Source organism: Prinia subflava, chromosome 16, assembly GCF_021018805.1.
Source record: "Prinia subflava isolate CZ2003 ecotype Zambia chromosome 16, Cam_Psub_1.2, whole genome shotgun sequence".
Classification (NCBI taxonomy): domain Eukaryota; kingdom Metazoa; phylum Chordata; class Aves; order Passeriformes; family Cisticolidae; genus Prinia; species Prinia subflava.
Window position 1 is genome coordinate 16944991 of NC_086262.1, and position 278646 is coordinate 17223636.

At 48.7% G+C, this 278646-nt stretch overlaps 14 protein-coding genes and 1 long non-coding RNA gene across 24 annotated transcripts; 9 read left to right on the forward strand and 6 right to left on the reverse strand.

The window, feature by feature from the left end:
• Positions 1-310: 310 nt before the first annotated feature.
• On the reverse strand, positions 311-64105 carry LOC134558864 (uncharacterized). The gene is made up of 4 exons (XR_010082424.1): positions 64003-64105; positions 61798-61856; positions 19693-19756; positions 311-473 (listed from the first exon to the last, which is right to left on the reverse strand). It is a non-coding gene; the product is annotated as an uncharacterized LOC134558864 (long non-coding RNA).
• Positions 46309-59253, forward strand: ADRA1B (adrenoceptor alpha 1B). Its single transcript, XM_063413427.1, has 2 exons — positions 46309-47664; positions 58383-59253. Exons 1-2 carry the CDS (start codon positions 46692-46694, stop codon positions 58892-58894), a joined length of 1485 nt encoding a protein of 494 aa, XP_063269497.1. The 5' UTR covers positions 46309-46691; the 3' UTR covers positions 58895-59253.
• A 17-nt stretch (positions 64106-64122) lies between the features above and the next one.
• On the forward strand, positions 64123-84203 carry TTC1 (tetratricopeptide repeat domain 1). 2 transcript variants are annotated; one of them, XM_063413134.1, is made up of 8 exons: positions 64123-64149; positions 64914-65225; positions 73193-73253; positions 74358-74470; positions 74676-74712; positions 76481-76629; positions 78580-78634; positions 83686-84203. In XM_063413134.1, exons 2-8 carry the CDS (start codon positions 64923-64925, stop codon positions 83817-83819), a joined length of 852 nt encoding a protein of 283 aa, XP_063269204.1. In that variant the 5' UTR covers positions 64123-64149; positions 64914-64922; the 3' UTR covers positions 83820-84203. The 2 variants fall into 2 exon arrangements, with proteins under 2 accessions (XP_063269204.1, XP_063269205.1); XM_063413135.1 differs by having other exon boundaries at positions 64124-64149; positions 64917-65225.
• Positions 84204-84350: 147 nt separating this feature from the next.
• On the reverse strand, positions 84351-114710 carry PWWP2A (PWWP domain containing 2A). Of its 5 annotated transcripts, XM_063413128.1 has the most exons (4): positions 113941-114680; positions 102806-103773; positions 86154-86234; positions 84351-85522 (listed from the first exon to the last, which is right to left on the reverse strand). In XM_063413128.1, exons 1-3 carry the CDS (start codon positions 114597-114599, stop codon positions 86203-86205), a joined length of 1659 nt encoding a protein of 552 aa, XP_063269198.1. In that variant the 5' UTR covers positions 114600-114680; the 3' UTR covers positions 84351-85522; positions 86154-86202. The 5 variants fall into 5 exon arrangements, with proteins under 5 accessions (XP_063269198.1, XP_063269195.1, XP_063269199.1 ...); XM_063413125.1 differs by lacking the exons at positions 84351-85522; positions 86154-86234 and adding an exon at positions 90933-93516 and having other exon boundaries at positions 102070-103773; positions 113941-114710; XM_063413129.1 differs by lacking the exons at positions 84351-85522; positions 86154-86234 and adding an exon at positions 90933-93516 and having other exon boundaries at positions 113941-114679.
• A 5399-nt stretch (positions 114711-120109) lies between these two features.
• Positions 120110-131642, forward strand: FABP6 (fatty acid binding protein 6). Of its 3 annotated transcripts, none has more exons than XM_063413136.1 (4): positions 120110-120223; positions 129425-129508; positions 130333-130508; positions 130981-131642. In XM_063413136.1, exons 2-4 carry the CDS (start codon positions 129442-129444, stop codon positions 131146-131148), a joined length of 411 nt encoding a protein of 136 aa, XP_063269206.1. In that variant the 5' UTR covers positions 120110-120223; positions 129425-129441; the 3' UTR covers positions 131149-131642. The 3 variants fall into 3 exon arrangements, with proteins under 3 accessions (XP_063269206.1, XP_063269208.1, XP_063269207.1); XM_063413137.1 differs by lacking the exon at positions 120110-120223 and having other exon boundaries at positions 126799-129508; positions 130981-131070; positions 131250-131642; XM_063413138.1 differs by lacking the exon at positions 129425-129508 and having other exon boundaries at positions 120112-120223.
• A 143-nt stretch (positions 131643-131785) lies between these two features.
• C1QTNF2 (C1q and TNF related 2) lies at positions 131786-137126 on the reverse strand. The gene is made up of 3 exons (XM_063413133.1): positions 136870-137126; positions 133967-134215; positions 131786-132738 (listed from the first exon to the last, which is right to left on the reverse strand). The coding sequence occupies exons 2-3, from the start codon at positions 134205-134207 to the stop codon at positions 132125-132127; spliced, it is 855 nt and encodes a 284-aa protein (XP_063269203.1). The 5' UTR covers positions 134208-134215; positions 136870-137126; the 3' UTR covers positions 131786-132124.
• Positions 137127-141326: 4200 nt separating this feature from the next.
• On the forward strand, positions 141327-145582 carry GDF9 (growth differentiation factor 9). 2 transcript variants are annotated; one of them, XM_063413131.1, is made up of 2 exons: positions 141327-141835; positions 142869-145582. In XM_063413131.1, exons 1-2 carry the CDS (start codon positions 141406-141408, stop codon positions 143798-143800), a joined length of 1362 nt encoding a protein of 453 aa, XP_063269201.1. In that variant the 5' UTR covers positions 141327-141405; the 3' UTR covers positions 143801-145582. The 2 variants fall into 2 exon arrangements, with proteins under 2 accessions (XP_063269201.1, XP_063269200.1); XM_063413130.1 differs by having other exon boundaries at positions 141329-141835; positions 142866-145582.
• An 843-nt stretch (positions 145583-146425) lies between these two features.
• On the forward strand, positions 146426-147313 carry LOC134558863 (cytochrome b-c1 complex subunit 8). The gene is made up of 2 exons (XM_063413140.1): positions 146426-146644; positions 147098-147313. Exons 1-2 carry the CDS (start codon positions 146491-146493, stop codon positions 147190-147192), a joined length of 249 nt encoding a protein of 82 aa, XP_063269210.1. The 5' UTR covers positions 146426-146490; the 3' UTR covers positions 147193-147313.
• Positions 147314-149483: 2170 nt separating this feature from the next.
• Positions 149484-155112, forward strand: LEAP2 (liver enriched antimicrobial peptide 2). The gene is made up of 4 exons (XM_063413934.1): positions 149484-149924; positions 150108-152066; positions 152475-152614; positions 153405-155112. Exons 2-4 carry the CDS (start codon positions 152010-152012, stop codon positions 153439-153441), a joined length of 234 nt encoding a protein of 77 aa, XP_063270004.1. The 5' UTR covers positions 149484-149924; positions 150108-152009; the 3' UTR covers positions 153442-155112.
• Positions 155113-156379: 1267 nt separating this feature from the next.
• On the reverse strand, positions 156380-200572 carry AFF4 (ALF transcription elongation factor 4). The gene is made up of 22 exons (XM_063413932.1): positions 200240-200572; positions 183857-183983; positions 181728-182504; positions 180418-180462; positions 179497-179583; positions 174759-174795; positions 173275-173323; positions 172130-172150; positions 171537-171591; positions 170517-170554; positions 170000-170162; positions 168652-169566; positions 166526-166614; positions 164827-165064; positions 163736-163833; positions 163168-163231; positions 162896-163032; positions 162424-162495; positions 161724-161817; positions 160987-161030; positions 159966-160186; positions 156380-159448 (listed from the first exon to the last, which is right to left on the reverse strand). The coding sequence occupies exons 2-22, from the start codon at positions 183977-183979 to the stop codon at positions 159330-159332; spliced, it is 3486 nt and encodes a 1161-aa protein (XP_063270002.1). The 5' UTR covers positions 183980-183983; positions 200240-200572; the 3' UTR covers positions 156380-159329.
• Positions 200573-202038: 1466 nt separating this feature from the next.
• On the reverse strand, positions 202039-213637 carry ZCCHC10 (zinc finger CCHC-type containing 10). The gene is made up of 4 exons (XM_063413499.1): positions 213347-213637; positions 210702-210863; positions 207788-207829; positions 202039-204437 (listed from the first exon to the last, which is right to left on the reverse strand). Exons 1-4 carry the CDS (start codon positions 213385-213387, stop codon positions 204170-204172), a joined length of 513 nt encoding a protein of 170 aa, XP_063269569.1. The 5' UTR covers positions 213388-213637; the 3' UTR covers positions 202039-204169.
• Positions 213638-216122: 2485 nt separating this feature from the next.
• Positions 216123-232091, forward strand: HSPA4 (heat shock protein family A (Hsp70) member 4). The gene is made up of 19 exons (XM_063413743.1): positions 216123-216294; positions 220357-220414; positions 222001-222141; positions 222344-222466; positions 222887-222986; positions 223368-223501; positions 224837-225081; positions 225462-225538; positions 225796-225947; positions 226070-226176; positions 226524-226657; positions 227078-227259; positions 227600-227686; positions 228187-228339; positions 228807-228932; positions 229642-229749; positions 230051-230170; positions 230551-230712; positions 230917-232091. Exons 1-19 carry the CDS (start codon positions 216188-216190, stop codon positions 231109-231111), a joined length of 2511 nt encoding a protein of 836 aa, XP_063269813.1. The 5' UTR covers positions 216123-216187; the 3' UTR covers positions 231112-232091.
• A 1651-nt stretch (positions 232092-233742) lies between these two features.
• On the forward strand, positions 233743-239160 carry RNF14 (ring finger protein 14). Of its 2 annotated transcripts, XM_063413746.1 has the most exons (8): positions 233743-233896; positions 234380-234531; positions 234833-235360; positions 236037-236265; positions 236849-237021; positions 237522-237652; positions 238238-238320; positions 239015-239160. In XM_063413746.1, exons 1-7 carry the CDS (start codon positions 233743-233745, stop codon positions 238299-238301), a joined length of 1431 nt encoding a protein of 476 aa, XP_063269816.1. In that variant the 3' UTR covers positions 238302-238320; positions 239015-239160. The 2 variants fall into 2 exon arrangements, with proteins under 2 accessions (XP_063269816.1, XP_063269814.1); XM_063413744.1 differs by lacking the exon at positions 239015-239160 and having other exon boundaries at positions 238238-238523.
• An 847-nt stretch (positions 239161-240007) lies between these two features.
• On the reverse strand, positions 240008-244661 carry GNPDA1 (glucosamine-6-phosphate deaminase 1). Its single transcript, XM_063413747.1, has 6 exons — positions 244365-244661; positions 244198-244299; positions 242974-243156; positions 242214-242398; positions 241471-241645; positions 240008-241218 (listed from the first exon to the last, which is right to left on the reverse strand). Exons 1-6 carry the CDS (start codon positions 244486-244488, stop codon positions 241121-241123), a joined length of 867 nt encoding a protein of 288 aa, XP_063269817.1. The 5' UTR covers positions 244489-244661; the 3' UTR covers positions 240008-241120.
• Positions 244662-251425: 6764 nt separating this feature from the next.
• NDFIP1 (Nedd4 family interacting protein 1) lies at positions 251426-267005 on the forward strand. The gene is given in 9 exon segments (XM_063413426.1): positions 251426-251588; positions 251591-251694; positions 260503-260590; positions 261341-261471; positions 262293-262380; positions 262551-262675; positions 264310-264376; positions 264804-264909; positions 266845-267005. Coding segments are annotated over 8 exon segments (855 nt in total). The 5' UTR covers positions 251426-251440; the 3' UTR covers positions 264908-264909; positions 266845-267005.
• Positions 267006-278646: the final 11641 nt, after the last annotated feature.

A 278646-nucleotide genomic window follows, 5' to 3' on the forward strand; every position in this document is an offset into this window, starting at 1 on the left:
CCTCCTGTCCCTCTGTCCCTCCTGTCCCCAGGGCACACCTGAGTGCCTCAGTCCAGTCCTGCCACCAGCAGTGCCTTGCTGGGCACCCGATTAATCCCACAAAACTCCCCCGGGGCAGTGCTTGAGGCAGATCCTCCACCAGCACGGAATGCAATCAAGAAATTGAGGGTTGCACAAGGACCTCTGAGGGTTGCAGTGCAATGCATAAAGATTTGGTGTTCAGCAGACAAGAGCAGCTGGAGGGGTTTGCTTTGACAGCTTTATGGATGATCCCAGGGCTTCATTTCACACAAAATGCACTCACCCATGGCGGTCCCGTGGCCCAGGGGCCCTGCAGAGCCTCTCCAGGGGCTGAGTTCCACCCCAGTTCTCATCCCAGCCCCAGGAGGTTCCTGGGGGATCGCTGGTGGCTGCTCCTCCATCTGGTGCACTTCCACCAGTGACAGCATGGCCCGATGATTCATCAAGTCTGGCTGAGGAGATTGTGAAATTGGTGTTTTAAAAGCCACAGAAATGTTATTTTTACAGGAATTCTGGTTGTTACCTCCTGTATATAACACCTGCCATGGGGAGAACATTAAATATTCTCCCAGCTCCCTTTATGGACATCTGGTTTGGTGTGATTTGGATTCTGATCTGGATCAATCACAGGGGAATATCAGATTTATGCTGGTCCTGTAGCCCCTGAACGTCACCAGGCCAGGACCTTGCAGGTTGTTGTGTTTTCTGTTTTAAAGGTTTATTAGCCAATAGTCTACTGCCACACAGATTGTTTTTACTTTCACACCAGTAGCTAATTAAACTGTTTCACAGGTCCTGCTGCAATGAGGACTTTTTTATCCAATCATACAGTGACACACAAACTGCTACACTGTAAAACCTTTTACTATTTCTGTAACCACTTCTGTATCCAACCTTTAAAACCTTAAAACTCTCCACTACCTAGCTTTATGTGTTTCTATCTAACTACAAAACCCACAATTTCGCTTATGGTCTCTAAATCTGGAGCCTTTTCCAAGGTCTCAGGTGGAGCCCTGTATTCTCTGCTGGGTTTGGACCTGCATGCACAAGGTTTGAGAATTTTCTGTGCCTGGATTTCCACAGGGAGAGGTGAAGTTTTGCTGCCTGGTTTTGCCCATAAAGTCACATTTTCCTCAAACCAGGTCTCCTCCAGAGCTCCACCAGGCGTGTGTGGGGCCAGATAAGAGCTCATTTCCATATGTGTGCAATCCAGCCTCTCAGTGCTGTTGGAAGAAAATCCAGCTTAATAAACCTAAAAATATAATTTCTTTCCGCAAACAAGTTCAATTGGGAGATGAAATTGGGGCCTGGAACTGAGGGGTGTTTACTTTAAAAGGGCAGTTTGGAGCTTGTGGCATCTCCACAGCCCCCGGCCTCAAAGCTCTGCCAGGAGTGACACCCCAGAACTCCTGCCCCAGAGCCTCTGTGCCAGCACTGGGCTGGGAGCACTGTTTGATGTGGAATCCTAAAGCTAATTAGGAATTTCTGGACCTCTGGGATGAGCTTTGTTACAAGAATTAAAAATCTAAATCTGCAGCAGGAAATTGAAGCTCTGGGAAATGGTCAGTTGGTAAAAATGGCTCTGCTGGTAAAAAGGGAGCAGGGAATAAATCCTGAGCTCATTTCCCTGACTGAGGGCAGAAGAAAGGGAAAGATTTGGTGCCAAGCTCGAGGTCCTCCAAGGCCCTACCCAGCAGTTTCTCTCCCAGGGCTGGAGCTCCTCTCCTCTGAAGGAAACCTCTGATGTCCCAGCTCCACAAGAGCTGGGAAGGAAATCTCTCTTTGGTCAAACTGGGAGTGATCCAAGCCCGAGGAGAGCAGAACAAATTCGTGGTTTCCTCCTGCTCCCCAGAGAGCCTGGGAGTGCAGCAGCCTCTGCCAAAACGTCCCAGCCATCTGCTGTCTGTGTTTTCTGAGCTCCCAGGAGGAGGCTGGGGTGGGACCATGCGAGATGAACTCAGTGCTGCCCCTGGGGATGCTGAGGGATCCTCTGGTGCTGCACCTGCCTGAATTTCAGAGGGAATAAATACCCCATTCCCATGGATCCCACCAAAACCTCAGCCTTCATTCATGCAGAGCTGCTTCTCTCATTTAATGACAGTTCATGGCTTGGCATTGCCCCACCAAGTTTGTCTCATTTTCCTTTCAATTTCTCTCCAGAAAATTAGAAATAAAACATGGAAGTGTTTCCTGCTGCTCTGCTTCTCCCAAGAAAGAGATGGGAGCAAGGATGTTCCTTCCTGTGGCTCCCTGGGTAAGACCAAGAACACTGAAGCTGTTCTAGTGAGGAAAGAGCTGGCCAAGAACAGGTGGAACAGCCCAGGAGCTCCCTGGGGAGCAAAAACTCCACAGGGAAGCTTTTCTGGCATTGCTGTGATGAGCAGAAAGTTCTCTTGTGCTGGGGCATCCCCTGGGAGGAATTCCCACCAGCTCTGGTGTCTTACAGAGAGGGAATGAGAGTTCCAGAGTGTTTCCTCTCTAGATGGACACACGGAGCCAGGAAGATGAAGTGAAGGTGCTTTTTCTCCCTTGTTCTCAGTGCTCAGTGATGAATTCCTGTGTTTCCTCCCTTGCTCTGTGTCCAGTGATCAATTCCTGTGTGTTCTCCCTTGTTCCCTGTGTCCAGTGATGAATTCCCGTTTCCTCCCTTGCTCTGTGTCCAGTGATCAATTCCTGTGTTTCCTCCCTTGCTCTGTGTCCAGTGATCAATTCCTGTGTGTTCTCCCTTGCTCTGTGTCCAGTGATGAATTCCCGTTTCCTCCCTTGCTGTGTGTCCAGTGATGAATTCCCGTTTCCTCCCTTGCTGTGTCCAGTGATGAATTCCTGTTTCCTCCCTTGCTGTGTCCAGGGATGAATTCCTGTGTGTTCTCCCTTGTTCTGTGTCCAGTGATGAATTCCTGTTCTCTCCCTCGCTCAGACAGCAGCAGTGCCCTTTCCCTGGAAGCCCTGAATCCCTGGATACGCAGCTCCCACGGTCCCAGTTCTCTCCTCTCCTCTCTAAAGAGACCCAGCTCAGAGCCGGCGCTGCAGGAGGGGAGGGAGCTGCAGCAGGCAGGAATCGTTTGCTTGCCGTGACCTCCAGGACATTCCCAGAGGGATCAGTCACATCCAGCAGCTCCATCCCCACAGGGCAGAGCTGCTGAAATCTCTCTCCTGCTGGTCCCCTGCCAAACATCAAAAGCACTTTTCATGCAGAGCAGCTCAACAGAACTGACAGTGTGAAGTGAGGGGAGGCCAAAGATGAATGAGAATGGAGCAGGATCTAAAACCCACTTGCAGCTGTTGAATTCCCCCCAAGGAAGCAGGGGAAAGCTGCTTTTGAGTATTCTGCTTCATTTGGTTCTGTTCTTCAGCCTTTTCCCTCAAAAATCTGCATTTTCCTTTAAGGCAAAGCTGCAGAAATTGGAGGTGGTGATGAACAGTTCCTCTGCTCCCCTTCTCGGGCTCATTTCGTGTGTTTATTGTTGTCTCTTGGGCTGCTGTCAGCTCGAAGGGAGCAAAGGCATTGACAGGTTTTCATTTCCCCACACTGACACCCCTCTTACAAAATCACAATCAGCAGCTTGGATTTTAGGGACAGAAACGGCAGAAAGGAGCAGTCATTATGTTCTGCAACATTCTCCCTCATAATCCCCTCACTCCTCACCAGCCCCTGCAGACTATTTTTTCTCATGCCATTTGATTGGAAAAAAATCCCTAATCTGTTCCCAGTCACTTGAGAAAATATCTGTCTGTGTATTTTGGGCATTGATGTAAAAGTGATGTACATTTTCCATCTCTCCATTAACCCCCACTCTCATCCCACAGGGTTGCTGCCTCTGTCCTTTCTTCCTCTGCTCTTTAGGGTACAACATGAAATTTTCTCTTCTCTCAGGGCTGCTGGTACCACTTGGAAAGCTCAGTTAACACAGGATTTTTTTTCCCTGTGCCCAAGCAATTTTTTTCCCTTGGAATCTCCCTTCAAGCCCTTTTAGTCGTGGCTGAGTGAGGGCAGCCTCTGCACCCAGCAAGTTTTACACAGACAGAAGGGTCATGAAACTGAGACCTGCTGGGCTTCTGTGCCCAGGGGAGGAGCAGAGCACCAAGAAATGGCCCAGACAGAGGCTGGGGGTGATAACTCTTATCTGTCTTTGTGATTTTAACCCAGAAAAATTCCTTCCCTATTGGAGGGAGGGACATTTAAAAAGAACGAATGAAAAGCTGTGGGAAGTGCAAGAAGATCTTTGGAGTCAGGAGGAGATTCTGTTAGTAACAAACTTTGAATTTTTTGTTAGTACAGGATGAGGTACTGAGAAATCTGAGCACCTCAGTTTGAAAGGAACATGAGCAGTCTGCACTCCCCTGTCCCTTTAGACACTGCAGATCACACCCTGAACTTTGAGCAGGGAATTTGGAGGTGCTCAGAGGCTCCTCTTTCCCTCCCTGTCTGGATTTGCACTGCACTGACCCTGTTTGAAGGTCACCTCCCGCTCCCTGCTGGGATGGACCAACAGAGGAATTAACAATATGCCTGAAATATCATTTCCAAGCATCCTCCTCCCTCCTGCTGTTGCCTCCTGGAATAAAGCTGTAGTTAGTCAGTCCTTTCCTCCAGGGACAGAGGTGCCAAGGCAGGGAAGGTGATTTAGAGAAGACAGATGAGAAAGGTTGAATAAATGTCTCATTTAGGGCCTGGTTGTGCTATTGTTATTCATGAGGAGTCATTGCTTATTCCCACCAGGACCTACTCTTGGATTAACCTCGGCCTTAGCAGAAAAGGCCTTAAAAAGTCATTTTTGGCAGGAGAGCTGCCCAGCACCCCCCTGCAGTGCAGCGGGGCCAGGACCAGCCTGAGCTGCCACAATTCACTGAGAGCCCCTGCACGGGCTGGCACCTCCACAAGCAACAGAGCAGCTCCAGAATTCCAGAGGGAAATGAGAGGAGCTGATCAAGCTGAGAGTGCTCCTGAGTCATTGCTGCGGGTGCTGAGCCATGTCTGACTGCTCCAGTCAGACTATTGCTCCATCATCTCTCACCTGAAAATCCATCACTGCTGGGGATGGGTGCTGGGAACTCAGCTCCTCATTATCCTCAAATGTCTCTGCATTAAATCAAAAAGGAAACATTTCTTCTTTTTTTCTCTCTGAGCATGAAACTGGAGAAGTTTCTGAAGTACAAAGTTTGGAAGAGATTCCTGAGGACTTTACACCTCTTTTATAGAATTTGCTCAGCCCTGCGGGGTCTCCCTCTCCGGGGATATCCCAGAGCAGTCTGGGCACAATCCCTGAGCTCTGGGATGGCCCTGCTGGGACCTGCCCTGGTCCCTCCCAGCCTGAGCCATCCTGGGGTTCTGTGGGTGCAGAGAACCACACGGATCTCCAAAATATTTTGGATAATTCAGCAGGAAGGGCTTGAGAGAGACAGGGACCAAATTCCCAGTCAAGTGTCAAAAGGCTTTTCAATTTACCTCAGATTAAAAAAACCCAAACAAAACAACAAGGAAGTTTTACAGTGTGGTTTCTTTGTTTCCTCTGCTGCTGCTCTGCTGTGACTTAAGAAGTTTTTAATCTCATCTGCCCCGAGCTCTCAGAGCCACAGCTGCTGTGCCAAACCCAGGCCATTCCCATGGAAATTCTGCCTGGATGTGGAGCCTGTCCAAGCCTGGCAGGGGCAAGAAGGGCTCACACAGACCCCGAGAGAAATCCCAGGTTATTGGAGTTGCTAATTCATTGCACTTGCATTTGCTAATTAACAAGCTCGAGGGAACAAAGAAAAGCCACCACCAGTTAAGATTCTGACCCCTTGCTGCTCCAAGGGAAAAGATTCTTGTTTGCTGTTTATTTGACATATTCCCAATTACTCTGTGGTTGCTGAGCTGAATTCTGGAGTTGTGGGTCAAATTCTCTGAGCAGGCCCATTCTGAATTATCCATCCTGCAAAATCCTTCGTGCAGGGCTGCAAAGCTGTCACTAAAGGTGGAATAAACCCTTCCCTTCAGTCACACTGCACCAAGTACTGCACATTTCCCTGCCTTGAAGCAATTTCTGCTTTCCTGGGAGATGGGATGCCCAAGGAACCTCAGTGGAGGCCACAGAGCACCTGGAGCCTCCTGAGGGAGAACAAATTGAGATTTCTGAGCTGATTGGCAGCTCAGAAAGAGCACACAGGCCACAATTAAGAATCTTTGTGTATTAATGAGGGAATTTTTGTCCTGTTGGCATTCAGGGCTAACTGGCTCCAAGTGAATTTTGTTCCTTCCAAGCAGAGCCTTTGCTAAGCTGGATAAAACAGGAGGTGCTTTTTTTCCCTTTATTTCCCCTTTTTCCCTTCTTTTTCCACGATGGAAAACAGGATATTTCCCTCATTTTTCCCCCTGTCCCTTCCATTTCAAAATGTTCTTCAAATGTACTTGTTCCTTGAGTTCTAACTCTGTAAAAATGCCTCAACAGATGAAAATTAGACACAAGTTAAAGAGATGAGCCAGAGCCAAGGAATTCTAGAGACAATATAGACATGTCTGCTTATTCCAGCCCGGAGTCATTTTCTTCTTTCCTTTGATGGATTGAGGGTTTTTTCCCCTGATCACAATTGAGTACAGAATATGTTAGATTGAAATTAGAATATATTAGCTTACAGCACCCATCAGTTTATTGTCAGAATGAGATTGTTAAGCAGTGATTCAGATTGATGGGTTTGCAGCAGAACCTGCTGCAGAAAGGAGAGGCAGAGGGAAAATCAGAAACTGTTTTAAAGGGAAAGAATTTCTCCTCAGCAGCAGACAACAGAGAAATCATTTCAACTATTCCCTAACCTGGAATTTATATCCCCTCCTAGGGCTATTAAGAAAAAATGACAAGAAGGGCTAAATTGATTTTAATCCCTTAAGTTTCCCTTTAGGATGTGCCCTTCCCAAAGCACACACTCAGTATTCAGGCACTGCCCTGAGCCTCCTGTGACTGACAGTCCTGAGAGAAACACTTCTGAAAGTGGATTTAGCCAACTTTTCTTCCAGTGTCCCTCAGCTCTGTGAGTTTGTTTCTCCTTCCTGTGATTTTAACAATTTAAATGTTGCTCTTCCCATTGAAAATGCTGATTTATGCACTTTTAAAGCAAAACCTAAAAACTTTTGTAAAGTTAGGAAATCTATCCTCGCATGTCTCAGTGTGAGTTTAAAATCCCTTTTCAGATGGTGTTGGGTTTTAAAGCCAGTTTAAATCTGTTTCAATGAAAAGCAGACAGATCTTCTAGCACAGAACCAGCAGCTTTGCCTACAGGCAAACACCACATCAGAGGTTTGTCCATCCAGTTGTTCCCTCTCATTCCACCTCCCCAATCCCAGGAATTCACTCACTCCTTGTTAATGAACTGCAGGAAGAAGGAAAAATCAGCCTTAGCCAAATAATAAACATCTGGATTGCTCATGGCCTCAGCAATTCTCACTAGAACTGGCCACTAACAGTTCCCAGAAGAATAAGATTTACAATGTTTTTCTTCCTAATGGTTTTTTCTTTTCCATCTAAAACTTGTGTGAATGGATTAAAGCCTAATAAATAAATTCTCCTGGAGGCGATGATTAATCAGTTATGAGTTACTCAGACCTTTTGGCTGAGCAACTTCTGAGGAAGGGAAAGGTCCTCAGAATCCTGTGTTTGAGCTGGGCTCTGCTGCAGGACCTGGTAGCAGAGGCTGCTCTGGCAGAAGCCCTGTGCAGGTTCAAACTGCAGCTGCAGGAAAGCTGAAGAGCTCAGGGAACACAGAATCATGGAATTACCAGGCTGGAAAAGCCCTCCAGGATCACTGAGTCCCAGCTTGTCCCCAGCCCAGAGCACTGAGTGCCACCTCCAGGAATTCCTTGGGCTCTTCCAAGGATGGACACTCCAAACCTCCTGATCTGCTCTGCAAGATAAACTCTGAGATTTCAGCCCTGTTTTCCATTCAGGAGTCAGAGTAGTTCCATATTTTCTGCTTTGAGATGTTTTGCTGTTATGCAGCTAAATATATCTCCTGAACACAGGAATTACTTTGAACAACAGAAACTTTTAATCACTGAAGATGATAAAAATGCAGTTTTCTGTCACTCTCTTCATTGTACAGGAATTAGAGTTGGAAAGAACTTGAAAGCCGAGGAGTTTCTCTCCTTTGCAAATGAAGTCTCTTGGCCTTGCAAGACTTTTCCCCTGCATTATATTCACTGCTGCTTTATCCCAAAGGAGATAAAGGTGCCATAAATTACAGAGTCCCAGCACTCAGTCTGGAGGGTAATTGGTGAAGTCTCCTGTGTCAGGAAGATTTTCCCAGCCCTGTCACCCAACTGTCTGTGGGATTAGTCATCAATCATTAATCAGCACAGCAAGTACCAGAAATAGAAACACACCAAGCCTTGCTCCTTTTTCTACTCTTTCTGTTGATAAAATACTCAATTACTGCAAAGTAATTGGCATCAAACGATTTGACAGACACTGATTGTGCCTCGGGGTTGTTATGGATCCGTGTTCCCGGTCTTCCCAGTGTTCCCAGTGTTCCCAGATCCAAGGCAAATCCTGGCTCTCTCAGGAGAGGCTTCCAGATCCCCACCCCACTGTGTCTCAGGTTGCCAGAACCTTTGATGGTTTGTTCAATACCCTGGGACACCTTCCACTACCCCAGGTTGCTCCAAGCCCCATCCAGCCTGGCCTTGGACACTTCCAGGGGTGGGAAATGCTCTTATTTAAATAAATGCAAAGCAGTCCTCATTTAGCTTGCAAACCTCAGTCAGGAACCTGCACTCCCCACAGTTCCTCAATTTCCATGGATCTGACCTTGCACTCACCCATTCCACAGGAGCCCATCCATCTTTTCATGGCTCCCCTTGGGGAGATGGGTGGGGCTGTGCAGGAGCAATCTGTTACCAGGGATTCTCCAGGAGAAACCCTGCTCTGACTCAGCCCCTCAGTCTGGGGCCATTCCCAGCTCTGTCCCCAACACTCCCAGTGCTGCCAGTCTGTGCCCTGGGTTTTGGGAATGGGACAGTGTTTGGCTTTGCCTCTGAATTTTATACATAAATAAACATAATTTATACATAAATATTAAAAAACCCCTCCCTCCCACTGGGGGGCTGTGCTCTCCACCATCATCCCAGCAGTCACACCAGTGTCAGGTTTGTGCACTCCCAGGTCACAGCAGTGAAAGGGAGACACCAGAACTCCCAGTAGAAGGAGCTCCAGTAGAGGAGCCAGAGCTCCTGCACTGGCTAAGGCAGTCCACAAAAGCCCTGGGAAGTTCTGTGCAGTCTTTTAAGCACCGAATGGTCCAGGTGGGCTTTTTGGCACCTTTTTGGCCCAATGAAGTGGGCAGGTTTGGAGGTCCAGGTGTCCAACTGGTGCCTCTGCTTGGCACCTGGCCAATCACTGGGAAAAGAGGGTCGGAGTTTCTGGGTCCTTTACCTTATAGGAACAGCAGGGGTGAGTCTCAAACCTTTCCCTGTATGGAAACACTGCTGGGGTGTGGGGCATTCCCAGAGCTGTGCTCCCCAGTTTGGAGAGCACAGGTAACACCACAAAGAGCCGAGAGCCCCGGGGCTGGCTGAGCTCCCAGCAGTGACTCCCAATAAAACACCAGCAGAGCAGCTCACTCCAGGCTGGAACAGAAATCTAATGCAACCCGAGAAATCACCTCCTTTAAAGGTGCATATTCCCCTGTTAATTGAAGAGCAGGCACTGGAAATAAACAGGTAATTGGTTGTGGCTGTAAATGATTTATTGGGCGTTGTAATAAACAGCGCAGCTCGCTCTGCTCTCAGCCCACGGATTCCCTCAGCCAGCTGCTCCTGCCAGGATAATTGGCCCTGCTTGCAAATCTATTTGGATTGTACAAGATTATCTGCTAATGCTGGGAGATGAAATGTCATAAAACGAGAGGTGTTTTTCAGGAACACTTGGAAGTGCTGCAGAGGTGCAGCTGTAAACACGAGACGTCGCCTTGAAGGGAGGGTCTGGAAGGTTTTTATTGATGCTAAAAGCTTCCCTGTGGTTTCAAGTGAAGTGTTATGACTCAGCAAAGGGTTTCACCCCAAATCACTTCAGCACCTCCAGACTGTGGCAGAAAGTGCCCACGGGACCTGTGGGTACCTGGATGCAGGTGAGGCACAGAGCACACACAAACACCCTAAACAGGAATGCCCCCTCAGAACAGCTCCCATCTCTGAACTGCTGGGTTTCAGCTGTACTTTGTGCTCTCTTTGGAAATCAGACAGGAGACATGAAAATGTATCCTGGCTCCAGAGTGCTCTCAGGAATTGTCTTTGCAGCTGAGGAGCTGCAGCATTATCTGCTGCATTCAGGGGGCCCTTTCAAAGAGACACTCGACTTCAGCTCTGAGAAAGGCACTCTGATTTAGGAGAGAAAAGAAAGGGGGGAAATATGTTCAGTGGATTATCCAGAGCCTTGTTCACTCATCTTCCTGTGTGTTTTCATGAGATCCCAGTGAAGGACTGGGAACCAGGGCACAGGGTGACAGGAGGGGCCCACCCAGCCCAGAGGGAAACATCCAAGAGGAGACTGAGAGTCTGCACTGGCCAATATTCCATAAATACCCTCTGCCACAGAAATCCCAGTGCCCACCCCGACCTGAGGGGGTCAGAGGATGTCTGAACATGTTCTCCCACGTGCTGCCTGCCCACGACTCTCCAGAGCAGTTTTCCAGCTGTTCTGGCCCTTTCTTGTTGTGTAACTCCAGCTAAAAGATCGGGAATTATTGTCAGGAAAGAGCAGAAAGTCCCAGATGCTGTTTGGAATTGGGAATTCTGGGCAGAGCAGCCACAAGTCCCAACGCTTCTGGAGCATTCCTGGTTCTCAGCCCAATAAAGAATATTTTCAGCTGAGTTATTTCATGGGAAACATGAATACAAATGTGCCACCAGCCAGGAAAGCAGGTGGATTTGGTGACAGTCCTACAGCTGGAAAGGAGAGTCCTGTAACCCAACATTTCTGCAGTAGTTTCCAGTTATTTATTGGAAACTGCAGGTTTGCACCTGGAAAATCACCAAAGCTGAAACACGACTTTATCACCAATCTGCCTTTTTTCCCCCCTCTCATTTTTAGAATATATTTAAGGATTTGGATCAATCCCAGGAAACAAAACCCTTCTATGTCCCCCAAAAGATGGAGCAACACTTCTCAAGGCACATCTTCACCCCGAGGGAATTAAATGCTTTATTTATCCTGGGGGCTCGTGCCCATGGAGCTCCTTCCTGCCCTGCTGATATTCCCAAAAGAGACCCTAACTGTGGTTATTTTTCATGGGCTGAATCACACAACTCAAATCTCTTCTTTCTCTGCCAGCTTGAGAAAAAAACCCCAAGGCCATCTATCCCTAACCACAGTGATTATAATGCAGTTCCAAATTAGTGCATCAAAAGCCAATAAAAGGACATGAACAAGACAGAATGCCAGCCCAGCAAACCATAAATCCATGAAGAATAGCCCTGCTCAACAGCTGTCCAGGTTTAATTTTCAAATAAACAGGAGAACACGTCACCCCTTGTTCTGCTTAGCATTGATTTAATGCTTGAATATTCATTGAAATCATTTCATTCCCAGAACTTTTAGGTCCATCAGCTGCTGCCAGAGCTCAGGCAATCCTGGGGCTCAGCTCACCCAGGGATCAATCCTACAAAACAGATTAATTGAAGATGATTGATTGATTGATTGATTGATTGGGTCCTGCCTGCTGCACACACTAATTCTGGACCATTTAAAGCTCATAAGGCTTTCTGTTGAGATCATTGATTTCACAGGGTAATAAAATCACGCCTGGGTGTTCAGCCAAGAGCTGAACTGATGGATGGAAGGAAGAGAACTGGTGGAAGGGAGATTTGAATAATGTCAGAGTGGGCAGTGAGGAGTTGCAGTGCCCTGTTCCTGCTCAGATCGTCCCCAGCTGCCCCTTTCCTGCCAGTGGGGAAATGTGGGAATTGCCTTCATTTGTGGCTTGGCAGGATTTGCATCTTACAAATGACGTGAGACGTGAAATAACAACCACAAAACAACCACCAGGAAATAACAACCACGGAGCCACCACCGCTCAGTAACCACCACGCTCTGCTCAGCATCCCACAGGGCCTGACAGAGTCTGGATGCTTGGAGAACAAGCTCCATCCCAATTCACTTCCAAACAGGTGAATCTGGACCTGTGGACTTCAGAAAGCATCCAGCTCTCTCTCTGGTGGAACCTGTGGAATTGTTTTGTGTCAGGGACCCTGAGCCAGAGCCTCTCATCCTCAGTTTGGAGCATCAGGGTTGATTTCAGGGCTGAGCTCCTGCTCTGCTCCTCAGAGGCCTCCTCAGAAGGTGATTTCTCTCCACAACAGGCCCATGCAGCTCTCCACAACTTCCTGCCCCCATTCCAACTCCAAATTCCACTGAATCACTTTGACAGAGCTGATAAATGGCCAGGAAGAAAATCCTTTCTGCTCTGAGCTCCAGCCTGGGAACTCTTCTGCTTTCCCTGCCACGACTCTGATTTCCACCCCAGCACCAGCACCCAGCTCCTCATTTTCCTCTCCCATCAGAGTCAAACATTTCCCATTTGGAGACTGGGTCATGCTGAAAAGAGTCTCTTCCACAACTCTTCTGCTGCTAGGAGCTCATTGGAAATGGAGCTTATTACCTGGCACAGCCCTGCCTTCCCAATTAGACAGTCCCTGCAACTCCAATTAAACTGTTAATTAATGTCACTGCCCTCAAATTACCAGCTACAAATAAAAAGAGAAAATACAGGAGATTCAAAATTAATGAAAAATAGCAGTAGGTTTTCATTTCCAGCCTGGTGTTTGTATCCTTTCAGGACAACTTTACTACCCTGCCTGAGAGGCCCAAGAATAGGTGCCCTGATTTATTTTATTAATGATCCCATTGTCTTTGCATGCTCTGGAATTGGAATACTTCCTCAAGCAAAGGCTGAACAATCAAGTATTAACAGGACTCCTGAGTCTGCTTTGGATGCTGGAGCTGGAATTCCTTAAAGCCTGACAAAAAGGAATGTTCCTCAACCTCTTCCTCTATAAAAGCCGCTTTGAAGGAAAAAAAAATCTGTCACATGTCTTGTGCAAGTAAAATTAATTTTCTTTTCTAGTTTGTTCAGGTTTATTTTTGCCCATCCTGTTTCTCTGTGGCTGCATGGTCAGGAGTGGAGGGAAAACCACGAACAAGGTGGACAATGGATGATAAAGGAAGGTCCAAGATGGTGAACACCCCCTTAATTACACAGATGTGCTTTTAAATTAAATTTATAGAAAACATTGAAGCGAATTCAGCATGTGGACCTTAGCTGGGCCTCGGGGAGTGCAGGAAGGGCTCAGGACCCTGCTGGGAATCTGCCTGCAGGGACTGGAGCAGAGGCAGGGCTGTGGTTCCCAGCACAGGCTGGGGCAAAGCTCTGCTCTCCCACCCTGCTTTGGCCTCTCCAGTCCTGTGAGTGCAGCTCTCTCCCTTAAAAAGAGGATATTTAATTATAGCTGGGTATTTTAAGCTCAGGAGAAAAGAAGTAGGGGAGAAGCAAAGAGCTTTAAAGACAAAACAATGCCCTTTTGTTTATGTTTTTAATATGGGAATTCTCCTGCCTGGCTCAGAGTAACTCAGATTTAAAGGGACATGTGGATGTAAAACAAACAAGGACAAAGGATCTGTGAAGCAAACACTGGGGAAATGGAGGGGATGCTGACAATGAGAGCTTCTCAAAGGACTGCCACAGGCAGGGAGGTTTTCCCAATGGGACACACGGGAGCTGAGGTAGCCTTGCTGATTTATTTAGGGAATTATTTGGAGAGCATTGAAAAGCAGGGATAGAATAGAGCAGGTGCTGGGGGTGAGGTGCTGCTGATCACAGACAAGAGAGGGGTGGGCTGGGAAGGATAAAACAAAGGTTTTCCATGGGATTGTGCCTGCTCCAGGTGTTCCCTGCTCCACAACATCCACCCTGCTCACAGGGAGGGCACAAACCCTGCCCTGGGCTGGGATTCCTTTTGGAAGGGCCTGGAGCATTTTAACTTCAACATCTGTAAGTTGCTGTTAATGGAAATGATGGATCACAGTGTTAGAGGGGGGATTACACAAAGTTCATGCTGCCTTTCTCTTTTCTAATGAAATTACCGGGAGTAATTGGCTGTAGAAGACCTTTCTGCATCATCTCAGCCACCCCACAACAGAGGTTGCTCTGCTGGGATCCACAAAACTCTCCCTGCCTTTGGATCCTGCTTAATAAATTGCAGGAGCTGACAATAAATAAGTTTCAAAGTGGTAAAAATGGGCACAAACCTAGAGCTACAGGCTGGGAACACAACACAGACTATTTCACAATAGAGTTCCTGTTGCAGAATCATAAAATTATTATTAAATTTTATCTGGAAGGCTTTATTCTCCTTTCACCTCTGCTACAAAAGCATCAGAAGCGGATGCAATAAACAGGATGAATATTTATCCCCTCAGTTCCTTCATCAAAACCTGGACATCAGCCTTTTCTAATAAAATTACAACACAAATGTGATTAAGTCCCAAGATATGGAATGATGGAGACAGTGATTGCTGTGTGCACAATGCTGGGCCAGATAAGAACTTAAGGTCTCAGAACCTCAGAAGCCTGAATTTTCACCGGAGTTAATTTCCTTTAATCACATTCAATCACACTCTCAGCAACTCCAGTTGGGTTTCTCCATGCTTGGGAGGCTCTGATAATCAGTTTATAAATGTCTCTTGTACTGAAAGAGTGAGAATGGGCAGCTTCCCATCCCAACAACAGCACAGACCCAAAGCTGTCCATCGGGGTTTTATAACCAGGAGCTGATGAATTCCCAGAGCTCATTTCACAGATCCAGCTCCCACTCAGGTGGGTGTGCAGACACGGGGAGGAGAGCAAAGCTCAGCTCAGTGCAGCCCACACTTCCCTGGACTGGGCCATTCCCATCTGACATTCCACAAAATTTCCTCCATGGTCTGGGACCACAGTCCTTGTTTGAGCTGAAATAGTTCGGTGCAGGGAGCAGAGTCTGTGATCTGAGCAAATCCAGGCTTTGGCTGGGAGGCACCGGAGCCCTGGGTTGCTCATCCCTGCCCCTGGAATCTGCAGGTGTGTCTTGGGTTGCAATGTAAGATGTATTCTATTCCCTAAACCATCTAGGGAGGTGTTTTTCTTTATCTCAGAACTCTGGGTGGGTTCCTTCTGTTCATGGGCAGCTGTTAAATCCAGCTGGGGCAGTGTTCTTATCCCTTCCAGGACCCATCCTCCCTCCAGGGGATCTCTGCTGTCCATGGGCCATCGAGGCTCCCTGCAGGGCTGATCCAATTCCATCACCCATGGGAGATGCTGCACCCAGGGGAGGAACCCAGCATTCCCAGCTGGATAAACCCTGGGATTCAGAGCCCAGCACAGCCTGTGTGCTCTGCATTCCCACCTGGATAAACCCTGGCATTCAGAGCCCAGCACAGCCTGTGTGCTCTGCATTCCCACCTGGATAAACCCTGGCATTCAGAGCCCAGCACAGCCTGTGTGCTCTGCATTCCCACCTGGATAAACCCTGGCATTCAGAGCCCAGCACAGCCTGTGTGCACTGCATTCCCACCTGGATAAACCCTGGCATTCAGAGCCCAGCACAGCCTGTGTGCACTGCATTCCCACCTGGATAAACCCTGGCATTCAGAGCCCAGCACAGCCTGTGTGCACTGCATTCCCACCTGGATAAACCCTGGGATTTGTAACCCAGCACAGCCTGTGTGCACTGCATTCCCAGAGGAACACCAGACCCCTCTCAGCACCACTGGACCCTTCTACAGGATCATCTCTGCTCCAGCAGAACCACCTCTGTCACTGCAGGAGGATTTGATTTGACTGCTCCCAACCCCCTGACCATGTCAGGTCGTGTTCTGACTCTGGCAAGGTTTTCCTTTTTTGTTTGTTTGCTTTCTTTTTTTTTTGTACTTCTTAATTTCTAATTTTTAATTTTCCTAGTAAAGAACCATTATTGCTATTCCCATATCTTTGCCTGAGAGCCCCTTAATTTCAAAATTACAATAATTCAGAGAGAGGGGGTTTCCATTCTCCATTCCAAGGGAAGCTCTGGCTTCTCCCTGGCTGACACCTGTCTGCCCAAAGCCAGACAAGGTGTCCCTCAGGAGGGGATGAGAGCAATGCCCAGGACCTGCTGGTTTGGACAGAGCTCCCCAGGTTCAGCCTCCTGAGCTCGGCCTGGAGGAGGCGACAGCCAGGGAAGTGCAGCCTAAGCAGAGCAAAGTGTCCCTGGAAGAGCCTCCTGAGAAAGCTCCACCAGCTCCCTGCCCCAGCCCCACTCTGTGGGAAATCCAGGCACAGAAAATTCTCAAAACCTTGTGCATGCAAGCCCAGACACAGAAATGAATACAGGGTTCGACCTGAGACCTTGGAAAAGGCTTCCAAATTTAGAGCCCATAAGCAAGAACGTGGGTTTGTAGTTGAAGCAGAAACATGTCAAGCTGGGGAGTGGGAAATTTTGAAGCCTTAAAGTTTGGATGTAGAAGTAGTTACAGGAATAGTAAAAAGTTTTAAGGTGTAGCAAGTAGGCTTGTGTGTCATTATATGATTGGATGTGAGTCTGCATTGCAACAAGAGCTGTGAGACAATTTAATTAGGGATGGGTGAAAACAGAAACAATCTTTGTGGCTGCAGTTCATTGGTGAATAAACCTTTCAAAGACCTTATAACCAGCGATCCTGTGACTCCTCTGGACCTGTAACTTACGCTGTGAAGACGCTCTCACTCCTTCATGGGACTGTAGAAGATCAGAGCAATAAATCATGCTTAAAATGTCTCTCAGCAGTCCTCTCACACAATCCCCACACCACTCCTTATTATTCTATAGAATTTTGCTGCCAAAAATAACCGTAAAATGGTCAGAAGCCAAGCCAGGGCCCCTCTGAGCATGGCTCACTTGTTCACAAGGCTCTCACAAATGTGCACATCACCCACCAAGGCTCTGAATTCACCATATGGAAATGAAAATTCACTTTGTCTGACCTCAAAATAAACACGAGATGTTTTGCTGCTTAATTTAACTGCCTGCCTCTTCCCCTTTGCATCCTGTAAACACAGATTTAAATTTAGAACACGGGTGACAGATCAGGCTGGGGAAGAGGGAGGTTCCACATCTCATCCTCAACTTTGCCTCACATAGTTCTGGAATGAGCCAGCTGTTCCTGAGTGTAAATTTGGGATGCAGGGAGCACTAACCCAGAGTAAAGTGTCCCTGCAGACACGTGCTCCCCTCCCTGCACGGAGGAGAGGGATTGAACTGCTCCACAAAGTGCCCATGAAATCTTGGATTTCCCTGAGGAGAGCAGGGAAAGCTCAGCTCAGGTCCCAGGGGTGAGCGTGGCACAAGTCCCTCCGTCACAGCCTTTGTGTTTGCAACACCCTCCTGGCAAAAAACAATATAAGGAGGCACAGAAAATACTAAAATTGTGGATTTGGGAACAATCTGGATGGGAAAGGAGCCGTTTCTCAGGCTGTCTCTTCAGAAAGGTCATTTTCCACCTGCCCAGCGAGGTGGGCGCGATGCTCTCGGGTTTCCCTCCCAGCCTGGAGGTTTGTGTGACTGCAGCAAGAGCTGCACATCCCGGGCTGTCCTGCAGCCAAGGACGTGCTCTGGGCACGTTTTACTCCCTCTCACTGCTGGGAAGGGAAAGGAACTTTTCTGATAGGGAATCTCTGAGTGGTGACATTTGTTGCCTAATCAGGTCTGGAGCAGCACCACCAAAATGAAATTAAAGAATATCAAAGTTCTGAGATGTAGATTTGAGTTTGGGATTTTAGTCAGATTTGAACAGCATAAACAGAATGGAAAGAAGTTTTACTTTCTGAGACACTGCTTGTATTTATAACACTCATCCCATTGGGATGGGACATTGGCCAAAGCCTTTTGCTGTTGCCTCAGAGACAGAAGCAAAGAGTGAAGTTAAATCCCTGTAATATCCATAGAATTATTTTATTTCTTAGTCCCTTAAAACAATCTTGAACTACTTAACCCTGAAATGTCTCTGAAAATAGCTGGAAAATATGCTTCCATGCTTTGACAATGCAATTTGTTTCTATTTAAAAGATGTCATTAATAATGCTCCTAATTGTTAATATTAGGTCAAATGAAGGAACTAAATTATAGTTGAGTATTTCAGTTTTGACAACATCAATTAAGAAAAAATGCAGTATTTCTAAGAAGTAGTTCTAAAAATAATTTTGACAACAATTAATTAATTAGCACAGATTGCCTTCATCAAATTAATGCAGGGGTGGGTCTGTCCCAGTGGATTATTTTAAGTTAAATGCCCATCATGCACAAAATTCCAGCATAGAAGTTATTTCCAGCCTTTCCCAATATCCAGATTAATACAGAATTTTCCCAGAAATATTTAAAGCATGTAAAGAATAGCAGGACATACTTTGCCTTTATCCAAAATACTTTATAACTGTCGGTGCAAATACTCAAAGTCACTCTGAGAGTCCGAGGGGGGAATTCTCTCCCTGCTGTAACAGTTGGTGAAAAATTCTTGCTCCAGGGGCAAAGGAAATCATACCCAGATGAAGGAAGGCAGCTGAGATCAATGGAGGGGAGAGCAGGGGGATTTGGGGCTCAGCATTTCCTAGAAAACAGCATCCAGAAATGACTTTGGTGTGCCCAAAGCCACCAGTGGAGCTGGGAAAAGCAGGAGAACCCTGGGGGTTCACACACAGAGCTCAGCTGAGATTCTGCAAACACAACCTGATACATTAAGTTCTAACTTTATTATTTTCCAGATCCTGCTCTTTGTTTTTGGTACAAAACTCTGAACTTCACATCCAGTGTGAGCCAGTTCTCCCAGCTCAGTCACACCAAACAATCCTTCTGCAGCCCCAGGACCAAGGGCACCGCTGCAGCCTCAGACCCAAAAGTGCAAACAGCAGGAACTGAGGGGAGCAAACTGGGAGGAGGGGACTGCATCCCCTGAAGTGTAACTGGACAATGAACCCCAAAGTGTGGATGGACCAAAACTTAGAAAAGTGTGAAAACTCCTGACTCTGGGTCCATCTTGGGTGGAGCCCTGGCTGTGCTCTTGCACTGCCCAAGGTGAGTCCTTTGAAGGCCTTTTAATAAATTCCTGCTTTATTCCTTTAATTCTGTCTAGCCTCTGTTCCAGGCATCAAATCTCCCAAGGCATCAAATCAAGTGGGAATTTGGTGCCAGGGAAGTTTTCCTAAAATGTGGCACTGCTGGCAGTGAACTCAGGACCCTCAAAACCTTGAGGTTTATCAAAACCTTTTTGGTACAGGTCCTTTCTATCGACCACAAATCAGCTATTCCAGAGAGGTGAGACTGCCCAGGAGGAATCACACTGTTTAAAGCAGCAATTCAAGCCCCAGAAGTGCCATCCTGTGCCCAGACAAATCCAGAGGTGGGAGCCCAGCCCGTTTGGGGTTGGGAAGAGGCTCAGGCTGGCCCTGGCTCAGCACCAGCCTTGGATTCATGGTCAGAGCAGCTCCCAGGGCTGTGCCTGTTCCAGGGGGATTCTCCTTCCTCTCTGGGCAAACACTCCTGATTTCAAGGCCAGGTCTGTGAGGTTTTTCCTCCCAAACATGCCAGGAAAAGGGAAAGCAGAGTTCTGGAAGGGCAGGGCAGTGCCATGGCTGTGACCATGGGAGGCTGGAGCTGGGGCTTACCTGGCACAGAAGGCTCTGCTCCATCCACTCCCTGAATGCTCCAGATTTATCCATGTCAGGAGACCTGGAAAAACAGACATCCATCAGCTGAGCAGCACTTAATGAGTGGGCAGCACCTTTTAGTTAATGTAATATGAATTGTCTTAATAGTCTTTAATTAAAGTATTATTAATAGGAAAAACAGGCACCTGCTTTGCAGAAGGAAATCCAAATAAAGCCTAATGGGCTCGTGCATATGAATAATGTCATAGATTACAGCCCACCCAGTCCCTGAGGGCTGAAATTTAAAAAGGGGAGAGCTCTGTGCAGTATTCCCACACTGAGGGGCGATCCCAGCCCTGCCTGTAACAGACCCACTTTTATTTTATGCTCCTCCTGTGCTGAAAATCACCAGGCTAAGCCAAAGAACAAAGGCAAAGATTCATGAAGACAAGCAAACAAATAAATGTTTATCAGAAGAGCAGGTCAAGAAACAATTCCAATGAATGACAAGTTCATTTCAATCCCAGTTTTGGGGATTTTTTTCTTCATTTGACAATAGGGATGCAGAGTAAATGGTGTGTAAATTAAATACATTTATTTTAGAAAATTAATTACAAAAATCGCTTTCAAATGGGACTAGGGATAGGTGGAGGATCATCTGATGGAGACAGAGGAGACAAAAGCACAGGAATCATTAATGAATCCCCTTAGATTTAATTAAATTAAGACTGTGAACAAATATGTCAGGAAGAATGGAGAGATTTTGGCTTTTGTCCCAGGAATTTTCCTGGGGGCTTTTCTCTAAGGCCAGATTTGTGCCTCTCTTGTGGTGACTGAACATTTCAAAGTCAGGATTTCTGGTGACTTTAGACCCCAATACTTCCTATAAAACAAAGAAAAAGCTGATGGAATGATAAAGCCTTGGCATTTCTATTTGTGCCTGAACTCAACAGAAAACGCTGGAGACATCAATGGCAGGGTGAAGGAGGGGGAGATTTTTTCTGCTCCAGAGTGAAGCACAATTTATGGTGACTCCTTTTTCCAGGGCCAGATTCCCTTTATCCCACCCTTTACCTCTCCCAGTTGTGAAACAGCTCCAGTGGGGATTCTGTACAAACTCCTCTGGGTACAAATTCCCTCAGAAATGTTGGAAATATGGAATATTAATCAGACCAGACACTCCTGTTCCAGCCCAGAGCAGCTCATTGGATTTTATCCTGAGCAGAACTCCCCAGACTGGAGGGAATTCAAGGCTGCAAACACCAGCTCTAATTAATGGCCTTTGATGAAGAAGCACCAGATCCCCCAGAAGCTGTTTCAGGATCCCATAACTCTCCCTGATAACATTATTTGCATTTCTTCACTCCTTGATCCCGTATTTATTACACAATTGAGCAGGGGAAAAACAATATTTTATGTGAGCCAAAAGTCACACGAGTTGTCCTGGACTCCAGAGCCTGAGCTCAGATTTCTGCCACACTTGTGCAGAGTGAGTCAGCCCCAGTTGGATTTATTTCCCAGAGAACCCTTTCTGTCTGACAGAGCAACCCAGGGCTGGGGAGGGAGAATGCCTGGTTCTAAAAATAGGTTTTTAATGAGCCCTGAGCTGATAAAACTCTCTTGCTACAACAGAGGAAGGTGCAAAAAATCTTAATGTGAACACTTTTCTTCTTCCCAAGGTAATTTATACCATAAAGCACAAGGGTCAACTGCTTTTTCAAGCTTGTATCAATTTTTTTTAATCTGATGATATCATTCTTAATATCAGATATATTAACATAAATCAAATCTTTGGATGCTGTAGCTGAATGTGCTAAAATTGGGAGGCAGCTGTGGGGGCTGTGGGGAATAAAACAACCCATCCCATCCAACCCATTTCCATGAGATAACCAGAATAAAATGTGCACAATACTCTTCCTTTATCAAAACCAGCGACACCGGGAGCTTGTTTTTAATGCTGGGTTTAATTCTGAGCCAGATGTGAGCACAGAACCAAGCACAGGGTGGGAAACTCTTCACGTTCCCTTTGGTGAGCTCAGCTTTGTGCCTGAGTGATGCCATCCCATGGAGGCACCACATCCTCAGCCCTGCTGACATTCCCAGGGTGTTGCTTTGATCTTCTTTTTGCCAGGGTCGGGGTTAAATGCTCCAAATAGAGTTTCTTGTTCAGACTCAGATGTTTATTAATCCTTTTCTCTGTTACAGTCTCACAAACCATGAGTTCTACAGCACCTCTAGCTAACAAACTGAAAATGGAGCCCTATCTCTCTCTCTACAAGGCCTTTTGAGGATAAACTGTCCAATTATTAAATGACACCTAAATTATTTTTACTTTTAACCCAATAACCAACCATCCCTGGCCCACAATGTGGATTTTTCTACCCAATTACAAAACACCACCCAGACCTCTGGAGAAGAAGGTGAAAAAGCAGGACTGGCCTCTGCCCTGAAACCTCCACCTTGCTCTATATCCATTACTGTATTCTAAACCCTCAAACTCTGAGTTTTGCACCCTGTGCTATCACACACTTCTATCCAAACTCCACACCCACAATCCCGGAGATGTCTCTCAATTTTGGGAGCTTCTCCACGGCCCCAGGTCACTGCAGGGTTTGTCTGGGGGTCAGTGCAGGGTTTTTCTGGGGGTCAGTGCAGGGTTTGTCTGGGGTCAGTGCAGAGTTTGTCTGGGGTCAGTGCAGGGTTTGTCTGGGGGTCAGTGCAGGGTTTGTCTGGGGTCACTGCAGGGTTTGTTTGGGGTCAGTGCAGAGTTTGTCTGGGGGTCAGTGCAGGGTTTGTCTGGGGGTCAGTGCAGGGTTTGTCTGGGGTCAGTGCAGGGTTTTTCTGGGGTCAGTGCAGGGTTTGTTTGGGGTCAGTGCAGGGTTTGTCTGGGGTCAGTGCAGGGTTTGTTTGGGGTCAGTGCAGGGTTTGTCTGGGGGTCAGTGCAGGGTTTGTCTGGGGTCAGTGCAGGGTTTGTTTGGGGTCAGTGCAGGGTTTGTCTGGGGGTCAGTGCAGGGTTTGCCTGGGGGTCAGTGCAGGGTTTGTCTGGGGGTCAGTGCAGGGTTTGCCTGGGGGTCAGTGCAGGGTTTGTTTGGGGTCAGTGCAGGGTTTGTCTGGGGGTCAGTGCAGGGTTTGCCTGGGGGTCAGTGCAGGGTTTGTCTGGGGGTCAGTGCAGGGTTTGTCTGGGGGTCAGTGCAGGGTTTGCCTGGGGGTCAGTGCAGGGTTTGTCTGGGGGTCAGTGCAGGGTTTTTCTGGGGTCAGTGCAGGGTTTGTTTGGGGTCAGTGCAGGGTTTGTCTGGGGGTCAGTGCAGGGTTTGCCTGGGGGTCACTGCAGGGTTTGTTTGGGGGTCACTGCAGGGTTTGTTTGGGGTCAGTGCAGGGTTTGTCTGGGGGTCAGTGCAGGGTTTTTCTGGGGGTCAGTGCAGGGTTTGTTTGGGGGTCAGTGCAGGGTTTTTTGGGGTCAGTGCCTGTGAGCACAGAGAGCCTGGAACTCTCCGTGCCCGGGGCTCCAGCACCAGGGTGCAGATTTGGCTGCAGAGCAGCTGCTCCTGCTTTTCCTGCCTTGGAAACGCTGCAGAGCCTCCCCCAGGCTGCCCCAAACCTGGGGAGAGTCACTGGGGCTGAGCTGAAATCCAAGAAGCGTTGGCAGCTCCTGGGGTTCAGACTGAACCGGGAAATTTTTGAAGGAGCTGCAGCTTTGGATGTGCCAGAGAAGTGTTTGGGGTCTGGATCTTGTCTGACCTTCAGCAGTTACAGGTCCAGTCCTCCTCAGCAGCACCCAAAATCCCAACCCAGGGACCCCAAAAAGCTCCTCAGGCCTGAGGGAGGCAGAGGAGGAGGTGGAGCTTTGCTTTGATTTGTTTTTAAATTAGAAACAGCCATAATGAGGTGGCAGAGCCTTCCATGGCACCTCTTGGCACCACTCAGCATCTTTAAAAATCAATACAAACCACAATAAATATTTCAAAACTCTCAGTTTGCAGAGGCATTTCCATGGAAAGTGCTCATGTTTGGGATTCTTACCCTGCACTTCTGCAAACAGTTCAAGGTACAATCAGAGCAATCGATGGAATTTCTGCAGCTCACTTTGTGCTCACACAGCAGCTTTTTTTCACCTTCAAAAGGAGTGTTCTTTCCCTCTCATTGATTGTTTTGGGGCAGCAATCTGGAAAATCTGGAATATTCTCAGTCCTGCTTTGCCAAGAAGCACAACTAGAGTTGGTTTATTTTTCTGATCATTTTTCTGGGTTTGTTCTGTGCTCCTGACAGGAAAATTCCTGGTTTGGACCTGGTGCACAGGGGGACAGTGACCCCAGGCCAGGGCAGAGCCTTCCCACCCAGTAAATCTGGAAATTTCGAGGGCTTCTGGTCCATAACAGAGCACAGGGGTGCTTGGGAAAGGAAAGAAAATGGGAAGAATTCCACCAGAACTGATCAGTGCAACATCTCACATTTAAATGCAGAATTTTTCTATGATCAAATTTCTAAATCAGGCGGGGCTGGGGTTTGGAAAATGAGGTTGTGACATTGAAGCTGTTGGTGAATTAGACTGTAGCTTTATGGAAGAGTTAAAAAGTTGCAGCAATGTTTTAATCTCCAATAATTTTTCTTCCCAGCAGCTGCAGCTCAGGCTCAGTTGGCACCTGGGGGTGTTTACCTTGATGGAGTCATTACATTTGGATTGATTTTTTTTTCCTTGCAAATTTTCCACCAAAATTGATTTTTTAAAATCTTGTAGAGAACTGTGCATTTTTAAAAACTTGCATTTTCTGGTCAGCTACGTCATCGGAGCAGTTATTTCTCAACCAGGAAAATAAAATAAGAACAATTTAACTGACAATAACTTTATATCTAACACTGCTTAATATGCAATGTTAATTATATGTCTGTTTCCATACTTATAATCTGCTGGAAAATTGGCATTTTCGCAAATTTTGGGAGCGCTTTTTGTGAAAAGAAAAGTGAAAACCCAGAAAATCTTCTCCATTTTTGTATCTGTGTTCAGCCTCAAATTCCTGCATCATTAAGACTACAGGACTACAAGAATATTTTCTCCCTAATTTACTTCATATCCTGAGAAAAGCCAGGACCTCCAAAGCACAGACAGGAAGAGGTAGGAAGGGAATGGAAGAAATTAATCCACATTTTGCAATCAATTAATTTATCAGTAATTAACATAGCTATGCTGTCACTCACAAGCTTGAGGGATGGAAATGGAATTCCAGAGGGGTTTAATGGATCTGGATCCCTTTGGATCAGGGGATGTGTGACTGGGGGCACACAATGATTGCCAAACAGACACTCCCTCACCTGGCCAGGTACTCCAGGGATGATTTTCCATCATCTTTACATTCATATTCCTGCCCAGACACCTCCCAGCCCTCCTCCAAGAGGCTTAAAAGAAAATAAAACCAGAATTGGGCTCTGGGTGTTACTGACACAGCCAGTCCTGGGATTATTGGGGGATCACGGTATCACAATTAATGAGGGATCTCAGAATCATAATTAATGGAGATCACAGAACTGGGATTACTGAGGGATCACAGAATCAAATTAATGAGGGATCTCAGAACTGGGATTACTGAGGGATCACAGAATCATAATTAATGAGGGATCTCAGAATCATAATTAATAAGGGATCACAGGACTGGGATTACTGAGGGATCACAGGACTGGGGTTACTGAGGGATCACATAATCATAATTAATGAGGGATCACAGGACTGGGGTTACTGAGGGATCACAGAATCAAATTAATGAGGGATCTCAGAACTGGAGTTACTGAGGGATCACAGAATCATAATTACTGAGGGATCACAGGACTGGGGTTACTGAGGGATCACAGAATCATAATTACTGAGGGATCACAGAACTGGAGTTACTGAGGGATCACAGAATCATAATTACTGAGGGATCACAGGACTGGGGTTACTGAGGGCCACTCCTTGCCTGGGGACCCCATCCCCTCACTCCTCACGAGTTCAGAGTTCCTGGGGGTGCCCCTTGGCTGAGCCCACCACAAACCCAGCAGCAGTGGAAAGCAAAGTTCTGAGGCCACGTTTGTGCTGAAAGGTTTGAAAACACGAGGAGCCTTTCACCCTAAAGCTCAAACAAAGCTGAAGCAATAAAGATCCTCCATTGGGGTTTTTTGTTGGTTTCATGCCTTAAGTTCATTTTGTGAATTTTCTGGGTTCTGAACTCATTTTTTAGTGCATGGGTTTGGCATTGTTTGTGTAAATACTCAGTAATTAGCACAAAGTGTCCCTGGGTCTTGGGACCCAGTTAGTCCCAAGCTATGAGAAGCATTTACCCCTGTGAAAATCTTCTGTACTATCACTAAATGCTGCACCAGTAATCTGAAATAAGATCAATCTCACAAATTTCCAGTTCAAGGCATGATATTAAAATAATGAAATAAAGCCAGATAATGTTTGAAGATCCATCATGCCAAGATTTATTTCCAATCTTAGGAAGTGATGCATTGGCATTGTCCGTATTTTGTTGTTATATTGCATTAATAAGGAGAGAAATTGCAGTTCACGTTGCCACATAATTGTAATTCTGAGATAGGAACTGCTTTTCCTTGCAGACTGAGCTGAAATAATTGAGCTGATTCCACATAGGCTAGGCTTTTGCAAGCTGGAAATGGTGGTTTTTTACTTTATCTCCTCTGCCTGGTAGGGTGAAAACTGCTGCTCACTGATAGCAAACAAGAGAAGCCTTAGAGAGAAATCTCTCCATTTCTGCCCTCTATTATCTGCCATCAGCCAGCATTCTCCCTTCTGGATTTCATCTGGAAAATGCATAATAAATCAACATTTCCAAGCTGGCTTTTGGCACTGGATACATAATTCTGTGTGTTTGAGCAAAAGAAGTCAACCCTCTGTGCATCTCTGGGTCTGGAAGTTTCCATTGGGGGGCACTGGGAATGCAGCAGTTTCCCAATCTGGCTCAGTTTTCTTGAACTGGATCAGATCAGCTCCTGTGCAGCCACCATGCCTGGACAGGGAACCTGGGTGTGAGCTGGAGGTGACATCCCTGGAGCACTGCAGCACAGGGAGTCTCCCTGCCACCAACCACAGGTGAGATCCCTCTAAAGCAGCTGAGTTACATGAAAAATTCATGGCTTGACCTGCTGGAATTCCACATCTCTGCGAGCTGAGAGCACCAAGGGGGCTCAACACAGCTGGGTCACACCAGAGCAGCAGATGTGACACCCAGGGGAGCACGAGGCACTGGATAAATTCATTTGTCCCCACAATTCCCTTACAGCAGCCGGGACTAAAATCCCCCTGGCTAACCAGGAATGCCCAGATGTTCACTCCCCTCTAAATGCACAGAAACATCCTTGCTGTGCTCTGCTCCTCAAGGAAGCTGCTCCTCTGTGACCCTGGGCTGTGAGCAGCAGCCACCAGCCCCGGGGAATTCCAGGAGGTGTTTGGGGATGAAGAGCAGAGGCTCTCAGGGAAGGGGTTTTTTGCACAGTGTGAGGTAACAGCGCTTCCAAAGCAATTTGCATCACTTCAAAAACCGATTGATGTAAACAGAGCCTTGCCCTGCCTTGCAGGAGGTGCTTGGGACTCACGGGCTCACGCAGCTCCTCTCAAGCTGCTTCACTCAAAGCACATCTTGTCTCTGCTCTGTGCCAGTGACACCAAAATATTCCCTCCCTTCCTCCCTGTGTCCAGCTGTCACTCACTCCAAATGACACTGTTGTTATTCCACTTGTCAACGATTTACAAGGGCAACACCAAAAAAGGGATTTGGGGTTGGAAAAATATGTGTTCTTGGAACTGCATATAAGTGGTGACCTCATGGCTTTAAATACAAACTCTGAAAGTTCAGGATTTATCTGAAGAAATCGTGAGATTCCATACACTTTACACTTATGGTTCATCCTCCTCATTTTGAGGGACTTGAGCACATTGCTCAGTTTGTTCCTATTTTTTAGGGTTTGTTTGTCTGGAGGCAGCAGCCAAGGGGCAGAGTGGGGCTCCAGCCTCACCTCAGGACAGCTCTGCCAAGAGGAACCTGCAGCTCCTGATCCCAGCAAACCCTGCAGCTCCTGATCCCAACCCTCTGCAGCTCCTGATCCCAGCAAACCCTGCAGCTCCTGATCCCAGCAAAGCCTGCAGCTCCTGATCCCAACCCTCTGCAGCTCCTGATCCCAACCCTCTGCAGCTCCTGATCCCAACCCTCTGCAGCTCCTGATCCCAACCCTCTGCAGCTCCTGATCCCAGCAAACCCTGCAGCTCCTGATCCCAGCAAACCCTCTCCTTCTCCCCCTGCAGCTCCTGATCCCAACCCCCTGAAGCTCCTGATCCCAGCAAACCCTGCAGCTCCTGATCCCAGCAAACCCTGCAGCTCCTGATCCCAGCAAACCCTGCAGCTCCTGATCCCAACCCTCTGCAGCTCCTGATCCCAGCAAACACTGCAGCTCCTGATCCCAGCAAACCCTGCAGCTCCTGATCCCAGCAAACCCTGCAGCTCCTGATCCCAACTCCCTGAAGCTCCTGATCCCAGCAAACCCTGCAGCTCCTGATCCCAGCAAACCCTCTCCTTCTCCCCCTGAAGCTCCTGGTCCCAGCCCTCTCCCCCTGCCCTCCCCAGGCACTCACCGTGCCCTTGGGATGTGTCCACAGCCACAGAGCAGCCCTGGGGCAGGGGCACAGGGGACTTCTGCAGAGGCACATGTTTGGGAAAGGAATACCGGGAGCAGGACAGGCAGAGGAGGACCCTCCCCAATCCCAGGTGCACCACCAGCACATCTTTATCCCCTGCACAGCTCCACAGTTCCTTATTTCCACAAATTCTCAGTGCAAATAGGATGAAAAGCAAGCTGTGAGAGGGTAGCTTTTAATCACACCTATTAAAAAAAAATCCAAATAATCCCCTCAAACAACCAAAGAACCCCAAAGACTGGAAAAAAGGCTTGCAAGGTGTCACTGGAGAGAGCTGGGAGGGAGGGTGGGGATGGCACACGAGGAGAGCAGCAGGGACAGAGCCCCCTCGGCCCTGTGTGAACTGAGCTGGGGAGGTTTTTGTGTCTCACCAGCCCTGGCTGAAATGAATCCTGCAGTCCCTGCACCAGCAGCTCCCACCCCAAACACACCCCACACCAAAGGCTTTCTGCTCCTCCCGTGGCCACTGCGAGGCTTTACCTGTCAGTATTTAACAGTTCCCTGACTGCAATATTCTCTTTTTTCAGTTTGCATTGTTCAGTAAGTGTAAAATGCTCCTCTAAAAGCTCTGGCTGCTCCCAGACAATCTGCACACAGACAGCTTTTTTATAATTGCTTGGGCTCTTTGGTTCTTTTGGTCTCATTGGTTTTTTCTTTGTTTGAACTTATAATTTCATTTCCTGTTTCTTGTTGTTTAGTGCTCGGTCCCTGAATTGAGCTTTGCCTTTTGATGAACATTCCCTCTGGAAAAGCCAGTGGGACACCAGGCCAGGAGCCACTGTCCACTAATTCCAGACCAATTTCTGCAGTTGGAAGCGGAGCCACTCTTTGGCTGTAATTAACTTCTGTGGTTTAAAAGAATATGCCCCTCACTCATCCACAGTGTGCAGCTGGCGATTAAATTCCAAAAACTTCTTTTTACCAAGACATTTTGTTCTGTTTAGTTCTCCTGGGATGGTCATGTGGCCATTCAAAAATTGTTGCTTTGCACCATTCTGTCACTAAAAGGAGCTGAGAAAGCTCCTGGTACAGAGACCCAGAGTATTTCTTTTGAAGCAGACATTGTAAAAATAGCTGGGGAGAAAACAGAAGTGTCTTCCCAGCCAAAAGAGTCAGATAAACCTAACTGAGAAGCAAAAACAACACATGCCAAAAAAGAATTCAAGCAATCAAACAATCCAAAAAACCAATCAAAGAGTGGAAAAAAGAATTGCAAAGTGTCACTGGAGACAGTTGGGAGGATGGGGAAGGCAGAGGAGCACAACAACATGAACAGAACAGAGGAGTTTCAGTTCAGTGCAGCTCTTCCACTGCAAATCTTTGTTTTGTCTCTGTGCCTCTGAGATTGTCACTTCTTTAATAGAAAAAAAAAATCTCCCTGTGCTGAGGAACCCTCTCAGTCTCCATCCATGGGAGATTTGTGTGTGTACTGCAGACAGAGATTTACAGCACAGAGCTACTGAGTTATTATAAATCCCAATTCCAGCTCATGGTGCATTCCCTGTTTCATTTCATCATCAATTCATTATCTGGCTTACTGCAATTAAATCCCACACGATTTTGGAAGCCCTCACCTACAGCGAAAGGTGTGGAAAAGCTTTTTGGAATGTTTGCTTGGAAAGGGAAAAGAGCAAAGAAGACAACAGAAATATTCTACCCCTTGGTAAGAGGGAAAATAAAAGCCCTGGTTGCCTTAAAACAGGCAAATAAATTCTCTGCTACCCCAAACCCTGCCTAAACCTCAAAAAATGTTCATTTCATCCACGTCAAGAGGGTTATTTATGAAACTGTATCCTTGTCAGGACTGTAGGACATTCCATCCCTTTGCTCAAATACTGTAAATTCATGAATGATGAGAAGAATCTTAATTTGGCTGAAATATCTATATTTATCTGAAAAAGCAAATGATCAGCTTGCTTCAATGCTGAGATGGCCTTTCACTGACTGCAGTGTGCAATTCCAGCACTCCCCCCGTGCCAGGGCTCCAGTTTGGAGCACACTGTGAGTTCAGCACAGCATTTCAGTGTGGCTGGAGCAGATTCCTTCCTCAACAGCTTTGAATTTCCCTTCTGCTGTTCAATCTCCAGGTTTGTGCTGGTGCTTTCTGCTCCAGCTTGGGAAATGTTCACACCCCTCTGCAGGGAGAGCTGGTGTTAAACCCCTGCCACCCTGTGAGAGGAAGGGAATCTGCCCAGAGTGGTGGGTTTGCAGTGCACCAGGAGGGTTTGTGCCGAATTTCTGCCTCTCCGGGAGCCAGAGGGCAGATGGGAGGAGGCAGAAATGTGAACAGGCTCCATAAACCCTTCTCTCCAATAAACCCGCCCCACAGATGCTTTCACTAACCCAGAGCGTGCTCTGTTTCCTCCTCAGAGTTGTAAATCAAGGATTTTATTGTTCAGGGGATGAGCTGAAGCAGGAGGAGTTGCTCTGGCCAGTGCTGGGCTGAAGGTCGCATTCCACGATCCAGTTGTGCATCAGCCCAGGGGAGCTGCAAATCCCCGAGCATGAGATGTTTACAGAGAGAGGGAACAGCACCTCCCGAGGGGCAGCTCCTTCCCCGGGGCAGGACAGGACCCAGGGCAGGGCTGGGGCTGGGCCAGGGCAGGTTTAGGTTGGATTTTGGGAAAGGTTCTTCCCCCAGAGGTGCTGGCACTGCTCAGGCTCCCCAGGGAATGGGCACAGCCCCAGAGCTCCAGGAGAGCTCGGACAGCGCTGCCAGGGGTGCCCAGGGTGGGATTGTTGGGGGTCTGTGCTGATGCCTTAAGTTTTATTTTCATGTATTTCAGGCTCTGCGCTGCCCAGGGTGCAGCTCTGAGCTCACACTCAGGCTCACTCAGCTCTGCACACGGCAGGGACACAAAACAAATCCTTTTCTTGCTGGAGACCAAGAACAACTTTTGGCCCAAAAGCACAAACAGGGGTGGCTGGAGGGAGGAACAAGAAGGATGGGACCTCACAATCTGGAGCTGGAATTGGAAAATTAAACCCCAATATGCAAATGGACCAAAACTTATCAAAGTGTGAGACCTCATGACCAGCCAGTCATTTTGGGACCAGTCTAATCCACCTTTGGTGTAGCCCTGGCCAGGCTCTTGTTCTGCCCAAGGTGAACCCTCAAGGCCTTTCAATAAATCCCTACTTTATTCTCTGCCTCTGTTCCAGGTCAGCCTTCCCAAGGCAGCAGTGCAGGGCCAGGAGCTGGCCTGGATGATCCCGTGGGTCCCTCCCAGCTCAGGATATTCCAGATTTCTGTGGAACAGCCCCTGCCTGAGTGGCTGTGAGGGCTCTCCTCAGGTGTCTCTGCAGGGATCAGACAGAACAGGACCCCTTGGATGCTGCACCCCAAACCCTCCTGGGGCGGCAGAACCCAGAGCTGACCTCCCCTGAGGGAATCTCCCTCCATTTCAGGCACCAGAACTGGGCTCTCATTTCTCCATTTTTGCTTTAAACCAGAGCATGGGAACAGCATCTGCTGGAACTGCAGCGAGCTCCAGCATTTCACCCTGCAGGGCAGATCCTCCTGGCCAGAGCCATCCCAGCATGAGCTGGAGGCCCAACATTCCCTGTCCCAGAAAGAGGAACCCAAGCAGGAACGGGAGCTCCACCCTGAGAACTCTTGTGACCAAGCACTTGAGAATGGAATGGGAAAAGTTGCTATAATTGAGTTTCCATGAATGGAATGTTCTCCCCTCTGCTCATCAGGAAGAATGTGGATCATGGCTGTATAAATACATGTCTGTAATTATAATCAGCATGTTTTATAAGAAGGAACAACCATTCTGGCTGGAAATTGGCTGTAAATTTCCACATCAACCTGAAATCTATTTTAAGCGAAGTGCAGAATGTGACTCAACAAATGTTGAATCAATACTTGAGTGCAAGGAATCAGATATAAATTTGGGTATTGCTTTCAAGTAGTCATTTACTCGCAATTAATAAAATATTAAAAAAACTAAAGCAAAAAAAAGAGCTTTTCCTGGGACTGATCACAATTCCAGCTCATTAAATTCTACTATTTTTTTTAAATGCAATGTTTGTCCTCATTATTTATCTCCACTTCATAACAGAACACTTGTTCTCATGAAAACATAACCTTGTTCTCACACCCTTCCACTGTGCGTGCCAAACTTGGTTTCAGACATATTTTGTTGGTATTCCACTAAAACTTGGAAAAACTGGAGCCTGACTGACGAGGGAGCCGTAAACTGGAGCACAGGATGCCAACAAGTTCTCTGTGGGATCTGGTTCAGGGTCAGCTGAGCTCCTGAGTGACTGAGAAACAACTACGGGGGAAACTCCTCAGAGCCACACAGAGGATATTTACTGTTGTTAGAAAGTCTCTGCTGTTAGACAAGGAAATAAATTCAGATTTATAAATGTTTTCTTGCAGCACAGACCTTCTTTTTTTACAAAAGCAGGTTTAACTTAGGCCAGGTCTATTTGCATCAATCAGAGCAGCTCTTTGCTCATGGAACCACCATTAAATGCCAAAGTGCTTTGGGAGAGGGGGATCAAACCTCCCTCGTGATTTCCCAAAAGAAAACTGCAGCTCTGCTTATCCAGCCCTGCTCTGCAGGTCAGCACGAGGAGCCCCTTTTCATCATTCCCAAACAGAATCCTGGGGAGGAATCTCTGAGAACCTCACTTTTCACTGCCCTTCCCAGTGCTGTTCCTTCTTCCTTTTGCAGTTTGGCAAAATTTGCCTCTTTTTCCCAATTTCTGGCTTCACCCACCACGGTGCAACACCCAGGAGACAGAACTGAGCCTGGGGACTGAGATAAGCAAATCATTCGATAAAAACAAAACAAATAAAACTCACACACCCCAAAACAAACCCCAGCAACTTCCAGAGGCTGTCACACCTCACTTTGCCATTCCAGAGCTCTTTGTAAATATATTTTGAGGTCACTTCAAAGCACCAAGAGCAGAGCAGCAAAAGGTACCTCAAGAATTATCCTAAGTGGATTTATGTACCTGAAAGTACCCAAATCTTTGCTGTGCTGCCCAGATTTTGTAACAGGGATGTGGAGCAGTTGTGCAACTGGAGAAACATCAATTATTGCTTCTATTCACAAATAAACACCGGGGGTCTGGGCCAAGCTCCTCCTGCCAAGTGCTGCTCCACACTCAGACTCCAGCCCCTGCTCCCTCCCCCTCTTTATCTGAACCCAGAAGATGAATAGGAACTACTCGTTCCCTCCAATTTCATGTGTTTAAAATTCAAGGCTCATTCTTGTGTCTCAGCCCATTTCTAATTAATTTCTGGGTTACTGTTTTCATGTTTTCCATTTCACTGAGCAAAACAGGCTCCTGAGCTGTCCATCTCCTGCTGCAGCAGAGATGGAGCTGGAAAACAGCAGGAGCTTCTCGTTCCCTCAATCACCTGAAAAATGATGGCTCTGCAACCCAGCTTTAAACTATCACTGAATTTGACTCTGGAACATTTTAATAATAAGAGATATTGAGATTCTTATAACCAGTGAATATTCATTAATGCAAAATCACATAGCAATCCCTTATAATTATACAAAGTGTCCAAAGCATTGACCATTGCAGAAAATTATAATTAAAGTTATTGAAATTAATTAGAAAAGGAGATAGTAATTAAATTCCTGTTGCTGGGATGTAAAACTGCTCTGAAATTAAATACAATGGATGGCTCCTCCAGAAAGGGGCATGTTGGTGGCATTTCTTTCCTTCTGCTAGACAAAATTAAAGCTAATTTTTATGGTAAGATTTCTTTAATACAAATACTCAGATAAAATTCTTTACACAGTGAAGTTCTGCTGAGATGATTTTCCTGCTCAAATCAAATTTTTTCCTGCTCTAAAGGAATCAAGACTTCCCCTTCCCCTTGAGGGGGCTCATCCACCCTGCCCCAAATCCAGCCTGACCCCAGCCTCAGGTGCCAGACCCTCGCTCTGTCCTCGGGTATGAATTTGATGCAAATCTTTCCTAATCCACACCTGCCAGGCTGTGGGATGAGCCAGGAAGGTTTGTAGCCTTCCCAAGCTCTGCTTTTCACTTCCAGGGTTTGCCACCGCTTCCTCATTTCCCGTTTTCCTCGTGCTCTGTGTGCAGGCATTGCCTGAAATCCCCTCCACGCCGCTCTCCCAAGGTTTGGAGATGTGGAAGTGCCGGTGGGAGCGACAGCAGTGGCTGCTCTGAGCCCTCTCCTCGGGCTCTGGTTCCCTGGAGAGGAGAATCCCATTCCTTGCTGTCCCCTGGCCCCTTCTCTGTTTGCTCGGGACACAGGAGGTTCTCAGAGCCCAGAGCTTCACTCCACACCCTTTGACAGGGATGCTGTGAAAATCCTGGCATCCACTGAAGTGGGGTACAGAGAAATGTGGGGATTTTCATCACAGCTGCAAACAACTTTGTTGGGCTACAGATTTGTTCCCAGGGCTGGCTCCAAGTCCTAATTAGTGACCTGGTTTTCCTCAGTTTAACACAGAACACTTGGAAATTGCAGGAGATGAAGGTTTATGCTGAAGGAAGATGTGATTGCTGCCACATAATTATGACAGAGTGAGAACTCCCACTGTGACTGCTGGAACTGCAGATGAGACACAGATCCATCAAAAGGAAAACTCATCCCACCTCGCCCTCCTTGAGTCGTCCTTCCTTGGAACCCCTGCTTTTATCTGTGTTTATCACCCCGCCAATATTCTCCTGTTAATTTTAAGTGTCACTTTGAGGGGATTTGTGGGGTTTTACTGATAGTAACACAGCCTGAGAGGTGGAAAGGTGCGAGGGCTTTTCATCCTGCTCGTGTCAAACCTTGTGTGCAGACCAGGGAGATGTGAGAAAACCTTTTAAAAATACATCAATCTGCAAGGAAGCTTCTCTAATCCAGAATGGAGACACTTGGATGCCAAGCCCATGCTCAGGAAGAAAAACACCCCCTCTCCCCAAACTGCAGTCCCGCATCCCCAATAAACTGGGGTGTGGGGTTTTATTTGTGCAATTTTCTGAAAGTCTCAAAGCTTGGAAAATTTTCCACTTGTCTCAGACACTGTCTTGGCACCGGCACAAGATTTCATCGTGCTGAAATTTCACTGATCAACAGTAGAAACCAAATGTTTTTCCCCTCATGATGGTGCACTCATTCTCACTTGTGGAACAAGCATTTAGCAGCATATGTGTCCCTCTGGCCTTATGGTGCTGCTGAGAAAGAAGATCCTACTCTAGGAAATTTGCCATGAGCTTGAAGCTTTCCTGACCACAGATTTGTAGGCAGTTACTGCTCCACGCAGCCACAAAACACTAAGTTTATTTTAATAAAATATTCATTAAATTGCTATTAGATATAACCCAGAACATCCATCCCCCTGTCAAAATATGTGCTGTAAGTCTGCTGAGAGCTGCTCTCAGTAAAAACCCATCGTGCCCATTACTCAGTCCATAAACGTCAGAGTAACAAGCGAGGAGAGCAATGAATCAGAAGCTGAAATCTGCAGGAATAGCAGTGCTCAGGCTGAGACTGCAACCTCAGTCTGCTCATCAAACGTAAATCACAGCTGGGTTAGAGCAGCCAGGGCTGGGCTGAAGTCATAGGAGGAAATCAGGAGTCATTGGAGCCCAGAGTGGGTAAAACACCAATGAAACAATGTCTGGAGAGCTCCAGCCTAAGGGGGGTCAGAAACCCGGACTAACTTTGTGAAGCTGAGCTGGAAGCTTTGGGAAAGGAAGCAAGAGCCACTTGATCAGTGACAGGGACAGGGGTGGAGTGGCACTGGCAGGGGGTTCTGGCACCAGCCCTTCAATAAATCTCAGTTTGTGCTGACTTTCCCTGGCCCCACAGCTCCTCCCTCCAACTCCCGCTCCTGTCCAGGATGTGCTGAGCCCCTGATGATTTCAGCCCCAGTGCATCTGATTTTGTTGGCTGCCACAGCAGCAGTGAGCTCCAGACTCCCAGAGAGGCCCAGGGCTGGGATTTTCCCCTCGGGAGCCCTGGAGTTCACCCACGGCAGGGCATGGGAATGGGCACAGCTCAGAGGTGGCACTTCCAGAGGATCACATCCTGCCTGATCCAAAGTCTTCTCCATCCTGGTATTCTGTAGCAGAGCATCTCCCTCTCACAGCCTGTGAACCAGAAATCCAAAAGGCTTTTTGCAGGGATCTCTCCCAGCAGCACTGGCCCAGCTTGTGAAAACTCTTCTCCTTTTTGGCTGACCTTTCCCTGCAGCTCAGGGGTCACTCAGCTGCAGACCCAGCTTAGCAAAACCCTTGGCATGAGGGATGGCTCAGCCACCAAACCAGCCCAGAGCAGCCTGTGTTGTGTCCTCTGGGTGGACACCAAGGACAAGGAGCAGTTTGGAGATGTCCAGTTCATCATTTGTTTCTACCAAGTCAAGTGAGGTCAGTGCCATGGCCACAATATTGTTTAAACTCCATAAAACATTTTCTACAATTTCTTCAGTCTAAAAGAAAAAAAAAAAAGCCCTTATTTTCATGCCTATATGTTGAATTATCTCATATCAACTCGTGATTCCAGCATTTATCTGATCCTCCTGCTGGAGGGAGCACCTACAGCGGGAACCTGCCTGAAAGCATTCCCAGAACAGAGTGAGGAACAGGCAGGGAGAGGAGAGAACAGACAGATGAATCCCCTCAAAACCACGGGAAATGTGAAATGTGAGAGCCATTTGGGTGAGCAGCTGGGTGTTGAGACTGGGGGAGGAGGAATCCAGTGCTGATCCAGAATTCCAAGGAATGAATTTGTCATGGGCCTTTACCTCCCTGATTCTAATCACGACTTCCTTCCTGCCATGGAGCAGCAAGAGAAAGTTTGGCAAATTCTCCAGGTTCCAGTGGAAAGTGTGGATTACACAAAATTTTAAATGATTTGGAAATGCTTCAAAGAAGTCAATGAAAATCTGTTCTGCTGAAAAAATCTGATCATCACCTCTAAATTATTTGCTTGCCAGAGGAACAGTTTACATTTCAGGATCCGGAAATTTCTTAAAGTACAATCCAGACAGAAACAGTGATGAAAAGTCTCAGTTAGAGCCTCCTTGGGAGTTCCCTTCATTCCTGGAAGGAGCACTTTGCATTCCCCATGCAAGCCAGCCCTGCAGCTGGAGATGGGAACAATTGGGAACACTTTGTGTCCCTGAATATATTTCATATATGAATATATTTCATCTGTGGCAATACCACACTCTGAGGAGGCAGCACTGGGAACAGACAACAATGAGATGCAGGGCATGGTAATTATTCTGAATATTCTCCAGATCTGCAGTTGTTTCTATTCTAGACATCTACTAGAGGCAACCATGAAATGAAACCTTTACTCCAACGAGTATTGCAAAGAGTCTTTCAGGGCTCCACAGAGATAAAACCGTCTGAGCTCCTTTGCAGATTTACCACCACGATGTGCTCACTTCGTTTGTGATGGAAAGAGCCTGTTGGAGTTATCATTACTCACTGCTTCAGCTTCTCCCACACTTTCATTTGTCCTCCTGCAACTCTGTAGAGTTTGCTCAGGCTATAAATAAAGGTCTCAGGGGATGCTGGATATTGCACTCTGAACAAAAATTTCAGTGACTCATTCTCATACATATTTTCTGCCATTATCTTCATCACGGGCAAATGTTCCTGCTCATTCCAAAGGGTGGGAGGAACGGAGCTGGGGCTGGGTTTGGCAGATGTGGGTCAGGAAGTTCCTTCCTCAGATACCCTTAAAGGTGAGCTCTTTTTGCAGTTTCTGGTCACAGCCAGACATCCTGAAGGCCCAGAGCTGTTGGGTGGTTCCACCCAGAAAGGGCGAGTTCCCAACAGGAGATGGTGCCAGAGTGACTGACAGGTCCATGACTTCATCTGGCATCACTGACTGGAGCCTGCCCGGGCTGCTCTCCCGGCGGGAATGTGCTGCTGGAGCCACCAGTGTCACCCTTAATGACAACAAATGCCAACCTAACGGGCTTGGAATGGGCCAGGTCTGCCAGGCATTGCCTGCTGGGGACACAAATTACCCAAACAACCCCCCCGTCTCAGCTCACCCACAGGTTATTCCTGAAGGATACTCTCCTGATTGTTTGAAATTATGTCTTTTACATAATTAAATAAACAGGGAGCAGAAATCATTGGCAATGTCTAAAATCATGAGGGTGCTGCAGTCTCATCCTTCACAGGCTGCAGTGCACCCCATCCCTTGGTGCCTGCAGCTCTTCCAAAGGGCTCCCATGGATTGTCCCTCCGTGCAGGGATCCATGCACAGCTGCACTCACGGAGCTCTCGGGTGTTTCTCTGCCATTTCCCTGGATGCAGTTACTCATCATTTAGATCTTTGCACCCCAGATGAGGAAGATGATGGGATTTCATCCAGGATAGATGCCCTGGGCTGGGCACGGATCATGAACTGCCTGGTGCTGGTGGAGAACAGCTCCTGGAATGATCCTGCAAACACTCCCTGAGCAGGAAACAACTCCTGATGGATCAGAACTGCAGCCTTTAGCTCACTTTTATTTCTGACTCATGGTGACTTTTGACACTTTCAAGAATATCTCTTCCAGTGTAAAAAACCTAATGTAAATTTTATTTTATGCTACTCATTATCTCAGCCTGGCAAAGGCCTGGAGCAGCTGCAGCACCGTTGGGCTCTGTTCTTGGAAAACACTTCCAGCGTGGACACTGGGGAGGTTACAGGAAATCTTTTCAGGAGAAGGCCCTTCCGTGGAGTGCCTGGATCCCTGTGTGGGAAATGCCAAACCCGGGGCTGTGTTCCATGGGGGCAGCCCAGGAGCTGCTCACAGCCCCTGCAGCTCCTGAATTCCAGAATTCCAGCTCCAGAGCAGTCAGATCATCCCAGGCAGAGCTGCAGAGGTGCTCTGCATTTTCTCCCTCCTCTCCCTTGCCCTGTTCCCGTGTGTTCCTGTCCCAGCTGCTCCCACATGGAGCAGCAGCAGCCCATGGGGAAGCTCAGGAATAGGGGCAGCAGCAGGGAGCAGCTCAGTCCCACCCAATAAAGCTGTTCCCATTGTTCCCCTCCACTGCCCTCCACTATCACACAACGCACTTGGCTTTCCTACCTAATGCACATTTAATCAGAATTAAATAGAATTAGGTCTTTCCCAGTTGCTGAAATCGTTGATATAATTATTCCAAATCTTGACAGGAAAAAGAGAGAAACAGATGTTTTCTCTCACCTAATTTTTCTCTGGAGAAATAAAGACTGCTTATAGATTTTTATGGCTTCTCAAAAGAACAAAATATGGGGAAAATAACAGATTCATGAATATTTAACATTATTTCAAAGAAGAGTTCAGTATTCATTTAACAGAAAATACAAGCCAAACTCTAATTCTTTTCTTTGAAGTTCTCACAGTTCCACCTGTAGTTTGTGTCCTGGCTACTGAGAGTTCAACTGATGCCCTGGGTAACACTGAAAAATTCATTTAAATTTTGAATTTAAAAGGAAAAATTCCTTGATTTGTCTCTCACACTCATCTCTAAAAAGATGGAATAGCATCTGCTTCTTTAATTTGCTCTGAGGAGAGTGAAACCACAAGTGCATAATTTAAAGTGTGATGAGGTGTTTGTGCATTCCAACTCTGCTGTGAAGGAGAAGCAGCAGCACTTCAACCCCTGGCTCACAAGCTGAGTGTTAATAATGAGAAAAGGGAATATTTTGGTTCACTCCTTAACAGGAGGGTCCAGATTCCCTTAGAAGAAAAGATGCAAAAGAGATGTTTTCTCTCAGCAATTCCAGACTTTGGGATTGTGCAAAATTCCCTCTCCCACTTGGATTTGCAGCTTTAGGGACTGGCACATCTGAAGATCTGACAGAAGTCACTGTCCTGGTTCTTTTTGCTTTATTTTCCCCAAAGTTCTTCTTTTCATTCCCTTCCTGCAGAGCAAAGAGCTCCTCTTTGTCCTTTGCTTCCTTATTATCCTGATGTTTTCAGCCCTGCACCAAAAGCAGATTTCTGTCCATTTGCAATTCTTCTCCAAGGAATTCTGCCCTTTAGCATTATTATTTTTACTGCAATGAGTTCAGGAAAGGAATGACTGGGTAATTATTGAGCTAGGGAAGAGGAATACAAATTTCCAGCTTCTCTGGGAGCAGGGAAGCAGCGGGAAAGGGAGTTCAGTCTTCCTTCTCCTCAGAAACACTCATATTTTAACAAAACTAGACGTCAAAAATGCTTCAAGGTAAGAAAAACTGCTTAATTCCACTAAAGACACCCTGAAATACATCTAAATACAGATTTATTTAAAGGAACAGATAAATTAGGTGATAGATTGACATCGATCTCACTGAACGAAGATCTCAGCCCATATTTTAAGGCCAATATTATTGTAAATATAAAAGTCAGTCCCTGCCTCTCCCAGGCATTTTCATCAAGGCAAAACATCAGAATGGGGTTGTACATCACCCCTGGAAGATGAATTTCAGTGTTCAGCAGCAGTGAGGCCCAGCCACTCACTGGCAATGAGATATTTATGCTGCAATTGCAAGTTCTAAATGTCACAAAGCTGAAATTAAGTACTGTGCACATCATGATCAGAGCTTAGTGATGTGGAGAGAGGTGGAAAATAAGTTTATGTTGGGTTTCTTTAAAAAGGAAATATAGGCCTTTCACACAAATGTCCAACCTGGAAAATGAGAGCTGAAATTTAAAAGTCCCAGGTCTTTGAGCACCAAATTGCTGTGACCTCTTCCAGGCAGAATAAAGCATCTGGGTATTTAAAAACAAAGGGAGGGCTGTCATTGGTACAGAAATAATCCTGATGCACAATCAGGAGGAGTTTCCAGAAGTTTTTCAGGTCCTGTGGCACTTAAAGATGAAGGTGAAAACTCTCAAGACAGCAAAACTCCCACTCAGCCCAGATATCTTTGAAAAATCCCTTTCCCAGCCACATTTCTGCTGTGTTACAAATATTCCTCTGGGCTGGGTACCTCGTTCTTGGAGTGAAGAAATTACTGAGAAGGAGGCAGAAATGAGATTAATTACTTGTGACAGCATGAGGAACTTTATCCAGCCTGAATTTACCTCCAAGTTCATTTCCTGAGGTGTGGAGATTTGTGACACTGTGGTCACCTCAGCCAGTTTATCAGGGCTTGTTTCATGAGCCACAAAAACCTCAGAGCTGCTCCTAATCTTGCTCAGCCCTTAGCACAATTCCAGTGAGGAACAGCAGCCTTGTGCTGTGTTTAAAATGGTTTTCTTTTCCCAGCATTTAATTCTTGCCCTTTTAATCGCAGGTTAAATATTTGCAATGACGTTTAACTTGTTTAATGTCAGTGAATATAACCAGCCTTTTTTGAAACAGACTGGGCAATCTGTATTAATTTGAATTTCTCACATCTAGAACAGAGAGATTAAAGCCTCGAGTTTATTCCATTATAATTCTATCCCAAAAGAGGTAAGTTCTGAAATAGCTGAAATGGGAAGCAAAGGAAAGGGTCCTTCCAGGAGAGCCTGGTGTCCCCTCCTGCCTCTCCACCAGAATTCAATTGTTTGCCCTCTCCTGGTTCCCTTAAATTCCCTGAAATTTGGATTAAAATTCTGAAAGATTGCAGAGTCAGAGTTTGGATCATCTCCACGTGGGATCAGGCAGAAATCCTCTTTCCTCAGGGCAGCTTTAGGAGGCTCTGGGCAGAGCTTTAGGAGGGATTTGCACTTCCCTTGGCCCTTTGGGACAGCAGCACTTTCCAGGTGCAAAGGCCAGGCAGGACCTGCCCTGCTCCTGCTCTTCCCTCCCTCCTTAGAGCAGGGATTTGCTTTTTCCAAACACTGATTTTCCTACCCCACCTAAATGCAGAGTCTGGCATCACCCTCACAAAGTCTCTGAGATAAGGCCTCTATCAATAACTGGTAAATTACTGATAAATTTGGGGAATCTCCAGCACAGTTCTGACAGAAATGCACTGTGAGGAAAACGTGGTTTAGTGTGGGCAATGGGCCTGCAAAACCTGTCTGGGATTTAAGAGCCAGTGACAGCATGAAAATAATTGTATTTTAGTTAATTTTACCAGAAAATGCTCTTGAAATCCTATTTACATAAAAATGACAAGCACTGAATAATTACCAAAAAAAAAAGGTTATTCCAAATTGCAAGTGTGTGCAATCCTGTTTGGGCAAGTTCTAGCTAATAACCCTGGCTGTTAATACAAACCTAGGAGATATTTCCCTTACTCAGAAAATAAACCCACAAGGCTTTAAATATCACCACTGACAACTGCAAATTAGCATTTTAAATGTATTTTTTTTCTCTTCTTATCATGGAAGTTCCCTTTCCTGGGGTTCAGGGTTTGTGTGTTCCAATGAAATGTGCTCCTAGTTAATCACAAAATGCAAGGAAACCATAATCCAGTGTATTTCCAATGGCTGGGGGAAGTTTTTGTAATTCTGGCTGAGACAAAGAGGTTTCCATCAAGGACAAAGTCCTGCCCATCAGAGAGAATGGAAGTGAAAGAAATACATTTCATGGGGGAGATTGTCTGTGATTTTTAGTGATTTCCAGAAGAGACTTCAGGAAGGAGCCTTGTACCAACCTTGCAAAGGTACAGTACCAACACTTTCCACTGAAATTAATTAAATGAGCAATAATTAAGTGCAGCTCTGTAGCTAACACTGAAGTTTCTATCAAAAGCAGACAAATTTCATCTTTTTATCAACACAGTTTGAAGGACCTGCCTACAGAGAAGCTGTTTTGAACATAATCTAGAGCCAAACCCTCACATGTTCTCGGAGGTGCAGATAAAATTCTGCACCACAGGAATCTGAACACCCACCCACAACCACCCAAACCCTTCCCCAAGCCCAGATCCCCACTCCACTTCTTGGTAATGCTTCAATATCACAGCAAATAGCAGAGAAGTGAGATGGAAACGCTCCAGAGGGATTATATAAACTATGTGGAGATATTCCCATTTAAATCCTGGATCAGCTCATCCCCCCGTGCCCAGTTAGGAGCAGAGGTGCAGAAGTGCTCTGGGAGTGTCTCTGCTGTGTCTCAGAACCAGATCCAAATGCCAGCACACATTTTAACATCCCTTTGCAAATGAGGAAAAGGAGCAGCCCCTTACAAAGCTGAGCCGTGCTAAAGGGCTCCTCTTTCAATGAAGGAAAATAACTCTGCGAGCACTATTGAAGTATGATTGACTAGAATCTTTAGGCTATTAAATTCACTTTTTCATTAAAAACTGTGATTCATCCGAATGAAAGGAACTCTGCCATGAATCCTAGCTGCACATCTCTGAGCAGGTGTCTTGGACTGGCTCCAAGAGCCACCTCAAACCTGGCAGAAAAAGTTCCCTTTTCTCACAGTGCCTGTTCCGTCCCTCACCCCCGGGCAGGTGAGGAGTTAACGCTCCTCTCTGAGTTTCAATACATTTGGTTCTCTTACAGCACCTGCTGCTGAAGATCTCAGAGCAGTCTGTGAACATTCCTCAGCTCAGGCTCATGATCATCCAGGCAGTTTGTTTTTTGCACAGCCTGGTGAACTCCACTCCTCTAGGGGCTGTGGGAGATGAGCCACAGCTTTGTCTTCCTCTGACCCCTGGAACAGGATTTTTCTGCCTGTTCTTTCCTCCAGAGGGCACAGAAAGCAGGTCCAGGAAGGGCAGCAGACTGGTCCCAGTACTGAGCAAATGTTTCAGTCCAACCATGGCCAGTCAGAATCCACTCCCTTCCCTCTGCCCTTTCCTCTGCTCCGGGCACGGTGTCCTGGAACCAGCTGACTCCTGGAAGTGGCTGCTGAAGGGCTGATGAAAGATCTGGTTCCTTGGGACTACAAAGTCTGGTTGGAGTGTGCCCAAAGCCAGGCAGCAGCTTCAGGCCCCTCTGTCACCCTTGGCAGGCTGGCATGTCCCAGTGATGCCAGCTGAGAACCAGAGCGGAGCAGTTCACACCCTCACAGGGCTTCTCTTATCCAACACTCTGCAGTGATCAAATTTTCTTACGTGCCAAAGGCTGGAACAGGTTTATGTCTGGAGCTAATGATCTAATCAAACTATTTTTAATGGGTGTAGCTCAGCCCCCAGGAGGGGGAGGACGCAGTGAGTCCATTCCCTCTGTGCTACCACGACTGCACTGAGCAATGCCAGGTCAGAGCTGCGGCCCCAGGACAGAGCCTCCAGCCCGGGGAATTCACAGAGCAGGCAGAGAAACACCAGAAATCACAAACAAACCAAGAGTGGAGCCCAGCAGGAGCTGTAAGTGTGAAGGATGGATGCCCCAAGGCCCAGCTGCTGCCTGCCTTTAGCAGCACTGAAAACTCAGCCGTGGCCAGGGCAGGGCAGAAAAGCTGAGGTGAAGCTCATAAATCCAGTGTTTGTTCCTCTTCCCTTCAGTGACTCCTTGACATTATCCTGTCATTCTTGTGAGCGTTTCAAAGGGAAGTTTCTGAACAACAAAGCTTTGCCACAGCCCTGCTGCTGAGAAGGGCCACCCCAACACCTGCCATGCACTCCCTGACTAAAACTCCACTTTTGTTTGCACGGTTTGTCCTCAAAATCAGCAGTCAGCTGCAACTCTCAGCCATAGCTGCCTTATTAAATATGAAGGTTTTATTTTAAACACAGTACATTTTGTAACAGGAAAATCAATATAGAGTAACCCAGAGTACAGCAGACAACAGCTGGGGGACGTAATCTGATGACAGAAAGTTGAGAACAGGAATTTGGCAGTTTTATGTTCAGCAAATCTCTCACTTTTTGTTTTTCATGGCACTGAGCTCCAAAGATCTGAGATTTCTCCCCAAAGCTTCACAAGATGAAAAAACCAAGAAACCACTGCTTTCGACATTAAAGATTATTATCTAAAAAATAAATCTGTTGTTACTTATATTTTGCTTTATAGGCTACTGTAAGAGGATGACTCTTCCCAGAGCTGCGACGAGGTAACAACATCAGTGACCTCAGAGCCCTGAGCAAAGACTCGGGAAGATACTTCAGTATCAAGAAGTATTTCCTGAATAAAGGTAAAGTATTACCTAAAGTAAATCCTTGTCTCTGGCTTCCCCTGGGCTGTGGGTGGGAGTGCTCAGCTCTGCTCAGGGCTGGGGTTCACAATAAACTCTGCTTGGAAAAGTTACAGAGGTGGAAAAGAGGAGATGAAGCCACAGATGTGCCCGGTACAGGAGCACAGAACGGCAACAGGATTTTCCTGATCTGTTACAATTTTATTTTATTAGATTCTTAATTAGAATCAAACTTTATGCCATCATTGAATATTGAATAGTAATACTGACTCATGAATAGTACAAATAAATCAGGGGTTTTTGGAACCAATCTATTTGTCCTTAGGAGATGATTAGCTCTCTAAAATGATATGTGACTCACAAAATAAACTTCAATATATTTCCTTAACGGGCAAAAGGGTAACCGATCATTTTGTCCCAAAAGTGCTTTTTTCAGCACGTCCCACCAAGGATCTTTTTTCTCAGATAATGCCACTGGTTTTTTTCCAGGTTTGCACTGCAGGTTCCTGTGGCAGACTCAGAGTTAAGATCGCGATGTTCCCCCGGTGTCGCCCGGCCGACATTGCCCTCTAGTGCTGTCCCCCCGCTGCTGTCCCTCATTGCCGTCCCTACTGCTGTCCCCACCGCTGTCCCCTCACTGCTGTCCCCTCGCTGCTGTCCCCACTGCTGTCCCCACCGCTGTCCCCTCGCTGCTGTCCCCGCACCGCCACCGCAGGGTCGCGGCACTGACACGGCGCTGTCACAGACAGTCCCTGCACTGCCACCGCACAGTCACCAACAGCCACTGGCAGTCCCCGCGCTGTCCCCGCACTGTCACAGCACAGCCACTGGCAGTCCCCGCACAGCCACCGCAGGGTCACCGCACTGTCCCTGCACGGCGGAGCCGCCCACCGCCCCCGGCCTCGCAGGGACCTGGGGCCATCCCCCTGTCCCTGGGTCACTCCGTCCCTCTGTCCCTCTGTCCCTCTGTCCCTCTGCCCCTCCGTCCCTCTGTCCCCCTGTCCTTCCGTCCCTCTGTCCCCCTGTCCCCCTGTCCCCCTGTTCCTCTGTTCCTCTGTCCCTCTGTCCCTCTGTCCCCCTGTCCCTCGGTCCCCCCGCCTCCGGCGCGGCGGCTCCGGGGCCGTGGCTGAGCCCGCCCCGCTGTCAGGCACGGCAGCAGCGCAGCTCCCCCGCTCCGGGCAGGATCGGTGCCGCCGCCGCCGCCGCTCGCAGGGCTCCGCAGGGGAATGCGGGGGCGCGGAGCGTGTGGGTGACTCCGCTGCCCGCGCTCTCCCCGGGCCGGGGCTGCGGCTCTGCGGGCCGTGAATTCTCCTGCTCCCGCTGCCCGCGGCTCTGCGGCCGCTTCGCGCGTCCGGAGATGACTTTGAGCTGACTCGCCGAGGGACACAACCCCAGCTTGCTATGGAGGATGATTTTAAAGATGAATGCCTACTTTGGTGATAAATCCAATACATCGATACCGGGATATTTCAAAGGCTCTGCACTAAATGATGGCAATTTTTCTGCGAACAGCTCCAACGAGACAGGAAGCAGCCTGGATTCACCTGCCTTGGCCACCAGCAGGGCGATCGTTGTGGGGCTGATCCTCGGTGCCTTTATTCTCTTTGCTATCATAGGTAATATCCTGGTAATTCTCTCAGTGGCTTGCAACAGACATTTAAGAATCCCTACGAACTATTTCATCATCAACCTGGCCATAGCAGACCTGCTGCTGAGTTTCACTGTCCTGCCCTTCTCTGCCCTGCTGGAAGTGCTCGGTTACTGGGTTTTGGGGCGGATATTCTGTGACATCTGGGCGGCAGTGGATGTGCTGTGCTGCACAGCCTCCATCCTGAGCCTGTGTGCCATTTCCATCGACAGGTACATCGGGGTCCGCTACTCCCTGCAGTACCCCACGCTGGTCACCAGGAGAAGGGCCATTTTAGCCCTCCTGGGGGTCTGGGTCCTGTCCACCGTGATTTCCATCGGGCCCCTGCTGGGCTGGAAGGAGCCGGCCCCGCAGGATGACAGGGAGTGCCGGATCACCGAGGAGCCCTTCTATGCCCTCTTCTCCTCCCTGGGCTCCTTCTACATCCCTCTAATCGTCATCCTCGTGATGTACTGCCGGGTCTACATCGTGGCCAAAAGGACTACCAGGAACCTGGAAGCCGGGGTGATGAAGGAAATGTCCAACTCCAAGGAGCTGACCTTACGCATTCATTACAAGCACGTTCACGAGGACACCTTAACCAACACCAGATCCAAGGGTCACAACCCCAGGAACTCCTTAGCTTTCAAACTTTTAAAATTCTCCAGAGAGAAGAAGGCGGCCAAGACGTTGGGAATTGTGGTTGGCATGTTTATCCTGTGCTGGCTCCCCTTCTTCATTGTCCTGCCACTGGGTGAGTTGGGAACCAGGGCACTGCAAGGGCAGGGCTCGGGGTGGGTTTGTGGGATCCCACAGAAATGTCATGGGAAGGAGCCAGATGGATGAGAAGGAGATAAAGAGAAGATATAAGAGATACTGGTGGGAGGGCTGCAGGGAGCAGAAAGGAAGGGAGTGGAAGGAAGGGAACTCCTGATGTGCAAAGAGTCACACTGAACTTTGGGAAGTGTGCAGCTGCACGAAGCTGCTCACCAGGAGTCCTCAGGGCCCGTGTCACCCCAGGGGACAACATCTCCAGGGTTCACATCTGAAATCCCCCTTTGTGCTGCTCATTTGAACTGAATTAGGTGTCAGGAACACCACCAAAATGCTTCACACCAAAGCCTGGATAAGACCAGAGAGCTGCAGCACTGCAGTGTTGGGGGTTCAGGTCCCTGCCCCAGGTTTGGGATATAACACAGCAGGATTTTGGCATTTTAAGGTATCCTGATTGGAAATATCCTTAGTTAATTCCCCTGAGCTTTGGGAAGCGGAAAGGTTCCAGCTCTGAGTTCAAAGGTTACTGATCAAAACCCCAAACCAAAGGAGATCCCACAGATCCCCAAGGAAGGTGATCCTTGGTGGCAGTAGTTCTTTGTTCAGGCACTTTGGACACTGCCATGGGAGCTTTGGGAAGTGACTTTGTCCACTTTCAACTTTCAGATATTGTTCAAGCACTGAGAGAGCTTTAACACATCGCTCAGTGTCCCCAAAGCTGTGTGAAACATGCTTGTATTGTTTTTAATATTAGCACTACCTCTGAAGGGGAATATCTCGAGATATTCAATTACTGAGCTCTCAGAAATAACTGTCCAAAATTAATTTCTCTGAGACAATCTGGCAGACTAATTATGGAAAGAAGTGGATAAAGAAAAGGGAGGAAAAGCTTTTATTAATGTTCTGTATTTGTGTTTACTTAGTTACCCAACCAAAACATTTCTGATTGAGTGGTAAGAGAGTATTTTTAGAGATTGTTGTACAAAACTACACTGAGTTCAGCAGCCTGGTCCTGGTGAAGTGTTATAGAACTATCATTTCTGTGTAATATCGTTTAGAATCCTTACTGCTTCAGCTACTGCAGGGCAACTTTGTCATCTCTAGCTTATTATACTGAATTTGAAAATCTTTATGACTCAGGACTTGTGTAAAGGTCATGTTAAGGATGTGAAAAAGTCCAAACAGGAGGAAAACCATGAGTAAAGTTCTCTTTGGCTACTGAAGTTTAAGTCCTTGTGCTGGCTCTTAAAAGAAGTTTGTAACATAAAACAAGCAAAAATACCCAGCTGTGGATAGAAAGGTATTTCCACCCTATGTAGCAGGACTAGATTTGTAGCCAGTAGGTCGTGATCCCCTGATAAAGCAGATTCCCTCCTTCATTTTGAATTACTGAAGGGAAAAAAGCAGCTGTGAATACAGCAGCTCATGTGTGTGTGTGGCAGGAGCCAGGACCCCTCACCCAGCTCAGATGTGGAGCAGTGAAAACACAGACACAGGGCAGGAGCAAAGGGAGACACCAACCAGTTTCCATTAAAGTGTCAGTTTTCCCCTGGAGAAGTTATTTCAAATCCCCTGGGCTTTCTGGGAGGTTTGGTGAGCGGCTGTTAAACCACCTGAGGGAGGATTTATTGCTTGCCATGATATGATTTTATCTCCTGTATAAATTGCACCAAGGCAGCAGTGGGTGACAGGCTGGAGCCTTCAGCACAGCACCGGGGATGGCACAGGGGCTGGGGACAAAGCCAGAGCTGGGGACAAACCTAGAGCTGGGGACAAAGCCAGAGCTGGGAACAAACCTAGAGCTGGGGACAAACCTAGAGCTGGGGGACAAACCCAGAGCTGTGGGACAAACCCAGAGCTGGGATAAACCCAGAGCTGGGATAAACCCAGAGCTGGGGACAAACACAGAGCTGGGGACAAATCCAGAGCTGGGATAAACCCAGAGCTGGGATAAACCCAGAGCTGGGGACAAACACAGAGCTGGGGGACAAACCCAGAGCTGGGATAAACCCAGAGCTGGGGACAAACACAGAGCTGGGGACAAACCCAGAGCTGGGGACAAACCTAGAGCTGGGGACAAACCCCGAGCTGGGGACCCCAGCCCACCCCAGGCTGGTGCTGTGTCCCCAACACCCCCAGTGAGGGGACACTTTGCACTCCAGAGCCGAGGGCAGGAAGCGCTCAGGGCTGAGCTCTTGGCAGTGCCATGAAACTGCTGGAATCCCGTTGCTGTCAGAACCCCCTGGCTAGAAAAGGGGGACAGAAGGTATTTGCAGCATCCCATACAGGATCCAAATGCATTTCCATAGTGGGTATTTTCCCTTTGTTTTGCTGACTAGGAATAGGCTGGGTTTATTCCTTGTCCCTGACTTTTTCTTTTTAAATTTATGATCCAGCACTGTCCAACCCCTGTATTTTTATCTCTATGTATCAGAGCAGAGTCAATTGAGGATGTCAGGCATGACTCAAGCATTGCTCACAGGGACAGGTGAGAAAAGTCCTTTTCCTGACAATGCAGCTGCTCTCAACTGCAGCATAGGGGAAAGCAGTGAGGAAAGAATTCCTAAGGAGCTGTGAGCTGCCCTCTTCACAGCAGGAATCTTTTGCTTTGTGTCTTGAAGACACACAATTCAGTGAAATGCTGTTAAAAACCCTTTAAGGAGCACCCAGTGGCACAAAATCAATTCCTGGGATGGGCAAACAGCAGAGTCCAAAAGGTGCTGATGTTTTCCAAGCTCTCTGCTGGCTCCTGGGCTGTCCAGCTGAGACACCTCCCCTCCCTGCAAGGACAGGCTTCTCCTCAGCTTCTCCTTCTCACACCTTCTGCTTGCCCCAGTAACCCAAATCACACCCTCACATCTGCATCCTTGCTTTTTAGATTTCCATTTCTCTGCTCCCTGTTTCCCTCAGTAATTCCACAACTCTGCAGGAGGCTGTTGGCAAAGCAGCTCTGGATTTCTGTGGATCCAGCCACAAAACACTTGCCAAGCTGGTAAATGCTATTTCTGCAGCACTGCAGCCCCAGGTCTGAGCAAATCTACTCAGATGCAGCAGAGTTTCCTTGGTATTCTCAGCAGTTCCATGACTTTCCCAGGCAAAATTATTCTTCTTCCAGTCTGGCATTTCAATTTATTCCACAGCTCCCCATTTGATATTCCAGCCCAGAGTTATTCCATCAGGTGGCAGCTATGCCCTGGGAACAGCTGTGGTGCTGAAAGCAGGCAGATTGCTTGGAAAAATGAAAAGAAATTATAGCAATGCTTCTACAGCATTTTTCAAGCAAAAATCTGAAGGAAAGCTCTGTATCCTGTGCAGATTGGAATTCCAGCCTTGACACCACAGGCACTGAGCAGCATTAAACTCTCAGCACTGAATTACCCCCAGTCAGCTCTGGAGCACTGAGCTGAGCTGTCTTCAGCACTGGGGATGCAGAACTGGGATCAGAGAGAATCAAATTTGGGTTATTCCTGTATTGGATATTCTTTCCAGACAGCTACAGAACATCCTGGCTGCACATTTATAAAAGCTCCCTGCCTGGGCAAACAGTCACCCTGCCACCCAAAATTATTTGTGATTCAACATAAAAAATCAACTAAAGACATTCGTGTCTTTGAGACAACTTCTTGGGCCATAAATTCAGTGACTCAGCTTTGAGGAGTAAATATCTTGGATTTTTAAAGTAAATGTTTCTTTTCATCCCTTTCATACAAATTCTTCCTTAGGCAGCAGGACTACATTAAATATTCATTGCTGATAAATGATGAGTGAAAGAGATTCTTTTTATTTAAAGGCTAGAGCCCTGCAGAACTAAGGCAACACTCATTAAAACTCCCTCCTTTAAACAATGGAGTGTCCAATTTTATGACAATACCTTTGTTTAAAAAATGAATACAAAATGAAGGATCATGGGAGGAGAGGTTTAGTGTCACTCCTGAGAATTGAGATATCAGAGCAGACTTCCCAGCCTTCTCCCAGACATTCCCAGAGGGAAAACTCACCAGGCACTTCCCCAGCCTGCTGCATAATTCCAGTGGGGATCAGAGCAGGATCCACTGCCCACTACAGGGCATAAATCCCCTGCTCCCCCAAATTCTGGGGTACATCCTCTGAAAAAAAAATAAACTCTTGGAACCTGGAACAGCAGTGGGGAAAGGTCCCAAGAGCCCCAGGATGAAGACACACCTTGTGGGACTGTCACTATGAGTTAAGCTTTTGTAATCTCTCTGTAAGCAACAAAAAATAACATAAAATATTCTGCACCTTGTGAGTCAGTCAACATATAATTATTTTTAAAAGAAAACGTTCTATAAGTAGAGAATGTAGATTTATTACATCAGGGTAACCTCTCAGAATACCAACTTGGGCCCCTTGGTTTCCATGGGAAACCCTTCCAGGCTTTAGGTCTGGTGCTGTCGGTGCCCCTGGACTCTGCTCTCTGCAGGGCTTTAGGCCTGGCTTATCTTCACCTCATTTGCCCCCTCCTCCCCTCCCTGACCAGTCCAGTCTCTGGAACTGATGACCTCGAGTTAATAGTTACAGAATTCAGATAAATTAATGAGATGTGGCAATCGGGCAGGTCAATCCCTGTGCAAAGTTCAGTTGACAGGAGGCAGCAGGAACTGGCCAATTAAACATCCTGAGGGCATTCACTGACCAGCAGAGTGTTTTGGCATGTGAGGAGCAACAGATTATTTTGGGCTGATTAATTTTCCTACTCCCTTAAGCCCTGCTTTAAGCTTTGCTTTGCAAAGAGTGTCAATCTCAGTCACTTACAGACGTCTGGGGTTTAGGACAAAGTTGTTATCAAAGTAGGGGAAACTGCACAAATTCCTGGGTAATTCCTCTGCAGGCTTTGGATTTGTTTGTCAGAGGAACAAAGGGAAATCCTACAGTGCTCAGTGTCACAGAAACAAATACACAGAGCAATGCAGAAAAAAACACAGAGAAATCAGCCAGTGCTGACTCGTCAGCCCAGGGTGGCAGCAGCTCCTGTGCCTGGTGGTCAGGGAGATCCAAGGAAAAAACATCAGGACTGAGCCACTGGGCAGTGAAAGAAAATCCCACAACTCTTGAAATCAAAGGCAGAGGGAAGGGAGAATTCCAGAGGAAATGTTGCTTTTAGCAGGGCAGCTGCAGGTGAGGTCCTTACCCCAGAGGGGTTTGCAAACACGTGAGGAGCTGCTCGGGTTGGAGGGCACAGGAACAGCCCTGAGTGACCTGACACAAATCCAGCAGCTCCTAAAGCACCTGAGGCCAGAGCTCAGGGTCTCCGGTGCTTCAGGTGAAATCCTGCCTGGACCAAAGGGCCAGGAGGTTTTCCACATCTTCACTAAAACAACCCTGCATGACCCACTGCAGGGCTGGGAGCTGTTCTGATGGGCAATGAGCATCCATCTCTGAGGGACAGGAGAGAAAACCTGCACTGGGAATTCACCCAGCACCGCTGTAACTGTGCTCAGTTCCATGCTGGAGCTCTTTCCTACCAGCCAGGACAGATTGGCTCAGCTGTCAGGCAGAAGCAAGGAGGAGAAAGCAGCAGAGCATGTTCAGCAATTGCAGATATTGAAGTACAATAAATGAAATGTCAGCAGACTCAGATTAGCTTTTCTAGACTCCCTTAATCAGCTAATCCTTTGCAAAACAAGGATAATCTTGGCTCGTGTGCTGTCTAGTCAGGAGCTGCTGGAGTCTGCAACTTTTTTGGACTAAACAATAACAACAATAATGCCGTGTTTGTGTCCCTGTGCACTGTCAGCTTCAGAAACTGGACAAGATTCTGACCAAACCTGATCTTGGTTTTGTCATATTTATCTGAGGGTAGCACAGTTTAAGCACAGGTGAGTTCTCTCAGCAGTGGAAGTGACAAAGCTGGGCTGGGCTGGGCTGGGAGGTGGTGCCCAGGGCAGTAATTCTGTGTTAAAATACAAGACCCTGTCCCTTCAGAAATCAAATGTGGCTGCCGTGCTTTGCAGCTGCCTGCAATGCAAGGAGAGGTAGCAGCTCTGGGGCTTAGGAAAAGATCTCATGCCTATCTGCACTCCTTGAAGTCCTGGTTTTATTTTGGCCACTCCAGATAAGTTTCTATTTTCAGAGCCTTTCAAAAGCTCTCAAATTGGAGTCATTGTGAGTGAAGTTCATGCTGTTCTCATTGCAGTGACTTGTTCATCTGAAATATGAGGCATCTGCTACAAAGCTGTCAGTCCTAGGACATAAATGCCTCACAACCAGGACACTTTGGAGCTCTGAGCAGCCTGGGATGGTGGAAGGTGTCCCTGCCCATGGCAGGGAGTGGAACTGGATGAGCTTTAAGGTCCCTTTAAAAAAAACATCCCATGATCCCAGGATATTCACAATGCACCCATCACTGCACTGGAGAATGACAACTGCCAGGCTTGGAACCCCATCAGATTTGCATGCTACCCATTGTTAGTTATAATTTATCCTGTTTTCCTTTCATTTTCCTTATTGAATTTGATTCTGCTTATTTTGGATGCTCTCCCTGTTTCTCGAGATCATTTTTCACTGTTTTCCAGCTGTTTTCCCTGTTATCCTAACCCTCTTCTCCAGCAGCCTGCAGTGCCTCCCAGCTTGACCAACCCTCAGTTTTATAACCATCCTCTCCACTTCATCATCTACTGTTTGTAAATATCTACTGTTTGGGCTTTTTTTCCTATATTAAATAAGTCCAGGGGAATGTAAACAAACACTGGATGCTGGAAGGGAAGAAATCAGGAGCTTTAGAAATCCAATTAGCTCTAAAACCTTGGCACACTGGCTTGGCTGAGCCCGTGGTGAGAAGGGCTGCAGGAAGCTTAAACAAAAGGCGAGCACATCTTTCAGCACATTCTAAACTCACAGCAACTCTGCTCAGGGGCAGATTATTGCTCCTGCAGGGAGGATTTTAGTGGCTGTGCACACAGTGGATGTAACTCAGCCCTCAGCAGCTTCCAGGAGCTGTGGCTCCTGCAGGAATCACGGAGGAACACAGAGGTTCCCAGCCTGGAGAGTCCCGTGGGGGTCACAGCACAGAGCAGATCAATCCCTTCTCCCAGGGAAAGGTTCCCTCATAAAGCAGATTCAGGCTCATTTCTGCACAAGCTGGCTCCTGGGGGACAGATGGAGATGGGGGTTGATGGTGGGGAAGGCTCCTGTTTTCTGTCTCAGAACTCAGCTGTTACCATTCCGTGTTTTCCAACACTTTCCCTCACCAGAGCAATTTTCTAAACCTCGGAATTTTCTCTTGAAATGCTCAGGTTTAACTCCAGCCACAATGGCTCCAATCTGCACCAAAATGGAAACTCTGGAAGAAGTTTGGCCCTTGGATTTCCTTCCAAGGGTACCTTTACCTGACTCTAAACTGCCAATCACTAATTACTCCTCCCCAATTATTATCTAATCTAGGTAACAAATTCTGAGCAGAACTGATCATTCTATGAGTAATTTATTATACTTAATTGATATCAAACCCACAATGCATTAAAAATGAATGTTTAATTAAAACCTCCTTCAGTGAAGAGTTTTCCTTAATTAAGAGTACAATTAAGCCATTCCAGAAGATTTTCCTGTTGCCTATTTTGATATTTTAAGGACTTTTCCCAGGTCCACTAAAGTCCTTATGAGCCTTTTTAAAGGGTTTCAAGGACTTCCCTGACTCCAGTGGATTTGGAATTTTAATGTCTCAGTGATGCTCTGCCTCCATATTCTGCAGAATATGTGAGGAGAATTAATATGGCAAATTGTTTCCCACAGTGTTCCCTAATTTCATTGAGGAGACTTGACTGACTTTTTCTGTAATAAAGCATTCATTATAAAGAACCAGTCAAAACCTAAATGAAATTAGTTCTTCCTAAACAAAATACTTCTAATTTCCTTTTTATGATACTTGCTCACTGTATTTCCAAGCTCAACAGCTCCATCAGGCCTGGGGACTGTGGGCAAAAACCTGATCCCTCCAAACTGAATTTCTGAAATATTTCCTGTTCTCCATTTGCACAAAAAATCTCGTTGGTGTCAGTGGCGCAGTGAGAGGGAGATTGTGATTAATAAATCACAGGGTTAGTGCTGAGAAATAGAAGTGAGCAGAAAATACCCATCCCTTGGAGGGAGGCTGTAAAACCTGGGAGAGCAATCACTTGGAGCAGGGAAATCCCTCTGGCCACCCCACCAGCAATAAATCACTGAGGAGAGAACCACATGCAAATTTTCCAGGCATTTTAAAGAGCAATTGAAATCAGAACAGGGCAATATTTAATCTCTTTATCAGGCTGCAGTGGGGAAGTGATTGGAGATTAGAGCAGGAAGTATCAGCCTGGTGTTGGAGCGTGTTCAGCACGCTTTGCTGTAGAATTTCACCAAGGGATCAAAACTGCCCACACCTGTTTGCTCCTGACAGGTTAATGCAGCTAAATAAAAGGTATTGTAGTTAAAAAAAAATAAAATAAAGATCAGCATTTAGTTACAGTAATAGAAAGGGTTTAAAACTGAGAAATTCAGGAGTAAGGTCTTGTGTGATTTAGATTAAAGAAGCACAGCTTGTTTATCTGCACTGCTTCCCAGTTTTCATCTCTAGACTTTCACTCTTTTTATCTGGCCTGTAAAATTCCTTATCTACTTATTTAATTTATTTATAGTATTTTCTCTGTGCACATTTAACCTGCCTAAAAACATTTCAGTTTAGTAATGTCCTGTCGATTTTCGGCTGTTGCAGTATCAGTGAAAGGCCGACCTTTAAACCCACCACTGTGGATTCAAATCTACACCCAAGAAAAAATAGACACTCCTGAGCCACTTCATGAGGTTTGCTGGACTTTAAGAGCTAAAAATCATTTATATATTAAAGGAATTCCAGAAAACAATTTAAGAAATTTATCAGTATGAGCTCTAAAAAGTTCCTTGTACATTATGGTGCTTTGTAGTTGTTTTCTAAAGCCACAGAGCTTCTCTTTTCCCTAAACTGAAGGGAAATATTAACAATTATCACTTACAAAATAAACCCTGCAAAGATTTTGCAGCTGAGCATGGGGAAGATTTGGTAGCATCCTCCTCATCTTGGCTGCAGTTATAAACTTGGATCAGCTTTTCCTAAAGCTTTATAGGAATGCAATGGCTCATTCCAGGGAATGGCAGGAATTGTCACTGACTCTTTCACCCCAGACATTCAGGAGAGACCCTTTTGGGAGCTGCACTGATTTGGTGTATGCTGGAAATTTTTCAAATGAATTTCGAGGTTACTGTGATGTTCCTTGTGCTCTGTAATTCCTGCAGCATCCATCAGGACAGAGGCAGGACCTGCAGGACCTGCAGGATCTGCAGCAGCTGCACACAAAAGGCTCTGGCCAAACCCTACAGATCACTGCCAGCAGCACGGCCCTGAGGACAGGGGCTCACCTTGCAGGAGTCCTGTGAAACCCTGAAGTGCAGGAGTCGTGAGGAAATCCCTTTAAACTCTCCATTTCAGCCTGAATTCCTCAGCTCCAGGGCAGAGCCAGAGCTGGCACCATTCCCAAACTGTGCCAGGATAAAATCTGGGATCTGGCTGCACAGGACCCTTCATGCAGGGAGTGCAGCCCAGCCCTGGCCCCACACACGCTGTGCTGGCTGTGCTGGCTGTGCTGGCACCCCAGAGCTGTCACCAGGAGCAGAGGAAGTGCTCTTGCATAGTTTCGAGGCCCCAGGCATGACCTCTGCGTGTCTGTGAGATGGGAACGGTGCCCAGAATCACATCCCGCCCCTCCACGGCGTCCTGACAGCCACCACTGACTCAGCTGCTCCCACAGCAAACCCAAAACCTCTCCAGAGGAAAAGGTTCCTTCCCAGCCAGCCTGGGGGGTCACCCTCCATTGGAAACACTCTGCAAATCTAACTCCAGTCCTTGCCAGAGGAATTCTCTCCTGGATCCCCTCTCCTTGGTCACTTGAGGTGTTTTCCCAAATGGATAACAGATCCAGCTCTGTTTGCCATAAAAATCTCACACATTCTTTTCTCCAGCCCCACTTGCTAAATTTAGCTGATCAATTACCACTAAAAGCACAGGAAGTGGATTCCCCAGTGTGAACTTTTCATTTGGGTAGCCTCGTTAGGGAAATTGGTTGTGAAGGGAAGGGGAAGTATTCTCAGAATAACCTTTGGTTTGGGTTACACCATTTTTATGAATGCCTGAGATATGGGAAGTTCCCATAAGTTCGGGTTTCAGGAGGTTTGAACTCTCACAATAATCTGGATAAATGGAGGGCGTTCAGGAGCTGCCAGAGGATGTATTAGGAGTTCTAAGGTGTGTCTGGAGATGCTCTTTTTGAGGGGCCTGGGAACACTTTTCTTTTAAAATGACCTTTGAAAGCTCTTTGAAGAAGGCACAACCTTATTCCTTGTGTGCCTCATGCAACAGCCTGGACGAGGGAGGTTTGATCTGTCCCAGGGATCAGGAGATGTTCCTGCAGCAGGTAAGGACCTATAAACACACGGACTGCTTCTTATTTTTTAATCCTTCATCAATATGTGCTCCTTTAGCTTTCGGATGGGAAACGTTTCCTTATTAGCTTTCAAAATAACACTTTAGTACCAGAAGGCCAACCCTGAAAGCAACATGCATGAAAGAGTTTTAAAACACAGATTCTAACAGCAATCTGATGAACGTGTTCCCTTCCTACAGGCAGACAAACCCCTTATCTCAGATTTTCTCTGCTTGTTTCCCCTGGACAGGATCCCTGTTTTCAGCTCTGAAGCCCCCTGAAACGATCTTCAAGGTGATTTTTTGGCTTGGCTACTTCAACAGCTGCTTGAACCCCATCATCTACCCCTGCTCCAGCAAGGAGTTCAAGAGGGCTTTCATCCAGATCCTGAGGTGCCAGTGCCACCGGCGCAAGCAGCTGGGCTGGTGGCCCTACAGCTACAGAAACTGGAACCGCTGCTCCCTGGAGCACGCCAGGAGGGATTCCCTGGAAGACAGCGGGAGCTTCCTGAGCAGCAGCCAGAGGACTTTATCCTCGGCATCCCCCAGCCCCGGCTACGTGAGCAGGATCAGCCACCCGCAGCTGGAGCTGTGCACGCTGCAGGAGTGCAGGAACTGCAGCTCCGCGCTGGGCGCGGCCCGGGAGGGCAGCGGGCAGCAGGGGCACTGCCAGTTCTTCACCTTCCAGCTCCTGCCCGAGCGCAACGGGCACGGCCCGGCCGCGGGCCAGGGCTCTGCAGAGGAGCCCGCGGGCTCGCCCTGAGCGGCAGCGCTGCCTGCGGGGCCATCCCCGCTGCAACGGGCCATCCCCGCTGGAACGGGCCGTTCCGGGCCGTGCCGAGCCGTTCCGAGCCCGCCAGACGCCGCCCCGGGTCACGCCAGGCCGGGGAAGCGCTGCAGCCGTGCTGGGTTCCTCGGGAGAGCTCGGGAGGGGCGCAGGGAGGGACAGGGGGCTCCACGTCACAGCAGTGCCCAGGGCAGGGACTGCAATGATCCCAGAGAATTCCCGGAGAAACTACTGAGGAGTGAGCAGCGGGCAGGGCTGCACACGCCCAGGAGGGCACGGGGGATTCCTCAGGTGTGCTGGGAGAGATGAACAGCCACAAACACCCGCATGGAGAGAGGGGGGAACGGGAGGGCACCGGGGGGCAGCTGTGCCGGGGAGGGAGGGAGGGAGGGAGGGAGGGATGGATGGATGGATGGATGGATGGATGGATGGATGGATGATGGATGGATGGATGGATGATGGATGGATGGATGGATGGATGGATGGATGGATGGATGGATGGATGGATGGATGATGGATGGATGGATGGATGGATGGATGGATGGATGGATGGATGGATGGATGATGGATGGATGGATGGATGGATGGATGGATGATGGATGGATGGATGGATGGATGGATGGATGGATGGATGGAGGGATGGATGGATGGATGGATGGATAAATGGATGATGGATGGATAAATGGATGATGGATGGATGGATGGATGGATGGATGGATGGATGGATGGATGGAGGGATGGATGGAGGGATGGATGGAGGGATGGATGGAGGGATGGATGGAGGGATGGATGGATGGATGGATGGATGGATGGATGGATGGAGGGATGGATGGATGGATGGATGGATGGATGGATGGATGGATGGATGGATGGATGGATGGATGGATGGAGGGATGGATGGATGGAGGGATGGATGGATGGATGGATGGATGGATGGATGGAGGGAGGGATGGATGGATGGATGGATGGATGGAGGGAGGGATGGATGGATGGAAGGATGGATGGATGGATGGATGGATGATGGATGGATGGATGGGTGGATGGATGGATGATGGATGGATGGATGGGTGGATGGATGGGTGGATGGATGGATGGATGGGTGGATGGATGGGTGGATGGATGGATGGATGGATGGAGAGAGGAATGGATGGAGGGAGCAATGAAGGATGCACTGAGGTCATTCCTCCCCAGGTTGTCCCTGGCTCTGCCCATAATTCCCAATTGTTCCGTACATCGCTGTACACTTGCACTTTAGGGATGGAAAACAATGATTAAAGTCATTTCTCAACAACTGAAACACTTGCTCCTGTTACTGCAGGGCTGGATTCCAGCCAAGACCCCTCATCAGGATTCTCACTACAAAATAAAACACTTGTGGCCACTAAATTTGCCAGTGTGGCTCCTGGGGTGCAGTCCCTTCCCTCATCACCAACACACGTAACTCTTCCGTCAGGAATTAATTAAAGGAGTTCCTTCACAGGATCTCTTAGAAAGATTGAAAATTCCAGCAGAGGTGAGAGCTCAGAATCTCCATTTCAGCACTCCAGTAGTGCCCTGCAGACATCCGAGGATCAGAGGATCTGATTTCTAAAAGCAACACTTGCAAATCACCCCAAACACCTCCCAAAACAGGAGTGACCACTGGAGAGCCAAACCCCAGCCCTCAGCTCCTTGAGCACTCTTTGGAAACAGCTCTGCACATTTAGAGGCTTTTCCTTTTCCTCTTGAATAGGAAGAGTCAAACAACACCACCTTCACCTCCAGTCACAGCCTCAACACAGGTACAGGCACTAAAACACCTAAAAAAGGGGAAAACCTCCACATGGACCTGAAGGAGGGACTGCAGAGATTACAGAGGAGAAAGTCTGACACACCACCTTAAAATAGGAAACTTTTGCAAGTCCACCTGACTTGTGGACATCAGAATAGATGAGATCTGTTCTGAATATCTTCATTTTTCCCACTGGCATCTTTAACAATCTGTACCAGGCAAAGCCAGCCCAAACGAGGCTGTAGAAATCACCCCTTCCTTATGTTAGTCCTTCATTTGATGCAATGTTTTCCTTTAAAGGAAAAACTATTTGGGTCAGGGCACAATCATAAGGCCTTGTGGGACAAGTCCATTTTTTATTACAGCCAAAATGGATTTGCCAAGCAGAACATGCAGTGGCGGTGGCACATGGCGGGGTCTTTTCCATGTTCGTTCACATTTCTGATGAACCTGCTCTGTGGGCAAACAGGTTCACCTCTCAGAATGAATCGCTGCCATTTAGCACTGAAGGTGTTCATGAAACACTGAGTTCCCCCAGGTAAAGCTGCTGTGTGGAGCTTCATCCCTGAGGAGGGGCTGCTCCAGAGCCACTCAGTGCAGAGGCACAGCTGGAATGGCTCAGGGAGCTTTGTCACAGCCCAGCTGTACAGAAATTAAACCCATTAGGCTTCAGGGCACTCAGCTCTCACAAAAGTGCTGCTTATTTGTGAGAAGAGTCATGATAAAATCAATCCAGCTGAATGAGGCTGGAGCTGCAGAGCATCCTGCCTCCTTTGCTCTTTGGAAATGCAGCTTTTCATTATCTTTACAAATGTGATGGGGAGAGGAGAGGACATTGCTATTACAAACTACAGTTCCAGTCTGGGAAATGTCAAAAAAATGCATCTTTCTATTCAGCAGCTGAGCTCTGTGCTCTCAGTTTGTGTGCTTGACTTTCACCTCAGACAAATGAGCAGAAAATTGCCGGGCACAGGAGATAATCACAGCAGTTATGGGATGGATTATTGTGTGCTCACACACAGAATTCCTCATCCCACACACTAAAACCAGCCCATCCCCACGGGAATGCTCAGGGCTCTGCTTGATTCACCCCACAGGAGTTGCTCACCTTGTTCCCAGCTCCTCTCACACACTGCAGGACGTGGGGCACACAAACACCACCTGCACCTGGAAAGGAGAAAGGAACACCTCAGAACATGGACACACATCACATGGGCTCATGGCGGTGCCACCCAAAAACGTTCCCACCCACTGGGATTTTTGTGGACACTCAGAGGCTGCAATTCCATCACTGGATTTAAGGATCCCAGGACAACCTGCTTGTCTGCTTGGGTTGGGGTTAAGCTGAGGGGATAAGCCAAGTGGAGAAAAGTTTCTTCCTGTGGAGAAAAGCAGGGCTGTGATGTCAGTTTATGTCACTGTGACAGGGACGGGTCCCCCTGCACCCCTCTGTCCTCCTGCCTGGCTTAAAGCAGAAAATCACATTACATTTCTACTCAGTTGTAATCTGTGACCTGGCTTTTTCCCAGAATACCCAAAATTACACCTCCACATAAGTGGGAGGAAACAGGGAAAGGAAATCTGGGGAATTTCTTATGATAAAATACATTGGCTTGAGCTGTGATGAAGATGCGCCCTGTCTAGTAATTCTCATAATCTTTATAGAATTCCAGACAAGACACAGAGAAAAAGAGAATGGATATTCAAAATTAATAAGAATCCATCACTGTTCTCTAATAAACCAGCCTAAAAAGCGGATGTAGTAAAACTTTAATTTATAGCTGTGATTAAAAAGCCTTTAATTGCCTATTTCACAATTTCCTTTCAAAATGTTCTTTGGGAAGCACAATCATTTGATTCCACTGGGACTTGTGTGCAAATGTTTAATTCTGGTGAAGAACCTGAACTTTCTGTGACCTCCAGAAAACGGCAATTATTTTTCCTTTGCTTGATTTGTTGAGCTTTGGTTTCTGCACTGTGAGGATCAAAAAAGCTGTCCCGAGAAGTAAATTTAACACATGGCCCGGAGCCTGAGGTAGTTGTGCAACATTTGTCCCTCTCCTGGGCGGCTGAGAGCCCAACCCTGCCCTGCTGGGACGCGGGGGAGCTCCGCGCCTGATTTCGCCAAACTGGACCAGTTTCACCCCAAAGGAACGGGGACCCGGCTTGGGAAATCCAACATCGCCACCTATGGGATTGCTGTGCCGTGCCGGGGAGAGCCACAAACCCACTGAATCCCCGAGTTTTACACGGCACAAATCCAGCCTTTCACACAGCAGGACTTCCCCTTTGGGCAGCGGGAGGAGTTGGGTATGCTGCCTTCAATAATTATAATCAATAATGACAAGGTATTTTCCAGACTGCTGGGTTTTATCAGCCCAAGCTGTCACCTGGCTCACGGCGTCGTGTTGAATCTGCTGTAAGCAGCAGCGTTGGGAATTTCTGAAGAACAACCCAAGTGCAAAACCCTCCCAAGTCTCTGTTTGAATCCAGGGGTGTTGTTCCACGCCCTGGCACAATTCAAGCCTCCTTTTGGGCTCAGATTTGAAATACTTTAACACCTCTGATGAAACCAGAATGGGATGTGAGGCTGAACAAGAGGAGGATCATCCCGAAGTTCCAGGGGAAGCCCCACACATTCCTGAGCTGTATAAACATGAAATGTTCATCGGGGAGAAGCAGGTCCCGGGAATCTCCTGGGGTCTGGCACAGCCGGGAGCTGGAGCTGCCCCTGGGTCAGGGCAAACCCTGGGCTCAGTGCGGGCTGGGGATGCACAGTGGAGAGTGAGATGGAGGTGAGAGCTGGACAGGGAGAAATGAACCCCTGGGCTGATGCCCCAGTGAGGGCAGTGGGAAAGGGGTCGGGATTCTGCCCCTCAGGTGAGACCCCACCTGCAGAGCTGCCCCCCCTGGGCCTGGCACAGGCAGGGCCCGGAGCTGCTGGGGCCAGGCCAGGATGGCCGGAGGGATGGAGCAGCTGTGCTGGGAGGAACGCCTGGCAGAGCTGGGACTGTTTGCCTGCAGAGGAGAAGCTTTGGGGTTACCCCAGTGTGGCCTTGCGGGGCCTGAAGGAGCCACAGAAAACCGGGAGAGAGGATTTACACCAGAGCGGCCCTGGGGGGAAAGAGGCCAAGGGCAGGATGAGGCACCTGCCCTCACCTGGTCTCACCTGTTCTCAGCTGCCTTCCTCTGCCCTCCGCTGCCCTCATCTGCCCTCACCTGCCCTCACCTGGCCTCATCTGCCCTCACCTGGCCTCACCTTCCCTCACCTTCCCTCATCTGCCCTCACCTGCCCTCACCTGCCCGCCCTCACCTGTCCTGGCCGCCGCTCCCCCACATCCATACTGAACTACATTTCCCGGCACGCCCCGCGCGCGCCCCTCGCCCGTTGCCTGCCGGTGCCGGAAGCGGCCCGCTCGTGCCGGGGGCGTGGCGGAAGCCGGAAGTGCGGCTGGCGCAGGTGAGTGCGGGCCCGGGGCTCGGGGGGCCCGGGGGGACGCGGGGGGCGATGGCCCCGGTCCGGACCGTGCCCTCAGCTCCGGGCAGCGCGGGGCGAGCCCTGCCAGCCGGGAACGGCCCCCGGGGGTCGCGGAGGGGCCGCGGGGCTGTGCCGGGCCGGTCCCGGCGGTCTGAGCCCGGCGGTTCCCGTTCTCACGGGCGCAGTGGCCCGGACCGTGTCCCTCCATGGGATCGGGGGAGGCTGTCCCGCCCCGACAGAGCCGAGTTTCCCTTAGGGATGTCAAGAGCACTTGAAAGCTTTGAATATGTGGATAAAAGACATTAAACAATGAAGGACATTTAGATGTGTATGAATGGGCAAGGGGAGGGCGCAGAGCAGGCCCGGCTCTGCCCCCGGCCCAGCCTGGCACCGGCGGAACGGGCAGGGCCTGAGGGCAGGGACTGAGGGCAGGGGCTGCCCTGCGGGGAGGCGCAGCTCCTGCCCCGGGCAGAGCCAGCCCCGGGGCAGAGCCGGCCCCGGGCAGTGCCAGTGCCAGCCCCGGGCAGCTCCTGCCCCGGGCACAGCCCGGAGGGGCCGCACTCCCCTCCCGGGGGCGTTCAGAGCTGTGTGGACACAGCCCCGTGCCCTGTGCTCGGGAGGGCAGAGCTGGCACCACTGACCCGCTGTGGGCCCTCGCAGCCTCTGGGCGCTGGGATTTGTTTGCTGACAAAGCTTTGAAGTGGTGATTACTGAGTGTCACTCCGTTCTCATTTCCTCCCTCCCAGCAGGCCAGCATGGAAGAATTCCAAGATGCGAGCTCACCTGAGGAGCTGCTGAATCACCTGAAGCTGTCGGAGCAGCAGCCCCCGGAGGCTGCCCCCGGAGGTGCCCAGGGCTGTGGCAGTGCCCCGTGCCCGGGCCAGCCCCCAGCAGAGGAGAGCTTCCACGACTGCCACGACTCCCTGGAGCCCAAGGGAGCCGTGCTGGACGGTGAAGGGAATGTGCAGGAGGACGGGAGCAGCTCCAGGAAGCAGACAGAGCTAGATGAAGAGTACTTGCTAGAGCTAGAGAAGGACATGCCAGAGGAGGAGAAACAGGTAAAGCAGCAGTGCTCTGAGATGATCTGTGTGCACTCAGGGTGCAGGACGGGCTGGGGCTCACACCAGGCACCTGGAAAACCCTCGTGTGTCTGCTTTTACTTTCTAAATTCCTTCTTTAGGTCACAAATGTTTGTGGCTTTCCTTGCTGCTCTTAATCCTCACATTCCAGGGCAGATTTGGCTGCCTTGAGCAGTGTGAGGTGGCTGTGACTCAGAGATTCCAGGCAACAAAACTCTCCCTGTTCCCTGTGTTTGCTGTCTGAGTGCCTGCAAGGTGCTTCTCAAAACCCAGCAGATTTCTGGAAGGTTCTCCTGCAGGGTTGCTCCAGGGAATCCTGAGGGTTGGGATTCAGTTTGGATAGATCCCTGTGGATTGTTTGGGTTTTAACCAAACTAAAGCACATTGAATGTGTGGGATTGTTTGTTTTCAGGGCTGGCACACTGGACAAACTCATCCTGCAGGGAAGAGAAAAATGCAGTTTTTCATCAGTGGGACCAATCTTTGTGTTAACACAGAAGTTCCTTGAGGTGGAAAAGCTTTCTTGGGGAAGGACAACATGGAACAGAGTCCCCATGAAGTAGGAGTGAGACTAAAAGTAATTCTGGGCTCTGCTGGAGCTGGTGGGAATCCCTTGGGTCTCTGTCTCAGTTTTGGCTCGAAATGTGCAGAACAATGCTGCCAGTTGTAATTTAATAATGAAGAGTAGGGGGGTGGGAATGTCAGGAGATCCTCTGGAGGATTTTAGTCCAACCAGAGCCCTCTGGCTCCCTGTGCTGCTGTTTAACTATCCTGGAAACTTTTGTCCTATGTTTAATTAGAATTTCTTTTATTGCAGAGCCCTGGGCATCTTGGGGGCCTCCCCTGGACTCCTCCTGGGCAGTCAGTGAATTGTTGTTGTTGTTGTTGTAGGAGTTTGATTTGAGGGCTCTTGCCCAAAACTGGGCATTCTCCAAATGCATCTCTCAGGTGCTGAGGGCAAAAATCACCTTCCTCACACACAAAAATCATTTCACTGCCCTTGGGTTTTTTCCAGTGTGAGTGAACAGTCCCTTTTTTCTCCTTGTGTTTATTCCTGTCCAACAAGGAGCTCTGTCATCATGAGTCACCCTGGGGCTGCAGCACCAGCCTGGGGCTCGAGAGCTTCACAGAACAACTGCCAAAAACCCAGGGGAAATTGTTCTAGAACTGAACCCTGAAAAGAGCAGCAAGCCTGGCAATTGGCTGTGTTGGTTTTCGTGCTGTTCTTGGTTTGGGTGTATTTTTAGATAATCATCTCATTTTGCACATGGATCTTTGCCTGCTGTCAAATGACCAAAATAATTGGGAATGCTGAATGTTGGCACTGAGCTTTGTGGAACTGCACTGAAAGGGGCAGTGGGAGTGCAAAACAACAACTGCTCCAAACTGGGAAGGTTTCCTCAGAGCAGGGCTGGAGGCAGCTGCAGCTCTCACCTTTGTGCAGGTTTATCTGAGCAATTCTGCCCTTCAGAGGGTTTGTGATGTCAGCTACCCACACTGAGGGATTCTTCTCTCTCCAGCACCACAAGCCCTGGATGAGCAGTTTTTATGTTCCATGGAGAGATTTCTGAATGTTGCAGGTTTTCAGATGAGGGTTTTTTCTCTAGTGAAATATTGCTGGTATCTCATGCAAGCAGAGCTCTGAGTGCAGGGCAGAGCCAGGAGCTCAGGCAGAGGCTGCAGCCACTGGAGGGGCCCTTCCACAATCTCCCCCTGGGTAGGTCACTCCTCAATTGCTGCTCCAACTCTCCTCCTTGTGCTTGCTCCTGATGGCCACGAATTTATTTTTAAAAGTGAAACATGCTGTACATTCTGATTGTAAAAGATTCTGTTAAATGCTGCAGCTTTAAAGGAAAAGTCCTGTAGTCCCAGTCTGAAAACAGCATTGTACATTCATTTACTCAGAGCTTTTTGAACCTTTTAAGCCTCCTCCCAGCAACTCAAAAAGTTACGGTTTTGTTTTGTTTTGGTTTTTTTTAGTGTGGTTTGGGGGGTTTTTTGGGTTTTTTGTTTGCTTGTGGGGTTTTTTTGTGGGTTGTTTGTTTGGTTTTGTTTTTGATTGTTTTTTGTTTTGTTGTTGTTGTTTGGGGGTTTTTTTGGGGTTTTTTTTTGAGAAGGGCAGTGTAGTTTTTTATTCATTTCTTTTATTGCAGCTGCAGCAAATGAGACAGCAATGCTGAGAGGTGTTTTCTGGCTGCTGAGGTGGGGAGCAGCCTCTCAGCAGTCTGTGCTGGGCTGTTGTGAGCCTGTGCTGGGGGTGGTGACCCACAGGGAGATCGAGCTGTGCTTCAGCTCAGGGCAGTGCTGTTAGAGCAGACTTCAGGCAGAGCCTGCTGCTGGCACTGGGGAGATTCATTCCTTTTGCCTTGTCTGAATAACACAAACTCCCAGGGACTGGTGCATAAACCAGGGGCACAGGGAGGGCTGGGTGTGAGCCCTGCCCAGTCACATCTGTGGAGCTGCACCTCCATAGGTGGGGTTTTGTTGTGTTCAGAGCTGAAGGGAATGGGCTCTGTGGAGCCGTGGGCTGCAGGAAAAGTCTCTCATTAATTGTGGAGGTGCAGAGGCAGGTTCTGGTCCTGGCTCTGGGTGTTTCTGTGCAGATTCAGAGTAGAAACACTCACCTGAGCAGAGGCTCTGCAGAGCTCAGAGGGAAGGAGCCGCTGAGTGATTGTGTGTTTTCTCTAATTACATTTCAAGAGCCCCATACAGTGAGATTTCTAATGGTAAGCAGCAGGAATTCCTTCCAGGCAGACAGCAGGGATACCCTAAGAAATCTTGTCTGTACAGAGAAGGAAAATAAGAACTTGCAGGGATATTAAGACACAAATCTGCAAGAATTGTTCTTAAAAACAGAGCCTGGGCTTGCACCTCTGAGCTTTTTAAGGCTTGAAATTCACCTTTACAGGGTTTGGTTGTTGTTTCACAAGGCTCCTGCTGCTGCCTCAGCGGAGGCACTGAGCAGCAAATTGCTTTTGATGCATTCCAAGCAGATTTTCCTGGCTGGCTGTCAGTGACAGTGATGGCTTTGACGTGGGGCTGCTCTGCAGGATTAATCCCAGGACACCCAGCAGCTGCTGCGGGGTCATTGTTGAGCCCAGGCCTGCTGAGGGCCACCCTTTAATGAGGAGTTTGTCCAGTGCAGGGCTCCCAGCCCTGCTCCTCCATGGGGGCAGATCCTGTCCTGTTCTGTGGCACCTGCCTGGGAAGCTCTAGGTTTGGATATCGAACCCTGTGCTGTGTCAGACACCAGAATAAACACCCAGTATTCCTCCTGAGCAGTGCTTCCCTGGCCCTTCCATGTGCCCTGGCCCTCCAGCTGGCTGGAATCACAATTCCTCTTCTGACAGCAGGAAATGTGTCAGCAAGACAGGCAAGAGGAGATTCTTGAGGAATGTCTTGTGAGCAGCTCTGTAAGAGTGTGATAGAACAAATTTTAAGAAATAGATTTTGGAGTGATACCTGAGATTCCCGCTGGGCTAAACAGTAAAATTTCCTTTTTTTAACTGCCCTGTTTTCAGCAGGCTCTAGGAATGTTAGAGGACATTGGCTTAGTGAAGACATTTCCTTTAAGCTGCCCCCTCCTCACCCTTCCTTTCCTCCCTGTGCCTTTGGGTTGATGCCATTGTTTTCCATAAAGGGAAGCTTCTGTATAGAATAAAACATCCTATTACATCTTCTGAGTTAAAGCCTGCGTTTGAGCACTAAATCTGTATCTGCTGGATTAATTGCAAGAGCTGCTGAGAAGAATTTGAATAAAAGCTGGAATTATAATCTCCCTGTGTGATTTATAATTCTTCGAGTTTTAAACAAACAAAACTCTTTTGCTGAGTGGCAATTCAATGGGAAGAGGGCAAACTCTCCCTTCAGTCCCTTTGAGTGGAGCTGTCTGATTGGAGTCCTGTGTTCATTTGTGCATTTCTCTGGGAGGGACTGCTCCTGTCAGATCCTTTTCCTCCTGTGCTGATGGATTTGTGGGCAGCTCCTCTCGCCCTGCCCCAGGCTGCTCCCCTGGAGCACGAGGGAGGACACTCAGGGAAAGGGACACTTAGGCTGGGCTTAACTGGAGCTGTCAGGCAGGGCTGTGACCTCCTTCCCTGTGTCTGGCAGTTTCCAGTTTGGTGGGATTTGGTAGCAGAAAGAATAAAAGTTCTTTTCCATGGAATCCCAGGGAGCAGGGACAGGCCAGGTCTGTCCCTGCCATTGCCCTGGAGCCTCCCAAGTGCAGCTTTGGGAGTTTTCAGGATTTCAGAAAGAGGGTTTGGGGGTGACCCCAGCCCTAAACTGAAATCCAAACCCTTGGATAGAGCAGTAGCTTCCCAAAACTGCAGGGGGAAGCAGACAGCTGCTAATGAATGACTGAGAAGTGGGACTGGAAGAAAAATGCATTTCTGAGCTGTTTAAAGTTCCTGTTTCTGTGCCCCCTCTGAACTCCAGGACTTTGGATTTCCCTGGGTTTGGTGCCTTTCCCAAAGGGACTGTGAGGGTCACTGTAAGGAGAGCTGGAGCAGGAGCAGTTCCCAGCAAAGGGAAATCAAGGGATCAGTCCAGGAACAGCCAGAGGAAATGTGGGCAATGTCACAACTGAGGGTGCTGTTCCTTCAGCTCCCACTGGCTGCTCAGGGATTTCATTTCCAGCACTTCTGTTGCTCACTTCCCAAGGAAACAGGGGGATATGTAGGTTGCTGTCTTCTCTAATAGCAGACTAATGCTGTTATTATTATAAAAATTGCATTTAACATCCAAATAAAATTTATTTATCATTATACAGTTATAAATAAATTGTATAAAGTTTGATTTAACCCTGAGTGTCTTGGCAGAGCAGCAGAGATGCAGGGGCTGTGTGTGATTTGGGTTTGTGCTTTATTGTCACGAGGCCAAGCTGTCCCTTGTCGTGACTTGAGATCATCTCCAGCAGCCCTGGCTTTGCCAGGCAGGCTTGGGTTAAATACTGATTTTTTCTGAGTATGGGATTGGAATTCAGTTTCCAAATTTAAACATTTCTATTCAGATCCTGAAAGAATCACCAGTTACATTCAGTTATTTCTTCTGAACTTCAAAAACTATTTAAACCACATCACAATCAGTGCCTGCCGTGGAATTTGTCATCTTTGCATTACTAAAATTCACAAAAAAACCTCCAAACCTTCAGATTTTGCTGCCATTGAAGAGCAGAAGATGCTGAACCAGGGAGTTGTGGCTGCCTCAGTGGTGTGTGAGCAGCCCCAGGGCACGGGGCAGGCCGGGGTGGCTTTTCCTGGGTGCAGCATCCCAGACTCGGGCTGACCTAATTCCATAGAGGGAGGGAGGAAGGGCAGCTCCCTGGCTTGTCCTGGGGACACTGGGGACACTGGGGGACATTGTGCAAATCCCTTCAGAGTCACTCGGGGTTTTCCCTGGGGTCCCAGAGAGCTGCTGGGAATTCAGCACCCCCGGGCAGAGCTGCCTCCTCTCAGTGCTGGAGTGCCCGGGGCTTTTCCCTGGATTTCAGCAGGTCCTCCCAGCCTCCCCTGGCACTGAAATGGAAATCCTAAGAGTTGCCTTTCCCCTGTTCTGCGTTAGGAATTGCTGTTACAGGAATGTGTGGCTGGAGGAATAAATAATGTATTTATTTCACACCCAGCCTGCCTTGCAGGGCAGTGCCTTTAGCATGTGAGGGGCTCATCCATTTTTCATGCTTTTACATTTGGTGGAAAAGCCAGAGGAATTGGCTTTTATTTGACTTGGTCAGTCATAGCTGAAATGCAAATCCATCAATGTGCAGGAGCTGCCCTGCAGACTTCACCTTCTTAAAAACACTTTGGACCCTCAGTTTGGGAGTGACACCCATAAACCAGGGATATGTTGAAAATGTTGGTCAGGCTCTCACAGAAACGCAAGTTTTGAACCATTGCTGCTTTGCAGGGAACTGAATAAATTACAAAATCATACACAGAGCTCTTAAAAGTGCTTTGTTGTTTTTCCTTTCATTTCTCTTTTTTACTATAAAGCCTTTTCTTCTGAAGCTTTCTTGCTGCAAATCACTTTTTATATTAACATATAATTAGCATTTACCCTAATAATTAGGGTAAACATATAATATTTTTTAATAATTTGGATAAAATGAAACAAAATATTGATAGTACAGGTCGAGCTTTTCATCCAGCATCCCTTGATTCAGTGCTTCTGCCTCAGGACTGGTGTGAGCAGGCTGTGGTTGTGTTCATAATAAAAATCCTTTCATTCTTGTGGAGCTGTAACTGAACCCTGAGCAGCAGAGAGTGCTCATGGCACTGAAAGGCCACTTCTAAATAGGTCATGAGCAATGAAGTCAGTGGGGTTTGTGTTTCAGGCAGCCCTTCCCCTCACTGAGGGCTGTCTGTGGAGATCTCTCCAGCAGGATCCTCGTCTCAGGCCTGCTGAGATGGGGCTGCTTTGTTCAGTGCCACAGAACGCTGGGACCCTTTGTGCACTGCAGAATATTTGAAAATGCCTTTTTGTGAGGTCCAGGCAGGAATTTCTGTCTGCTCCCTCGAAAATTGAGGTGTAGCAGTTCCACATTCCCCGTGCTGAACAGCAGAGTTCTGCATTACACAGAGAATTTGGGATTTTCATGTAGCCTGGAGTGTGGAATTTGTGTGTTCACGTTTAGAAAGCACCAACTGTGTTCCCTGGGGAGTTGTGGAAGGACTTGGGGGGTTTGTCAGCCCTCCCTGAGCAAAGGCACTTCCTGAATAATTGGTCATGCTTTGTCTGCCCCTTGTTTTGGGGGGTTTCTTTAAAATGTGAGCAGTAATGAGTATTGGAAAAGCTATTTAATAGGCAATAGGAACAAATTTGATGGTCTGGGATGTATCAAAGGGGTCAGAGGAGATTTTGCTGTGGAATTTTGTGTCATGACTCGGTGTCCCTGATCTGTTCTCGAGGTGGTGCCAGTGGTGAGGTGAATCAATTCCCAAAGCCAGTGACAGCAGGAGGAAGAAGCTGGGACTCTGAGCTGTTTGTCAGCTCCTTGGCATAGCTGGGAGCTGCTGCAGTGCTCCACACTCTGTACTATATTTAGCTGTTTCCAAGGAGATGTTCTGTGTGATATTGATAATTGCATTAATCCTTGATTCACACAATCTGCAGGAAAGGAAACTGCTCCTTTTCCTACTGTTGGCTTTTTAATTGCTCAGTGATCTGTCATTTACAGACACCTCCATTGAAGCCCTTTGTGTGCTGGGAGGAAAACCAGTGCTCCAAGGATGGTTTTTGTAGCACAGGACCCTCCTGAGCTCCGTGGTGTTCTGCCTTTCCCTGCTTTGTCTCAGGAATGTCTGCACTGTCAGGAGGTTGAAGGGATGGCTCGGTGACATCCTGACTTTTCTGTGTCACGGGCTGAGAGCCTGAGCGTGGCCTGCCCTTGTTCATGCTTGAACACACAGCTCTGCTCACATGTGCAGTTCTCACTGGACAAAGAACCTGCTTCTGGGGGTTCTTGCTCCTAAGAAATCCTTCAGGGCAGAAATCTTCCTCAGCCTGGACCTTTTCCTTGTGCATCTCTGAAAATAACTGGAATTTCGGAGGTGGAATTATTTCAAGTGAAACTTTTGAGACTTTACATTTAAAACATATTCTGCATAGCTGACCTGCAGTGAGTGAATTAAATGCAGTTGGGAAGGAGAAGCAAACAGCCAGCTACAGGCTGATGTGTTGGTTTAAAGCATGGAATTCTCCATGGATGCTCTCCCTGCATCCTGGTGCCTGTGAAGTGGAGCTTTTTAATTGCCCTGCTGTTACACTCCAGTGTTTCATGGAGATACAAAGGATTTCATGTCACAGGGTCTACAAGCAGATCTTGGCAGAGTTAAAACTCTTCAGGTTATGTTTTATTCTGCTTCTCTTCCATACTTTATTTGGAACTGCAGCTGACCTAGTTGTTCATTTCAGTGAAATACTCTGAGACATTGTCTTTTCTTTTGTAGAAAAGAAGAAAGGAGAGCACGGGGCTGAAGGAGAAAGGAAATGAGCACTTCAAGAAAGGAGGTGGGTTGATCATCTCTGAGCACCCTGGGAGTGTTAGAGAATCTCACATTAGTTCTGGGCCATCGTGGTGGTGCTGCAGAAAACCCTGGGGAAGATCTCACTCTGTCCTTGTTGAATTTTATCCCCCCTTTCATTTTTCATCCAGCTTTAGAGATGAGACAGAGATTTCAGACCTCCTTTAGAGTTGTTTAAATGCCAGAGATTTGGGTACTAAAGCAGGATTCCCATGAAGGCTGAGTGTTTACTTACACAGCCATGGATTTTGGATTGCCTTCCAGGAGCCAGGGTTTCTCTCAGTGATCAAAAAAGACTTCCCCAGGGCTCTGAGTTGGGCTGGTGGCTGTGCTTAGAACTGATGCAAGATCTGGGGCTCTGTAGCAGCCTTGTACCTTTATACATCGATTTTAATGAACAAACAGAAGGGGGGAGGTTGTGTTGACACCTGCCTTTGATTGAAGCTGCTGGTGGGTGGAGGGTTCCCAGAGGAGGCAGGAAATGCAGGTTCCTGCTTCCCTCAGTCCCCAGGACCAGGAATCTGTGTGCCCTGAGGAGCAGGCAGAGGCTGCGGGTGCCTCGTGTGTCCTGAGGGAACAAACACAATCCTGGGGACAATCTCCAGCTCTGGAAGGCGTCAGAGAGGCCAGGAGGGAACTGCTGAGGCCAGGAGAGCCCCAGGCCTGGAGTGCTGCTGCAGTCTCATCCCTGGCCCTCCTTGCCAGCCCCTCTGATCTTTAACCTGAGGATGATGTGGCCACAGAAGCTCCCTGCAGCTGCTGTGAGCAGGTACAGAGCAGTGGCAGCTTTCAGCACTTCATCCAAAGGGATTCCACCTCTCAAACAATTTCAGGGGTGAGAACTGCAGCCACATCCTGCTGCACTTGTTGCATTCAGCTCAGGAGTACATTCCTGCTTTTATAAGCAGAATTAAGTCAGTTTTAAAATAATTGATTGTATTTGTGTACTTAGTGATGTTCTTTGAGAGCAGCTACTGATTCTGGTGTCATACCAGCAGATATTGAGAATTGTTTCCAAAGGAATCTCAGCCTTGGGGTTCAGTGATTTGAAATAAATGGTTTGGTTTGGCTTTTTCCTGTTGCTCTGCAGACTATGGAGAGGCAGAAGACTCCTACAGCAAGGCTCTGCAGATCTGCCCAGCCTGCTTCCAGAAGGACAGGGCTGTGCTGTTCTCAAACAGAGCTGCTGCAAAAATGAAACAGGTGAGTGCTGGATTTGTTCTGTGGCACACGGGAGTGAGTCTGGCACAAATGCAGGTGAAGGGATCAGAGCCCTCCAGGACCACGGGGTCCCAGCTCTGCCCAGCCCAGAGCACTGAGTGCCACCTCCAGCCCCTCCTGGGACACTCCAGGGCTGGGGACATGAAGAAATACGACTTCAATCTAACAAAACTGCTTTGTGTTCTAGGACAAGACAGAGGCTGCCCTGAGTGACTGCACCAAAGGTACTTTTTTCTCTCTGTGCTGCCCTTGTGCCAGATTTTATACATAAATTGTGTCATTTAGTGCCTTTACTGCAGAGCTGTAATTTTGGGCATAAGGGTCTTTAAAGAACAGAACAGAAAACACCTGATTTGTATTACTTATTTTGTAAAATGTCTGTCTAACCTTTCCTATCTGCAGTAATTTACTTTCTGTTCTCTTGTACCATAAGGCTGCAGTTTGTACTTGCTTTTAAGAGGAAAGTCTTTTCTGTGGAAACTGTTTCCCACACCTGTGATTTCAAACCCACTTCCACCTGCCATCCCCACCAAATCCTGGTTTAATCCCAGATTCCAAAGAACTCTGAGGCTTTATAGAGTTAAAAGCATTATCGAGTCCCTTTCCTGCACAGCTTTTGCTTTGTCACCAGGGCTTATGTTCCCCTGTTCCTGCCCTGCACAGTTCTCTCTCTGCACCTTCTGGTGGAATCAGTTCAGCTGTGCTTTGCTTTATTGCTTCCACCCACTCACCCACCCTCGAGTGTTTGTTAAACTCCCTGTGACAGCTGGGGAAAAAATCCAAATTACCAATCAGAGAACTAATCCAGTGGCCGTGTGCCAGCACTGCCTGCACAGAAATGAGAGCTGTGCCTGCTGAAAGGGCTCCTGGAGGTACCAAATCCTCCCTGGCCTCTCTCACTGGGGCTTTGCCTGCCTTTGGTGCTGCTGCTTTCTGAAAAACACCTTCAATTTTGCAGTGGCTCAGAGGGAATCAATGTGCTTTGAGCAGGGAGACTTCAGCTGCCAGGGCCTGACACTCCCCAGGGACTGCAGCACAGCAGAGCAATTCAGTCACCTGCCATTGCCTTTGTCCTTCCAGAGGAAATAAACTGGAATATTTACCTGGATAATCCGAGATTTAATTGTGCCCAGAACCGTTTTAACGGCTGGGAATTATAAAATGGACAGACCTCTTTCTGTGATGAAAATTCCCTCCTAGTCCCTCTTTCTGAGGTGAAATCTTTCATATTCCCTGTTTCTGTGATGGAAAATCCTTCATATTCCCTGTTTATGTGATGGAAAATCTTTCCCATTCCCAGTTTCTGTGGGGAGAAATGGGTGAAGGAATTCCTGAGGAATTCCCATGTGGAGGTTACTGCTGAGTTTAGCCTTCAGTCTGAACTGCCTCTGCCAACAGCCCCGGCTGCCAAGGGAGCGAGGGGAGGAAAAGCTGAGATTCAGTCAGGATCTGAGCCCCTCTGGCAGCTCACAGAGCTGAAATCACTGTTTGTGCATTCCCAGCACAATCTGCTCTGTTTGATATGAAATTCAGAAGAGCTCCAGAAATTCTCCTGGAGTTTGTCTCCACTTGAACTGAGATAAGCGTGGCAAGGCTGATTTTCCCTGCTGTGTGTGTCTGGAGGGATATTTAACTTTAGCTGCAATCTAAGAATAGCCACTTGCTAAACACTGAAAACTGAAATATCTTGCAAGTCCTTAACGTTTCTGTAGCATCCCTTAGAATCCCTGCATGGATAGGATTGCATATTAAAAGCTTTGTGATCATAAATCACTCCCATCTGTGAGAGACTGTGGACATTAAATGAAATATGATCATGAGACTGTCCCAGGCAGCTGTTTCTGAATTCTGACTTAGCTTTAGGCTGTGCCTCTGTTTGATCCTGAGTTACATTCTAAGGGCAACCTACAAATGTAATACACACTTCAGAATTCATTTGAGGGCTGGAGAAATGTTTCAAGTACAGTCCTGGGCTTTGCTTTTGTTTTCCAGCTGTTGAATTAGACCCTCACTACGTCAGAGCTTTGCTGAGGAGAGCAGAACTCTATGAAAAAACAGAAAAATTAGATGAAGCTCTGGAAGATTATAAGGCAGTCCTAGAAAAAGACCCATCAGTTCATCAAGCCAGAGAAGCTTGCATGGTAAGCTTAAGGCTAACTTATTTATCATTATTTTAGTTCAGCTTCACACCAGTGAACCTGCAGTGGATTCTGCCTCTGAAGGAAAAAAACCTCACGTGCATCACCTGCAAATTTGTCTCTAAACCCACTCTGAATATGTTGTTACAAAAATCTTTTTGAAAGGCTTAATTGTTCTAAGTCTCCATTTGGGAAAATAAATCATGAGCAGTGATTCTGCCCCCCTTTTCCCCACACTGTGGTGTTGTAAGTGACAGATTAGGAACAGCTTTTATGGCATATTAGGCAAGAAACCTTGCCTGGAATGATTTCCTGGGGGACCGGATCAGTTGCACTGATGGCAGAAAATATTCTGCTTAACTGTGTGAGTGCTGTTGGTGGTGAGGGGTGACCCCATGGAACAGCTGAGCTCCCACAAAGGACCTGCTGCCCCTGGAGGGGGCTGGGCCCTCCCCTGGGCCAGGAGCTGCTCCCAGGGAATGGGCACAGCCCTGAGGCTGCCAGGGCTCCAGAAGGGCCTGGACACCACTCCAGGGATGCCCAGGGTGGGCTGCTGGGGGTCTGTGCAGGGCAGGAGCTGGGCTGGGTGATCCTGGGGGTCTCTTCCCACTCTGGATAATCCAGGATTCTGAGTCAGCCCCTCAGGGGTGGCTGGTTTTGTTCAGGCTGTTTGGGACCCCTGCAGGTACAAACACTGTCCTTGGACCTGTGCAGAGCCAGGCTTTTCTCTCAGTCCCTGTGCCCTGATAATCCCACAGAGCCCTTGGCAGCCTCAGAGGGGAATCTCCAGCAGTGCTGCTGCTCCTCTGGCCGTCCTCCAGGCCCACTCCAGAATGCTCAGGGGTTACTCCTGATTTCTGTCCTGGCACTGCAAAGGGTGGGGTTCCACCCCCTGCTGCTCCCTTGGCCAGGCAGAGCCTTTGGCTGCAGAACCCTTTGGACAAAATGCCCTCAAATTGCCCTGCACTGGCATTTGGTCTGTTCTGCCTTGAGCTGGTCCTTGTTAGATTTGAGGGGAGAAGCAAACTATTGAGACTGAAGCTTAAAACTCCCTTCTTGAAAAGCTGTTAAGGAAATCCTGACAGCTATATTTTTACACGTTTCAAATATTCACCATAAATCTCTAAATTTCATAATAAAACCCCCCAAGTTTCAGGTGTTGACTCCACATACCTGGTTACAGCTCTGACCTGGAGGGGGCTGAGCAGCCTTGCTCTGTTGTAAGGTGAAAGTGTCTCTGCTTTGCAGGAATGTCACAGATCTTTTCCCCCTCACTGGCAATGAAAATGATGCCTCAAGAAAATCTGCAAATTTGCTTCATTCACAGTTAGAGCAAATCTTCCTCCTCCCTGCCCACAGGAATGATCTCACACTGCTCTGGGGAATGTCATGACCCTGTTAAATGACAGATTAAAATATGAAATGCACAATAGTTCTTTGATTCCTGATTCGGTACCTGCTCCAATACTTGAGCACTGTTTGTATTTCAGCAGTGCAGAGCTGGGGTTCTGATTTCAATGCTCAGTTATTTTTGACTTTTTCAATGCCAGACTAAACAGTTTGGAATTATCATGGTTTGTGGTCAATCCATCCCCTATTGCTGCTTTCCCAGAAAGTTGCATTGTCTGGAAGCAATGGTTAGGTTTGGTTTTTCAGAGGTGTGTAACTGCTGGGAGGATTTCAGCTTCCACACAGTTTTTGAGGGGTTTTAGGGCAGATGAAGTGATTTCCCAGGAGCAGCTGTACTTTGGGATAAGTACCACAGACACCAGATAAAAATGGGTGTCCATAAGGACATTCCTGGAGTGGGAAGTGCTGAGTGTCTGCATTAGGGGTGTTCAGAGCCTGGAGTGGGAGCTGCACGTCAGGATTTGTGTCTCTGTCCCTGCTCATGTCCAAAATGGGAGCATTATTGAAAGCAGGGATCCGATTCCAGTTTTTCTCTCTCCACAGAGATTACCACAGCAAATTGAGGAGAGGAATGAAAAATTAAAGAAAGAAATGTTGGGTGAGTAGCATGTACTTCCATAAAAACCTTCACAATCTAGAAAAATACATGAATAGAATCTTTTGTATAAAATTTAAAGGAGGTAAATCTGAAAGAAAATATTTGTTCAGTGTTACACAAAACTCCTGATTTCTTTTAGTTCTCAATTGGTTTCATCTACAGTAAATTGAAGACAAGGAATTCTCCCATGCAGAAAAGGGAGAAATCCTTAGTTCCATTTAAAGAAAGAAAACCTAAAACCTTCTAAAACAATTTCATACTGATGTATGTGAGAGCTTGAGAGAATAGTCTGACACAGCCCAACTGCTCAGCCCTTTCTCCCTGCAAATAAACCCTCAAAGCAAACATTCCCATGAAAGGGATAAACCAGGGCTCCCACTAAACCTGCACCTAAAGAAACTCCCCCAGCTGCAGTAACTGGGGATGTTTGATCTGGGGCTGGAGACATAAATGTGATTCTTTCTGTAGCACCTCCAGCCCAGAGACCTCCAAGGGTTCATGTTTGCCTTGATTTATTCAGCATTTCACTGCTGCTTGGCTGGAGGCACAACTGGACCTACCCAGGGCCTGCACCAGGGGTGGAATTACATTTCCTAAGGCAGTGTTTGGCTGTTCTGCAGAAAATCAGGTTAAACAACCTCAGCCTGTCTTTCACACTGATTGCTGATACATTTGGGAAGAAGAGGCTGTTCCAGCATAAGCTGATGTTTTTCTGGAGTTTCTTTTCTGCAGCCTCTGGTTTGCTCTGGCTTTGTTCTGCTCTGACCTCGCAGGGTGTCAGTGAGGTTTGCAGAGCTTTACAGGATCAGAGCCTGCTTCCCCCACTGTGCTGACAGCAAGCCCCAAATAAAGCAGGTTAAGGGTGGTGGGGCTATAAATAAATGACAAATGCAGAAAACCTCCAGAAGGATCAGGCCCCTTGGTAGGACATGGGATGGGTTTCAGCACAAAGTAATATGAAAATAATTCCTGATCTTTGCTGAACTCTCAAGGGCCTCACTAATCACAAGGGATTTGACTGGAACAGTAAATCCAGCCCTAGTTCTGCACTGCTGGTTTTATCCTGGATGTCAGACTAGGTGGGATCTCTTTTAACAGCGTTAATGCTTTAAAAGAGGCGGTTGAGATTTCAAAACTGAGCTGGGCTTTTGGGAACCACTTCAGACTGTTGGGATTCTGGAGAAAGAAATCCCTTCTCAGTGATGTCCCACGAGGAGTTCAAACAGCTGGGGAGCCAGACTGAGAGCATCTGTTCATCCCCAGCCTCGTGTGTGACAGGATTGTCACAGCTCTGCTTAAATGACAGTGACGTGGTGGCAGTGGGGCAGTGAGCTCAGCACTGCCTGAGCTCACTGAGGGGTTTCTAGAAAACATTCCCTGGAAATGAAGTCAGGGATGTGGGCAGCTCCTTCTCCTGAGTGTTCCAAGATTCCCTGTTAGCTGTTGTTAAGGGAGGCAGTGGTGATGCCATGGAGATCCCATGGAGGAAGGAAACTCTTCCCAGGGCTTGCAAACTGCTGTAACTCTGTCTGAGGTCAGGGAAAGCCCTGGAGGGGGGCTTAGATGGGAGTTCTGGAAGGAATGGGAGAAGAGAAACTCGATGGAATGTGGTGGTTCCAAGATTCCTTTGCACTGTTTTGTTGTACAGTGAATTTGTTGGAAGCTGTTCCCACTTTTCCGCCCTTTCTGATGGCATTTCCCAGTGCCAGGATGGACCTGGCTGGTGGCACTGTGGCTGGAGCTGGGTGACCAGGCTTGGACAGTGTCATGGGGACATTCCTGCCTTCCCAAGGTTGTATTCCAGACTTTTGGGCTCCAGGACAGCAAATCCAGGCATCCTGTGAGTGCCAGGCCAGGCCTGCTCCAGGAGCACTGACACTGAACTGAAATTAGGAACAGTGTCCCAGTTTGTGCTTTGCCTCCTTTGGATATTGAACTGATGCTCAGGCAGTGGATTGGCCTGTCCTGGTTTTGCTGAGCTTTTATTCTTTCAACTCACACAAGCCCTGGGCTGCCCAGCCATCTCCCAGTGTCACGCAACTGGAGCTGTGTACAAACAAGCCTGGATAAATGGGGTGCATCCTCCTCCTTCCCAAGAGTGTTTCCTGTTTCCCAGGGCTGCAGCTCCTTTCTGTCAGAGGCTGCAGCCCCTGTGCAGTGCTGCTGTGTAAATAACCCAGAGCTCACATTCCTGCCGGGATTTTCCTTGGGGGCCATGTGACTGCTGAGGTTGATGTCACCAGAAAAATCCTGGTTTGTGGCCAAGCCAAGCCCACTCGTGCTGTGTGTCCTCAAGGATCTCCCTTTTCCAAGGCTGACATTTGTATTTCAGTTATTTCCATGTTTTGATCAGCTCTGCTGCCACTGAGGTGTGCTCAGGATGAATCCCTGAGTTCACATCAAAGAGAGCTGGACTTGGAGCAGCCTTGGGCAGGAGCTTTCAAATCCAGGTGGCTTTTCCCTCTCCACTTCCATGAGCATCCTCTGCCTCAGTGACTGAGGATGTGAACAGTGACCATTTTCAGGGGGGGTTGGAGCTCTCTCCTTAAAGCCAACAATTTCCAGTCTTGTTTAGACACTCCTATAATTATTGTGATATCTGGGACCGCTCTTTGGGGACAGGGTGTGAGGAGAGGGGAGCTTTGGAATGGTTTTAGCAGTTTGGAGGCCAGAGCACCTCACCTGGGCCTTCCTGCCAAAAAGAGATTTTTCCAGCTGAGATCAGCAAAGAGATTTATTAGGCTGTGTGCCTAAAGAATTATGTTATTGGTGGTGTTTTTTTAATATAGACAGTTGTGTTGTATTTGCAGCTGAGCTGCTAAACCCCAATCCTGCACAAGGTGATTCTGAGTAGTTAAACCAGAGCCAAATTACAGTTACAGTTCAGTCCTCATTTACCATTTAGGGAAGGGAGAAGGATTTGCCCTTGCTCTTATAATTGTTTAGAAATGTTGGTAATACAAGAAGTTACACAGAGAGGAGACCTCATTAGGAAATTTGTCTTTTCTCCAAAAGAATTCTTTACACAAGCAAGATGGAGCTTTTCAACTTCCAAACCCCACATTAACACCAGCAACTAAGCCAGAATTATTGCCAGGAAGACTGAATAGCAATTAATTTTGGCTGTAACATCTTAATGTAAATTGTGAGTAATCTTTTCCTGCATCTGCCTCTTTCAATGGGGTGTTGAATTGCAGTTTAGGTGAGTAATGAATCACAGACTTCTGAGCCCTAAATAGATTTTTACGGTTCTGTTTTCTTGTTGACCTCTGAATATTTGCTTTGGTGAAGAACCTGAATGTACTGGAGTTGCAGATGGAAAATACACAGGGTGTGTTTGAAAGAAAAGAGCAAAACGTGTGAGAATAAGGGCAGAGGGAGCAGAGGGTGACCCTGCTTGGGGACAGGCAGTGTTGGAGGCTGGGCAGCCTCTGCAGCTGAGTCCCAGCTCCACGTGGTGCCTTTTCCTTCCTCCCTCTGAGGGAGCTTTTCTTTAGCAGGGGGTTGAGTTCACTACAGCCCTTAATTTAGGGCTGAAAGGAGCTGCGGGAGGAGGAGACAGAGCTTCCCCACAATGCTGGGTCTGTGTGTGCCAGGACAGCAGCAGCAGCTCCGGGCTGCAGTGCCCGGAAAAGCCAAGGCTTTCTTCTGCCTCATTAACAATTAATTAATTCAGTGTGGCTGCCCCAGAGCCTGCCTGGGGAGGGAGAGAGCAGGAAGGTGAGCTGGGATGTGCTGCTGGAATTACCATAAAGCCCCAAATCCATGCTGTGCCGGGGAGCTTCTCCTGCAGCTGCAGGTGGATCCCAAAGCACTCAGGGGTGTTAATGGGTTGGGAAAAGCGCATCCAGCCAGCTGCCTGCGACTGGAAATGACCTTTCCCAGTGTCCTGCCACAAAAACTCTGCTCCCCTGCCCAGCTGCAGGGCTGGGGGCTCCAGCCACGCCAGGCTCTCACCCCAGACCTGGAGCTCAGCTGTGGCCAAATGTTTGTCCAGAAGAAGAGAAAAAACCTCTTTGTGTCACTCAGACAGATGCTCCCAAAATGGTTTTATAGCCAAAATGCTTTCAGGGTGCTGCATAAAGGGATGAACATCATAGTTAATTTATTTTAAACAGGTGTACCTTAAAAAAATAAATATGTACAAAGAGGTTAATTGTACCTGAGCTGCTGCTGGAGTGACTTTGGCCACGTCCCTGAACCACCTCACCTGTGAATTGCCATTAAAAAAAACAAGTTGAAGAAAACTTGTGTCTCCCCATCCATTTGCTTTGGTGGGCTGAGGGGTAAGGTTGTCTTTTTCTAGATTCTGAGAAGAAATCCTTCCCTGGAGGGTGGGCAGGCCCTGGCACAGGTGCCCAGAGCAGCTCTGGACCCCTGGCAGTGCTGGATCCCTTGGCTGCTGCAGCTGCTCCGTGAATTGTCCATGGCAGCAATTGCTGCTGTCACACGCAGCCCCCGGCAAAACAAAACCTGAGGATCAGTGCAGGTGGGAGCTTTTGGAAAGGTGGGGTGGAGCCTGGGGAGGCAGACCTTGGGAAGGCTTCAACTTGTCCAAACTTCTGCTTTTCCTTTGGGAAATCTACAATTCTGCATTCAAACCAGGAGGAAAAGAATGTGTTTTTCTTTGAGAACTGGCCCATCTTGTTCCTTTGTGTTGTCATGCCAGGGGTTTGTGTTCAGCCAGCAGTGAAGTTGTTACCTCTGTTTCCTGTTTCACTTTATTCTGTAATTTCTGTATAGGATTTTTTAAAGGATGTCCTTTTGTTGTCCTTCCCCTTGTACAGCTATAGGCAGATTCATTTCCCAGAGTCAGGAATCCTGTGTGATCCATACCCTGACAGGACTTTATTAACTCTCATACTCTGTGGATATTTAACAATGGTTTTTAATTCCTGCTAAGAGCCTAAATATTAACAAAACGCAGAGATTTCCTCAGCATTTACCTGTGATGGATAAATCAGCAGGGCTGGCCTGTGTAGGTGGCTGCAATTCCATGGGGTTTTCCCTCTGCTCAGCTCTCACCTTGTTCTCTTGGAATGTCCTTGCAGGCAAACTGAAGGATCTGGGCAATTTGGTCCTGCGCCCCTTTGGCCTGTCAACAGAGAACTTCCAGGTCAAACAGGATTCATCAACCGGCTCCTACTCCATCAATTTTGTTCAAAACCCCAACAACAACAGATAACGTGGATTCCGTGTGGCTCTGCACCAACAACACCCTCCAGCCCCAGGGCAAGCAGAGACTCAGCATTTCCAGCTTGTGACATTATTTGCAATGTGGATGTAAAGCAACTCATTCAACCTCTCATAGTGATAACTGTGTCCAGTGTGTGATTTATTCTTTTTTTTTATATTTTTTCCCCTTCCTTTGCGGTGTTTGGCCCTTCCAAGAGGCAGTTCCTTGGTTTGGCCCAGTCAGTGCTGGCAGCAGCACTTCAGGGGAATGCAGAGGCTGGAACAAAGGCTGGTGGTGTCCTGGGGATGGGGAAATCCCCCCCTCAGCTGGGTGGGACTGGGCACAGCTCTGCCCTGGAATCGTGGATCTGCTAATAAAGGCTTGGTACTTCTGCTCTGGGTTGTGAGGTTCTTGCCCGGGCTGAGCCCTCCCCAAGGTGGGTTTGTTGTTAGAGGTCCCACAGATGCCCCCTTGCAGGACATTCCTGGGGAGCAGGGGATTTTCTGGCCCTGCTTGCAGCAGTGTTGTCATTTCACTTCATGCAAGCAGTTTGTTTACTGGGTATTAATTTTTCTGAAGGCAGCAATGACATTTTGTGCCTCCCTCTCTACCTACATACCTTGTAAAGGTACCTTCAAATGAAATGTGCTTGTCTGAGATCCCTTCATGTTGCAGGGATCCACAGGAGTTCATTGCAGGAGGTCTCCACAGTAACTGGACCTTGAGGACTTGGAAGTGTTTCTAGAATGAGATGATCTCTGAGGTCCCTTCAGCCCAAACTAGGCTGTGATATAAATATAAATATAAATATATGTATATATATTTGTATGTTCTGTTGTGTTCATTCAGGTTTGGGAGAAGGTGCCTTTTGTAATTCCTGCTCTCCTGGGTTTTATCTGAAGTGTTTAATTGGAGGCAGATTCTGCAGTTGTCTCCATGCAGATTTCAGTACATGATTTAATTAAATAATTAGCAGAGGCTGCCTTGGCTCTTGGGTGTCATCTCCAATTCATTTCAGGAAGTCTCTGTGTGTCTGAAATTCAGGAGCTCCAGCCTTTCACTGGGAGGAAAAGCCTTTCCAGGCACAGCAGGTTTGGTGCTTTAATGTCATTTTTGTCTCTGCATCTGTGCAGAGTTTTTTTGATTGTTAAACTCAGTCCTCCTGGATTTTTAGTTTCGTTTTAGTTTAGAGCTGGGCCTGGGGTTGAGTGAACTGTGAAAGCTCTGCTGCCTGAGCTGAGCCCTGCAGGGAAGGCTCAGTGCCCTGGGATTAGAAGAAATGTTAATAATCTTCCCCAAAACCTGCAGCCCTCAGAGCAGAGGTGGCCAGGCTGCTGCAGGGGCCCTGGGCCGGGCTCAGCACCAGCCCAGCATCACCAGCTGGCCCTGCTTCCACTCACCTGCAGCATCCCAGCACACCCCTGGCAAAAATGGAACCACTTTGGAACTACCCTGGGTGCTTTCATTGTTTTAAATTCTTTTAAATGTCCTTGTTCTGACCCGTGGGTTTCTGTCCCTGCCTACACTGTGTGTGTGCAGTGTCACTCACCTGTGGGGGGCTCTTGTGCCCGATTACAGCAGTGGCCTTTCCAAGCTGCTGCTCCAGGGGTTCAGGGACAGGAGTTCTGTTCCTTCCACTCTGTTCCTGCTTCACCCCTTTGAAAGCCTGGGGAGCTGCAAATATTCCCTCTCAGCTGGAGACTGGGGAATTTCTGGGAAATAGAAGCACAACAAAGCTTTTGAATTTCCCACCTGCTGGGCAAACACATCATCAAATCATTGTGCAACTCCCCTGCAGGATGCCTGATGTGCACCTGGAGTTTTCCAATGAGGGGAAGGGCAAAGGAAGCGGGACTGCAGCTGATTAGTGTTTGTAATTTAATTGGATTGTGTGAAAGTCACTGGGAACTGGGCACGCTGGTACTGAGGACTCAAACCTCAGATCATCCCTCCCTCCTCAGTGCCACTCTCCAGCTGGACCAGAAACCTCTGGCAGGTGTTTTCTGCCACCACAGCAAGTTCTCTAGGCAAAATTCCAGTTAATTACCTGAAAGTCCTTTTGCATTGTCCAAATCTTGAACAAGTGCACATATCTTGCTTTTGATTTTTAAGTAGTTAACATAGTTTTTATGTCTAAAAACCTCACAGCTGCCACCAGTAAAATAACTGGTGCTGCCTCCTGGTGCCACTGGCCACAGCTCAGGGAGTGCCAGGAAGTTTTGAGTCACACGTTGGATTTACCATCTCTAATGGGAAAAAACTGTTGCATGAAATACAATCTTTTAAATATAAGTGCTCTTAAACCGAACAGTTCCTTGCTCAACTGTTCCAAGAGTTACTCACCCTCCTGGTAACCAGCACGAGCTTCTGTTCCAGCTGGAGTTGTCCATCCTCAGCTCCCACCTTTGTTCCTTCTTCCTTTGCCTGCCAAACACAAAACTTTTCAGTACATGGCCTTTCCCCTGAGGTGTTTGCAGAGAAATAAAGGGAATGTTGTTCTCGTCCATGAGCTGGGTTAAATCTCTCCCTACAAAGAACTTCTCTAGGATTTCCATAACACTTCAGACCTTCCAATTGGCTCAGACCTTACAATTTTTGACACCAGAACTGACTCTGGGATTTGTCTCTGTTTGCAGAGGTTCTCCTCGCTTCTCTTCTCTGTCCCCTCAGGGACTTTAATCCTTTTGGCTGCAGATGGGCTGAGGTTTAGGATCACAGATTGCCAGGATGGTTTGGGCTTGAAGGGACACTAATGTCATCCAGTCCCACTCCCTGCCAGGGCAGGGACAGCTCCCACAGACCAGGGACACCTCCCACAGACCAGGGACACCTTCCAGACACCAGTTTGCTCCAATCCCATCCAACCTGGCCTCATTCCAGATCCTGCTCCTGAGTCCCAAGGCCTGGCCCTCAGAGGAGCTGAACAGCTGCAGCTCCCTCCATTCCACCAAAGATTTGGAGCATTTAACATCTCATAAAAGATTAAAAACAGCAGCTCCCCAGTTCACATCTTCAGCTCTGTCTCCAAAACCTCCCCAAGGGAGGCAGCCAGAGGCCACACTCAGGGAAGGGTCAGTGGGCCTGACACAGGCCCAGCACAGCTGATCCCTCCTGCCCAGCAGGATCCAAAATCCTCCCCAGCTCATCTCTTGGGATATCCAAGATTTTGACAGAGCACTGAGCTCTCTCCTTGATTAGCACAAAACTTCCTGGGATCTACCTGCCCCTGATGAGCACAGCCCCAGCCAGGGAGAGAAGAGAAGCTGCTGGTCACCAGTTCCTAGGCTTTAATTAGCTGTGTTATTCCTAAGGGATTACTGCTGCAGCCAAGAACCAATTATATCCCAGTGCCTCCTCTCCACCATGGGCAAAGATGCGCTGGGGCACATTTAATGTGCAGCATTCATACATTGCTCATTCACAAAGCTTTCCCTCTTTGGATGGATCCCAACATTTTCTTGCTCAGCAACTTCATTTTTCCCACCCCAGGCAGGGCTGTGACTGCTGGGGGGGCTCTGGGCAGCCCTTGGCACAGGAATTGTGGCACTAAGCCAGAGGCATCACTGCCTACCCTGACAAAGATTAAAGGCTCTAAATCAACTGAAAATTAAAATAAACCCCTTTTTTTCCTGATTCTGCACATTCAGTGGGAATCTCCCAATTGGAAACCATCTGCAGCTGCAGCCTGGAGTCCCCAGAACTGCACATTTCTCCCCTGTTGTTTCTCAAGGAGACAATTTACAAATCCTGCGTTCCCTAAACGGATGCAGCAGGATTAGGTTTGCCTTTCCTGGCCTGGCTGGCCCCAGTGCTCTGCTCCTGGCTCCCAGGACTCTCTCTCTGCCCGGTGTCCGTGGGCTCTGGGCAGTGTCTGGGAGCACATCGGGTTCCAGGAGCAGCTGCTGCCCAGGACTGACCCCCGGCAGCCACGGAGCGGGAAGGATCCAGGAGGGAGCCGTGGCTGCTCTGGGATAAGCACACGCTGCCCAGTGGGGTTTTGTTCCTGTTTCTGGCCAGTGAACTGCAGCACACCCCTCCCTGCAGACACTCCAGGGAGCAGGGATGGCAGGAAGAAGGGAAATGCTGTTATCTCGTCTGGGCGGTGGCTGCTGGCAGAGCTTCCTAAGTGTATTCCTGAGCGGTGCTGGCCAGTGCCCAGCAGGGTCCCTGGAGAGGCAGCAGGGCCAGAGCTTTTCTAATTGCATTTGTCCTATTTCCATGAGCTCCTTTGGCTGTGACCCTCCATCATGGGGCACTGCTCTGTCTGAGGGAGGAAGAATTGCAGTATTTGGGAACTTAGGGAAAGGAGGAGGCTGGGAGCTCACAGATTTCCTGCCTGTGGCTCCAGCCCCGAGCTGCCCTTGAAGCGACAGCTCTCGCTGTGCCCCAACACATTTGTGTCCCTGCTCCCAGCTGGAATGCAGCTGAGGCCTTGGAACCCGGAGCCAGCAGCAGGTTTGCCAAGCCAAGATGCAGCTGATGGCTCCTGACAGGACCCTGCAGTGTCAATGCAGACAAGTGTGAAGTCAAACCCCTCCAATTCTGCTCTCACAGCTCATGCCCAGTGCTGCCTGCTTAAAGGCAACCACAGCCAAGTGAGTGAATCACAGAAGCATCATGCACATCCACCTGAGCAGTGTCAGTATTCCTGGGGTCTTATCCTTAGCATGGTCCAGTGTCCATCCCTGAACACTCTGGAGCCCCCAGCCCCTTCCCCTGACAGCTCAGAGCCTTCAGTGTTTGCATGAACCCTCCAGCAGGAACAGCCTCACTTAATATTTAATGACCAAGACAACCAAGCCAGAAATTCCAGCCCCCAAGCTCTTCAGATGCGGAGCTCAGCTGAAAATCTGGATTTAAAATTAGAACTACCCCTCCTGGGCTTGGAATATTGACCCCAAATGCAGAACATGCCAGAAACCTCTGCAGGGGTGTCCAGTGTGCCGAGTGTGGAGCACCCACGGCTTGTGCTGCAAACCCAGCGAGGAAGGCAAAACAAAGAGCACAGAGACACTCCAGGGAAAAGCAGGAGCAGAACCATAAAAGCCGGATATGGAATATGAATAAACCCCTCAGTATGACCCAGCAAACAACAGGAGCCTTTTCCTGGCTCCCTGCTCTGCCTGCAGAACACGACAGGGAGAACAAATCCCACAGCAGCTGGAGCAGACAGGGGAGGAGGACACAAACCCACGGCAGTGAGGGGGAATTGGTGCCGAGGGTTTGGTTCTGCCGGAGGGGCTCGGCCCCGGCCCTGCTTCCCTCGGAGGAGAGGAACGAGCCCTTCCCAAAGTGCCGCAGGCTCTGAGCACCCAACCACCCCTCAGCTGCCACGGAATCCTCCATCCTGCGGCATTCCAGCTTTGCACAAAGTCCTCAAGCCCAGCAGGGCCCTCCATGCCAACCTGACACTCTCCGTGAGGCGGATGAGCCCGCGGAGCCCCGAGGGGATCCGGAGCCCCTCAGGCCCAGCCGGGCCTCAGGCAGGGCCGGGCGGCCTCATCGAAAATGTTCTCAAATAGCCGATGTGTGACAGCGTGAATTCACAGCGCCACTGTCACCGAGCCCTTCAGCAATGTCCCCGTTGGTCTCACCCTGCAAAACCTAAACTCTGATCCCTCACACTTTGCACGGGAATCTCTCCAAAGCCCTCGTGCCAGAGCTGCACTTTCGCCCGCATTAAGCGTCGCCCTTTTGATGCTCGGGGGTAGCAGCAAAAGCCATTAGAGGGGCCTTGTGTGGGCCTTGGGTCACCTTTATCCCTTTGCCAAGCACTGCAGTGAGGATTAATCCCCGGGGTAATTGCAGAGCTCTCAAATCTGCCCGGCCAGCCCAGCCTCTCTCGCGGCTCCGTCCCCACAGCGCCGCTGCCAACTCCGTGTCACAAAGGAAAAGCCATTAGCGAGCAATTACATTTCAGCAGGATTTCCCAGCCTAATGAGGATCGCCAATTCAAGAGGAACTGCTGCAAGGCTGAGGGAATAATGAGAGAAAGGGGATGGGAGTTGCTGTAATCCCGACAGAATGAGAAACGACCACGAAGGGAAAGAAAACCATCTGCTGGAGCTGTGCTGGGGCCACAGCCAGATGTGGGTGTTTGTCACGGGCTGAGCCAGCAGCACGTCACACTTAATTCGATTTGGGGGAAAAACTCCTCATTATCGACAACAGGTCACTGCAACAACCCCTCCCCAGCAGGGTTAGTGCCTCTGGGTGACCCACCAGGTCCTGGCATCCTCTGTGCCATAAAAACACCCTGTGCCATAAAACCACCAATGCTTCCTGGAAACAGAACTTCCTCGAAATCGAAAGTTTATTTTCTGTTTAGCCCAGGAGCTCAACTTAACTTAAAGAATCTTTCTTTACAGTACTAAAAACGCAAGTGGAAAAAAATTGTGTTTAAATGCTGCCTTCTATTTGATGGGAAAGTGCAGTTCCAGAGTCTGCCATGATTCCACAGAATCATGGAACCACTCAGGTTGAAAAAGAACCTTTCAGATCATTGAGTACAAACACCAACCCAGCACCACCAGATATTCTGGAAAAAATACTTGCTGGCATGGCCCTCCTTTAGGCGCAGTGGGATGGAGCTCTGGAATAGAAGTTTCCTCTCCAGCACCACCTGATCCTTGTCCCCGGGCAAGGAAACACAGCTCAGGACAAGGCAATTCCTCCCTGGATGGAGAAATTCCCCCATACACTTACCTGTGAGGGCAGACTTGTCTGAAACTGTGAGAATTCCATAAAAACCAGCCCAAGGCCTGTGTGTGCCCCTTCCCGTGACATCCCCTCCTCTGGGACTGTGGCAGAGCCACCAGGGCTGCCTTGGATCTGTCTCTATCACACCATCTTTTCTTGCTAATTACATTTTTTCCTATTGCTTTGGGAAGCATCCAGCTGGCTGAGCGTGGCTTGGGATCTTTCAGCCACTGTGGTGAAAGGTGAGGTTAGGTAGAGACTTGTCCATGTGATGGAATTCTAGCACTGGACCAGCAACCTCAGTTTAATCTTTGTTTAATCCAGAAAAACCACTTCTGACATAAATCAAAGGCTTTGGGGTCAAGAACTAATAAAGCAAGAAAGTTAAAGACATCAAAACATTATTTCCCTTTAAAAGAGCACTGAAAAAAATCAAGGCTTTATTTGAATAAATGTTACACAACATTCTTTATCATTTTTACTTCTCAGCAAACCTTAAAGGGTGAATCAGATTTTCCTCATTCAAGTCTACAAAATGAAAGAGGCATAGTGACCATTCAATATACAGACAAGAAGGTAGCACGGAGCAAAGCTTAAATATTAAGCAACTAAAGCAAAAAAGTGAAAAGCAATACATTACTGTCACTCTCTCTCATTAGAATATCCCTGACAATTTCATTTCCAAATGAAAACGTGGTTTCAACGCAATGCTGGGAAAAGCAAGGCAGACATGAGCTCCCTTGGATGCTATTTGCTCTATACCCATATTCTCCAGTGCACACCTGCATCCCTTGGGTTGATCCCTCCTGCTGCAGCCGCTGTGCTCAGGGAGGGGATGGGATGGGGGCCCTGGGGGACCCGGGGGCACAGCCAGGCACTACCGGCTTCCAAAACAACAGCAGGCACTCCTCAATCCCATGTGCAACAACCCTGCCACCACGGTCCCGGGCCTTTTTCCTGAGCAGAAACTGGTTTGTGCCATGTGGTTTGGTGGCTTTTCTGTTTGGTTTTTGGCGGGGTGGGGGAAAATGTACCTCGCTTAGGCCAAGCCCCCATCCATTGTCAATCCAAGCGGAGGTGAAAGGCTGCCACGGACCCGGCACCATCACCCCTCTCCTCATTCACATGTCTCAATCTTTCAGTTCTAGTCACATCCCAGGCCTTGAGCAGGACCAGACTGCTGGGCCTCTTCCACTGGTGAAAAGGAAAAGCACTCTAGAACAAATATTCATCCAAATTCTAAAAAAAGTTTATACTTTATGATGAAATCCTTATGGCAAACGGTACTATTTGAATGCACTGTACAGCCTGGTTTTAAAAAGTAGGTAGTGAATATTCAATTTCTGCATTTATAAATAAAGAATTTAGCTCTGAAAAGCAGACACTGAACCAACACAAAGCATGAGCTGCCACACACTCAGTGTGTGAATCCCTGATGGGCCTGGCTGGGTTTAGGGGCCTGTCCCAGCCTGTCACTTCCCCCTCTCTGATTGTTTAACAAGTATAAACCTGTTGCCAATGACAGAGTTGCCCTAACTTCAAATTTTATGTGGTTCATTCAGGCTCCAGACACGAAGAAATTGTCTTTGTGCTGACCCAGAGGCCCCTTGGAAAAGTCCCTCTGGTTTTAAACAATCCAGACAAAGACATTCTATTTTCTCCAATTGAATCAGGATATCAGTAAGGAGGAAAAGAGTTTCCTACAAGTCCTTTCATCTCTATAGAAACAGAAATTTGACTTTTAGTAGATTATGTGCACATTTTCATCTCTTCAAAACAAATATTTATTTTCTCAGGTTACGCAATAAATCCCCTGCTCAGAACTTTAAAGAAATGGTTCTGCCGAGACAGTGTGCACACAATGGAAATAATTAGTGACAAATAAATTAATATTTAATAATTCAAGATTTCAGCAGCCTGTCCAGCATTCCCAAGCTCCACCAAAGTCAGTCTTACCCAAGACCTTGTGGGAGGGGAATAAAATGGATAAAACCCAGTGAGTTTCTCTTTTTTTTTGATTTACAGCTTTTCAAAGAAGTCAACGCAAATCAGATCAACAACCAGCAGAAACTCTAATAAAACCTTTGCTCTCTACTAGTTACCTATCTGAAAAATATTTATGCCAAAAGGAAAAAATAACCCATGATTTGAAATAGAAATGCCATCCCATTGAATCACTCTCCATTCATGATTTCCATCCTGTTATAGCATTATAAGCAAAACGCTGCTCTCTGCCTTGTAGCCCCTCTCAAGGTCATTTCACAACCCTCAATTCCCTAAGTGTTACAATAGCATAAATAAAATGCAACCATATTCACACAGAAGGAGCTTTCCCATAAAACAGAGATCCATGGAGTTTGTGGTCACTGTCCTTTCCATCACCTCTATGGGAAATGTTGGTCTCAATAGCAGGACTGTTCATATTTCACAATACAACTGGGTTTGGACATGCTTTGATCACAGATCACAGCTCTGCTAACACCTGCACTAAATACTAACTAAGCCTCAGAGAATGGAAAATTGCAATGCTAAAGTCAAGAATTAAAAGAAAAGTTCAAAAGTTACAGTCAACTTCCCAGGCAAATTGGCTCCGTCACTGGCACCTCTCAAAACATACAAACGTGACTGTCACATTACAAAAACCCCGGTTATCTGCAGTGAGTCTTCATCCTAACAATTCAAGTGGTTCCTTGTATGTAAGTGTCATAGAGTCTTTTGTAATTTCATGCGTCATTTATTGCAAAAAAGTTTTATAAAATATTTCCTAACATCTTTTGAAATTTTAAGGAAAATTTACATTAGGAACAGGTGCCCTAACGGTGCAAGGGGGAGCTTTAACATCTTTTACCCCCTTTCCCCTTCAAAAAAATGTTTACTACTTGGTGAAGAATTCAGAGGAAAAATAGGACAAGTCAGTCTCAGATTTCTCTCAGTCCTGATGAGCTGGTGCTCTTCGTGGCAGTGTAGTGAGGTTCCATAAAAACAGCGGGTCATTAGTGTCTCTGAGCTGAAAAGGGGAGAGAAAGGGAACATGGTTAAATGTCTTCCAGTACATACTGCAAAAGTAGGTAAAGCAAAAGCTCAGGTGGCCAGAAAAGTTACTGGCTCACCTGCTTTGTGCATCGTGTGCAGAAGACAAAAAATAGATTGACATTATCACAAGACAGACACAAGTGAGCAAACTCCTCCGGGGCTGGGGTTTGAGGAGGAGCCACCGTAGCAATCTGTTACATCTCACCCCATTTCAGCATCCAGAGAGAATTCCAATTGTAAAGACACTTAAAGACAGCTCAGGAAGCAGGGAGATTAATCCACAAAATCTATACATCGATGGCAGTTCACAACACAAAGCTAAATCTGACCCTGCAGTGCCCTTCCACACACGAGAGCCGAGTGCCTGAGGGAGCACTGAACTATCAACCTGCTAATGGGGTTCCTTCCCATGGCTGCCTGTGTTTTCCCATTTACTGCAGAGAACGGGAATAAATTACAATAAAGCAGGCAGGAACAGCCCAAGTGCTGAGCCCTGCATGAACCATCACCAGTCAGCCACCAGCTCTTACTGGGAGCAGGGGGAGGCCCTGGCACAGGTTGTCCAGAGAAGCTGTGGCTGCCCCAGGCCAGGCTGGACAGGGCTTGGAGCAGCCTGGGACAGCGGGAGGTGTCCCTGCCATGGCAGGGGTGGCACTGGGTGGGCTTTAAGGTCCCTCCCAACCCAAACCAGTCTGGCACTCTGGGGTTCTATGGAGATTGTGCTCCTCAGATCCAGTGGCTGAAAACCTGGCTGCCCGTGTCAGCTCAGTGCTGTGCCACTGAACCTCCCGAGCCTCCTGCGTGCAGCCGTTGCCTGTTCATCCGTCATTCCATGGGGTCACACACTCCATGTGGGACCCGTGGTTTGTGGGACAGGGACAGCTCAGCCTGGCTGAGGGCACGGCTCTCCCGGGATCTCCAGTGAGCTCACAGGCTGGACTCTGCCTCAGAGCAGCTCCATGCAACTGGAGGCAGAACCACACAGAATCCCAGGATCACACAGATCCCAGAGTGGGAAAAGCCTTCCCAGATCACTGAGTCCAAGCTGTGCCATCCCTACCCTGTCCCCAGCCCAGAGCACCCAGTGCCACCTCCAGCCCTTCCTGGGACACTCCAGGGATGGGCACTCCAAACCTCCCTGGGCAGTGCCAAGGCCTGAGCTCCCTTTCCATGGGGAAATTCCTGCTGCTGTCCACCCTGAGCCTCCCCTGGCCCAGCCTGAGGCCGTTCCCTCTCCTCCTGTCCCTGTTCCTGGAGCAGATCCCAAATCCCCCCGGCTGTCCCCTCCTGTCAGGAGCTGTGCAGAGCCACAAGGTTCCCTAAGGAGCCATCCCAAGGACTGCCCCAGGAACAAGGTAAAAATGTGTGTCAGGACAGGCAGTGACACGACCCAGGCCTCTCCTGCCTGTCCCACTGAACTCAGCTCCCACGGCCTTTTCCTGGCAGCCAGCACTGCCACGGGGATTCTGACTTTTCAATGGGAACATTTTCTCAATCCCTTTATTCACTGCTGTCCAAAGAGAATTGCTGCCTTTGAAAGTCCTGGCTTTTATCTCCAAAGGAAAAGCAGAAGGACACCAGGCAGCCATGGAGAGGGAGAAAAGACACCCCAGAAGAACAAGGGAAGCAAAAATAGCAGCACATCCCATCAGGGATAAAACCTCAAGGCCAGGAGCCCAAATTTAAATAGTTACAGTAAAATTTATGCACCTTCCTGGGGGATAATGCAGTGTCTGTGCAAAACTATGGAACAGAAGGCACAAAACTCCTATTTTCCTGCTACAGATTCCATTTGTAGCCAGTGGAGAAGAGGGAAACCAGGCTGCTCCTCCAGATGATGAACTACTAAAAGCAAGAACTGTTTCCTTCTTTTACAGCTTCCAGCAGCAGGACCTGAGCCATCAGGAAAACAAAGAGCACAACACGTGCTTTCCTTTATGTGCCTAACTCCCTGAAATATATGACACAGTATCAAGAATTCCTAAAACATGGTCCAACCCAGTTTTTTCCATATAAATGCATCAGAAGAGATTATTCCTAAATCCATCGACACTTGAAATACCGCAAGGAAAGACTTTTTTTTTTTTCATTAACTAAACTTCTAAATAAACTGAGTACAATTCTTTTGAAAATCTTTTTGTGGCTTTAGTTCCTTTTCACCAGAGCTACTAAGTACCCAAACTGGCACCATGTGCTTTAAAATCCTGAAGCAGGGCAGAGGTGCAATTAAACCCCAGCATTTCCTAAAGCCAAACAAAAACCCTACACATTACTAAATAAAAATGATGCTAAAATAGTATTTAAGCAAATATTTGCTTGGAATTGTATCTGCTTATTTTACTGAGAAAGCAAGATCCCATCTCCCTCTTTGTGCACCTATTAAAGGATGGCAAGGACAATTCTGCCCCTGAATTTGCCGTGATTCTGTCACAGAATTCAGTGCTGGGAACAAGCAGCTGCCTCCCACAGCACAGATCCCCAGCACATGCCTGGCATGTAAGACAATATTCCTTATTCATATTTGACATCCAAAACATCCGTAAACAAACATGAAAACTGACCTAGATCTGGGTTTTTCCTAAAGAACAACCTGATTTCAAGTTGCTGTTACAGAAATGGCATCAGCCAAGCAGGAGGCTGCAGGAGGCCCCTGGCAGAAGGGGCAGTGCAGGTTTCCTCAGCTCAAACTTGGATTACTCCAAGTGTAATTCCTGCAGGATGTGACCAGGACACAGAGGGCAGAATCCTCCATTATAGACATATTTTTACAAATATTCTGTTTTTCCAAAGTCAGCCTTGTTAATGACAAAGTGACAGGACAGATCCATCATCTGTCCCCTCCCACTCCCAGCTGCTCAGGAGCTCAGCCTGATCCATTGGTTTTCAAACCCTGCCATTGCACAAACAGCTCCCAGGGTTTCACAACCACAAATGCAATCAATATTCCAGTGCTTGATTTCAACTCCCTACCTCAATTTAAGTATTATTTCCTGTCCCAGCTGCAACTGAACAGAGCTTCCCCTGTGCCTCTGCCCCCGTCCCACAGGGATTCACACACCTGGAATATCCTCAGTTCCCACAGCCCTCTCTTCCCCCTCTGCACTGAGGGATGGAGTCACTGGCATAGAAACAGAATTACAGCTGTTCAAAATGTGCCTGCTCCTGATTTGGGAAGTAACTTGCCAAACACAGCCCAGATAAACCCCACAGATCCATTTCTTCTCACACTGAAGGAACAAAGCCCAGATCCCCGAGCCAATTCCTACCTGCAGGCTGCTAAGTTCTCCCCTCAGGCCATGGGCAGGCAAGAAGAGGAGATCAAAGATGGCACATCCCATGGGACAAGCACAGGGAGTCACCTTTTCCAGGGTATTCCACCTTTTTTTTTCCTCCTTTTGCTCCTAAGTGTCTCCCTCTTGGATGTGCAAGCTGGCTCGGGTTTTGTGAAGCCTGAAAGCCCTGGGCTGTCAGCACCACCCACCCTCCCCCTCCTGCCAGGAACACCAATTGCTTTTCCCTGGGGAAAACACAGAGCTGTGCATCCCAGTTCTGCTCAGGGGCTGGTGCCTGGCACCAAAGTGCTGCTCCAGGAGTTCCCCAAACTGCCCCAGAGCTGTGCAGGGAAAAAGCAGGATGGCAAACCAGTCACCAACTCCCTGGCACCACGGCCCTGCTGCTCTGCCTTGTGTTCACACAAGTCACTGGTAGATTTAAGAAAAATAATCATTAATTCATTTAAATGACAGTCTGGATTGTATCCACATCCCAGGTAATACAGATTGAAATGTATGAGTAAATCATAAGGAATCATAAGCTGCTATTAGGATCCAACTGTTCAACCCCAATAATTAATAATTATTTCTGACCTGGGAAGAACTGCTGCTGTTTGCTAAAACCTCCAAATGACCACAAACAGTTCTTACCACGGAGGTCAGAGATAGATGGGGTCAGGTGCCCAAAAACGCCAGGAGGGTGAGCAGGGAAGGAAAAGCCACCACAGAAGGGATGTCAGAGACCTGAACAGCCACACGACGAGCCAGGGTGAGCCCTGAGAGGGAATTATTTCAACTAAAATCCAAAGGTGTCACAGACAGCAGCAGCTGGGGGGGTTCAGTGTTGCTGGGAAGTGCCACTGTCACTGCAAGGCCAGGGATCACAACACAGGTCCTTTCCACCAGAGATTAAGGATAATTCAATGCTGGATACTCCCATCCCCATCTCCCACACCTGGGCTAATGGAGCTTCAGTCAGCTGGCAGCTACACGAGTTTTCAGTGTTAAATGTGGGTGATCCCTGATCCCTCCAAGGGCAGAAGCTTTGTTAGTTATGGAAAGATTCCCTTTTTAAACAGTCCTAGTCATTTATCCGTGGATTATGCCACCCCACACTGCCATCCATCCCTTCAGGCTCGAGCTCACTGCACTTCCCTCCCAGCCCAGTCTTTAGCTACAATCCCCCTGCACTGCCTGCATTTGCTGTTCCTGCAGGCAGTCACTGGAGCACCACTCTAAAGCAAAAGATGGACTGAAACAGCCTTTCTCTGATTATCAGTCTGCTCCTCTCCACAGCTCCTCAGCCACGAAAGCTGCTCTGTTTTCTCACTGCACTTCACAGAACAGGCAGAAGGACAGACCATGATGCTGAGAATGAGCTAGTGACATTTATTTTCCAAAATTCACATTCCTATTCTACTCTGACAGCTTCATCAGACATGAAAGAAAATCAGTGTCAGGAATTGAGAGAGTTAAACAGAACCAGACCGATGGCAATGCAAAAAGCAACTCTCACCCTTCCTCACTTGAGCCACTCTTAATCCTAACCACAGCTAGAAACTATGTTTTAAAAACTCAACGGTATTTTACACCATGCTGGAAAAAAAAGTCTTTTCAGCCTTGCACAGACCTAAATCACCCCACGAACCCCACCCCAGGGTAGTTCTGTAGCTTCCAAACGAAGCACAGCAGCGTCTGAAAGAGAAACCAAATCATCAGAGATGATTATCTCACTCAAGTGTTGACACAAAGTTACAACTCTAATTAGAAGAGTAACAAATACCTGTTCAGTTTCCTGCATGACTCCAGACACACACAAGCTTTGCTCCTGAAGCCTCACACCTTCCAACACCTCTGGGGAAAGAGATCTGAGTTTTGGAGTAACTGCTCTCTCTCCCAAGGCATTTTAACCAAAGCTGAAGAACTCCAGAGGAACAGAACACCTGTACCAGAAATTCATCATGCCCTGTCCCATTCTCCCCTAAACCGACAGGCCAAAAATATCCAACATCACACCGAGGCATTTCATTAACTAAAAAAGGCATCACTTGCAATTTATCCCGTTAAACTGATGGGAAAATACCCTCAGTCACCCCCTCTGCTGCTGTTTGTCCTCTGAAGGCAGAGCCACAGAAGGATTCAGGAAAAGACCTCTGAGATCACCAAGTCCGTTCTGTGCCCGGTGCCCGCCCTGTCCTCAGCTCAGGGCACCCAGTGCCAGGTCCAGGGGTCCTTGGGCACCTCCAGGGATGGTGACCCCAAACCTCCCTGGGCAGTGTCAATGCCTGAGCACCCCTTCCACGGGGAAATTCTGCTGCTAGCTCAGCTGACTGTCCCTGGCCCAGCCTGATCCTGGGGGGAGCAATGGATAAATCACGGATAACTCATGGAAGTGCCACTGCCTGGAGCTGTGGCACTGCTGGGGACCACGGCCACATCCAAGCGGGGTTCTACAGTTCAGATAAACCTGCCCCAAGCCTTGGCCCAGCCTTCAAAAAGCTCTGCCCACCTGAACCAGGCTCTCCCTCAGCCCAGCCCATCCCCTGGAACTGCTGCACCCCCAGGAGCAGCTCCTTGGGAGTGACAGGAAAATCTGGGATGAGCAGGAAGAGGAGAATTTCAACTTACTGTAACATGGTGCTGTAAAAAATTAATTTAACAAAACAAATTACTTGTTTTGAGCCTGTTCAGTCTGTAGTGATACAGCACATTCATTATGAAACTGAGGAAAGACTTAAAACTCATCAGCTACAAATCAAAACTGACTTTAAATGCCTTCCATAAAGTTCTTTTGAATAAAACCACCCAAAGAAAGCCCTCCCATACCTGTTGCTCCCCCAGTGAACACCTGAGCAAACTCAGCCTATGTAAGCAGCAGTGCTATTCTAATTTTATATAAATTAAGAGAACAAAGCTTCCAGGTCTTCTAAAGAAAAAATAGCAATGTCAATATTGATTTTGCCACTACTTGGCTTAGAACAACTAACTTAAAACCAGTTCACTTGAGCTTCTAAACCTCAAGGAAGTGGTGTAGACATCTGACCCACCTCACATGGGTTCCTGACTCCAAAAAGCAGCTTGCTTTAATAACAAAATACAGCTTATTTACTTAAAGAAACTGTTTCTGTTTGCAGGAGAGAATACAGAGAAGTGAAACAGATTTTTTTCTTTTTTTTCTTTTTTTACAAAATTGTGTGTTTATCACATTCAAAAAGCATTGACCACTGGGGCTTTTGGGGAACTGTTAGAATGCCAAGGTAAAGCTGGTGTATTTGGAAGCTTAATTAGCAATTAATGACTGTCAGCTTCAGGAAAATTTGAACAGCCATGGGTCTGACACTTCCAACAGTTCTGTGGGCACGACAGAATAATTAAAAAAGGAAACTGAGTGCTTTGGCAAGATCAGACAGTATCATGAACATATGAAATTAAATCTTAAAATAAAAATATTTTCAGGGTTTGATGATTAAATCCTTGCCCCCAATTTCATGTCTGTTTAATTTCAGTCTGAGCTTAAATTTTTACATCTGTCACGACTGCCTACATGGGCAGTTCTGGAAAAACCAGGATCAAAACTGCTTTGGGACGAGCACCAGGAAACTTCACAAGGGATCGCAAGGCTGAAGCAGAAATGGGTTGGAGGACACAGGAATTCACATGGTCAGTTAAGGACCAAAACACAGAAAAAAACGTCAAGGGCATTGCATGAAATTGCCCCAATAGTGAGCAAAAAACATGCAAGAAAAGCTGGAATGGCAGTGGAGAGCAGCTCTGAGTGGCTGTGAGATGGAAACTGAAAACATTCCCCACTGTACAAGTGACATCATCCACAGTCTCTACTCAAATATATGGCCCAAAAGCTAATTTAGGGAGAAATTTAATCAACTTTCCAGAAAGCCCTCTACAGAGCTGGTTCTGAAACAAAAGGGATAGATAATTAATAATCTCCAAATTAAGACTGAAGTATACCAATGATATTTACATCAAGCACTTCATCTTTAAGAATGCATGAAAAAGGACAATTTACTTTTTAAGGGTGTCCTCTAAATCCGGCATACAGATAAAATACTCTGACATCCTGGATTTGTTTCAAAGCTTTTTGAGAAACACACACAAATAATTCAGATTTAGTCAATTTTATTTACAGTTTGTTTTTTTACATTTCAGAGCATTACACAATTACATATCTCATTTTTCTGACCTGCAAACAGATACCTTGAACGGAAATATTTAAAAAAAAAAAAAAGAAAAAAAAAAAAAAAAGAAAAAAAAAGTTAGATACATCCAAAATGCAACAATTACACATCTGACAATTCACAAAGTGTAATTTACTAGGACGTATCCTAAGAATTTAGGAACAACCAGTCAGGAGAAAATCTGACCAATTTCAGCAATTGATTATTTACACATTCAAAACAAAGCCTCTCTTAAGCTAAACCTCCAGGCAAATGGCCTGAAAGATTTCTTCAGGAAGAAAGACCAGAACGATTCACACCTATGCAGCATTAACAGCCCTTGATGCCAAACACTGAGGCCTCCTCAGCTTTGTCTTAGAGCTACAGGCATCCCTCGACTTCTCCGACCCTGAAGTGATTTAGTTGTGCCCCCACGTGCATAGAAAGGTTGAGTGTTTAAGTGGTCACTACGATAAAACCCCATTTAATCTGGTCTTTAAGTCACTAAAATTCTTCTTCCTTCCAACTTGGAGCACGTCTCCAATGCCATTTAAACCGGCCCACAGAGGGGAGCTCAGACCCAGCGGGCCTGGCCAGACTAAATCCATTAGAGACTGGTTAAAAATCATCTTTAAAGACCATTTAGACAAGGCTTACATTTCTACACTTCCCTGATGGGCCACCTAACAAAACAAAAAAGTCACAGCTACTACTTTCATCCCTCGTGTCAACCCCTGGCCACACAGAACTAGTTACAATACTGGGTAGAAACTACTAAAAAATTCCCTGCAAATCAGCTGCCTTCCAGCTGAGGCTATGGCTCCTATGCATCGGGTGGTTGAGGAGGTTTGGTTCGTTTTTTTTTCTTTCTCTTTTAAAAAAAATTCTCACTTGAAAAATACCGCAGTGCTCACTTTTTTAGGCTAATTTGGATTGCATGTTCAATGGGTTTGAACCGTCACGAGCTCTGGTACAAAAAGAGCAGTCACCGAGTGCAACTCCTGACTTTGCCACGTCCCTCCTGGCAGTTCTCCCTAACCTGGCTACGGATTTGGTGGAGCCTCCAGGTGTCTTGCCTACCTTACTCTCCACGTTCACGTCTCAAACTGCGTCAGCAGGGCCCGCACCTCGGGCGTGAGCTGCTTGGCAGCCTTGGCTGCCTCAGTGACGGCCTTGCGGTACAGACCCTTTCTCTTCTTATTAAAGCGCAACTGGAAGCTTTCTAAAAAGGGGGAGAGCTGTGCAAGAGCAAGGAAAGACGTGGTGGTGGAGCCAAACCATGAGATACGAGCCTCCTGGCGCACCAGCAGCCCGCTATCCTTGCGGCTCACAGTTATGGTAAGGATACGGGCCGGCCACCAAGGGAAGCCATAAATCTTGGCCCAAACAATGTCCCCTACACATACGGTCCTGCCATCTGGTGTGACACATTTAGAGACGTTTTTGGAAAAGACTTCTGTTTTCAAGGAATTACTGAGCTTTTTCTCTTCCTTCGAAGAGGAGGAGGAGGAGGAGGAGGAGGAAGGTGCATGCATGCTGCCTGGAGGAAAATCAAAGCTTTCAGTAGAGCTACACTCAGAGTTGGTGGATTTCAAATCATCTGTGCTATCACTACTACAAACTGATGCACTGGAAGAGTCAGATTTCTTTTGATTAAGGGTCATGTAAACCGTTATATTGCTTTTGCTGCCTCTCTTGCCCAGTGTCTGCTGTTCATCCTGATCAACAGTTACATGCACTTCACTCGTGTCCTGAACCTCACTGCTGGCCTCTTCGGGGCCTTCTGAGGGGCTCTGGGTTTCTGAAGGGGCCTCACCTGCTGAGCGGGTGGAGGAGCAGCGAGACTGGGGCTTAGTTGCCATCTTGCCACTCCGAATTTTCTCAAGTCCTGTCTTGAGGGAAGAGTCATTCTCTTCGTTGCGGTACCGCTGGGGCTTTAGGCGCAATCGGGGCGGGAGGGACCCTGAGCTGGTGTTCTGAAGACGCCGCGTGAAGTGGACCTTTGAATGTGCATTTTTGGAAGAGGAGGTTGCACTCTGCTTCTTTTGTGCCTTTTCTTTGGCCATTTTCAAGACTTCCCGAGCTTTTGCATGATCCATGTTTTTGCTCTGGAGAACTTTTTTTGTGTTTAACTGCGCTTTTGAAGTATTTGCTTGTGCGGAAACTTTAACCACTCTGCTTCTGCTGTGGGCAATATTTGAAACCTTGACCACAGCGTTCCTTTTCTGGCTTTCGTTTTGGCTTTTTCCATCCACCTTATGGTCAGTCTTAAGTTTTTTATTCACAGTAGTCACGCTCTCGTTTCTTCGCTTTTTACTGTCCTCGTATTTGGAAGAGTCACTTGCATTGCCACCTTTCTTGATCTCCTTTTTCTCTGCCACCACGCTGTTTTTGCACTTGTCACACAGGACCTGCCGGGGCCGTAGTTTGATGGCGTTCATGATCGAAGTGGGTTCCTCCCTGTACATTTTCCGCTTGGGCCGCTTGATTTTCCGGGGCGGAGGCTGAGGTATTGACTGGTTATAGGTGTCCCTGATAAACAAAGGAGGAGGGTACGGTGCTCCCTCATGAAACAGAGGAGGTGGTTTAGAAGTCCAAAGGCTTTTAGCTATGCTGGGCTCTGATGGCTGCGTGAGGGAGGAGTCATCAGGGACTGCAGCATCGGCCTCGCACTTCACCTGCGCCTCCTCTTGGAATGGTTTGCTTTGGAGCTGCATGGCTTCAGGTTTGTCCTTGTACTCCCTTTTAGGAAATATGGTCACAGGGATTCCATGGGGGCCAAACCTTAAAAGAAGAAGAAATAAAATTCAATGTTTTGAGGGAATTTTTGCAGCGTTCATCACAAAGCGTTTGAAAACTCGTCTGCGTTAGGTAGCCAGCATTTGAAAACCACGAATCCCAGAGAAATTAAAGCTTCATATCTAGCCTTATGAGAAGCTTTGAAAATGCAAGACACCAAAATAAAGTCAGTAGAGAACAAAAAATACACCACTTCAGTGATTACCAGTTTCCCTTGTACCAAGAGGATGCCCTGAAAATGTAACAAAAATATCCCCGAAACAGCAGCAAAAGAATTAACTTTACACTTCTAGAAAATGCTTATAAACATCCAAACTCACTCTAACAAGTCCCAGTCTACCCAAGCTCTTTTTCCATGCTAAGTCAGCTTCATGCAAAGACATCTTCAGGAACTTTTCTTCCATTTTTAGCACCTCAGAAAAGGATGAATGGTCCAGATTTAACAGAGACAAGTCGGGGCTGCCTAAACCCTTGCAGTGAACAGGGAGTGCCACCACCCTCCATCCACAACAGCTCAGCACCTGATGCTTTACAGCCCAAAACTCCCCAGCCCAGGCTGAATTGCTCCCAGCAGAACTCCCCTTATTTCAACTCAGTACAAACCATTCCTCACAGTTCCACGAGCAAACAAGACTCTAAACCTTTCCCTGCTTTTCTCCAGACTGGAATTGCTCTAGATCAGGACAAGGGAATAACTCCCCCAGATCTGTCCTCAGGGCTGTGTTGCACTGTGGCTGCTCAACAGCAACATCCCCTCAGCTGATTAAACTGAACTTTATCTACTTTTTTCTGTAAGTGCCTACATGGTGCCTTTATTTCCTCAAAACTGGATTTGAAATGACGACATCATGTGTTAGAAGGTTCTTTACAGTGTCCCCAACAAAAGCCACCACTTGTTTGTCCTTTTGCTTATCACAAGCTTCTTTCTACATCTTTAGTTGTAATTGAAGCAAATGACCCACCCAAGATTAAATTATCCACCCAGTTTGCATTTCAGCAGCTTGTACAGACATTTTTTCAGCCTATGGTCTGGCATTAAACCACAAGGGACTTGCTCATAACTAAGCTTTACATTCCCTAAAGTCCCACAAGTCCATCAAGGGTAAAGTAGTTGCTTTTCCACAAATACTTTTCCCTCCACAAAGGATTGTAAGCAAGTAACTCAATTCCAAGTAGGGCTTTAAAAGAAACTGCCAGCTGACAGTAATTAAATCAGCAATATTTTCAGTGTTATTTGCATCAAGACCTTCTAAAAGCTTCTGAAAGAAACTAAGATCCAGATCTCATCACTCACCACCTGATAAAGATTAGAGGATTTGGTAAAAAGTTAATCTACAGTGAGAGCTGGAAACAAGACAGGGCAAGATCTCTGCTGTGCAAATTCCAATCCTAAAGAGCACAAGAGCAGAACTAGACAGGGGTGGGATATCAAACCCCACACAGACAAACACCCCCTACAGCTGCTCCCAGTGCCTCAGGACCTCCCGGGCCATTCCCAGAGCCAAGCCCTTCTCCCAGAGGGCATTTATGTGACTCTGTCAGGAAATTAGACATAATTAGCTGTCACTAGGAAGAGGTGGAGGAAGAGGACTGCAAGGGTTTCCAGAACGATCCCATTCAAGCATTTCATCATTTTTTTCCCAGGTTTTCATTCTATTGCCTCACCAGCAAAGTGTGCACGATTTGTACTCCAAGGGCACAAAGGAGCTGATGGAAAGCTCACCACATGCCTGATACCAGGAAATCAAAGATTCATTCTGCCACCCTCCTTTCCTTCAAGCACAAAACACAGGCCAGAACCAAAGAACAGGAAGCCACAAAGGGTAATTTTTATGCAAGGTGCAAACCTGCTTTAGTAAGACACAAAACCAATGCAGAGTGAAGCCCTGAAGTCAGAGAATCCCTCATGAAAGGTACTGCTTAAAAAATAAACCAGACTCTCCCACTCCTGTCCACCTACAAATGAATGAACTGGGGAAGTAAAGAACATTCATGGATACCGTGCAGTTATGTACAGCATTATTCCTGTAAGTGACATAAAAATACAAAACATACCATTAGTCAAAACAATCTACCTACAAGACAAAATATAATCAGTAAATCAAGAGACTGATCATTATTTCCAACAGCTCAATGTATTATTGTGTCTTCTCTTGGCCTCACCCAAGAGCAGACTGTATTTAGTTTTTGGTTATCTCTGTTTCCTCCCTGGCTAATCAAGTTCTCCAGCAACTTGGAAGAATGACACGAAAACAAAGAAGAGAAAACAATGGTGGAAAAACTTGCAAATGAAACAGTAAAGATTACAGGAAAGAATAAAGACAAAGAACAAGGTAAGAAAAGAGGGATTTCTTTTTCCTAAGAGAAGCAGCAGAATGAAGACATGAGCTTAAACCTCTTCAGGACAAGACATGACACAGCATCTAATTAGTTCTGCAGCACTCACAAGTACACATGGTATTGCATGCACCAGGATTTCAAACCCTCTTTTCACACAACTGCTTGGTGGACCTTGAAGATAAATACTTCTCATACAGCCACAGCAGTTTTTGTCACACCAACTGCAAGGCTGAAGTTAGTTGTGTTAGCAGTTAGACAGAAAAGCATTTGGTTCATCTGCCACAGAGATGCTGGAGGACTAAAAGGCATCTACAGAAAACAAAATTCAAAAGCTCCAAGGCACACAGCTCAGTTGTATCATGACATTTACTGATCCCCCAGTCAGTCACTGCCTGGCACTAGATCAGCTCTGAAGGGAAACCATTCCAGTTACCCCACACTGAGGCTCCCAACACGCTCCTTTCCTCACATGTTGCATGTTTAACTTCTACAAGGAATTGCCTTGTCTTCATTCCAACCAGAAAATATTATTTTTTAATATACCGATCCCAAATATCACCTTACCCCACAAGATTTCAAGAATAGGCTTTTCTGGGTGAAAGTAAAGATATACTGCAATTACTGTTTGCTTAAAATAAACCCCCCTAGTGCCCAAGCTCCAGCTGCTCCCTGCCCAGCCCACTCCTGACTCGTGTAACACTTCTACCTCAGACCACCACACTCCAAGGAATGGCAAGATTCACCAACAGGGGATCTGAAGGTGAAGTGCTAGAAAAACCAAACTCAGAAATAGGAATTTCAACTCAGCCCAAGGCAGTGCTGGGGAGCAGTGCCCTGCTGCTTCCTACCCATGGAAATCAGAGCCAGCTTTCCATGGTGCCACTCCTCTCCTGCAAAGGGGTCCTGGCTCTTATTGGCCTTGAAATGCATTTCTAAGAGAGGATGGGTGCAATGTTGTATAAAAGTCATTTCTCAGAGGTTTTTCAAGCAGCCAGGGCAATCAGCAGGATGTGATTGTACTCGTGCTGTAGATGCCACTGCAAAGTACATTTTCCCTGCAGACAGAAATAGCAACAGGGTATCAGGACCTGTGCTGAACTAAAAGCCTGATCAATTCTGGCAGTGCAATGATATTTACACTAAGAGGAGCTTTCAATTGACCAGGGTGTGCAGAGACAGAAATAGGGTAAAAAAAGGGAGGCTTCATGTCCACTTTGCCAGCTGCAAGTTAATTAACAGGCAGCCATGGCATCCAAAAGCCGGTTTGGGTACCAAACCCAAAACTCTGTCATTTAAAGCCACAGCTTTGTATTAGAGATGTATAAACTAAAGCAAAGTAAAGCCACTTTTTTCAAATCTAAATCCTGCAGCAGAATTACTACAATGAATGCATATTATTGTTCAACTTATATGAAAAACAGAACAGTTAAAGAGTATTTTTCAGAAATAACCATGCGAGATAAGGAACAAATCCCATTTTATGGGGAATCCCATTGTATGTACATAAACAAAGTACATAAACAACACTCCCTGGGGCAAAGTGTTCGACATTAGTACCTGAAGTTCTAAGTTCTCATCTTTAGCCTCCAAAGGCTGACTTCTCTACCAAAAGGCAGAGAAATGAAAAGCCCCTTGTTCTGCAAAGGAGTGAAGCCACTGAGCAGGATCAGAACTATTTCCCATTTGTCTTTGGACACATTGAACTGACATCAACAAAGCAGAGAAAGTTGTGGTAAAGTGTTAGGTCTGTGGTAAATACTGATCAAAACCCATCCTCACCACCAAGGCAGAGCAGAAATCTCCTGTTACCTCTTCTGCTCTTGTACCCCAGAACATCCCCGGTGCTCTGCAAGAGCCAGGACAAGCAACAACTGAAGCCATTTCTATTGCATGGATGGAAGTTCCAGGAGGATAATAATATGCTGAAAGAACTATGGATATGTATTTCATGCATCTAAACTGAGGGTTTAAATTATAACATTCCATGTAATACACAGTTAGATCATAGCTATTTGAACACAAAGTTTTGGAGAACTCCTCAGAATAACCTGCATTGAAAACACAGATTATGCAACAACCTATTTTTAATGAAGGATTTACTTGGTGTGATAAAGCACAAGATGGAATATCTTGCTTTAAGTGAAGGCACCTTCCTGAAAAAAGCATTCCCAGAAGCCAAACAATCAGCTCCATGGTTTATTCACCTCCTGAGCAAGGTAACACCAGGCTAAATGCACATTTCACTGAGAGCTCTGAACTGCATGGCAAAGGACTGCAGCGTGAGTGACTCTTTGCAACAGCACAACATAAAGAAAAAACAGGATGCTTTGAGCTTAGGCTTTCCATTAACTACCATCATCTTACTGGCACATCTATGGAGCTGAAGGTCTGTTCAAACTGAAATATCTTTTAATTTTCACATCTGCTGCCATTATTAGCTGTCAGTAGCATTTTGAAGCAGATGCTTCCCTGATACATTCGCTGTGATCTATTTTGAAGGATTACACCTTGAATATACTCTTCAGGAACACCCATATGCCAGACCCAGGACACAGGGAAGAGAACAATACCATTAAATTATGGATGAACTGAAGTGTCAAGATGGCCAAGATTCATCAGTCCCATAACTGAAAATAAACTGAATGCAGACTGAAAATTTCACCCCTGCCCTGCCTCAACACCTTGAACCAAGCCAAGCAATCCCTAGAAAGCCAGGACAAGCCATGCTGCTGGAATACAGAGAATTCCACAAGGAAGGACAGACCAACCATCATCTGTCACATCCCAGACCTACAAAGAACAGCTGAAGATCAAGATTCCCTCAGGAAAGGAGAGTCTGAGGCTCAATCCAGACCCCAGTTCTAACCCTACCCTCTAAGTGAGGCTACATTGGACACCTTCAATAAAACCTCTGTCAGTCCCAACCAAAAACACCTGAATTACTCTCTTAACCACACTCTCATCACACCTGAGCTTCCCACGTTCTGCAGATAATAAAAACAAACGTCAAAGAAGTGTTGGGGCTGCTCCTTAAATGCCAGAATTTCACCAAGCTCCTCTGGGCTCCTGAGAAACTCCAAAGAGGGCAGGAGACGAGGTGTGGGGACACCTCAGGAACTGAGTGCAAGTGGTTTATTTTACTTAAAATAAAATAAACCAAAACGCACAACCCTGAGTCACAGACACTTCTCCACTGCTGAGAATGCGCATCACAGAACATCAGGCCTCCTAAAAAACCCAGTCCTTCCCCAGACAAGGATGAGCACATGCTGTCCCTGGTGATTAAATCAAAAAGCAGGGAGGAATGCATCACATTTTTTCAAGTGAGGCTTCTGCTGTTTCCTTCTAACATCATTCTTTTGCAGCAGAAGCTGAATTAACAAACTGGGAAAAGCACAGGGTTTGAGTCAGTGCTGTACCTGAAAACTGCTTCTGGGATTGTAAGAATTGCAAATTGCCTATAAAATTTTATTTTCATCATACAGCTCATGCACACCTTGGTGCAGGAAGTCCTTCCTTATCTTCCATAACAAAAGCCCAATAAAGACGTAATTTCAAACATACGTCTACTAGGATCACACTGGACATCTTCTGGATATCTAATTAAAGCTCTTAGGTCACAAAACAATTTTTTCCTTTCTCTCCCTCAAGAACTATTATGAACTCACACAAGTCAGAAGGGAACTGGTTTACAGAAGAAGACAAGACACATGTCCTTTACATCTGCAGGATTAGAAGGAAAATTTCAGTTAAATGATAAAGCAATAAAAAGGCCAAGTCTTGACTGCTGGCAAAACAACAGAACATAAATTTAATCCCCCCTCCTACCCTAATCTTTGGGAAGGTAAAAAAAAAAAAACACACACACACACAGAGAAATAATTATCCTTTCTCCAGAAGAACAAACTAAAACCACAGCCTCTTAATCCTGTATTTTAAGATTTACAAATGCAACACTTCTCAGGTGTTTCCCTCCTACCTACTTCCTCCTGCAGGTGCAGAGCAGGATTTACTCTGAGCCAGCAGGCGGGGTGGACATCTCCTGTCCCCTGGATGAACAGAGATGGAGCAATGCCAGGTACAGGCAGCTCCCAGGGACTTTAAACCCCACGGAACCAGGATGGGCTGGGCTGGAAGGGACCTTAAATCCCATCCAGTCCCATCCCAGCCATGGCAGGGACACCTTCCCCTGTCCTAGGCTGCTCCAGCCCCATCCAGCCTGGCCTTGGGCACTGCCAGGGATCCAGGGGCAGCCACAGCTGCTCTGGGCACCCTGTGCCAGGGCCTGCCCACCCTCCCAGGGAACAATCCCTGCCCAATCTCCCATCCAGCCCTGCCCTCTGGCAGGGGGATGCCATTCCCCATGTCCTGCCACTCCAGCTCCTGATGGAAGTTCCCTCTCCAGCCTCCCTGTAGCCCCCTCAGATCCCGGGAGGTGCTGTGAGGTGTCCACACAAGCTCCTCCTCTCCAGAATGAACATTCCCAGCTCATCTCCTCCCAGTCCCCCCAGCACCTCGGTGCCTCCTCTGGACCAGCTCCAGGTCCCTCCGTGCTGGGCCCCAGGGCTGGAGCAGCTCTGCAGGTGGGGTCTCCCCTGAGCTGTGGGATCAGCCCTGGGGACGTGGAGTTTTTCCCAAGCATTTCTCCTCCCTGTGTGAGGGCTGTGCACTCCCTGTCTCCCCTCAGGACTCCTCGGGCACATCCACCCCAGGAATGCCCAGCAGAACCTCACCCGTGCAGCCTAAAGCACTTCAGAGGCCATGGTAGCAGCACTAACAAAGTTCAGCAGTAGGAACACATCCTTAATTTGTGCAATGAGCCCTCAGAGTAACCAGAGTGGGGACATGCTCCTCTCCAGACCAGGATTTACCGCACAACAAATGCATTTGGCACTCAGGACATGTGCGTTCCTGTTTTCTACTGCCTTACCTCAAAGAAATGCAGGAATAAAGCCCACTCAACACCAGGGGCTTGTGCTATAAACCCCTAAAGGGACATCCCACTTACAGGGGGTGGGAGAGGAATCAGCCCCGTCATACAAATATCACTGACTTTGTATCAAAGTCAGAATAGAAATAAAATTTCTATTTATTTCAAGAATAAAATGCAAAGTCAGAGCATCATCTCAACACCGGAAAAAGCAGTATGATAAAACAGCTAAAAAAACCTTTAAAATCACAAATATATGGGGATATTTTTGCTTTTCTTTCATTATGAAGTTCAAGTAATTCAGAGTGACTTGAGAAGACAAAAAAGAATAGAGTGAAAGGCTTTTTAAAGAGTCACTTAAACTCACTCTTCTTAGAACAGTATGGAAGTAGCACCTTCACTGCTCTGGAGGGTGCAGAAGGGAAAGAGAAATTAAGATCCAAAAGGAACAGGAATTATTTCCCTCTGATCATACAATGAACACAGCATCAGCATGTGCAGTGAACACAGCCACTTTTGCAAGCTACTGAATGATTAAATTCTAACACAAATTGTCACTTTTACTTAGTAAGAACTGGCAGTCTTAAAATATTGATCCCTTTGGCATTAGGAGAGTTTGTGAGATTATTCTCATGCATTTGAATGAGACAGATTTCAGCAAGCACCCATCTCCCATGCTGGAAATCCCAGTGTTGTCATGTAAATGCATGGAATTTAGCTGGTTCTCATTTAACCCTGCCCTTCTTTTTTCTTTTGGGTCCAGTGGAAAAACTTATGGCAAGAATTCCAGGGCCTGCCACAGATACAGAAGGAAGTTCATGAAAAATATTCATGTTCTGCAAGTTCAGGTGCTGCTACATTAAACAAAAATAAACAGATATAAGGAAAAGCTGACACCTAGACAATAGCACCTGTTAGTCACCACAAAAGCGGTAACATGGAATTGCTGGATGTACAGGCAACACTTTTTTAAAAATAATGCTTCCATTTCTTAGAGGTAGGAAGTTCTTGGACTATTTCTAGAGCTTGTTTTCCACTGCATTTCCTGCTCTGAGACATCTGATAAAGACACTCCTGTTATCTACAATGTCTTGCTCTCACCAGCCAGATATTACAGACCTTATGTCTCAAAACTCAGTTGTTCTTGTCCAGGCCCTCTGCAGAGCTTGGCCTTGAGAATTTAAACATCCCCTCCTGCATTCCCATGTAAAAACACCTCTGAAGAAATAAATGGCTCCAGTGCCAAGAGACCCTGGGAGGGACAGCCCCAGCCTCCCTGCGTGGCTTTTCCACAGTTCCCCTGCCAAGCTCTGTCCCAGGAGCTGCCCTTGGACCCAGGGAGGCTGGAGCTCCTTCCACCGAGGCACAGAGCAGCAGCCAGACTGCAAACTGACTTCTGCTGCCAAGGGCTGCAGATCTGCTGCTTGCCAGGAGCTCCTCAGCGCACAAGAACCTGGGAAGGCACGGCATGTTTGTGGCCAGGGTGTGTTTAGGAGGACAGGATCCCTTTCAGGAGGAGAAAAGGAGAAGCTGGTATTTTCCTGCAGAGGCTTTGTCACCCTCCTGCCCAGGGCACCCATGGCATTCTGCTGGGACAACTTCAAACCTACAAAAGAATTCATGTTACCTAGGATTACACTACATTTGTGCCACCTCCTGCCCTGCTCTGAGATGCTGCTTCACCCTAAGAGCGGCTGCAGTTTTGCTCAGCATTTCACACCTCATCAAGTGACAGACTGAAATGTCATTCCATGGCATTATCCAAAATTTGGGGTTCAGGAAAGGCCTTTTGTGTCAAACCCCAACCACGCAGTGAGTCCCAAGCCAGAAGTGCCAGCCCCTGCAATTTTCCTTTTAGGAACCACTGACAATATTAATATTTCAGGAAGTTGCTGAACAGCTACTAACAACATTAAAGGAGTGATAAAAGACATATGTTCACACGCAGCTTAAATCTGGGGGGGCAAAGTGCTGCACATTTTGCATACCGATTATTTTAAAGAATAACCTTGCTTAAATTTCACTTTCCTCTCATGCACTTGCAGAGTCCTTACACGTCTACAAAAAAACCCACTAAGACGAACAAGTATTTTCACCTGCTGATAGAATCTAGATTGTAAGATACCATGATTTTTGGTCTCTCAGGAGCTTCTCACTGTTGAAAGGCAGTGAAAAAGGCAAACCCCAAACCCTGCTGTCCGATAAGTTATTCAGAGATACATAAAAATCCCCCCGTCCACGAGGATATTTAAGAGCCATGAAACTTCACCCAGTTCATTGCATACAAGGAGCAATCAGTACTAATTAATAACTGCAACAGCTTCGCTGGAAAACCATTATTCTGGAAAATAGGGAGTACAGAAAAAGAAGGTTACCTAGGCAATGTAAGCCCGAGCGAACAGGGCAATCAGATCTCTGGGGCTGTTCTGTACAAAGCCGGGAACAGACGCCAAGCCCCGTGCTCGGGTGCTTCTCCCGGCACACAGGGATGCTCCGCACGCCCGGGAACCCCGGCCGAGCCCAAAGGCTGAGCCCATGTGCTCGCCCCTCTCCCGGCTCCCCCGATTCCCACTGCCCGGGCGAGAGGGGACCCTGCCCACCGCGGCTGGAAGGGTGGGAGAGGAGGGAGAGGAGGGAGAGGATGCCCGGGAGCTGCTGCTCCGCTCCCCGGGGTGGACGCGGGGGCAGGAGCTGCTTGGCCCGGGGCGGACTGGGGCCAAGGAGGGCTGGAATGGGAAGCGATGGGATGGGAGGGAAGGGAAGCTGCAGAGCCCACGAGGGTCCCGGCCCGGCCACCCCCATCCCGCCCCCGGCGGCTCCGGGAGCGCTCCCGGGCTCGGCGCTGGGTGGGGGCTCGGGCTCGGCTCCCCCCGAGCTCTCACCTTTTCGAGAGGTCCATGAGGACCCCGGAAAAAAGCTTCTCTCCCAGCCGGAACGAGACCACCAGGGCGTCCTCGATGATGTGGTCCAGGGTGACCCGCACCTCAGAGCCGGGCAGCAGCGCCGGCGCCTCCGCCTCCCCTCCGCCCGGGGCCGCGGGCACGGCCGGCTCGGGCTCCACCGCGGCGGCGGCGGCAGCATCCGGCTCCTCCTCCTCCGGCCGGGGCGGCTCCTCCCCGGGCCCCGCGGAGCCCCCGGCAGCCGGCGGGCAGGGCTGCGGCGGCTCCCGGGCCGGCTCGGGCGGCGGGCAGGGCTGCGGCGGCTCCGAGCACCCCGGGCTGGGCGCTGCGCGGGGCTCGGCCCGCGGCGATTCCACTCCCGGGCTGCGCGGCGGCGGCGGCTCCTCCGTCCTTCCCGCGTCCGGCTCGCGAGTCCCGCCGGGGCTCCGGGCGCGCTGCACCGGCGGCGGCTCCTCGGCCTTGCCGCCGTCGGCCTCCTCGCCATCCGGCACCGCCGACTCCACGGCCTCGCTGACGGCGGGTAGAGGGTCCGCGCCGGCCTCGCTGCCCGGGATCGGCTCCATCTCGGGCTCGGCCTCGCCGGCCCCGCCGTCCCCCGGCACCGCCGCAGTCGCCGCCGCCTCCGCAGCCATGGCCGCCATTTTCTCCGCCGCCTCCCTCCAGCAGCGGGAGCGACGGCCACGGCCCGCGGGGAGGGAGGGCCCGCCCCTCGCGCCCGCAGACTGCGCCCTATTGGTGGACGCGCCGCAATGCTGCAGTCCTATTGGACAGCGCAGCTGTCCATCCAACCCGCAGGAACTTCTCGTTGGCCAGCGGGGGCTTCATTCAGTGCAGAGCCGGGAAGGGGAAGAGGGGGCGTGGTTTAATATTTTATAAGCCGCCGATGAGGGGCGGGGTGGGGCTGGTGGGTCTGCTCCGCCATCTGATTGGTGGAGGGAGGCGTCGCTCCCGAGGGAGGCCGCTGATTGGCGGCGCCAAGTGTCCGTCGTGGGGCGGGAAGCGGGCAGGGGAGCGCGCGGGGGAAGGTGCTGAGGGCGGCCGGGCGGCCATGGCGGGGTCGCCCCTCAGAGAGTTCAGGTCGCTCCTCAGCGTGGTCAGGTCGCTCCTCAGCGTGGTCAGGTTGCCCCTCGTGGAATCGCCGTGGAATGGTTCCCCCGCAGAGCACAGCCCGGCGCTGTCTCCTGCGTGCAGTGAGGGCAGGGGAGCTGCAGGTCCCCGTGCTGGGGGAGCACTGAGGGGGAGTGACACTGGCGAGAGGGAAGATCACAGAATATGCCGAGTTAAAAGGGACCCACAGGATCATCCAGTCTGACTCCTGCCCCAACAATCCCACCCTGGGCACCCCTGGCAGCGCTGTCCAAGCTCTCCTGGAGCTCTGGGGCTGTGCCCATTCCCTGGGGAGCCTGGGCAGTGCCAGCACCTCTGGGGAAGAACCTTTCCCAAAATCCATCCTAAATCTGCCCTGGCCCAGCTCCAGCCCTGCCCTGGGTCCTGTTCCTGGTCACCACAGGTCAATGTCTGACCCTCCTGGTGCCCTCACCTGATGTGGGGAAGGCAGAGGGACTGGTGCCTTTTGTGAGGTAAATCGGTATTTTCAGTGCCGATCAATGCCATGAATTAGGCACATCAGGTAAAGGTGGAAACCGTGGAGTGGAAAGGGGAGAAAAGGCGTTAACAGTTTCCCTCTGCCACAGCGGGTTGCTCCGAGCCCCGTCCAGCCCGGCTCGGGCAGTGCGGGAGCCGCTCTGCGGTTCGAGCCCGGAGCATTCCCCGACACTCGCACCCAGAAGCTGCAAAAGCCGAGCTCCAGCCGCCTTTGGGGCAGGGAGGCCAGAAGGGCCGTGGCCTTCGCTACAAAGCAGAGAGGTTTGATCTTGTGATGGTATTTCCGTACCGCGCTGTGTGCTCAGGACACTCAGCCCCTGTTCCTTTCCCTGTGTGCCCCAAATCCCGAGCCTACCAAAAATTCCCGACTAAAGAATTCCCGACAGAAAGAAACTAAAACTACTCAGCCCTGGAGCTGATGGGGTGCTCAGATCCGACAGCTCAGCCCAGCAGGCTCTTTGTTATGTTAAACTCGGATTTATGTAAAAGATGGGCATAAAATAGAAGATTTCCTCTTGCGAGTCTTCTGGGACGCACCTTTTCAGCAGGTGTTGCTTGTGGAAGACAGTGGCCATTTAAATGCAAATTGTTGTGTTTTCCATCCCCTGGAGTCCCCAGCAATTCCTGTGCTCCATAGGGAACAGAGTGGGTGTATGGCTTGTTCTCTGCTTCACTGCAGGAACAGCAGATTATGTGCTTGACCCTACTGAGGGATCAAAATAAAACATAAACCGCTCCTTTGAATGTATGTGCTTTCAAAAAGAGGTAAATAAGGACATTTATATCTCAGAATAGTGCCCCACAGAAATACCATACCATAGGTGACTCTTACATTCAACCTCACTAACATAGGCATATGGATGCAGGATGGAAGTCGTAAATTTAACAAAAAAAGCCCTCCCTATATAATTTTTTTCCATCCCAAATACCTTTGATGGCCATTTAATTTCTATTTATTTCAAATCTAACCTGTAATCTCCTTAAGACAGGATTTGCCTGTGGCTGGTCTGCAGAGTGGTTGCATAGTTGGAATCTTTTTTTCTATCCTGGAACCTTTAGAAACTGCCAAAATAAAACTAATTAAGTTAATGAAACAGATTGCACTACCACACTCTCTGTAAATTAAAACAAGTCTCTCTGTGTTCAGCAAGTGGCAGGAAGGACAGAAGTGGAGAGAAGAAACTATAAATTACAGAGAAGAACAATCAGAGAGAATAAAACAATTAAAATGAAGGCAGGAAAGATGCCGAGCTCCATAAAGATGTGTTGCAGTGAATCGTTGGGATGGGAGCTGTGAGTTTGGGTGCAGAGAGCGAGGGGACGTGGGGAAGCAGCAGATCTGACTGGAGCTGTGTGCACGGCACCCAGGGGAAGGAATTGTTTGTGCAGGCAAGCTGGGACATGAGATGGCTCTGGGCAGAGGAACCTTTAAACTCAGCATTAGTGAGATTGATTTGTTCTGCCATGAAGCTCCACTCTGGAAGTGCGAACAGTCCCAGCAGGGCTGAGTACTTCAGGTAATAACTAATGGGCTGGGGAGTGGAGTTTTTAGCTGCTGGACAGTGGGAACATCACAGTCTGGGCATCAAGTTCCCTGGAAATGCGCTGCCATGAAGGAGCCAGCACCTAGTGCGGGGCTTTAAGGAGCAATATTCATAAATGGACAGAAATCAGGGTTCCAGTGAAGCCAAATCCATGACTGCAGCTCCCCTCAGCTCCCTTGGCGCAGGGCTGTGTTAGCAGGCTCCACAAGGAGCTGCCCCTGGGAGGTGCCCATGGCTGGAATTGGTGGTGCTGCTGTATCCGGGGAGCTGGAGAGGAGCTGAGTTTCCCAGTGCTGGCCTTGCTGCAGCTGGTGTGTCTCAGTGTGGGCACACAGGGCTCTGGAGGAGTGTGTGGATTTACAGGGACACTTTGTCTTGGTGGGACAGCACATCCCCCTCCCGATGCCTGCACTGGGCTGGAGGAACTTCAGAGAGGAGGTTCTCAGTCTGGAGTTCCAACAGCCCCACACTCCAGGATGAGATTTGCATCTCCTGCAGCCTTTGCAGGCTCTGCTGCAGGAGCACAGAGCCTGCTCCATCCGAGCTGCAGTGACAGCAGCTTCCTGTGCCTGCCACAGTGACAGCGGCTTCCTGTGAGCCTGGGCAGGGCCACCAAACCTCCCCGAGTCAGGCTTAGTGCTCACAGCTTTACACAGTGCTAATAAATCCACCAGTTAGCATTTCCAAGGCCTGATCTGCCAGTGGGGAATGCTCAAGGCTTTCTAAATTAAAAAGTGTAACCAGTGAAAACCACTGTACACGAGCAATGCAGAGGGATACAGGCAAATAAACTGAAAGTACATTTGGGTGTTGGTTGTGTGCTGCAAACTCACTGCTCTTCCAACAGATCAGGAAAACAATGCTCTTACAACAACTGTTAATTATATGTAAAATGGATTGAATTTTGTTAGTGAATTATTACAGAAAGTTAGTTAGGCGTGAGAAAATCATCAGTCCTTCCTGTAATGTGGGTAACTGATTTCTGTGGCCCTATGAACATGGAGCTCATTTTGCTGGGTTCAGGAATGAGCATTAAAGGATTTGGGGAACCTCACTGCAGGCACACACACCCCGGAATTCTGCCCTGCAATCTGAAAAGTCAGTTATGTGCTGCATTTCTTGTGAACAAGAGGTGAAGTCAATGAGTGGGGCTTTACCTAATGTCCATGTGCAGAACTGATTGAAATGGATGTCCATAGTAGGGATTGCTTTAAAAAATGGTAATTGTGAGCCCTTGGGGTGAAGGACTGGCACCGTGTCACTGCTGACATCTCACTTGGTAATTGTAAGGAAATGGAGGCAAAGGCACTTCCTGTCTTATCTCATTATCTGTCTGGTTTCTGCCTTCTTCTGAAGCCTGTGCAGCTGCAGGTGCTGGTGGCACCCACCCGGTATCTCCATGGATTTCTCCACTCAGAGAAGATGGGCATCACCACAGGAGCCAGGACAGATGGGGAGGCCAAACTCAGCTGTAGGTAAGGCAGCTTGGTCATTAATAAAGAATATCTCATAAAAGTCTTCTGAGAAATTACAGAAGTCTCTTTGGCCATAAACATGTCAAAGCACCTTTTGTGCTCCTTGTGGTGTTTCTGAGGTTATTCTGCATCTGCAGCCAAGCTCTGTTCACATCAAGGGTGTCCAGCTGGTGAGGTGTGACCTCTCCTCACCTGTGGTCCCTGGAGATGAATCCTGTTTCAAATAGGAACAGCGGGAAGGGTAAAACACCTCAGCTGGAGGAGTGGGAATCCTACACAGTCTGTTCTCACCGAGGTTTGCTGCTGACAGAGCTCAAGGAGACAGGACAATAGAGGAAATGGAATAATTTGGGTCCTTTGTACTTCCCGAGCTGCAGGAGCAGCTGCCAGCTGCCTGTGACACTGTGTCCTTCTCTTTGGCACTTACATGGAGCCTCAGCTCTGCTGGCTGTGAAAAATGGACAATAACATTTCATTCACACAAGAGTGATGTGGTTTAATTATAGTGAAGGTTTAAAAACAACTTGAGGATGAAGTGTTGTGTAAGTGCTAAATGTTATCCTTGACAATGACACAGGCACCAGAAAATTGGTCTTTCAGATCATCAAGTTATTCCATAAATTACAAACTAATTTCTCTCTTTAAATGAAGAGTTACTGAGACATTCAGCTTTCTTGCTAATTGTTTGACTTCGACAATTTGGTGGATTTCAGTAAACTGACTGGTGGAGACAAATGTGTTTTCCAGCTCAACATTGTCTGACATACAACAATTGGAAATGGTCTGGCTGCAGATCAGAGCCAAGCACTGCAGGTGGTCCCCAAAAGAGGAGTGGGATTTTCTAGGGAGGTTTTCTAGGGAGATTCCAAAAGGGCCTGTAACAGGCTGTCCCTCCTGGAGCCAGCTTGCCTTCATGATTTACCTGAGTAAAACCAAGTAACTCTTGTCTCCCGTCCTTGTCTGCTTTTCCCTGTCACTCAGAACTTGCAGGTTTTGTACCTGGATCTTCCTGGGAGCTCACAGTCTGTGATGGAGCCACTGCAGCCTGGGTTCCACGCTGCCCTGGATCTCCTGCCGCTCTTGTGAAACTTTTGAAGCTGTTCCAAAGGCAGGGGCAGGGCACAAATGACAATGCAGTTGAGTTTAAGTCATGCTTAAAAAGCAAAAGTATTGAAAGCTCAGCTTTGTTATGCAGTTTGTCTTTTAGTCAAGACCCAAACAAACCAACCCAAAAAATAACTCCCAGCTCTTCCTGAGGTCTGCAGCTCTCCTGGGAAGGAGCAAAGAAGTGCTGTCATCACAGGCAAGTATTTTCAGCTTTCTGATTTTGAAAGTAGACCTTGGACTCTGTGTCCCTGTCTGCTTTATGTAGTTTTGCATTCTGGATAAAAATTATGAAGGGACCCTGGTGATGAATAAAAATGACAAGTTTGTTATTACTTCAAAATATCACAGGGACTGAGGGGGAATATGTAAGGAAATTATCTCCCAGATTGCTCTCAGTCAGTATTTTACCTTGTGTTCTCTTGCAGACCTTTGTTCTTGTCATTGTCTCATCTTCTGGTTTCTTGTGGACTTTCAGTTGTGGAACCTCCTGAGCCAAGTGCATTTCAAGCAAGAGATGTATTTGATGGATTTCTGGTAGGCATCTTCTCTTACCCTTTCCTAATCTAATTCCAAGTAGGATCAATTTATGGAGTGCCCAGGCTCAGCCTGAGTTCCTGTCAGAGCTCACCTGCAAATCTCAGCATGGTCCTTTGTAAGGCACTTCCTTTGGTAAAGTCAGGTCAATTTTAATTTCTCTTCCCAGGTAATCCTGTAAGTTCTGACTCTGAGCAACACCATTTGCAAGGGGCCTGAACATCAAGGGAAAGAATCCTTCACAGCAGGAGCTTGCTCTGTTATCTTTCTGGGGTTGTCAGTGGTTGGGAAATGGTGCTGCCCTCATTCAGAGACTCTCTTTAACTCAGACCAAGGAAAAAACATCCCCACACCTCCAGAACAAACCAGGCAGTGGCTCTGACACTGGAATCAATAAAGCCCTGGGATTTGTGAGGGCAGGGTGGGTGACTGGCAGTGCTCCACACAGCAGAGATGATTGACGTGAGAGATTTGATAAGGACACGTGGTGATCTGTGCAAAAAGATTGTAAATGTTGTTTGTCCAGGAGTTTTGGGCAGTGTAGAGTTGGAGTGGTGCAGTCAGAATGGGAAGTCTAAAAAATCCTTTTCCCTGGTCCTGTCACAGACAAGTCCATAAAGTGACCAATGCCAGGGATGAGAACATCTCTGTCAGGGGTCATCCAGCTGTGGCTCTTGCACATCTGTCTGTTAGCAGCTCCAAAGGCAGAAGATGAATGTAATTAGAACCAATCTTGCTGATTTGCAAAGCACTGTTTGTGCTTTTACTGCATTCCCTGGGATCAGGGGCTGGATCTTGCCTTTTGCCCTGTTTCTAGAGCTGGCCCAGTGAAACTCTCCCCACTCACCCTTCAGCAAATAACAAACAGAAAAACAGGAGCCTTCAACGGCTGTGTCACCACCCTTGTGAGGAAACGTGTTGGTGTAGCCAAACTGCATTTCTTGTATTGCCCTAATCTAATCCCCCACGTGGGGCTTATCACAGAGCAGGGCCCGAGCTGAGTGCCCAGGATATGCTGCTGGAGCTGGATAATGCTTTATTTTGAACAGTTCTTTCCCCACTGCTGCTGAAACCACCGTGCTGAGCAGCACAAACTGTGCTGGGGAAAGATACCTTTGCCAGCTTCAATTTATTTCTGTTCACTGCAACAACTGCTTGGGAGAGGGTGATTGTTTCTCTTGGTAGTAGGCAAGGTTAGGCTTCCAAAACACTGAAAAATGCTCTAAAAATGCATTTCCCAGGCACAGTTCATAATGGTTTAGAAAATGCAGAAATGAAACCACAACAGAGGTACCTGATGCTGAAAAGGAAGCACCCAGTAATGAGTGCTCAGCTGCAAGATTGTAGGATTTCTCTATTTAGGCTCAGCCAAACTTCTGGAATAAAAAAGGATGGAAAACTGTAAGGGAAACAAATGAGCTGTGCCCATGTCATTGTATTTGTTCTGAGGAAATGATTGAGACTTACAGCCACTGTTTGCAGGAAATCTGCCCTTCCCACGGGGTTGATCCCTCGTGTTTCCCTCAAGGGCTGCACTCTGGATAATTCATATCAGAGCCCCTGGCCCGGGCATTGCCTCCATGGCAGTTGGGTGTTTACTGAGTGTTCCTTCCCCACCTCTCGTGCTTCAGTCTAGGACGTATCTGGGGTGCTCTGTTCTGCTTTGGCACCCCTCAGAATGATAAAAATGTTCTGGCATCTGGAATTTCATGCTGCACCCCTCGAGGGACACATTTGTGTATGAAATTCCCTTGGTGAATCGCACAATGCAAGGTGAGGGACTGGATCCCAAATTACCAGGACTGAATCAAGTTATCCCTTAATGAGAATGGAGATGTCTCAGTCAGGATTCTGCATAAAAGCAGCCAAACACCTCCCCAGTGCAGGAAGGAACAGAGGAGGAAGGAAAAAATCTCTTGTCTTCTCTGAGATGAAGAATAAAAGATGTAAAAATCGGTTCTGTTTAAAATTTGGTAAATGGAATATAATCAGTCCTCACAAAGCATCCTCTGTACTCATCCGTGCTTGCAGGCACAGAACAGACTTGGCAACTGTCTCCTGCATGAAATAGGAAAGGTTTCAATGCTTGTGTAAGCGCTTCAAACAAAATAACTCTTTGCAGTAAAGCACTGTTCTGGAGGACATTGTATCTGCGAAATGTGAAACTGTTTCTCTGGGTGTTCACCATGGGTTCATAGCCGTGTGTGAGTGGGGTTTGGAAATTTTGTCATTACAAAGGGTTTTCCTCTAGGGGATAAATTTAATATAAAAGGGATTCCTGACACTTGTGGTATTTTCCCCTCAGAATGAAATCAAATTTGCTGGTGGATGCAGGCTTGGACCAGTGACAGAGCAGATAAATCCTCTTCTGCCTGAAGACTGGAGGCAGGAATGCTTTGTCACATCAGTAGTTACAATTTGACTTTAGTTTTGCTTTTTCTCCACCAATCTCAATTTGACTCGAAGCTCTGAAGTCACCCAGGGTGAGTCAGATGTGGTCAGGCCAAAGGAAGTTCTTGAATCGTTCCCAAAAGAGGGGAAACATGAGTCACTTCCGAGGGTTAGGCACAGCGAGACACAGAGCTCACAGACCTTTCCATGGGTCAGTGGGGAGAAGGAGCCCGGTGGGCTCAGGAGGTGTTGGGCTGCAGGGCTCTGAGGGCTGTGCAGGGGCTGAGCCTGGGACACGTTTTCCACAGGGAGGACACAATTCCTGCCATTCATTTGCATTCCTGCTGCAGCTGGACCAGCCTGGGTGCACAGATTGCAGTCAATGCCAGTGCTTCCCCCAGAGCCCCGGGCAGATCTGTGCTCCTGGCAGGGCCCACAGGGAACAGGCACTGCTCAGCACCGAGGGAAAACCTCTCTGCAGAGCCTGGGAACAGCAGTGACATCCACGCAGTGACACAGCACAAGTCCTGCTTTGGTTCTGGCTGCTGGTGCTTCCTGTTCATCAGCACAGGCAAAACCCAGGACACTGCTGAGCCAAAGGAGCTGCCACAGAGCAGAGCAGGCTCTGGGAGTGGGGCTGCGAAATCAGGTGAAAATCCCTCATACAAAAGCCTCAGTGATAATTTTAATTTACAGTCGGGAATGTGCCAAGGCAAATCCCTTTCTTTAGCTCCTTTCTCCTGATTCGTAGCCCATTGCTGCTGCCTCATTACCCCCCTGGCCTCTGGTGGGGCAGTAAATCTGGAGGTCTAATGGTGCACAGGCCCTTGGAGGACAGCCCTGCCTTTTCAAATATTCATTTCTATGCGGATCAGGGATGTCCCAGTCTGGCTGTAATCAGAGGAAGAGGGAAGGAGACAAATAATCACTGGAGATGACTGTTCGGGGAGCAATTCCTGTCAAAAAAACAATCAGCAGCAGAGGTGGATGCGAGCTGGCCTTGCAGCCCCGAGCACAAGGAGTGATGTGGGCTTGTTTGATCCCCATAAACTCTAATTTGCTTCTTCCTTCAGCCCCAGCCAGCTGCTTCCCTCGGCTGGGCTGAAATGCCAGTTGTTCTGTGGGAGCAGGGAAAGCTGCCAGGCTGGGGAGCTGCCCCTCTTTGTGCAGACCCTGCTGCAGGAGCAGCAGCCCTGCAGGGACAGGGCACCGAGCACAGCGTCCTGCAGGCCACCTCAGCCCCTGGGCACTGTCCTGTTTGTCCAGAGGGATTGCAGGGGCTGGGGCAGCAGCACGGCTTTCCTTCAGCTCAGAGCTTGGGTTATTCCAGGTGGAACAGACCTTTGGGCTATGAAATCAGTTTGCAGCCCTGGGACTTGACCTGATCCCAGACTGGTCTCACCCAGCTTAATGAGCAGTCAGCAGGAGTCATGGTCCTGCTAATCCTGATTTAAATGGGAGTTAGAGCAGGGCTTGGATTCCACATCTCCTGAGTAATTCCTTGTGTCATCCAGACCTCATCAAAGTGTCCTGGGGAAAATGATTTTAACCAAGCTGTTGTGCTGTGTGGGCACAGGAACCTGGGGCTCAGAGTAACTGAGGTGTGGGCTCCGAGAACATCACCCTGTGCTCAGCCCTGGCTTTTATTCAGAGCCACAGCTCCAGGCTAGGTTTTTCTTTCTATTATCAGGATGACAGCACTGGCAAGGGTGTGTCCATCCTTTCACCCTCAGTGGGTAAACTCTACATTTTTCCTTGAAGAGGGATATTTAAACATTCATATGATAATGAAGAAAATAACCCAACCATACAGAATTTATATAAACTCATATCTGGCCCCGTGTGAAAAAATAATCCAGAGGCCACAGAACTGCAGGGCTGGCTCAGCCAGGCAGTGTCACAGAGAGCTCTTTCTCTTTAATTTTTTATTTGGATCCTCTCTGTATGTAGGTCACAATGACTTAAAAGAGCAGGCACTGACCAGACAAAACCGAACCTCTCAGAACAAAGCCATTGTTGCAGGAGGAGATTTTTCTCCAACAAGACCCTGAATTAGCACTGAAGGATTGCAGCATTCCCTGTGTCTGGCTCTGCTGGGGTTCCCAGGATGGCAGAGCTGCAGCCTCGTGTGCTCTGCTGGGCTGGCTCTGCTTGGGAGGGGGCACGGGGCTGCTTCCTGAGCCTGTGCTGTGCACCCAGACTTTGCAGCAGGGCGTTGGAAATGGAGCATCTTTAGGGTCCTTCCAACCCCAATCAGTCTGTGCTCCTGTGATCCTGTGATCCTGTGATCCTGAATGACACAAACCCCACTGCTGATGCAGGGAGAGCTGAGGTATTTTGGTTCCCTTCCTCTCCTGCCTTTCAGGACACTCCTGCAGCTTTGCCCCTGGAATTCCCAGGGGAGGCTTCAGCAGCACGGAGCCGGCACTGGATGGTGCTGTGGCCCAGCACAGGTGAGCTCACCTGGCTGCCGGACAAATCCTGAGCTCACCTGGCTGCCAGACAAATCCTGCTGCTCCTGGAACCGCCAGGGGAGCCACGGGGACAGCCAGGATCCTGCATTACTCCTGCATGCAAATTCTTTTCAAAAGCAGATTTTGCAAGAGCACTTTGTGCCCGGGGCAGCAGAATTTGGGGAATTTGGCTCCTGCCCAGTCACTGAGCTTTTTAGCACCCCGAGAATGACCTGTGCATGTTCCCAGTCTGAGCCATTGGAAGAGGCAAGTTTAGGTTAAAAATCAAGTTTTAAAGAATAAGCCAATTTCCAGATCACAGAATGTTCTGAGCTGGAACATTCTGGAAGGGACCTACAAGGGTCAAGTCCAGCTCTTAAGCCCGTACAGGGACTGAACCCACCAACCTGGTGTTCTCAGCACCCTGCTCTGACCAGCTGAGTCAAGCTGCCTCTCTGTTAGGGGCTTTTTGGCCTCTGATGCTCTCCCATTGTTTAGAGGGGAAACAGATGTTGTTTGGTTGTCTGGAGTAAAGCAACACTTCAGTAGAAGTTCAGATTTTGAAGTGTTTTCCAGATCTGTCTTCTGATTCTGGACGGCGTTTTTAAGAGAAATGTGGCTTGTTCCAGGGTTTGAGGAAATCACAGCTGTTACCAGCCCGGTCTCATTTTCCCACTTTTCCATCAATGTTGTTTGATTAATAAGAGCCAACTTAGTGCTGAACAACTCAGGAATAAATCAAACTGGAGAAGAGGGACAGCAGCTGTAATAAAAGCAGCTCCAGGAACAAGGAGATGCAAGGATCTGCTGGGTGTGGAGGGGGGGAAGGAATGGCACGTGAAATGTGTGTATTTTCTCTGCCACAGAAGTATATTTTCTTCTCCTGATAAATGTATCCAAGGAAATATAAACAATTTCAAAGAGCTGAAAGTATGCAGTGAGATGTTGCTGTGAATCACACACATCAAAGCAGAGCTGAGGCCCAGGAGAAGCTTTCTGTGCAAAGAAAACTGGCTTTTCTTGTATTTCAAGGAAAGAAATCCTTCTCTGACTCTCAGGCTCCCTCTGTCCCTGCACACTTGACTTGGATCAGTATTTTCAGTGGGGCACTTACTAAACACTGCGCTGGCATAAGAAAAATCCACACAAATATTGGTTTCTCCTGTCTGCCTTTGAGATCATTTCAGATCCAATCCCTCTCTGGTTGGCTCCTGGGGTGGTTTCCCCCAGCTCCAGGCAGGTGCTGCCCCACCTGAGCCTTCTCCCAGGGGAGCAGGAAAGGCTTCAGAGGGGGACACAGAGAGGAGGGGACTCGGGAATAACAAAAAATCAACTGCAAAGCAGATGTGCCCTCAGAGCAAGAAAAGAGCAGCGTCTGAACTGACCGTTCCCTTTGCCAGAGCTGTGGGAAGCACAGCTGAGGGAATGCTCTGGAACAGCAGGGTGGGCAGCCACAGCCACGTGAGGAAATCCCAGCTGGATTCCCTGGAGGATAAGCTCCATTTGGAGCTGTGTTATCTGATGTGTCAGCAAGGACAATCACACAGGTATTATCAAGTAATAAAATCTTTACAACGCAGCCCATGAACTGTGTAGATAAAGGTGGTTTGCTCAGAAAAGTCCAGAAGAGTTGCAATGATTCTTGTCTTTAGGGCTGTCAGTTATTAACTTTATTAGAACTTTATAATTTTTTATATAAGAAATCCATAGAGAGAGGAGCTTTAACTCCAATTTTTTGACCAGAGGACTCTGCAAATAAAGTTGAAATATATCTTGCTTTTTAGCAACCTTTGAAATGTTGTCTATATTAGACTAAAACCATTGGAGTTCAAAATATTCCACAGTGGCTCTTAATCCAAGGATGATACTTCAAAGGAATCTGAGCAGTTTTGTGGGAGCCAAATTGAGAACAGCCAAAATTACTCTTCCTGTGCCTTTTCAGGATACACAAATCCAAACTGGCTTAACAAAATTCAAGTCTTTGGTTGTAGTTGTTAAAAATAAGAGAGATTCCCATTTCTGCTGTCCATCCCCGTCCCATTTAACTGGATACCACTGATAACATTCACTACAGGATAACTCATTAAAGGGAAGAATCCTGGAGAAAGGAGGGAATTAAATTCCCACCAAGTTGTGGTACCAGGTCCATTTTCCCCAGGTTTGGTTTTCTGTCTCTGATTCCCAGCCCAGAGCTCAGCAGTTCCCCTGGGGTTCCACTCAGAGTTCAGGAACACCAGTGGGATCTGAGCCCCTCCTCCAGAGGCTCTGCCAGCCTGGATGAGTCCTTTGGTTGTCTTGTTTTCTGGAAATTTCTTTTCTGGAGATCCAGACACACTGAAGGCTCTCCTGATGGAGTGTTGTCGCACAAAATAATTGAATTTTCTTGTAGGGAATCCCCCAAAGCACGGGGGTTTTGGGAGATCTGTGCCTTCCTCCCCTGCAGGTGTTTGTCTCTGAATCTCCTGTTTTTCCTGGTTTTGTTAGGCAGGTCCAGGGCCGCTCTGGGGCAGGGCAGGCTCTGTGCTGAGCCACCTGTGGAGCCTGGCAGGCGCATTTCTGTGCAGTCTCTGAGCTCTGTCCGAGCCGTGCAATAATTCAGCCCCGTTCTGGTGATGAATTCTCTGCTCCTCAGGGCTGGAGAGCGGCAACACCTCGGACCAGACTAAACGGGCACTTAACAAGGCCCAGCGTAACGGGGCTCCCCCGGAATTACCCAGCACATTAACGCCAAATGAGCTCATCCTGAATTCATTAGGAATGATTACTCTGAGTACCAGAGGAATTAATAATCATTAGCATTTCCTAAGGAGGGCTGCCGAAGAACTGCCAGATACAGGTCCAGGCTTTCCCCAGCAGGTTTGGTTCGGAGGGAGTCATTAACGGGAGCTCTGTGCCCACTGGAGACTTCCCACTGCTATTCTGGGCCCGCGCTCCCAGTTCAGTTGCGATCCAGCACTAAAAGCACTTCAAAGCCGGCACTGCCTGCTTCAGTCACTGCTGGAATTACCTCCCTTATCCTCGATTTGTCTCCAGGTGAATCTCCCTGGCTTTCTGCAGCTCTGCTGAAAGTGAATAAACCTGGGAGGCTGCTGGGAGCCACCCAAGGGCAAGGGGACTCCACAGACAAAAGGAATGCAGAAACGCTGTGTTATTATTTTGTGCAGGCAAACTCTCAAAGCAAAGATATCCAAGGCTTTGATTCGGCTCTTCCAGCTCCCTCTGTTCCCAGCAGCATTTGAAGCCTGGGCTGTTTTGCATATCAGAGGCAGCTGACTGGGGAGGCAGAGCGAATTCACTGCTCACTCTGGATGACCTTTTCCTTTGGGGATGAGCTTCCACAAGAGTTTTACTTCTCTGACAACTTATTCCTGTTCACTGTCTCCAAATGCTGCACGCTTGGCATTTACATCATCCTGGTACATTCAAATACAGCACTGAGCTTTTCTGCATAACTGCTCCTTGTAACCAGCAGAATCACATCATGGGATTATGGAATATCCCATCCATGTCTGTGTGGAGCTGTCAGCAGTTTTGTATCTCATCGTGGGGCAGCTATCAATATAATCTGATCTTTATGGACAGGGAGCACAAAAGCTCAAGTACTGTTCATATAATCTGATTATCTCCTTCCTTTTACACAAGACTGGGCTGCTTTCCTTATCCAGTTTGATCTCTCTCCCAAGGTCCCTGTGCTGTTACTCCACCAGTGAATTGTCCCTGCAGGTTTTATGTCTCAGGAGAGTTCATGGAGCTCCCTCCCAAGGCTGTGCCACCCCTGCCCTGCCTCCGGGGCTGTTTGCTCTGCTGTGCCCTCAGCACGGGGGTCCAGCTGGGAAAAGTTCCCTGGCACTGAGTTCAGCCATCTTGTGATTAAGCTGAAGTGTTAATTAACAAACTGTCAAATATATTTTCAGGATAGTCAGAGTCATTTTACAGCCACTTTTAAATCAAACGTGCCCAGGAAACCCTGGTGGTGACACAAGTTTCCCCAGATCTTTCTGTGCAGAGCTGAGAACTGGTGCATGGTCCATTTTTATTTTTCTTTTATTCCATCCTGAATGCAAAACCAGTGAAATCTTAAAAGTAAAATTACACCATTTTGTTTAAATCTGCACTAAAGGAAAGCTGAGCCTTTGGCCTTGATTCCTGCTGATCTCCAGGTTATTGGCAAGGATGTACAATTGCCTGATAACCTCGATTCCACGCAGGTCGATGGCACTGCTGAGTGACTCACGGGGGCTGTAAAGCTCTGTTTGCAGGGGTGTGGGCCGGGTGGGCTGAGAGCTCGGCTCTATAAAGGCGGGCTCAGCCCGGCCGAGCCATCCTGCTCCATCCCGCCGCTGTTCCACCCCCCCAGGCCCGTCCCAGGGAACAATGGCATTCACAGGCAAATACGAGTTCGAGGCCGATGAGAACTACGACGCCTTCGTGCAGAAGATTGGTGAGTCTGGCTGGGCTCAGGGACCCGACATGGATCCGATACAAAAACTGGGGAAGGGCTGGGACAGCTGGGATTGCTCAGCCTGGAGAGGAGAAGCTTCGGGGTGACCCAGCTGTGACCTTCCAGGGCCTGAAGGGGCCACAGGAAAGATGGAGAGAGACTTCACAAGGAATGGAGTGACAGGACAAGGGGGAATGGATTCAGACTTGTAGGGTGTAGGTTTGGATGGGATATTGGGCAGGAATTGTTCCCTGGCAGGGTGGGCAGGCCCTGGCACAGGTGCCCAGAGCAGCTGTGGCTGCCCCTGGATCCCTGGCAGTGCCCAAGGCCAGGCTGGACAGGGCTGGAGCAGCCTGGGACAGTGGAAGGGTCCCTGCCCATGGCAGTGGTTGAACGATCTTTAAGGTCCCTCCCAACCCAAACTGTCCAAAGATTTCATTATTCCATGTGCACCTAGTTAAAGAGCAAGAGCAGATATTAAAATAGGTCTGTGCAGCTAAATAGCAAAGGCCCAAGGTCCCACACATGAAATTCCAAGCAATGCATGTGTAGGTTAAGGAGAAGGGAATATTTTATGTACTTTGTACATTTTTCCTGTGTGTTGTTTCTCAGGGAAAAGAATACAAGATTTATTTTAGCAAATGCATTAATGTACTAATATCTTCCTTTACATCAGTAATTTCAACTCAGAGCTTTGATGCTGCAAAAAAATTAAAAATAAGAAATTAACAACAAATTGGATACACTGAGAACAAACACCACCACCCACCATTCTTCACAAATTCAGCTTAGGTTTGATAAGCTCTGTGTTTTTATTGTTTCAGGTCTCCCCAGTGACAAGGTTGAAATGGGACGGAACTGCAAAATTGTGACGGAGGTGGTGCAGAACGGGAACGACTTCACCTGGACCCAGCACTTCCCCGGAGGCCGCACCACCACCAACAGCTTCACCGTGGGCAAGGAGGCAGACATGGAGACCATGGGCGGGAGGAAGTTCCAGGTAAATTCGTGCAGCTCTTCAGCTCCCCAGCCTCAGGAGGGCTCAGGTTTAGGGTGAAAAGCAAACCTGTGCCAGGCCTAGTGAAGGTGTCCCTGCCCGTGGCAGGGGGTGGAACAGGAGGGGCTCTCAGGCCCTTTGAACCCAGGCCAGCCTGGGATTCCCTGGCTCCATCATCAGCCCAGGACTCCTGGGCTCCTGCCAGCACCGCGTGCAGAGCTGTCAGTGAGTGATGTGGAGACCTGGAACCTGCAGGAACTGGAAGATGAGCAAGTGTCTGTTTAAACTGTGAACATTCAAGAACTAAAGCCCACAGATTTCAGCCCTGTGCATGAGGGCACCTGTGCCACACCCAGCCTGTGTCCCATGAGCTGCCAGCATCGGGTGTGCAGGCGTTTACAGAACCTGGTAACAAATTCCAGCAACCCCAGCAACCCCAGCAACCCCAGCAACACGAACCCTTCCTCTCTTCCAGGCAACTGTCAAAATGGAAGATGGGAAACTCGTGGCTGATTTCCCCAACTACCGCCACACTGCAGAGATCTGCGGGGGGAAGCTGGTAGAGGTGAGTGCTCAAAGAGCCAGGGTAGTTCATAAAAACAAAGAAAATCCTCAGAATTTGAAGTTTAGAAAAAAATCTTAAGTGAAGGACAGGCTCTGAGCCATCCCTGGGGCTGTTCCCCCGGGCCTCTGGAGCTCTGATTACACTGTTCAACCAAAGTTTTGGTTTGTTCTTTCCTCCAGATTTCTACTTCTTCTGGTGTAGTCTACAAAAGGACCAGCAAAAAGATTGCCTAAGGCAGCAAGTTCAGTCTCTTCCAGTGCACTGAAAGCCAACAATAAAATAAATAAAATAAAGTTCTGTCTTTGTCTCTTTCTTGGTATTGCAAACATCCTCATGTTAATGCTTACCCCATCCTAAATAACTGACAGGGGTGGAACAAGATGAGATTTAAGGTCCCTCCCAGCCCAAACCCTTCTGTGACTCTGATTCTCTGCTCTGAGGGACACCAGTGGTGCTCAGAGCACCCCTTTGTGCCCTGAGAGCAGCCCTGAACCTTAAAATCAAGACCTTCCCATCACTGCCTGTACAGACCAGATGCCTTTGCTGGTAGAACTGCCTTGATGGGGCTGAGAGGGACTTTTACAACTGCAGCTGACAAATTCCTGACTCTGAACTGGCTGGCAAAGCCCAATTCCATTAACAAGGGTTGTCCTGGGCTGCAGGGGAGGACCCCAGTGACACAACCTCCAGCATCAATGGCACTTCCCAGCTCAGCTTTAGGACATTACTGTTGGCTTCCTTGCTTTATTGTAACAATGCAATAACCAAAGCATCCTGCACCAGTATTTGATTTACATGTCCATGGCATGTTGGAATAATCATGGGATACATAACGGGTGGCTTTGGGATGGAGACATTTGTGAGGCTGCTGAAAGCCTGGTACCTGCGGGTTTGATGGCATCAAGGAAAAGTTTACACAGCCCCTACAGGGTGCAGTCAACTGATAATCCCATGGGCAAATGTGGAATCATCTGATAACCCCAGATACTCCCATGCAAGGCCACTCTTCCTTGGACTGAGGCCCATCTCCTATTTCTTCCCACAGTTTCTCATCCTACACCTCACTGAGATAATCTTGGTCAGGGTAAATCAAGAATCCAGTAAATAAGCTGTCTGTCCAGTAGGGATCATAGAAGAGCCCATTTTGCTCAGAGTAAAAGATCTGCAGCCACACCTCGTCCTCCTCCTTCAGCGCCAGCACGGTGGAGCCGGAGGCCACGTCGTGGTTGCCGGTGTTGGCGTCGAAGGTCTTGATGCGGTACTGGCCGTTGTGGACCAGGCCGATGGCCAGGTGCTTGTTGGCCAAGGTGATGTCATAGGTGAAGTAGTAAATGCCCGGGATGCTGCAGATGAACTTCCCGCTGGAGGCGTTGTAGTGTCCCCCCTCGTTCATCAGGATCCTGTCGAACTTGATGGGCAGCCTCTCCCTGGGGTAGCTCTTGGACACAGCCACCGAGAATGCAGACCTGGCCCTGCTGCCGCTGCAGCTGCAGGGGCCCGGCGGCCCCGGCTCCCCCCTGCCCCCTTTGGGCCCTTTCTTCCCCGGGGGCCCGTTTTTCCCGGGATTGCCCTTCAAACCCTTGGGGCCCCGGGGCCCGGCCTTGCCAAGGGCTCCCGCCTTCCCCTTCGGGCCTGGCTTGCCAGGGTTTCCTGTTCTGCCCTGGGGACCTGGAAGACAAATGATCTTATCAATCTTTCTTATCATTTCGGAGGGCAAGAGCTGGTACAGCAGGTGGAAGGAGGTTAGAGCAATGCAGCAGGGATTTCATTTAGGAGGAAACCATTGCTGCTTTGCACTGGTGAGAATCCCAAAGAAATCCCACGTGGGGCTGGAGATCTCTCTGGACTGACCAGCCAGGGCAGGCAGGGAGTTGGTGTGGTCACAGTGGAACTTTGTCCTTTTGAAGGACTAGAAGGCTGATTCCATTATCTGGCTCACTTGAGAAAAAGGAGGAATTAAAGCTTTAAATGTTTAGGCTTTACAGAGTGGGACAGGTTTGTGAAGCTTTCAGAGCCTCACTTTGAGCAGGTGACCACTTTTGATCTCTCTCTCTCTTTTTTTTTTTTTTTTTTTTTTTTTTTTTTTTTTTTTTTTTTTTTTTTTTAATTTAGCATGAAACTGTTTAAAAGCAAGGTAAAAGTAAATCTAGATGTGGTAAAAAGCGCAGCCCAGCCCAGCTGGGGGATGAACCAGCAAACAACGGGGGCAGGGGGTGCCTTGAGACGGGAAGGGAGCTGGGCTGGCAGTGATTCAGGCTCGGTGGTATCTGATACGAGCACAGTCGTGAGGATTTACGCGGTGTCTCTTGACCTGCTGCAGCAAGAGCAGATCGAAACGCAGCTGTGGCTGGAAATCCGCTCTCGGACCGCGGGCTCGGGGAGGGGAAGGGGAGGAGGCAGCGGCAGGCTGGGCTCGCTGCGCTGCCGAGGCAGGAGTGCTCTCTAGCGTGGCAGAGGGAAATCACCGCTCGGCACAGGCTGCTCCTGCTGCCTCCTGCCTCGGGCAGGACCCAGAGCACCGCCCCAAACGCGTCTGTTTGCTCTGGACTGGGCCCGGCACGGGCAGTGCCTGTCCCGCGACAGGCTCGGGACAGCCGATCTTTCCTTTCCTCGCCTGGCTCTGGTTTTCCTGGGAGCAGGAACCACAGACCGGCCCCTTGTCTCCTCTAGAGAGCCCTGATCAGCGCAGGGCAAACCTCTGTGCCACAAAATGAGCGCAGCAGGGACTGCCCGCAGCTGTCAGGACACGCTGTGTTTGAACCCCTCTGCCGAGCGGGATCGCTCGGGGAGCGGGCAGCGGCAATTCCCGGCGGAGTTTCCCGGGCGGTGCCGCTTGCAGGGGCTCCGCACCGCAGCTCTCCCCTCCCCATGGCTGTGTCCGGCGCCTCTCTCTTACCTTGCTCGCCCTGCTCGCCCTTGTCCCCGTCCTGGCCGTCCTTGCCGTCCTTGCCTGGGAAGCCCATCCTGCCCACGGTGCCGGGGGTCCCTGGCGCGCCGGGGGGCCCGGGGGGCCCGGGGGGCCCTGGCAGGCTGCAGGCCAGCTGGGCGCCCTCCTGCAGCTCCCGCTTGGCAAAGCCCCCCAGGATGTGGTTGGCCACGCAGGGCACGGTCCAGAGGAGCAGCGCGGCAGAGATCATGGCACGGCCTGTGGGGAGGAGCAGCGTGTGGGCACCGCTGGCACGGGCTGGTGCAGGAACTTGCATGAAAATGGGAGAATATTTGGCTCGCCTTGGCAGGGTGGGGGAGCTCTTTGCTTTGGTGTGATGTGGTTCCAAGGACTTGGCTCACGGAGTTTAGGTCAGACCAATGTTTTTATCACACTCACTCTTCTCCAAGACTGTATCTGTGGCCATCCCTCATTTTGTTTTGCTCCCTGAGCCTCTTGTCCCCCAAAACACCAGGAGCAATGGCAGAGGGTGCAGAGAGCAGCTCTTGGGACCAGGGGAGTGGAAGAAGGAGAAGGGGTTTGGTGTGAACATCCCCAGCATGACCCACCCATGGCTGAGTCCCCGGGGTTCCCTCAAGGCACAAATCCCATGGTGTGATGCAGGGCAGGACTCAAGAGAGGCTGGGCCTTGGTTTGGGCCAGGCCTTGGCGCCTTTTGCCAGTCAGTTCCAGCTGAGCCTCATCCCCTTCCCCACTCAGCTCAGCTTTAGCAGCTCCCCAGCACTGCTATGTGCAACTCCTGCACTGGAAATAAGATTAAAAAGCACTGGCTAAAATTCCATGTTGGCCTTATCTCTCATCCTGCTCTCGGCTCCTGAGGGGTGGAAATGCATCTTTAGATGTTCCAAATCCAGCCAGCTGATCCTACATATTTATGCTTAGTGAGAGCCCTCAGCTCTGTGATATTGTAATTAAGACCATGCAGAGGAGAGGGAAATGCAAACCAGATCCAGGGCTGGATTTGGCTGCTGAGCCCTTTGGTTCTTCAGCTCTGATTTGCTGCTGCTGGAAGGTGTTGGATTAATGGAGATGGAAAACACCGCCCAGTGCTCATGTGAAAAGTTGAATGAAGGCTTCTGAGTTTATGGAAAAGGAAACAAAATGTTCAAATGCCAGTGGAGTGGGAGATCACAAGGAAAGCTGCATCCCTGCTTGCCAGGAGCCCCTCCAACAGGGCAGAGAAGTGAGAGGTGTCAGGAGGGAGATGACACTCACAAGCTGTGGCAGGGAAAAATGTCATTGCGGAGCATAACCTGGAGAAAAGGGAATGCCTCATGTGGAGAAGAAAGGTGCGAGAAGGAGCAGAGGGTGGGAGGGCAGCTCCTCCTCTGCCAGTTTCTTACCATAATCACTTCTGTTGAGACAACCCAGCTCGTTGACCCGATGGGATAAAAAGTGGCAAACAAAACCCCCGAGGCTGGGAGGTCTGTGGGACCAGTCCTTGGGTAAGGGGGGAGTATCCAAGTACCTGGAGCTGCACTCTAGCACAGCTCCAGAGCTGGAGCTAATTAATGGCTCCACAAGAAAGCTTCATCTCATATCCCAGCAACGTGCGTGGGATGCAAGGCACCACCACATCCACAAGAGCATCTATAAATAACCTCTTCAAGAAATCTTTTTGAGAGAGAACAAACCTCATGCTGTTCCACCTTAAAAGAAAAATAGTTCCTCGATGCAGAAGGTCCAATGAGCTCCAAAAAGCAAATTGGAAGCAGATCAGCATCTCCCCTCCATGGTGTGGGCAGCCAGCCCGGCACAGGAGGCTGTGCAGCAGCAGGGCTGATTTTCCAATGACATTTTAACCAATGGCTTTGTCACCAGGGTTAGAGACCTTTGGGCCATGACCAATGCCTGTTGTGCATTAAAGAAGTGTTTCTGTAAGAAAAGATCCTGCCTGGAAGAGTCAGGATCAGCTGCACTTTCTGCTGCTTCCAAGGCAGCTGGGCTGAAATGGCAGAGGAAAATCCCTGAGGGCTGCAAGATGCAGAGTTTGGTGGCACGAGCAGTGGCTGGATGGGGATTCTTTGGCCAGTGAAGCCACCCTGTGCCATGTGGTGGTGGGAATACGAAACTGAGGGAATTGCTGCTTCGAGGGGGGCAGGAGCAGGATGAGGGGACACAGAGTGAGCAAACACCGTGACTTTCTCCTCTATTTCCTTTAAACAATCGAGGCTTTCTCAAACAGAACATCTTTCTCCCTCACAATTTCCCAGTGTACCTCAAGATGTCTTAATTAATCTTGAAGACAATCATTATCCCCATGAGCCCAATCCTCAGCTCTGGAGGTTGCTCTGAAGTGTCCCTGGGGTGGAAGCAAAAGGAACCCTTGGGTGCAAGGCTGGTTTAGGTAAAATCAGGTGTGACAGCAGTGACAGAACTCCTGAAATGGGTAGATTTAACTGATAGGAGCCAGGGAAGTACTTGAACCAACAGGGGCTTGATCTGTTCCCTGCTGCTGCACAAAGCAAAGGAGGGGAAGCAGAGGATGCAGCTCCTGTCCTGAACCTGCAGTGCTCTCTTGGCTTCAGGCACCGGGAATTCCTGTGCCAAACCTTCCCCAGCCTGGAGCAGAGACATCAGGAATTCCTGTGCCAAAGCGTGCCTAGCCCCAGGCTCAAACCCGGCTCGGCAGCTGCCCAGGGCAGGGACAGGCTGAAGGGGGTGGGAGCTCCCAGCAAAGCCCGAGGAATGTTTCCCTCATGGTGTTATTTCTTTAACTGGCAACTGTTGCCTTTACGGATTCCTGTGCAGGCTTTGGAAACCTGAGTGCTCAGTGATTTAGACCTTATTTGGGAAGTTTTCAAAGGTTAAGAGGAGGGAGAGACAGAAAAAGGCAAAGTGGATCTACTCACCAGCCTGCTCTCCCCAGTGAGATCCGGACAGGCGCTGGCAGCCCCCAGGGCTTCGGGCAGATGTTCTGCTGCAGATCCCCGGCCTGTCCTGCCACAGCAGGTCCTGGGAGGGTTGACTTTGGTCCTTTCTATTCCTGTTTGACTCCTTCTCGTGCGCAGTTTGAGCTCCCTGCAGCAGCTCCACTTTGGCCCCACGTTGCCAAAGGCATATTTTTATTATTGTGTAATGGATCTGTGCCTCTTCCTTGGTCACGTGCGCGGGAAGAGATTTTTATGCACATGTGGCTGAAATCTCTTGATGCTTGGGGAGTTTCTCCCTTTCTCCCTGTCCCTTGCAGTCCTGGGGGAAAGGCTCAGGGGCTGCCTGGATCATTCCTGATGGATGCTGCCCCTCTCTGCTGTAGTTGCTGCCCACACAAGCAGGGAATGGGCAATGCTGATCCAGCTGGGGAACAACTTTGACACTTTATCCTCGAGCATTAAAGAGAGGAAAATCCTGTCCTAGGGGTGGAAACTCACTGGAATCACTCCAGGCTTGAATTTAGGGACAAAGTCATGAAGCAGCAGCTCTGCAAATGCCAATCTGTACCTCAGCACTTCTTCAGGCTGAGATGCACTACAAAATATAACCTTGTCACAGGGATGGCAGGGCAGGAATGCTTCTGTCTTGGGAAAGGGTTGGGATTTTGTTTTGAGCTTGGAAAGTAATTACAACCGCCCAACAATTGCTTCAGGAAAGGCAGGCACAGCAGGAGCAGCAGCGGAGGCTGGGGCAGGATGCCCTGGGATGCTGCCAGGGTTGGTACTGACCAGCCTCATCTCTGGTTGGGGGTTCCTGCTCTCCCCCAGGATCCCACACAGGCGTGGGACAGGCGTGTGCCTGGTGGCAGGGCTCCAAACCCTCCCTGCAGCCAGTAAATCCCTTCTGCTCAGGGCAGGACATCAGCTGATCAGGAGAATGCTGGAATTGTCATTCCTTGCTCTGCCCAAATTCACCCTTCTCAGAGCTGCCGTGGTTTATTTTTAAGCTTTCCCCTGTGCTTGGTTTGGCACTTGGTGGGAACAGATCTAACATAAAAATGAAGTCTGTACACAGTTGGTTTGTGAGCTGGGACCAGTTCAGATGCTCCTGGGAGCACTGGGAACATTTGGCTGAGGAAGCACAGGGCTGTTTTCGTGCTGTGCTGACAGCCCCACGGAGCTCCTGCAGAGCCAGCGCCCGGCCCCAGCTCCCTGACACTGAACAACCTCCAGGAGAACAACCCCCCTTCCCAAACCCCTGCAGTCATCAGCTCTGCATTTCCCTGGGAAAGGGGCTGTTCCAGAAAAGCTGCCTCACCTCTGGCACTGGGGTGAGCACTGCTGGGACAGACCCAGACACTGCTCTGAGGGCTGCTCAGGATATTGGTCAGATAGAAATTCTCACTTTTTGCCTGTTTCCATAAGATTTATAAGAACCCAGAGCTCGTGCTGGGCCCCTCTGCCTGGGTGTGGGCCAAAGGGCTCAAGGCATTGCATGTGAAATAGGAAACCAGGTGAAAGCTCCCGTGGGCTTTGCTGCAGTGCCAGGTGGACGGCCTGGGAAGCCACAGAGGTTTCCTCAGGCACTGATGGTGTGGAAAAAGAAAAGCTCCTGTGCTGATCCTGCTCCTACCCCATGGCACCTTGCTTTGGGATGGCTGTGACATGGGCCAGGGATGAGAGGACACACAGCCAGGAGCTCCAGGCAGGAGCAGAGGATTCACAGTTTGGGGTGATTTTGTGCCCGGGTCTGCAGCATGGGGAAGGCAGTGACAGTCTGACCTAGTTGAGCAGCATGGGGAGAAACTGCTGGGAAGCTCCTGCCAGGCAGATGGAAAATCTGTCTGTGCTGCCTGGCCAGGCCAGGCTCCACCAGGGTCCCAGACAGCTCTGCTGAGAACACTTGGCAGCACAACTGATTAAATAAACAAACTGCACAGAGAACCAGAGCAGCCTGAGTCTCATGCTCAGTGCCTTTTGTGTCAGTGAGACACTGCAGGGGACACCACAGCAGCTCTTGTCTCCTCTGTGCTGCTTTTTAGCAGAAGCCTCTGTGCTGTGTCTCCCGTGGTGGCCCCAGGGAAAGGGGGCTGGCTCAGGGACAAGTGTGGGCTGGGGCTGCTTTTGGGGTGAATAATGCTAAAACCAGCCAGACCGACTGATCCCAAAGTTAAACATCCTGGGAGTGAGGTGAAAATGTGGCAGATGATGAGGTGCCAGTGCTGACACTGCTGAAGTGCCATGCTACTGACACCTTACCCAAAGCTGCTGAGCTGGCACAGCTGGCACAGACACATCTGACTGACAGCCCAGGGACACTTTTCAACAGAGGCTTTTCCAACACACCCCTCTTGGAGAGCATGTGGGGATTCCTCCCTGGAGGCAGGATTCCCCTCAAGGCCTCCTCAGGGCTGAGACAGAGATTTGCCCACAGTCGTTGGTCTGGATGAGTAACACCATTCTCTAGTTAATACTTCTTGCTATCTTTAGTATAGTTGCCTCAGTATAACTGCTTTAACATAAATGTTTCAATTTTGCTTCAAAAATAGTGCACTGTACGATATTAATAGTTCTGTCTATTGATACTAGGCAGCAAATAATTCTGTTTAAGGCTTTTTCAGTCTTATCATTAGCATGATAAATCATTCATTTCTATATAAATATCTCTAGTTTGCCATCCTGAATCCTGCAGGACAAAGTCACCCAAAGGTTCAGTCACCCTTTGCTGCTGTGCACGTGCTGTGGGGGAGAAGTGGGAGTGCCTGAATGTGGGTGACCATTAGTTCCCAGGACAGGGCTGTGCCCCAGCCGGGATGGATTTCCTGTGTTTACCTTCTGAGCACTCACTGGTTTCATTGTAAGGTACTGACCTTGCAGCCACGACTTTGTAACCAAATAAAATGATTCAGCAAATGCCAGAAGAGCTGAAATTCACCCCCAGGCTGGAGGCAGCCTGAAAACCAGCAATAATAATGGGAGTGTGCCTCACCAGACATGAGTGTCAGTGCTTTGGGGAGATACTAATGGGAAGGAAGAAGCATTTTTCCACCCAACAGGCCTCCAGTCTTAGTGTGGGATGGTGATTTGAGTAATTTTTATTGCCCTGCATAAAAGCAGTTTGGAAGTCTGTAAGCAGCCTACAGAGAGTGATTGTCCCTCTCCAAAAGCCCCCATAAAAATGAGTCAAACCCCTGTTTAAACTCAAAGGATGCCCTTGAGACCATTAGCTCTGCTTAGGAGCTGCAGCCCTGACCCATTAAGATAAAAATAAATCGAGCTTATTTTGGGAAGACGGAAGTGGGAACCAGCCCAATCAGCAGTGAGCCACTGCCAGCACTGAGCAGATGCTGTGGGAAGCTTGGGGTTGTTGCTTTTTGTTCCATGTACCTCCTATTGATAATTCAAAGTAAATTCTGTAATTCAAAGTAAATTTAGGAACCTTTTTGACTCACCACAATTGGCCCCTGCCTTGATACCAAGTGACATAGTTAGGCAAGAAAGGATTTCTGAAAATGCCTTGTATTTCCCAATTACAAAAACCTCCAGCCCCCTGCTCTGGAGTCTGCAGCACCAGACTTGCACCTTAATCACATCGAATAAGAATGTAAAATAAACAAGACACCAACAAAATGAGAAACAATTTCCCTACTCCTACCTTAAAGCCACAACTGAATCCCATGGCAGAGATCCTGCAAGAAGGACAAGAACAGCTATTTTATTTAGAAGCAGGAAAAAATTTCTGTAAAAGTACCTCATAGCTGGTGTACAGCAGGTGACCTCAAACCTCACCTCAAGCAGCAAACAGGGCTGGTAACACCAGCAGGCTCTCCATTTTTCATAATTTTTGATTCTTCAGGGCTTTCTTTGCTCTCCAGCTTGTAAAAAAGAGCTTGTCAGGCAGGAAAATACACCAGGGAAGCTGAAAGGGATAGTAATGAGCTTGGCAAACTCAGCTTTGCACTGCAGCACACCAAGGCAAGAAGGAGAACATCTGATATAACCCCTAAGCTACCTGTAAGATGCTCTCAAAGCAGCCTCAAACCTTCTTCCTTAACAAAACCCACAACCCAGTGAGCAGCTGGGGGCTGGATTGTTCATCTCAGAGCTGGTGAAAACTACTCCACCAGCACATGGAGAGAGCCCAAAGGCTAAGAGCAGTAATATTTAATATTATATATTCCTGCAAATAAACCAGGATTAATTAGACCAGGCAACACTAATGCCTCCCCAGCTCCCTTGCTCCCAGCCTGTAATTTCCCATGTGAAAAATGTTAATTCAGAATTAGTATCTCTTTATAATAAGCTTTCAGGGCCAAGGCTTAGCCCAACTGCAATGAACCTGTGGTTTCAGGGGCCAGCTGCAGATCTTTCTCTTTGCTCCCTAATCAGAAAGAAACCTCCCTCACATTCCACAGCTGCAACCTATATAAGGGATGGGGCTCGGGCCCTCTTGTTTTTCCTTGAATACTTGAGGGAAAGTAGTTTTGGTTTATTTCATCTGCAGCCCTCAAGAGCATGGAGAGCACTTGGCGGGTTTGCGTTTGCTTGTACTGCTGCCTGCCCTGGCTCTCTGCTGGCACCCAGGGCTCCCCCAGCCCCAGGGGCCGGGGGGGCTCCGAGGATGCCCCAGGGTTTTTGGCGGCTCCCGAGGACGCTGCCAGCGAGCTCAGCGCGGTGCTGCGGCTGCCCCAGGGCGGGGAGCCAGCCCAAGCCCTCCTGCCCCCCCTGCTGAAGGTGCTGCGCGACCGCGGCCCCCGCGGCTGGCACAGCGAGGCGCCGCGGCTGCGGCCGGACTCCAGGGCCCTCCGGTACATGAAGAGGCTGTACAGGATGTCCGCCACCAGGGAGGGCATCCCCCGGGCGCGGCGGGGCCGCCTCTACAACACGGTGCGGCTCTTCGCGCCGTGCTGGGAGTGCGAGCGCCGCCGCGGGGGCTCGGGCACAGGTAGGTGTGCGGCGCCTGGGCTGGGAGGGCCACACGGGGTTCCTGTGGGCGCTGTGCCGGCAGCACCAGATAAAAATACCGCCTGTCTGTAGAGCTGTGCTATTTTAGTCCTGGAGGCTCTTCTCCTAAACGGTGGGAGGTTTTCATAGCCTGCTTCTCTCTGAATGGCACTCGCACAGCCCTCACAGGCTGGGGAACACCGCACAAGTGGTGTGCACAAGACATGCCGGTGTTTCGGGCTGACTCATCTGCTCATGAGTCAGAAAAAGCCACAAGATCTGAGTGAAGTAAGAAAAGTGGAAAAAATGTTGAGGCATAACGGGCAGCACATTTCCTTCTACAGCCCCTCTTGGTTTTACTTTTTTCAAACCACCACAGCTCTGGTATGGCTTGTACCAGACTGCCAGAGGCTCCTCTCCTTGCCCAGCACATTTCCTAGAGAAGAATCATGACCAAACCCTGAAGGGAAAAGTAGAATTACTCACAAATCAGCTCAGAACTGGGATGGCTGGGCACCCTGTAACTTATGGTGCTTCTATGGCTCTCTTAAATGTGGGTTGATCACAACAACACCACCTAGAATCGCTGGTTGTTAATCTCCTGAGGTGACCTGAGTTCTCCTAACATGGATTTTTTTACTGGAAAGGCAGATAAACCAAGCATTGCACTGCTGCACAGGAAGAGCCCTTTGAGGTGGGGTTTGTGGTTTGTATCATCTGGAGTATTTAGTTCCTGTTTCCCCACATCAGCACTAAAGAGATAACAGCTGGCTTCCTCCTGTGCTGGTTCTTTTAAAGAAATGAATCCTAATAAGTGTTAAAATCAGGAGTTTTCTCTGGTTTGTTTTAATTTCTTAATTTTTAACTCATGTCCCTGACCAAAGTAGACATATCATGTAATAAATGTAAGGATGGGTATCTAAATTGTTTTCTTCTGCTGCTGAAAAATTTTTACTTATCTGCTACAACAGTATTTATATCTAGGAAAAATAAGACACACTAACACTACAGGAATCTGTTTCCTTTCCCAGGAGACGTTCACTCGGTGGATTTACTCTTCAACTTGGATCGTGTTACTGCTCTGGAGCACTTACTCAAGTCTGTCTTGCTCTATTCCTTTGACACATCTGTTCCCATTTCCTCTTCCATTACCTGCATATGCCATTTATCCCTTAAGGAACGTGATTTTTCCAGCCAAGTTTGTCCCAGCATTTCCCACTCTCTAGCCTTTAGCCTGCACTTTGACGTTAGGAAACGCAAATGGGTGGAGATGGATGTGACTTCTTTCCTCCAGCCTCTGATTGCTGCCAACAGGAGGAACGTGCACATGGCTCTGAACTTCACTTGTCAGACGGGTGACCCACAACGGAGCACGGAACTGGAAAACGCTGTTAACGTGACACTGGTTCCCCCTTCCCTTCTGCTGTATTTGAACGACACCAGCGAGCAAGCTTATCACCGGGGGAGCTCACTCGGGCACGGGAGGAAAAGCAGCAGCCCGCTCGCGGATCCTCCAAAGGGTGACAAAGGACAGGGCAACCCCCGGGGCAAAAGGGCTTCTCGGCGGCGGAGGAACGAGAACCCGAAAGCGGCCCCAGCCGCTTCACCTCACAGCCTGAGAGAATACCCGGAGCAGTTTGTGCTCCCCCAGCACGAGTGCGAGCTGCACAGCTTCCGCCTGAGCTTCAGCCAGCTGCGCTGGGACCGCTGGATCATCGCCCCGCACCGCTACAGCCCGCAGTTCTGCCGCGGGGACTGTCCCCGCGCCCTGGGCCAGCGCTACGGCTCCCCGGTGCACGCCATGGTGCAGACGCTCATCTACGAGCGCCTGGACCCGGCCGTGCCGCGGCCGTCGTGCGTGCCGGCCGCCTACAGCCCGCTCAGCGTGCTCACCGTGGAGCCCGACGGCTCCATCGCCTACAAGGAGTACGAGGACATGATCGCCACCGGCTGCACCTGCCGGTAGCGGGGCTGCGCTCTCAAACACAGCTTTTATTTCTGCATCCTCGAGAGATGCTGCTACAACCGACTGAGCGGCGCTGCTGCAGCTCCGGGAGCTGGGATTTAGCACGGAGTTGGCAGAAGGGGTTCACATCAGAGCACTGATTTTTGTACTCACTCAGCCTTTCTGGGATGTGCAATTAAATGTAAATAGTGTCTTTTTATGGGGAGAATTTTGCATTTAAAATTGGGGAAAGGATTTCAACTACTAAATGTCTATTTTTAAGCTGCTTTGTTACAGATTTAAAAAAAAAAAAGAGAAGAGAAATAAATGGCTGTCACATATACCTTGACATGCAGTGCCTGCTACTCTGCCTCTTCAGAAACCTTGTGTGTGGTAACTCCAGCAATTACTAGGAAGAGAAGAAAGTATTTATTGTTAGAATTATTTCTTCTGTTTTCCTCTTTCTCTCCCACATTCCAGCTCTTCCAAGCAGGATCACAAAACCCTTTCTCACAGTTCTATAAAGAATTACCAGGTTGTTTTTTGCTTTTCTGCTGTTGCACTCCTTGGGCTTTCACAGCTAAAAGAAGGGTAAGAATTTAAGGGCAGGGCTGGGTAATTTGTGAACACTTAATTCAAATTCAAGGCACTATTTTGGTAACAATTGGCATCAGGTAAGGCAGCTGTCTATGGGGTGAGGGCAGAGGATTGTCCACTGGAGCCACACTGCCACTTGCTTCTGAGGTAGGAAGGATTGTTTAAAGAGCTTAATCCCCAAAAATGGCTTGTAAAAGCCTTTAATGTGTTGATGTAAATGCTGTTCAATGGGTTTAATATTCTGAAATGTGGGGCCACCACTTTGTTTCCTTTCACAATGAAACTGTAGGTAACAAGTGCTTCAACTCTAGATGCTTTCACACACAAATTTTTACTGTAATTGATTTATTATGATTTATTTTCTCCTGCTGCACTTGGGGTTCATACACAAAACCTCTCAGCTTTAGTGGGGATTTTTCTTGTTTGTTAATTAAAGGCTGTGGAGCAGCACTATCTCGTAAAACTTGTTCAGAACATCCTTTAACATTGTCTTCCTAATGGATTAATAAATAAATGCTGTAACTTTCTGCACTAAGCCACCCAACCTTAGCTCCTGAGCAATTCCAGAGGCTGGGAATTGGGCCTGGCAGGGCAGGGACTGCTCCCGAGGAGCTGCTGTGAGGTTTGACAGTTCACTGATTGTGCTGAACCCGTGGATGTCAGGGTGTCCTGCAGGCACAAATCTGCCCGAAAAGTGAAGATCCTGCTCCAGGTTTCAGTCTCTGCCTGCTGAAATCCAAGTGGTTGACACCAAAAGCTAAAACAGAACCTTGGAGTCACATAAAACCCTCCTGGTCCCAGCACTGTGGGTGGTTGGGTGAGTTTGGGTTGTTTCACTCCTGCCCTTCAGACTCCGGGGATTTGCCTTTGCTCATGTGCCAGAGAAGAAAATAAATGGAATTGTTTCCTCAGCAAATCCTTCTAATTATGGTGAAATGTCTAATGTAGTCCAATAATCTTAATATATTCTAATATTTCATTAATGGGGATCATATTTAATACAGTCTAATATTTCTAATAGTAATATATTAAATATGTGTAATATATTGTAATAATTCCAATAATGTTGAACCTAATATATTCTAATAATAATTCCAACAATGTTGAAGGTGTTTAACATATTCTAACAAATCTAGTATATTGTAATATTAGTTTAAATAATGGCAAATATGTGTGTTATATCATAATGATACAAATAAAGTTGAAAATGTCTAATGCAGTCTAATGATTCTACTGTAATTCAAATCATGGTGAAAATGTCTAATATTCTAACCCTTCTCATCTATTCTAATAATAATTCCAATAATGTTAAATATGCCTAATAATGCTAATATCTTCTAAATTTCAATTATGTGGAAGATGATTGTACTATAATAATTCTAATAATTATCCATTAATGTGGAAGGTGACATATGTTATAATTCTAATATACTCAATTACAATGATAATAATGTTGAAGATCTCTAATATATTCTAATAATAATTTAAATAAGTTTGATGCCAAATATATTCTAGAATTCGAATAATATGGAATACGTCTAATATAGTATAACAATTATAATAGACTCTATTAATCACTCCAGTGATGTTGAAGATAATTACCATAGTCTAATACTTATTTCAGTTATGTGGTAGATGTCCCATACATTCTAATAATAATTCCAATATTGTTTACCATGCTTATTGCAGGGGGTGGGGTGTGGCGGGATCTTTAACCTTTAAAAGCCTTTTCCAGCGCAAACTATTCCTTAATTCCACGATTTTCTGCTCCAGACACTCCCGCTGTCCATCGGAACTCCACAATCGCCTCACAGAAGTGGTTTTATTGTCTCTATCATTTATTTTTGGCAGATTTTCCGCGCTGCGGCACCGCCCCCCGCTCCCCTCATGGCGCCCTGCCTCAGTGACCCCCCTTCCCCTCAGGGCAGGCCCGGGTTATGGCGCACATCTTTTATTACAAATCGCCCGCTAAAGCCGCGCTTTAGCCTAACTCTGATTTACCACACCCCCCTCGCCGCCTGTGCCGCAGAGCGCAGCCCCCGTGCCCCGGAAGGCGCTGCGGGCGGTTCCGGGGCGGGCGGCGGCCATAGCGCGGTGACCGAGGGGACGCGGCCATGGGGAAGCACTTCGGGAACCTGGCGCGGGTGCGCCATGTCATCACCTACAGCCTGTCGCCCTTCGAGCAGCGCGCCTTCCCCAACCTGCTGTCCCACGGCATCCCCAACGTGGGCCGCCGCTTCGCCTCGCAGGTCTTGAAGGTGGTGCCCCGTGAGTACAGGGGGGAGTCCCTCTTTTTTGTACCGCCTTTGTAGTGTAAATGTGGGGAGGGGGAGCATTGGGGGGGTTGTGGGATGTTGTTTTGTCGCTGGAGGTAGGTGCTGTGCGCGGTGCAGTGTCCCCTCACTGCGGTGTCCTCATATTGTGAATATCCCCTTCTCTCAGTGCCCCCATGTGAAATGCCCTTATTCCAGTATTCCCTCCCTGCAGTGTCCTTTTATCGGTGTTCCCCTCACTGCATCGTATGCCACTTTATTATGAGCACCCTCTTACTGCAGCGTCTCCTTACTGTGAAAGTCCCGTTATTGTGAGCATCCCTCACTGCATTATCCCCTTAGAGCAGTGTTCCCTTGTTCTACTGTCTCTTTATGGACAGTGTCCCTCTCTAGCGGTGTCCCCTCGTTCTGGTGTCCCCTGACCATGCCTGTCCTCTGTCCCTGCCAGCCCTGGCCATCGGGTACCTCATCTATTCCTGGGGGACAGAGGAGTTTGAGCGGCTCAAGAGGAAGAACCCGGCTGACTACGAGCACGACAAGTGACCACGAGCAGTGACCGCGAGGCTCCGGAGCACCCTGGGGACCTGCTGTGCTCGTTCCCATGGCTGGAGGGGATTAACAGCGAGATAAGCCTCGGCTAATAAACTGTAACTTTGCCCCGTGACTCTGTGTGAAATCCGTGTCTTGAGCTGTTTGAGGTGAGGAGCATCAAATCCCTTGTCTGGTTCTCTCTGTACAGGCAGATAGTTCATGTGAACTTCAGGCTGAAGTTCCATGTGCTCGGATGTTTTTATCTTAGAGCACTTCCAGCCTTCGTAATTCCTGTTTCTTTGAAATATTCCTCAATACAAAGTGCAGCAAGGGCTGGTTTGAAATTGTTCCCATTATTTTTCCCATCCCTGGCCGCTGCTTTTCTTCCAGCCTTGAGATCTGTGAAAAACAAACACTCCTTGGTTTGGTATTGATTAAAGCTGGACGGGCTGGCTGGTGGCTTGGGATTTGGGATGGACCCTGGCCCCTGGCCAGAGGCACGCTCCTCACGGGAGCCCCGGGCAGAAGATGAAGGGGAACAGGTACAGGCTGCACCAGGAGAGGTTTCATCTGTGTGTAACATAAGAATTTTTTCCAGTGAGGACAATCAGTCCCTGGAACAGCCTGGGTGTTTCAGGAGGTGACTGGACGTGGTGCCAGGTAACTTTCTCTGGGCTCCCTTCCCACAGACGCCTGCACCAGCTGAGCTGCCAAGGTCCCTTCCAACCTGGGCTGTTCTCTGATCCTGTGATTCTAATTACCTAGTTACACTAATGCTAATTGGGTGTTTAACTACACTCTGATATCTAATCAGTGGTAAGAGGCTGCATTAGAACCTCCTTGAAAACTGCCAGGAGAAGCAAGGCTATTTAATGCCCGAAGATGATTAAAAAATCAGCTGCTGGTAATAAATACGTGACAAATTCACCCTGTGTCTCTGAGTATAGAAACACCTTCACTGCTGGAAGCTCAGAACATCTGGCTCGTTCCTTTATCCTATTTTCTTTCCTCCCAGTGTGCTACTGCCTGCCTCCAGCTCCCACCCCATGTGGAGTACACGCTGGTGTTCGTGCTGTGCTATTCCTGTAGCTGTCCTGGGAGTTTATCTTATCTGCAGGGCAGGAGTGACGTTTCCCTGTGTGTTTCCCTGTGTGCTCAGGGCTGGGCTGTCAGGAAGGTGATGCTCAGGCTCTCACTTTGGGAAGCTGGGGTGGTGAAATTTTTATGGCTTAGTGGTGGAGTATTTTGGGGCTCATTCAGAGCACATGAGACTGAGCTCAGCCTCTTTTGTTTCCTCCAAGCACAGCCTGAGTTTGGCATAAGTAGCAATAAAATCAGTCAGCCAGTGCTCCAAAATTGTGCCAAAAATATTCTCTGCTTACCTGCATTTTGGGTCAATGGTATTTTCTAATAATAATAAGTAGGGAGAAAATACTATTTTCTAATAATTAAGCAAGCAGGGAGCAACAAACTGGCTGCTGTGGCTGTAAGCTGACAGAGATGCACAGAAAGAGATTTATCCCAGAACAGACCTCAAAGCCCATCCAGTGCCACCCCTGCCATGGCAGGGACACCTTCCACTGTCCCAGGCTGCTCCAGCCCTGTCCTTGGGCACTGCCAGGGACCCAGGGGCAGCCACAGCTGCTCTGGGAAATGTGGGCCAGGGCCACCCAGGGAACAATTCCTGCCCACTAGCCCATCTAACCCTGTCCTTTGGCAGGTTGAAGTCGTTCCCTTGTCTGTCCCTATGTCCCTGTAGGAGTGGCTCTCCCTGAGCTGTTTCATTCAGAATGTGGTGTCCTGCTCGCGGTGCCTCAGAACCACCGAGCTGGGCGGGCTCTGGCAGCCCCTGCGAAGCTCTGCCTTGGCAGCTCAGTCCCTGTGTTGCTGTCCCAGCAGCGCTGCTGGAGGGCAGCAGCTGCCCTGGACTCTCCGAGGTCTCTGCCCCTGCTCAACCATGCAAAAACCCCGGTTTTCTCTCCAACCAGGTGACTCCGGGTGGAATCTGCTCCGGGTTTTTGCTCTAACCAGGCAACTCCGGTCTGGGATCTGGCCAGAATCCGGTCTGGGTTTTTGCTCCAACTGGGCGACTCCAGTCCGGGTTCCAGCCATAATCCGGTCCGGGTTTTAGCTCCAACCAGGCAACTCCGATCCGGTCTCCGGCCGTACTCCGGTCCGGGTCCTCGCTCCCGCCGGCCGTACCCCTCTGGCCGGGCCGTGCCCGCCCCGGGCCGCACCAACGCAAACAGGGGGGGGGCAGCGGCCCCGCGGGCACGCGCCGGGCCGGGGTCAGCGCCGGGCCGGGGCCAGCACCGAGGGACGGGGCCAGCACGGAGGGACGGGGCCAGCACGGAGGGACGGGGCCAGCACGGAGGGACGGGGTCAGCACCGAGGGACGGGGTCAGCACCGAGGGACGGGGCCAGCACGGAGGGACGGGGCCAGCACGGAGGGACGGGGCCAGCACGGAGGGACGGGGTCAGCACGGAGGGACGGGGTCAGCACCGAGGGACAGGGCCAGCACCGAGGGAGCTGCTCCCACAGCAGCCTGGTGCTGCCCTGTGTGGGTATCCCCTGCCCCGCCATGCCCACCATGGCCCAGCCACCCTGTGACCGTGCCCAGCCATCCCCACCCTGCCCTGCCCAGCCCCGCCTGGGATGCGGACCCCGTTCCCAGCTGGAACGGCTCCTGCCAGAGCTGTGGCAGTGCGAGTTCGACCCGTGGGCATTTCAGAATATGAACAAGGTGCTTCAAAAGTTTCCACTCATTTATGTCTGTTCTCCTTTGGGCAATTATTAGAAGTGGCAGCAGAGCCACGATTTGTGTTTCTTTCCTCACATCTGTGCTGTGAGTCCGACTGGCCTGTGGGAATTACGGCATGGAAAGTATAACTCTGTTATTCTCTTTTTGTGCCGGTTTCTTGCACAGAGCAGTTTGCTGCCTGACAGGGACAGTCTGATGCTATCAGTGCCCCAGAGGGACAGACAGCAATTCTGATATATCATCACAAACTACTGCCTTCCCCAGCCAAAAAAGCTGAGACGGTGACTTACAGAGGGCTTTGCTGCTCTCCCAAATCCTGGGCTTCGTGGAAGAAGGGCTCCTGCTGCTGCCTTGTCCTCCTTTTGTTCTACACTAGTGCCTGGTGGAAACAGCAGGAATTAGATGCATGAAAAGGAAGGACTCCATAGGAAAAACAACTGAGCAATTCCCAGCCAAATATAAAATAAACTTTTTAAGTTCAGTTACTTGTCTGCCATGATTTGCTGTCCCATTTCCTTCCCTTCTTAAGATCCAAGAAGGTAAAATAATGCAAATTTTGCTTCCTCCTTACAGAGAAGCAAAACAAATAGGGCAGAGGAAGGTGAGTAAGAACCATCCTAGGATGGGAATGATTGAATAGTGGTTGTAGACTCTGCTGGGAAGGTTTTTCTTTTAATCCCAGTGAAATTTGGGCTAAGGGGTAATCATCTGACATCACAGCATTATCTTAATCTAAGTCACTTGCCCTCCACGCTGGCACTTGTGCCTTCATATTAAGCAATCAAAGAAATAGAGCCTGTGACATCCAGACCTGTATTTACAATTTAGCTAAAACACAGTTCATGATACACTTACTACTTTATAAAGTATTTACTTGAATTAAAAGAGTGTGTTCCAAAACCTGCACACAGCGAGACAAGCTGAAATTCTCTGTGTCACTGCAATCTCAGATGTCCTGGCAGATGTGAGGCCCATGGGACAGATGTGGGGAGCAGCCAGAGCCACGGCGTGGTTTGGGCTGGAAAAGCCCTTCAAGCTCGTGCAGTTCCCCCACCTTCACCAGCCCAGGCTGCCCCAAGCCCCGTCCAACGAGAGCCACCAGATCCCACAGGTGAGACACCAGCACTGGGACCAGCACGAGAGTGTGAGCAGAGGGGAGAGCACAGACACCACCTCTGCTCACACTCTTATCTCACACCCTTCTCTGCTGCTGCCTCCTCACTGCACAATGGAAAAACTGGAGCTCCCTCTCAGTGCCAGAGAGCCCCTCCAGCCCGTGGGAGTGCTGGCACTTTGGGATGGTGAGTGACACTGCTGGGGGCAGAGATGGCTCATCCAGGGAAACCACGGTCTGCACATGGAGCTCCTCAGCTCCAGACAAGCCCTGAGCAGCCTCTTCTTTTATCTACCTGGAGATGATTATCTCTGACACCTTTGGATTCCTGGGGGAAGAGTTCTGTGAGTTATCACACATTTCACATTCCCAAACCCAGCTGGAGAGTGTTACACCTGCTTTTTGAGCACTCTGTGCCTGGAAATAAAGGTTAAGCAACTTCCTTATGGTTCTTTCATGTACCAAGAGTGAGAAACAAATCAAAAGCACAATTCTCTGCTCCAAATCAGCTTGGCAAGATAACCCTCACCCCTGGCTGGCTAACTCAGAGCTACAGAAGTTAGGTTTTTGATCTTGACCATAATAATTTGGGGCACCCCCCCACCTTTTGCTTAAAAATAGACCACGGAGTTCTGGTAACATCTTAGGTGGGCTTTAAAAAAAGGAACAGTTGGCACAAGGGGTCAGCACAGCTGACCAGACAAAGTACAGGTGGAAGGGGAGTAAATCATTAGCTCGAGACAAGGCCTTGAACCAGATCACTGCAGCAGATGTAGACTTAGCAATTCTCTCTTGTTCCCAAGCGAACTTTGTTCCTGTAATAACTGGCAGCTGATACAATGATAAGAGAATGAAGTCTATAAAAATGTAGCTGAAAGCCTGGGAAGTCCTGACTGGAGCTCTCTGTGCCTCCTCTGCCCACGCTGCTCCAAGGGACAGCGCCCGCCGGGAAGATGCACTGGTGGAAGGTGATGGCAGCCCTTCTGCTCTGCTCGCTGCTGCTCAGCCAGGTAAACCCAGACAATGCTGGAATAAACTCTAAAGGGCTCATGCACAGGCAGCACACAAAAGCTGTTATAATTTGGATGGACAACGGGCAGGAGTTCAGAGGTGACAGCAGGGCTTCTTAGAGGATCTAGCATCACAAAAATGCAGCGTTACTGCCTAGAGAATGCTGGGCTGCTCTGAGCCATAGCTCAGCCCGTGATTCTGCCGTCACTCCCAGGAAGATTAAAACCATCATTAATTTTGGTAGATATTTCTTTGGGGCTGGGCTGCAAGCAGTGCTTTACCCAGAGGGAGCTGCGGTCTGAAAAGCAGCAGGACTGCAAGAGCTTCACTTAAACTGAAGGGAGTTGACCCCAGCAGCAGAAGCAGGACGTGCCACGCGTGCTGAGGGTGACGGTGCTGTGTTTCAGAGCCACGGCGTGTCCCTGTCCCCGCGGCCGCCCCGCAGCCCCCGGCAGCGCCGCATGACGCCCTTCTGGAGAGGGGTGTCCCTGAGACCCATCGGAGCCTCCTGCAGGGACAACAGCGAGTGCCTCACGCTGCTCTGCAGGTACTGAACTCCCCGGGCTCACCCAGACAGGAGGGAACGAGAAACCAGGAACGGGGATGGGGAAACAGCCTGGGGCTCTCGAGTGAGCAGAGCAAACAGAGCAGAGTCCAGGGCTCCTGAGCCTTTCACTGCAACCCCAAATAACCTGGCTGGGAAAAGACAACAGAGGGCTCCAGACAGCTCCCAGGCCTTCCCATTGACCCTTCCTTTTAAAGCATGTGCTAACGAAAAGGGAAAAAGCCTGCATTAATATCTTACCCTAAATTAATCACTTTAAGCTCAGAGTTTAAAAAGTAACTACATTATCAAAAGCTATTCAGTTCTCATTAGGCATGAGCAAATTGTCCAACTACAACATAAATTGATCAGTTAAAATTATTAATGACAGAAAGGTGATTTTGTACCTGTTGTACACCAGCACTTGGAGACAGGATAGAAAACAATAATATTCTACTGTATGTAAATAGCACTAATTGATAAGTATATCCTATTATTAATGAATATAGTATATCCTACTATTAATGAATATTATTACAAATAAGCTTATTTTATATTATAAATTATTATAATAAGTAAATAGGACAGGGTGGTTGGGCTGCTATGCTATGTTTGGAATTCTGATGGAAAGCAAAGACCCAAAAATGAATCAAGAGTGAATATTTGAGGGGAATTCAGTGTGACTGAAGCCAGCACTGCTGGCCCAGGGGCACAAAGATGTACCTGGAACCCCTGGCTGAGGCTGGCAGGGGCAGCCCCAGCTCCCAGTGCTCATGGTGGGTTTTTTCCCCAGGAAAAATCGCTGCCTCCTCTCCACGGCCTCGGCGTGAGCTGGCACCAAGCACAGCCTGCACTGTTACTGCTGACCATGCTCCACACACTTGGGATGTATTTATTGACTGCTCAGGAGCTGCAAGGGCCTCGGGCAATCAGGGTATTTAATATTTCTGTCACATGTGCTGATAAAAGGACTTCAAAGAGCTCGAGAGCATCTCCTCCCACAGCCATGCCTCAGGAGGCCTCTGGCCAAGCTCAATAAAAGGGCTCTGCATCTCCTCCTCATTTGGTTGTTTTGTAATGTTTTCTATTATTTATTTGAAGGTGTGAATTAAAATATATATTCAGCAAAGCAGCTTGGTTTTCCTTGTATCTCGAGCAAAGAGCTGGGGCTCAGCTCCAGCCAGACTTTGGACATTTCTCCTTCCCCTGGCAAGAGCACGAAGTGGATCAGGGCCCATCTCCTCCCAGTCTAGCTCTTATCAGCCCTCAGATAAAGGCCTGTTGGAGAGAGGCAGCCAAACTGATAACACTGATAGCAATTCCAATATCCCAAATATATCCAGTGATAAGTGGAATGGCAACTATTTGCTTTTAATTACTTCTAATCAAATTTACTTAAATACGTGTCCTAGACTGACTTTTGCCACTGTCTCTGTCTCAAAATCCTCTTTTGATGGGTTGGATGTCGACTTGGAGGCTGAAAGACAAAAAAAGAAAAATCAGCAAGTCTGGACACACACACTGCATGCTACTTTTCTTTTGTTTCAGTAGGATAGAGGAAAGAAAATTCTGCCTAAAAATGCACTCCCAGGGAGGAGAAGGGCCCACAAAACAAATACAAGCACAGGGGGTTGGAAGTTTAATACAGAAAATCTATTTGATATTTATTAAACTTAGTTTCTCCAGTTACAGTTTTGCATTGTACAAAGCATTTTAATGACACAGTAGTTAAAAAGATCTTTACAAATTGAAATGTGATACCCTTTTCTCCAAATATTTTAATTGCCATAAATTTGTTTAAAAATACACATTAAACGCATGTTTCAGACACTAAACTTTCTATAATCTCAATACCACAAAATACATAGAATATACTATACAGATGTGGAAAAATCTAGTTAGTATATAATACTTTGCTCACCATTAACAGCTTTATTACGTGAAATGCACATACTGACTTAGAAATCCTAATTTTGAGCCCCAAAGTACCCTTTGAAATTTCAAATGTATTGCAACAAATAAAATCACAGTTTGTTTCTTTTTTCTCCGGTTTTGGTTGAAGACAGATGTCCAAATCTTTTGATAGAAAACAAAATGTAACACATGGACTTGTCATGTACAAAGCATAAAACAGAGACATCCCATTAGTTACTAATAGTACCTTTCTGTAGGATTAATCAGGGCTTCATTTATAAGTGACAGGTTAAAAGTTACCTCCCCTCCCCAGCCCTCCCCCAAAAGAAAAACCCCTTCTTCACCAAATAATAATTTCAAATAAGATAAAGGATTTTTAATAAATATATAAGCACTTTATCCTCCATATACAAAATTTTTTTAAAACAATTTAAAAGGGGGACCAGATACAAATGTCAGGAACTGTGCTTGGAAAGTCATGCCTGGTCCTCGGAGTAGAGTTTGGGATGTGGAATGCCAGGGCAGCACCAGGAGCCGTGTCCCGGGACAGGGACAGGAGGCAGGAACGGGCACACTGCCACGGGAATTCAATTCCCAGCTGGAATCAGAGCAGGGCAGCACGGCCAACCCACGAGCCCGGCTCCCCCTGAGCTGCCACAGCAGCCGGGCTGCTGCCAGGGGCTGCAGAGGCTGGGGCACAGCCCGGCCGGGAGCGGCTCCGGGGCAGCGCTGCCCTTCCCTCCCCAGGGGCTCCCCAGCCCAGCCCCGGAGCCCCGGGACTGCACCAACCCTGCCCGGAGCCCCGGGACACGGCAGGACTGCACTGACCCTGCCCGGAGCCCCGGGACACGGCAGGACTGCACTGACCCTGCCCGGAGCCCCGGGACACGGCAGGACAGCACCGGCCCTGCCCGGAGCCCCGGGACTGCACTGACCCTGCCCGGAGCCCCGGGACACGGCAGGACTGCACTGACCCTGCCCGGAGCCCCGGGACACGGCAGGACTGCACCGACCCTGCCCGGAGCCCCGGGACACGGCAGGACTGCACCGACCCTGCCTGCCTGGGACAGCCCCCCTGGAACACCTCTGCACCTGCCTGGCTGCAGAGCCAGGCTCTGCCTCCTCCCTGTCCTTCAGGATGCCCAGCACTGCCCTCACCGCTGGAACAGGGGTTTTCCAGAACACCGACACATCAGAGGGAGAAGCCTCAACCCTGACCCAAGGATTTGTCACAAAGGTAAGAATTTGGAAGTTGTTTACTCCCCAATGGGTAATTCAAACTTGACTTGCTCAGGCCCTTGTGGATCTGCCTCAATGGAAACACTGCAGTGACAGCAAAGATCTTTTCAGAAAATGACATTAAATACAGCAAAGGTAGTTTCTCTCTCTTTCCAGCAGTTTGCCTTTTGGCAAACTCCATAATTCTCTGCCTACGGCTTTATTTTACTTGCCCCAGGCAAGTGCTACATCATTCCCATAAATTCTGACTCTCTGTGTGTTGGGGCCATTCATAAATACATTTCAGGGCATTTTTTGTTACCACAGCAATCAAGCCTCAGCAATCTAAAGGAATATACATTGCACTCCTGGATAATATGCAATATTTATCACCAATAAGATGGTGACTCAGCACTCAATAAATAATATATCAATATAGTCAGTTGCACCATAATCTAAAAACAAGTATAACATATACTTTGGACAGACTGAGTCATATATATATACATATATATTAAAAGACACATACAATACAAATTGCATACTGCCATCGAAGCCAAGGAGAGCCGTCCGTCTGCTCTGCTTTATGGCTGAGATTCAAATCAAAACAAAACTCTTGGGCTGGTTTACCCTGAAGATTTGTTTGGAATTATAAATGGTTTGCACCTTTATCACCTGGAACCTGCAAGTCTGAGAGCAAAGTCAAACAGCACAGATAGCTGAGCAAGCCTAGTCTGATTGAGCCATTCTTGAGATTCACCAACTGGGGCCATGATCAGCAAGAGAATTAAAATTACAGTTTTGATATGTACTGATACCTATTCCCTGTCCAGGGAATCATTTGGGAAGCCATGACTGGGGAGTCCCTCCTTGGTCACTCCGTGACCTGCACTTCCCCTGTGGTGCTGGCAGCTGCCAAGGACAGGGACAGAGCCCTCCTGCGTTGGCACAGGATGGAAGCCTAGGACATATTTGCTTTATTTTTTTGGCTATAAAACCTGATCAAGCACAGAACTTTCCTCTTGGAAACAAGGGTCAATCCTAAATCAAGATATGCTTTTGGAATTGATTGGTTTGAACAGATCTGTTTGCACCAGCCCCAGCTGCACAAGGCATTTCCCATCCATCCCCACGCCCCCGCACGGACACAACGCCCGGGACAGCACTCCAGGGGCTCTGGAGCCCCCCCTGCAGCTGGGACACTTCCAGCCAGCTCAGGTCCACGTTTTGACATGATGCAAGAAAAGCCTTCTGCTTGTTTGAAGCCAATTTCTGAGATCCACTGCTCTAGGGATAAGCGATGCGTTTTCAAGAGGCCGATTCCGCGTGACACCAAAAGGTATTTGTGGGACTCTAGTTAAGGAAAAGAAAATTCCCCGAGGTGACACCATTCCTGCTGACAGCAATGGTGCCTGTGCACAAAGGAGCAAGCCAAGAACAGCCACGCTGGCTAGTGCAGCACTACACACAAACCCACCCACGAATACAACTTCTACCAAGGGATTTCTCAGCGTCAGAGGTGTGCGAGGCACTTCAGAGGAGGAAAGGAAACACAGCTGACAGTGTCCCATGCCCACGGCGGGGAGCCTGAGGGTCCAGAGCTCTGTCTCCAACAGCAAAGACTAACAGAAAGGTGACCTTGCACAGTGATTCCATAAAAGGGATGCTCCCACAGACCTGAGGAGTCAGGGCGAGCCCCAGGTCTGCTCCCCGTTTATCAACCCGGACGTAGCAAAGCTTTTCTGGAAGTACAAAACACGCTGGGACGCAAAGGAAGCTCTACGAAGATGCAGCTACCTTGAAGTAGGTTACTAATTTGCAAAACTTCTAAACTCTTAAAGCCCATAGGACATACTGCAGTACTAAGGAGCGTAGAATTCTATTCCTTCTCTCGAGGTTGCCGTGATTTTGGCACTTAACTACACCTACACAAAAAATTTAGTGCAATAATTTTCCTGAACATGCACGTTCATAATCTGGTACAGAATAAAGGGTTCGATGGGAGAGAAAACAAAGCAGCATTCCACAATCTCACTCCAAAGGATTCAGAGTCGGACTCTGGGGAAGGAGACCACCACGATGAGTCAGTTTGTGTGACAGACACCGGGACTTTGAAAAAGGAAATGGAATTTTACCCAAGTACTGCAGAAGACCACTGCATACAGTATACCTGGTCCTGCTGTAGAACATCTTGTAAACAGTTCATAAAATCTTCATCTAAAAGTAAGGCATAAGGCACACCAGACATGTTGGGGGCACTAAGCAATACTGAAAGCAGTAGCATTTGAAACCTTTAACTCAGACAAGCACCTCACGTGGAAAGGTACTTTGGTTTGCACTCGGAGGGGCCACTGCAGCTCCAGCAGCCCCTGGGGAGTGGAAATTACGTGACATGAACGGGACCTTCATCAGCACGGGGTAAAGCCAAGACATCCATCCTGCACAGCACAGAGCTTCCTGCAGGGCAGCTCTGCTCCCACCCCACACGGCTGCACTGCCAGCCTGTAGTGTCCATCACCAGCACACCCCAAAGGACAACACGGACCTGGAGTTCTGCTAAAGATTCCTGGTTTCTCACTCAATGGAAAAGATGCAAATGACGGTTCTGGCAGGAACTGAACTACCCCTGGGTTTGGAACCACAAAGTCCCCCAATTTCCTAACTGTCAAAAAGTGACAAGCACGGAAACAAAAGGTATTTGAAATGAAGAGATGCAAAAAAGCACGAGATTGTCCTTTTCCAAAGCCTTTCCTGTTTGCATCGCACCCACTGGACTGAAGGTCATTCCTACACCGTTGCCCGGACGTTACATTAAATGCAAGTTACTGTAATGTTTTGTGATTGTTATAGTGTTAATCCATGGCTTGAAGCTGCCTTGGAAACAATCCAAGGCAGATCCAGCTAAATATTTTTTCCATATAAATTTCTTTATAATTCATTTAAATGAAGCATCTCAATACGTAGAAGAATATCTGGAACTTTTCTATTTAGTACAAATTCTGCAATAATAAATCTGTAGTTGTCATTTATTAGTCGACTCATAGGCATTAGGCATGAGAAGTATGGTGTCCCTACTTGTTAGAACCTATCAACCCTAGTTCCTTTTACAGGCTCTACCACCACAAGACATTACAGAGTAACAAAGCTCACAAAGTACTTAAATAAAGTGTCTAGGTTTAAATTCTAAGTACTCAAAAGGGGAAATTTAGGGAAGAAGAAATAGCTAAAACCAGCCCCCCAAACGGGGCTTTTCAGAATTAAAATTAAAAAAATTAAAATAAATAGGATTTAAACTGACAATTCATGTATTGTGACCGGAATCCCAATGATCTATCCATGACAGATCAGCAAAACTACCATTTTTATGTAGCAAATTTTCCAATATTTAAATAACTTAAACCGGGAACACTGGAGAAGTCCACGAACCAGCTGACTTGGGGTTAAACACAAAACACAGATGAGGATGGGAGACACGGGAAAGCATTCCTTGCTCTTAGTGTCAACTAAGCAATGTGTTATGGCAGTCTTCCTTATTGACATGACACAGTGTTGTGGAGAGGAGGCAGCTGGGGATGGACAGGGCGCCTCACTTGGCGTCCAGGCGCAGCCAGTGCAGGCCCTGCCGCGTGTAGCGCACCAGCTCCGTCATGATGCTCGTGTTAAACACCAGCGGCCCCATCACCTTGTCCAGTTCAGCAAAGAACTCTGCAACAGCACAAACACACGTTAAAGGAGGGCACAGCCAGCCCCAGCCCCAGCAGGGATCTGGGATGGACAGAAGGGGATGAGGGGAGCTGGGGGAATGGGGCAGACAAGGAGAAAGGTCCTTCCTAATTTATTTCTTTACTCTTCTGCACAAGACTTCTTGGAAACAACTAAACCATTGCCAGGCTTCTTGGCTCTCCTCTAAAACTTACATTTCACTGGTTGGAAATTATTAAACTACTGCCAAACTTCCTTAGGAAGTCTGCACTAAAGAACTTCATAAAGGGAAATGCACCAAGATCCTCTTCCTACACTGAACATTTTACAGGAAACACAACAACGATTTTTATGTCACAACTCCAACACCACCTTGACAACCACAACACCCACCTGGGGTACCCCTGCAACCCCAAGGTGTCACTTTCCCCCTGATTTTGCAGGGGAACCATCAACAGAATCAAAGCCTGGGGGTGTTCCAGCCCGCTCCGGAGGTCTCAGTCCCCTGAGCAGCCCTTACCTTTCTGTTCTCTCGAGAGCTGTTCTGCTTGTTCCCAGATTTCAGTGGCATAGAGGAAGTTGGAGGTGACCTGGACGTAGCTGGCAGCCATCTGGTGGATGCGCTGCGGGATCGTCACCGAGGACCCGCTCCCTGAAGGGTTGGCTGCCCCGGAAGAGTAATTTCCTGAATTCCCTGGAGACAGCTTTGGAGAGACTGGAGATGGCATCCCCACAGGTTTGCTGCTCACCAGAGAGGAGGATGGCATTGGAAAGGCAGAAATGACAGCTTTAGACACATCGTGCTCTGAGATGTCCCCCAAGATCCCTCTGCCCACACTCAGGGTGTGGGATGGGAAAACACTCCCACTTTACACACCAAAAATCAGGATTTGCCCTACAACAGACAAAAATCTCGAGCTGGGAACTGCTGAGGATCACCCAACAATTACTTATAGCTTACAAAACCTAATCACCAAACCTCAGCATCTCTAAATTCAATAAAATCTTAAATTCATTGTATAAATGAACCTTAAAGAGTAAGAACAAAAAAAATACAGCTACCTGCAAACTCTGCTGCCAGCACATTGAATTATATAACATTACTGCAGATAACACAATGGAAATCTGAAGGGCCCTCCCCTTAAGCTCATTGAATAATTTATCAAAGGTCCATTATTGGGTTTAAAAGAGCAGAAGTAATTGCTAAACTATGGAACAGAGAATCCTGCAAGTGCTTGTAACCTCTGGCCTTGCAGCACTAATAAAGCTCTTGTTTGAGGGGAGAAGCATTAAATTAAACACCAAAACTCCCTGGGATAAATGACTTGTGGGTCAGGGGCACACTGCCCCTTTTTGTGCCTGACAAACCCTGCAGAGCTGCAGCACCTCCCTGCACCAAGATAATTACACAAAAAATGGATCAAATTGCACCCCCTTCAAATAATCACCCCAAAAGCTGCTCCCTGAGCCCCCTGGCACTCAGGAAATGGAGAAAACATCCTGGAAGTTGAGAAATAGAGGCAACAGGTTTTACCACTCACCTTCCCATACCAGGTGACGGTGCTTGAGAATTATTGTAGCAATTCTGTGTGGGGAAAAAGACACATTTCACCTGATTTGTGTTAATGCTTTCACTAGTTACATTTTATCTGGTTGTTAAATTGTTTCTTTTTAAGCAAGTGGGGTTTTTTGCAGTTACACTTTCAAGTAATGTTCTCAATAATATCACAGTTAACTGAAATTTAGGGAAATATCCTTTTTTCCTGATGGCTAAGACACAAATTAAGGGGTTATTTTAGCAAAACAAACAAGTATTGGAGTAGTCCATTGTCCCTTATGGGAATATTTTAGGTTTTTTCAGCCCTTTAATAGAAAGAATCTGTTATCACTGGCATTGAACAATTAAAGATATCCCAAATCTGAGAGATTGGGTATGTGATGAGCCTGGCTCCTGTCAGCACTGAGAGCTGGAAGCTTCAGAATCAGCTGCACAGAAATTTAGATAAATTCATGGGCAATTTATCCAAACCCAGCCAACATCCCACTGCAAACAACCTTCTCCTTGAAGCCTACTACATTTATTAAACAAGAAATTAACAGAGTTTTCATGCCAGGGCCAGCAGGATTATGGTTATTACTGCTCTGCCCAGCTTTAATACACCTTCAAGCCCAGTTCTAAACAGGTGTTCACATGCAGCAGTCTGAAACTGGATTTGGGAACTTTAGAGCTTCCATACCATTAGGTTTTAATGTTCTAAGGAAATACAGATGCAATTACCTTCAGATGTTCAGTCAGGGTTTTTGAGTATTTCAATGCACTTTCCTTTTTCAGTTTGAAGAGCCTCAGGTACAGCAGAGCTTGGCACCGAAGGCTGCCCAAAGACAGGACAAATCAGTCACAATTAAGGTCAGGTTTATCTCAGCTCACTGAATTTCAAAAATCTAAGAGCTGTGGTCTCGATGTTCTCTCTGCCAACTCAGCTCTCAAGCTGTAACTCAACCAGAAAATCCACAACCACCTCGAAATTCTGAAGGGGACTGAAACAGCTCCGTGTGCCCCAAGCTGAGCTGAAACTCTCACTGCTGCTGTTGGCCTTGGGAGGCACCAGCAGGGACTGGGACAGGGGTTCATTTATTGTTCATAAATGAACAATTGTTCAGGCCAGGATGCCCTGAACCCCTGCCAGGGCCTTCCAAAGGGTTCTGCTCCTCTGCATCTCCAGCAGCCCCCTCGGCCCCCACAGCCAGTGCAAGTGTGATTTATCCTGGCTCAGTGCTCAGGAGGCACCAACGTTTCACAGCCTTGGCCCTTGCTGGCAATGTCCCCATTTCCAGCCATCAGACACACATTGATTTGTGTGTAGGGCCAGGAGGAAGTGTCCTGTGTGCAGCTCAGGAACACCACGGGCTCAGTTAGAGCAGATTTTGAGGTCACAGCTGTGCCATGCACGGGGGCACTGCAGGAGCCCAGCACTCACCAGAGCACTGCCAGCCTCTTGTCCGCAGCCGTGGCGTCCGGGGCCAAGTAATTCTTCAGTTTCATAGTGTATCTGCAGAGAAAGGCACCAAATCAGCCCAGACAAAAACTGCTTCCATTTATCACTCACAAAACACTCATGTTCCCACGAATTTCCAGTTTCAGCTGTCTCCACTGTTTTAGGAACACCTCTCAGCCCCAAATAAAGCATTGACTCAGCAATAACCAGAATAATTCTGCTCCTTGTGGGTCACTCATTGTAGAGGGGGGCTTGGAGCCTCAGCAGAAACCACCTCACCCTTCCTGGAAATGCTTTAAACTCCAGCAACTGGAATGAACTGGTCACTGCTCCAGTGTCACTGGGAATGACAACAGTTCTCAAAAACTGGGGGCAAAACCTCTGCACACACCAAAGCTCTGATTCCCAGAGCTGCCCCCACCCAGCTGCCCCTGCAGGAGCTCTGCAAGCTTACTTGATTAATTCCACAGTTTCTGAATACATAGGGAACGGGGACTTGGATTCCTGAGCGTTTTTCTCCAATGCATTCCCACACTCGATGAAGGACACGACAGCATCCAGGTAGTACACGGCCTTCTCAAACCTGTCCGACTGCGGGAGGGAAAACAGCTCAGACAGAAACCAGAGAGGCAGGGAAAGCCCAGCACAGGGCAGGAGAGCAGCAGAGGCACAAAACAAGGGCAGGAGCAGGGGCAAACATCGGCTGGGCACTGGAGATCCACTCACCAAAGCATCTGCATTATGTTTCAGCTTCTTTGCTTCCTGCAGGTAATGATCAGCTGAGTAAGTCCTGCAAGAGAGCACAGGGATTTAGGGACTGGAGCCACCCATTTACACAGCCTTTTGTAGCTGCAGCCTCTTCATGTTCCCATATTTCAGGACTTCTTCTGTTTTAACTCAAGGTACACTATGCTACAACTGTTTAAAAGAATCTGTTAAATTAGTTAACTACTATGATAAAATTGTTAAAAGTAGTTTCAAGTTAATTCTCTAGTTTCAGGTAATAGCAACCAAGTTCTTAAGCAGAAAGTTATTTTAAATTTGGTGCAAACATAATCTCATCTGTAAAGTGAATTGAAAGAAGTGCTTTCAGAGCAAGCTGACATCTGAATTGGCCCGAAGAAACCTCAAGTCTGCACCATATGGTGAAATACTTGTTTTATTTTCTTTTCAAGGTATTTTCTTTGAAAAAGAGCTTGTGTGTAACATCTTTTGTGGAGCAAACTCCTCTGTGGGGAGCTGCCTGTGCTGGAGACCCAGAGCCCCCAAAGGAAAGGGAATTTTCTGTCCTTACCTATCATCAAAAACGAGCTTTGCTCTCCTGGACTTCGCACTTTCCGTGGCCTGAGCAGAGGCAGGAGGGCAGCTGGAGGAATTGTTCAGGATCTTTTCCTGGAAGGGAGATCCATGCCATGATCACACAGAGAGCATTTCTTGTACCAATTCCCCCATTCCATGCAGGAAGGACAGTCAGGAGCTCTGGAATAACCCAGCTCCCCGGATGCTCCCACAGGGCTGGGGCTCCTCCCTGCAGAGGGAGGGTGCAGCCAAGGCTCTCCAGATACACCCAGGGTCAGGAAATCCCTCCCTCCATCTCCCCTGTCACTCTTTCTACATCCTGTTTTTCTGCTCTAACAGACATGAGGAGGATTTTGAGGATTTCTATCAACAACACTCTCTTTGAATGCCTTTGCCTTGAAAAACCCACACAGGAGTAGTTACTCCTTTGAGAAAGACATAAGTAAGCACACCTGAAGTACAAAAAAAACCATACCACAAATTAACAGCTGGCTTGGGGACCCTTACATTTTTAAATTCCATCACACTGACTGTCCCAACCTAAATCTCTTACAACCCATTCTCTGCACCATCTCCATAACCATGTTTTCTCCCCTCCAGCCACGGAGAGCTCTGTAAATTGCTGAGCTGGAGTTGAAATAATCTTTCTACAATGTCATAAAATGAGAGCCAGAGCTTCCCATCGCAGCACTGAGCACAGACTGAGCTCCTGCTCTCTTTGGAACCAGGACAAGTTCTGTATGTGCTCTGAGGAGACAAGAGCAGCCTCCAGTTCCACTTCCAGCCTGCATTCAGCTTTCTAGTGATGCTCCTACTAACACTCCAACAATGAGCAGGCAGCACCAGGGGATGACTAAACCCATCCCCTATTAACACAGGAATTTGGCAGGATAAGCATTTGTACTCCATGATGCCTCCAAGTTGTTTTTTTCTCATTTATGGCCTTCCAAGGCACTCGAGATCCATGACAGGAAACAATCTCAGACAGACACATCCCAAACTGATGATATTTTAAACTGAACTGGAAATGGTTGTTCAGATCAAACTAAAAAATCATACAAGAGGCTGGGACAGAGCCAGCCTTACCTTGGCTTCCTTGGCACTGCTGGAGCCCTTCCCCTCTGTCTTCTTCTGCTTGGAAGAGGAGCTGCTCTTGCTGCCACTGCTGCTCTCCTTGCCCGGGTTGCTGCTGGATTTTAGGGATGAGGACTGGCTGACTGTTCTCTTCCTGGAGCCGTGTTCCTGCTTGGAATCCTTCTGCAGGGCTGGGGCAGCAGGGGAGGGCAGCAAATCCTTCTCTTTAACAGCACTTGGCTTTGAAGACCTGGAAAAGAACAAATTGAGGGTTTGTTTTTCTGCCTTAACAAACAAAACCTCCCAAAAATCAACACACAAAAATTCCATTTTTAATCAAATCTTAAACTAAACACCTTTCCCCCCACCAAGATTTTTACTGTCAGAGCCAGCTTTGGAGAAAAGCAGAATAATCCTCTCAGTGAATAGGTTTCTCCAAAGCTAGATTGAACTTGTTTTCACCATTTTATTTGTTCTGACCTGAAAACACAGGCAAAACCAGACAAGTTCTAACCATAAAACCACACCCCTGCACCAGTTCTGTACAAAAACCACCCAAAGCCTCCCCGTGGCAGCGCCAGGCTGTCTGTGCACCCCGGCCAGCCAACAGCTCCAGGGAAAGATGCTCCAGATAAACCTCTGGAGCCCAGGAATGGGAAACTGCCCCAGCACAGCTTTCAGGACACTCTCATCTGGCTGCTGAGGGATGCTGTTGGCTATTCCTGCCTTCCCTCCATTATTATTTCTACACATTATTTCTAGAAAGTCGTAATTTCACTTAATTAAGTGTCCTTCAGAGAAGTGCACTGGCATTTGAGAAAACACCAGAAAAAAAGCAAGTATCAGGTAAAAAGTCAAACTAGAAATGTATCCATTCATTCTGCAGCTGCTCCAAATAAACAGTAAGACACTGTTTAATTCAGAAGGAGCAAACAAAAGTTGTAGCATCCAAACTGCTGCAGCTTCTCACATCTTTGTCATTTGGCAATTCCTCACTGGACAGGAATATTTTCCATGACACAATTAAACAGTTTTCAGTTGCTTGAACTGAAACAGAAGTTTCAGAATGCAGTGGAAGAAAACTTAATCTCTCCTGTGGATTAACACTGACCAAGAAATCAAACAAATGAAGGCATAAGAGGTGTTGCAAAAAGCCTGGGGAATCCAGAGATAATGCATGAAACACTGGCACTGATCTGCTAATTCTGTGGCACTTTGCTTTGGTATCACTCACACTTTTCTTGCACTAACAGATCAGGGAGATGGGAGGCTAAATCCATGGAAAAGCTCAATGCCATCAGCCTCCCAAAGAAAACCAGTTCAGGAGTTCGTTCCCAGTTTAAAACTTACTAGACAGAGAATTACCAGATGGGGTTAATTTAAAAGCACAGATTTTGATTCTAGACCAAACCCAAGCTCCACTGTGTGTCAGAGAAAACCAGGAAGGAAATATTCCCTGCACAGGAGGGGTCACCTCACATTGCTAAGGAGCACAATTGTCCTTGGCCAGTGTTTTTGGGGATGGAAATTCATTTCCACCAATTGCCTGTAGAAGCTCTGAAGTAAATTTGTTTGAAGGGTAAGAAAAAACAAAATTTTACCAATTATTTGAGGAAAACTTGGGGTGGGAGAGAGGAGAAGAGGGGGAGGATGAGCACCATTCTCTCCATGGCCACCCTGACCCTCAGTGCAGGGCAGAGCAGATACTCACTCCCTGCTGCTGGAATTCTTGTGTCCTGAGGGAGCTTTTTCTTCCAGTTTCGTTTTCTTGCTTTCACTGGCTCTGTTTTCATCCTCGTTCTGAGCAAAGCAAATGAGAAAAACATGCAGCAAAGATGCACATGTACACATCACTGAGTGGCAGCATTTCACACTGAGACATCAGCCAGCAGCAATTCCACAGTTCAACACAGACCCCAAACCCACGGCCCACAGCACCTCACCCTCTGCAAATCCTCACCAGACCCTGATATTGGAACAAAATTAGAATTCCAGTCTGGCTACTAAATTACAACCTGATAAAAACAGCAACAGCCGAGTTGTTCATTTCAGCAGAGAGAAATCACAACCATGAAATCTCAGGAAAATCTGCCAAAGGCTCTGGCAAGCTCAGGAGACAGATTTGATGTTGTGGGGTCTAAAGAGGTGTCTGATGAACACCAGGAAAGGGTAAAAATCTCATCAGTCTAATAAAGTCAGCTCAGAGATGTTGGAGATTAGGTATTTATATCAATTTAATCCTCAAGGGTCTTGAAGGTAAATTTCTAAGATGTCTTCAGGAGTACTGGAGGGATCAATACAGTGAAAAAGAGGGAAAATGGGGCCTCACAGAATAAATCACCTGGTAACACACCCCAGATTGAAACCCTAAATTGGGTTTGTTACTGATGCTGCAACCTGGGAATTGTCATAAAGGAAATCCAGGAAATGCAGAAAATCCAGTGGTGCCACTTGTGTTAGGAGCACAAAGTTAAACCTGCAGGGGTGGGGAAAGGGGGTCCTGTCCTTGCCTCACACAGGTTCCCATCCTCTCAGGAAGCACCACAGTGATCTGGGGCTTCACAACACTTCACCACCACTGTTTCCTGGGATAAAGCCTAAATCTAACTGGTCTCACCAAAGCTTTGTGGTTTGGATGTGAGAGCATGGATTTTTAATACTGTCATTCCAACTGTGTGGTTAAAGGCAAAGCTGGCAAAAGAGAGAGAAGTCAGGGAGTTCAGACCCCAGGGACATGTGAGAGCACTGCCAGGAACATCAGGAGTTATACAGTAACACCTGCAAAATGGACCTGTTCACTGGACTGGGCAGAGTTATTCCCTCTGTACAAAAGCAGCTCATTTTCTACTTCATTTCCTCAGCCAGAGGAAACAGGAATCTCAGTTAGGAGCAGTAAGGATCAATCTGTCTGCAGTTCCACGTCAGGGCTCCTGCCTTCACTGACCTCAGCAAGTGATCAGGTTTATTTGGTTGCCCAGCAGACACTGGTGTAACTGAAATGATCCATCTGGGAATGATCTCCCAGGGATCAACAGTCTCCAACCCCTGTCAGATCCCTCTGACATGGTAAAATGAAATTTCCAGAGTGCCATCCAGAGCAGCACAGGGGTTTTTGGATGCCTGCCCCAGGGCCTCAGAGCCCTGCTCTCAGGGAAACCAGACTCCCTGGGTCACTGAGCCCATCTGACAGTCCCAGCTTTGCCCTTTATACACAGTGTCCCTGTGCTGAGCTTTCAAAAAGCAGTTTAAAATTACACCAGCATTGACTTCTCACATTCCCCCCTCCAAGAGTCCTTTTTATTCAGTTCCCTCACTGACTCCTGCCCATTTTACTGCACCCCAGCCACTCCTGCCTTTTACTTCTGGCTGGGAAGGTGAAATGCTTTTGAAAAGGATTCAGTATTATTATGGAGAGATCCCTCTGCTCCCAGCAAAGCAGCACCTGAGATGTTTTCTGCTGCTGCCATGCCCCAGGCCCAGTCCTGCCCCATCCCTTATCCCGGCAATGGGCAATTCCACGGCTCAGGGACTTTCGGGGTTTTTCCCCAGGGGGATTTCCCGTTGGATCAGCTGCCTGAGCTGGCCTGCAGAGCAGCAGGGGCTGGTCCCAGGGAGGCAGGAGAGGGCTGGATGCAGAGCTCAGAGGCACAGGGTCTGTGAGCACGGGGCTGGCACTCCTGCAGGTGTTTGTGCAGGAAAACCCCAGCGCTCTCCTGTACCAGCACAGGGATGCTCCGGGAGTTCTGCACCAGGCAGCAGAGGCACAGCTCAGCGCCCTGAGGTGCCACCTGCCCTGTGAGGGCTGGGAGAGCAGGGCCGTGTCCCCGGAGCCCTCACCTGCTTGTGTTTCCTTTTGCCCTTGGTGGAGGCCTTGTCCGAGGGCTGTTTCTGCGCGTCCCGCCCGTGCTTCTCCGCGGCGCTCTTCTTCTCCTTGGCAGCATCCGCGTCCTTGTAAGGCTTCCCTGGGATCCTGGACAAGAGGCTCAGGTCAATCTTCACAATGAGTGGGTACCTTTCATCAGGATCACTCAGTGGGGACAGAAGCTCTTTCTCTTCCATAGGAGAGAACATTCTTTGCCGAAAAAAGCTGTCATCCTCCTCCATGGAAGATTTAACAGGAGTCCTATTGCTCTCAGAGTATTTGGGTGTTTGTGAGGAAGGAGGCAGACTCTCATTTTCATCTGAATCAGAGGATGAGGTATCTGTTTCGATGAATTCCCTGGATTTCTGGGCAGATTTGCTTGAAGCCTTGTATTTCTTTTTCTCTGTTGTAGGTCGAGGGGAAGACTTGGGCTCCTTCTTTATATTGGGTTTCCTGGAGCCTTTGGTGGCTGCCTTGTGCCTGTTTGAAGGGATATTTGTTGCCATGTCTACTGGGGTTTCACTTTCTATTTTAAGACCTCCTCTGGGCTCTTCCACAGATGTCTTTTCTGCTTTCTTGGGCTGTTTTTTGCCTACAGTCCTCCTCTGAGTCGAGCTGTCGCTCTGGGCAGGTGATTTCTGCCTCCCACGACTGCTCTCCGAGCCCTTCTGGGTGGGTTTGGAATCTCTCCCTGGTGTAGAAGAAATGGAGTCCTTGGATCCACCTTGCTCAGTGTACCCACTCCCTGTACCCTGATCCCGTCCCTCTTTCTTGTAGCCTTGGGAAGAAGGGATATTGCTGTCCACGGAAGAAGCTGGTGACACTTTATGGGAATTCACTTTGTTCAACCAGTTATCCAGCTGCCACTTGTTTGTGGGCGGTGGCTCTGGCTAAAAACAAAGTAAAAACCAGAGTTAGATAAAACATTTCCCATTTCTCCCACCTTTTCCATGTGGCAGCTGTACGATGCTGCACACCAAAGCACGAGGTACACCCAAAACCTGAGATAAATAAATGAAATACAGGCCCACATCACACAAATTCTCCCTTTGTCTGCTACAACAGGCGATATTTATGCCACGGCTTTTTAGGGTTCTGACACCATATCTAACTCTGCTCCCCAACAGACAACTGGTGCTAAAAACCACCTCAAACCAAACATCAAATGTGGGCTCATCAGAGGAGCTGTCACCTCCACCACAGGAACTGCGGCAGCACAGCCCAGCCTGACAGCGAGCCCGTGCTGGCTGGTTTTTCCTTTAGCAGTGTGAGGTTTTATTGAGCTTTTGTGCTGCTCAGGGCCAGGGCTGGGGCCAGCCCTACCTCGGGGGAGGCACTCTGGGAGGGCTCGTTGGCCTCGCTGTCGCTGGAGCTGCTCTCGCTCTCCGAGTCGGAGCCCGAGCTGCTCTCGGAGCCGCTGTGGCTGCTCGAGTCATCCCTGGAGTTGTCTGCTCCTTCACTGTTGTGCTGGGAAGGCTCAGAATTACTGCAGCAAAAGGGAGGGAAACCAAGCATTACCCGAGGCACAGACACATCCTTCAGATCCTTTCATTACGAGCAACAAAATGTAACATTTTAATCAACATTCAGGAGAAAATTCAGTGTGAGTGAACGCAGTTCAGCCTGGAAACAAACAGCCTTTGGGTGCTGTCCCTTCTCAAAGTGGTCAGTCTCATTTGCAGGAAATATTAAATATTGTATTTAGCACTATTTAATCACTGATTAAATTCTCATCACCTTTTCCTTTAATACAAGCCAAAGGACAAAGATGAATTTTGGAAAGGAGACCAAGGCAGGAGTGCTGACTGGGCTGAACATGCAATCCCCCAGGAATTCCTACCTTCCAGGTGTGCTCCTTGGCACTGTCTTATCGCAGTCCTGCAATCAAAAACACAGCATGAAACTTCTAGAAGCTATTTTAGGCTTGTATATACAATTAAACTAACAATCTAACCATCGGTTTAGAGCCTTTCATTTTTTTTTAAATTTTTTATTTGCAGTAGTTTAAATTGATCTGCATTTTCCTTATACAGAAAGTGAAGCAGCGTTATTTTCTCCAAGTTTTCAGCACAATTCTCTATATTCTGACTCCAGCTGTGAGAATTCCCATTTCTGCACTTATTAATATCCTGTTTCCACCTTTTGAATCAGGTGATTCAGCATTTCACAATGATTTTCCTGAGATGCCCAGGGTAAGTGGAGTTCACCAACTCCAAGTTTTCCACTTGAAGAAAATCAAGTACCAGAACTGGGAACAGGAATAAAAGAAACCCCGGAGCAGTGGGGGTTGCTGGGCAGCACAGACACATATTTTATTTTTATTTAGCATGTTGAGTGCCAGTCTGACAGAAGCTGCACAAAGTTAACACTGAAAAGAGTAAAAAGGAGACTTTTTGATAAATATAAAGGTGCAGCTGCACTCCCAGGGACAGATGTAGCCCACTGTCACCCCCAAACATCCCAGGGCACCAGTGCACACAGGTGTTCACACCATGAGCTCTGTAGCTGGGATGGTAGAAGATAAAAAGGGGCTTATCTTTAATTAAGGAGCCATTATATAAGTTTTAAAGTGTACTATTGTCATTTGATGTTCAGAGAAGGCCCATGTGAAATCAGTTAATAAGAATTTCTAGATAAAAGCAACCTGTTTCCACAAAACACAGCACTGCAATTTTTCAGTTGTTCGCACAGTTTTTTTCCCAAGATTCCATTTAGGAATACCTGAGGTTTGCCTACAAACATTCCATGAGATTTTAGTGTCCCAGATCTCCTGCTAAGCTGCCCAGTTTGCTGCTGGGCCCCTGATCCCCAACCCATGGATGAGTGCAGCATTTTTTGGGATGTCATTTCAGGAACATACCTGCTCTCCATCGCTGTCTTCACTACTGCTAAGTTTTAAGTCATCTTTCAACATACTAAGGGAAAAAGGAGAAAGTGAGACAAGTTTTTCCAAGCCCTTTAATCTCTGCCAAAGCATTCTGCTGGATTTCAGCGTGGCACTGTTTATCCTGCAGTGGCTGCGTGGGTGAGAGGCTCCAGACACCACTCACACACTGCCTGGTTAAGAATGGTAAGTTGAGTCATTCTGCAGAGAAGAATGAGGATTCAGGTACTTTGGCTCCTGAGCCCATTCTGGTAAATTTAGAAAGGAAATCTGACACAATTTACTGGTGTGGGAGGGGGTAACTTGTGTGTGTTCAACTTCTTACACACAATGGCCAAGGATTGTGTGTGAAATGGAGGAAAGAAAGCCAACCCCAGTGGCTGCTTCCTGTCTCGTGGCAGCAGTGCAACTGTCCTAAGCCATCGTTAATTACTATTATTCAAAGCCATAATTACTTCTGGTAGTCACACACACACAGTTTCACATACTGAGAATGAGCACAATGAAAACACACAGCAGGGCCTTTGTGATTATTGGAAACATTTGATTATAAAAATAAAACATCTTACTCTGTCTGGTTCGATTCACATCTGTGGAGAGAAAATGAGAAAGAATTCAGTGTCTGACTCTCCTGAGTTCCACAGTGAGCTGCTCTACTGATGATCTGAGCACCAACCTCTAGGAGCCCATTCCTGAACTACTGCTCATTGCTATCATTTCACAAATAATGCATTTATCTGCTTTTTAAGGGTTTTCTTTACCAGATCATAAACACTTTAAAAATATATACATTTAAAGTTGTATTGTCACAGTAAACATCATTCCAACTTCCTTCTCCTGCAGCCCAGCTCAGCAGGTGCCCAAAGCTGCCTCTTGCTCTCAGGGGTTCTCCCATTCCCAGCTCTGGCAGTGGCACAGAGCTCCCTAAGCTGCTGCCTTGGGACACTGGCTGCAGGTTTGTATGAACTGAAAATCATTTCTTTTGTTTGATTTCTTTCCCATAGGTCAGGTGCTTTTTTCACCTTGCCAACTCTGTGGCAGAAGCCCCAGGCTGAGTCCTGTGAGTGCATCCCAACAAAAGTTAACTGAGGAATGTCACTAACCCAGAACCAGTTCTCAGAGTCTACAAATTTCATTAACACACAACCAGCTGGTAAATATTTATTTTTATGGGCATATCTATTTGGAAACCATCTTTTAACTGCATATCATTGATTTTTAAGTCTGAGAAAGGTGGACTAAAATCATGCAGAACACTCCAGTTGCCTCTGAGTTTTCCTGTGTTGCTGGGTCTGTGTGCAAAGACTGAGCAGAACAAACCCCCCAAGATCCCAGACCCAGTTTTCTGTCTCCTCCAGAACCTTTCCCCACCCTGAACTTGTGCAGCCTCCAGCTCTGCAAGGCCTGGCAGCTCCCATCCCCTGCTGATGCCCTTGCTGATTCCCAAGCCAATTCCAAGGTCCAAACTCCTGCTCCTCTCCTGGCAGCGGACAGGAAACAAAGGAGCAGAAAGGCAGCTTGGGGGATTTTTTACTCACTCCAGTGAGCAATATTTGGTTTATTGTCCCAAAAAAGCTGCTGGGATTTAATCCCCTTTTCCTGCCAGCCAAGGAGGAGGATGCTGGAGTGTCACTCACATTCTACTGAACGCTATTTCCTAAATCTCTTAAAACACAACTACTGTCTGTGCAATGTATTCTCAGCAGCCACTTACGATTTGGATTGATGACCATTGGATGTTTTGGATGAGGGATTGTATCGTTCTAGGAGAAGAAAAGAGGAAAAGCACAGCTGAAAACTCAGGCACAGCACAAGAATTCACCCCAAAGCTGCCACGAGGATGCAGTGATGGATAAAGCAAGGCCAAGTGAGGGGACAGGAGGAGCAGCACCCAGGTGACACCAGGCACAACCTCCCCCAGGCTGAGGGAGGAATGCAGAGGCAAAACACCAAATACAGCAAATAATTTAACCAAGAAAATAGAGGAAAATCATTTAAATCATTGCTGTGCAAACCAATACACACTTTATTTGTTATTAATGGCGTGGAGAACTGTTCTGCTCCTACCAAGATGAAAGTCTTCCCTTTTCCATGCAGGATGTGGGGTACAGATCCCCCTGCTGAGCTCTGACTGCTGCAGATCCCCACACAGCCCTGATGGATGGGAACCTCCACATCCCCAAATCCAACACTAATTCTGACAGCAGGAATACACCCTGGTAAAACCTGATTCTTAGTTTGGGGTTTCTTCCCTTTTCTTTAATTCTGGTAAATAACTGAGGGCAGATCAACAAAAACAAGGACTGGGGCTGTTAAAAAAATCCCAACAGGCACAGGGAACTGTCTCTGTGTTTAATTAACCTTTGCTCTTCTTTTCCACACCTCAAGATCAGCTGCTCCTATAACGAGAGCCTACGGTTTAGCATCATGGAATTAGGCTTGAATTTGTTTCCTTAATTCCCCACTGTATCAGATGTTCAGATTAAGCAGCTTGTGAATATCTAAGAATAAACTATTCTTCTTTTACTATTTAAGCTGTTTAATCACTTCAAGAGGGAGTGGAAGATAATAGCACAAATTTAATTCAATTTTACCTGCTATTTACCTGAGTTTTGTATTCTTTTCAGTATGATTCAAAATAATGACAGTTAAAAGGAATAAAAGCTACTTTTTTCTAAACTCAAAAAATGCAAGAAACTCAAAGATAATAGCATGTGATATAAGCTCTTGACCAGTTCTCTTGACTTTTTAAAATGTCAAAGTAAAAATGAGCAGTGAAACTGTTGTGTGCCTTTTCTGCTGAAATAAAAGCAAAAGCACTCTTTTGGTTTCTAACATGTCCCTAAGCAGGAAGTTGGGTTTTTTAAGGTGTTTTGGTTTAGCACTCAGTTATTTTCAAATCAATCAACCACAGAGGCATTTTGTAAAGAACTGGATCAATTAAAATGTATCTTTTTCCTCAAACACACCACCCTTCCACCCAGTGAGAACTTCCAAGATCTGAACAAGAAATGCAGAAGAAAATGAAGCAACTGTTTTAACAGCTTAAAACTTGAGAGAGCAGAGAAAACTTGAAGTCAGACTCCACCCTGTGAGCAGTCTGGAAAACCTCATTTCCTACAACCCCTGACATCTGAGGAGATGCTGAGGACACCGAATGACAACAAAAACACATTGCAGGAAGCTTCGTGTACTCACTCTGTTCTCCAGTGCCAAAACTGGACTGCTGAGACTCCTGGGGGAATAAAAGATCACAAGTGGGTTTCTTCAGTGGGAATTTTAAGGTACTAAAAACCAGGCTGCAAGGAAGATATTCTTTCTATCTAATGGCTCACACCTAATCTCTGGAAAAGAGGGAAAAATAACAACAAGCCAAAAACAAGGATTCTTTTTCTGGGCCCTGGGGCATCCCAGGTGAGACCTTCATGCTCCTCTTCCTCCCCCACTTCCTGCTGTTCCCAAGGGCACATCAGGGCTGAAACTGCCAAATCCCTGTGAGATTCCCTAAATCCCCTCCTCCTGTGTGTTTAGGATGGAGAGGAACCATTCAGGACGTTTGTTTATGCTCCTTACACAAACACAAACTTTGCTGCTGTTGGAAGTGTTTTCCTTCCAACTCTTTCCTCCTCCTTTTCCTTCTGCAGGCACACACAGCAAAGGGAACAGGGAAAACCTCTCAACAACAAATATTCCTCAGGCACAGAGGAGCCTCAGGGACAAGGTGAGGTTCCAGATGTGATCAGCTCTGACACTCTGCCCAAAGGCCTTGGGCACTGCCAGGGATGCAGGGGCAGCCCCAGCTGTGCCAGGGCCTGCCCACCCTGCCAGGGAACAATTCCTGCCCAATCTCCCACCAAACCAGCCAGGAAAGATGAAGCCTTGCAAATTTTAGCACTTGTATCATCCTCAGTATTCCCACTTCAGAAACTCCAATTCTGACTCCCAACACACAGGAGATTATGAAGTTTTTTTAAATCCTAAACCATTGTTTTAACAAATACACAGAGGCTACTGAGCCACTGCAAACTCCCTTCCAGGCTCGAGTGCCTTTTTAAAATAGGATCCTCCTGACCTCATTTCAAAATGAGGACAACTGATGGCCCCAGAAAAATAAATCAAGTCAAATATTTTCAATTTCTGGTTCTATATACACATTTTACTTACGTGCTCTGGTAATGGCAAACCAGAATTCAACAATGAATTCCATTTTCCCTGGCACACCTGTGACCTGGTTTTCCCTCACCCCAAGCCAGTGGCTCCAGAGGCAATTTACAGAATGAAGTTTTCAAACACACAAAAGCTTTACACAGCAAAGCACCCTCGAGATGTTTTCAATTTCCCTCAGCTTTGTATTTCAAAAAGGGAACAACGCATTGAACATGGATTTTGTGGATGGAGAATTTCATAAGGGAGAACTTCACCTTGGGAGGTGTTTTAAATACCTCTGCTCTTTACTAACTGAAAGGAAGGGACAATAAAAACAATCATAAAAAATTAAGAAAGAATTCAAGAGCAAAGCAAAGATGGAGAGAAGTCTTGTGAACAGCCACCCTTCCTTCAAAATAAATCCATTTCTTCTCAGCTGCACAGGTAGGAGGAGGCAGGTGTGAATCCCTGGTTACGTTTTGCCACTGGCAGCACAGCCAAGCCAACAAACCGAGTGAAAAAAAGAAATAAAGACCACAAATTGCACATTTCCAAAGCCACAGCACTGGGGGAGCAGGGGAAGGGGAACTGGCAGCCCTTCCAGCAGCACATGGACTGGGAATTCTGCAGAACACACCTGCCTAATCCCTCACTTGAGTCAACTTCCTATTTCAGAGGAGAAGCACTGGCTCTCAGCTAAGTGCACTTTAATGAGGTGTTAGGGTTCAATGTGCAACTTTTTCCAACTCCCTTGCCATCTGCTTGATACATAGTTCTTTAAGAAACTCAGAGACTAAAAAAAAAAGAAAGCTCTACTTCCAACTCAGGTTGTTTGGAGCAGCAGCTTCTAAAGGTCTGCTTCAGAAAGAAACTGCAAACAACTGAAAGGAAGGAAACCCTTTAAAGCAAAGTATAATGGACCGAGGTTACACAGGGAAGACACTGGAAACAAAACTCTGACAAAAAAAAACTGGAGAGAGGAATTCTGCAGCTGGACAGGAGGCAGCAGGGCCAGACTCCCACCCCAGAGCCCTGGGCTGAGGGGAAGGGGGCCCATTCCCATGGAATACCCCAAACCTCGGGTCAGATCTCATTTGTGCTGCTCAGGAGGAGTCTGTGTGTGCCAGGGGTGGCTGCTCAGAGTCACCTCTGCAAGGTCCGAGCACAGCCAGGCCTGCCCTGGGACCAACCCTTCCCTCCAGCCAGCAGCTGGGCTGCTCATTTTATAAACATTGCCAGGATTTCTGGAGTGCCTGACTGGGAGCCCACGGATGGAATTACAGAGTGTGAGGTCACAGGATAACATTTTTTATCAAGACACAGGAATCTGCATTTTTCCGTAGCATCCATAAAACTTTCCCTGACCTATTTTCATGGAGTTTTCTCTTCTGATCCAAACACTTCCTGGGAACTATCAGATCTATTTACAGCAATCAGAGAGGCCTCAGTCAGGAGCTTGGGTTCCTTGGAGTTACTCACTCCCTACACACAGGGAAAGTGATCCCACCCCAAGGGTCTGACAAATCAAATCGAGTGCTCCACAAGGGCAGCTTCATTTTGTGTGAGCAGGAAGAACACAGCAAGCTCTGCCCACAAGGACAGTGCTGTGAAACACTTCAGTATTACTTCAGTATTGAAGAGAAGGAGCTCTCCTCCAGCAGAACTGCTTGATTAAAGTCAGCCACTGCTGTGTTTTGTTTGGTGGATTCTGCTCTGGGCCCAGACTGCACAGGCCTATGGCTCACTAACTCCCTGGAATTCTGCAGAGCTGCTGCTGCCAAGAATGACAGAGGGGAGAAGGCAGAGGAAATTATAGGCTTTGGATGCAGAGAGAGAATTTGACAGAGTTCCACAGCTAAGATGTGCAGCCACAAAATAAAAAAGCTGGCAAAATGTCAAAAGACTCGGAGCAGCCATAAATGGAATTTTTTGCAAACTGGGTGAAGAGACACAATCCAGGTTGAGAGGGTCAAAAAGCCCCAGAAGACACTTTTTCTGTTCAAACATCACCAGAGCTGTGCAGTGTTACATGGCCTCTGTGTCACAGCCACGTGGATTTCTGCACACCTTCCTCTTCCCAAACTCAGTCAAATGCCAGGGAAACAAAAACCAAGCAGCCCCACAGCCAAGTGTGCTCAAAATGCAAATGGAAAATATCTCCCTAAAAGCTTAGGACTGGGGACTCAAAGTGGTGGAATAAGGGCCTTTGTTGATGAGGAAAGGTGTGGAATTTCTTTCCTTACAAGAAAAGGTACGAGTTATTTCCAGGCTGACAGTTTTATATAACACACAAATAAACCCTGACTAAAAGTAATATTTGCAAGATTAATATTGATCTAATGCTAGGAAAACAGAAAACAGGATTTATTTCTAGGTATGCCTTCCAAAGTAAAGCTGAGAACTGAATGGTAAATTCTGCATTTTTTGATATTGAAGAGAAGCAAAACGCAGTGAGGCAGGGACAGGTCACACAGAGCAGGACTGGCCCTGGCTCTGGGATATCCAGCCAGCATGGGAATCTGAACCTGGAGCAGGCCAGGGGAGGTTTGTGGATGTGCCCTCTAACAGGGCCTGGAACATTTGGCTGTCGTGTCAAAGCATTCACATAAAAGGATGGGATTAGAGAGATGACAGCAAAAACCTCAGTGAGAAAGTCTTCCTGAAATTATTCCCTCAGATGTTCTGTTTTGGGGAGCAATTTGGATCAAACAGGAAATTAAGAGCAATTAAGTGGTGTCTAGAATAGCAGCTGGTCAGAGAGAGCACGATCTGAATTATTACATAGGTAACTTTTAGAAGACAAACAGTGCAATTTCCTCACTCTGAAGCTCTGCCAAGTTCGGGGTGGAGCACCCCAATTCATCCCAGAGAGATGTTGAGTCTGGAGAAAAATCACATTGAGCTGTTGAGCTGAATCTTTCAGTGGTACTCAGCAGATCCAGGAAGCAGACCATGAATTCCTGGGTGAGTCAGCTCCTGGGTTTTACCCACAGCTGCCTGTCCTGGGATTCCAGGACCCTGCAGAGCTGCTCCTCAAGGCAAACAGTGCCAGTGTGCCCTGGGACCCTGGAGCTGCCAGGCCCAGCCCCAGGGAGGAGCAGAATTCCCTCCTCAGAGGGCAGCTCCAGCAGCTCCCCTGGACACGTGTCCTGTGCTGCCAACAGCACCAGAGGTGGATTTCTCTCAGGAATTAATTCCTTAAACCCTTCAGCAGTTCTTAAGAACACAGGAGGTTGGCAAGAGGATCTTTTGGAACGAGTGATTTCTTCAGCAAAACGTGTGATTCTTAAACTGTCTTAATTTTTTGTAATTGAAAATGCAAAAAAAATCTCATATGACTATTAACAGACTTCAGACTAAGAGGAAAATTCAGTTTATGCAGAAAAGCCCATTTAATTTCTCAGCATTTACCATTCAGCCTCTCTTTTGCTACGTGGAGGGAAACTCACTTGGTTCTACACAAAATGGTGCAAAACATTTCCCTGTTAGGGAAAGGGCTCAGAGGCATCTTCAAGCTTCAAAAGGTGAAATTTTGAATTTATCCAACAAAAATTAAAAAGGTAAGTTGTATTGCAGGTAACTTTGCAGATTCTCTGTGCAAAGCAGAGGAAAACCAAGGACATTTTTCATAAGGCCAGATGTCAGCCATTTTGCTGACAGATGATGTGAAGAAAAATAAAGCACTGAAACAAACCCAGATTATACAGAACTGAATGTAGGAGTTCCAAAACCCTGATCATTAACAGGAGTTACTTTTTCAACAGCATCCACTGCTTGATTCAGCACTGACCTTTGTTGGAAAGGGGAATTTGGAGGGTTCAGTTTTGCAGGGGGTGTGGATGGCAGTGAGTGGAGGAGGCCAGGAGTGGGTCATCTCCTAAAACACAAGAAAAAGGAAAGTTATTATCAAAATAAATCAGATTTCAACTTGCAATCTGGATTTTCTCCATTTTCAGTCCATTGTTCACCCTTCAATAAGCTTTATATTCTAATCTTAATTTCCCCAACGTGCAACAAAGATTTTGCATGTAAGCCTGGATGTTAAATTGCTACCCACGAGAAGAGTTATGACATAATAACAAGCAGCAAGGCATAAATCAATCAACTTGGTTGGCCTGAAGATAACCTAGAGTGCAAGTCAGAGTCTGATCCTTTCAGAGTGTGTGGGAAAAAAATCCTAGGAAAAGGAAGCCTGTAGAGTTTGAGGAAAAGGGGGAAATCAAAGCCTGGAGCTGCCAAGTGCCTTCTGTTCTCTCAGAGCATCTCCAAGGCCCCTGGAGTACAGAAGGTCACAGGAAATAATAATGGAAATGCTCCAGAGGGATCTTTTGATCCTTTTGTGAGAGCAGACACAGGACAGGGGATCACAGGAGGGCTAAAAGGACTTGGGAAAATAACCCAGGTAGGAGAGAGGGAAAGTGCTGCCATGGGGCAAGCAAGGCATTTACCATAATCTAAAACATCAGGATTAAACCCCGTATTTTGTTGGAAGGAGTGTGGTTCTGGTTATCAGGGAGGAGGAACACAGGGAGGATCTGCAGGAGATGATGAGCACAGCACAACACGCAGTGCCCAGCTCTGCTCCCAGTTTGGCCCAGTCTCCTGTAACCACCTGCACTGGGACAGGCCCTGGGAACTGCAGAGCCCTTCCCCCTCCTTGGAAATGGTCGTATTTTCAACAAAGTGGGGAAAAAGAACACAAAGAACTTACTTTGAGGATTTCATCCACGCAGCTGACCTCACCAGAGGCTGATGCCTACAAATCAAAACTCAAAATTAACATCTCCCAAATTTTCCAGGGGCTACAAACAGTTAAAAAGAAACTTCAGTCCTTATTGTGACTCATATGGACTCTCCATAGACACAAACAGCCCTTGCTAACTCTTCTAATCAATTTTAATATCAGATAGATCCATGTTTTTATGGCATGAGTCACAGTTATGAAAAGCAAATACATGACATCCATAAAACTGTGATGATAATCTCTCACTTTTCACTTGACAGTTAAAGTGATCACAGGCAGGCAGTGATATTAAAAACTTGTAGAGAGGGGAGAGGGAATCACAGCTTTCCATCAGTTCCTGGAAGCAGCCCAGGATAACCTCTGAATTCAAGTGCAGGGCTGTGAACGCACAGGAATGACAAACTGCATTCCCAAGTAAAGCACTCATCACAGAGTGATCCCAGGAACAGCAATAATTACCAAATTATGAATCCTCTGCATCCCTGGCTGCCACAAGCACAAAGAGACAAAGCTGCTAAAGGATTCACTGCATCAGCAGTGATGTGGAGAGTCCTCACAAATAAAGCAATTTCTGATTTCCTTACCTGTGTGCTGGATCTTACTTTGCTATCTGCTGCAATCCCAGGAACAAGGGCTTTTCTCTGGCTACCGTGATTCAAGCAGTCAGACAGGAGATGAAATGAGACTTTATTACCAGGAAAGGCTCCTTGTAAGTGAGCTGGAGCCAGAGTCTGTGTCTTAATGATTCGGGAATTACCAAACTCCTCAAAGTTGCTAACCCAATAATATTTTATATCCAGCACAACTGATAAAAGTTCTGCCCCCTGTTCAATTTGGTGTGAAGGTATAATAATCACATCTGGTAATTGCTACTCACTTCAAAAGAGAATCTGATACAGGCAGATTGTATCAACAACTCACAGTCAATTCAGCTCCCAGGAACAACAATATATTTACCCAGCTCGTCAAAATATTTGTGGATACCCTACGATTTCCCTAACTCCTGACTAGAGAAATACTCTGTGAAAATTGGCCTCTTGGGGTTAAGTATGAATGTCTCAGCCTTTATTTAATAAAAATCCCAGTATCCACACTGAAGAAGCAGAAGACAAAAATAATTACTTTTGTGTGCCTCCCATTGAGAACACAGCTTAGGTGAAGGTGCTTTGAGTCACAAAAACACAGTGTTTACTAAAAACTCCACCTGGGTTAGGCAAATTGGGACTCTGGAAAATCCCAGCCCAAGCGGAGGAAGGTTTTAGAAGGCAGTAACTTACATCCAGGGGCTGAGAGGGGATCTTCAGCTTGGTCAGGTGCGCTTTGCTGCTGGGCTTGAGCTCGTTGACGCCGCCGCCGTGGGCCTGGCCGCTGTAGTGTTCCGAGGGTAGCTTTGGTTCCATGGACTCCTGCCCGTCCATCGGCCGCACGTACGCCGTGGGCTTCTGCAGCATCGAGCTGGACTTGGACATCAGCGAGGGCGGGAAGGACTGGCTCGAGTGCTGCCCGCTGCCGAACGAGGGCACGCGCGACGGCGAGTCCCAGCTGGGCTCGGGCTCGCGCGGCGACTTGGAGCGCTGGTGCTCCTTGCCGTGGTGGTCGCCGCCGTGGGCCCGCGAGTGGCCCGAGGCCAGCGAGGACACGGCCGGCGGCTTCCCGGGGCTGCCGGAGCGGCCCTTGGAGTGCTCGGAGCCGTGCTGGCCCTTCTTGCGGCCGCCGCCGCCGTAGGAGTCGCGCTCGTGGCGGGCGCCGGCGGCCGCGCCGCCCCCCGAGCGCTGCCCGTGCCCCCCCAGCCCCGCCGAGCGCTTCTGGGGCTGTGCCGAGGTGCTGGGCGCCGGCCCCACCGGGGTCCATTTGCCGCCCGGGTGCGCGCCGGGCCCGTGCCGCTGCTCACCGAAGAAGCCGGCGGCGGGTTTGTCGTCGGGCGCCGCGGGCACCGAGGGCTTGGGAAGGGCGACGATCTTCTGCAGCGGCCGGTCCCCGATGAGATCCGTCATCTCGTCATAGTTCCCCAGCATGCTCTGGATGCGGCTGGACAGCTTGTCCTCTTTGCTGGTCTGGGACAAAGGGCACCAAAATCAGCACTGAACACACCACGGCTCCCCGCGCAGGTAAAGAATGTGACAGCTATAGCACCTAACCTGAATTCCTGCTACAATACACCTCTGCCAGCGCTTCCAATGCTGAGTTTTAGCTCCTAAAACAGCAATTTGACTCCCTAAAATATATTCAAAATATGTAATAATATGTATTTAACTCCTTAAAGCACACTAAAATTTCAGCAGAGGAACAGCTGAACCAGCAATGATCAAATAATGAACTGCTGAGCTGGATGCAAGCTGCAAAGTCGCAGATGCCTTCTGCCACCCTACAGACTGTGATTTCTCCAGTACAGAATGCATCAGTCCTAAAAGGTTTTAATTAGCAGTAAAATAAAATCAACTTAACCTCACCCCCGTAAGTCATTTTTAATTGGTATTTATATTGGCACAGTGCTTGTTGCACACAGTTAAAAGGGTTCTTTCTTCTAGAACCATTTTGTTTTCCAAATCTGGGATCCTGGATCATTCCCCCATGCATCCCAGCCAGCTCCAGTTAACTTCACACAGGTAGAATTTGGTTATCCAGCACAGGACAGTGATGGAAGGACAGGAATAAAAACCCACCAGGTATCTCTCAACTTTCCTCCTGCAAGAAGAGAGTTTTCAGTTTTACTTCTTGCAAACTAGCTGAAATTGCAACAAGGGAAGGGTTTGCTTTCAAAGTGAGTTTTGAACTACGTAATTAACATATTAAATAATATTTTATTAGTTATTCCAGAATTAGGTTATTTTTTCCAGTTCTGTCCAAGCAGCCTGGAAGGAAACCCAGCACAGGCTGAAGGCTGAGCAAGACCACAAACAGAATCAGCTCTTTCAAACCAAACTAAAACATCAGATAAAAACTACTGCAGCACTCGTTAGAGCTGATAATTCTGTCATATCAGACACTCCAGCATTTAAAATTAATCTCCTATTTAAACATTCTCTTCCTGAACTTATCCAGGTCTGGATTACGCTGAGGAAAGGTTAGAAAGTTTAGCAACAGGCTATAGCACCCCAAAAATGGCAACTTGGCATCACAATGGACACTTTAACTGCTTTGAGTCACTGTATAGAAGGTGAAGGAAGGAAAAATTTGGATGGTTTTATTTTCCTTTTTCTCACTCCCTGTAAAGGTTCCTCCCCTTCCCAAGCATTTTAAATCTGCCAGTGGAGCTGTGACTGCCCAGCTTTATTTTCAAGCCCTGCTTAAACACTTGGTTGCCGTAAGAGCTTTTGATCTAACAAGAACTCAGATAAAAATAAAATACGGATTTGCACGTGATTTCTGCTACAAAGCCTGCGTTTTCCTGAGGTGCAGAACTCACCACTTTGTAGGGTTCAGCAAAGAGAGGAGAGTTGGGTGGGAAGGCTTCGTCACCCTGCTGAATTTCTTGATTTCGCCTTTCCCTTTCTTTCATACGCAGCACATTCCGGTCTTCACGGTTCATGTTGCTACGAGCAAAAAGATCAGGCCTGATCACAGAGGGAAGCAGGAGGGATGTGAGGGCCCAGGAGAGGGAGGAGAGCGCCCAAAGGAGGGATCTAAGTGCCCCCAAGCAGCCTCTGGCCCTGTTTGGCCACGGAATGATCTCTGTGGGGGCCACAATTCCTCAAAATTGCCCAATGTCAGCCCCCTCCAAAGGGCTGTAACCCCCAACCCACTGCTGCCTTCTAACAGGGAAACTTTATGCTGCAATAAAAAAAATAAAATTGAAAAAAAAAAAAACCCCAAGTCCTCAGGCAAGTAACTATTTCAAACCCCTTCACCCGCTCGAATCATCTCAGTTCCAGCCCACGCCAAACATCTCCCATTCATTTCTAAAATACCTTTTCTCCCCCACATCCCCCAGATGTTCTGCCATCCCCCCACCCATTCAGTGCTTGACTTCTCCCATAGATTTGGGTTATTTTTGGTGCTGACATACCTTTTTTTGGCACCCATTCTCCAACATATTCTAACCTCAAGCTTTGATGTGGTTTCCAGGTCTCTCTCCCTCCCTGATTCCCAAAAGGCATTTCAACTCAAAGCAGTAATTTCAGAGAAGTTCTGGCAATAATGCACCTTTTGCCTTGGACCATATCCCCCTACTGCAAAAATGCAGATTAAAACCTGCCAATCCCCCTTCTTAACAGAATTTCCTCTGCAGTTTGGTCTTGCTGCTTGTGTTAACAGAAACACATCAAATTCTTGCAAAACGCACAAAAGTTGGAAAAGATTCCCTCTGAGCTTGACACAGCATTGGGACATAAAGTAAACAAAATGAGATGATAAATAAGGTGCCACTAACTCCTTTAACATGGAATGCCAGGATGGTTTGGGTTGGGAGGGGCCTTAAAGCCCCTCCAGTGCCACCCCAGCCATGGCAGGGCCACCTCCCACTGTCCCAGGCTGCTCCAGCCTGGCCAGGGACACTGCCAGGGACAGAGCAGCCACAGCGTGTGCTAAACTCTGCATCAGGAGATTCAGAAATGCTCTTTACTGATCTGCACAAGGCACAGTAGGTGCATCCAGGAAAGAAACTGATGTTCCACCACATCATTTGCAATCTAAAATGAAAATGTTGGCTGCTTAGAAAGTCATTAATTCATGTCTTTAGACAGCTGTCTGATTATTAAACATAATAAATGACTTGCTAGAGCATGACTCTGAAAGCTGTGCAAACCCACCTAGTGCATTCCCAAGAAGAAAACTCCAACCCATCCCTCAGTTTGTAAAACATGAGTCTTTTCACCTCAGTAACATTTTAACCTCTTTTCCATTTCTTCCCCGTTTGGCTTCACTTTGTGTATTGCTGTGAAAGCAGTGAAATCTCAGAGGCTGCCCAAAGCAGACCAAAGTGAGATCTTTGGTGAGTCGAGATCTTTGATGCTTTTAAGGCACCAGGTTTGTTGTGTTTCCCTGCCTTGCAAACCAGGTACAAGCACTGGCCTAACCCAACTCTGTGCTGATACCAAACCCACAAATACAACTCCCATTTTATGTGAAAAACTCCTTTTTTCTCTCCAGTTCTCCTGTAAGCTGGTGAACTTCTGTAACCCCAGGTGGCCATCCAGGCTGGGGGGGACCTGTGCACTGGAATGTGGCCAGAAAACTCCTGGGATCATTCTGGCATTGATGACAAACTTGTCTGAGAAGTCTGAGGCTCAAAATGCTCATTCTTGAGACTGCAGCCCAATTTGTTACATGTGTAGGATTTCAACACAGATAAATACCAGATTTAATTACAGACACTGAGCAGTTTAAGCCAAGTGGAACAGTCTGAGTCAATGGCATTTACTATTAAAGGCAAATTTTGAGGCAGGGAATAGGAATGCTCTGGTTCTGGGTGGTTCATTCCCACCAATACGCTAAGATCAGGAATTATAGACAGCTATATAGCCAGAATATTATCATCTTAACAAAGAATTTTACACTCTGTTTTCCAAATAGAGGGTTAAATATTTACAAAGACCTTCACTATTTTTTACAGAGACAAGTATCACCTTTTAAAATTGCACCTACATTTCCTATAACTCTCAGAGCTGAAGAAAAACCGTAATTTGTACCAACACTGTCACACAAAAGGAACATTACAAATACAAATACATAGCAAAAATTCACTTGAGATCTGAGCTGGTGCAAACCCAGAGCTGATGTGGCTGTACCTGCCCAGGTCGATGTAAAATTAGTCATTACAAAGACAGCAGTTAATGACACCACTTTCAACCACTCCTCCCCAGCCTTTTGTAATACAGTGAAAGATAAACACCCCCATGGGGAGTCACCTTGACTGTACAGGGATTTAGTTTAGGGGTTTTTAACTCTTTTACATTTTTTATTAGAGCAAATAGTTTGACTGTGATACAAGTTAGACTTGTTGGTATCTAATCATCCAATCTCCACACAGAGCTATTTTAAGCGCCTATAACATGTACAAGGCTATTAAAATCACACCAGCATTAAATGTGTAAATAGAGGAAGTTGGTGGGGCTTCCTTGGCTCTGTACTTCAGACAGCTTCCCACTCAAACCCACATCTTCCACAGCCACGAGCCCACCAGAAGGGAAATGCTCCGTGCTCAGGAAAAGCAAGGAGAGGTTTTTTGATGTCCAAGGGCTGTCTGCTGATCAGCATCGCTGCCAATTCCCTCCAGCAGGTAGGAAACTGCAGGAGCTCACTTTCCAGACCACTTGAAGTTGTAACAAACCTTTAATATCCACTAAAATGTGCTGTTCCCACCACTCCTACCCCACCCTCTGGGAACAACGACAGCACCTCTGCTCCCTCCCTGCACAGGCCTGGAAGTGAAGATGAACCTGTTGTCCTGTACCTGATGCTACCAAGATGATCCTGCTGAAATTCCCCTTTCCCCAGGTGGCCTGAGCTAAAGTGTGAAGGAGGAGCAGAGCCAGGCTGAGAGAGCCAGAACAATGTCTCTGCAGCAGGGGTCAAAGGCATCTTAGTTTCCACATCTGGGAAAAGAGTTCAAAATTTTTTAAAAATCAGAGAACAGGCCTAAAGTACAGCCGAGTGTTTCCATTTTTAGGAAGCTGAACTCTACATGGTCTGAGTCACTCCTGCAGTGTGTCCCACTGTACTTTGAACAGTCCCTGTGTCTGAAACTTCCCTGCACAACAAACCCTTCACATCTCACGCCCCTGCTCCAGCTCAGCAGGAAGAGTTGAAAGAGAGCAGGAAATCCAGCAGGGAATTCACAAAAACTCCTGATCCAGGCTCCCTGGGTGTATTCCTGCACCACCACTGTGCTGCTCCTGGCACATCAATCACCGAGCGCCACCGCAGCACCCAGACCACACACAGCCTGCATTTCTCCTTCCAACCTCCTCCTAAACCCCAGCTGGTATTTCTGTTCATCCCTAACCCCACAGGGGCATGGCTCTGGCTGGAGAGATCACCTCCTTTGCTGTATAACCTGTGGGATGCAATGGCAGTGTTGGTGCTGCCTGCCCCTGCTTCCCACCTCCCTCTCCTCAGCTCCGGGCAGGGGGCACATCCCAGCTCTGGGACTTTGAACCACAGCTCCAGATGAAGACAAACCCCAACCAGCACACCCACACCGCCTGAGCTTTCCTGGCAAAGCTGTTAAAAGAAAGAGGATCTTGGCCAAACCCTTCTCACCCCCTGAACCACATCAGGCAGCCAAGTCCTCGCTCCAGCTCAGCGCCAGCAGCGCCTCTTCATCTTCCCAGAGGTGAGGCAAAACCATCAAAGGTGAAGGCTGGCCCGAGGAACCTCCACACAAAACCCATCCAAAGGGATCCGACCCCAGCACACCCCACCCAGCCAGCAGGGCACCTTCAAAGCCTGCTGACAACACCTCCACTTCCTTCCAGACATCCTCGTTTAACTCCAGGGCTTCCTCAGTCTCAATTGGTTCCAAGAGCAAGAGGAATCAAACAGTTAATTGGTTAATTGGCTGCGATGAAACCCCAATTTTGTTAGACAACATTTGGCCGGGAAGGATAAACAGGCTGAGAGGGAACGTGCAGGATCCCAGCTCCGTGTGGGGCACACCCAGCTGCGGGGCACACCCAGCTCCCATGAGCTCATCCTTTTTTCTTAAAGGAAGGGGAAAAAGAGCTGGGGAGCCTGCCTGTACCGAGGAATGATGTTTCCAGAAGGCATTTAAAAATACCTGAAGGTGCCTTAACGCTGCATCCAAAGACACCTGTTGATTATTTCAGATATTCTTTTTATCATGAGCAACTGCTGGGCATCTCAGGAGCTGGCACAGGACACTTCTCCCAGCTTGTGGAGGCATCAAGTAGGGCACCAGCACAAATCCTGCCCTGAAATCATGTACATGAGCCTAAAATGCTACTCTGTCAGCTTTTAATATAAATGCACTCCCAGAGGAGTTGTTCAAAAAGGGAGACATTGAAAAATAACTGCCCTGCAACAACAAAATTAACACAAAAACACCGACACACAAAGAGGAACGTGCCCTGGTGTCACCAAGAGCTACTTACAGAAGTGTACATACAATCTTCCACTTTCTATGTGATGGTCAAGAAGAAAAATAGAGAAAAAAATGTAACATTTCCCACTAAAACAATACAGCTTTACCCAAAAAGGCACAAAGAGGACAATTCTCCAGGACAGGTTTAGAGGATAACTGTGATGGTGCAAATACAGAAGCAGCAGAGTCACTTTCAGAGTCTTACAACTGAAATAAGGAACACAACTACAAACAAGAGTTTACACAGAATTCAAGTAGTTTTTGTATGTGTCTAGACAGAGCAGAAAACCAACTTCTCAAAAGCATGAAGCTTTCTGTTTCTGTCCCTCACGTTCTGACACGGAGGCTCCATGCCAAAGGAGGGGGACTTGGCTTGGGATGGCTCCTGGCGCTCGTGGGATCTGCTCTGCCAAAGGAAAGGTTCTGATACCCCCAGCATCCCAAAATTCTATCCCATAACTCAGGGTGAGGCTGCACAGGTGAACACAGGAAACCCTGAGCCATCATCTTGCTCAGCTATTTTGATGAGAATTAGCTTTTCCACAGCTCCATCTCCCTCTTTCCAAGGTTTCATTTGAGCTCTTGGGAACACAATTCAAATACAACTGCACTGGTAATGTGATACAAATATAAATCAGATTCACCACTCGCTGAAACAAATGTTTCTCATTCCTACAATACAAACACAAATGCTTCTATCCCACCCTTCACATCAGGAATTCCTACTGCACATTCAACAGGGAGAACATCAGAAAGTGCCCCAAGAGCTGTCTGGGAACACCTTTGTACGTACTGAGGGTGGGAGAGCTTTAAATAAAAAAAAAACAGCAAAGTGAGTCGGCCTAGGTCTGTTAATGTTTGACAAGAACTCCCAGGGAGGGCAGAGCCAGCAGTTTGCTGCAGGCACTTCTCCTTCCCACTCGGCTCTGGAGCACCCAGAAATCCCCACCAAGCTCGATGTGCCTGGGCTTGTGCTGCTCCCCAGACAGAGCAGCACAAATCCCTCACCACCGTTAGCTGAGAGAAATTCCACTGCACTCTCTGTGGAGCATGGCCCTCATTCCAGCGTCTCAGTCAAGTGATGGTGCAAGTAATTAAATTACATCCTGCTTTGGAGTTCAGCTGCCAGAGTCCCCATCAGCCCTCAAATACCAGGTGCCCTCAGGATCAGTCAGCATCTCTACCTGAGAAGCCAAGACACAGCAATGGTGGGTAAAAGAATCACAATGATCATTTGTAATCAGCACTAACCACTGGAAAAGGACTTGGGGATCCTTCACAAAGAGGCTCTGTAAATGTAACATTTCATTGAACAAGTCCAGAAGAGAACGGGGTGCATCATTCATTACACGTGAGATTCAGCACACAGAAACAAGAAATGTTTCTGTGAAATGGAGTTTGGGTTGGAAGAGACTTCAGAAATCATCCAGTTCCACTCCTCTTGCCAAGGTAGGGTAGAAGAACTAACTAAGGTAAAAGTGAACCCCCAGCAACTGGATTTTAGAAGCCAAGTCAAGGAGGACATTCCTAAGCTCAGCACTTGCAGTGCAGCTCATTTAAAACCATTTAAAGTCCAATTTTTAAATCATACCACTAAAACAGCTTAAAACTGTTTATATCCAAGAATTTGCAAGACTGGTTTGATGTAATTCACTCAAGGGACCTTAAAAATGCAGAACCACACATCTTAAATGTCTCATTTTTTTTGCAGAAGTACTACCCAGGAGGGAAAACGTCTGGTCCCCCCTCCCTGACGAACACAGAAATTAATTCCCAGCTCTTTTCCTTCACAGGGAGCAGAGCTGCTCCAAGGACATCAGCTCCTCCTTTCTGTCCTGTCTCTTCAGGAATGGGGAGGAACAGGAAAGCCCAGCAAGTGACAGCACAGATCCCTGCTCCTCTCTCCAGGGACAGGGAGCAGAGCAGGGTCACTGCCATCCACTGCCCCTCTCTGCCCAGGCTCCATCCTGGCAGACACCACAGATGCCACAGTGCCACCCCTGACTCAGAAGAGCCTCAGGGACCAGCACCACGAGAGCACAAAGCCACTAAAATAGTCCTTTCTGCACCTACCCCGAGGCCAGGTCAGGATTCCAGGTCAGATCAGACACGGGAGCCTCAATGAACTCCTGCCACAAGAACCAGCCTGAGCCAGGACAGGGAAGTGAAGCTGCTGCTGCTCAGCAAAGCTGGATTTCAGCTTTGCCTTCTCAAGCCTTTGCATTTCCATTTGCTTCATCCTGCAACACCTACTGTGAGGAGCAGGGGACTTTCTTCAGCAGGCAGTGGAATTCCTTGCCTGAGACGCCACAGCTGAGATCACCCAGGCAGCAGTGCAGACTGACCTCGGGCTCAGCCATCCACCAGGAACACTCCTTTCTTTCTCAGTTAAATCCCTTCTCAGCCAACCTCAGTTCAATTCCATCTCCCACTCAACAAGGACATCCTTCCATCCTTTCTACTCTCCATTGCTGGAAGAGTCCTCAATTCCCCCAGTGCAGAGATGGACCATCACAAATTCAGCATTTTCACAAACGATCCTTTCATGTCCACACAGGCTAACCAAAGCATATTCCAACACCGTTTCCCAACAAATTTCTGCCCTTTAATTGGGCAGAAACTTAATAACCCAATTCCTGTGCCTACATGTTCATCTGCTTAAACTTTGAAGCCAAGACAATTGGCATTTAGATTTTATTAAGCAATAGTTATTCAGACATCTAACATTAATCTGGCCATTATCATTCTGACTTCCTCCCAATAATTTACTTTCATAAAAGACATCATTACATTTGAGTGCTATGAACTCTGGCATTAGGATTAAGAAAGGATTCACTTCACAGAAATTCTCCGATAAATCTGCTCTGTGTAAGATTGGGAACAGCAGACAAGGTTTTAATGAGGTGCCATCTAAACCAGGAGTGAAAAGGCAAAAGGGAAAATCACATTTGAGGTTCACAACCTTCTCCCATCTCAACTACAGAAAAAGAGAAAAAGTTTCTCAGACCCTTTACGCTGGTTTAACTGCCACTTCCTCCAGCCTGGGGAAGATCCTCTGTCTTGTCTCACAAGACATTTATCTTGGACTGCCCATCGTGACCACGGTTCCCACTGTGCTGCACCCCTCACTCAACTGAACACCAGGGTTTGAGATAATTTTGCAGCGTGGTTGTGAGGGATGGAGAAACAGCAGAAGGATGCTGGGGAGCAGCAACCAGAATTTAGAACTTCATTGTTTACTGATTTAACTCTCCTCAGAACCACGGGAAACCACTCAGGGTGAGCCACAGAACAACTGAGAGGGCTGAAGGGAAATCCATGTCCAGGCTGTTCCCAGAACAGCTGCAGGGGAAGCTCCAAAAGCGCCGGGGTGGATCCATCAATGCATTTTCTAAATCATCACCAATGCATCCCTACCAATACCTGTTCACAAGGGGTGCCCTGGACTCTCCCAGGGCCAGTGCTCCCCACTGGCAGCTGCAGCAGCTCTAGGATTGCTTTGCAGCTCGAAGACTTCACAAAATCCACAACTCTGGGTACCAGAAAAGTGAGAATACAAGTTTTCCCTCCCGTTTTCAGCCCTAACTTGTGTGCAAAGGGTTTACCAAACTCAGCACCATTTCCTACTTGTCTAAAATCTGCTATCAGAACATGACAGATTTGAGACCTGGGATGCTTCCTGGTACCTTCAAACTTTCTTTTTCAAATTTAAACACGCTGAAGATGAGTGCACAGAGTAGTTAAAACTCTGGAAAAACCTAGGGAAGAGGAGCATTTAAGATCTGCAGGCAGAGCAAAACAATTTGGAAGTGAGAGGAAGGGCCCAGAACTGTCTACAGAGGGGAGCTGGAACGCAGCAGGAAAGGCACAGCTTTGATGTGCTGTGCTTCCAAACAAACATTGCTTGGAAAGTTGGAAACTTTTCACTTTCCATCCTACCCACTAAATGCCACCTGTACTTTATAATCCCCCTGAGCAAATCGAGAAAAACATTCACATTTCTGCCCCCACTGAGTAATAGGGCATTTAGTGTAGGATCTTTTATCTCAGGAAAACAGTTGATTAATGCTAATTTAGCTGTACAAACTCTTCTAATACAAATTACATCATATTTTCCCATAATAATGATGTTTGGGTTTTTTTGCCCCAAAGTTCTTAGGAGTTTTTGCACTTTTCTGGATGTGGCCTTAAAGCAAAAGACATGAAAGTACAAAGAATTCTACCAACACATTTCCCTTTGGTGAGTTTTGCCACCAGAAAAGAGGTTCAGTTTTCTGGGGCACGAAGCTAAAGACAAACACAAGAACCATTGCAAAAGCCCTGTCAAAATTCAGTTTGGTTTCAAAACCTTCATGCAAGAGGCCACTTCCCACCGAGCTGGGTCAGAGCTGGAGCCTGGAAACGCCTCTGGAAGAGCCAAAGCTGCTCCCAAGTGCCCCAGAAATTCCAGCAGAAATTCCATGGTGGGAAGCACCAAAGCTCCCAGGCTGTGCTGGGCAAAGCTGAACAGCACCAGGCACTGATGGACACCCCTAGCTGGGGTTCAATAATGGAATTTTCTAAGCACAAGTTCAAATTAATTTTTTAAGGTATGACTCACTATTTATAGCGAGAGTCACACGTAATAATTTTTTAAAAACTGAATAATGCATTGAAATAAATTGTATAGCAGGGAATCAGCCCTGAGCAGCTCAGGAGATCTGAATTTCATACTCTAAAACAGCAATGAAGATTAAACCACACCCATTTCTGACCATCTAGAGCTTCCAGTTTGTCAGCAAATCATGACTGGATGGATTTGAACAGTCCTCTGAATAAATAAGAAAAAACAAACAAAAACATTTTTTAATGCCAATTCAGCATGGACCTTGCTCCATGTGGCCAGGAAATAATGCAACTTTTTCCACTAACAAAAAAAAAAAAAGAAAAAGCTGAAGAAAAAAAAAAACTGAAGAAAAAACCTGAAGAAAGTCATTTTTAGGAGGTTATTAGTGATTAACAAATTTAAGCTGAAGACTACTTGTTAAAACTCTCTCCTATTAAAACATATTTCTGGTAATTATTGGCTAAGAATGTGTCACAGTGCAAAGTCCTTACTTGTGTTTTTTGCTCATTAAATATAATTAGTGGAGCTCTTTCAGCACGAGCAATTGCTCCAGGAAAAACCTTTTCACCCTTTATCTTTTAAAGGCTGCTTTACACCAAACACCAGCTTCCACCATGGCAAATCAATGTTATAATACGATGCTAATTTATCCTATCAGCATCAGAATGCTAAATTAAATCTAAAGAAATTAATTTAAAAATAAATTAATTAACTAGAAATCCCAAACTTTACCAGGCAATTTGAACCAATATTCCATGAGGCCTCAGTGCTTTTCACCCCCAGCCAGGGGGTTCCAGCAGCTCCACACCAGTAAGAGGGAGAGGTGAACTGGAAGGTTCCATGGGAAATGCCAAAACAAACAGAGCACCTCACTCCAAAATACAAAAACCTCCTCAGAACACACAAACAAACTCTCAGAAATCTCTGCTCCATAGAGGACAACTCAGAGCATAAAAAACCCCAGAGACAGGGAAAATACCAGGGCATCAATCCATTTAATCTCCTTTTGGCCAATCTTTGTGCTTCAAGGCATCCTGAAGTTACAAAAATACAATAATCTCTGTAAAATCAAGCATTTTTCACTCAGCAATTTCCATTAGGTTCATTTGATTTATGCCAAAGCACAGGACGACTTGCTGAAGTTACAACATGTTCCTTTAAGTTCTTCAACCTGTTTCCCATTATCAGTTTTCTGAAATTTCCATCTTAATGTTTTCAAATCTGGATTTTGACCAAACAATTTTAAAATTATCTTTAAATAAGGAAATGCTTATGTTAATTGTAATGCAACACTGGAAAGTTACGTTGGCAGATCTCTCAAATTATTTTTTTTTTCCACAGAAACTCTGGTTATTCCTCAGCCCACGAAATGCATGACATCACACAACCTAAATTCCCACTTTGATGTAGCTTTTTTTGGTTTCCTGCTCCCCTTCACTGTGGGAAAAACAGAATTCTAGAATTGTTTAGGCTGGAAAAGCCCTCCAAGTTCTTCAGTCCAACCATTTCCACTGCCCCAGGTCCCCAAGTGCCACCTCCAGACTTTAACCCGTGCAGGGATGGGACTGCAGCCTGCCCTGGGGAGGGCTGGAACCTTTCCATGGAGGAATTTTCCCAATCTCCAGCCTGAACCTCCCCTGGCACAGCCTGAGGCCGTTTTCCCTTGTCCTGTCGCCTCTGGGATTTCCTGAACATTTCCTCCTCCCCGAGTTCCTCTGCAGCCAAACCATACAAAGGGAATTGTGGACTCTTATCTCTTCATCCTCCTCGCTTTAATGATTTGTGCACATCAAAGCCTGATTAAAACCATTTAAGCACTTCCATCACTGAAATCTCTTTAACGTCTTTTGGAAATTAAATTAAATGCAGAAACAAAAAAAAAAACAAACCTCCATGTAAATGCACAAAGCTGGACAAATTATGATCAGGTTTGAGCTCTTATAGTCAGGTCAGCAGGAATGAGGAAATACATGGGAGTACACAGGTTCTGAAGCCTAATTTATATAAAAACATATCACACAACCAAAATAAATATCCAATACTCATTTAAAATCAGACACTTTCAACAGGATCACACCAAGGAAAGTGAACATTAGGAATTGCAAAGCAAAATGAAGTGAAAAACTGAATGTTCAACAGCATGAAATTTCCACAGGAACCAACTGTTGAGGGAAATATCTGCTCTGGAACAATTTACCTCGGTGAAATCTTAGAATCCCAGCTAAGGACAAGTGGAAACAGTTTCCTCTGTCTCAGGAGTTTAACTCATCGCTGATCACAAACCCTGTTTTCCCACTGTCTGGTTCTGCAAATTAAACATCCTTTATTTTCTTCTTAAACTGGAAAATATCTGTCAATAAAGTGATTTATGACCCAACTACAGTGAGGCACCACAGCCTCGCCCCCACTTCCAGGAGATGACAAAGTGACACCAAAGATCCTGGCTGCCCTCTCACTTTAACACACACACAGCAAAGGTTACAGAGTTGGAAAAGTTTAAAGTTTCGGGGTCTGCTTTGGTGTGAGAGCTTTTCTGATGCCTCCCAACCTCAGGCAGGCCATGAGCTGCAGGAGGAGCACAACCATTCCTCATTCCTGCCCCTCCATGAGGAACCCACTGAGCTGCAAAGCTGAGGGGAGCTTCCAGCCCAAAGGACAAACTTAAAGCTGCTCTTGAAAACTGCAAATAACGTGGGAACATCAATCCTTGAGAAGCAAACACACCAAAGAGATCCACACCACTGTCCTGCCTCTCAATGCTCCCAGTGCAGAACTGGGAATAGAGACAAACTGCAGAGGAGCACACAGGGAGAGATGGAATGATAAAACAGCTCTCCTGGAAAACATGATCACTACAGGATTACACATTAGTAAAAGTACACTCTATTTGTTTAATTATAAAACATGAAAGCAGCACATTCAAGTAATTTATCAATTAATGTTGTGATATGAATAACAACTGAGATGAACTGTGAAAAAACACCAGGCAGTAAAAGGGGGCTCTGAGCTGCTCCATGAGGTGTTGTTTTCCATAAAAAGATGAGCAGGAAGATTTCTCTTAATGAGCTGTTAACAGAAGAAAATTAGTTCAAGACTTCAGGGCAAGAACTTCCCTTATTCCATGTTTGTTCCAGTATGGAGTACAAGGAGATTTTTTTCCTGCTGGTACCTGGTGCTACTGCAGTTAATAACCCAGGTTTTACATTCATCAGCAAGAATTAATGAACTGAGTAAGAACAAGAGACAAGACAACCTGAGGAGCTCCAACACTGGGGAGAAAAGACCGAGTTAGGGAAAAGAGGGGTTTGAAACGCAGAGCTGAAGAAAGAAACTTGGCAAGTTGTAAAAGTCTGGGAGCGTGGGGAGATGGCAGACACCAAATGAGACTCGAGGGCACGAGGCAAACACCCCCCAGCTCCAGGAACACGGGATTCTGGCCAGCCCAGCCCCAGGGAGCTGTGCCACGGCACACACTCACCTCAGCCAGCACCAGCACTGCCCAAACCAGCACGAGTTAACAGCCCCAGTAGTGCATCTAGAGCAAGAGAGAATAAACCTGGATTCCTGCAGGACAGAGCCAGGGAAGAGCACAGCCTCAGCACCCGGGGCTGCCTGGGGCTGGGGGGCAGGAGGGAGCAGGGGCTGTGCTCGGCTCTCCCAGGCAGGGACAGCAGCCCTGTCATTTCACAAGCTCACAGCACCTCGTTAGTTATCAGTGACTGCAGAGAAGGAACCATCCTGCAAGAGAAGAGTAACTGCCACACAAGCTCTTTCATCTGGAGTTTTGCAATTCTATGAACTTGACTGCTGGTTTTCTTGGTTTAACACAGTTAGCAAGATATTTTACATACATCTAACCCTGCTGTAGCTAAATGTAATCTGTTAAAGTTTCTTGACTCGTTTCCAGACACTCCCTCCTCATGCTACAGCCCCTCCATCTCCCCACAGCTCGGGGTGTTCCGTTCTCCCAGTTTAGAGAAGGTGACACCAATTTCATTTTGGTGCTGGTACACACTGAAGGTGAACAAGGACAGGGGGGTCTTGGTGGGAAGGGACCTCCAAGCCCACCCAGTGCCACCCCTGCCATGGCAGGGACACCTCCCACTGTCCCAGGCTGCTCCAGCCCTGTCCAGCCTGGCCTTGGGCACTGTCAGGGATCCAGGGGCACCCACAGCTGCTCTGGGCACCCTGTGCCAGGGCTGGAACAGAGAACTCCACCCCCACAGGGAAGGATTCCTTCTGTGGATCTAATCTAAACTGAAGTTTAGGTATCTAATCTCAAATTTAGTTATTTCTGAGCCTCTGCTGAAGATAACTGTGACATCATAGTAGTGAGAGAAAGGAAACAGGCCAGGAGAACAAACCACAGGTGAGTAACAAACTGAAATTATGTGGCCAAGTACAATTATTGCCACAGAAAAGAAACCTCAGTCACCAAAAACTCCAGTCTATCCCTACATCCTCTCACAGGGGACTCCAAACACGACACTGCAACTCATATTCCTCCCAGCTCAGCACGCAAGCTGCTGAGGCCTCTTGGAAGCTGCTCAAGCTCTGTCCACGTGCCCAAATCTGCCCATGGCAGAGGTGCTGCTCTCCTGGCTCAGCTCTCAAGACTCAACTCTCAGTATTTCCGCCCTCAACGCTGCAAATTTCTGACGATCTGGAGCAAAGAGTACGAGCAGTGATGATTACAAAACTCTCAGACCAAGAGGATGAGCTGGAAGGGAAGGAGGGAGGCACCAGCAACAGCCACGAGCAGCTTTGGCGCCTGTCCTGAGCACCGAAAATGCAGTGAGGGACACAATGACAGCACCTGGCCACAGAGTCCCTGCTGGCAGGCACCAGAGGATGCCAAGAGCTGCTGCAGTCAGTAAGGCACAGGTCACGGATGTCCTTAGTCACATCCGATACGGGAGCGCCCACGCTGGGCAGAGCGCGCCCGCCAGCAGCCACAGAAGCAGCTGTGCAAATGCCACCCTGCCGTGGGCCAGCTGCCCCTCAGGACACATTCCTGCTGCAGCTCTTCACCTACAAAGTCCCCAGGAAGCAAACTCCATGGTTTGTGCAGACAGAAATGTGGCATCTTCTCATTAAAGAACTGTGTGGTAACCATGCAAAAGCATCTACACGTTCCAGCTTCCTAAAAAAAATCCTAGAAATCCAAGTCATATTTCACTGGGTTTTATCGTGTTTTATCAAGTTCAGGTCACTAGAAACGCAAGAATGCTAAACATATAAATGTGAATTATGTTTCTGGGTTGGTGATAGCATCCAAAGAAGGGACATGGGGATGGGGAAGGGTGTGGAAGGACCATGAAGGAGCTGCTGAGTTTGTTCTGCTTGGAGGAGAGGAGCCTGAGGTCAGAGCTCATTGAGGGCTACAGCTCCAATCTCTGTGACAGGGACAGGACCCAGGGCAGGGCTGGGGCTGTGCCAGGGCAGGTTTAGGATGGATTTTGGGAAAGGTTCTTCCCCCAGAGGTGCTGGCACTGCCCAGGCTCCCCAGGGAATGGGCACAGCCCCAGAGCTCCAGGAGAGCTCGGACAGCGCTGCCAGGGGTGCCCAGGGTGGGATTTTGGGGTTTGGCAGGGCCAGGAGCTGGGCTGGATGATCCTGTGGGTCCCTCCCCGCTCAGGATATGCCAGGATTGTCTCAATCCTGAAAACGGGAGAGTTTGGTCTCACACAGAGTGCAAACACACTGTGCAGGAGGCAGCAAATGACAAAAATTGACATTGATACACTAACAAAGCAAAGATATTAATGATGCCAAAGAAAAGTTTTCCCTTTTGTTCCTGACCAACAAGACCTGCCCCGGTCCCAGTACAACCACTGAGTAACTCCAGTGTGACACTGGGACTGTCTCACACCTCGAGGACGACGCACAACAGCAGCACCGGGGTTTAATCACGTTTCCCTCATTAGAGGAGACATGAAATGACCAATCAGGTGCACAACCACTCCTGCAAAGCCCTTCACTAGATCCTGTTTTGCAATAACCCCCCAGGCTGCAAATCCCCATTTGCCAGGGACTTGAGAGAAGAACTCAGTAGTTTTAAAGGGATGTCATGGACTGGAACTACACCTGAGAGATCAGCAGCTGGGAGGGAGCCCAGGTGACAGATAAACACACAGACCTGAGCAGAACCAGCTCATCCCAAGGAGGGACACTGAGGAAGGGCCTGTTCAGTCCCACAGGGGCAGGTGGGGGCCTGGCTGCCATCACTGGAAACAAGGGAATGTTTTAAACCACCAGAATTCCCGAGAAAATGATCAAACAAGGCTGTAATAAGGCGGGAGATAGCTGGAGGGACAGCAGGTCCCACACCTGCCCCTTTCCAGGCTCCTTTTCCATTGTACAGCATCTGCCCAGACTGTGGGTAAGGTTTGGGCACAAGCACTCAATCCTCGCCCAAAATCCAGTTCACCACTTGCCCATTCCCAGAAGAGAACCACAGACAGAGCACTGAACGCACGGATACGCGGCTTACACATCTCAACACTTTCTCGCTTTGTTTTGTTCATTGGACAAGGGAAAAAAAGGAAAAAAGTCAGCCCAGAGTCCAAGACTGTTAAGCGACCGCTGTTTTACAAAGTCCGGTGTAAGCCCCCAGCAGGGATGAGGCTTTACATAACAGCCACCCACTCACTCCGGGACGGGCTGTGCCCGGAGCCCCGACTGCCGGAGCCCATTCCACGGGCGGGAGCCCCGGGAGCCCGCCGAGCCCCGCCGCCCGTGCCGCTCCTGCCCGCTCCATCCCGGAGCGGCTCCGGCCCTAAACCGTGGAGAGCAAGGGGGAAGGAACAAAGCCCTGACGTCAATTACCGGAACAGGATTAACTCCATCACCGGGGAGGGCAGCGCAGCGGCCCCGCCGGCCCGGGCCCGCCCCAGCCCCGCCGCGGAATGCCCCGGGCTCGCGTCCCGGGGAGGGACCCCCGCCCTCCGCGGGTGTCACCGCGGGGCGCGGGGAGATCCGCGCTGCCCGGCGGGAGAGGCGCCGGGAGCGGCCGATGCCAGCCGGGGCCCGCCGGTCCCGCCGCGGGGGCGGCCGGGCTGTCCCGGGAGCGCCCGGGGCGGGGGCGGCGAGAGCCCGGCGCTGCCCCGGGGCCGGCGGGAGGCCCGGCCCGCCGCGCTCACCTGCGCTGGCCGCTCCGCTAGGCCCGGACCATCTCCTGGCTGCCGCCACCGGCGAACGATGAGGCCCGAGGAGCCGCCGGCGAGTCACGGAGCGCCGGGGGGCGCAGGGCGGGCTCGGCCCGGGGGAGGGGGGCGGCTTACAAGCGGGCGGCCGCTCCGTAGGGGTCCCGGCGGTCCATGGCGGGCCTGCGCCGGGCTGGCGGCTCGCAGGGCTCGGGCAGGACCGCGGCTCGGCCGGGGCTGCGCTGGGCCCGCTCCCGGTGCCGATCCCGATCCCGGCCCGGTCCCGCCTGGCGCTTCCCGGCGGCCCCCGCGCGCCGCCGCCGCCCCGATCACGTGACGCGCGGGGACCACGTGACCCCGGCGGAGCGCGCGCGTAGGGGGCGTGGCGGGGGCTCGGCCCCGCCTCCCCCGCGCGGCGGCGGGAGAGTCACGTGGGCAGCGCGCGGGGAGCGCTCCCGCGGCCGCGGCGCCCCCTGGCGGCGGCGGCGGGCGCAGCCCGGGCCCGGAACAGGCCGGGAGAGGCGGGATCGTTCAACCGGGAGAACCGGGACTGTCCAGCCGGGAGAACCGGGACTGTCCAACCGGGAGAACTGGGACTGTACAGCCGGGAAAACCGGGACTGTCCAACCGGGAGAACCGGGACTGTACAGCCGGGAAAACCGGGACTGTCCAACCGGGAGAACCGGGACTGTTCAACCGGGAAAACCGGGACTGTCCAACCGGGAGAACCGGGACTGTCCAACCGGGAGAGCCGGGACTGTCCAACCGGGAGAGCCGGGACTGTCCAGCCGGGAGAGCCGGGACTGTTCAACCGGGAGAGTTCACCCAGAGCAGCTGTGGCTGCCCCTGGATCCCTGGCAGTGCCAGGCTGGACAGGGCTGGAGCAGCCTGGGACAGGGGGAGGTGTCCCTGCCATGGCAGGGGTGGCACTGGGTGAGGTTTAAGGTCCCTCCCAGCCCAGCCCAGCCCATCCCGGGGCTCTGGGGTTCTCTGCTGTTCTGGTGTCCAGGTTTGCAGCACAGCCTGGGTGAGCAAAGGCTGTGCAGATCCACCTCAGACAGGACCCGCTGTCCCAGGGGCTGTTAAAGACAGCTCAGACAAACAGAATTTCACACAGCAAATCCATTTGCTGGAGAACCTCCTATTTATGAAGGACTCCTCCCTAAGAAAATAAATCAATGCACTGATCCGCAGAGACTGTACAATGCACCTGCATCCAGGACACCCAAACCTGTTTGTGAGTGCAGCTGTTTGGGTTAACAAGGCCCTGGACTCAGAAATGAGGTTGTCTCTCCCTCTCCCTGCCCTCCCCTGTCCCCAGCGTTCCTCCTTGAGAGGTGACGGCTTTTCCTGGGGCTGTTTTCCTGCCAGGCTGCATCAGCTGCTCCCCCCGCAGTTTGCTGGGAGTGGGAGGGATCAAACAGAGCAGTCCCTGGAACAACTCCTGCTTAACAGGGGGTTCATAAAATTCCCAACCCAGCAGGAGAGCAGGCAGGCAGGTAGTGGTGGGTGGAGGAGGGTAAGGCTCTGGCCAGCCTGCAGGGTTTAATCTGTAAAATAAAAACATGTAGACACAAAGTAACCAGAAAAGGCAAGTGGGAAAAAAAAGCCAATACAAACATTGTATCTGAAATGAAACTTTTTTAAAAAATCTAGATACAGAGGGACTTCTGGCTGGAGAACTTCTGGGAAGCAATCCTGCCCCTCTGATAGAATGCCAGGGCAACTCCAGCTGAAACCTGCACACAAACACCACAAATATTTTAGATATTTGCAGTAAGCATCAACTTAGCAACTATTGTTTAATAATTTATTTACTTTTCCATTAAATGGTACATTGACTCCACAAGACTTAAAACACCTTTCTGGTGGTTTTATTTACAGTCTGCAGCGTGTTCTGTAAAACACAGGAGTGGTCACAGACAGACACACAACACAGGTATTTTCAAACATTTAAATAAGTACAGTTTATTCCAAAGTAAGTCTACACACTACTTTTTCCATAAAAATATAAAAAATAGTTTAGTTACTGTATTTAACCTAAACCAAGATACTGGAAAATTCTTCCACAAGTGATGCCCCCTCCCCAAAAAGGGCACTCCAACAATAAGAAATTCAGGAGACTGCATCACCAAATAAAATACTAACAGCAACTGCTTCAACCCACCAGAAACACAAATAATTCCCACTCTGAATCCAGCAATCCCAGTTCTGCAGGTGTTTGGATCTGCTTTTGTTGGGTTTGTGGGGGTTTTGCACTCACTCCCACAATCAAAGAGTGACTGAATTCCTGCAGACCTCACTCAGCACCCACCAACACAGCCTGGCACCCCTGCATGGCCCACATTCCTTGGGAAACACTTCCAAAGGGGAGCACCTTCCTTTGAGACCTTCATTTCAAGGAGTCTCTTTTTCACTGAGCATCCAGTGACAACAGTGCCCAGTTCTGTTTGCTATTATTCCTCTGGTTTTGGTGACAATATTTTGGATGGGAATATTCTGATGGAGTTCTGCTGAACCCCCACTCCAGCCCTTGTCTCACTGGGGTACACTGAATTTACAAAAGCGTCTTGGGTTGCAGTGCAAGATGAAACCAAAAGGATTTATTGTATTCCCAGCTGTTAAAACTGGTTGGGGAGGTGTTTTCCTTATCTCTCCTATAAACCATTCCTCATAACTCCAGGGGAGAAGGGATGGATGCCTTCTGTTCATGGGCAGCTGTTAAACCAGCTGGGGCAGTGTTCTTACCCCTTCCAGGACCCATCCTCCCTCCAGGGGATCTCTGCTGTCCAGGGGCCATCGAGGCTCCCTGCAGGGCTGATCCAATTCCATCATCCATGGGAGATGCTGCACCCAGGGGAAGAACCCAGCATTCCCACCTGGATAAATTCTCAATTTCAGAACACCAGGAAAAAAATTAAATATTTAATTTAATTCGTTTATTTAACAGAAAACAAGGAATTCCCAGTGGGATGGCCCATGGACAGCAGATATCCCCTGCAGGGAGGATGGGTCCTGGAAGAGATAAGAACACTGCCCCAGCTGGTTTAACAGCTGCCCGTGAACAGAAGACACCCCCTTCATCTCAGAGTTATGAGGAATGGGTTATAGAAGAGATAAAAACACCTCCCCAGTTGGTTTCAGCAGCTGGGAATACAACACATCCTTTTGGTTACACCTTGCATGGCAACCCAAGACAGAAAGGAAGGCACCAAGATGAAACCCCTAAAGCAGCAGCAGCCCCGAGTGAGGGAGCTGCTGCTCACCAGCACTCAGCAAACACCTCCAAACACAGACACGGGGGAGTGAAAAGCCCAGGACAAGCACGACACTGAGCAGCAGCAAATCAGCACAGCTCCACTGGATGGTGCAGCTAAGACTCAACCTGGAAGCATCAGGAAAAGCCATTGGAACACAAGCTCAGCAGCACAGAATCCATCTGTCACCAGTGAGATGGAGGCTCTGTGTGGGACATGGTGTGCATTCAGGTTCAACAATGCCAGAGCTCCACAGCAGCACTGAAAAACTTCTGCTTTTAACAGTTTAGAGGATTTTTCTCAGTGGAAGTGAAGCTGTCATTAACAGGGGAACAGCACAGGATGCACAGCATGATCTGCAATAAAACGCTTTTGTTTTCCAGCATGTAAACATCCAGATTACTGGATTTTAGCTCATATAAACAAATCTGATGATAGATTTTTTTTTTTTTACAAACTAAAAAAGTAAAGTTTTTCATAAAAGGATAAACCACAAAAATACTCTCTCAGTAAGTCTCACGTGCCATTTAGCATCTTCCATGTCCTATGAATAACCACGGAAAACCCTTAGAAACTGGAGCAGTAGAAATGTTGAACGTTTGGCAGCCGTGTGCTCCAGCCCCTGCGAGGGCCGTGTCGCTCACTCCACACCAGTCCTGCTCCTCCCCAGCTATTTCTTCTTCTTCTTCTTTGGGGGCTCATCCTCAGAGCTGCTGTCTGTGCTGCTGCTGCTGCTGCTGCTGGAGGAGCTGGAGTCTGACTCGAAGTCAGAGGAGGAGGAGGAAGAGCTGCTGGAGGAGGAGGAGGAGGAGGAGCTGCTGTCCTCACTGTCACTGTCTGAGGAGGAGGAGGAGGTAGAGGAGTCCTCGCTGTCAGAGGAGGAGTCACTGGCTGAGCTGTCACTGCTGCTGCTGCTGGAACTGGTCACACTCTTGGACCTGAGGGAGAACAAAGAGCTGAGCACGCCCTGCCAGAGCCCATCACACCGTGTTCCCTCTGCTCTGTTGTAATAATCCAAAGATCAATTGTTTGCCTTGAAAATTTCCACACCTCACCATCGAAATTTCCAGGCACCACCATCCATCTAAGATTCATTCCTGTGCCCTCCCCTCCCTTTTCCACTCCTGGATGAATGGATTCTGGCTCTTTGAGCAGTGGCAGAGTGGCCTTAGGGCATGACAGAACCCAGCAGGACTGCAGAGAGAGGCAGGCAGGGAAAGCTGGCCAGGATCTCGTTCCCAGCCCTGAGCAGGGGCTGTGCTGGCCTGGCTGCCCTCTACTCTCAACCCTGGGGAAAATGACCCGGGCTCAGTCCCTGCCTCACCACTGCAGCAGTGACATTCTGCCCCTGAAACCTCAGGGGAGCTTTCAGCAGTGATTTCACCAAGGTTAGAGCTGTTCCCAGCAAAAACTGTTCTTAGATTACTCCTGGCAAAAGATCCCAAAGTACCTGCCACTACAGGATGCTAGTGTTTTCCAGGTGGAAGAGGAGGGTGGAAGCAATCCAAGGTTAAGACAGAATGAACACAGCCAAGAGGATTTCTGTATGCTCTGCACTTTTTTTTCATGTCAGCCCTTCCTGGGGCCATTGTTCTCAAGACTGACATCTCTGATTAAGGGGGGTGATATGAATTCCAAGAAAGTACAATTCAATTCTTGCAGAGATCTTTCCCTGAAGTACAAGATATTGATTCACCTCCCTTCCCACCAAAGTCAATCAAAGAGCATCCAAGAAGGTAAATTATGATAATGCAGAATCTTGTTTCCATTAGAAGACTAATACAGTATTTTATCAGAGAGTTTGGTTAAATGTAACAACTCAAGAAGTGCCTGTGTTAAGATTATTGAAGAGTGTGAGATTTTTTCATCATATCAGCCCTGTCAGCTGACAAATGTGGGTGTGGATTAAGCCACAAAGCACTGAAGTTTTTATAACATCTGTAATCTGCTATCTCTGTGTGCAGACACAACAACTGTTCATTCCAGATAAATCCATAAGGGCTCCTTAAACATTGCCTTTCTGGGGGAAAACCAGCACTAAGATGAGGAAAACAAGAAATATGGGAGTAGTAGTTTCAATCTGAGCAGTTCCATGAGATGGGCAGGAATCAGAGTATTCCCTGAGTATCTCTGAACCTGCTTTCCCTGAACACCTTCCACAGAATCCATACAATCCATGGACATCCAGTGTTAGGTTTATTCCAAAACCCACTCCCAGGAACATCAGGATATTGCACTTAAAGGTGCCTCACCCAGGGGGAAGCGAGAGCTGGGGCTGGGAGAGGAAACAGGCAGGAACTTGTTCTCAGGAGAGGCAACGTGGGCTGTTGGTACTGACAGCAGGAGGATGGAGATGGGAGCAGGTAAAACTCCAGCACAAAACACAATTTGGGAACGTGGCTGCACAGGCTGTAGGTTGGTAATCCAAGGTTTTGGGGTTTATCACACCTCTGTGAAAGCACAGAATTTTAAAAGCAGGTACCACTCATCCTCCTCAGGACAAGTTTCCAAGGGTTCATCTCTGATCCTGTCCCCTGTGTGGGCTAAGAGCTGTTGGAGCCCCAGCTGTCACCCCAGGCTGTCACCCCAGGCTGTCACCCCAGGCTGTCACCCTGCTCTGCCCCCACACCCCCAGGGGTTCCCACTGTGCCACTGACACCCAACCCACACTTGTGGGCACAGCCACAGCCTGAGGAGAGGAGGGAACCAAGAGGGAATGAGAACTCACTGCTGCCCTTCAGCCAGGCAGATTCACCTGTGCTCCAGTATCTCGGTGGGTGACTCAGCATTCCAGGAGGGGCACTGAGGCCAAGGAGCAGCTGGCAGGTGGCTCTGTCACCTGAGCTCACAGGGCTCTGCAGCAGCTGCTCTGCCTCAGCCTGTTCTGCTGGTTAGGCCTGAGCTCCCTTGTTAGTGTTTATATCAAAACAAACACACTCCGTGGAAAAGGTTCATGCTCCTCCTGCCAGAACCCAAATTACAGGGTTTTATTTTAAATCTGGAACTTACAGATTTGCTGGATTCTCCACATTTAATTCTTCCTATAATACAACAAAAATCTAAGTAGCAAACTGACTGGAAAGGAATTTATATTGATGGATTCTCCACTTGCAGAGAGGCAGGAGAATAATTCAAATATACAGGAGTTTTAAAATTTCAACAAGAAAGAGCCCAAACCACCCCCTTCCCCATGAGCCCTTTTGCTCTGTCCATTTTCACGCTGGTTTGGAGCTCAGACACTCTGTAAATAATTGTGCCAGCAAAGGCTGCAGTGTCTGGGGAAGCTAAGGCAGAAGAGGCCTGAGCTGCCCAGTTCAAAACCAGTTAATTCATGATCTCACCAGTCCTGAGAAACTCCAGCAATAAATTGGCACTTCTGGAAAAGCAGCCTTTGCTAAAACACACAGAGACAGCCCAGCATTCCAATAAATCACATTCCACAGGACAGCCTGGAATAAAGGAACACTTTAAAGATCTGCTCTGCCTTATTTACTGTCTGCCACACACAGCAAAGGCCTGGCCTTTAAACACCTCCTGAAAACTGGGTTAGATCAGACTGGGAGACAGAGAAGTGACAAAAAAGGGGGAGAGATGCTGGGGCAGAGACATTCCCTGGTGTAAAACTCCCAACACAGTTCCAGGACTGTTACAGCCACAGTTCTGGCTGTTCCTCCTTTCCATTTGCTAAGAAAGCAAATTCCCAAGTAAACATTAATGCAAAGTAAAGTACAAACAATGTCAAAAGAGTTCTTGGCTCCAGCCAGGACTTAGAGACTGGGAAGGTCATTTCCTGGATTTTGGTTAAGTTTGGGATCAAGGGGGTTTTGCTTGGTTTTGTGGCTGGGTTTTTTAAGATGTTTTATTTCATCCTCTAGACAAAACTTGAGAGAGAGAGAGAACTGGGGGGAGAAGGAAAGGAAAACAGCAGAAGTCAGAGCAGGATGGGCAAGTGGAGCAATGAGAGACCAGAAACCCACATGCCAGCCTTGTTCCAGAGACTCCTGATGGACTCTGAGGCAGAAATAGGAAGAATTTTATTACTACAGAAGGATCATGCAGGGGGAGGAAAATCAGCAGGGAGAAAAACAGAGAATAACATTTGGTAAGGTTTTGGACAGGGAGGAGTAGAAATTCTCCAGCTGTCTGTCAGACAAAAGCTGGTAACAGCTTTTGAAAGTTAAAATGCAGTAAAGTTAAAGCAGTAAAACCAAAACTTATTTACAAAGCTGACTTTTGCCACCCCCCTCCCAAAGCCCTGCAGCACCAGCCCCCACCAGTCCCCACATACCTTTTTTTCTTGGTCTTCTTTTCTGCAGCACTTTCTCCAGCACTAATTAAGGGGGGAAAATAATGGCTTCCATTAATGCAATAGGAAAATTAAATAAACAGCAGCACACTGAGGCTGAGTTCAATATTCAAAGGGCATTGGGCAGCTCAGTCCTGTGCAAAGCAGAGCAAAACCCACTTATGAACCAGGGGAGGAAAATCCAGCAATTCACCTCTGATTTTCTGTGCTGTTTATGCTCCACTCTCCCCTTTGCCTCATTTTGTATGGACAGCAGCAGCTGGGATGTGAGAGACACAGGAGAAAAGGATACAAAAGTTGTGTGTAACTACATTTAGCAATGAGTGAATTGATTGAAATCAAGGGTAAAAACTTGACTTCGCCTGTAGCTTTCACATTTCTTTCAAGTGCCAAAAGAAACAGAAAAGTCCATTTATATTGATGCTTTCCAGCTCTGTGTCTCAGATTCCCAAGTGTTTCATCACCTCACACAGTTTTAGTCGTGCCACAGAAGAAAGTTCTTTGTGTGCCACCAGGAAAATGAGGTTTCTCCAATTTTTTGTTTTCACACATAAGGTATGACAACATTATCATCACACAAGAATTTATCACACTCCCCTCCTGTGGGCAAAGGGAAGATTCACTGATATTCAGACTCCAGTCTCTCCTGTCCATATTTCCATTCCTCAGAGCCTCTGCAGGTAACCAGGGGGTTCCCAGGCACGAGGAGTCACTGTGAGAACAGAATTAAACCCCAGAGCACCTTTGAGCAGACAGGACCTAACCCAGGGAGTGCCTCCCTCTTGTGCGTAAGGTGTGGGTTACTCAGGAGTTACTCCAGGGGTTGCTACCCTGTTCTGGACACTCCCTCAGCCACAAACCCAGCTCAGGGCTGTGCTCAGAGCTCCAGCAGCAGCAGGAATGAGCATTCCCTCAGCTCCCTGCCCTGCTCCAGGCTGGGCAGGCTCTGAGGGGCTCACTGACACCCCAGAACCCCGGGACCAACACCAGGCAAGCACAGGGAGCCTGCAACCACTGGGAAAGGAGATCATGCTGAAAAAGGTGAGGTTGTCAGAGGTAAATATTGACCTTTTCAGGCTGGGTTTGCCTTCTGGTTAATGATTCCTGTGTGGCTCTTTAAAGGTGGTGACACAGGCTCTCCAAAGCAGACCTGTGGGAGACCCAGCTTCTCTAAAGGCAAGGAAGAACCTCCCAAAGCAAGGGACACAAAAAGCACAAGTGTGACCCAGGAAGTTGTTTTTCCATGAAGAAAAGGTTTCATCCTTGGAAGTGTAGCACTGGCAGCTAAGGAACAGGATCCCTCCTGGCACAGTTAAGGAGCTTATGATGACATAACCCAGTGAATCCAGCCATTTTCCAGGATTAAACCCTGCTCCCACCCAGGGATTACTCAGGCTTCCTTTCACAAGGTGATTTTTCCCAGCACGTGCCTCTCACTGTAAGAGCCCCAGACCTCCTTTAGTGCCAGACTGGCCAGTCCTGTAACTCCCACATGAAATGATCCCACACAGATTCCAGCCCAAGGACAGGACACGGAATTTCACCCTCAGTTCACCATTCCCCAGAGGTAACTGCACAATCCACCAGAAAAGGGACAGAAAAGCAACAAGGAAATAATCTGAGCCTTAAACTCAAACTTAGCCTAAAAATCTTGAGTGTCTGAAGATACTCTGCCTACAAATGGAGCCAAGTGTCAGAGTCCAAGCACTCCTGAGCTATCTACAACTCTGGCTGTCTCTTGTGACTTCATAATTACTCACTGGATTAAAATTAATTTCAAAATCGATCACTTTACATCACTCTCCTCACAAGCTAATGAGTCTCCACTGCAGGCAGGGTTTCAGCCCTGTGACTCAGAACTGCTGCTGAGCTGGGGCAGCTGAGGAGGCCCCAGAGCCCTGCCTGAGCTCCCGCCCTCCTCTGTCCCCTCGGGAGGCAGCAAAAGCTGGGAATGCTCTCCCCACCTCCCGTCCCAGCCGTGGGATCAGCTGGAAGTGGCAGTGACTGAGGACAGTGGCCAAACCCTCAGGAATTCCAGGTGCAAGGAGTGGCACTGGGAGTGGCCCTGTCCCTCTCCAGGAACCAAACTGGAGTGGCAGAAATGACCCTGACACACAGGAATTTCACAGAAAACTGACACACAGGAATTTCACAGAAAACCAACACACAGGAATTTCACAGAAAACTGACGTGGTGCATTACTTTTGTCTCTGCTTGTTAAAACAATTATTAACCCGGGGGAAGCATTAAAATGTATTCCCAGGGCAAAGTGGAAAGGAACTGAGGTGCCACATGCAGAGTTCTGTTTAGGTTTCTCTGTTCCTTCCCCTTTCTCAGCTGTCACAAGAGGAAATAATTGTGTAATTCAGTGAGGTGGTTCTACCTCATGCTTGAGTTAAGGCTGATAACCCAACTCCCCTACACCTCTGTGACCCCTGCAGCTCCCAGGGAGAGCAGGAGCAGGGCTGGGCAGGTTTAACTGCAGCTCTGAACAGCAAACCTGGACACGGGGCAGGAACTGCTGCTCTGCTATAAATACATTTACAGTTTCCACACCCCTCTGCTTGGACAGCGCATAAACACGAAATCAAACAACCAAGGAATTCAGGAAACTACTCCACCACCAAAAAGACTCCAAGTAATCTAACTTTGGCTCAATGCATGGGATTTGTTTCAGACAGGCCAAAACAGTTACAAGTGTATTTCATATGAGCAAGCGTTAATGAAATTAAAATGTTGATTTTAATTCTCTGGGTCCTGAGTGTACATATTTCACCTAGCACACAAATCAGCTCTAACATTACACACACATCCCACAGTCCAGAGGAAAAGATCACAGAAAATGGTCCAGCACAACATATTTTCTTTTATTTCAATTTCATCCTGCCAGTCTTACCTCTGTTGCAGCAGGAGTTGCTTTTCTTTCTCCTTAAGGATTTTGGCCAGCTGAGCTGTCCTTGAAGGCCTGTGCAGGTATTTTCTCTTCCCTTTACATTCATACGTCCAGTGGCCAAACTCTAAACACTTCTGACACCTCACATGCTGCTTGTTTGCCTCCCTAGAAAAATGCAGAATTGCTTAAGTAACTCATCCCAGGTCTGTTCTACCCGGTGAAAAAATGTTAATTTATCATGCAGCTTTAATCGAGCTATGATTAAACCAGATGTTCATAGGTGCTGCAGGTTTTCTTTTGAATCAGGATGTGGGCAGTAACCCCAAGCAGACACAATTCAGGCAAACAGATCTTCATTTATCAAAACATTTTCACATGGGAACAATCACACTGCTCATTTTCTCATCTGCAGCTGCAGGTGGTCCTGGCTTCAGAGAAATCACTGAAATTCTGTTTTAGGACAAAGAGCAGCAGCTTCATTTCCAGTTCCTGAAATTAAACACCCAAGTCCCAAACTGCCCAATTCTCACCCTCTCAGGACTCTCTGAGAGGCTCCCAGTAAATCCAAATAAGCCACACGCAGGAGCTGGTAAAGCCTGGCACAAGGTTTATCTTGGGGACAATGATTGCTGCTCACTCTGTGCAGTCAGTCCAGGCAGACCTCCCTGGCTGCCCCGGCCCCAAACACCTGCAGCAGCAGGGAGATTTCACACCCAATTCAGTTCTCACTCTGGTAAAATCCTGTGGGAATTTTTAGAAATTAGGGAAAGAAAAAGACTCCTATTTTCATACTGGAGCTCTTAAGCTGCTCTTCTGAAGCTTTACAAAGCTGTTTTGCCTCCTCTCCCAGCTGCTCTGCTCCTTTACAAACCAGGGAACAAACCAGAGACTGCTCAAGGTCACAACCAAAATTAGTTCTGAGCTCAGGGCTGTGTCACTTCAGTTCTCTGCCACTGCTGCCTCTTCCTGACACCTTCAGGTTTTGTTCCAAGCACCAAAATATGAATTTTTCAAGGCCAGCCCATCTAAACTACCTGAAATTGCAGACTGTCTGCTCTAGGAAGTTCCCAGACTCGTGTATGAGGGTGAAGTGACAGACCAGCAGTGAGTACTTCTCCCTTTTCCAGCCAAGCTGTGAATTGCTTCTCCCTCAGCTTCAGCCACCACTTTTTGTGCCAGTTCCTGAAGAGAATCTTGTACTAAACATTCACCAATTCTTCAATGCAGAGCATTTGGCTTCATCCTCAAGCCTTAGAAATACTCAGCTAAACCAGCACGAAAACCTGATTAAACCCCCAGCCTGCAGAGCACAACGAACCTGGACTTGGGCAGGAATGAGAATATCTGGGAATGAACAGAACCCCACAGCTCAGAGGGATTTCTCTGCCTTTGTGTCCTTGCCACAGCAGTTACAATCAGCAGAGTGATGACTCCCCCTCCTCCTCATCAGTATAAACCCCCAAATTCAGTGTTTGTCTCTCTCAGAGCCACCCCGAGCTGTGCCCACAGGAACAAGGAGGATTTAAACCCATAACTCAGTGTCTGCAGGGCTGCTCACAGCAGACAATCCCGTGGGAGATAAAAGGGGGAGGATTAAGCCCTAAACCCAAGATAATTACCGGGAGAACACGAGCCCTGCTCAGCAGCTGCAGATCTACAAATGGCACATCAGCACTAACGAGTCTGACACTAATGAAAAGCACAAAAGCAAAGGAGATTTTTAGCAGGGATCAGTGAGCCCAAGCCTGGAGCAAAGGCTGGCAGAGGGATAGCTCAGCACAGAGACATCAAATCTAAAAGATGAGTTCTTAAAATAGCAAGTTAAAAGAACAAGTATTCCAGGAGCACTTTGAAATCCCAAGTTACTTTCCACAGAAAACAGAAATTATTACTAAATCACAAAGAAATTGACCACATTCTGTACACTGTGATTGGGCAAAACCCCCACAGCCCAAAAACTGAAGTGAGAAAAATAAATTAATTTAAAGAAAAAAACACCCAAACCATCAAAGAGCTGAAAAACCATTGCCAACACTCCACGGGAGCGGGACACACATTTGCTGCACTTCACAAACAAGCAAAACTGTGGTTCCCTCGTTTCAGGGCTCTGCAATCAGATCCCTCGGTGTGGAGAGAATTACTGGATCACAACATCCCCGTCTGGGCTAGAGTCGCTCGCTTGGCTTTTCTTTGCCTTTTTAACAGCTCCACAAACTCATCACAGTAACATGAAGCTGTTTTTTCGCGTGTGACCTGTTGAGTCTGCGAGGAGCAGCGAGCTGACCCCGTGCCCCGAGAGCTCCTCCCCGCCCCGGAGCCCCGCGGTCCCGCTCCCACCGAGCGCCGGCGGCAGAGAGCTCCCTCGGGGCGTACACAGCCGCTCCCGCGGAACGCCCAGGGCAGGAGAGGACCCGCCGCGAGCCCAAGCCCGGCCGCCTGAGGCCGCCAGCGTTTCGCCCCAGCCGTGTTTTGGGGCGGCTTCCCCTCAGCCGAGCTGCGCCCCCCCGGCACAGAGCGCAGCGGCGCGGAGGCCTCAGCGCGCCGGGAAAACGCCGGGCGCCGCGGCCCCACAGCGCCCGCCGCTCCTCAGCCCGTGCCCGCCGCTCCTCAGCCCGTGCCCGCCCAGCGCGGCCCCCAGCCCCACTCACGCCTGTCGGCGGGCAATCAGCCGGTGCATGGGCGTCGCCATCTTAGCGCCCGGGCCGGAAGTGAGGCTGCCGCGGGGAGCGGCGGGACTGGTGCGGCCGCGGGGCGTGCCGGGATATGCGACCCGTGGCAGCGGGCGGCCGCCAGAGAGAGCGAGTCCTCCAGGGTCATAGAGTGCGAGCCGCCCCCGGGACCGGATAGAGCGAGTCCTCCGGGATAGCGGAGCGGGTCCTCCAGGGTCATAGAGTGCGAGCCGCCCCCGGGACCAGCTAGAGAGAGTCCCCCGGCGGCGGAGCGGCAGTGCCCGCGGGCTCCACTCTTTATCACCCCTGCCGTTCTCGCCGCGTTACTGCCGCGCCTGGGCCCCGTCCCTGTCCCCGTCCCTTTCCCTGTCTTGGGTACTTTGCGGTTTGTTTGGTGGGCAGTCATCCAGCTCCGATGGTTTTAATTTGTAAACCCATGATATCTGATTATCTTTCAGGTTTGATGGAAAACCATGAAACCAGAAGAAAAGGAAGTTTATCATTTTATTATTTATTTCCTTGCAAATTCTTGAGATAAGGGAACTGGCGGAAACAGCTCCTGGGTAACTTTGGTAGCACAGGGAGGTGGGATTTTGGAGAACTGCGTTATCTGTGCTGTGATTTATGTCAGAGCTTGGGGCAAGCTGATTGCTGGATCCCTCAGCGGAGGGGATCACAAAGCCCTTTCCCATTTGAATATCCCAGAACAGCCCGGTGACCCTGACCTCAGGTGACGTGTGAGGGCTATTTCCAGCAGCCCAAGGAAGAGGCTGTGACAGACACCAGCCAGGGATTATTTTAAGCCCACATTCGTGGTCATGTTTGGCTGGCGCTAATGAATTCCGAGACTGAACTGGAATTGCAATGAACTGTAAACTGAGGCTGGAGCTTCTGGGAGCACACCGGGATGCACCGTGCTGGTGGGGTTCCAGTGAAACCCTATCTCTGTTTCTTATGCAGATCACAGGAAAAGGAGGCTGTTGGGTGTGCCAGGCAAGGATTTATATGGGAGTGAGTTTTGGCAAGTACTGGGATTGGGAGTGCCCAGGGCCCAGAGTGAGTCAAGCACTGAGCGAGCACAGCGTGGATGCTCTGAGGAACGAGGAATGGCCAGGACTGTGTGCTGGGGCTGGCAGGGCCCTCTCCCCCAACCTCCCTCCCGTGCCCAGGGCACCAGCCCTGGCAAAGCCCCAGGACCATGTGCCAGCCCAGGGTCACTCTGGGACGCTCCGATCCCCTCTGACGCCGGGCTCCACTCCCCATCTCTCTTTGGAAAAGCAAAGTAAAATACCTGAAAGGAAGCTGGGTTCCTGGGGCTGTGGGCTGTACAACAGTCCCCACACGGAGCAGCAGCCGGGGCTGTCCCTTGGCACCTCGTGCTACGCTCAAGGACGTCCGAGTTCAAACACTTCATTAATATTCTGTCATTAGCACCGTGATGCAATTCCCGAGGTGATTCCCGGCATCACCGGAGCCACGCAAGGGCTCTGGGGCACGAGTCCTTCCCGCTGTTGAGCTTCTCTGGGTGTGTTTGCTGTGTCTAAAACAAGGAGCAGCCACGCAAACACAGCACTGGGACTTGGTAACGCACTGTTTGTAACACACTGCTCTGCCACACAGTGCTGAGGCGTGCTTCGCCATGGAATTAAAAGTATTCCTAAACATTCGGTTTCACTAAACTCATAGATGTAAGTATCAGGATTAGGTTTGTGTTAGGATGAATCCACCAAACCTTTGTGCTTTCATCTCAAAATGCTTCCCTTGGCAGAAGCTTTCACACTGCTGAGGGGAGCAGCTCCAGTGTCCACTGCCCCTCCACTGCTGGGACCACGGAATGTCCCAGGAACTTCTAGATATTTTTTTTAAAAAAAAAATTGTTTAGCTCTTTACGGATTCCTGATCCTTAAAAGGACTTTTCTCCCACACGCCCACATAGCACTTGGTGGCCAAACACTGTGGAAAGCACAATATATCTGTACTAACCCAAACTGCAGCGAGAGGGCCCCAGTGAGATATAATAACATTAAAATATTCTGTGATGATTATGGACCAAGTGGACTGTAAATTCTGCTGGACATAAAGCAATCATATGCTGAATTTTACTGGGAGCACGGTTGGTATCAAATTACCTTTTAACACAACCTCAAATTATGACACCTTGGATTTTCAACCTGGGATTATCAAAACCAGCCTTGGGCTTTCTGCTGGAATTCGGGAACATTCAGAACATCAAATTCCAGAATGGTTTGGGTTGAAAGGACCTTCAAAGATCATCTCATTCCACCTCTGCCATGGGCAGGGACACCTTCCACTGTCCCAGGTTGCTCAAAGTCTCATTCAATCTGGCCTGGGACATTTCCAGAGATGTCTGAACTGCAAAAGAAAAATTCTAAGGATGCGTTTCAATAATTTTCTGCAAAAACTGTGTCTCTAGAAACTGTACTTTTATTATCATTACATCTCATGGTGTGTGTGCTGTTTCCACCCACATCTCTCACCCTCTGGTCATTGCATCATGGGCAAGGAAAAAGTTTCACTAAACGGCTTTTCTGTGGCACCGACCGCCTCGGACTGAGGGCAACAACTTATCGACCTTTGCAGCGCAGCCAAGTTGTGACTTTATCGCCTTTTTCTGCCATTCCTCGAAGCTTACGCAAGGAAATAACTTTAGCGAAGGGAGAAGGCTGCGGGCGCCCTCAGCGCCGCCGCGCGCCCCGCGCTCTCGCGAGATCTCGGTGTCCCTCAGCGCCGGCGCGGCCGCGGCCCGACGGGATCTTTCGAGAATTGCCGGTGCCGCGCTCCCCCCTCAGCGCCGCCGCCATGTCCGTGGTGGGCATCGACCTGGGCTTCCAGAGCTGCTACGTGGCCGTGGCCCGCGCTGGCGGGATCGAGACCGTCGCCAACGAGTACAGCGATCGCAGCACGCCGTGAGTGAGCCCGGGAGCCGCGCTGAGGCGGCGGCAAGGCGCCCGCGGGGCCCGGCGTGGCGGGGCCGGGGAGGGAGGGAAGGAGATGTAAAGTGCTTACAGAGAAGCGGTAAAGCGCGGCAGACACTGAGGGGGCTTCGGGAGACTCGCTCAGCTGCCTTTCGTAGAACCACAGAATCATAGGATATGAAGGGGTTGGAAAGGACCTTAAAGCTCATCCGGTTCTATCCCTCTGCCATGGGCAGGGACACCTTCCACTGCCCCAGGTTGCTCCAAACCCTGTCCAGCCTGGCCTCGAACATTTCCAGGGATGGGACAGTTTCTGTGGTCAATCTGTGCCAGTGCCTCCTCAACCTCTTCTCACCCAGAGAAAAATTTCTACCCTATGTGTGACTTAAATTTCCCTTCTTTCAGTCTGAAGCCATTCGGCCCTGTGCTGTCAGTCCAATTCCTGATGTGGAGTCCCTCTCTGGCTTCCTCGTAGCCCCTTCAGACGCTGCAAGACGCTCTGAGGTCCGCACAACCTCCTCATTTCCAGGCTGAGCAGCCCCAGCTCTGCAGCCCTTGGGTGCAGTACGGCCGGTTTGTCCCCCCGAGGCGGGGCTGTGCTCTTGGGATTAGAAGGACGGGGGCTGTGAGTGTAGAGAAAAGCATCCCTGGCTGCTGCAGGTGCCAGACCTTAATTCCCTGTGTGTTCATGTGCCGTGTTCTGGGAGCACGGCTGTCATTCCCTGCGCTCCCAGCACAGCAGCACCGGCGAGGGGAGGGCTGAGCTGCTGCCAGGCTTGGTGTGAGCCCCACGGCTTGTCCTGGGATCAGGGTTTGGAAAGCTGCTCAGCAGCCTGCACTGCCAGGACAAGGGGAATGGCTTCAACACTGACAGACAGGAGGTTTGGATTGGATATTGGGAAGAAATTCTTCCCTGGGAGGGTGGGGAGGCCCTGGCACAGGGTGCCCAGAGAAGCTGTGGCTGCCCCTGGATCCCTGGCAGTGCCCAAGGCCAGGCTGGATGAGGCTTGGAGCAGCCTGGGACAGTGGAAGGTGCCCCTGCCGTGGCAGGGGTGGCACTGGATGAGCTTTAAGGTCCCTCCCAACCCAAATGATTTCATGATTCTGTGATACAATGTGATCAGTATATTCTAGCCGTGCTCATGTAATGATCCCTCCTAACACAATCTCAACAGGAGTGTTCATTGTCTGCATTTATTAAAGAACTTCCTGAGAAGGAGAGAAGGAACTGGGATCAAACTCTGAATGAGTTGCCAAATGAAAGTGGGAAAAGAATTTGCATCAAGAATTGGGCATCAGACCTGGAGAGGAGCTGTGGGGAAAGCTGTTTCTGGAGCTCCCCCTCTGTGACAGTGTGGCTTTATTTAAGCAGATCCTGAAGTAGCTGTCTCGGAGGGACAATTGCATCATCCTCAACATTTGGGGTTTTTTCGATCCCTGCATCCCTTCAGAAAGCCCCGAGTGACCTTGCTTCTCAGTAGACAATACCTCACTGTTTGTTTGCTCCTCTCTCTAAGCAATGAATAAATGGAGAAGGAGATTTTGAATTCACCGTGTGTGCTCGAGTATCTGGAGATCTCTTAAGTGTTCTCAATAACGTGAAGTTTAGAGGTTAGATGTACTGGGGAAATCTTGAATGTAGGGAATATCAGAGTTGTGCTGTAATGGCTGTAGGTATTTGGCCCTCAGGGAGTTGAGGTTCTGCTTATAAATATATCTATATATTTGAGATCTGAGCACAGATCTCCTGTGTTGAAGGAGATGTGCTAAATAGAATATCTGACACAGTGCATCTCTTGGGAAATAATTCAGTTATGGGAGCCTGAAGTGAAATTGGAAGAAATGAAGAAAATGAAAATGAGGGGGGTTTAAGAGGACTTTAATCTCCAGGTACGGTTCTAAGGGGATGCACAAAACCATTCTGCAAGCAGACTCTCTTTTAAAAGAACTGCTGCATGGTGTTTAGGTGACTTGGGATCAGAGGCCTGGCTCATAAAGCCAATGCTGAGCAGCTGTTACAGGGGGGAAGTCATGCAAGGTTTTGTGACAGGTTTCCTCAGGCACTGCTCATGGTCTGGGTTAAACACTGTGTTTTGAATGTGTTACAATAATTTATGTTATTAAAATAAACCCCACTGAGTGCACCGTGCTGAGGTCGGTGGCACAGATGACACTCCCACAGAATCTGCTTTCAACTTGGATTCTTCTGGAATGCTGTGAAATTTGAACTTGTACATCCCAAAGCTGTGCAAACTGTGTTTGTCTTTGGACATGGAAAAGTGGTAGAGAGAAAGGTAGTGGAAAACTAAGGGGAAAAAAAAGATAGTTAAATTATTTCTGTTGGGATGAAGAGCCTTGAGTTAAATGAAATCATTTTGATTGAACTTGTGGAGCTGGTGCTGATGATCAGTGCAGAGGACATGAACTGGCAGGGGACAGGATCTTCCTGTGGGTGGGAGGGTGAGGAGGCACCCCCAGGTATGTGAAGCAGAGATTTTAAAAGTTGTTTCATTAGATCTCTGATCATAATCACTGTGAATGTTTCTACTTAAAATGCACTGGTTAGTTATTCAGCCTCCAGAATTTGTGTAATAGTGTAATTTGGATTTCATGAGTTTACTGATTCTTGAGAACTGATTTGGGTAATGAGAATGGTTGAAAATTCCTCTTTCTCTCCCTTCTTCCCAGTTTCAGTCACCTCTGTACTGGGTCCCTGCCAAGGCTCTCATCTAAATCACTGCATTTGTGTTGGTGAGGTGATTGGTTTGTGAATTTAGCACTGAAGGAGCTGGTGATTTTTTTTGTCCAAGAGAAGGACAACAATCCATGTCTTAATTCCTTTCAGGAGACCAGAGTAAATTAATAACTAGCTCCCTGCTCTGGGCTCATTAGAATTTTACCTCCTCTTCCATTGGTGTGGGCCTGAGGGTCTGCAGAGCACAAACTTATCCCTTTTTTTAACTAATCTCATGAATAGTTGTTTGAAACAGCTGGGGATTTATTCAGACATGGTAATTCTGTTGCAGTAGATACTTTAGGATAGGCCTGGTTGCAGTTGTGAAGTTAATAAATTGGAAGAAGATACAAACCCAATGCAGTTCTATCACGCCAGCCTTCAGGTGTGGCTGTGGCAGTTTCTGCTTGGAACACCCCATTCCTAACCTCAGGCCAAGCTGGAATGTTTCCTGTGGCAGCCCTGTGGCATCACCCTGCTGTAAAGCAGATTCTGAACCTGCTGCATGGAGAGCAGTTTAATTAGACTGTTGGCATGTTGTGTGAGCAGTAAAGATCTGCTTGCCTAATGGCAGGGTTCCCCCCACCAAGTCTACCTCAGTGGTATGAGCAACTTGGATTAGAGGGCTGGATTTTGTTTTGTTAGGGCTCCTACAGTTTGTTAAATATGTAAATCAAGAAGCTTAATCAGCCTAGGAATTTCTGCAAAAAGGAGAGTTTCTCTATTCAGAACTGCAGGCTGTCACAAAGCAGGGGGGAGTAAAACATAATTTCTCTTTTTGTGCTTCATGTTGTTTCAGTGGGTAGAGATGAAACTCCAAAAGACCAATCTGTCTCTGCAGGTAGCTTCTTCCTGCCCTTGAAGGGTCTGCCTAAAACAGGAAAGCTTCGTTAGCATCTGCTACAGACGTGTAGGACGATTTCCTTCATGTGTGATTGACCTCGTGTTTGTCGGCTGAACAGCCCAATGATAACCAGTCACGGTTATCTTATCTCTGAGTGCATCACCTGCACGGGCACTTACTGAGAGAAGGCTGTGCCCAGGCAGGGCTGAGATGGGAAGCCTGAAGGAGCAGGGATGAGTTGGGGTTAGTGCTGTTCTGCAGGGAGGACCCTCGCTGGTTTAAATGCAATTATAGCACTGGTTTTTCCAGAATCCACAGAACGTTCCATGCACACATTGCAGCGTGTGACCAACTTTAAATGACAAAATCATCTTGATCAGACCAGAGATCTTCCTGACAGTATCGGTACTTTTCACCCACAGGATGTGCAGTGCAGCTGTGGGGTCACTGACTGATCTGACTCTTCTCCTTGCAGAGCCTGCATCTCCTTTGGGCCCAAGAACCGCTCCATCGGTGCTGCAGCCAAGAGCCAGGTGAGCGGGGGTGTGGGTGGAACCCTCAGAGAGCAGAGTGGGTTCTCACTGCAGGTAACAACGGCCCTGAGCTGCTGCCCGGTGTCTCCTCAGCTGAGGAACCACGGGCTGCTGCTTTGTCATCTGGCACAGAAAGCTCAGGGCTGATCCTTGCACATAATGAATTGTACAAAATAAAGCTGTGCCTCTTAAGAAATTCTGATAATTACTATTTTTTTTTAAGTTGCAAACATAAATTCTAAACCTAAGCAGTGGTGCTTCGCCCTGCCTTAGCTTGTTCCAGTTCCTGTGCTTTATCATGGCTTTTAATTATGTGACTGTTCTATAGAATTCCATTAAATGCATGATTTTGGCAGAAAGGGGGCATATTTGAGTGTAAATAGATAGAGCTTTCTTGACCCTTTGTGACTGAATTACAACCTAAATATCTCTCTTGGGTGTTCTTGCTCATAGTGTGAGTTGCTGTAGGCAGGTAAATGTGATTTAAGGACTGAGAGGAAGTTAAGCTGATTTCTCCTACTTGGGGTATTTGGGTTCTGTTGTATCAGATTTGATGTTGCTGTGTAAGTAACCCCTATAAAAGATGATTTATTGTTTTCAAGTCTTCTGCAGGAAGTGACTAGTCAAACAGCTGGTTTTCCTTAGCCTAAAAAGCCTAGATGTGTGAAGATTCTTTATCTAGAATACAGAAATCCCTGGACACAGCCATGTTATTCAGGAACAGCAGAACTGTACTAGAACCAAACACAGGTGTTTTTTCTGGAATTGAGTGTCTGCTTAGCTTAACGAAATCCATTGGTGCAGAGCCCGTAGAGATGAGTATGTCCTGCCCAGACTAAACTTAGAGAACATCCAGCCCAAGTTGCTTAGGAAGCAGACCCTGCCTGAGCCCAGATCCCAGGTAATGCTCTGTGGAACAGTGCTGTCTGCTCTCTCAGTGCCTGTGGTTTCAGTGCGTGCCTCGCCCTGGTGTCAGTGACAGTTCCCTTCCCTTGTGCCACGTGAAGCGAGCTGGGGTGGGCTTTCACTTCTCTGTGCTGATCTCTGCTGGTAATGAAAGCCAGTCTACCTGCTGGCAGTTAACTCAAGGTGACAGGATCATCTCAGGGGACCTCCTGACTCTCTAAAGCTTCGTCACAGGTCCTTGAGCTGTTTTGTGGGAATATCTGTGTGTTGAGTGTCATGTGCATGTGACGAACCTGAGCTGGAATTTACATCCATGTGCTTGTTATGTTTGGGCAATCACTGATTGTAGAAAGGTAGGGGGTAGAGAACAGGTAAGTGGGAAAGATTTTGCTAACAGTTCTAAAGAGTTTCCTACACCTACACGATGAAATTTGAGTGTTGTAATCAATATTTTATAGACTTGGCTCAGTTTTTAGCGTACATTTTATTTTCCATCTCAAATTCCTGTAGGTTCCCTGAGCAACCAGAGGGAAGTTGCCTCCCAGCACCTGCCCAGATACTGTTAAGATACAAATGACAAAAATACTCTGGCGGGAGAAGCATGAGAACAAAACTCTATCTTCTGTTTGAAATTCAGATGGTCCCCTGCCACGTTGTATTAAAGATTTTTTTTCCTCTAGGTTATTTCAAATGCAAAGAATACAGTACAAAGTTTTAAAAGATTTCATGGTCGTGCATTCTCAGATCCCTTTGTTCAAGCTGAAAAAGCAAGCCTTGCCTATGAACTTGTCCAGCTGCCAACAGGCTCAACTGGCATCAAGGTAGGTCTGGCATGTTTGAGAAAAGAGCCAGAGGAGGAAACTGATAAAGTTTCCTTTTATTCTCTGTTTTGAATCTGCTCGCTGTAGTTTGTGTTCTCTTTTGAATGGAAAGCCTTCACAGGGAAGGGAATAAAAGGCTGATAATGGGATGGTGCACGGGTTCCACTGCAGTGTAATGAGTGTGCACTATTTTTATTTGAAGGCCATGTATATGGAAGAAGAAAGAAACTTTACAATTGAGCAGGTGACAGGAATGCTTCTGACCAAATTAAAGGAGACCGCTGAGAATGCGCTTAAGAAGCCTGTGGTGGACTGTGTTGTTTCTGTAAGTATGGACTCCAACAAAGCACACAGAGCTTACTTACTCTGAACTGAAATGGCTGCAGCATGACATTACATCTGATTAAATTTGAAGTAAACTTGAATGTCCAGGTATCTTTCTTTTCTGTTTAAACTGAGTCTTACACCTTGTGTAAACTGAGCTTATATCATTAATGGTCTTAATTTGCTGCTAATTGGCAGCATAAATAATATTTGATACCTATTTCTGATTATGTGCTTCGGAAATGAATGGCCTGTGATATGTAATGGAAAAAGGAACTTTGTCTTTATGTAATTTTTTTTGCTTTTTCTCTGTTGCAACTGAAATGAACACTACATTTGAGGGACCCTCAGCTGTGCTCAGTGTCCACCCTTGTGACTGTTTCCTTTAAATGTTGATATTGGTGCTGTGATCTCCTTGCAGGTTCCTAGTTTCTACACAGATGCAGAGAGGAGATCTGTGATGGATGCTACCCAGATTGCTGGTCTCAACTGTCTGAAACTCATCAATGAAACCACTGCAGGTAATTCCTTCCTCTCCCTCACTGCATGTTGCAGCTTTGCTACATCAAGGGGCTTTTGTTCTGCCAGTGAGCCCTGCTTTCTGGAATTACAGCTGGGTTTATACAGTTGAAATAGATGAGTTGACCAGAGAGTTTCTTAAATTCTGTTTTTTCATTGCTTTACAAAGGCATAAAGATACTTGGTGAATTTCTGTTTTAGTGCAGCTGAGAGAGGGGCTGGTACTGGTTAATGTTCTTCCATGTCTCTAGCATTGGGAATTTGGGTTATTCAATGTCTGGAGCTTGAGAAGCACAATGAAATGCTAATGCTGATTCCTGATTACCATTTATTTCTTGATAATTACAAACCTCTATGTCCTATCTATACTTTTGTTTCTGTAGTTGCCCTTGCATACGGGATCTATAAGCAAGACCTGCCTGCCTTGGAAGAAAAGCCACGGAATGTCGTTTTTGTGGACATGGGGCATTCTGCATATCAAGTTTCTGTTTGTGCATTCAACAAAGGCAAACTGAAAGTAAACAAGCTGTAATTTAATTATCTGTAGAACATTCATCAGCACATCCATGGACTGTGGCAGAAAAGCCTGCCTGGCTTCACAGGGGGGCATCCACACAGCTTGGTTCTTAAAATGGCACTTTGTCTGGAGCTAAAAGTAGGGCAGGGAACCAGAGAGCTTTTGAGCAGTGTGTGGAGGAAGCAAACATGCCTTAATCAGCAGACTCTGGCAAAGAGTAAAAAACCTGGATTAACTGGTTTATTCAGAAATTATCATATTTGACTGTGCTGCTTTCAAAAAAGTACTCCAGTTCAGTCATGAGATCTGGTGTTAAAGCAGGAATTCCTGCAGTGGTGTAAGTGACCTGCATTGCTTCTGAACCCTCACTGTGCTGCTCATGTAGCAGAGAAGAAACATTGCTGATTGCTTTAGGCTGCCAGTGGAATTCAGCAGATGGCAGCCTACTTCTGAGGGTACACTGCCAAAGCAGTGCTGTTTTCCAGCAAATACTAACAGTTCTTGTGGATTATTATTATTATTATTATTATTATTATTATTATTATTATTATTATTATTATTATTATTATTATTACTGCTACAATCTGGACTTCACAGTTACAATACCTTTCTCATGATTGGCTGGAGAAACAGATGCAAAATTTAAAGCATGAGGTAGTGAAGTGCAGTGAAATGTTCTGACAACACTGATTTTCTCACAGTTTTATTTAGTGAGGAAATGTAACCTTCGTGTTTCTCTCGGAGTTGTTTGTTAAGCTTGGAAGCCGTGGCAGTGTGGAAGGGCTGCTTTGGGCTCCACAGTGCAGGGCTGTTAGCCAGTGTAGAGGCCAAAGCCTCTGAAGGGATATTGAGGCTTATGTGATACTTCCCTGATTTCTGTTCCTAAAAAATAAATTCTTGGTGTGTTTACAGACCAGAATGAGCTGAGGTGGGTGGGCTGCAGGTGTTTGCAGATTATATCATTGAAAAGGAGCACTTGTTTTAAGGGTTAATATAATTTATTTTCTTCCTGTTTTATTTTTAGCTTGTTGTAAGCATGCTCCACCCTTAGGCATCAAATATTTAGCTAGGATGTGACTCAAACTGATAGTGGCTAAGCAGAGTTTGGAAACAGATCTGCTCCCAGCACAAGCTGTGGAACAGATTGTGTTCTAAGTCCTGCCCTGTCTCCCTCAATTCCTTTGAAAGCAGTTGTCACCTCATTGCAGGAAGGCTGATTTCTTTCGCTTAGAGTTAACTGTATTTGAGACAAGCACTGCTTTGATGTTACCTGCTAACTGCTTTCACTGGGTAAGGGCACATTGTACTGTTACTGAGGGGTTCCCTTCCTTTAAGGTTCTTGCCACAGCGTTTGATACAACCCTCGGAGGCAGGAAGTTTGACGAGGTGTTGGTGGAATACTTCTGTGAGGAGTTTGGGAAGAAATACAAACTCGACATCAAGTCCAAGATCCGGGCGCTGCTGAGGCTGTCCCAGGAGTGTGAGAGGCTGAAGAAGCTGATGAGTGCCAACGCCTCTGACCTGCCCATGAACATAGAGTGCTTCATGAACGACATAGACGTGTCTGGAACCATGAACAGGTAACCTGGGCTGCTCTGCAGGGGAAACTTCAGTGTGCCCTTCAGGCAGTTAAAAACTTGATAAGGAGTGTCAGCTCTCAGGACTGCAGGGAGGTGAGAAATCAAAGAACAACATGTGCAGGAATGCTGCTGGGAATGCAAATGTTTAGAGCCTGGTCAGTGGCCTTGAGTTAGAAGGGAGGGCTGGGAATGTTGCAAGGATGCCAGGGTTCCTGGAACCAGGTTTTGTCTGGGAGAGTCCACTAAAGTATAAAGCTAGGACCAGGGAAGAGAAAACCCTGCAGTACACAGTGAAAGTGGCATTCCTTCAGTTTGGGCATGCTGTTGTTTGCAATGTTCTTATGGTGTGCTAGAGCTTTGTTTATGGCTTCTTCCAACAGAAGCAAATTCTTAGAGATGTGTGAAGGACTCCTGGCACGAGTAGAGCCGCCCCTTCGCAGCGTGCTGGAGCAAGCCAGTAAGTGGGGCTGTGGGTGGGGGCTCTGCATGCAGCAGGAGCCAGCCAGAGAGCAGGCTGCCTTTGCATGTGCACACAAGGATTTACCACAAACCAATTTCTTGCTTAGGAGTTACAAGGTTAAAAAACTTCTTCACTCAGGCTGAGAGCTGAAATGTTTACTGCTTAGAAACTTAGCCTAAAGTTGATGTATAACTTCTGGTTAGTGTATGTATGTGAAAGAGAAACATTTCATCTATTGTCTGACTCCTTTCTAGGGTTAAAGAAGGAGGATATTTATGCAGTAGAGATAGTTGGTGGTACCACAAGAATCCCTGCTGTAAAAGAGAAGATCAGTAAATTTTTTGGCAAAGAAGTCAGTACAACCCTGAATGCAGATGAGGCTGTGGCACGAGGCTGTGCACTGCAGGTAAAAAGTGCTGTTTGTTTTAGCTGTGAGAATATTAAGCAGCATCAGTAGCTACTTACTGAATGAAATGCTTGTTCACTGAAAGTCTGAACGTCTGTAATGTGGCTTTTGTGCTCTTGCAGTGTGCAATTTTGTCCCCGGCTTTCAAAGTGAGGGAGTTTTCTATCACAGATTTGATACCGTATCCCATCTCTTTGCGATGGAATTCGCCAGCAGAGGAAGGCCTGAGGTAAAACCAGTGCAGTCTTTGTGCATGTTACAGCTTAAAATTACTGGTGATGATTAGAGTAAATAACAAACATCAGGAAATACCTTTAGAACAGGGTATTTCCAGGTTAAATGCCCGTTTCACACTTCCAGTTTTGATACTTCTGAAGTTAATTATGGTAGGAAACAAAACCAGGGTTGAGTGGCAGTTTGGCACTTCCTGCATGGCTGTTGGTGTTACTTAACCTGAAAGATCAGGACAGGTTTGTCACTTCTTAAGGAAGCTTTACCCTAAGAGTGTCTAGAAGTGTTTTGTTACCTTTCCAGCTGTGTTGTCCTACTGAGCACAGGCTGTGTTTTCTCTTGCAGTGACTGTCAGGTCTTCCCCAAGAACCACCCTGCTCCCTTTTCCAAGGTCCTCACTTTCTACAGGAAGGAGCCCTTCACTCTGGAGGCTTACTACAGTTGTCCCAAGGAGCTGCCTTACCCAGACCCTGCTATAGGTTAGCACCATTCTGTACCTTTAACTAAGAATCCTTTCTATGTTTCAAGCCTTTTCTGTCTAATTATGTAGTCTGGACATGCAGCCTACTGCAAATGCTCTCAGGACAACATTTCAAATGGATTTTCAGTAAAATAGGTGGAGTAACATGAAGTTCATGGGTGAAAGAGCATCCTGATACTGGAGCAAACCTGGAAGGGGCACACTGAGAGTTGTTCAGCCTTTTGCTCTGATAGAAGTAACACCATGCTTTACATAAGGAATTCCCAGCAGCTGTGCTGAGTAAAGGAACTGGATTGTCCAACTTGAGTGGGTTTTAACATTGCCTGAGCACATTGCAGTGAGCTGTCAGCAGCAGTTGGGTTTGCTTTGCATTCAACTTAGGTTAATCAAAGTGTTTGGTTTTCTCTTCTCTGTTTAGCTCATTTCTTGGTTCAGAAGGTCACTCCTCAAACAGATGGATCCAGTTCCAAAGTGAAAGTCAAAGTCAGAGTGAATATCCATGGCATCTTCAGTGTTTCCAGTGCATCTCTGGTGGAGGTCCATAAATCGGATGAGAACGAGGAGCCCATGGAGACGGATCAGCACGCCAAGGAGGAGGAGGTAACGCCCCACTGCGCCCAGCTGCTCACAGCCCCCAGGGGCTCAGCTGGTGTCAGGATTTACCAGACATGTCCACAGCTGAAATACGAGATTGAGACTCACTGTGGTATCTCACACCAGTGATGGATCTCCTGAAACCAGGACTTGAGGTATAGATCAAATTCTTAATGATGGAGCTGTGGCTTGCTGGAGCAAAGACTGGCAGCTCATAATTTATTCCTTCAGTTTTCATTCTGATTGTTTTGCCTAAAGAGCATTAGAGGTGTTAAGGGATCAGCCTAGGAACTGAAACATTGATCTGCATTTGTTTAATTTGTGAAATTGGATCTCTGAATTTCAGAAGATGCAAGTAGACGAAGAGCAACAAAAGGCTGAAGAGCAACAGCAAACCCAGCCTGAAAATAAGGCAGAGTCTGAAGAAATGGAGGTAACAGAAGCATTTGAGACTTTATTTTAAAGAGATTCCTGAGAGCATGAGGACTGTGAGCACATCTGTTGCCTTTGTCATATTTCTGGAAGCTGAACTTTTATTTCAGTGGCACTGGTGCTCTATTGTTATTAGAGCTTTAGAAAGGACACAAATGGCACTGATAACTGCAGACCTGTCAGGTGACCCAGTACTGATAAAATGGGGGAACTCTCCTGTTCAGGGAAGAAATAATCACCTAGTGTTCAATGACTTGAATACTAGAGCAGTGTCCTGCCATGAGCACCCTCCCCTGTGGATGTAGTCACAGTGCCCAGAGAAGCTCAGTGGCTGCATTAATGATTCTGGGCTTCAGCCGTGAGCTGTCAGACTGGCAGGGAGTGCCTGCTTCTCTTGTTGAGCTGCTAACTCTGTTTTTCTGATGTAAACCTCGACTGCTGCCCCTGAACTGAGGGGTGATGCTGTTTTTACTGTGAGTGTATTTCTGTACTTTAATGCAGACTTGCCAGGCTGACTCAAAGGACAAGAAGGTGGATCAGCCCCCTCAGGCCAAGAAGGCCAAGGTGAAGACGACCACGGTGGACCTGCCCATCGAGAACCAGCTGGTGTGGCAGATAGGGAAGGACATGCTCAACTTGTTCATTGAGAACGAGGTAAACTCTGCTTGCCCAGGCTGAAAATGCCATTTGTTGGTCTCCAGAAATGGAGTTAATTAAACATGGTTAAGGATGGTCAGGGAAAGGACTAAAAGGAATAAAACAAGCAGTTAGAAAGCCTGAAATGAACAACAGTGCCCCGTGGAGGCAGAATACGTTCATTGCATTTGAGAGCTGTTGCTCAAAGGACTGTCCTGCAGGAAACCTCCAGAATCACCTGCAGGTACAAGGCACAGGTGACCCTCAGGGGAGAGGTTCCTCAGCTGGAGGAGGATTGTCCTGTGCTGTACTGGACATCACACCAAAAGTGAGATGAGTTTTCAGTCACGTGCTGTGTTACAACAGTTCTGTAAATCACAGTTTTGCAAACTCTTGATCTGGTTTGAGCCTTTGCTAACAAGGCATCTTGGAAATAAATGTTAAATAATGAGCATTTTAGCCAATTAATTTCACCTTGTTCACAGGGTAAGATGATAATGCAGGATAAGCTGGAGAAGGAGAGGAATGATGCCAAGAACGCAGTGGAGGAGTACGTGTATGAAATGAGGGACAAACTGTGTGGAGTTTACGAGAAGTTTGTCAGTGAGGATGTGAGTACTGCTGCTTGGCTGGCCTGATACACTGTGGTACAATCAGAGGTTGGATTCAGTAACTCTTGGCCTCTATCATATACTGTGTTTACTTTAATTACAAATTCAGACTTTGCATTTGAAGAAATAATTCTAACCTTTCTGCTCTGATGATAATGTACTAAATGTGGGCACCTGTGTCTGAACTGGTTGCCTAAAAACCTCTTGGCATTATTAATCAGCTTTTGCTGTTGTACTGAAGGAGCTTGGTGTGTAATGAATGTAAATATTTAAATCTGCTTTTAGCGATGAGTCTCTGAACACCTGACTGCATCTCCATTGACTGCAATGGAGCTTTGGCAGCCAGGTGTCTGCAGAGCCCAAACTGGGACATACCAGGTGACATTTGTGGCACCTTTGCTAAAAAACAGTTTCCCTCTGTTCTCAGGCTTGCTCATGTAGTGACAATGAAAACGTGTAGGGGACAAAAAAGCCTTTTATGTGACAGTATTTGATCTGAACTGTGGCTGTCACACAGGGTTCTTCCTTGAGGCTGCAATCCACCACAAAGCTGTACAGAAGAATATTTTATTTCTTACTTTTCACTAAAGTTGGCCAAGGAATTCTTTATATTCTCAAAATACGACCCTTCCAGAAAGATTCCAGGTACCACTTAGTGCTGTTTGTCACCTACTAAACGATGTCACCTGCCTGCTTTGCCTTGCTGCAGGATCGCAGTAGCTTCACGCTGAAGCTGGAAGATACAGAAAATTGGCTTTATGAGGATGGTGAAGACCAGCCCAAGCAAATATACATTGATAAATTGGCAGAACTGAAGGTAAGGGGTTCTTACATTCCCGTGGGAATTTACTGAAGCTGGAGAACTGTGTTGCAGTGAGGAGGTGTCTGGGGCCTGCTGATCCTGAGGTAACAAACAGCCTGCTTTGGATTGCAAGTGTGTGAGGAGTAGATCTCCAACAGAGCTGTAAGAGCAGGGCTGAGGGAGGCTCAGGCTTTGCTGTAAATTGGGGGAAGAGTCAGAGTTCTGAGGAATTCAGGAAAGTTGATGTATCCCTTCAAACTTGGGGATCCCTCAGTGATGCCCCATCAGTTCTGATATCTGCTGTGCTTTGTTTCAGACTCTGGGTCAGCCTATTCAGGCAAGATTCCAAGAATCAGAGGAAAGACCAAAAGCGTTTGAGGACCTGGGAAAGCAAATCCAGCAGTACATGAAAGCTGTTAATGCATTCAAAGCAAAGGTATTTCCATACTTAATTTCTGGAAAATGCAAGGAAGTGGTACAGATATTTTCTGAATTTTACGTAACCTGCTTCAGACAAAAATCTGGTGCAACCTCCCAGTGAGCTTATGAGTTCTTGATTTTCAGAAGTGGATTTTGGGCCTTGCAGTATCTCAGTCTCATTTTAATCCGGTATTGATTTCCTCATGGAGGCAAAATGCCAGCAGCAGGAGAGCTTCAGTCTCTGCTTACTGAGCTGTGGTGATCAGTTCAGTTGAATTGTTAGTCACAGCAGCTTTTGGCTAAATGGTCTTTGGTATTTTGAAGCTAAGTTTTGAGGAAATGAGGATGAGTTTGTGCTCGAACACTGACACAGCTGCTCTTGTTTGGGTGCTGCAGGATGAGCTGTACGAGCATCTCGATGAAGCAGATGTGGCAAAGGTGGAGAAGAGCGCCAATGAAGCCATGGAGTGGATGAACAACAACCTCAACCTTCAGAACAAGAGGAGTCTTACTTTGGACCCAGTTATAAAAGCAAAAGACATACAGGCTAAAGCAAAAGTAAGCTTTTCTACATAGCCCACTGTATTTCCGTGAATTTTTGTGTTTATTGCTCTATCAGAAAACTCTGAGCTGGGAAATCTCGCGAGTACCAGGGAACATCAACCCTCAACTGGAGTATTCCCAACGCTGTTTCAAGAATTAAAGTTCAACCGTGGCAGATAAATTTCTAAGGATTTCTAAATTTCTTTGTGTGTTTTCTAGGAATTGGCAAGCGTTTGCAACCCCATAGTGAACAAACCCAAACCCAAGGTGGAGCTGCCCAAGGAGGAGCAGAAGGCGGCGGAACCCAACGGACCATTGGACGGGCAGGGCGACGGCAGCGGGGCCCCGCCGCCCGAGCAGGGCTCTGCCCCCACAGCCACCGACAAGAAGCTTCCAGAAATGGACATTGACTGAACTTCAGCACTTGTTTATATTATTGCAAACTACAATAAAGCTTTAAGTTGTCAACTTTGTACGTTCTGAATACAAACTGAAGCAAGTGAATCCCACAGCACTCTTGGTAACTCTTGGGGAGGTTTGGGCAGGGCAGCAGGTCAGAACACGGAGGTGGCGAAGGACTCGCTCAGCTCAGCAGTGTTTGCCTTTCTTGATTGTATTTAGAAGTTTTGGTAGTCTGACTAGACCTCTAGGAACAGCCATAAGCTGCTTCTCCATTTTTAGTGTCCAGGCTGAGTCAGTTCTCCCTGAAGGAGGGAGACAGCGACATCTGAAGTCTGATGTGCACCCTGCTCTTCCTTTGCCTGAGGATTGCAGCACTGGCACTGCGGGGAGGGCAGGGAGAGCCAAGGCAGAGTCTTCCATTGCTCTTGGTTTAGTGTTAATGCCTGCTCTGGACTCACTCTGATTTGCACTGGAACAATTGATGGTTACAGGAGGTTTGCAGAGCAGGGGGTGGTTCATCAGCACCTTGATTCCTTAGCCCAGACTGCAGATCAGACTCACAATGTGCTCCTGGACAGGGGAGTGGGTTTCTCACCATGTCCCCAGCTAATTAGGCCCTGTAAACTCCTTGTCTCTAGTTAAATTAGCTGCTTGTAGAAAGAGTGAATACTTGTATTTCAGCTGCCTATGCTGATAGTTGATTCTGACTTGTTCCTAACTTTTTCTGGCAGGGGTATGCTTGCTTCCACGAGGCCTTCATTTGGAATGCTTGGTTTTTTGTTTTGGTTTCTTTTTTTCCAGGAAAACCAAGAACTGACGGATATGTTGGTTTGTTTTGTTTTGGTTTTTTTTCTATGAGCTTTATACAATGATTTGCTTCTAGTACTGATTGTCATTAAACTTGCAAAAATGAATTTGTATGTGTTAAAATCCAAAGCTGAAAAACACCCATTCAGTTATTGCAAGAAATAAATGCACTGGATTCTACTGGATCGCTTGCTGCAGCTGTCGGTTCCAATGCGGAGGGCGCGGTGCCGGGGTGGAGGGCAGGGCTGTGTTCCGGGGTGTGCAGGGAGCTCTGCCGGGCTGTCCGGGGCTCTGCGCGTCCCTCGGGCTGTGGGTGGCGGTGGCCGGGGTGAGTTTAAGCTCCCTGTAATGAATCCCAACCGTGGAACGCGGTGCGTTAGAAGGGACCCGCACGGCTCGGTGAGTCCGACCGCTGCCCCTGCACAGGCACCGGCACCCGCACCGTGCCCCTTCCCTGGGGAGCCCGTTCAGGGCCGAGCACCGCTGCTGCCGCTCGGTGTCCGCCCGGGCCGGGCCGGGCCGGGGCGGCAGGCGGGGCCCGGAGCGGGCGCTGAGCACCCCGGGCTGGGCCGGCCCGGCCCTCCCGGCCGCCGGGGGAGCTGCTGGGCCGGGCCGGCGCCTCCTCCGCCGCCGGCGCTTCTCGTCCCTTCCCGTCCCTTCCTGTCCCGTCCCTCCCCGTCCCTCTCCGCCGGGGCTCCGCGAGGGGCAGGGCCGGGCCCCCCTCGCTGTTCCCGGCCCGCTCGGCCCGGCCGCGGCTGCCCGGGTGAGGCGCGGGTGAGGAGCGGGCGAGGCGCGGGTGAGGCGGAGTCGGGCCGGGCCGGGCGCTCTCCCCGGGCTCTCTCCCCGGGCTCTCTCCCCGGGCTCGCGCTCTCCCCGGGCTCTCTCCCGGGGCCGCCGGGCCGGGGCACAGCGGTGGCAGCGGCCGGAGCCGCCGTAGCGAGGGCCGGGCCTGGGAGCCGGGAGCCGTTCCGGACCCGCCGCTGCGGAGTCGGGGTCGGGCCCGGCCCGCCCGGAGCCCCGGCCCAGCCCGGCCCCGCAGCTCGGCCGCTGCTCCTGCGGCTGGGAATGAGCCCCAAGGCCTGAGCGGGCTGTGGGCCCGGCAGCACCGAGGGGACTTTAACCCAGCCGGTGGTGCTGTCGTTGTTTGTCCGCAGCAGCCCCAGGCCGGTGCCGGTGCCAGCGCCGCGGGTGTTTCCCTCAGCAGCGCCGTGTCCGTGCCTTGAGGGAGGAGAAGAGTCCGGCCCTGCAGGGATGCTCAGCGAGCGGCTCCTCGGCTCTGCCTCCGCGCAGCTCTGACTCCGAAGGTAACTCATCAAACGGGCTTCATTTCCTCAAATGCAGAGCTGAGATGCTCCACAAGTGCATCTACAAGATGCCTGTGCAGGATTTAAACATTTTTTTCCGATATTTTCAATCAAAGTGGGACTATTCCTCTGGTTTTGTTAGAGCACTGGACAAGAGCTACTGTGTCTAATTCGTTTCTCATGTGTTTTGGGGGGTCTGTTTTCTTCCAGACATCAGTGAAATGTCCCAGTGTCACCTGTGCCATCTCCATATTTCATTATTTCCCCTCTTACAGCTGTCTTTACTTACACACAGCTTCCTTTCTAACTTCTCTATTCTGTTGCTTTGTTTTATTAAAATTTTGTAAAGCTACCAATATTGTTTTCAACCTGTAAAATACATTAATAATATTTCACATTGTTTTACATTGGTTACCTGGGTTTTTCTAAAGCTTGCTATGCTATAAAATAGATGCCTCGAATGAATAATTTGAATTGGATGCATTACCTTGGTTGATGTTGCAGAGTGGTGGTAACTCTACAGAACAGTTAAATGTCTTCAGAGGACAAGGAGGCCCAGGAGGACGAGCTGCTGGCTCTGGCCAGCATCTACGATGAGGATGAGTTTAAGAGAGCAGAGTCTGTCCAAGGAGGAGAAACAAGGATTTGTCTGGAGTTGCCTCAAGACTTCAAAATCTTTGTGCGGGGTGAGTTGAAATGTTTTGTGTTATCCAAGGGAGGCTTTGCCAGCTCGGGTGGTTGTTGGGGAGTGACCTGAGGGACCAGTGCTGGACAAAGCTGTGCTCACCCTGCTGTGCCTGCTGGGAATTGTTTGAGCAGTTAAAGCCTCGTACACAGAACATCTTCAGTAAACTACAGGATCACAGATGAGTATTAGCACTTCTTCAGAATAATTAAGTTCATTGATTGGGGTTTTATTCCCCCAAGGATATGTGTTTCCAGGCTCCTGGTTTGTGCAGGATCTGACATTTCACAGTGCTGCTGTTGAACTGCTTTAATCACAGACCTCCAACCCTGTGACATTTTACTGCACTGAGAGTTTTGTTACTTAGGGTGGAACAAATAGTTTTAACCCCAGAAATATATCAGACTAACAGACACTGGGCACTGTCAAAACCAGCAACAGCTGGTTAGTTTTCATTTTTCTGTTATTTCTCCCCCTGGCTCAGGCAGTTCCACAGAGAGCCTCCAGAGCAGTGGGTTCGAGTACTCCGTGTGCTTCCTGCCTCCCCTCGTGCTGAATTTCGAGCTCCCACCTGACTACCCATCCACCTCCCCGCCCGTGTTCACCCTCAGTGGGAAATGGCTCTCCCAGGCCCAGGTTTGCAGAGGATTTTTTACATTTTGGCTGCTGAGTAAGTTAATAATTAACAGTTAATCAAAGTAAAAAAACAACTGTGTTGCTCCTCAGTTGGCTCTTCCTTTGTCTTTTGCTGGTTTTCATTTGATTGCTATTCTGAGGAAGCAAAACTTGCATTTGTGGGAACTATTTTATGTGTATTTTATGGATAAAAACTGCTGAATCTGAAATCAAAGTTTGCACTAAGGACTGTATGAGGGGAGGAGCCCAGTAAGAAGCTACTCAGACTTACTGAAATCAGGAATTCTTTGTTCGTTCCCAGCTCAGCGCTCTGTGCAAACACTTGGACAATGTGTGGGAACAGAACCGAGGCTGTGTGGTGCTGTTTGCCTGGATGCAGTTTCTGAAGGAGGAAACACTGAATTACCTGAACATTTCCTCGCCATACGAGCTGAAAATGTGCCCCCAGGGCAAGGGGCAGAGCCGGACACCGCTGGGGCCCCTGGAGGCTGGGAAGGACTGTGGGGGTGCCACAGGCTCTGCCACAGCTGAGGAGGAAACCGTGGATGCCAGGGCTGTGCAGGATGTGGAGTCCCTGTCCAGTCTGATCAGGGAGATCTTGGACTTCGACCAGGCGCAGAGGAGGAGGTGCTTTAACAGTAAGATGTACTCGTGCAGCATCTGCTTCTGTGAGAAGCTGGGCAGTGAGTGCATGCACTTCCCTGAGTGCAGCCACGTGTACTGCAAAGCCTGCCTGAAGGACTACTTTGAAATCCAGATCAGGGATGGACAGGTGCACTGCCTCAACTGCCCCGAGCCCAAGTGTTCTTCTGTCGCCACTCCAGGCCAGGTAATTCCTGTGCACAGGGAGCTCTGGAACCTGAGCTGAGTTCAGGGCCAGGCTGTGGCTCTGTGTGGTGGATATTGGCAACCACAGAGTCACTGTGGTTGGCAAAGACCTCCAAGGTCACCAAGTTCAGCCTTTGACCCAATCCCACCATGCCATGAAGTGCCACATCCTTGGACACTTCCAGGGATGGGCACTCCAAACCTCCCTGGGCAGCCCCTGCCAAGGCTTGAGCACCCTTTCCGTGAGGAAATTCCTCCAGATATTCAACCTGAGCCTCCCCTGGCACAGCTTGAAGCCGTTTCCTCTTGTCCTGTCCCTGTTTCCTGGGAGCAGATCCTTGACCCCCTGTGACCTGTTGGAGAATCTGAAGTGGATTCATCCAGCTGTTGATACCTGCTCCCTGACCTGCTGTTTGTTGCTGCAGCAGGCTCAGAATTACAGATCCAAGTAATCAGAGAATCCCAGACTGGTTTGGGTTGGGAGGGACCCTAAAGCCCCTCCAGTGCCACCCCTGCCCTGGCAGGGACACCTCCTGCTGTCCCAGGCTGCTCCAAGCCCCGTCCAGCCTGGCCTTGGGCACTGCCAGGGATGCAGGGGCAGCCCCAGCTGCTCTGGGCACCTGTGGCAGGGCCTTGGTGTGTGGGTGAAGGTTCCTCCCTGCCCTGGCTGTCTGCAGGTGAAGGAGCTGGTTGGGGAGGAGCTGTTTGCCCGCTATGACCGCCTGCTGCTGCAGTCCAGCCTGGACCTGATGGCTGACGTGGTTTACTGCCCCCGGCCGGGCTGCCAGACCCCCGTGATGCAGGAGCCCGGCTGCACCATGGGCATCTGCTCCTGCTGCAACTACGCCTTCTGCACGCTCTGCAGGATGACCTACCACGGCGTGTCCCCCTGCAAGGTCACTGCGGGTGAGTCCCCTCCTCTGGGCCCCACAGCCACACCACACACTGCACATCGTGGGTGGAAAAGTCCAGCTCCTCACCCTGAGCCTTTTGAAAGGCACGTTCATTTGGAGGAGGCTGTTGCTGGCAATTAAATATTCCTTTGGTGAGACTCCTCAGCTCAGGAGCTCCCTGAACTGCTGATTGTCAGACGCTGAGAGGCTGTAGCAGGGGAAGAATTGATATTTTCACTGCTTTGGATTGTCAGAGTTAATACTGCAATCAGGTGGAGGCTTCTCTCTCTGTCTGGCCTCAAAATCCCGTGACACAATTTCATTAATATATAGTCAGAAAAAATATTTCTATTTTTAGTTTATTTTACATTGTTCTGATTCCATCTACAGATCTTTTTTACAATAAAGCAGTGTAAAACTGCTTAATTTTGGGGCAGAGTGGTTTTAATATTATCATCTTATGTATTTTAATAGCTTTATTGCTTTTTAATTCATGACATTGTTGTTCTTTGGGAACCTTTATGCTGCATTTAGCTGGACTTCTATATCTAATATCCTCCAAAAGCTGTCTGGTTTGGTTTGATTTTGCCCCCCAGAGAAATTAATGGATTTGAGGAACGAGTATTTAGAAGCAGATGAGACAACTAAAAGATTTTTGGAACAACGCTATGGCAAGAGAGTGATTCAGAAAGCCCTGGAGGAGATGGAGAGCAAGGAATGGCTGGAGAAGAACTCCAAGTCTTGTCCTTGCTGTGGGACCCACATCGAGGTGAGTGAGGAGGGAAAGGCTGGGGAGTCATGGAACAAAATAACCCCCAGGGAGGCAGTTCTGGGTGTGCTGGAGCCTCTAGGCAGAGGAGATCTCTAGGAAGTACCAAGAGAACTTTCCCTTTCTGTGTGACATGGAAAAGGAGGGAGGTGACATTTGGGGACCCCAAGGACTGGAGTACAAACAGGGACTGCTGGTCAGGCTCCCACACTCAGCAGATCCAGGCTGACTCTGGATCTGCATGAATCCTTCTGTTTTCCAGGTGTTTCAGGCTACCTCTGGTTCACACCAGAGCCAGGAAATCAATCCAGCTTCAGAAAAATACTAATTTCCAGTATTTTTAGTGTTATAACCAATTTCCAGTGCTGGGATTCCAGCTCTCAGTGTGTGCTGGAGCCAGGGGGGCTGTGCCCACTGACTGCCGTGGTGCTGAGGGCACAGAGGGACTGACACAGCCACAGCAGGGTTCTGTTATCACCATTTCTTGGTTTTTTCCCCAGAAACTGGATGGCTGTAACAAGATGACCTGCACAGGGTGCATGCAGTACTTCTGCTGGCTCTGCATGGGCTCCCTGTCCCGGGCCAACCCCTACCGGCACTTCAACGACCCCTCCTCCCCCTGCTTCAACAGGTCTGTGCTCCAGGGACCCCCACTGCTGGAACTGTTTGCTGCTTTTCCTTAGGGTCTCTCCCCATTCTTACCTGAAATTTGTAGCTAAAGTTTAAGACACAGTTTCCCCTCTCAAATATTTGCACCAACAGTAAAAATCAGGAGTGATTCAGGATGTGGTTTGGCTTTTTGAGAACTTTGGTTTTAAAATTCTGGAGGAGTCTTTGCGCCTATTCCTGATTTTTTTGGTCAGGCTATGACCTCGCTGTTTCAGTGCTGCCACAGCCTGCAGGGAAGTGTTTCCCTGACAAAGCTCAGGAGCAGCTCGAGGATTTGGGGAAGAGCTGCTTTAGGGAGCTGCAGCTTTGTCTCACATTCCCTTGGGGAAGAGCCCAGGGACAGAGGTGCTGCTGTGGGACAGGTGACAGGAGGGTGACAGTGGCAGCCTCTCAGCCTCTCTTGCCCCTCCCACAGAGCACAGATGGTGGTTGGTGATACTGAAAAAACCAGGGGACCTTGCTGTATCGCTGTTGCACTTAGGGTGATACTTTTTTAACATATTTGACCGTTTTTATGCCCTGATGTCACTGATTTTCTGCCTTGCAGATTGTTCCAAGCCATGCACATCGACGATGGGGAGTTCTGGGAAGCGGAGGATGATGATCAGTAGCTTCCTCCAGCCCCACAAGGTGAACAAACCAGAGACAGATGCTTTTTTTGTGTCCTTTGTTTGCTTTTCACTTCCATTGTGTGACAGAAGAGTGGTAACTGCAGCACCCTCACACCTCAGAGCCTGTTGCCAAAACCAAAGGAGACTTTTCTCTGGGATCAGCATCATCATGGAATCCCCAAACAAACATGTTCATTATTAAAGAAGTCAGAAATTGGAAAACCATTGGAAAAATGTATACCAAGAGGTGCCCCTGTTTTTAAAAAGCCAACACACAAAACTGAAGCCTCAAATCCTGGAAGTATTTTGGGGGTTTCCTTTAGGGAGACCCTTGGAGACTCTTGGATCATGGATATTGTGGGGTTTGGGGTGGTTTGGTGGAGCTGTAGTGCTCTCTGGAGCTGCTTGGACTGGGGGAGTTTTCTGATACAATACAGAACATTTCTTCTGTATTCAGCAACAAAGTTTGTTGCTTCTATGAATTCCTGATGTGCTTCTCTGAAAAGCAGCTCCTGGCTCTGTCACTGGTACTTTCTAATGACATTAAAGCTGATTATCCCCAACCCTTCTCGCTGGGTGCTGTGCCTGAGCCTTTGCATCCCTGAGAGCTCGGGCAGAAAATGACAACAGGCATTTCCAGGGATTTCTGTGAGGTTGGTGACTCCCAGTGTTGCTGGTGGATTCCCTCACCTTGCCTGTCCTTGTTTTGGCAGGGATGAGTGCCAATGCAGGGAGCTGAGGATGTGACCAGTGAGAGGGTGAAAAGTATCAGGAAGAGATGAACTTGAATTCTTCAGGATACTGACAATTACCTTGTGTTCTCAGTTGATGAAGTAATTTATTTTTTATTAACCCTTCATATAAGAAATTTGATTGTTCATACTTTTGCTTCTGGACTAGATCCTTTATTTCCACTGGTTTTGCACTTCAAATTATTTCAGAAACCAAAATGTTTCCCCTAAAATCTCAGCAAGTGGTTTTCAGAGTATGAAGGTGATTACTGGAGGCAAACACTGATTTTTTACAAGTTTTTTCCACTTGCAGAACAATCTAAAAGTTTATTTGGAAACTAAAGCTGCATGTGCTGTGTTCAAGAGCAGTAGGGCCTGGATGGAAAGCTCTGGAGCTGAGAGTCCTCAGGGTAATCACAGGCCAGTTCTACTGAGAGTTAATAAATTTATCCTGGGATGTGTGGCCAAACAAGCAGTGCTTCAGTTCCCTGTGCAGAGGAGGAGTCTGCACTGTTGGAACTGGCACAGAGATTAAGAAGATAAAAGGAAGAGCGAATCTCACCTCAGCTGAAGCTCTAGGTCAGTGTGTAGGAAAAGTGTATGTTGTGTATGGTTTGAGTTGTATTTCCTGCACCTTTCACATGCACTAAATTCACTTTAAGACGGTGAACAGTGTCCCTGCTTGTGTTCCTTCTGGATGGATTTGGCAGCACAGGTGTGCCCAGGTGCTCCCCCTGCAGCTGCCACGGGAGTGTTCTGCTCATGGGATTTCTGTGCCTGCAAAGTGCCCTCCCACCCCAGGGCCCTGCTTTTCCCTCGCAGGAAAACCTTGCCCAGCAAACACCGGGCAAGGAACGGGGGAGCAGCAGGAGCTCTTCCCACCAAACTGCCTCCAGGACAGCTTTGGTACCCTGAGCACACCCAGACCGAGCACCAGGTACAGACAAATGTCACCACTTAAAAAAATTAAAATTTAGTGGAGAAAGGTACATTACAGATCAATAACTTACAAAATTTCTGTATGAAGAAAATAAATGTTGCCCAGTTTTCTTGCCCCTTGTGTGAGAGCATTGGATAGAATCCCAGGAATCACATTTCAGAATTGGTGGGGTCTTGGCTGTTGTCCACTGGTGTGGAGTGTCTGTAATTAAACAGAGGCTGAAGCCATTGGAACAGAGTGTGTCCTTTGGGGCTGGTCTGGCATTTCCTCAGAGAAATGGAAAATTCTGGAGAAGAGAGAGCACCAGGCATAGCACACCATCCCTGTGCCTGAACATGAACACAAACATGAACAAGGGCTTTGTGTGTGACATCCTCAGGTGCCTGCGCTGCACCCTGGACCCTGTGTGGGGGATGCTGCTGGAGCCTCTCCTGCTGAGGGGTCTCAAGTCCAACACGTGGCTCAAAGCAGGGCCCAGCCAGGGCTTTATCCAGCCAGGCCTTGGCAGCCTCCTACAGAGAGAGCCTGCACAGCCGTGGGGATCGTGTCCCACTGCTTGGCTGTTCCCACAGCGGGGTTTTCCCCTCTGCAGTGTGAGCATCGCGTCTCCACTCAGGCCGCACTGTCCCTTCTCATCTTCCCCCTGGTTCCATCTTCTTGCTGCCCTCTCGTGGCTGCGGGAGCTGCTCTGAGCTTTCCCTTCTCCAGGCGGACAATCCTGTTTTCCAGGATTCTAATGTAAGAGTGTTTCATGGAGGAGGAAGGAGAAACACCAGGTACTTGTCCTAACTGCAAGGAATACACCCCACAGTGATCACCCACGTGTTTCTGCAACATTGTGCTTTCATTTATCCTCACATTTGGGTTCTGCAGCCTTCAGTTCATGATTACAGTCAGTTCACAGATCAAACTACTCATTCTTCATTTCCTTCAGAGAAGGAGTTGGTGGCAGAAGTTTGTGGAACACAGAGCACTGGATCCCATCCTCCTTTGGTTAATTAAGGCAGGTGTTTGGTATGTCTCTTTGAGGGAGAGAAGGAACCATACAATCATTCTGCTAATTTAAGAACAAATATGAGATCAGTTTCTGCAGCAATTCCCTTTTGTCCCAGCTGTTTCAGCAGCTGGCTCAGCACTGCCCCAGCACATTAATCACTGTATGGCTTCTTGGACTGGCTCCTCTCCACTCCCATCTCCTTCATGCTGTACAGGGGCTCCACGAGCTTGTTGTGAACCAGCATTAAACCTGATGGAGAGAGTCAAAAGACAATTTAAATAGATATAATAAAGGAAAGTTCTCCTTCATTGGATGCTAATGGAATTAGACATTACTGCTGGGCTTGTGCCTTTGCTCCCACACCAAGCATTAAGCATTTACCTTCACACTTGTACTACTGTGGTGTATTGAAGGGATACACTCCTTTGGGATTTAATTACACAGCAACAGTGCCTCCCAAAAATGTAACAAAACAGCTGCCTGGCCTGGTCAAACATTCACCTTTGAAGTATTTGACTGTTTTGACTTTGAGCTCCAGCGTGGCGTCCTCGTCACACACGAACACGGTGTTGGGGTGCTGCTGGAAGGCCGACACTGTCCACATGTGGTTGACGCCGTCCTCGATGGCTTTGTACAAAGCAAAGGCTTTGTGGGCTCCTGTGATCAGGATCATCACCTGCACCCCCAGACACAGACAGGGGCAGTCAGGGGCTGCCACGGGTCAGGGAGAGCCCAACCACACCCTGCCAGCTGAGAACGGGACAGCCCTGTCACCCTCCCCACAGCCACTTCTCTGTGCTGCTGCTCCTCTGCATCTGCAGCTCTCAGTGCATCACAGCCTGGGGGGTCACTGCAAGGATCCTTTGGGCACCTGTACACTGAGATTTAACAAGGGTAGATCAAAAACAGACTCCAGTAAAAGAGGTCCCACAGTTTTCATGACCTGCTGGTGTGGCATCAGCTCAACCTGATTTCTGATTCTACAGAATCCAGGTGAGATTCCTAACCAAAGACACCCTCCCAAACCTCCCTGGGGGAATGGCTGCTGCAGGGTTACACAAACACAAGTGCCAGCAGAGGTGGAGCAAGAGCCCCTCCATGGTGCTGCAGGATGCCAGAGGACAGGAGGATCAGGCATTCTGTGGCAGGAATATGCTACACCAGAGGACACATGGCTGCTCCATTACAGGATCACCTTTGGCTGCTCCAGAGGGACTGCAGGAAGCCACTTGTCATTTCCTCACCTCTCTGGCATCCATGACAGTGCCCACTCCCACTGTCAAAGCCATGGTGGGCACTTTGGAGAGGTCACCCTCGAAGAACCTGGCATTGGCCAGTATGGTGTCCATGGCCAAGGTCTTCACTCGTGTCCTGGACACCAAACTGGATCCCGGCTCGTTGAAGGCGATGTGACCGTCGGGGCCGATACCTGGGACAGGGACAGGGACAGGGACAGCAGAGGGTCAGCTGTGGGAGCACGGCCAGCAGCTCTCCCAGGAGAAGGACAGGCAGCGCTCCCGGGAACACAGAGCTGAGAAAAAACCCTGCAACTCCTCTGCTCCAGCTCGGATTTGTGTTTGATAGGAACAACAGCAAGAGCCCCCTCAGAAACCACCAGACAATCCCTGATTGTGCTGGGACAACAGCAAAGGAAAGTAGGAGGCAGAATCTTATGGCAAACTGATGGGAAGAGCTCGTGTGGGAAAAGCTACTGCCAGCAGTTTCCTGTTGCCACTGACAATTGATAAACACTTCACATTTGTACAATTCTAGCCCTTCCCATTTCTCCCGCTAACAGTTCCTGAACGATTTATTGACTGCACTGAAAGACCTAAAGCTGGGAGTGGTGCATGAGACAAGGCTGCCAGGACACAGCAGTGCCCAGGGCCATGCACTGTGGGGTGGATTTCACTGCAGATGAACAATCCTGACAGTAAATGGGAGCTGGGGAGGACAGGCACAGCTTTGGGACAGGGTTTAGAGCTGCTGCTCTTGGGTTCTCACCTCCAACAAAGAGCTCGATGCCTCCAGCTGCTTTGATTTTCTCCTCAAATGCATCACACTCTGCCTGGAGGTCAGGGGCATTTCCATCCAAGATGTGGACGTTTTCTGGTGAGATGTCAATGTGCTTGAAGAAGTTATTCCACATGAAGGAATGGTAACTTTCTGGGTGATCCCTCGGGAGACCTGGTAACAAACACACAGGGCTGGAGCCAACTGGAACAGTCTCACTCATAACTTCCATACCCCTGCAGTGGCTTTGGTGACAGAGCACTGCTCTCTCTGTCCTTTGTCACGCCCTCAGCTTTCAGAGTTGTTTTTACTTCTCTAAATACCAGAATTAAAATCACCTCCTGTAAGGCATGTGCCCACATTAACACACAACAGATGTTCAGAAAGCAGGTGTGTGCTGTGCCTCATCTGTCAGTGCTTTTTCAGCCCGTCTCCCATTTCATATTAGTAAGAATTATTTTAAAATTGTGCAGAAGCCTGGGAAATAATAATTGTTATATAATTATTGCATATTTACACCCCTTGAATGCTGCAAATCAGCATTGGACTGCTTATTCCCTAATGCTGCTTGATTGGGATTATTCACAAAAAAACCCCTCCTGACCAGGCTAAAATTAGCACTAGCAAATATTTAGCTTGTATGTTTTTTCACCTTTGGATCTATTTCTTCTGAGGAGACTGTTTCACCACGACTTCAGAAATGCCAGTCCTTTGCTATCTCAGCAGGAGATACCAGAGGGCACTCAGGGAACACGCTGGTCCCTCGAAGGGACCTTTACAATCCCAGAGCAAAGGTGGAAGCTGATGCTGCACACTGAGCCTTACCTGGTCAGCACCTGAGTGCAGCTAACACACAGCAGTGTCTGTGACAGTGTGTGCAGTGCTGGGCAACACCCAGAATCCAGTTTTGTCCATACGTTTTCAAACCTATGGAAAAATCTCAAACTTCTTCCATAGGTTTTCAAATTGTGTCCCTTTGCTAATTCCCTGGGGGTGTTCAAGGAAAGACTGGAGGCAGCCCTCAGTGCCACGGTGGTGTGGGGTCATAGGCTGGACTCGATGATCCCAGAGGTCTTTTCCACCCTAACTGATGCTGTGACTCTGTGAAACGTTGTCTGTCTTACCTGGGCAGGTGGATTTCGGGCACCGCCAGCTCTGCCGGGCTAAGGGCCCAGCAGGGACAAAGGCGACAGGACAGGAGGCTGCGGCACTCACCCACGTACTCGTCCATGTTGAAGGTCTTCACGTACTTGAAGGAGAGGTCCCCGTTGCGGTAATACTCCACCAGCTTGCGGTAGCAGCCCAGCGGCGTGCTGCCTGCGGGGAGCGGCCGCCTCAGCCCGCGCCGAGGGCCGCGGGCGCGCCCGCCCCCCGCCACCCACCTGTGGGCAGACCCAGCGTGAAGAAGCGCCCGGGGCCGGGCCCGAACTGCACGATGCGATTGCGGATGTACTTGGCCGCCCACTCGCTGGCCTGGGAGTAATTCTCCAGGATGATGAGCTTCATGGTGGGGCCGCCCCGAGCCGCCGCTGCCTCCCGGATCGCCTTCGCCGGGGATCTCCGCTGCCTCCCGGAGCGCCTCTCCCCGCGACCGCCGCCTCCTCCGCGGATCACCTCTGCCCGAAAGCTCCGCTTCCTCCCGGCCCGGCCCTGCCCCGGATCACTTCCGCGGCCGGGAAGCGCCGCCCGGGCCCCGCCGTGGGTGGGCGGGGAGCGCCGGGCCCGGCCCCGCGGGAGGGACCGGGCAGGGCCGGAGAGCGGGGCCGGAGAGCGGGGCCGGAGAGCGGGGCCGGAGAGCGGGGCCGGAGAGCGGGGCCGGAGAGCGGGGCCGGAGAGCGGGGCCGGAGAGCGGGGCCGGAGAGCGGGGCCGGAGAGCGGGGCCGGAGTTCTGCAGAACGGCCGAATTCAGCCGGGAACCCAGCGCTGCGGCTGCTCGGGTGAATCAGTCACCGCATTGCAAGAGCGCCCGTTGTCCAGGCAAAGCTGTGGGAAGCAGTGTTCCCTCCAAATACATTAAATCGGCCATAAGTAGCTCGATGTGGTTCTGCTGGAGTGGCACCATCACAGCAGGGATCCACCCGACTCTGTCCTTCAGGTTTTTAGCCCTAAAGCAAAGCTCCGCAGCCTTCTCCCACCACAACGAGCTGCTGCCACGCTAGAACTCTTCTGTAGGGACTCACTCTGTGGCACGTTGGGGTCGTTCTGGGGGATGGAGAGACCACGATCTCTGGCTGTCCTTGCTGCTCCTGGCACAGTGCTATCCCCAAAACACCTTCCTGCTGTTGTTCCAGCTGCCTCCAAGCTCTCATGAAAATGTGCCCGACCTCTCCCTGCACAGGCTTGGTTCATTGTTGTGATTACAAAGCTCTTACTTCAAAGTTAGACCGATTTTCAATTTCATCGGAAGGAAGAATGAGCTACAAATTGCTTTGCTGGCATCCAGCCCATGCAGTTCCTTCTCGTTTTAATGATTTAAATGACCTGGCCAGAACCAGTGCTCCCGGTGTTGTCCCATCCCGCAGAGCATTGGAATGGGGATTATGATGGGTGTGGCGGGCTGTGGGCAGGCACGGGAAGGGTTTCAGGCCACAGAGATGCCGTTCCATGGCCGTGTGTTTCCATGAGCAGTGTCACCCGCGGGCAGGTCTCTCGGTGGCTGCTGACAGCAGGGCATTCCCGGCTCTCCCGCGGGCGGGGCAGCCTGGGCTCGGCTGTGTGGGACACAGCTCTTCACTGGTGCCACCGGGGCCATTTCGGTGTGACAGACCCACGGGTTCCGCGGACACTGTCAGGAATCACGGCACCGGGGATTCAGAGGCACAGGGCAGAGGTGCTGGGCTGACCGCTGCTGGGATGGAGGGGATGGGGACCTTCCCTGGACCCTGCCCATCCTGGAGCTGCCCCTGTCCTTTCTCCAGGATGCTGGTGCGGGCACACCTGACCTGCACAGACACCTGGAGTTCCCACATCGCCCCTATTGTGCCACACCTGCAGCTTCTGGTGTGCAAAGCCAAAGCTGCGCGCCAGGGCTCGGCAGGGAGAGAGCGCCGGCACCGCCGCCCTGCAGAGAGCCCTCGGCTCGGCGTCACCGTGGAAACGCGAGCAGCGCTCGGGAATTTCGGCAAAGCCAACACCGGAGGCACCGCCCGTGCGGGAATGGAGTGCAGGAGACACCGCGGGCTCCCCTCGGCGCTGAGCTCCAGGGCACAACCGGGGTGACCTGCGGGCTGTGGGCTCTATGTGCCCTCAGAGCGGGCTGTGTGTGCCCTCAGAGCGGGCTGTGTGTGCCCTCAGAGCGGGCTGTGGGGTCTGTGTGCCCTCAGAGCGGGCTGTGTGTGCCCTCAGAGCGGGCTGTGGGCTCTGTGTGCCCTCAGAGCGGGCTGTGTGTGCCCTCAGAGCGGGCTGTGGGCTCTGTGTGCCCTCAGAGTGGGCCGTGGGCTCTGTGTGCCCTCAGAGCGGGCTCTGTGTGCCCTCAGAGCGGGCTGTGGGCTCTGTGTGCCCTCAGAGCGGGCTCTGTGTGCCCTCAGAGCGGGCTGTGTGTGCCCTCAGAGCGGGCTGTGGGCTCTGTGTGCCCTCAGAGCGGGCTCTGTGTGCCCTCAGAGCGGGCTGTGTGTGCCCTCAGAGCGGGCTGTGGGCTCTGTGTGCCCTCAGAGCGGGCTCTGTGTGCCCTCAGAGCGGGCTGTGTGTGCCCTCAGAGCGGGCCGTGGGCTCTGTGTGCCCTCAGAGCGGGCCGTGGGCTCTGTGTGCCCTCAGAGCGGGCTGTGGGCTCTGTGTGCCCTCAGAGCGGGCTCTGTGTGCCCTCAGAGCGGGCTCTGTGTGCCCTCAGAGCGGGCTCCGTGTGCCCTCAGAGCGGGCCGTGGGCTCTGTGTGCCCTCAGAGCGGGCTCCGTGTGCCCTCAGAGCGGGCCGTGGGCTCTGTGTGCCCTCAGAGCGGGCTCCGTGTGCCCTCAGAGCGGGCTGTGGGCTCCGTGTGTCCTCAGAGCGGGCTGTGGGCTCTGTGTGCCCTCAGATCGGGCTGTGGGGTCTGTGTGCCCTCAGAGCGGGCTGTGTGTGCTCTCAGAGCGGGCTGTGTGTGCTCTCAGAGCGGGCTGTGGGCTCTGTGTGCCCTCAGATCGGGCTGTGGGGTCTGTGTGCCCTCAGAGCTGGCTGTGTGTGCCCTCAGAGCGGGCTCTGTGTGCCCTCAGAGCGGGCTGTGGGCTCTGTGTGCCCTCAGAGTGGGCTCTGTGTGCCCTCAGAGCGGGCTGTGGACATTGTCACCTCACCCCTGCCTCCTGCCCGCCTGCCCGGCTCTCCTGGGTCGTGTGAGAGCTGCTGCCTTCGAGGCGGCCTCGCAGCCCCAGCTGCTCACACAGCACCCTTTGGGGACAGCTCGGTGACACCCCAGCCTTGGAGGGCTCTGACCGCACCGGGTCTGGCTTTCACCTCCCCTGCGAGCGCCTGGGGCAGCGGGAGTGCACGGAGATGCAGGAGGAGCCGACAGCTCCCTGGAAAAGCAAAACATGTTTTGGTGGGAGCAGGATCTGCAGCAGAGGCAGGCAGGTGCCCCCGCGCTGCCCACACCAGCACGCCCCGGCGCTGCCTTACGCGTGTGACTCGCATGCGGGGTATTTTTGGGTATGATAATTTCTGCCCGTCATTGTTCCTGCATTTACAGCGAGCTGTTCCCATGCTGAAGAACTTCCTGGTGTCTGAACAGGCTGATTTTCCTTCCTTGCAAAAGCAGCAGATGGAAAGAAACAAACATTTCTCTTCAGGAGAAGCTGAGGTTTAATGGGGGAGCTCTAACAAACACAGCATTTTCTTTTGCCCATCTTGAAGGGATCAGAGTCAACAATGCCCAGAGATTAGGGCTTTTGCTATTGGGAACTGCTTGGGAGCACTGGGATTCTTTTCCTGAAACAGCAACAATTAAAAAATTATCTCCATGAAGAACCCTCTCTCCAAATCCTGTAATTAAAGAGTTTTTTTAATATCCACCACCTGTCACCTCTTCCTGCTCCAGCATGTTCTGTTTACCCTCTGACCCCAATTTATAAAAAAAGGAGAAATAACAGATCTGGAGGGGAGCTGCTCTTTCCTGCAAGCCCCACTCACATCTCAGCTCTCCCAGCAGCACCCAAACTCTAGTTAGGGATTTCTGGGGTCACAACAAGCTAATGTGCAGGGCAATGCATGAACAGGCAGCTCTGGAGAGCACCCATGCCAGTCCCTTCCCATTTTTCAGGCCAGGTTCTTATGACAAAGCTGTCAGGACTTCACTCCTCAACAGGTTCAAAACTGCCAGCCAAAGCAGTACGGGATTTAATCTGGATAGCAAGGTTAAATTAACCATTGGTTAATTGTGATTTCTCCAGTAGGCTGAAGAGTGAGCTGGGGCCCCTAAAGCCAGGCCGTGTGAGCTGGCTGTGCTGTGTGCAGGCACTTTGGAGCTGGGCTCTGCCCACTGCACCTCTCCAGCTCTGCCCCTCGCTTCTGCTGCTGGGTTTCAGGGAAGAGAACTCCCATTGGGAAAGTCTCCCAATTCAATGCTACCGTTGTTTCCATTCCTCCTCCTCACAATACTCGTGGCTTACTGGGGCATAATTCTCCACACCAGTGAACAGGGCACTGCTCCCACCCGGCTCTGGCGGGCCGTGGGACGTGTGGCTGCGCTGGCTGGGGCTCGCCTCGTTCCAGCAGACCCAATGTGACCCAGTGGCTTTTTTTGTTGCAACAAACACCGAAATTCCAGCTGCCTGCATGTGCAAAACCCCGTACAGAGCCCACACTGCAGGACCTGCTGCTTCTGAGGCAGTGGGGCACAGAGTCACAGAATGGTTCGGGTGGAAAGGGACCTTAAGATTATCCAGTTTCACCCCATGCCATGAGCATTCCACCATCCCAGATGGCTCCAAGCCTGATCCAACCCGGCCTTAGACACCTCCAGGGATGGGCCAGCCACAGCTTGGCTTTTTTGGGCAAAAAGATCAAAGATGATTCAAATACAAAATGGTCTCAAGCACAGAAAGTCTTTGTGGCCAAGTGGTGTTTTGGGGAGGAGCATCTGCTAGACAGCATTTATTAATCCTTAGAAAATCTCTCTAGCTTAATTATACAACTCTAATTCAGGATATTAGTTCACAGTGGGAAATGACACCTATGTATATTCAAACTCTGTGAATCCAATTCTTGCACATGGAGTGTTGCTGCCTCCAGGGACACAGGAGTACTTTTGAACTGATGACAAAAAGGGTTTTGTCATGTGAACATTTCTATTTTTTTTTAATTGGGTAATTTAGCACTAAAAGGTTAGAAGAAAGATCTAGATTTAATGTCCTGCTCAGTTCTTACTAGTTCAGCTTACACGCCCTGCTTTTGAGGTTTATTATTTAGCTTTTAGAGCTCAATATTTATTACAAAGTGCAGATTAAAAGTGTTCCCTTTATTGCTCAGTTGTACACAATAATTAAAGAAACACATGTAGAGCTCCAAGATTTCAGAGGACTCACTCCACTGCTTGTCATACTTTCAATTGCTTTCAAATACTTTCACAGCACATCCCGTACGGAAGTCACTAAAATCAATGACTTCAAGCTTCAAGTGTCTCTTGGGAGAAAAGACATTTTGTCCTGGAGAAAAAGACAAAAAGCACAGAGGCATGAAGTGATTTGCCTCAAACCACTTGGGAATTGAAAGCAGAACCAGTCATGTGTTGTAACCACAGTATCATCTTTCTCCTGAGCTTCCCCACCTAAGAAAGTAAAAATAAATACAGGGAGAGCAGCTGGAAGAAATTGCCTTTACCCCTCCGGAGTCAGTCATGCTCAGACTAGATGGACTAATTAGGCCGTGATTTGCCTCCACTGGCCCCAAAATGGCTTTGACACAAATGGTTTCACCATTTCTCCAGGATATGTTCCAGCATCTTCTCTGAGGACATGCACAGGTTGGATCTTATTTTAGTCTCTGTTTTGTCCAAGTCCATCACTGTGCAGCTAATCACCACTGCTGCTACAGCCTTACTTAGGGACGTAATCCCACCTCAGCAGCAGTAAATCCATGCATGTCATCAGGACAGCTCCTCACTGCAGGGAAATTCGCAGTGCAGAGTCTTGTGGAAGGGTGAAACCAGAGTCTGTCAGTGCCTGCAGCTCTCGCTCCAGCTCCTTCAAAGGCACCTGTGTTGCAAGAACCCTGCCTTGTCCTTGTGTCTCCAGCATTTCTCAGGAGTTGCTCTTCGAGGTTATTCATGGCTAAAATCCTTCACGGTTCCTGCCTCCCCTTCAGCATGAGAACTGGGAGGTTCATTCATCTCACTAAGACATCGATGAACTCCCTACCCCTCAAAGGCAAAATACAGGGAGAAAGGAATCCAGGCTGATTATGGTACGGAATAATGAGCATTGAGGCCTATATTTATGACTGAGTGTGCAGTTCAAAACCATGTCCTCGGGCTTCAGTGCTTGCTACTCTCTGAATCTGCACTTTGGAATCCCAGCGGGGCTGATTCAGCCTTCTTCATCCTAAAGCTGATATATTTAAATCTCATCCACCTTAGGGACTGATGCGGTTAATTTTGTGCAAGCCTGACTAGAGCTGAACTGCACATGTAGAAAACAAATGTTACAGAAGCTGAGAAGTCTTTTGGCCAATGTAACACTGAAGAACTCAGAATAAACCGGCTTCTCTCACTGCGTGGTTTCCTACACGTGCTCCTTTTGGGAGGAAGGAGCTCAACACCATCTGCTCCGTGTGGATGTGGAAGAGCTGATGGGCAGCAACTCGTGTTTGGAGCAGCAGTGGCTGAACTGTTCCCTGGGTGGTGGGACAGGGATGGGTGGGGTCCTGTGTGACCCAGCCTGGTCAGCGTGCCTCAGGCAGGGCTGGTTTCTCGGTGCTGCCTCCGGTGTGTCCCTGCTGAGGCAGCATTATTCCTCAGCATGGCTTTACATCGATTTCCTGACTCCCCAGGTTTGTCTAACGCATCCTATGGCAGCTTCCATCTGAAAATGATACTTGAGTTCTGCAATGTACATTATATGTAGTGCACAGAGCCCGTGGGGCCGCTCCTGCGGCTCTGGCGTGCTGCTGGCTCTCGGCATTCCCGCGGGCAGCGCCACACCGGGTCCCCACACAGCCAGGCCGGCTCCAGGTCACCCTCCAGCCCCAGGGGAGCCGCCCTGGCTGGAAACCAGCCCAGCACAGAAGGACCAGCAGCTGCACCTGAGCCCAGGCGTGCCCAGCAGGGCCAGAGGGCAGGGGTGCCTGGCCTGTCTCAGCAGTAGTGTGGCACAGGAGCAGGGCAGTGACTGTCCCCTGTGCTGGCACTGCTGAGCTCACACTGGAAAGGGAGCTCAGGCCTTGGCACTGCCCAGGGAGGTTTGGAGTGCCCATCCCTGGAGGTGCCCAGGAAGGGCTGGAGGTGGCACTGGGTGCTCTGAGCTGGGGACAGGGTGGGCACCGGGCACAGCAGGGACTCGATGGTGTCGCAGGTCTCTCCCAGCCTCGGTGCTCCTGCGATTCCGTGGCCCTCGGGAGCGCGGCCCGGGGCGGCTCCGGCGGCGGGCGGGGCGGGAGGCGGCGCGGCCGAGCGTGACGGGGAGGGCGGGAGCGAGCGGAGCCCGCAGCGAGAGCGACCGGGCCGCCGCCGCCTCCGCCTGCGCAGCGCCCGCACCGACCCCGCAGCGCCATGGCGGCCGCGGCCGCCGAGCCCAGCACCGGCCGCTACCAGCAGGTGAGGGGCGCCAGGCGGGCCGGGCGGTCCCGGGGCGGCGGGGCCGGGAGCGGGGCCTGTGCTGGCGGCGGCGCCCGGGGCGGAGGCCGCGGGTCCGCGGGGGGTCGGGCCGGGCTCGGCCGCGGAGCCGCTCCCCGCCGGCTCGGGGCAGGGTGTGCCCGGGGCCGGTGTTTGCCCGGCCCCGGGGCTGGTGTTTGCTTTGTCCTGGGGCCGGGTGTTTGCCCGGCCCCGGGCCAGGGTGTGTCCGGGCCGGTGTTTGCCCAGTCCCGGGGCGACCTTGGCGCAGGGCGCTGACCCGGCCGTCGTTACCCCCCCACGGCCGGGGAACGGTCTCGTTCCGCATCGTGCCGAGGTCACCGTTAGTTTTCTTCCATCCTTTACTCCTCTGAACCCTCCCTAGGCCAGGGGCTGGCCTTAAAGAGCACCCTCGGGAATTCGGGTCGTCCTTCCCTTCCTGCCTCCCGTTTGTCTGCAGTACCGGCCTCTCCGGGTGTCGGCCCCGGTGTGACCCAGTTCTGGCAGGCGCCTTTCTGACATCAGACATGGAGAATTCTTTATTTAAAGCAATGGAGAAACCCCTCAAAGCAGCCGACAGCTCGCTCCTGCTGAAGCGAGGTTCTCCCAGGAAATCGCTGTGTTGTGGCTTTCCCTGGGTAGCGTTCCCAGCACGGGTAGGCTCTGGCTCGGCAGAGTTCGAGATACAGCCTCCCGTGGGATGGAGTGCTTGTCTCACCTGACAGCTGCAGGTCTCCGTGTTTTTACATACTGGAAATGTAGAAGTTAAGTAAAACTTAAGGGTTTTTTTTTAATTATTCGGTGCAAACCAGATGTGCTCACTTACAATGACAAATCTCTGTGTTGTTCTGCCACCTGCTAGGGACAGATAACCAGGTCTCTGCACTAATCGCCTTTCCTGGCAGAGTGCTGCTGGTGGTGCTGACCCCAAGTGTTTCCACCAGTGCCTTTTCCCAGGGGATCTGTGGCTGTCCCGTGGCCCGGGGCCGTGGGGTGAAGGACCCCCCTGCCCGGTGTTCCCTGGCAGAGACACCCCGTCCTGCTTTCCCTGCAGAGGGCTGTGTAAAGCCGGTGTTTGCCAGCTCAGTGTTGTGTCTGCTCACACCTCGGGCAGGGCCAGGGCAGGCTCATCCGCGGAGCCCTGCGGAGATTACGGAGCCAGGCTGTGCCAGAGGATTTGCACTGCTAAAGACAAGCACATAATGGAGGCCTGTGGAGCCACTGGTTTAACTGGAGGGAGAGGCAGATTCTCACTTGTAAATGGATTCACTTTTGTGCAGCTCTTTAGAAATTGCTCCTCTTTCCTCGCCCTCTGCCAGAACCCAGGTATTCCTCTTGTGGAGAGTGTTATCACTCAACTGGCTCTTAATGCTTGTGTTGCCTCAAAACCCCTGCAAGCTGTGGAGATGCAGTTGGGATTTAGATAAAGAAAGGATGAGAGAGTGGGAGAGTCTCTGTAGGATTGAATGTGTCAAATTTTGAATTTTGAAACTTACTGTCTGTGTGAATGTACAATAATGAATGTACCATGTGCCAAGGAAGAGAGACTGATAGTGAAGTGATAACTGCAAGGGCTACAGGTGAATATAGGACCCAGTCAGTGGAGGTAGCCTGGAGAAATTCACAACAAGCTCATTTAATCCTTTAAATTATTGGATTATAAATCAGTGGAGGAATTTTTAAAGCTTGATCTTTTTGAGTGGTGGGGGGTAATGCATTAACGGAGTTGGTTATGTGGGTAGGTGGTTCCTGTACTGGTAAATGTGATTGAGTGTCCAAGCATGCCAGGGATGTGTAACCCTCACTCTGGGATGGGTTCCTGATGTACCCACGTGTATGTGGGAGCAGCACTGAGGTGTGGGCACCATGGGACCTGTACAGGATTTGTAGGATTCCTCAAGGGCCTGTATTTTCAGGAAAAAAAGGTGAGAGTTAGTGCCCATGATCTGAGCACAACAGAGCTCCGTACCCGAGTTTGAGACCTGCGTGTTTCCTCTCCCAGCCCCTCCTGAGCCTTGCAGGGGTGATGTGGGGAGGAGCAGCCTCTTTCCTCCTTTTAAACTCCCAGCCTGTGTCCATTCACCATCGTGGGCAGAGTGCAAGGGGTGTGCACTGATTTATTTTCCAAAGCCAACTTCCTACCCCATGGCTTTGTTCAGGTATAAAGATAAAAAGATAAAAATAAAAAGTAGCCTGGAGGGATGCCTTTGGGCAATGTGAGTCTGAACTCACTAGTGAGGAAGTGCAGCTCCATGTAAAATAAAACTAAAACTCTGGAGAGGGGATTTCAGCCTCCCCAGCCGCTTCCATGGGGAGCAGGGCTGGGGCAGGGCCAGGCTGCTGGGTTTGGATCCTCCTCTGCAGGCCAGGTGCTGGGGCTGTGCGTGTGGAGGTGGCAATGGAGAGGTTTGGGAAGAAGGAGAGCTGCAGCCCGCCCTGGTACTGTTATTCTGGGCACTGCTGTGTCCCCAGAAAGGGACACTGAGAGGCTGTTGTCATTTCAGTCTGCCTTTGGGAAAGTTATACAGGGATGTTGTTGGGATTAGGGGGCTTAAAGCCTTTCCAGCATAACCCTAGATTGAGAGTTCAGCTGGCAGAACTGTATTTCATCCTTGGAATAGAAATTACCCTCCATTCTGGAAAAAATAGCCCAGCTTTAACAGGTTTATTTACACTCTGTGTTTTCCAGGCATGCTTTGCACTTGGAGCATTCGAAAATATCTGTGAGGTGTATGAGTAATGTAAACCCACCTAGGAAATGGTGGGAGTGTTAAATAATGAAGACGTATTCCTTTTTAAGTGCTGTGTCTTCCTGTTCCACTTGTTGAAGGTTTGTATGGATCATGAATCATTCCACAAAGGGAGGTGTCGATGGGGAAAATGAGGAAGAAAGATTTTTCCATTTGTTTGTTTTGCATTCTGTGAAAGCTGTAGAAGAATTACATTGCTGGAGATAGAATGGGAATAGAGTTTAAATCCATGAAGGACCACAATGCTTCTTTAATATCTGGGGAGGCTGGAGAGCAACAGGGAGGCAGATATCAGTTGCTGCCCTGTGTTTTATTTTTCAGCTGAAATGGGCACACAGCTTGAAACTAAAAAATGAGAACATCCCAAATCTTTTCATGTCAGCAGTTAGAATCAGAAATGTCAGTGACTGTTTCCTTAGTGAGATTCTTGCAGTGTGCAAAATGTGCTGACTAAAGATAAGAATGGTAAGAAAAGTTGCAGGGTAGGTTGTTTGCATATTTATTTATATATTTTATTTTATTTCTAAGCAGAGTAGGAGATGCTGTTGACGTAAAGGCAGTAAAATTAGAAAAACTGCAGAGTAAAATTGTTTGTGCAGCCTCTGCTCCGAGGTTGTGCTGAAGCTGCCCCATGTCCAGCCTTGGCTGTGCTCAGGTGACTAAAATCTGGTTATTTTATCTGAAACAGCCACCTCTGTAGGCAACAGTACCTGTCAGGTAAGTTTGCAAGGGCTTAGTGATTCTGTGTGAAAAAGTTGTTATGGAATTTAAATACATTCTGTCCCTAAAACTCAAAGGATGTGGGAAAGGCAGGGAAACAGCAGCAGTCCAGTGTCACCTCACAGCTTGTGTGGCAGGAGAAAATAGCTCTGCATGCAAACTTTTAAGTACAGCATTACCTCAGGCATCAGGATGGTGTTGAACTCTGAGTTGGGCTTTTTTAGTAACTTTTCTCTTACCACTAAAATCCAGGGGGGCTCAGTAACCCCACTGGGAAGCAGCTGTAGGAGCAATCCTCTGAGGGCTTTAGGTTCTTAAGTGCTCCCAGGAGATGAGGAACCTTTTTGTGTGGGTTTGGCATTGTGACTTAGAAGTAACCACACAGAAAGCAAGGAGCAGAAGTTCTCTGTGTGTGGAATTCTGATCCTTTGTCATTGGGACGAGTGAGCAAAATTCAAATTTGATCCATGGTGGTGCAATGGGATTTTTTTCCATTGAAGATACTTAACCTTCTTCCTATAACCGTTTAAAATGTGATATTTTAAAATGTTTAAAAGTCTTACTGTAATGCCCTAATGTCCAGAAAAATACTAATCTGACTCTAAATATTATGAGAAGGCCTTATGCCTTAAGTGTGGGAAATTTAATTACAGCTGTCCAAGATGAAAACCTACTTTTTCCATATTAAGGCCTTGATCTCTCAAGTCTAAGGCCAGAGTGTGGGCACAGGTTTGTGCTGGCCCAAGTGCTTGTTTCCAGTGTGTCCAGACCAGTCTAACTCCCTGTTTGAGCAGAAACGAGGGAATTACACCAGCTTGTTTCCCAGGACTGAGGAGCATTTCAGGCCCTTGGCTGCAGTGAGTCAGAGGACACCACCCCCATGAGCACAGGTTGTATTTTATGGACATAAAAGAGGTTTTGATTTGTGTTTTTGCCCTTTGGTGGCTCACGGGGTCGTCGCCCCACTCAGCTGGATGCTGCTGCTGGTCCCTGCTCTGTGTGTGCTGCTCCAGCAGGGGAAGAACACGAGGGTTTGGGAGTGGAGACAGTTTTTAGTCTTTGTTAAAAGGGAGGAGTATCTCAGAATCTCAGAGTCACTGAGATTCAGTTTGGAAAAGCCCTCCTAGCCCATGGAGTCCCAGCCGTGCCCATCCCCACCTTGTCCCCAGCCCAGGGCACTGAGTGCCACCTCCAGGTGACCCCTCCAGGGATGGGCACTCCAAACCTCCCAGGGCAGCCCCTGCCAAGGCTGGGCACCCTTTCCATGGGGAGATTCCTGGGCTGGCACATGCAGGGAGGTGCAGGGAGGTCACTCCCGGGGCTGGGCTCTGCTCAGGGCTGGTTCCCCAGCACGAGGCTCGGGCAGGAGCATCAGCATCTCCCCAGGGAGGGTTGGCTTGGCACAGGTGCCAGAGGTGTCACCTGTCACCTGTGCCAGTGCAGGAGGCGCTCAGGCTGTCACTGCTCTGGGCCAGTGGGCTGGAAGAGCCTGCAGGGGAAAACAGTTATTTGCTCATCAGGGAGAGGGCTGAAGGGTGTGGGTTGGCTTGTCTGGTAGCTTATCATTATTCCTGCTGGTTAATAAGCTGATGTTAAGTTATAGGAATTTGCAACAACATCGGGCAAAAGTCAAGATTTTAAATCAGGGTGTGTTTAATTAGGTAAAGCAAGAGTCGGGAAAAATAACTCTGCTTTTCAGAGTTGGCAGTGACTTTAATTTACTTCCAAAAGGCTGAAGATATGTAATGATATGTGATCTATTGCTAAAGCAAAGCTTGCAGTAATGCTGATTTAGTGTAGTGATGCTGATTTAGTGTAAAGAATATTTATGTGCAGCCTCAGAACTTGGCAAAGGGGAGTTAAAAAATTAAGATTCAAAACTCTGTCAGCAGCCCATATGCTGAATTTAGGAAATTTGGAAGAATTAACCAATATATTTTTTGGAAATGCTTTCTTCAAAGTTTACATGGAAATATTTCCAAACAGCTTGGAAGATTTCAAGTTTTATGCTGCTGTGCTGTGTATTTACATGGGACAGGTCTCAGTCAGGGCAAGTGGCAAGCAGAGGTGATGTCCTGCTCAGTGCCAGGCTTCTGATGCTGGGCTATTTTTTTGAAAATAAATATTCCTGGGTGTTTTATCATTTAACTTTCTGTTGGTTTAGCAGTCTGGGAAAAAATCCCAGCCAAGCTGTTGTTTTAATAACTACATGCATGGCTAGAAAGACTGTCTTGTATTGTAATGCCACAAAACCCAGAACCTTGCCTGAAAAGCAAGAATCCATCAGTGAATCTAGGAAAGAATTATCCCACAGCCTCAGCAGAGCAGCCTGAAGTCAGACTTTGCTTTTAACCAGGCTCTCTGGGTTCTGAAGCCTCGGGGGAATTCTGTGGGAGCCGAGTCCGTACCTGGAGCTGAGCAGGGCAGGTGGGAGCCGGGGCCAGGCCAGGGCAGCAGGGTGGCTCTGCGAGGCCTGATGAGTCATTCTTCCTGTCACATGAACCCTCCCTGCTCTGCTAATAGGCACTTAGTTGAATTTTAGATGCCTGGAATCATTAAAAAGGCTGCAAGGCATTTGTGTACCTTGTCCATTAGAAGAAAAATATGTTTTCTATAACTGTAATCTCCTACAGCCTCGAGCTCGACTTCAGAACGTAGCTGCATTTTTTGTGTCATTATCCATTACCTGAATTGGAATGTTTGAAGGCAGCAGTGAATTCAGCTGCTTTCTCCCACGTGACATTGGTGGAAGAACATGTATTTCTTTCTGCTATTGAAACAAGAACCAGTGGTAGGAGTTAATATTCCGCTCGGTATCTGTGTCCTCTTTTGTTTCATTTCTTCCAGTGTTGTCACATGTGGTGCTTCCTCCCCACTCCCTGGTGACTGTGCTCTCAGGCTGTACCTGCCTTCTTTCTTACAGGCACGAGGGGTTGAATTTCTGCCACCCCCTCATGTGGAGGGCAGGTAACAAAGGGCAGGTGGAATCCAGAGTGTCCCAGCTGGGACAGAGCCTCTCCTCCTGTGAACAGACCAGTCCTGCACAGCTGGAGGGAGAAAAGAAGTGAAAAAAAGCTGAATTTTCATGGGCAGACTGACAAGAAGCATGGTGGAGCATTTTCTGAGAATTCATAAACTACAGAGCTGGGGGAATCCTGGAATCACAGAGTGCTTTGGGTTGGGATGACCTTAAAGATCATCTTATTCTACCCCTGCCGTGTCCAGGGATGCAGGGGCAGCCTCTCTGGGCAGAGACTGAATGAAGCAGTTTGGCTCTGGGTTTCCCTGCCCCTTCTATTGCCCCTCGTGCTCTGTGCAGGGTGGTTTGGGATTTTTGTAGTAATGCTGTCTTTTATAAAAAAAATTTAAGCATATTCTAATAGGCAATTATTTCTCAAGTTAGTTTGTATTTACTTCTAATGCTGAGCTCCATGGGGTTTGTAAAACGAGGCATTTTTGTTTCTTGGAAAGGCTTTGAGAAGCAGAAGTGCCTCTCTGTGGTGGAGTTGCTGCAGCTGCTGCTGTCCCTGCTCTTGCCCTGGGGTCAGCACAGCTCAGGTGAGCAGGTCCTGCCAGCTCCACCCCAGGCCTCACACCCTGGCAGTGTTTGTTTGCTGCACATCTGGCCAGGCCCAGCGCTGGGGCTGTGTCCTGCTGCCAGCTGTGCTGGGAGCAGCCCCTGCCAGGACACAGATTAAATTCTCATCTGGATCACTGATTTCTCCTTCTTCAAGGAAATGGTTCAGTGTTGTCATGTGAGGACTTCTTATCCACAGAGCTTGGGGCTGACCACCCCCCCCACCCCTTTTTTCTTTTTTTCCCCCACCTATTCTCTTTAGAAAATGTTCCAGGGGGCACAGTGAGCTTCAGCTGACCTGGAACTGGAGTGCAGGACTGTGGTGCTCTGCTGCTTTGCTGCACCTGGGCTGGCAGACAGTGCTGCTGGTTTTGTTCTGGTGCTTCCCAGTGTTGTTTCCCCCCTTTTCCCCCTCTCAGCTGTCCCCTTGGACCTGCCAGCAGAGCCACTCATTGTCACCTGCTAAGCACACTCAAGACTTTCACAGAGGATGTGGATATAGTGTGATCTGAACAGACTATAGATTATAGACTTTCATTGGCACAGAGCAGCTGGGGCTGCCCCTGGATCCCTGGCAGTGCCCAAGGCCAGGCTGGGCAGGGCTTGGAGCAGCCTGGGACAGGGGAAGGTGTCCCTGCCATGGCAGGGGCTGGAATGGGATGGGCTTTAAGGTCCCTTCCAGCCCAAACCATCCTGAGATCTTTGATGTTAAGCAGCAAAAGGAATAAAACTCCAAAGCACAGAACACTTGGATATCCAAGATCTGCATTTAGAAGTGCCAGCTGATTTATTTTCCCTTGATAAGACGTACAAATAAGATATGAACATCCCCCTACGCCCCCACTCCCTGTGTTAAATGCTCAAGGAGAATGGCCACATGTCTCTCCAAAGAAAAGAAAGCAGAATATCCTGGGTGGCTTCAGGAGCAAATGTGTGGGATTGCAGGAGGGAAAGCTGGAGGAGACATTTGTTTAGTGGTGATTTCAGATGAGGGCAGTGCCTGCTGCTCAGCCCAGTGCTCAGTCCCAAGGTGCTTTTTTGAGGTGAGTTGTGCAGAAAACCTCAGTGCTTTTGCTGCTGAGGTGATGAGAAATGGAAGGAAGGGAAACATGAGATGGCAGCTGTAACCTCCTTTCTGGCCTGGTACTGCTGCTCCCTGATCAAAGCTGCCGTGGCACACCTGCCTCGTGCAAGCGGTGCTGGGTCTGTGATAGCTCCTGGTTATTTATACAGAGCCTGTGGGAAGCACAGTGCACAAAATAAACCAGCTCCTTTTCAGTCATGCAGTGTGAAAGGTTGAAGGGAAATGGCAACATTTATACTTCTGTGCATCATTATGTAATGTATCCATGGAAAAAACCCTTCCTTAGCAAAGCCACAGGCAGCAATGGAGCCTTTTGTTGGGTGTCTCACTGTATTTCTTTGACTAAAACAGATGCAACTGCAGCTCCTGAGCAATGGGAGCTGAGGAAGTGCCAGGGAAATGGAAAGGTACTGGAAAGCTGTGTGCTGTGCTTTGCTGGAGTCCAGGTGTGTGACAGAGGATTTAAAACCAGCATTAAAACTGAGATGGAAGATTGATCATTTCAAGTGGGCATGCTTTGGAGGGAGGCTGAGCAGCCGCCCTGTGTCCCGTGGTGCTGCAGAGCAGCCTCCTTCCAGAGGAGTCTGTTGTGTGCAATTAAAGCTGCAGGGGTGCTGCCAGAGCCCCGGGACCCCCCTGACCCCGTGTGTGCTTCTGTTCAGCTGCAGAATGAAGAGGAGCCGGGCGAGGCCGTGCCGGTGGTGAGCGACGCCCCTCCACCCTACAGCAGCATCTCTGCAGAGAGCACAGGTACTCCTGCCTGGGGAAGGGCTGGCATTGCTCTGCTGTCCCTGGGAGCCCTCCTCAGCCACGGCTGGCACTGCAGCCCCTTCCCAAGCTGCAGGGATCAGGATTGATCCACACAGCCCGTCGGTACTTGTGGTTTAGGAGATGCAATTTGGCTGCGTTCATCTGATGTCATCCCATCAAGGGGTGTTCAAGTTACAGTTCACAGTGTTCTCAGTAAATTGAAGACAGTTAAAAATCAAAGTGCTGTGAGGATTTGTGGTTCCCCTCTCATTATCTGGCATTTGGATGATGCTGTGCCCCGTCCTTAAAGTATTCGTTACTTAAAAGGGCTTGAAGAATTCACTTTTCCTGCACTCTCCAGTAACTAAGCACTTGGTCATAAGGATGGGACTTTGAATCATCCTCCTGTCCTGTCACTAATAACTTTAATAACCAGTTGGCTCTGGAAACGTGACTATTGCTGAGTATCCAAGTCAGCAGAGGCACAGCATGTGGTGTTGTTTTAAGCAGAAGTACAGCCAGACATGTTCAGTGAGTGTTCTGTGGGTTGCTGGCTGTCAGAGGAGGTGCTCCTGTGCTTTTCACCCTCTGCTTTGGGATGGCAGGAGGCTGCAGTGGCTGGAAGGGTGGGGAGGGGACAGCTTTAGCAGGAATGGGGCTCACTGGAAGTCACCTGGAACCCTGCTCCTTCCCAGCACGGTGTCCTTAGGGAAGTGCTGAGTGACCTGCTGTGGGACTGTTTTTGTGCAGCTTATTTTGACTACAAGGATGAGTCAGGGTTCCCGAAGCCGCCGTCCTACAACGTGGCCACCACTCTGCCCAGCTACGACGAGGCCGAGAGGAGCAAGGCTGAGGCCACCATCCCCTTGGTTCCTGGCAGGGTGAGTGTCCCTGCGCTGCTGCCTGGGCTGCAGCTTCAACTCCTGCCCATCATGCATCACTTTTACATTTTCTCTTGGGTTTTTTGTGGTTTCAAAGCTTTCTGGGGTGCTGGGATTCTATACTCCTGAGAGTCCTGTGGCTATTTTCTTTTTCTTTTTAGTTTTCCTCTGTGATGATGTCAGACATCTCAGTAATGCCAGCATGTGCTAGCCAGATTAGCTTGGCAAGCTGACAGAGGGACTGTACACTGACACTGGGGTTTTTGTTGGGTTTGGTTTTTTTTTAGTTTTAAAAAAAGATTTAGGATTAATTCCTCAGCTGTCTGGCATATCTACCCTTGATACTCCTGCTGCTTACTTAGTTGACTTTTCTGGAGGTCAGTGTAGCTGATACAAGGACGATAAAACCATTCTGTCAGAATGATTTCTTTTTGTTTTTTCAACGTTATCTCTTGTTCAGCCATTCCCTCCACCCCTGCTAGCATTAGAAGTCCACTGCTCATTACACTTCTTCACAGAAGCCAAATTCCTTGCTGAGATGATAATTTTTTGATGAGTTGAAGAATTCTTCACAGTGAGAACAAGAACATGCTGGATCTTGACTGTGTTAAAAATAAAGATACATTTCCTATTATATAGATAAGATTTCATGCCCTGCACCATTCCAGGATGAGAAACAGGAATTTTTTCATGCTTGCATTTGCAGCCCTTTGAGATTTAGGATTCCAGCCCTTTTTTTGAAGAGTCACACCCAGAAGTGGGGTTGCTGTATGGGCTGGAGTGACCTAAATCCCCCTGTGCTGCCTCCCTCTGCTTTGCAGGATGATGACTTTGTGACACGAGATGACTTTGATGACACTGACCAGCTGAGGATAGGAAATGATGGCATTTTCATGCTGACTTTCTTCAGTAAGTACCTGATGGAAGGAACTTTTCTTCAAGCAGTGACCCAAAATAGTTTGGGTCACGTTTATGTTTGTGCAGCACCAGGAAAAACCTTTGTGCAAGAGGTTTATGGTTTTTTTTTTTCCTTGGAATATAAAGGTGTCTTGACCTGCTGCCTTTCTCTGCTTTCTCAGTGGCATTCCTCTTCAACTGGATTGGATTTTTCCTGTCTTTCTGCCTGACTACTTCAGCTGCAGGACGATATGGGGCCATTTCTGGGTTTGGTCTGTCTCTTATTAAGTGGATCCTTATTGTCAGGGTGAGTTGTGTGGTGCAGAACCACGTACACAGACACTGATACTCTTTTTCCTCAGCAGGTTTTTATGTCATACTGAAGTTTGTGATAAATTCAGGGGTTTTTTTTAATAGTGAAATAATTTTGAGCTACTTATTCACTTAGAACAGAGCTTTTTCATAAATATATCCTGTGTATATGCTGGAATTACAATTGTAGTAAAAGAAAAGAAAGATTGCACACCCTGATGTGCTTTGGGGATGCTCCATCCCTGGCAGGGTCCAAGTTTAAGCTGCACAGGGATTCCTGGGATGGTGGAAGGTGTCCCTGTCTGTGGCAAAAGAGAGGAGCTGAAGGATCCTTTCCAAGCAAACCCACAGTGGGATTCTGGGGCTCGTTCTGAGTGTGTCTGGCAGAGCCACTGGCCTGGCTCAGAGCGTGGCTTGTGCTGAGCTGCAGCAATGCTCTCATCCTGGGAAAACATCAGTGCAGGCAAAGCCAGCCCTGCCTCCGGCCTCTGCAGCCTGCCGGGCCTTGGCTGGCCCCTGGAAATGAGGAGAGTCTAAAATGTGGGGTAGCAGATGAGGAGAGTCTCTAAAATGTGGGGTAGCAGATGAGGAGAGTCTCTAAAATGTGGGGTAGCAGATGAGGAGAGGCAGTGGGGCCATGGGGAGGGAGCAGCCGTAGGGGAAGGCCGGGGGTGCCTCTGGTGCAGCTCCCAGCACAGGAGCAGGACCAGGAGCACGCTGCCACCCTGCTCCAGGTTTTCTGGCTCTCACATTTTTTGGAGGCATTGGGAGAAAATATTTCCATCAGGAGATCTTTATTAGAGCCTGTGAAATGCTGGTGCACAGGCATTCCAGGCTGAAGGCTGAATTTCAAGCAAAGCAGCTCATTGGCAGTAAGGAGTAGAGTTAGCAGTGGAATTAATGTCAGAGCTGTCACTTCCTGCCCTGTGTTTTGGGGCTGGGAATTCTAATTTGTAAATACAGCATCTCTTCACTTTTCTGTAGATGGTTTTTGTGGTCATCTTGGTACAGAGGTGTTAAGAACCATTTACTGGATTAAGAGATGTGACAGAAGGAGGTGGCATTATCTGTGGGTTTGATTTAAACGTCAGTAACAAGTTTAGGTTTTGTTAGGTTTTTAAACTTGAATAGAACAAACCCAGAGGTATGATACTGTATTTATACTGAAACTGGGAACTTCAGTGCCCTCATGGAGTTGGTACCTTTCATTTCATAGCAGTAATTTTCCAGTTGGGGATCTTGTCATTGAATTCCAGTTGGGAATCTTGTCATTGATGTGGGATTTCTTTTCCAACTTTTACACCATCCAACCTGCCAGTGTAATGGAAGTGCTGCACGGCTGCAAGTCTGCTCTGCCCTTTCAGAAAGTGTAGCTGTTTATAAGCATCCAGGACACAATTGAAAACAGGAATATTTGCCCAGTAGTGTCCTTGTGCCCCACTGATTGCCAGAGTTCCTAACTGGGTGTTGAATCTGTCCCACTCCCCTTGTTAGAGCTGGTGCAGAAAAACTGTAACAGTTTGTGTAGATCTCTTGTGTGCAGCCCTGATCTGGTTACTGCTACAATTGGTGGGAGCAGCCTTTGGTTCATAAATGTGCTCTAAGCTGTATTTTTTGGTTGTTTTTCAGTTCTCCACCTATTTTCCTGGTTACTTCGATGGCCAGTACTGGCTTTGGTGGGTCTTCCTTGTACTAGGTGAGTGTCTGGTGTGGGGAGAGATGCTTAAAAACTCCCCAAGGTCAGTTAGGGTGTTGTGAGCATTCCTGAAGTTAAGAAGAAGTTAATAATGCTTGTAACTGGTGTTGTGTCTGCTCTTGCATCTTAAATGGAACAGTGGATTGCTGCCTTCCTCATTTTATTTTCTTTTTCCTGCTTTGAGAGTGACTGGATCTTGTTTGGAGTCAAAAGTTTTGTGATTGCTCAAGGAAAGTTTGTTTTTGAAGTCACCTGAAATGGAAAGATGAGGTGTTGTTGGTACCAAAAATACTTACTGTGTGTGATGAGCTGCTGTGCATCCCAGGGATGAGGCCCCTCTGTGGTGGTGGCAGGGAGCTCAGCTGCTCCCCTCTCACTGAAGCAGCAACACCTGTGTTAACTGCACAACTGTGTCTCTCCCCTGCAGGTTTTCTGCTGTTTCTCAGAGGATTTATTAATTATGCAAAGGTTAGGAAGATGCCAGACACGTTTTCCACTCTCCCCAGAACCAGAGTTCTCTTTATTTACTAAAGGTAAATTTTCTGCTTTGCTGAATTTGTTCTACTTTGATTTTATCTCTCTTTAGTGACTTTTCTAGGCTCCACTTTCCATTGCTTGAATATTTTTAGAAATTTAGGAAGCAGGGAACTGTTGTTTCTTGGTATCCCCTACCCAGCTCCTGAGTCTGCAGAGCTCAGGCTGACCTGCTGGGAGGCAGAGGATCACTGTGCGTTCTCCCTGGGATTTTGCTGTGAGGAATTGGGTATTCATTTGGTTCCATGCCTAGATACTGTGAGAACAAAACCTCTGCCCCTTGGTCCTGCAGCGAGTTTGGCAAATGTGTCTTTGAGAATGAATCACATGCCTGGAACACGTGGTGTGTCCCAAACCCGAGGAGAGGTCACAAAACGTTGTTAGAGGGGTGTGCCAGTGCCTCTGGCTTTTGTCCCAGAACGAGCAATTTGTCTGAATTCTGCTGTGTGAAATTGCTGCCAGGCTCCTGAGGAAAGGACACCCTTGCACACCTTTGCTCTCCTCAGACCTCTCCCCCACACCTGAGCTGTCCTGCCCGAGCATCTTGCAAAAACCTGAGTGCTTGGGAATCTTCTGCTTCAGTGCTGAACCTCAGCCTGGCTGCCCTAATGGGGCTCTAAAGGAGGAGGCTTAAGTGGCTGAAGCCTGGAGCATAATTTCCTGCTCACAGCAGATAATGGCCTGGCATTAACTGTCCCTCCCCGAGGGGAAGGAAATCCTGGAATAGGTTGCTTCCCAGCTGGGGAATGCAACATGATGCTCCCTTTAGAAATATCATAGTAACACTCCATTTCCCCAGACAGAGGCAATTGCAGCTGGGACAGTCAAAGAAACCAAACCAACCCCAGCTTTAAATTGGGGGTCATTAAATTGTTGAGATTTGAAAACCGAGCCTTGGGTTTCCAAATGCACTTCCCTTTTATTAGAAACTGCAAATTGCCCACGATTCTACTTCATTTCCAGCCTGTGAGGAGAACCTGCAGCACAGAATAGCCTTTGTGCAGTGTTTTCCTCTGGTGATGGCGTGTAAAAATAGTTCAGCCAATTTCTTTACATGTTTCAGTTCTGTTTAACAAAGTTCTGGTTTGTGACCTCCTCCAGGATCTGTAATATCCTCCCAGATTCCTGCTGAGTCACCAGAGGGTTGATTTCCCCCAGTTTATGGTCACAGAATGTGAGCATTTAAAGTCATCTTTATCTCTGTATTTTGTCCGACTGAACAATTTTTTAAAAATTTTTGCTTCTTTACCAAAACTTTGGTTTTTATTTCCCAAAAGAACTCTGTGGTTTCTTTTTGCACAGACTTTTCTATATTTGAAATTTGAAATTACAGTTTTAGAGGCCTGGCTTCACTCCTTGCCTTGTGGAGGTGTAGAGTGTTTAAATTCCTATTTATGTGTCATGCTAGAGCATTTTCTAAATGCACTTTCTCTCTTAGATATGCTGAGATAAATGTCCAGACTAATCCATAAACATTACAACTTTGAAACTTTCCCTTAAAATAAATTTTTAATCCTGAATTCTGAGTGAGGAAACCACAAAAGATTTGTATTTTTAGTGTATTATTATCTTTAGATGAGATTTCCTCTTCAGGGCATGATGCAAAGGGCACAGTGAGGAGTTATTTTTATTTTAGAGCAGGCATAAAATTTAGAAAATTAGGAGGGGAATAATGAGTGCAAACCAGAAAATACAACCTGGTGAAATGAATCTGGGAAAGCTGGAGTTTACTGTTGCAGCTGCGTGTGCAGCAGTGGACACAATCCTGGGGTTACCCTGTCAAATACACTCCCCTCCTTTGCTGCAGTCACATCATTGTGTGCTGAGACACTCCATAAGCCCTTAGACATCCTGTGCTGTGTGAACGACATCCTCCTGCTATCCAAAATAACCCTCTGACTGCAGTTTCGGTGTTCAATATCCTTCTCCAACAGATGTTTTCTGGCAAATGTCTTCCTGCATTAGTGAAATCCCCCCCAAGAAGCAGCAGGACACCTGCAGGAAGTGAATCAAGGCTCTGGAGCAGAAGAAAAAATAATCACCTGCTTTAAAATAAATAAATAAAAGTACTGTTGGAAAAAGAAAAAAAAAAAAAGGAGAAGCATTTCTTTCTATTTGTTTTTAGGTGTAAAATTTTAATAATTAACGCAGAGTTCTGTAATTGTTGACTCATTAGTGGCTAATGTTTGAAGCAGCTCTCGCAGTGAGTCTGTGAGTTCAGCAGGAGCTGGTGGTGCTTGGGCAGAGGAGCCATCCCGGGGCCAGCAGGGGCCAGGCTTGCTTTAGTTCCTCCTCCAGCCTGGGAGCTGCGGGGCTCTGCCTGTGCTGTGCAGAGTGTGACACCCTGCAGGGTGACACCCTGTGCTGTGCAGTGTGACACCCTGCAGGGTGTGACACCCTGTGCTGGACTGTGTGTGTGACACCCTGCAGAGTGTGACACCCTGCAGAGTGTGACACCCTGTGCTGTGCAGTGTGACACCCTGTGCTGTGCAGTGTGACACCCTGTGCTGTGCAGTGTGACACCCTGTGCTGGACTGTGTGTGTGACACCCTGCAGAGTGTGACACCCTGCAGAGTGTGACACCCTGTGCTGTGCAGTGTGACACCCTGCAGAGTGTGACACCCTGTGCTGTACAGAGTGTGACACCGTGTCCTGTACAGCCTGTGACACTCCATCCTGTACAGCCTGTGACACCCTGTCCTGTACAGCCTGTGACACCCTGTCCTGTACAGTGTGTGGTCTCTGTGTCCTGTTCAGCCCATGTCCTGTACAGTCCACATGTGCCACATCCTGTACAGTCAGTGTGCATCGTGTCCTGTACAACCTGTGTGACTCCATGTACCCTGTGCCCTGTCCATCCCTGTCCTGTCCATCCCTGTCCTGTCCATCTCTGTCCTGTCCATGTCCATCCCTGTACTCTGTGTTCTGTCCATCCTTGTCTTCCATCCCCTGTCCATCCCCTGTCCATCCCCTGTCCGTCCCCTGTCCGTCCCCTGTCCATCCCTGTACTGCATCCCTGTCCATCCCCTGTCCATCCCCTGTCCATCCCCTGTCCATCCCCTGTCCATCCCTGTCCATCCCTGTCCATCCCTGTACTCCATCCCTGTACTCCATCCCCTGTCCATCCCTGTCCATTCCCTGTCCATCCCTGTCCATCCCTGTCCATCCCCTGTCCATCCCCTGTCCATCCCCTGTCCATCCCTGTCCATCCCTGTACTCCATCCCCTGTCCATCCCTGTCCATCCCTGTCCATCCCCTGTCCATCCCCTGTCCATCCCTGTCCATCCCCTGTCCATCCCCTGTCCATCCCCTGTCCATCCCCTGTCCATCCCCTGTCCATCCCTGTCCATCCCTGTACTCCATCCCCTGTCCATCCCCTGTCCATCCCTGTCCATCCCTGTACTCCATGTCCTGTCCAGTCCCTCTGCCAGCTCAGGGGTGGCCCTGGAGCTGAGGTGACAGCTCGGGGTGGCTGTGCTCCTGCAATCCCCCAGGGGCCTGTGGAGGAAAGGGGTCCCTGCAGTCCAGGCTCCGAGGTGGCATTGGGAATTTAGAGGTGGCACAAGTATTAATTAACTTCTAACAGTCTGTTCTCGGTGTTGTAGTATCCTTTCCTTTCGCACCACCAACTTTCGGGGCTCTCCAGGGGTTTTCACGGAACAAGTCTGTAGTGTAAACTGAAAGATCATGTTGCAACTTTGTATAAAGATCATCTTGCAAAACAAAAGCCTTTTTTTTTCTTTGGCTTGGGACTTTTGAGACAATTCCTAACATACCTGTAATTCTTGCTTTTATAATTTGTGTTAGCAGAGACTCTGATGCGTTGGAAATGTAGATTTAATGTGCACTCCTGTGCTTTCTGCCAAGTGGTCATTCACTTTGGAGTTTTACTATGTTCAACCTGTAAATACAGCAGAACGTCAATAAATGTCACTTCTGTAGCAATTGTTGCTGTAGGACAGTGTTTGAGTTTTGATGTGTTATTTCACCTGGTTATTAATGACAAACACAGATTGTCTGGGGGCATTCCAGCACTTTCCATGGAAGGTGTGACATAAATCTCCAGGGTGTCCATCCTTTTTGTAACCAAGCCTGGGAGGAAATGGTGATTCCATTTTGGGGATTTGTTGGATTTTTTGGTAGTTTCATGACCTATCTGACCCATGAAACCAGTTTTGGTTCACAGCTGAACTTCCCAAATGTACAGTCCTCACAAACAAGCATTTGGGGCTGACAGAGATGGACAGAGGTTCCACAGATTCCTCTTAAACAGGAATAAGTGAACACGGAATTAGGAATTTTATCCTACAAGGCAAAATCTGCAGCATGGAGGAACACTGGGTCACATTTGCCCAAACTTGGTCGATCAGCCTCGTGTTTGCTCTCCTGGCATCTGGGCCTTATTTGGGCTTGAATATCCAGAGAACTGGAATATTTGGCATTCCTGTTCCTCCTCCTGCAGTGGCCTGAAGCTGCAGACACCTCCAGCTCTGTGTTCCTGCACACACAGAGGCTCTGGGAGCGTGGGGAGGGTGGCAGGGTCTGGAGAAGCCACGCTGTGTTTGGTGTGGGTTCACACCAGCTCCAGGCTCAAACACTTGTTTTGGGTGTGTGACAGCTCAGCCACTTCACACCACGCCAGGGCAGGACTGTGGTCACCTGCAGTGGCCGAGTAAACACCTCTGGCCTCCCCTGACAGGCTGGGGATGGAGCTTTGGGTGCTGGAGGGCAGACACGGCTGTGGAGCTGCTGCCGTGGGGGGAAGAGAGCTCAGCCCCTGACTGACGGGCAGGAGTGACAGGATGGGGGAATGGCTCCCACTGCCACAGGGCAGGGCTGGATGGGAGATTGGGCAGGAATTGTTCCCTGTGAGGGTGGGCAGGCCCTGGCACAGGTGCCCAGAGCAGCTGAGGCTGCCCCTGGATCCCTGGCAGTGCCCAAGGCCAGGCAGATGGGCTTGGAGCAGCCTGGGACAATGGAAGGTGTCCCATGGACACAAACCCTATTTTGCTAAGTTTAAAATATGTTAATAAAGCCTTCTATCAATGGCTATAACAATCAAGCAAGAGGCAGGGATCTGTGCCAGGCTCTGGAGCATGAGGAAGGTCTGTGCTGGGAGCCAGGGGGTGCCATGGTGCCAGGGGATGAAACACGGTCCACGTCCCAGGGCCAAGTGGAGTGAAGAACAAGAGCACTCTGGGCTTGCTTTAAAAAAACTTAATAGAAGCTCTGCCAAGTAAGAAATCGGTGTTTCCAAAATATCCGTCACCTCTCAGTGAGCTCTAATGGACCCCTGAACTGTAACCTCGGGTGTTTTTCCCTGGAGCCACCTGGGGATCACCCCTGGAGCATCCTTGGGGCACTGGAGGACGGTGTGAGGGGCAGTGGTGAGGGCAGGGTGTCCCCTGCCCGTGGGGGTCACCTCGGAGCGGTGTCACCTCTGGGTCTGGGGCAGCATGAGGGGCTCAGTGGGCCAGAATGCCCCATGCCACTGTCACACAGCACACGGACAAGGTAGGTGGCAGCTCAGAGGAACCCGGGGAAGAAAAGCCCATCTTCAACCAGATTCTGTTTGTTTTTGTTGTTGCTTTAACCAAAGTGGCCGGAGCACGGTAATTAAAGGCTCAGTGGCTCTAATTGGAGTAGGTTTAAACTCGAGGCCAAAATCCCTTCTGGCACTTCCTCTGCCTAATAACCATCAACAGAAATCAAACAAATCCAAGCGGCTCCAGCCCCTAATCTGTGACCAGCAAAGGTTGTGGTGGCGATAAGGGAGCTCAGACAGCCCCGCATGGAAACGCAGCCCTGCGGCCGGGGGACAGCGGGGACAGTGCCATGGCCAGGCTGGGGAGGCTGGGGGACAGCGGGGACAGTGGCACGGCCAGGCTGGGGAGGCTGGGACAGGCTGGGACAGGCCGGGACAGGCTGGGCTGTCCCCGGGGCTGTGGGACAGGGCAGGGATCTGGCACCCTGTGCGTGAGCCAGCAGTGCCAGCACAGCCCACGGGCCAGGAGCCAGCATCACCCGAATTTCTCTGGCAGACGGGGCAGCGGGGCCGTGCAGGGGTGAGGAGGAGGAGGAGGAGGAGGTTTTACAAGGCAGTGCTGATTCCTGGGCGCCGGGCGGGCGTGGTGCCCCCCCGGCCCACCCACGGCTGCCGCTTCCTGCCACCGCCGAAGGTCACTGCCCTCGCCACTTTAACTGCTTTGCTAATTATGCCCTAAGCCGGACCTTTAAAGTGATCTGGGAGGAGAAGAAAAGAAAGAAAAAAGGGAAGCAAAGGGGTTGCAGATGTGCAAAGGCTAAGCCTGGCGGGGCCGGGATGCAGCAGGAGCGTGGGGCTGCCCCTGCCCATCCTCACCGCGGCTCCTCCGGGCGCTTCTGCCCGCAGACTGTGTCATTTTAACATTCTGGGGATCTCTGTTCCTGCTCCTCTCTCTGCCGGCCGCGGCACAGCACGGTAGCAGTTCGATTAAAGGGATCTGAGTGTGTTTTCTGCGTTCATTCGGAGGGTCCGTGCCCAAGCCGGGCCCGCCCCGGGGCTGCCACAGCCGGTGTGTGCCAAACTCCCCTCCCGGGCTGGGGACACAGCTCCCGGGCTGGCAGCGAGGCGGTGGCACCCGGCTCCTCCTGCGCAGCATCGTCCTGTCCCGGAGCAGCCGCTGCTGCTGCGGGCACGGCGTGAGGGAGCCGAGCCCGCCGTGCCGGGGCCGTGCCGGGCCGTGGGCAGCGCTGAGCCCTGGGGGCAGACGGGGCTCCTGCCCTTTCCAACGGGAGCACGGAGCAGCCAAAAAAAAAAATAAAAAATCACAGAACCCCAGAATGATTTGGATTGGGAGGGACCTTAAGGCTCGTTTTATTCCATGTCCTGTCGCAGGACACCTTCCGCTGTCCCAGGCTGCTCCAAGCCCCGCTGTCCAGCCTGGCCTCGGGCACTGCCAGGGACGGGGAGAAGCTGCAGCTGCAGCCGCAGCCACCCCCGGAGCCCCCGGAGCCCCCGGAGCCCCCGGAGCCCCCGGAGCCCCCGGAGCCCCCGGAGCCCCCGGGGCAGCTGTGCCGTGTTTGCAATCACTGCCCAAACCTCCCACACCTGCGAGTGCGCGGTGCTGCCCCAAAGCCCCAGCCCGGGCTGGAGCGTTCTTTTCTGGGGCTCCTGCGCCTGCAGCAGTCCCGGGAGCTTCCTCTGGGGGAAAACCTTTCTCCTCTGCCCCCCAGCCCTGCTCTGGGACCCCAAATGAGCTGAATCCTGTGCCAGCACCATCCTTTGCCGTGGAATGTGCTCCTGGTTTGTGTGAGGACTTGCCTGAGGCACTGCTGCATTTCCCAGCTCACTGAGGTAAGCGAGGGCAGCACGGATCCTCCTGCTGACACGGAGCACTGGGACTTGTCCCTTTGGGTGGGACAAGGTTTGTGTGGTGAAGCTCTTGATGAGCTGGACAGGTCCTTCTCAGACTGACCCTTGGCCGCAGGGTTAGACCTGGGGCTGGCCACAGAGGGACCACAGGGCCTGGCAGGGTAAATTCTGTTCCAGTTCCCTGAGGAGAGAGATGGGGGTTGGATCTGGCACTGAGTGAAGCTGGGATTGGAAGCAAAGGCCCTGGTGCTGTTTCCTGTGCCAGGGGGATTGGTGGGTGGGCAGTGAGAGCTGGGCAGGGGTTACCCAGCCCTGAAGGGACTGCCTGGTCTCAGAGGGGTTACCTGGCCCCACGGGGGCAGCTGCTCAGCCTGGGCAGGGGTTTCAGTTTTAAATGTCTCCTGGGGAGTGGCTTCTTGTGGCACAGGAGGCAGAGCTCTGTACTGGCACTTCTGGATGAGTCCCTTGTGCTTGATTCCTGCATTGTGTGGGTGTTTGTGTCAGTGCCTTTTGTTGGTTTTAGTCTGGAGCAAAACAGCTCACAAATTTGTAGAAGAATTTTGCAGCCATCTCAATCTGTGTCTCAAAGGACACCAAGTGTCCCCAAAACCCTGGGGCTGTACCTGGTGCTGGGATGTGGGGACAGGTGTGGGGGCTGCCCCTTGTCCTTGGCGCTGCAGCGCTGCTGGTTTGTGACACGCTTTGCTCAGACCCGGATCTGTCACCCCAAACCTCCCAGCTGGAAATAGAGAGGAAGGAGCACTTTACAGGCCCAGCTTCCTGAAGCTGCTGGGAATGACTCATCCATACGTTGGCAGAGCCTGAGCCAGCTGCCAGCAGGAGAGAGCAGGCAGGGCTGTGCCGGGAGGAGGAGGAGGCAGGGAAAGGCTCTTCCTGCTGCTTTTCCCCTCGGCCATCTCCTCCTTGCTCCAGTGTGTGCCCTCTGCATTGGGACAGGGCTCAGATCTCAGTGGGAGATTTGAAAAGAAAGAACCAAGAGGTTCTTTCACCCCACCTCACCTAAAGCAGGCTGTGCAAGCTCCAAAGTGCCAAGGGATGCAATTAAGGGAGCTGCTTTTTTTTGGAGATGCAATGCTTCTATTAAGCAACTGCTCCGGTTATGTCCCTGCTAATTGAAGTAAATTGCTTTCTGCCATCAAATTGGGAAGTTCCCCTTCCGATCCTAATGTGAGTTTAGAACATGATTTCCAGTCTTTAGTCTGCTTTTAGTGCTCTCACTTTAATTAGTTCCCTGGATCCAGCTGATTCCTGCCAGCCTGCAGAGGTGGCATTTGGAGGACTCTGCTTCCTTTCAGAACCAAAGGGAGCAGGAGGGGTTTCTTTGCCGTGTGTTGCTTTTCCTCCCCCCAGCCTGTGTTCTGGTGCAGGGCTGAGGCAGAGCTGGGATTATTTTGAGGCTGGCCTCATCCAGGCAGTGGCCAGTGCTCCCAGTGTGGGCTGCTGCATCCCCATGGCCACAGGCTCAGCAGGAGGAGGAATATATTTAATCTGGTCCTGCAGTAAATTACTATTCTAGATTAGAAATGAAGACCATGAAGCGGGCATGAGTCACTCTATTTGCTGTGGTCACAGTTTTTCCTCTCATTAATCTTCTGCCCTGTTCTCACTCCTTGTTCTGCATGGGAGGGAAGATGGAGAATGGGAACCTCAAGACTGTCCATGGCTCCTTGGACTCTGCACAACTGCTGGGATTTCTTATTTTAATTCTTTCCTTTCTGTGCAGTATCTCAGTGTTGTCCCAAGAGTTTTGCAATAGCTGTGTTGAAAACCAAGGGCGTGTTTGCAAGCAAGCATAGACCACTTTAATTTAACGAGTGCAAAGCCATGTTTTGTAGAATCCCAGCCTGATTTGGGTAGGAAGGGACCTTAAAACTCACCCCATTCCACCCCTGCCATGGCAGGGACACCTCCCACTGCCCCAGGTTGCTCCAAACCCTGTCCAGCCTGGCCTTGGGCACTGCCAGGGATCCAGGGGCAGCCACAGCTGCTCTGGGCACCCTGTGCCAGGGCCTGCCCACCCTCACAGGGAAGGATTCCTTCCTAATACCTAATCTAAATCTGCCTTCTTCTCAGCCCAAGACCATTTCCCTTTCTACTGTCATTATTAAAACTGATATCTTTTTGTTAAGTGTAAATTGATTTCTAGCTGGCATAAAACTTAAGGGAAAAAAAGCACAACTGAAATAACAAACAGCTCAAGTAATGCTTGGGGAGGCAGGTGAGCTCTTGGTCCACATTAGGAGCAGGTGGTGTGAATTGAGGAATTTGGCTTGGCCCCGTTTCAAAGCCTGAAGCCAAATCCATCCTGGGACAAGCCCACTGCAGGCATTGGTGCTGGCCAGGCTCATCCCAGGTTTTCACTTTCGCTTGTGGGATGAGCAGATTTGGGTCGCTTGTGGTGGCTTGAATTCCTGTCTCTGTGGCCAAGAGTCAGGAGAGAGGAGCCAGTTGTGCTCTGGACTGCAGCTCTGTGCTGTGATGACATGATCAAAACATTAAGGATCCTGCTTCTTGGGGAAATGCAGGAATCCAAAACATCTGGGCAGTTTGTTTGTGTGTGTGTTGCCTTCCTTCGTGCCTTTGTTCATCCTTTCCAATTACTGCTGCTAAGTATAAACTTAAAACAGAGACGAGGCTGAGCTTGTGGGGAACATATGGACAAATGGAAAATAAACAGCATGAGGAATTCCTGGCTAATGAGCTCTTGGATGATAAGATACTACCAAAAAAAAAAAAAAAAAAAAGAGCAAAAGGGGTCTGAGCTCTGCTTCTGTTGTAGCATGAGAAGGAAATTTCCCTAATGATGCCCAGCATCACTTTGATGCTGCACTGCAGCATCTCCTTTGTGGGCTGCTGGGGACACCACGGCCTGTGTCCATTCTGGGTCTGCTCTTGGGGGTTCAGCCCTGCTGTTCTGGGCTCACAGAGGGGTCTGGGCCATGGCCATTGTGTGCAGCCACCAGCTCTGTGAGGGGATGGAGTCCCTGCCCCTCCCTGCATCTGTCCCCCCAGCTCCTGAGTTTCCTATCCCGGCCTCCCTCGTTACACGTGTCATTAATTAACAGCTGAATGACAGGAACGGGCTCCTTCCTCCTCAAGGCCTGTGTCTCGTTCTTCCTGGCAGAAGAGGAGATGCTCCCTTGCTCTTGAGGCCGAAGCTGCCCCACTGCTTTGCAGTTTGGTCATGGTTTGGTGGCTGTGGGATGAGTTTTGGTGCCAGGATTTGGGATTAGCAATCGCACTCTGTGAGTCAGGACAAAGCCATGGAATCACTCGGGCTGGAAACCTCTGAGGTCATCGAGTCCAACCATTGCCCCAGCACTGCCAAGGCCACCACTGACCGTGTCCCCAAGTGCCACATCCTCGTGGTTTTTGAACACTTGAGGTGTTCATCCCTGCTTACCTTTGGCACCTGGATCTGACTCTTGGTGCTGCTGAAACTCCCTTGACATTCTCAGGGGGAAAAGAGGACAGGAGGACTGAGGCAGCAGGGATCAGGATAGGGTGACACTGCACATGGAAAGGGCAAATTCACTGCAAATAAAAGTGAATAAAATAAAAAAAAAGAGATAGAATTTCCTATAAATGTAGAAAAGTAGATTAAATGCATAGGAAATAAGAACAGAAGTGTTCCCGCGGAGTTTCTGCCCAGGTAGGCACTGTCAGACTCTGGTGGGTGCTGGCTGGGGGTTTGGGCTGGGGGTGTTCATATTTCAAGCTGCTGATGTGACCCCAAATAGCCACATTCAAGAAATGCAGCAGTGGAGGGTTTCCTTCCAGGAATGCAGTTGGAAATGTCTCTATCATACTCGTCTCTCTGGCCAAAATGCTATTTAAGCATCAAACCACATGGACCCAAATGAGGTTGCAGATTTCGGTTCAACTTGAAAAGAATTAGTTAAAAATCAAAGAAGCAAACACATTGTTTGTTACTGGTTTGTGCTTTTTTTTTTCCTAGGGGAAATTGGGATTCTTTAATTGGCTCAGCTGGAGCAAAAACCCCAGATCAAACAGCGAGTGAGCTGGAACAACAAAGGAATGTCCTGGTATTTCTTTTTCCAAGTTTAGAAATGGAAGTCGGGACAGCCTTGGGATTTGTGGAAATTCCTCTGTGCATTGTTGGGAGGTGGAGGAAGTGGTTTCAGGACGAGCTCCTGGGCTGTGCCTGGCGGAGCGGGGCCGGTTCCCACTCACGGTGTCCCGCAGCTGCTCCTGCAGCAGGATCATCCTCCAGCACCCACCCCTGGCCACTGCAGGCCCGGGGGCTCCCTGTGCCTCCCCTGGGCTCTGCCCTGGCAGGCAGCCCAGGAAAATACACGGAAACCTTTTTCCATTGCTGCTGGTATTTCTTTCTTGCAGCTGCTTGGCACAATTGGTTGTTTTCAGTGCACTATCAGCTTCTGGAGGAGTTGCTCCCATTTCTAGACAAAGCTGTTCATGTGTAGATCGTAATTTTAAGTTTTGATGCCTGTTTCTCACAGCCACTGGGGTCATTTGATGACCATAATGCTTTCAAGACCCACAGGCAGATCATCAGTGTATGGAGAGGAGAGGAGAGTGCTTTTGGTTTAAAGCATGTGCTGTTCGTGTTCCTGTCACAGCAGAGATGGTTTTTGGTGGGTTTTGGTAGTTTTTGGGTTTTCCTTGTGTTTTTGGCCGGCACAACCGTGCAGCTGGAGGGGAGAGCCCGTTCTCCAGGAGGCAGGACATGACTGGGATGTGCCATCCCTGGGGGCAGGAAGAGAGAGCCCCATCGGCTGCTGCCAGGGAAAACCTCTCCAGAACTCCCTCTGGGCACTGCTGAGCCCAGGTGGTTTCCACTCTGCCCTCCCTCAGGGCACAGGGGCTCTTTTTCAGCCAGGGCTGGCCCCAGGCCGGGCTCGGTGCTGCGGGAGCTCCCTGGTGCTGGTGATGCTCCCAGCAGTGACCTCCGCGGGGCAGGAGGGGATGAGCCACAGGGTGCAGAGGGGTGTGCAGGGCTGTGGGGCCAGCGCCCATCTCAGCATGCTGCCCTCGCTGCCCGGTGCTTTATGGACACCCAGCATGGGGAGGGATGTCCTGAGCCCCATGGTGGGACCCGGTTCGTTTCCAGGGTCCTGCTGTGGTGGTGTCAAAGGCAGGGAAGGATTCTGGATGTGCTGAAGCTGCAGCCGCTGGCAGCTGCTCACGGGGATGCCCACATGAAGCAGTCCTGGCCAGTGCCCCACTATCCTCCCCATATATATATATATATATTCCCCTCTTACATATATTTTTTTCCATATGTAGTTGATTTTCTGGTTTTTTTTTTCCTGATGTTTTAATGCAGTTTCTTTCTGCAGTCACTGAAGTTCTGTGGATGTTAATGGGAAACAGTATCACATTTTTGTGTGTTTTGGGTTATTTGTCTCGGCTTTTATTAGGCTTGTCATGCAAGTCATCAGGCAAAAATGTAAAAGAAGGAATTATGTGAGTGTGTGTTTATACTGGGGACCAAGCCCAAGGCCCATCAGTGCACGATGCAGGGAATTGTTCTTTGTTTTCCAGGGAAGTTGGGCCCGGTGTGAGGAAGCCCTGGGGTGATGAGTGGTACCTATTGTTTTATTCATGGTCCGTGTCAGCGCTGCCTCCTCAGCCCTGGCCAGAGGCTCTGCCGTGGGGATGAGCAGCTGCTGCGTGTGAGAGGGGCTTTGGGACACCAACACATCCCACACCAGGGGTTTTCCACTGGGTTTTGTGGAAATCTGAGGCTCAGGGGCTGGTGGCTGCTGGCTGGATGAGTGGTCACAGCTCAGGGTTATCACAGAACGGGATTGGTTGGGTTGGGGGGGACCTTAGAGCTCATCCAGTGCCCCCCTCTGCCATGGCCACCTTCCAGTGAATGATGGTGGTGTCATGGGGGTGTGGTGCAGTGCTGTCCCAGGGCCCTGCTGTGGTGGGGCAGCTTTGGGTGCAGCAGAACACCCAAACATGCTGAGTGATGAACTAAGATGAAAATTAATTAGATTTAAGAGAGAAAATCCTCATTTGCTGAAGAGCGAGAAGAAGAAAGATGGGGAGAAGTTGTTTGTTAATAATAAAGGATGAGCTTTTACACAGACCTCGTGTCCAAAGCTCTTTAACTTCTCCTGGCATTTCCCATCCATTCCATTGTTAAGCCCTTTGCTGTCTGAAAACAGCGCCGGGCCAAGGCACTCGATGATCTCATCCCCAAGGCTTCTGCACTCGCCTCTGTTTACCCATCCCACGGCGTTTGCTCCTCAGATTTGGTTTCCTACTTTGAAGAAAAAAAATAAGAAGGAAAAAGGAAAAAAAAAAAATCTTTCATTTGTGCAGTGTCTCTCCCCGCCCCCGGCTCTGGGCCCTGAGGAAAATAGCACCT

Coding starts and splice junctions, on each gene's coding strand:
- ADRA1B (XM_063413427.1), top strand. CDS start 46,692: ATGATTTTAAAGATGAATGCCTACTTTGGTGATAAATCCAATACATCG. Junction 47,665..58,382: donor CTTCATTGTCCTGCCACTGG/GTGAGTTGGGAA, acceptor TCCCCTGGACAG/GATCCCTGTTTTCAGCTCTG.
- HSPA4 (XM_063413743.1), top strand. CDS start 216,188: ATGTCCGTGGTGGGCATCGACCTGGGCTTCCAGAGCTGCTACGTGGCC. Junction 222,987..223,367: donor CATCAATGAAACCACTGCAG/GTAATTCCTTCC, acceptor TTGTTTCTGTAG/TTGCCCTTGCATACGGGATC. Junction 230,713..230,916: donor ACATACAGGCTAAAGCAAAA/GTAAGCTTTTCT, acceptor TGTGTTTTCTAG/GAATTGGCAAGCGTTTGCAA.
- FABP6 (XM_063413136.1), top strand. CDS start 129,442: ATGGCATTCACAGGCAAATACGAGTTCGAGGCCGATGAGAACTACGAC. Junction 129,509..130,332: donor CGCCTTCGTGCAGAAGATTG/GTGAGTCTGGCT, acceptor TTATTGTTTCAG/GTCTCCCCAGTGACAAGGTT. Junction 130,509..130,980: donor TGGGCGGGAGGAAGTTCCAG/GTAAATTCGTGC, acceptor CCTCTCTTCCAG/GCAACTGTCAAAATGGAAGA.
- LEAP2 (XM_063413934.1), top strand. CDS start 152,010: ATGCACTGGTGGAAGGTGATGGCAGCCCTTCTGCTCTGCTCGCTGCTG. Junction 152,067..152,474: donor GCTCGCTGCTGCTCAGCCAG/GTAAACCCAGAC, acceptor GCTGTGTTTCAG/AGCCACGGCGTGTCCCTGTC. Junction 152,615..153,404: donor TGCCTCACGCTGCTCTGCAG/GTACTGAACTCC, acceptor TTTTTTCCCCAG/GAAAAATCGCTGCCTCCTCT.
- PWWP2A (XM_063413125.1), bottom strand. CDS start 114,599: ATGGCGGCCATGGCTGCGGAGGCGGCGGCGACTGCGGCGGTGCCGGGG. Junction 103,774..113,940: donor CTCATGGACCTCTCGAAAAG/GTGAGAGCTCGG, acceptor TCTTCTTTTAAG/GTTTGGCCCCCATGGAATCC.
- TTC1 (XM_063413134.1), top strand. CDS start 64,923: ATGGAAGAATTCCAAGATGCGAGCTCACCTGAGGAGCTGCTGAATCAC. Junction 73,254..74,357: donor TGAGCACTTCAAGAAAGGAG/GTGGGTTGATCA, acceptor GTTGCTCTGCAG/ACTATGGAGAGGCAGAAGAC. Junction 76,630..78,579: donor AAGCCAGAGAAGCTTGCATG/GTAAGCTTAAGG, acceptor CTCTCTCCACAG/AGATTACCACAGCAAATTGA.
- AFF4 (XM_063413932.1), bottom strand. CDS start 183,979: ATGAACCGTGAAGACCGGAATGTGCTGCGTATGAAAGAAAGGGAAAGG. Junction 179,584..180,417: donor GCGTGGATGAAATCCTCAAA/GTAAGTTCTTTG, acceptor CTTGTGTTTTAG/GAGATGACCCACTCCTGGCC. Junction 170,163..170,516: donor CCAAGGAGCACACCTGGAAG/GTAGGAATTCCT, acceptor CTTTTGCTGCAG/TAATTCTGAGCCTTCCCAGC.
- RNF14 (XM_063413746.1), top strand. CDS start 233,743: ATGTCTTCAGAGGACAAGGAGGCCCAGGAGGACGAGCTGCTGGCTCTG. Junction 234,532..234,832: donor AATGGCTCTCCCAGGCCCAG/GTTTGCAGAGGA, acceptor GTTCGTTCCCAG/CTCAGCGCTCTGTGCAAACA. Junction 236,266..236,848: donor CCCCTGCAAGGTCACTGCGG/GTGAGTCCCCTC, acceptor TTTGCCCCCCAG/AGAAATTAATGGATTTGAGG.
- C1QTNF2 (XM_063413133.1), bottom strand. CDS start 134,207: ATGATCTCTGCCGCGCTGCTCCTCTGGACCGTGCCCTGCGTGGCCAAC. Junction 132,739..133,966: donor GGGCGAGCAGGGCGAGCAAG/GTAAGAGAGAGG, acceptor TTTGTCTTCCAG/GTCCCCAGGGCAGAACAGGA.
- GNPDA1 (XM_063413747.1), bottom strand. CDS start 244,488: ATGAAGCTCATCATCCTGGAGAATTACTCCCAGGCCAGCGAGTGGGCG. Junction 242,399..242,973: donor CATCGAGCTCTTTGTTGGAG/GTGAGAACCCAA, acceptor TCCCTGTCCCAG/GTATCGGCCCCGACGGTCAC. Junction 241,646..242,213: donor CTGTCATGGATGCCAGAGAG/GTGAGGAAATGA, acceptor CTGGGGGTGCAG/GTGATGATCCTGATCACAGG.
- LOC134558863 (XM_063413140.1), top strand. CDS start 146,491: ATGGGGAAGCACTTCGGGAACCTGGCGCGGGTGCGCCATGTCATCACC. Junction 146,645..147,097: donor GGTCTTGAAGGTGGTGCCCC/GTGAGTACAGGG, acceptor TGTCCCTGCCAG/CCCTGGCCATCGGGTACCTC.
- ZCCHC10 (XM_063413499.1), bottom strand. CDS start 213,387: ATGGCGACGCCCATGCACCGGCTGATTGCCCGCCGACAGGC. Junction 210,864..213,346: donor CTGATTGCCCGCCGACAGGC/GTGAGTGGGGCT, acceptor GCATTTTTCTAG/GGAGGCAAACAAGCAGCATG. Junction 204,438..207,787: donor AAGAAGACCAAGAAAAAAAG/GTATGTGGGGAC, acceptor GTTCTCCCTCAG/GTCCAAGAGTGTGACCAGTT.
- GDF9 (XM_063413130.1), top strand. CDS start 141,406: ATGGAGAGCACTTGGCGGGTTTGCGTTTGCTTGTACTGCTGCCTGCCC. Junction 141,836..142,865: donor CCGCGGGGGCTCGGGCACAG/GTAGGTGTGCGG, acceptor TTCCTTTCCCAG/GAGACGTTCACTCGGTGGAT.